A 270338-nucleotide genomic window follows, 5' to 3' on the forward strand; every position below is an offset into this window, starting at 1 on the left:
ACAACAGCAAAGGATATTTATATCCTCAGTCTCTTCAGGTAGGTTCACATTGTACTCAGACTAGTAAAAAAATAAGTTATAAACATAATGGATAATTTTACACTTCCATGATCCACATTTAGCATTAGGGGAAAATATTAACAACAGCTACCTTGTAATGAGCACTTCTGTGATGTTTCACTTAACCCTCACAAAACCCCAATGACGTGGATATTATTACTATCTTAGCCATATAGGTGAGGAAAATTAAGCCTGGGGAGGATAAGTAATTCTTCACGGCCACATGGTTAGTATGTGATGTACCCCACCCAATTTCATGTCAAAGACTAATTGTTTAACCTTTGCATTATGTTGCTTCCCGAAGACCTGATCAAATCACCTGGCATGACCAGGAACTTGATAATGCATCTAGTTAGTAGGGAGAGGGAAGATAATAGGTGTGAGGGGGATCTAAGAGAAGTCGTTATGTGACTTCATTAAGGCAGAGTGACAGAGATTTTCTTGAGGCTTTACAAGTTCTGGTGGGACTGGGAGCCATTCTCCACATCCCAGCAGGAGACATTATTATTGGAAAATCTTGCCCACTACTTGATGCTAAGACATAGGAGGTGTCATTGACAAAACTTGCCCTGAAATTGAGTTTGATGTTGAAAGTCTGTCATTAAGGACTCGGCTCGCTGGCCGTTGCAGTCATTGGGTTTAGATTTACTCCACACTCAGGAGTTACATTTTTATTTCAAGGAAAATCCTGTCTGCATTCTGAAGAGAACTCATTCTGAGTTCAGAGACCACACCTGCAAATACAAATTCCAGTTACTATCGGTTCTGGTATATTTTTACTCTATTTCCTGAAAGAATCTATCAGCAACACACCTACCATGTGCCAAATGCATATGGACATGACTCCTTCAGCTGCAGCTAATTCCTACTGTACCTCAGTTTACCTCACATTTGGCTCATGTTACTGACAGAAAAACCACTCCCAACTTTAATGTGGAACACTGTCAGACACAACCTCGTGATTTGCAGATGAGCTCATCTGTTGCTCTCCAGCCCAAATCAGCACTTTCCCCATACCTCTCCTGTAAGCCAGACTTTCACTTGGCTTTGGCTGTGAAGAATAATTAAGGTTTGGGAAAGGCAAGATGGTCTTGCCAACTCAGCCGCTCTTGAGAGCAAGGACTCCCCAAGCTATTAGCACAGCCGAGAGGAGCAAGAAATGTTGGTCCAGCAACACCCAGGGAGGCAGCAATTGCCTGGTCAGTGGCTTTCAGTCTCTTTTGACTACAAACCGTGGTTAGAGATTCCATGCAATACCGTGGCAATCAATCCAGTACATACTTGGCTATATACATGTCTGTGGGTATGTGCATGCGCACATACACACGCGCGCGCACACACACATGCACACACTGAAATCACAGTTCTATTTGCTATTTTGTTCAACTGCTAAAATATGTTGGCCATTGTATTAGTTTATTATGGCTGCTGTAACAAATTGCCAAAAACTTAGTGCCTCAAAGCCATATAACTGTAGTATCATACAGCTCTGAATTCCAAAATCAGGTCTCAATGGGCTAAGGTCAAGCATCAGCAGGGCTGGTTCTTTCTGGAGGCTCTAAAAGAAGAATCCATTTCCTTGCCTTTTCCAGCTTGTAGAGGTCACCTGCATTCCTTGACTCATGGCCCCTTCCTCACATAATTCCAAAAAACTCTTGGTTCTGCTGTCACATGTCACCTTGCCTCCCTCTTAAAAGGATGCTTGTAATTACACTGGACTCCCCAGATAATCCAGAATAATCACCCTATCTGATGATCCTGAATCATGTCTACAAAGTCCCTTTTGCTATGTAAGGGAACATATACACAGGGTCTGGGGATTGGAATGTGAAAATCTTTGGGAAGGGGTGGTCATTATTCAACCTGACACAGCCATGAATAATAAATTGATTTTTCAACTCATTAATGGGTTACACACTGCAGTGTGAAAATAAGTGGTCTAATGTATGTCATCAGGCATCTGGGATGGGAGGGGATCAGTGAGAATATCACTTGCATACAAGAACAAAGGGGAATGAACATGTAATGAGCTTCCCAGGCCCAATATTACATATTATACCCAGTCTATCCCTTCCTTCTCCAGTCATTGATCACTGTGAATTAGGCACTATTGTTCCCATTTTAAAGATTTGAAGACAGTCTCAGAATATGGCAGAGCCCGTATTCAAACGTGAGTATCTGTGCTTACCATGCCCATGTCTTTTCTAGCATACCTTGTAGTAGTTTCTCTCATAAGCGCCTTACCCTACCTCCCAAAGCCTGGCCTCAAGCTTCATTCCAACCCACCAGCTCACCAGGTATAAAAGTGGTCTTCCATGCTGGGGTTCCTTTCCTTGGAATTCTAGAGGTCTGAAACTGTCACCCTCTTGTTCCACAGACATCTCTATCTGAACACCAATTCTCTGTATCCTTGACTCCAACGCAAGCATAGTACCTGCAGGTTTTCATGTAAGTTAGAGTCAACTAGCTTTTAATTCAGTCTCAACAACCCCTAAAACTGGCAAAGCTGAAATTCAAGGCATGAATGAAGTTGAGCAAGAATTTAACACAGTAAGCTATGGAATTTTATCTCAAGGTTTATTTCTAGGCTTTCAAATGGACTTGGAGAAGAATACTCTGGCAATCCTTTTGAACAATTTCTAATTATTGACTATCGAACAAAGTCAAGGCTAGAGGGCGGTGAATAAAATGACATGTGGTGCCTTTGACTGAATGTCAGGTCAACCCATGGGCTGTGTGGCTTGATTGCTGCTGAGGTGGAACTCAGGAACCCCATGCTCTCGGGCCAATCTGCCACTAATCAGCTGTGTGACCTTGGACTTAGGGATTTAAACTCTCTGGCCTTCAGAGAGGAGATATGCTGCCCAGGTTACAGTTGTGCTTTCTGTAGCCAGGTCCAAGTAAGTTCCCAACCCAAAGGGGCCCCTTTTAAATTTATTAATTAGAAAATAAACTGATTCCCAAGAAAAAAAAAATTCCCCTGTCATTTTCAGGTGGTTCCATGATATAAAGAGACAGCTAAAGCAGAACATATGCCAAAGTAGTAGTCATGGTTTAAAGTGTGACAGAATCCTCTCTGGAGACTGCTGTCATTGCACTGTGCCTGCCCCACCCCCACCCCCACCCCACCAGATCGCCATTCTTCAGAGTCCTTAATCATAGCAACACATCCCCAAGGAAGTCCGTTTCTCACTCTCTGATTCTCATTCTTAAAACAGAATGCTGTTTCATGAGATGGAAACTGTTTCAAAAATTTTACATCGAAATTGAAAAAAACTTTACATATCAAAAAGCAAAGATGTGCTGTAGAAGAGCACAAAGAAGCCCTAGAAGCCAACAGCGTGGCACATATCATTTATGTGAATAAGGTCTGGCATATAATAGGTGTTTAACAGATTTTTGTTAACTGAACGAGCTTACAATATGATAGGCCCCACCAGCCAAGAGATCAAAGGTTTCCAGCTAGAAAAAGTCACAGACTTTTTTTCCACACACATGGAATAGGAGGAGAGTGGTTAGGGGGGCCTGATATGATTTCACTCGGAAGTACGTGGCCTTTGGGGAAGTTTTTGAAAAGAAGTTTAAAATAATCAAGAAACTAGAAACAGCTTTTGTGCACCCCAATAATCTTCCTCTGACAGGCAAGGAAGAGGGTAGGAAGGAGAGAAAGGCAGCATATACCCATCAAAGGATCACCCTAGAGTGCTTGGCTGTCCTACAACATGGTGTGAAGGTTTTAGGTTCTTAAAATAAATGGAGTAGAAAAGCACTCAACCTCCTCTCCATACTGCTTCCCATACTGCTTTTTTTTTCTTGCCTGTACCTCCAGCATAGTGTGTGAAAAAGAGACCGTGAAAAAGAGAGGAACTAAGTTAACCTATTGAAGAACCCAGAAGGGTTAACCAATAAGGAAAGTGAGTCTTGCTTAAGTCTTGTTTTAGAAGGAAAGAAAGCTGAAAGCTGAAAGGGGGGAGGGGTGCAGAGAGAGAGAAAGAAAGAGAGATGTTATTTCATCCCAGAAACAAAACTCATAGAAATGGGATAAAGAGGGGGGAAACTGAGTGATAGCTTGGAAATTTGCTAATAATGAGAAGTCTATTTCCCTAGAGGCAACCCATCATCTCAGAGCAGATTGGACCTCGTTTGGGATGCTGTTTCTTAGAGAACTGGTTCTTCCCTCAGCTCGTTTCAGTGACAATGAGCATTTCTAGTTGAGTGCGAGAAGACATGAAGGGCATCTTTTATTTTCCTAAGAGGAAATTGAGCCTATGCATTGTAAGACTTCAGCATGTGCCTGTGTATGAAAAAATATGAGCCAAATGCTTTTGAAGAGAAACAGAAGTATGCTGCCCTTGTGACAGAGAAGTGTCCAAGAACAAAGACAGAGGTACTTTGGCATGCCATTCCTACCCTACGGATTCTTTGTTGTGATACATTTTATGACCAACTTTAAAGACATTGACCTGTTGATCTCGTTCTGGTTTTCATTCACTACATCCTTCTTAACATAAGAAAAAGTCCCTTAGGATAAGCAGGATTTTCATTTCTAAAAAAAAAAAAAAAAAAAAAAAAAAAAAAAAAAACCTACACCATGCCACAGTATCCTCACGGTCCTTCTCCTGACATGCGTATAAAAAGGGGAAATGGCATCATGCGATGAAGTTGACAGTATGGCAAGATTCCCACCCATGGTTTGTCCCGTGGGTGGAATTAGAGATCAAATCCAGACAGACACCTCAAATAGCCTTCCCAGATGCCTTCCACTTGGCTGAAGGCTGAATTATGCTAAGAAGTCACCCTTCCAGTGAACAAAATTTCTAATTAACACTGAAAACGCGTGGTTGCTAAGTTTGTGGTGAAGACAGGCCATCTCCTCATTCTTCTTAGCTGGAGCTAGATTAAGCTATGAGAGGGGGACAGGATAATTGCTCACGGTGGGGCATGGTGTTTTCTCCTGCACAAACATATAATTAGGCTGTCTTAACCTCCTGGTTAAGCAATAAACACCACTTCACAGACTAATTTACAGTCAAGAGTCACAGAAGGCTGTGGAATAAACTCTCAGTGCCACAGGCCCTGCTGTTCAGTGAAAAGAGAGCAGCTTCACTATTTCAAGTCAGCAAAAATCCTTTTGCACTTACCACAAACTAAAATGAGATTGAAAATAAGGGCTACACATTCAAAACATTGAGCACACCAGCTAATAAAAAATACATTTGTGACTGGTCGTAAAAATGGAGAATGTAATGGGCTATACCCTAGAAATATCTTTGACTTACAATATTTGGGAAGACAGAGGTCTCCATAATATTGACTTTGCTAACACGTCTACATTTTTCTGTCTACCATAATTACACATCAGTTAGCGACACCTCACTTCTGTAGCTGCCAACAGGCCTTGATTCAAGCAGTGGGAGGTGTGCTGGCTGCAGCCCGCCACCAGATAATATTTGCCTGGCAAATACTGTTGGCTTGGGTCAGTGGGGGGAAATGCTCTTATAAAGAGACAGCTCCTTCATGGCTGTGTTATTCTTCTCAACGGAACCCCCAGGACTTGGGGTGGTTTCTTGAGGGATGTGGAAGTTCTTCAGTTGCCTACTTTGCATTCTTTAAACATGGAACACAACACAGATCCAGAGGTCACAAAAGCAGAGACACCCTTCTGTGGGAATTGTGTTTTCTTCTGTTCAAAGCAGACCATCTAGGGACAGACAAGTTGTGATTTGACACTGATTGGACATCAGGAACAATCAGAGAAGGGCTGCGGGCTGGTGATATATTAGACATGATGCATGTAGTGTGAGCGAGTGACAAAGGAGCAGACACAGAGACAAAAGAGAAGCCTAGACAGCAGTCAACAGAACAAGAGACAAGACAATCGTATAAACGGTTTTATCCACAGTCAAATCTGAATTATTTATAGATTACTTTTTTCTGGTTCTGTACTCAAAATATGAAGAAATAGGGGCGCCTGGGTGGCTCAGTCGGTTAAGCGTCCAAATTCAGCTCAGGTCATGATCTCGCCGTCCGTGAGTTCCGGCCCTGTGTCGGGCTCTGTGCTGACAGCTTGGAGCCTGGAGCCTGTTTCGGGTTCTGTGTCTCCCTCTCTCTCTGCCCCTCCCCTCCTCACACTCTGTCTCTCTGTCTCTGAAAAATGAATAAGCCTTAAAAAAAATATGAAGAAATAAAATAGGTAGTTGGGTCACATTTTTTCCAAGTCTTCTTTCTTCATCCAGTCCTCTGTTCAGAGGAGATTTTCTTTTTCTTTTTTTTTTTTTTTAATTTTTTTTTAATGTTTATTTTTGAGACAGAGAGAGACAAGACCATGAACAGGGGAGGGTCAGAGGGAGAGAGGGAGACACAGAATCCGAAGCAGGCTCCAGGCTCTGAGCTGTCCACACAGAGCCCGACATGGGGCTCAAACCCACGGACTGTGAGTTCATGACCCGAGCCAAAGTTGGATGCCCAACCGACTGAGCCACCTAGGCGTCCCCAGAGGACATTTTCAAGGACAAGGACTGTGCTTTTACTGTTACTAGTCTACAGGACCCAAAAGTGCCCATTATAGGTACATAATCCTTGTCTAGTGAGTGAGAGAGTGAGTCTGTGAGTGAAAGAATGAAAGAAAGAATGAATGAATGAAATACCCTATTGAAAGACTGAGAAACAGGCTAATTATGCATTTTCAAGATGCATGGTAACTACAAAATCTCTTTTTTATGCTTTTAATAATGAAGGAAATATGATTGATAAATTAATTCCAATGAGAATAATTCAAACAAAATAATTCTTGTGTTTCCTAGACAAGTATTATATAAAGGACATTAAAAATATTATCAGTAATGAGTAACACATAAGAAAGCTGTTTTCTTCAAAAATAGTGATTCCTCTCTCAACATTTTTATGAAATAAACAAGACAACTTTAAATGGCAAACAACAACCCTTATCATGATAACTACTCTGAGTCTGTTGTGCAAAGGTAAGGACACTAGCTTTTGTGAGCATTTATTTAAAATTTTTGAAATTAGCCGTAACTCAACATTGAAGAAAAAAGTCAAATGACGCCAAGATTCAATTTCCTCAAGTTGGCCCTTACTCAAATCTCTTTCAAAATCTCAGCACTAATTCTATAAATTCTTGATGATGTGCATGAGTACAAAAATTATGGTTCATCCTTGAAGGAAACATAGCTGGAGTTGATAGTTTATAATTTTATTAAGCCATACTCATTATGCAGGCAATTCTACTTAAGTGTGCTTAATCTCCTTAATATGCTTAAGGGGCCTCTTTAAAAATTAGGCTTCTTCATCTTGCAAACCAATTTTAAATGACTGAACAGTAGCAGGGATTGTGGTACTGAAATCGAAGATTTTAATAAGACATATGATTCAACAGTAACTAGATATCTTGTGTTTTCAAGGTTGTTGCAATTTCTTTATTTTTTAAAAAGCGTCAAATCCGCTTTGACTCCTGGTAGTATTGCAGTCAATGGGCTTTATCCGAGGATTAGTTATTGCTATTGAAAAACTTTTTAAACAGTTTCAACAGGTGAGTTCCATTGTCAAAAAGACACACATTTTTACCCATACTTTATATGGCCAAAAAGACTACAATTTATAGTCAGGATTTCCCATCATTTTTAAATAAAATTTTTCTTTTGTGCTTAAGAAGACCATTGTATATGTGCTTTTGTTAAAGTTTCCGGAGAAAACAATTGGAATGGAATACATCAAAAATACTTCAAACTTTAAAAAGCAAGAAAGGAAAATCATTTCAGTATAATGATCATTTTAACATGGATGTCCAAGATCAAGCCACAAATAAGAGATACACGAGTGCCCTGGTGACATCCCACAGCCTGTTCACTTGCGAGTGCGTGTTCACACGGGTGCCCATGAACGTCTTCGCAACAGCTTCCTAACAAGTAAGACGTCAGGAAGGCGCTTTAAAAACTTGTCAGGAATCATTCACACACCCTCCTCGGCGCAACATGGCCCTGATTTTAAAGTGAACACAAGCACTGCACACAACTGTAGCTGTGGGGAAACGCCTGTACCCGTAACCCACTGGTTCTCACAGATACCTTCAGTGTAAGGCTCTGGCTGCAGCAGAGCTGAAACAAGTAACCCCCAGGTAGTGAACCGTCAGGTCAAAGAGCAAGGACAGTTTGTTGTGTAAGAAAAGAGGAGAATTGATCAAGGTAAGGAGCAACTTAGTGGCTTAATTATGAGGCTTTTAATGTCTTTTCATAATCAGTTAATAAATACCTTAACAATAAAATTGAATTTAAGCTTTTAATAGGCCATGTTGGCTTGAACCGAAACAAAGGAATTAGCAGCTCCAGGCATTGTGTGGTAACTGCTCACCGTTTGGTGCCAGGAGAAACAAAGCATTTCAAGTGCATTTTTTTTTGTGCCTCGCCATAATAAACGCTTGTAATATTCCCCCAATTTCTGGAGTGTAAGACGCAGATCTTATTTATCACAGTATGAGACACACCTGGCACGCGGATCAGGAAACAACTGTTTTACTTCATTTCTGTCATCACCTTCCAACAGATTTCTTTCACATTCCAATTTGGACGGGAGGACTTGACTTTCTCTCCATAAGTTCTCCATTAACAGCTTCACAGCAGAAGGCGCCATTGGTCCGTTTCCTCTCGCAGCAATTAATTACACAAGAGCGGCGTGTTTTGACTCCGACTGCAGCGACCGCGTAAAGTCACTGGCATCCGCTCGCTCGTATCTGCGAGCAACGTCTTCATCGTGAGCACAGTGTTCCCTGGCTTGGGGAGTGAATTGTCAGAATTCCTCCGACAGGGGATGACGAACACAGTGTCGAGTCAGCAGCACAAATTACCAACTTCAACTCCCTTCAGTCACTTTTATTAATATGTGTTTTATTTGAGGGAGGCCTTTTTTGAAGGTCGGGTCACTTTATGTGGTCGGCGGATGAAAGGCACTTTTGCTTTCTCTGTTAGCATCGGACGTGGAGTCCTGAGCTCTGTGAGCCCCGCGAACAGCTATGCACTAATAAACCTTGAAAAGCTTGAATTACACTATAACCCACAAAAATTTTCAAATTAAAAAGGCATATTTAGAGGCCCCCGTGGATAGTGATTTTATTTAGTTTAATTCTCTCTTGTGGCCAATTAGATAGACACCCCTGCACACAGGCACACACTCCGGGAGGGAACATGGGGGGAAAAAGTTTAACTTTGGTTTTGGAAAAAAAAAAAAAGAAAAGAAAAGAAAAAAAAGGCAGTATATCATTCCTACATAGACAGAAATTATTTTCCCGGCTGTTGTTCTGTAAGGAACAGGACTGTTAGAAATCAATGAAAGTGTAGGCAAGATGGATTTTTATTTGGATTAGTTTTTTAAAGCTGTACTCCAACGTCTTCCTTATTCAGCCCTAATGAACTGCCAAACTGAAGAATGAAACTTCCACCATCACAACAGAGCACATTCCTTACTTCTCAATTATCTTTTGGTCAAAAGGACTTCCCCTTCTCAGAAGGCTTTGAGTGCATGGCTAATGGTAGGTTTATTTGTATGTGTTTCTTGATCAAGTGATCCATGCAACGTAAATGCATTTTTTATCACCTATGCACGAAGCTCACTTACCCAAATGGAACTCAGGTCAACACAAGAGACGTATTTGCCACAAAAATTGTGCATAGGGTGTCTCATTGCTCACCACTGCTCTTTCCATCAGAGTTGCAAAATATGCCTCCTTCTCATCTGGTGGCAGGCTCCATATGTACCATATGAAAAAGGAGTTAATAAAATGCACGTTGGAAATATAAAACAAGGTCAGGGGCGACAGTTTGGCTGAAGGCCTTTTTTAAGTGTGGAAAACAAAAGAACAAGATTGTTTTAGCAGTTGCAGCTGTCGGGAGAGGCAGCTTCGGTTGGGGAGTGGCAGCCGAAGTCCTTGCTACCTGTTTCATGTGTCCATCAGAATCTCTGTTCTCTCCTAACCCAAATACTCTGCACCATACATGCCCTGAGTTTGGGAAAGTCCAACAGGATCAAAGAAGAGAAAAATCCCCATTTTGCTTCTGAAGGGAGTTCTGAGGAGTGAAGGGATGAAGGGGTGGGAGGCATGGGGTCAGGCCAAGGGTGGGGAGCCTGCGTGTGATAAAACCCCCACAGTTCTGTGTTCCCCCTCAGAGCCAGCAGTGGTGAGCAGGGTCACTGTGTGCACCACGAAAGCCACCCGGCTCGGATGCAAGTCAGCGGTAGGTTTTCAAAAAATAAGTACTTAAGATTCTGTGGTCGGATCCATCCAATGCCAACCAAGCCGGAGGAAAGAAAACAACATTGTCAGTCAAGCAGTTGCTTGTTCCCCAAGACCTCAAACACAACACTTGACAGATTTGTTTTCTTAATGAATTGACTGGTTACTTTGGCATCACTTAAGAGCCATGAGGAAAACAGTGAAACGCAATCGTAAGAACTTTATCATTTTGAAATGAAGATAAAAGAGAAAACACTTAATAATTATGTCACAGGAAAAAGATACTAGCCAACAAAACGCATTAATATGTGAACATAAATAAGTTATCAGAGTAGCTGCGACCCAGTACAAGAGAAGACTTTATAGTCTTGACAAAGAATGAGAAAACTAGGTCATCCCAACAGGACAAGCCAGACTCCCCAAAAGGGACAGATACTATGGTAGGGGCAGGGGAGCAGTTGGGACCCTGAACACATAGATGGGCAAAAAAGAGAATTATTCCCCACCCCAGTCATTAATTCTATTTTTGGTCCCCTTCTGCAAATGTGAAAAGAGAACAAGCCCAGATTCAATAACACAATGTGTTCAAAGAACTTGACCTAGTGCCTGGGCAAATAGTAAGTCAACCAAGGTTAGAATGTGACCTTACTCTTCCCTTTCCTGACTCCAGCCATCCCTAGAAACACCTTGGCCTAAGTAAACCATCACTCAGCAGGGTGCATTTTATATTTTTTTTTTTCAACGTTTATTTATTTTTTTTTTTTTGGGACAGAGAGAGACAGAGCATGAACGGGGGAGGGGCAGAGAGAGAGGGAGACACAGAATCGGAAACAGGCTCCAGGCTCTGAGCCATCAGCCCAGAGCCTGACGCGGGGCTCGAACTCACGGACCGCGAGATCGTGACCTGGCTGAAGTCGGACGCTTAACCGACTGCGCCACCCAGGCGCCCCAACAGCAGGGTGCATTTTAAATCAAATTACTGTTATATTAGGAAAATCTTACCTATTAATAGGATTTACCTATACTACAAAGAGTGAAAGAATCTAAGCCAATGGGCCCAGAAATTCCACATATGTCTGACTTTAGAGAAAAGCGGAAAGAACCTTCCACCTTACCTTCTATCTTCCTTCCAAATCAACCTTCTTAGTTGATAGATTACTTGTTTTAGCAAAACATATTCATACCCAAAACACTTCCCCTAGATACTCCTCACTACTGTGTGTTCTCAGATAGCAGCAATATCACTCAGGAGCTCCTTACAAATGCAGACACCCACCCCTCTTCACCCAGCTGGTGAGTCAGATTCTGCAAGGGTTCTGGGGTCATCACTATGCGCATTAGTGTTGGGGGATTTTTTTTAATACTAATACTGGAACCAAATCCTAGGCCAATTATGTCACAATCTCTGGAGTTGAAAGCCAGGCCTCGAGACTTTTTAAGCTTCTCCAGATGATTCTAATGTGCAGCCAAGTTTCAGAGCCACTGCTCAAGTCCCATTAGCAAAAATAAACCTTAAAAAAGAGGAAAATATTTAAACAAGAAATATAGGATAGACAGGACAACCCTTGAAATAGACCCACTGAAAAAAGAAGTTTTCAAATCTATGCTTAAAGACATCTACACTTCTAAAATCCTAGTCATAAAAGAAGAACTGGCAAACATCTTCATAGTTCAACTTTGGCCCTTTTACACCTCCTGGGTAACAAGGTACCCGGGTGGGCAGAACATTTATTGACATAAGTCACCGTGTTTATTGATGCTGCTCATTTTCCACTGATTTTAGAACTCTGCAGGGGAGGTGTTGTGACTTTGAAAAGGCTGTTGTTGTTTTTTTTTTAATAATCAAATAGTTTTACTTAAAGGTTTATGTAACATGCTATACTATTAAACAGTAAATAAAAACCACTGATAAATCCTGGGTCCCCCACAGGTAGTTTGGCACATCCTTAATTATCTGGTTTATGAGCAAATTGCCAGCCCTGCTTTGGTTTTCAGCTTGTTAGATGTATGTGTGTGCATACGCTTCTTACCTGGCAGCCTCTCAGGGGATTCAGCCTTTAAATGATGTTGCCAGAATGTGTTGCATGGGGGGAGGGGGAAGGAGGCATTGTCGTAAGTCAAAGGGCTCAACTTTTGAGCTGGAGTTTCGCTCTTTTGTTTTTGTTTACAGTGAAGACTTAATTTGATGATAAAAAAAAAAAAATTAGGGCACACTCATAGCCCACGGGCCTGGAAAAAGTTACTGATGAGAGTCGACTGCATCAAAATAAATGTATTTATTATACTAATGGTTTTTGTTAAAGTTTTTGAAATGCCTCTCTCACAGCACCCCTTCTGTGCTCCATTTTACTCCTGCTGGATCATCATTGCTTTCTAGAGATTAGACCTTCCTAAAAGGGAAATTCTTCTCTATGCCCACACCATTCAAACTTGAGCTAAATAACATTCTTCAATGGCAGTAGATGACTTTTGTTCATATTTTTATTGTTTTACAAATGTCTGCACTCAGTGAGTCTCCCAAGTGTTTACAATCATCTCTAATCCCCAAACTCCATGAAATAAATGTTTTTCTTCCGGGCTTTGGAGGCCCAGAGTACCCTGAGGGCTCTGCCTGATGGGCTCCCCCTGGCGGCTGCACCACACCTCTCCTCTGCCCATCTCATGGGAGGATCCCTCTTTGGATTCACTGAACACATCAGAAACAAGAAGTGTGAGGCTGACAAGAGGAGGAAAACCACTGGGCTGTCCAGCCTCTTTGGGAGTCAGTCCTTGTTATAAAATGTCAAGAATTAGCTTCCTCAATATGAGAGATCCCATCTTTTTTTTTTAATTTTTTTTAATGTTTATTTATTTTTGAGACAGACAGAGACAGCAAGAATGGGGGAGGGTCAGAGAGAGACACACACACACAGAATCTGAAGCAGGCTCCAGGCTCTGGGCTGTCAGCACAGAGACCGACACGGGGCTCAAACTCACGGACCGTGAGATCATGACCTGAGCTGAAGTCAGATACTCAACCGACTGAGCCACCCAGGTGCCCCGATCCCATCTTTTGTGAGTCAAGTTCCGGGTCTTGCACGCTTTCCTGCCCAGACACCAGAGCACACATGGTACGGATGCCCCCTTTTTCCCAAGCCACAGGTTCAGGCTGTTTGGAGTAGGTGTACCCAGTATTACAAACCATTGCAAACTCCTACACCCGGTATTGATTAGACAATGTCTGGAGTTGGCAAACATTATTAATATATAGAATGCTCTAGAGATTGATTGCTCTACTTTCATTTTTCATCTTCCTGCGGGCCGGCTATAGGAGAAAGCCCTGCAGCTGTTCCGAATCCCATTGCCAGAAGCACATTATAGCTTGTTTTGATATTTCACCAGCAAGTTCTGGGCCTCATACAAGCACAAGCCAATGAGAACATCCCAAGTTCCAACTAGAGGCCAAGACACAATCACCCTGTCAGGTGTTGTTAGTAAGTCGGGATCATAAAAGATAATAAACTCTCTCCCATCTTTGATGACGGCACACCAAGATCAAACACTTTCCATACCAGAGCACAAAGCCCCCAGGACCAGTTTTCCCTGACAGATGTTCATCTGCTATCTTGGTATTGACGTGTTACTTAACTTATTGATCCACAGGGGGAAGGAAACACAAAGACTCTAGGAATCTGGGATTGTGCAAGCTGCCTTCCAAGGCTGTGAGCTCTAGAAATAAAGTGGAGACTTGATGTCATGTTTTAGGAGCTGTTTGAATATTGCCCTTTTATTGTTTTTTTTCCCCAATGTTTAAACAAACAAACAAAAAAATAGGTCAAAGACTAAGGAGTTGGGCAAAAATGAAAGCCCACAACTACCCTTTTATTGTTTTTGTCTTTTATTCAATGAACAATATACTTAGCAATGACCAACATTGTTTATTATTCTTTATTAAGTTGGTGATGCTCACCTGGTGCCCTCAATCCCATGTACTCAAAAGCCTGGCTCACCACAGACTTCACAGGATGATGAAGAATGGGGTACACTAAAGTTCATAGTGAAATGCTACATCACTCAGCCTTTCTCCTCTAATCCATTGGGCACATGACCTCCAGACTGCTCACCCTAAAGCAGCAGACCTCTAACTGCATGTCTCTAGGATGACAGATTCTTGGCAGGTGGCCATGCCTGCAAAAGGGAGGACACACGCCAACTGGCATTCAAGGCACTTTTTGGGCGCTCCCAACCAGCCTTACCAGTGCCCCAACCCAACCAGATTAACTACTCATTCTTCTTTCGGACCTCTGACTTTGCTCATGAAGTCCTTGCCCATCTCAACAAATAAAAATTCTCGAAATATCAGGCAAAATCAATCTCTTCTTCCTCTGATTACTTCTAGCCTTCTATCTGTATTTCCTGAGAGGCTAACGTTTATATGATTCTCTCTCTGGGCTTTAAGTAAAGAAATTTAAGTAAGCAACCAAATATTATGCATCTTTTTGCCTTACTCGTCCCTTCTCTTTTTTAACAAGTGATTGATAACTACTGTTCAGTGAATGAATGAATGAAATATCCTGCTCATTTAGGAATCCCCTGTCTCAGAGCCTTTCATGATTTTGTGTGGACCAAGAACAAAATTCAAACCCCTTGGAATTCCCTCCAGATTTGGCCCCTACACATATTGAGAATTTATCCTAAACTGCCCAGACTGGTGGGCAAACCAGTCCACTTACTGCCTCCCGCCACATTCTACCAGCAGCCTGGACTGTCCTCCCCACTCCCCTTCCCACACATCTCCTTTTGGTTAAGGACTCAGGCACAGCCAACCCCTTTCTTCTCCATGCAGCTTTCACCAGCACCCCTGACCTTCAGAGATCTCTGAAGTCATACAACAGCTCTTATCTGTCTCACACATTAGTTAACTAGTCCTTGAAAAGCTTCACTGCCATCATCAGCCAGTACTGGAAATTTTCATTTCTTAAATTTTTCCACTATGAATTATATTCTCTTCATCTTTAATCTCACCACAGCCCGCAGCATCATATCATGCCTTGTTCATAATCGAATATTATATCACTTTACTTTGAAATACACTAAAGCAAAGCGGTTGAATGATACATTAAATCAAGTCAAAGATAATTCCAAATCAAATGATTTCCCAGTAGTGAATAATCAGTACTTCTCTTTTCTGATCTACATAGAAGAGTGGTTTTCGAAATTTAACCATGACTCATTGTAAGAAATCACAACCTCTCAATTCAATATTTACCTATCCTTTGCATGATACAATCTAATATTTCTTTTTATTTCATTTAATTTTTTAAAAAGTACTGATCATGGCTCACTAATGATTTTGTGACCGACAAATGGGACAAAACCAACTAATGAGCCAGTGTTGAAAAACATTAATATACAGGTTCCTAAACATTTCTAGCTATTGTATGTCCCTAAGATCTTACAAGGATAGAGAAGTCTAGATTCTTTTTCCTGTCCTAAATGAATACTCAAAGTCCATGACTATATGATAAAACAACAGCAAGGCAATTCAGTGGCCTCCACGGTGATGTGAAAAAGGAAGTCCCAAGGTGAAGTGAAATGTCCATAGGTGGTCCAATTGATCATTGAATCCAAAGCTATGCCACACATCTAGAAAATTTATTGCTTCCCATTGTCTTTAACTCATTGCTTAGGCAGTGAAAGCATAATGCTGGTGTGACTGAGGTCTAGGGGCAATAATTTTTCCTCTATTTTATATCACACCAAATCTCTTGCCTCTCTATTTCTTGCAAATCTGCATCACTGGTCACTTGCAAAGAATTGTTTTCAACTTACCAAAGACAGTACTTCTCTTGTTGCTTTCTCTTAGCAGTGGTTCTAGTCAGGTATGATTTTGCCCCAGAGAACATTTGGCAATGTGTGGAGACATATTTTAGTTGTCACAACTGGAACAGAAGGATAGAATGCTACTGGAGTCTAGTGGGTAGAGGCCAAGGATGCTGGTAAACATCCTTCGCTGTACAAGACAGCTCTCCCCACCCCCACCAATACACACATGCCACAAAGAATCATACAGGGGTGCCAGGGTGGCTCAGGTGGTTAAGTGTCCACCTCTTGAGGTCATGATCTCACAGTCCTGAGATCGAGCCCCATGCCAGGCTCTGTGCTGGGTGTAGAGCCTGCTTGGGATTCTCTCTCTCAATCTCACTCTGCCCTTCCCCACTCAAAAACTTAAAAAAAAAAAAAAGGAATAATCTAGCCCAAATGTCAATAGTGCCATTGTTGAGAAGCCCTGCTCTTAACATCTTTACACATCTTGTTTCTTTATTAATTAAGTCTATACAATATTAAAGTCCAACTCTGCGCACAAAAAATGGAGGAAAGCCACAACTACTATGCAGAGATCTTGCTCCACATCATCTCTGCCTGTGGAATTTCAAATTAGACTCTATCAGGAAAGCTGAGAACTGCCTCTGAAAGGTCCCCATAATCTCCAATCAACCGTACTTACAGAGGGCAAACAAACTCACAGCTTCACAACTGGCATCATCCAAATTTCGGGACTCCCAGATGTCAACTTAACAGTGGGGCATGGCTGCAGCCACCAGAAATTAATCAGGGAAGTGCAGATGCTCTTCCAACATCTGTAAGAAATGTAATATTTGGATCTCTAATTCAAAACATATCACGACGCCAAAAACATACCCCCTTTAAAGTGTTCCTTGCTGCAGAGCCCTTGTGTAATTTTTCATTTTCACTATGTAAAGGTGTTGCCAGCTGCTTAGGTGTCCTCTAACCCTTCGGTCACCCAAAGAAACCAATAATGTATTTGTACACTGGATGTCTCAGCTAGCACCCAAACTGTGATCTCTTCAGACTCAGGGGTGTGTGGAGGGCTGGAACATCAAGTTCTCAATGGTGCTTTCTACATGACAGACCAAGACACTTCCTCAACAAGAAGATTGATTCCTCTACACTATTTTAGCATGTGAATTCTTTAATGAAAACTTGCTATGACTTTCTTCTTTTCACAGGAGGGCTCCAAACATCTTAGTATTTGATGTTTTTCCCTACCTGGACTCTACCATCATCTCCAAACTCACCTTGTGTGGTACACCCTCTCACTTAACTTTCCTTCCGGTCTGACTAGGTCTGCCCAAGCTTATTTTGGATCTTGGCCTCCATGCATACTGTTTTCCATGCCTAGAAAGCCTCTGGTGTCAATCAGAGTCCCAGCAGGTGGCAGGATGATGGCACTCAAAAGCCTTGGCAAATGAAAGCACTCTTTACAGAGGTGTGGTAGTGTTTAGGGGATCACAGCAAGGAAGATCTGTAGACCCCCTCTACTTGTACAACAAGAGGAGAGAATAGTGGGACCTGGAATAGGGGCTGCCTAGACAAGAGCTGTGGACCTTGAAGCTGCTGCCAAAATCACAACCAAGCAGGGAGAAACCAGAGAAAGGACTGTTCCAGCCTCTCCACTCACCTGCTGTTGCCTACCATTGGTCGAACCAACAGGAAGTTAGAGTGCAGGGAGCCTATAATACAGTCCATGGAAGAAAGCCTTCCAAGACTCAGAGCAGGGCAGAAAATAAGTGTGTGTGTGTGTGTGTGTGTGTGTGTGTGTGTGTGTGTGTGTGCGCGCGCGTGTGCATGCGCATAACAAACACATAAAACTTTCTTCTATTAACCAAATTGCCACCTTCACATTTTAGCTCTCTTCTCCCTCTGAGCTCCTTTAAAAGGCACTGATGTGGCCCTCATTTAATATCACAATTTGTTCTATTACTGCTTCATTGTTACTCAATATATTCTGTTCTACATCTTTTGTCCCTGGTTGCAACTGGGCACAAATAGAGAGGGAAAAGACTACTTTCTATGGCTTTGCTTCCCCCTATGGCTAAACCAGTGCTGTGAACACTGAGATGCTCAACAATTATGCATTGAATGAGTAGGGGGGATAAGTAAGAGTTAGGAGGGAAGTTCTTTAGTGGATGCTGGAAAATAATTACTCATTGTCCAAAATTATATATGGAAGACAAAATAAAGTTATATATTCTGTCAGAGAAGGTGCCAACCTCTCTGAGGCATACCTCCCCCATTTCCCTTTTGCCTTCAAAGCTAATTCACCTCAAAAATAAAGCTAACAATTCTCAAAAATAAAGCAGGGATGTGGTCAGAGCTAATGAAGTCCTGTGCCTCTTCTTGCCCATTTCAACTCCTGCCTAATGGAAAATACAATGTCTTCTAGCACAAGGAAATCACTGAGGTTTGAGTTATAATGATGCAGAAAGTAAAAAAAACAAGTGTAAAAGAGGTACATTTAGAGTCCAAGGAATTAAATAATAAAAATCATGTGGCTATGAAAACAAGCAGTAAGCTATTAAAAGAGTCCAATTTCTTTTGATAGCTGTAGAGCTTCCAATTGTCTTCAAAGCCTGCCTAATTTTCTTTATTTTGAAAAGGATTCTTTATTTTGATACCAGTTGACTCTCTGCAATACTCAGAAAATCAGAAATTTTTGTTTTATTAACAGTGTAGTTGAAGAAATTTGAGTAGAAATACATGTGGCATTCTATAGTAAAGTGCTTTTCAGGAAAGATTTAGCAGATTCCATGTAATAGCATAGAACAAAGTCTATTACTCAATAGATTTTAAATAAGTAAGTTCCTTTAATAAGGTTTGCATTTTGGCTGGGTGAATAGTGGAGAAAATATCACTGAAAACTTTCAATGGGAAAGTATTTGCATAGTCAGGGAATCAGAAAATAGAGCTGAGAGGAACAGATTATCAACACTATTGTTAGCTAATTTCCTGTAATAATATATCTTGGGCGATTGAGTGTTTGATGGAGAAAGGCCATACCCAGAAAGAGAACATGAAGAAATGGAGTGCTCACTGACACCTGGGTTAGGCAGAGTAAAGGATTGGAGGTGGGGGGAACAGCTGAGAAGCTGAGAGTGAGAAGGGACAGGGGTGAGAGCAAAAGGGAGGATTCTCCAACAGGGCAACCTCATGGGTTTTTTTTTCAGGTTTATTTATTTATTTTGAAAGAGAGAGTGTGTGTGCATGCATGAGGTGGGGGGATGGGGAGGAAGTGGCAAAGAGAAAGGGAGGGAGAGAACCCCAAGCAGGCTCCACAACTGTCAACATGGAGCTTCAACGACATGGACTCAATCCCACGCCGCTGAGATCATGACCTGAACTGAAACCATGAGTCAGAGGCTCAACCTACTGAGCTACCCAGGAGCCCCACATGGCATCTTGAACAAGTCCTCCCAGCTTAACACTTTTTTTTTAAAGTTTATTTATTTATTTTGAGGGAGAGAGAGAGAGAGAGAGAGAAAGAAAGTGGGGGGGGGGACAGAGAGAGAGAGAAAATCCCAAGCAGTCTCCGCACCCTGAGCCCAGCAACACGGGGTTCCATCCCAGGACCCCAAGATCACAACCTGAACCCATATCAAGAGTTGGATACTCAAAATGACTGAGCCACCCAGGTGCCCTAGCTCAACACTCTGATTTCTGAAAACAATCCTTTGATTGTCAACGGATTATAATTTTTCTTTGGAAACTAGTGGCTTTTAAATAATTTGCTTAAACTTTTTATTCACAAGGTTGCAAAAGGCAGAAATGTTAAAAAAAAATTTTTTTTAACCTAAGATAGGTGTTTAGGTGCCAGCCAGAGAGCAAAGAGCTTAACCTCAGAACAAACAAAGAGATCAATGAAGAAAGTCAGTTCATTTCTATTTGGATAGCACTGATTTTCACCAGAGTCCAAGCTTTCAACAAACCATGTAATAGTGGAGAAGAAAGCCCAAGATTTCCTTCTGTCATTCTGATGCAGCCACCTTCAACTCAACCCAGTCCCTCATGGGTACGAGTGCAAATAAATGTTCAATGAGAAAGAACTTTTCACCAATTTGGTCAGCTAAGATTTTCCATTAGTATGATTTTTGAAGCAAATTTTAATAAAATATGTAAATATATTTTATAAATAATTTATTTTTAATAAATAAAAAATATTATATAAATAAAAAATAAATATTATATATATAAATATATATCTTAGAATTCTCTGAATTCGGAAAAAAGTGTTTTATTTGCTTAGGAATTTTTCTGATGCTTTCTGGATCTCACTGAAAATTTTTTAAAACTATTTGTAAGTTTCCAAACCTGGCACTGTATGCAGAGTGATCCTGAATAAAGAAGACAGTCATGGGCTTACGTAAACCTATTTGTTTTGGAAATAAATGAAGGGCACATTTATAAATACAGAGTGTCTTCAAAATGTGATTCTTAGTTCTCTACAAAAATTCTTCTTAGAACCACAGGCCTTTCTATTGAACTGCAAGTCCAGGAAAGTCACACTGTTGGGTCTGACTGCTCAGCCCTGCCCCCTTCCAAGTCAAAGAAGACAAATGGATCTTGTTCCCTGACAACAGCCTGCATCCACCCTCAGGACTGTGTTGATAGTAAAAAATAAATAAATAAATAATGTTTACTGAGCTGTCTTGGTGTTACAATAGAATTCACCCACATTTTCTCACCTAACCTCATGGTAATCCTGACAGGTGGATTTTATCCCCACTTTTACAGATTAACAAAGTAAGACTAGGAATAGCATAGGGTCAGAATTTGAAAGCAGATTCTCAACTTTAGTCTTCTCTGGACTCCCCCATAATATGTTTTCTATACTCATCCCCTGCCCCTAAAGTTCAGATTATTCTAATCTCCCATTTAATTAAGCAAAAGATGAAGTTTAAACCTTTTTTTCCCCTTATCTATGTCATTCTATACTCCTCTTCCCAGACACTAACCATACTTAATTGTGGGCTGAACCAGTGGTAATCTCAGACCTCCAGCCTCCTCCTTCAAAGCCTCCTGACAGAAAAATCAACTTTCTAAAGAGCATATTCCTTGGTATTCTAAGTCCCCAGAGCTTCCTTCCGTGACACAGAAGTATATGGGAGTACAAGGAATTGTTACCTTTCATGGGTAACTTGAGTCTCCAAGTTTCTTCCTGGAATTCTAGAAAGCCAGTGATTTTTGAAAGCCTAAAATAGAAAGCAGTGCCTGAGTTGGGGAAGATGGAAAAGAAAAGCCAGGGGCTATGCATGTATCTGCTGTTCAACCCACTCACTATAGAAATTACAATTCTCTCTCTTCCTTCCCCGCTTCCCCCCCCATACCCTTCTCCCCCACCCCTTCCCCCTTTTCCCCTCCCCCTTCCCCTGCTCCCCTCTCCTTCACCCCTTCAGCCTTCTCCCCTCCCCTGCCCCAGCTCTCCTCCCCCTCCCCTCTGCTCCACCCCCCCCACACACACAAATTGCAAGATATGTTCCATCATGAGTTCTCCCAGCCCAGAGCAAAGCAAATCAAGCAGAACCATATAATTTACTGCACCAAACTGGAATTACCCCCACCCACTTAAAAAATCTGGCTTCATTTCAGGGTAACAGCAGCCCAGCTCTGGCAGGGCTCAGTCAACGTGGGTGATCTGTGACATGTGGCAGAAATATAGAACTCATCAGATTTAATAAACCAAAGTTCCACACACGACTGGAGGCCTCTCTCAACAAAGGCCTGGAGGAGTTACTGCAGGCAGTCCCCAGGCTTCCTGGGGAAACAACCCCCTCCGAGTCCAAAGCTCCCTCTTCACTCAGAAGAAGGGAAAGACCAATGGGCTGTCCCCAGCAGACATGGGAGGTGGTGGAGTCAAGAACACATGGGGATGAAACAAATGTTGCGTTTTAAGGCAAGGCAAGGGTTGTGGAGGGAGCAGCAGTCCCTGTGGCCTCCACAGGGGATGAGTTACTTCATAATATCTATCTCCATGCTTTCTGGGACTGGGGAGGGAGGGGGATGGGGGGTGTCTGTTTGCATTCCCAGCGTGAGCGAGAGGTGCCCTCTGCTGTCTCCCAGCCACAGTACACCAGGAAACGTCAAAGCTGGTCCCCTACCCTGAGTCCCAAGAGGTGGGGGGTAACCCGTAAGCCACTGCCCAAATCTTCCCAGGATAGCCACGGGCTCCTCAAGTGCCCACACAGGTGATGTGCACGTTTCAGGCAATCACTGGGAGGCCTGGAACAGCAGGGGAACTCAGACAACCTCTTTAGAGCCTCACAGCCATTTTCCCTCCCCAACAATCCAATCAGCAAAATGGAAAGGTAGGCAGAGAGAACTAGAGGCTTTACAGGGAAGGAGAGACAGAGAAACACTCAGATCCTTGACATTCTGGTCCCTAAATATTGGTCCTTGAGACCCTGAGAGTGGGTCTTACCTTCTACTTCTTGGGCCACTTGTGCCTCTGATAACAGTAATAATAGTACCAACTAATCACCAGCCACCATGCCAAGCACCTTAGGACAACTCTGAAAAGTACTGCCATCCTCATTTCACAGATTAGGAAATCAAGTTCACAAAATAATTTGCAAAGCTCATTCAAGCCAGGATTCAAACCAGCTTAGCTCCCCATTCTCTCCACCACACCAGACAGCCTCATATGTTGTTGAGCAGTTGACTAAACTCCCCCACTGTGAAAGGTGTGCTAATGAAAGCCTAACCCAAGTCCTATAAAAATGAAGTCAAGCACAGTGCAATCAGACACGATGGGTGTGGGTATTCTTTTTGCATGCATTGATGTGGCACTGTCACTCTCTTATTTTGAGAACTTGTGCCAGGTGGCTAAATATCCCAGGAAAGTCCTGACTCAAGCATGACTAGGGCAGTCAGTGGGCTTCACATGGAGTCAAAACTGGGGGGCAGGGGTGGTGGGAGAATCCAAAGGATCCTGGACTCACAGTCAGAAGGCTGTGTTCTTATCCAGACTGTGTGTCTCATTAGCTACAACATTTCACACTCATCAGTCAATTTCTCTGTGTCCCAGTTTTCTCTTTAATAAAATAGACATGCTATTTTATAAAGGTATTATATATGTAAAGAAATAGATATACAGAGATATATACACAGATACTATATATGTATATCATTTTATAAAGTTACCCGGATTAAATGAGATCATATATTTGTATTCACATGTGTTTATACACATACACACACACACACACACACACACACACACACACACTAGCTAACTGTGTAGTACATATTAATACATAACCAAAGCAAACAATGAAAAGGGTTGCTTTAAGGTTCTTTCCATCTAAATTAAACTGATGACATATTCTGTGAATTACCATAGAGGAGGGGCAAATGTTATGGTTCTTAAGGAATCCGTAATGTTAGTGGCTTGCCTCTCACTTGGGGGGTATCGTTTGGGGAGAAGACGTGGCAGGAAGTGGCTTCTGTAAGACAGCACATGCAATCACTGCTCCAGAGTACCGCCCACAGACCCCAGCTGTCAGCCAGAATTCTCTGAAGACACAAGGTGGTCCTTCCTGTAGGGTATTTCACCTCTTCAGACCTGGGCTCAAATCTCCTTGCTGCCATTGTCCGTGGTTCTGGCCCACTCTGTCACCAAAGTCGGGCTGCATCCCGAGGTTTAGAGAAGCCTCACACCTGCTTGCTGCAAGTCCTGACTCCTGTCTGGATCCTGTGTCTTCCATGACTGTCAGAACCCAGAAGTGTTACATGTTGTCACCTGCCCACCATGCCTCATGACAGACTATCCTAACTAATGCTACCTATACTTGCTGAAGAGACATTCTGCAAACTGAGTTCATTTAAGAAGGATCTAGGACACACATGTGCTCCTATCCTCATTTTTTTTATTTTTTTAGAGAAAACACTTTGCTTTACTAAGACAGGATTTTTAAAGAGATTATTAATAGAGGGTACAGATACCCTTTTAAAAAACTCTTCCAGCTCCCCTAAGATGCATGGTTGCCTCTAACACTTTGTACAAGTGACATACAGTCTGAGGGTTACCATAACCACCCCTCTCACAAGCAAACTACTCTTCACGTTTTGCAAGTTATCTGTTCCGAGAACATCAAAACTTACACCTGGTGAGTTTGTCTGAGAATGGCATTCCCATCAATGACGTCATCCAGAAGAAAGAGTTTTAGTGTATCCCCTGCCACATACAATCACTATGACCTAAGTAGCACAAATGAATATTAGCAACAATATTAGCAATATTTTCTACCAACAAGATGATAAGAACAACTAATTCAACCTAGCCCTTTATCCATGTGTTCTAATGAAACAATACACTTTAGAAAGTGTGGCATTTGCTCTACACAACAGATACGATCTTAAAAGATATGTTTTCATATTATTTCAGCTATCATCTCCTACTTCGGTGTGTGTGTGTGTGTGTGTGTGTGTGTGTGTAACAACTACTATGTTGATTCATTTCTTAAGGCAGCATGGCTGAGTGGTTGAGAGTTTCTCCTCTAGTATCGGTCAGACCCACTTTTCATCAAAGCTTGGTCACGGACAAGATGATGACTTTGGGCAAGCTACCCAAAACCTCTGAGCCTGGAGAATGAAGACAACAATAACAAAGTCAGATATATATTTATTAAAATAGGTGATGAAATGTTAACTAGTATTTTTATATTCCCACCTAATGTATTTGTTTGGTAACTTGGTGATTTTATAGCTTAAGTGAAAATGTCCCCACCTAATGCTTACCTCACCTATTTGGAACGTTTGAGGTTCTAGATGGCTTTTAGTGACCATCTACCCTTATTTTCTAGAATTTTTACCCAACCCCAAATGGCTGTCACGAGGTGGGAGATGGTGCCAAAGTCTGAGAGCATCGATTGCATTGTATCCCCCTCTGCCACATTTGTTCTCCCCATTAACCAAATATGCCGGACTCTGTCTACTGCTCGTGCATAAAACAAATATAAAACTACTGTCATGCTTGTCTGCTCCTTGCTGCATTATTTCTTCTGTCTTGTCGTATTTCCCCTCTTAAGATACAATGGACTCCACATAGCCAAAAACAAACAAAACATAACACGTGCGTGCACACACGCACACATACACTTTGGTTATGCAGGAGCTAAACCGAAACTGAAATATTCGGCAAGTGTTCATTTTCTACACACTTGGGATTTTCAAAAGGAAATGCCACTCTAACCTTAGCTGTCAACACATCAACAAAACTGTTCCCAAACTCCAAGACAGTTTTCTCTGGCCCTCTGGAGAACACTGAGGAGCCAGAATTTTCTCCATGTCAATTTCCTTCATCCCCCTAGCACAGCGCTCAGGTCTTCTCTGGACCTCCACCATTCTCAACTCTGGTTGTTCTTCTCCTTCAGTCAGAATCTTTATCTTCAGCGCCTAAATCCCACTTAAAAATGCAAAGTCCAGGGGCACCTGGGTGGCTCAGTCAGTTAAGAGGCTGACTCTTGGTTTCAGCTCAGGTCATGATCTTGCAGTTTGTGAGTTCAAGCCCCTCACTGGGCTCTGTGCTGACAGTGCAGAGCCTGCTTGGGATTCTCTCTCTCCCCATCTCTGTCTGTCCCTCCCTTGCTTGTGCTCTTTCTTTCTCTCTCTCAAAATAAATAAATAAACTTTAAAATTAAAAAAAAAAAGCAAAGTCCAGAAGTATCCCCCAACCACCACCAAAATGTGTGTTAGAGCATTTACATTTAAAATATGTAAGCAACTTCAATAATACAATCTCAAAAATGCAGAAGCCCAGGGATGAAGGGGAGAAAGTTTACAGCTTAGGTACTAATACCCCACCCATTATCAGCACCTGCCAGTGCTTTGCATTGAGAAGGACTCTGAGGCCAAGCTAAGGCTCAATGAGAAACAGGCTACAACTGATTTGGAAGATGGCCTCACTGAAGTCATATATTTGCCACCCTTGGAGTAGCATATAATAAAATCATAGTTAACCATTGGCGATTTCAGATTTTTTAATATTGGTCAGCAGGATTATGGACATAACTGTTTACATAGAGGGGAGTCACTTCCATCATTTCCTGTTGCTTCATCACTGAGCTCTGTCTTAACTAACTACATTTTATGTTCTCCCTTGTTTATAATAAAAATCAGAAGCCCAGACATAACTAATGAGGAGAAATACAGATTTTCTGGAGTGGCCACTTTGCTGGTAGTTACAATCAATACGAAAGGCAGCAAAACCTCCACATGATCAGGACAGACCAGTGACGGGAGGAGGCTGAGGCCAGAGGCCTCAGTGCCCTGATTGGGACCCACGAAAAGAAGAAAACCTGGAGAGACACTCATGCTTCTAGCAAGTAGTCTGAATAAGAGTGGTGATAATAAATAGCAGCTACTCTAACTTTTGACTTCCTGCTTTATCCCAGCCCCCAGTATAGGCACTTCACATGTGCTATAACATAACAAGTGAGCTGAAGAAACTTGGTCAAGGTCAAAGAACTAACCACATTTCAAAACAAAGTCTATTTAAAACACCAAACTAATATTTTGTACCAAATTATTCAATAGTTGATATAGAAAGGGTCGAACTGTGGACATGACCTGGAACGTAGTAATTAAATGATACAAATAAGTAAAAGCTGAACTTTTGCTGTGACTGTAAGTGACCTGTGTACCTAGAAGTCTTTGTTGCTTTCTATTTCTTTTTCTTTCCTATTTTCTATTTTCTCATAAGGTTTTTTTTAATTTACTAATCATATTTTGTCGTTCTAAATAATTTTTTAGTGTACTGACGAGCATTTTTAGAATGGGTGAGTCCCTCATCTTTTTTTCTATTGCTGAAGAAAAGCACACACACACACACACACACACACACACACACACACACACACTAGTTCTTTTTTTTAACTAATGAATTTATTTAATATAATTTATTGTCAAATTGGCTTCCATACAACACCCAGTGCTCATCCCAACAGGTGCACTCCTCAATGCCCATTACCCACTTTCCCCTCCCTCCCACCCCCCATCAACCTTCAGTTCTCTGTATTTAAGAGTCTCTTATGGTTTCCCTCCTTCCCTCTCTGTTTGTTACTTTTTTTCCCCTTCCCTTCCCCCATGGTCTTCTGTTAAGTTTCTCAAGATCCCCATATGAGTAAAAGCATATGGTATCTGTCTTTCTCTGACTTATTTCAGTTAGCGTAATACCCTCCAGTTCCATCCACGTTGCTGCAAATGGCAGGATGTCATTCTTTCTCATTGCCAAGCAGTATTACATTGTATATATAAACCACATCTTCTTTACCCATTCATCAGTTGATGGACATTTAGGCTTTTTCCATAATTTGGCTATTGTTGAAAGCACTGCTATAAACATTGGGGTACATGTGCCCCTATGCATCAGCACTCCTATATGGGCAGAAGACATGAATAGACATGTTCTTGACTACCATTTGAGTCTATCAGACAGGGTTCTGGCTACAAGTGACCAAACCACATTAAGCAAGATAAGATCACTTATGGGTTGGTGTAATAGAGAAAATCAATTTTTCACATAGCTTGACTCAAGACTCAAATAATGCCTCACACCAACTATGTCACACAGACTAGGGGAGGGGAGAGGATGACTCCTCAGAGAGAATTTGAGGCAGTGGAGGTACCAGGAGAGTTTACAGATATCAGAAGTCAAGAGAGCCGTTTCATGGCAGTGCTCAGAAGCAAAATCACAGTGGGTACCTGGGAAGATATTAAACATCTCTCCAGGACACCCTCAGAAACCTCATGGCAGGAACATCAGGATTAAAATCAGCAAATGCTGCCTAACTGAGATATCGTCCAGAGCCTCCCACTGGGGGAGGAGACTTTCTCCTTTAGTGAACATGAATTATATGGCTCAGAAATATGCCACAATCCCAGGGAAAAGTTCTAACCCCAAAATGAAGATCTATGTTGTTTTAGGCCAGTGGGAGGAAACTGGACACTGGGAGTTCTCTCACTGAAAAATGCACGGTGGCCTTAGCAGACCAGTCACATGAATGCCCATGCAGTCCCCTCACAAAACAAAACAGAACAAAACAAAACAAAAAGATGGAACACTGTTGAAATATTTTCCCTGATGGAAAAAAAAATGTATCAGGAAACCCAGGAGGCAAGGTTTAAGGAAGTCCTAAGCCTAAAAGCAGAAAGTCCCATTTCTCCCCAAGAAGAGTCTGCTATTGTCATGAATGACAAACAGGATTGAAAGGGTTTTCATATTACTGAGGAACAGTTCAAGATTGCAATGAATAGAGCTGGTGATCATAGTGATCACCAATCTAACCAATTTTGGAAGGTTTTATAAAATGCCTCTCAGTCCCTTGATGTAACAGAGGTTATAATTTTGAGAAATAGATATCCCTGTGACGCCCACATGGACTGTTTGTCAGTAACTAAAGAAAGCAGCAAAACAGCATGTTTGGGAGCCGTGGCCTCCAAATGGGATGAGAGGCATTCCTTGGGGGCTCAGATGTAAAGGTAAGGGCAGGAAAATCCCTGTGGCATGTGGTAGGAGGAAAGAGAATGAGAAACAATCGTGGATTATGAGAGACTATTCATGGATGAAAAATGAGAAGGCCTATGTGTTCTTTTCCATCTGGAGCCTTAAAACACACACGCGTGCGCGCACACACACACACACACACACACGAAAATTCAACAGCTATATATCTAATCACCTTCAGCAAATCAGTTGATCTCCCCAAATCTTAATTGCCTCATCCATATAAAATTAAATTCAAAACACTTATTCTGTGATACACCACAAGCTTTAATAATTGAGAAATCTGAGTTAAGAGTCCACTGCCATCCACATTACTCAAATGATGTTGGTCAGATTTGGGAGACATTTTCAAGATGTTTATTTTCCTGGGGTGCCTGGGTGGCTCAATTGGTTATGCATCCAACTGTGGCTCAGGTCATGATCTCATAGTTCATGGGTTTGAGCCCCGTGTCACACCCTGTGCTGACAGCTCAAAGCCTGGAGCCTGCTTTGGATCCTGTGTCTCCCTCTCTCTCTGCCCCTCCCCTGCTCATGCTCTGTCTCTTTCTCTCTCTCTCTCTCAAAAATAAATAAATATAAAAAATAATTTTTAAAAAGACGTTTATTTTTCTATTAATAATAAATACTTGATTATGAGATTCTGAATTCCTTTCCTGAATTAAGGGGGAAACAGGGCTAGGAAACAGAGCAGAAATAACACTGAGAAAATAAATGAATAAACATTCTGACACTTGTTTTATAACCAGAGAAATGTTAGTACTTTTAAGTTTATCAGATGGCTCTTGGGAGAATCCAATAAAAACATTTGCAAATAAATCTCTACCCTAGAATAGCATTAAAAGAAACACAGATCTGAAAACTGTCTTGGGCCATAAAGCAAATCATATCAGCAGACCCTCATGAGTCTCATCCTGGCAACAGAGGATTGCAGTCTGTTCATGTTACCCCTCATTAGATGTGGGACTTCCTCTCTCCTTAGGTGAGTTTCTACCTTGGTTCTAAGGTAATTTTGGAAAGAAAAGTTCAAAGACCTCCAGAGGCAATACCAAAAGAACAGGTGAAAAATTCAACTACAGTTGTGAATGCGTCTTCTCTGCAGTGAAGACAATAAATACATCATTTAAGTTTTAACAAGGGCTATTATCCACCACGGTTGGGGAGGTCAACCTGACTTTAAAATTATTATAAGCCTTTAAAGAAATACAATGTTATTCCACAGAATCAGGCTGAAAGGAAAGCACATTCTCTACCAGAATAGGGATTAGCAATCTTGCTCTTATTCCCCACCTCCCTCGTGGTGGGTGTCAGTGGAAGGAAGGAGACATGTCTCAGCTGCCTTCATACTCATGAAGATTTTGCTAGTCTGGCCAAATGTGACTGCAGTGTCGCCTTGGGAGAAATGCCCCCAAGCCTCCACTTCCAGACTATGCCATCCGTCCAGGGGCCTGGGATGGAAGTCCTAGAGAGGCCAATGCTGCAGACCAGAAAGCAGGCCTTCCCAACTGCTCTGCCCCCACCCCACAACACAGATCTGTAGGGTACACTGTGCCCAAGTGTGGACACCCCTATCTCAAAAGGGCCTGGAGCTGATCTAACAAAGAGAAGACTCATTTGCTACCACTTTCGCTGTTAGTATTCAGAGCACCAACACACACCCCCAAATCAGTTTGCTTGCCACCCTGTTGAGTAGAATATGCCTGGCCATCCTTAGGGTAGCAATATGCTTAGAAATGTATTTGCATAATTATATTTTATACCTTATGTATTACAAATGAGTAGATTCTGAATGAATGAGGTTTAAAATAATTAAAGTTCCCATACTATCTTCTTTCAGGAATTAAAAGAATTAAAGTACTAATACTTTGGAGAAGTGTCTATTCATGTCTTTTGCCCATTCACTGGATTATTTGTTTTTTGGGTGTTGAGTTTGATAAGTTCTTTGAAGATTTTGGATACTAACCCTTTATCTAATATGTCACTTGCAAATATCTTCTCCCATTCTGTTGGTTGCCTTTTAGTTTTTCTGATTGAAGACATCCAGATGGCCAACAGACACATGAAAAAATGCTCAACATCACTCATCATCAGGGAAATACAAATCAAAACCACAATGAGATACCACCTTATACCTGTCTGAATGGCCAACATTAACACCTCAGGCAACAACAGATGTTGGCGAGGATGCGGAGAAAGAGGATCTCTTTTGCATTGTTGGTGGCAATACAAGATGGTGCAGCCACTCTGGAAACAGTATGGAGGTTCCTCAGAAAACTAAAAATAGAACTACCCTATGACCCAGCAATTGCACTACTAGGCATTTATCCATGGGATGCAGGTGTGCTGTTTCAAAGGGACACATGCACCCCCATGTTTATAGCAGCACTATCAACAATAGCCAAAGTATGGAAAGAGACCAAATGTCCATCGATGGATGAATAGATAAAGAAAATGTGGTATATATATACAATGGAGTATTACTTGGCAATCAAAAAGAATGAAATCTTGCCATTTGCAACTATGTGGATGCAACTGGAGGGTATTATGCTAAGTGAAATTAGTCAGTCAGAGAAAGACACAAATCATATGACTTCACTCATATGAGGACTTTAAGAGACAAAACAGATGAACATAAGGGAAGGGAAACAAAAATAATATAAAAACAGGGAGGGGGACAAAACAGACTCATAAATATGGAGAACAAACTGAGGGTTGCTGGAGGGGTGGTGGGAGGGGGGATGAGCTAAATGGGTAAGGGGCATTAAGGAATCTACTCCTGAAATCATTGCTTCACTATATGTTAATTAATTTGGATGTAAATTTTAAAAAATAAAAAATAAAATAAAAATAAAAACAAAAATAAAAATAAAAATAGAATAAAGTACTAATACTAAAAATCATACTAAATATGAGAAGTAGTAGTTACTCATTGATAAAAGATCAAAAATTTTTAAAGTCCTTATGTTAATATACAGAAACTTTAAATTATTTTTTTAAACCTTTTTTTAAGTTTATTTATTTATTTTGAGAGAGAGAGCACAAGTAGGGGAGGAGCAGAGAGAGAGAGAGAGAGAGAGAGAGAGAGAACTGCAAGCAGGCTCTGCACTGTCAGCGTGGAGCCTGGTGCAGAGCTCAAACTCACAAACCGCAAAATGATGACTGGAGCTGAAACTGAGAGTCAGACACTCGACTGACTGAGCCACCCGGGAGCCCCTAAATTAACTTTTTAAAGGTACAATCAGCTTTGAAGAAATGTTGAATAAATAAGAACAATTTTGAAAATGTGTTTAAAGCTCTTGGGTGGAAGACTGAGATAAATTTGTCATCACTGGATACGGCTTTCAGGGTAATTGAAATGAACACAGAACACCGAACCCTGCCTGGCTCACACCTGTAGTCCCATCCCTGGCCGTGCTTCATGCCATGCAAGTCACCCCGGCCAGACATGGCAGCATTTTTGCTTCTCAGAAATAAATCCTGCACCTAAGAGAAGCCCTCTTTAACCTCATTATACATGGACTCCAAAAGTGAAATATAAAGGTTTATTGAACTTTATTCACACACATTCATTCATCAAATATTATTGAAGTTCTTCCATATGTTAGACTCTGGTGAGGGGCCGGGGGCGGGGGACATTAGCAGGGCTAAAAGAGACAATTCCTCCATGCCAGGAGCTCACAGTATTAAAGGGCAGTGATACCTACATGTTACACACAACCCTTCCTCCTTGCCCTCCCTCCTCACCCAGAAGGAAGAAGCCCTGTGCAGTCTCCCTCAGGGCTCAATAGGACAGGCAGGGGAGGGGAAAGGGTACTTTGGTGAGAAGCATGAAGGGATTACCATGCAAGTTCCCTCTTTTCTTCTTTGTCCATTTGGGACTGGGTGGTTCATCTCTAGGGGACATGCCTTTACCTGTGAAGGACTGAATGGTGCTCAGGGCTACTGCTGCTCAAGCAGTGATGGATCATGATGGGTTCAGGGAAAGCAGGTAGAGTCTTCCATAACCCACCTGTCTTCCCTTACGTCCCACCGAGTTTTTCATGTATCTACTCTTACATGGATAACCTGCAGCCTTCATTCAAGGCATTTCTTCCCTGACCCTTTCCTACTTGCCAGAGTCCCATTGATCTTTTAAGGACCATCTTAATCCCTTCCTCCTCTGTCATATATTCTTGAGCTTTGCCCCTAACCCCACCCACTCTGATATACACTTTCCCTTCTCTAAATCCCTGTAAGTGAGCTTGTAATGACCACAAGGAATTCATTATGCTCCAACCTGTATTATAACAGTTTGGAGACTTCTGAGACTCTTCTGAGACCCAACCTCTTAAACTACAAAAATGCCTGAAAACAACTTCTGTGTTAGATTTGTCTTTCCCTCTGTGCTCAAAGTACAGACCAGGCCAGCTTGCATTTTTTAAATTCATTTACTTAACAAACATTTATTGAGCATAAACTATGTGCCAGACACTGGACTAGGCATTCAATAGTGAATGTAACTGCTTCCCTTCCATCAAGGAATTCATACTCTATTGACCAAATAGTTGATCTTTTTTTTTTTTTTCAACGTTTTTATTTTATTTTTGGGACAGAGAGAGACAGAGCATGAACGGGGGAGGGGCAGAGAGAGAGGGAGACACAGAATTGGAAACAGGCTCCAGGCTCTGAGCCATCAGCCCAGAGCCCGACGCAGGGCTCGAACTCCCGGACCGCGAGATCGTGACCTGGCTGAAGTCGGACGCTTAACCGACTGCGCCACCCAGGTGCCCCAAGTTGATCTTTAATATATGTCTTTCAATTAATCAGAAAGCACCTCCTACACTCAAAAAATCTCTCTCCTTCTTAACTCCACTTTTCTCCATTTACTCTTCTAAAATTTATTTCCCAAGAGAAAAACTACAGGAAAGATAGTAACTAATGGAAATAAAGACTGAAAACAAGGACAAAGATTTAAGAAAGGAGATACTTTATACATGGAGTAGCTTCAGCTTTCTCAATTGGTGGTTAAGGAACATGTTTATATTTTATGGTTTGACATTTACAAGCTCCTAGAGGCAAGGAAGGTATACACCCCTAGTGTCTTGTTTAGACTTTGTCTGAACAAATGATACTCTCTTCATAAAGGAAATAATAGTAATAATAAGTGAATGGCCTTTGCTGGCAATTTTCCCACTCACATGTATAATGAGAACTTAGAATTATGCAGTGGCTAACATCCGACAATAACTAGATTAGAATTAATCATAGGGAGATGAACAAGGCTTGTTGAATGGAAGACATCTTCAAAGAGAAATGCATTCCCTCCTGGCTTCTTCTCTCTAACTGGCCCCCAAGTAAGTGTCAGTGTTCATTAGGGCTGCACACGCTGCACACACTATTCCTGAGTTATCTTGTACATGTCCATTTCCACTGCTTCAACCATGAACCTGAGTCTCCTAAAACTGTACCTTCAGGTCTCACTTCTCCTGAACTCCAGATTCATAGATCCAACTGATGCTGACCTTTCTTTCTGGATGTCCCATGGAATGTGTTGTGTCCTTCCTCTTCCCTCACTGTGCTCCTCATCTACTAGTCTCTATATTGGCATATTCCTTTGCAAGGACTGCTCCATGGAGCAGAATGCCCACCCCACTTCAACTCCTGGAAATAATACTCCATTCTCCTAGTTTCGGCTAAAGCAGCCCCTTCTCTAGGATGGCTGCCCTGAGCTGGAAAGCAGACCTAGATGGTCTTTCTCCCTATTGCCAGAGGAATGTGTCCCAAGCTTTTATCACACTGTTTTACAATGTTATGACTAACCTGTGATTCCTCAGAGCTCTGGCTACACTTTGGAACAACCTGGAGAACTTTCAAAACTACTAATGCTGGATCCCACTCCCCCCCACAAACACAGCCCACCCTCTGAGAATCTAATTTAATTGTTCTGAGGTGCAGCCTGGGCACTAGAATTTCTAAAACCTCCCAAATGATTCTTGTGCCCAGCTAAAACTAATATCTTAAGGACAGTTATGTCACCTTGATTATCTTTATGTGTTATACATGTCAGGTGTTTCAAAAGTATTTGTTGAATGACAAAGTACAACATCTACCCAGATACATGAGTTGAAAGCCATGGAATCGCAAATCCTATCCCTCACCAACACCTGTCAATTCCACCTCTCAGAAATCCCTTTTGTCCACCTTCTCATATATACGTAGAATTATTACCTTATTTCAGGTCCTCACTTTTGCCTACCAGAGTATGAAATCTTCCTTCTCATGTCTCCTTCTCTTAGAGTCTCTAGAGGTACCCCCCAAACTACTGCTAGAGTTATCTTTCTAATTTTCTAACCACATACCCCGCTGCTTAAATGAATTTGTGTTGTCTACACAATAAAATCTAAATTCGCCAAATGAGCACCTTAATTTTCCTCATTCTCTGTCTGGCATACTTCTACTCATCCTCCATGATGCATCTCAAGCATCAACTCTTCTGCAAAGCTATCCCTCCACCTTAAGTGTCCCAGAAGAAGCTGTCATGTCCCTGCTGTCCCTCCACATTACTCGATGCCTTGTCTCTGTCTCTTTTATAGCTTTTTTGATTGTGTATTGACATTGCTTGTTTACATGTCTGTGTCCCTCATATGAACTCCTTGTGGGCAGAGGCTGTGCCCTGTCATCTTTGTGTCCCTACTACCCAGAACAGGGCTAGTTGGCAGCTAAGTACATATACACTAATGAGAGGAAGAGAGAAAAAAGCAAAGAATTTTGTTTACATGTGGAGGAAGAAGCAGTCCAAGAGGGTATAGATAGAGACGGAAGTTCCTGGGGGAAACCTACATTCATACTCTGCAGGAATGTGTTCTAAATCACAGGGAGCCCTGAGAGATGGTGTCAGAGATGAGAACACATCATTCAGGCTTAACTAGCCATTTACTTCCATAGCCTTTATCCACAGTCTTCTTGTCAGCCCAGTGCTCCCTATGCTGATGGTCACCAGGGCAAAATGACTCCAACCTGAATATATCTCCCATTAGAAGTGATTCTCAACCCAGGAGGTTCTGGGAACCTTATCCAAGATGATGTCTATACATTTAAAATTAACTTGTTGCTCTAAAGGAACAAGAATTTACAACTTGGATTCTTTTATTCTTTTTTCCAAATTGGCCACACATCCTGTGATTTGCTGCATTAACTTTGCACTGTGGGAATACTCTCACTCCAAAGAACAACCAGAGATGACTATTCTTTAGGCACTGACAGTCATGATCGATCTGAACACTTGCAGACGCATGTTTTATTAGTGGGGGGATGGGAGGAGTTACAATCTTCCTCTCTGGACCAAGGAGGGGTGGATCAACTTGCCTATAGCATTGGCAACTGGTCTACACAACACACCCCTCTCCATTGTTATACTTCTTGCCCAGGTTAGTCAGGGGGCTAATTATGAAAACAGTGTCTGTGATGATTACACGTTAAGTGTGAACTATACTGTCAGTGATAATTATGGGTTATTGAAGTGGTTATTTGTGTTTGATTGACAGAACGCATGCACCTCTGTGGAAAGCACGGTATTTCTTACTTTCTGGCACTACATACTGTACATGAGAAAGAACTGGTTTTCTAAGGAAAAATAAGCATAATAAAGGCTCTGCATCTCTGAGGATAAGGGGGGATCCTTTCAAAAGGACCTACCTAAGACAGGTGAGTTAGAGTTGGGAGTGGTAGAGGACAGGGAGTGTGGTAAGTCAAGAGTGACCATGGGTTTAAAGCAGTCTCTGAATTTACCCAGACCTGCTATAACTCTGGTCCACCTCTAGAAGGAGAAGGAAACACATTTTTTACAATACCCAAATAGTGCTTTGAGAAACCAATTGTTAGTCCCTGAACATAAGAAATAAGTATTAGAAGCCTATTTCTTTAATGTTATCAAGCACTAATTGTGCAACATTATGGAGCAATAGTAGTCAGCTGAAAGACTACTGCCTTCTATCAAATATTCATTAGGTACTGTTTAGACCTATCCCTACACCCACAAACATACACACACACACATACACTGCCTTGTTCCACCTCAGAAATTGCTTCTTATTTCCCTCTAACCTACAAATTAATACAAAAAATTATCATTGTCACTGACAGGTAGGGTTACTGCCTATGGTGCTGGTCCAAAATTAATACCAACAGGAAAAGGAAATGTCTCATTGGAATATGAAGTTCTCTGTGCAGGTATCTCCTTAGTGGCACAACTTGAAGGTTCTGTATAGAAACTGTCAATTATTTCATAATTTCCCATTTCAACTTTTTCCATCATCTTGGAAGAGCTATCTTGAATGTCACTAAATGGTTCTAACATGACCTTGTGGCTTTCTAATTTTAGCCTAAAACTAAAAAATGAGCATTAGCACAGATCTCACATAGATTATGATTCTGTATTAGTAAGCCAGAATTACCCCCAAAACAACTTAAAAGTTTGCACAGTGCTCTCAACTACAAGTTAGCATCACTTGTGTAAATGTTCTGACATTCATATGGCAGAAAAAAATTGTATCTGTTTGTGGTTAATGTTCTCATTACAAGTTGCCATTGAATCATAGAGAAGGGGCTTAGTAGATCAAAAACACCAAAAAAAAAAAAACTTTACAAAAAAATTTACACCTTCTTCATAGATTATACCCCCCAAAAAGAAAGTCTATAAAACTATTAAGCTTGCACCTACAAATCAGTAACTCTTAAACTATGTTCTTGCCAAAAGATGTGTAAAAAGTAAGAAATTATACACGATAGGACACGATTTAAGCCATAAAAATGGAATTCCTTGGCACATTTAAAAGGAAAACCTAAGACCAAAGTCCAAGCTTTCCCACAATCCATGTGGGGCTCAGATCACCATAAGTAGCATTAATGACTTTATTTTCATAAGCTTTCAAAAGTTCTCCCTGAAGTAGAAACCCCTTCCTCATTTTTTACTCTGTGATCCATCCAGGAAATGTGGCAGCCCCACACTCAGACTTATGTATATTTGTAGGCATTTATCTTCCAGATTCATAGTTCAGAATTCAAAGTTCTAGAACCTTCCCTGATCCTTGTAACCTATTTGTAGGTATCACACATATTCTTGGAAATTACCTGCATTTGATACCCTAAATGGGTAACCTGAGAATACAAAAGAGAAGTCTGCCACCTTAAACATGACTCTGTTGAAAGGCACAAATCCACTTAACATTAGAAACAGGGGGGTAAGCAATTAATGAGAAGAGTCTAGCCAACATAAAAAAGGAAACAGCCTCACAATCCAGTTAACTTTACATCAAACTACATATGAAATATTATTTTTAAGAAGGCATTTTGAAGTCAAATGCAAAGTCTGAATTCCTTAGGATTCTAGGATTCCAAATTTATCATCCAGAATAATATCTCCATGTATCTTAAAAAGCTTTCTAAACTTTACTAATAGATGCAAAATCCAAATGCTGAAAGCAATAATGAGTAAATTCTTACATTTGCAAAAGCAGATAATTAACTTCTTGTTTCCATTTTATAAATTTTAGAGACTAACACTTTTCACCACTGCTCCAGTTGTCTTGACATTGTCAATCCCTTTTCAGAAAGGCTAGCATTTTCTAAAGTGGACTAAAAAGGAGGGAGGGTAGCGTTTTATGAAATGCAAGTCCTCCTTATTCCTTTGACATCCAGGTCAAAAACTGATTAAATACAATCAGTATTTCTGAAATGACACACATTTTTTTTCCAGCTCATTTCATTCCTTATAGAAATGCCCATTCAACATAAAGAAAATTAAGAAGGCAGCAGAATTCCAGAAGAATGTCTTGGGCAAGGCAGTCTTCTGAACAGAAACCTGTATTATGAATATTGAGACTTTTCCAATACTCTCTCTCTCTCTCTCTCCGAAAGTCTATTTATTCTCCACTGACCGGAATCCATTTGTGAGCATTGCATCTGTGATGTTCTCCTATGCTTTTTCAATGTAGCAACGCATTAACACACAAGCTGCAAATCCAGCCAGAAGGGAAACTGCCTCCCTGGACCTATGGCTGCTTTCATATTCAAGGACTGATTTCAACTGATTGGGCTGGGGGGGGGGGGGAGGGAGCGGAGGAGGGTGGTGTCTATCAAGTAAAATATTCCCAAACCAAAACCAAAACACAACTAAATTTTTAAAAATCTGCCTTGAGCAGATTTTCTTTTCTGAAAAGATTCTATGAGGTGCCAAGAGAATGACTTCAAGAAATGTTTTTGGAAGTTTCTTGACCCTGAAATGTTTCAATTTGGGTTGGTCCCCAATGGTAGCAATCCATAGATTAGTCAGATGTCAGGTTTTAAAATGTGTGGCATTTTTAAGAGAGTGTGTCCCTTATCTTCCTTCAAACATATGCCAAAAGTGAACACTGAAGTTCAATTCCAACATTATACTTTTCAATTACAGATCTTGTATCTCTGTCCTCCCGTCTACCACCACCTCAAAATACAATCAGCAGAAGATAGGGGTTAAGGGAACCATCTAGTACTACAGGGAACCACTCAGGGAATATGTTTGCCTTGACCTCCAAAATCTTGAGTTCTTCCCAATTGTCCTAAAAATTTGCAATTTGGTCTGGCAGTGCTCTCTGGGTATATTCAATAGAATGACACTCTTCTAAGACAATTAAAAATAATCCCTGCAGAAATACAAATCAAAACCACACTCAGATATCACCTCACGCCAGTCAGAGTGGCCAAAATGAACAAATCAGGAGACTATAGATGCTGGAGAGGATGTGGAGAAACGGGAACCCTCTTGCACTGTTGCTGGGAATGCAAATTGGTGCAGCCGCTCTGGAAAGCAGTGTGGAGGTTCCTCAGAAAAGTAAAAATAGACCTACCCTATGACCCAGCAGTAGCACTGCTAGGAATTTACCCAAGGGATACAGGAGTACTGATGCATAGGGGCACTTGTACCCCAATGTTTATAGCAGCACTCTCAACAATAGCCAAATTGTGGAAAGAGCCTAAATGTCCATCAACTGATGAATGGATAAAGAAATTGTGGTTTATATACACAATGGAATACTACGTGGCAATGAGAAAGAATGAAATATGGCCTTTTGTAACAACATGGATGGAACTGGAGAGTGTGATGCTAAGTGAAATAAGCCATACAGAGAAAGACAGATACCATATGGTTTCACTCTTACGTGGATCTTGAGAAACTTAACAGAAACCCATGGGGGAGGGGAAGGAAAAAAAAAAAGAGGTTAGAGTGGGAGAGAGCCAAAGCATAAGAGACTTTTGAAAACTGAGAACAAACTGAGGGTTGATGGGGGGTGGGAGGGAGGGGGGGTGGGTGATGGGTATTGAGGAGGGCACCTTTTGGGATGAGCACTGGGTGTTGTATGGAAACCAATTTGACAATAAATTTCATATACTGAAAAAAAAATAAAAAATAAAACCCTTTCTGCTAGTCAAAAAAAAAAAAAAAATAATAATCCCTGCAAACATAGGAAAGGTCAATCTTAGAAATGTACAGAAAGTTCTATCTTCTCTTGGCCAGATGAGGAACCCCTGGTTGGCTGAATGGAACTAAAAATAATGAGAATTAGAAGTTCTACTCTGTGGGGTGAGTCAATTCTGACATAACATGAACTTCCTGAGAAAACACAAGTGCAAGTTAAACTTTGTTAGAAGTAGTCGTTACATGTCCAGAGTAGGAAATTAGCCTAAGTCACAGAAATGTAATGTCCTCATTTCTGCCTGTGTCATTCAGTGCTACCTTTAAATAGTTAATTCTTTCTTACTCCTGATCATAAACTCAATCCAAAATATTGTTGGAAATTCACAATGAAATGAGGATTAAATGATTCTTAAAACTCCATTATCTTTTTTTGAAGTTTTATAATTTATTTGCCTAATTTATTATTTGTTGATATAAAGTTTTTAATTTCCTTTTTATTATAACTTATTTATTTAAATTAGTTAATTAACATACAGTGTAGTACTGGTTTCAGAATAGAACTCAGTGAGTCAACTCTTACGTGTAACTCCCAGTGCCACCTCCAAAAGTGCCCTCCTTAATGCCCATCACCCATTTAGCCCATCCTCCCACCCAACACCCTGCCAGCAACCCTCAGTTAGTTCTCTGTATTTAAAAGCCACTTATGGTTTGAGTCCCTCTGTTTTTATTTTATTTTTCCTTCCCTTCCCCTATGTTCATCTGTTCTATTTCTTTAATTCTACAAATAAGTGAAATCACATTTTATATCTCACATCTTCCTCATCCATTTATCAGTCAATGCGCATTTGGGCCCTTTACATAATTTGGCTATTGTTGATAGTGCTGCTATACACATTGGGGTGCATGTGCCCCTCTGAGTCAGCATTTTTGTATCCTTTGGATAAACGGCTAGTACTGAAATTTCTGGGTGATAGGGTAGTTCTATTTTTAACTTCTTGAGGAACCTCCATTCTGTTTTCCAGAGTGGCTGCACCAGTTTGCATTCCCACCAGCAGTGCAAGAGCGTTCCCATTTCTCCACATCCTAGCCAACATCTGTTATTTCCTGAGTTGTTAAATTTAGCCATTCTGACAGGTGTGAAGTGGTATCTCATTGCACTTTGATTTGTATTTCCCTGATGATGAGCGATGTTGAGCATCTTTTCATGTGTCTTTTAGCCATCTGGATGTCTCCTTTGGAAAAATGTCTATTCATGTCTTCTACCCATTTCTTCACTGGATTATTTGATTTTTGGGTGTTGAGTTTGATGAGTTCTTTATAGATTTTGAATACTAACCCTTTATCTTATGTGTCATTTGCAAATGTCTTCTCTCACTCCATCAGATGTCTTTTAGTTTTGTTGACTGTTTCCTTCACTGTACAGAAGCTTTTTATCTTCATGAGGTCCCAATAGTTCATTTTTGCTTTTATTTCCCTTGTCTCTGGAGACATGTCTAGTAAGAAGTTGTTGCAGCTGAGGTCAAAGAGGTTGCTGCCTGGTCTCCTGTCTCACATTTAGGTTTTTAATCCATTTTGAATTTATTTCTGTGTATGGTATCAGAAAGTGGTCCAGTTTCATTCTTCTGCATGTTGCTGTCCAGTTTTCCCAACATCATTTGTTGAGGAGATTGTCTTTTTTTTCCATTGAATATTCTCTCCTGCTTTGTCAAAGATTAGTTGTCCATGCATTTGTGGGTTCATTCCCGGGTTCCCTATTCTGTTCCATTGATCTATGTGTCTGTTTCTGTGCCGGTACCATACTGTCTGGATGCTTACAGCTTTGTAATACAGCTTAAAGTCCAGTAATATGATGCCTCCAGCTTTGGTCTTCTTTTTCAACATTACTTTGGCTATTCAGGGTCTTATATGGTTCCATACTAATTTTAGAATTGTTTACTCCAGCTCTGTGAAGAACACTGATGTTATTTGGATAGGGATTACACTGAATGTGTAGATTGCTTCAGGTAGTATAGACATTTTAACAATATTTGTTCTTCTAATCCATGAGCATGGAATGTTTCTCCATTTCTTTGTGTCTTCTTCAATTTCTTTCATAATCTTTCTATAGTTTTCAGTGTGCAGATCCCTTACCTCCCTGGTTAGGTTTATTCCTAGATGTCTTATGGTTTTGGTGCAACTGTAAATGGGATCGATTCCCTGATTTTTCTTTATGCTGCTTCGTTATTGGAATATAGAAATGCAACCTATTTCTGTACATTGATTTTATATCCCGTGACTTTGCTGAATTCATGTATCAGTTCTAGAAGTTTTTTGGTGGAGTCTATCAGGTTTTCCACATAGAGTATCATGTCATCTGAAAAGAGTGAAAGTTTGACTTTTTTGCCAATTTGTATGTGTTTTATTTCTTTTTGTTCTCTGACTGCTGATGCTAGGACTTCCAACACTATGTTAAACAACAGTGGTGAGAGTGGACATCCCTGTCGTGTTCCTGACCTCAGAGGGAAAGCTCTCAAGTTTTTTCCCATTGAGGATGATGTTAGCTGTGAGCCTTTCCTATATAGTTTTTATGATGTTGAGGTATGTTCTTTATATCCCTACTTTCTTGAGGGTTTTTATCAAGAAACAATGCTGTGTTTTGTCAAATGCTTTTTCTGCATCTATTGACAGGATCATATGGTTCTTATCCTTTGTTTTATTAATGTAGTGTATCACATTGAATGATTTGTGAATATTGAACCAGTTCTGCAGCCCAGGAATAAATCCCACTTGATCATGGTGAATAATTCTTTTAATGCACTGTTGAATTCAATTTGCTAGTATCTTGTTGAGAATTTTTGCATCCTCATTCATCAGGGATATTGGCCTGTAATTCTGCTTTTTAGTGTGGTCTTTGTCTGGTTTTGGAATCAAGGTAATACTGGTTTCATAGAGTGAGTTTGGAACCTTTCCTTCCATTTATATTTTTTGGAACAGTTTGAGAATAATAGGTATTAACTCTTCTTTAAATGTCTTGTAGAATTCCCTTGGGAAGCCATCTGGCCCAGGACTCTTATTTGGGGAAGTATTTTTGATAACCAATTCAATTTGTTTGCTGGTTATGGGCCTGTTCAAATTTTCCATTTCTTCTTGTTTGAGTTCTAGTAGAGTGTGAATGTCTAGAAATTTGTCCATTTCTTCCAGACTGTCCAGTTTGTTGGCATATAATTTTTCATAATATTCTCTTATAGTTGTTTGTATTTCTGTGGTGTTGGTTGTGATCTCTCCTCTTTCATTTGTGATTTTATCTTGTCCTCTCTCTTTTCTTTCTGATAAGTCTGGCTAGGTGTTTATCAATTTGTTTATTCTTCCAAAAAAACAGCTTTTAGTTTCATTGATCCATTCTACTGGGGTTTTGTTGTTGTTGTTGTTTTGTTTCTATATCATTTCTGCTCCAATCTTTATTATTTCCCTTCCTCTGCTGGCTTCAGGCTTTACTGCTCCTTTGGGTGTAAGGTTAGGATGTGTATTTGGAACCTTTCTTGCTTCTTGAGGTAGTCTTGAATTGCAATGTACTTTCCTCTTAGGACTGCCTTTCCTGCATCCCAAAAGGTTTGGACTGTTGTGTTTTCATTTTCATTGGCTTACATGTATTTTTCTTTTTTCTTCTTTAATTTCCTGGTTGACCCATTAATTCTTTAGTAGGATGTTCTTTAACCTCCAAGTATCTGAGGGATTTCCAAATTTTTTCTTGTGGTTGATTTCAGGTTTCATAGTGGTGTGATCTGAAAACATGCATGGTAAGATCTCAATCCTTTCATACTTGTTGAGGGCTGTTTTGTGGCCCAGTATGTGATCTATTCTGGACAATATTCCATGTGTACTCAAAAAGAATGTGTATTCTGTTGCTTTAAAATGAAATGTTCTGAATATATCTGTTAAGTCCATCTCGTCCAGTGTGTCATTCAAAGTCATTGTTTCCTTGTTGATTTTCTGCTTAGATGATCTGTCCATTGTTGTAAGTGGGGTATTAAAGTCTCCTACTATTATGGTATTATTTACAAATAGTTTCTTTATGTTTGTGATTAACTTATTTATATATTTGGGTGTTTAGGGTTGGGGGCATAAATATTTACAATTGTTAGAGATCTTGGTGGATAGACCCCTTAATTATGATACAATGCCCTTCTTCATCTCTTGTTACAGTCTTTGTTTTAAAATCTAGTTTGTCTGATGTAAGTGTGGTTACTCTGGCTTTCTTTTGACCTCCATTAGCATGATAGATTGTTTTCCATCCCTTACCTTCAATCTGCAGGTGTCCTTAGGACTAAAATGAATCTCTTGTAGACAGCATAAAGATGAATATTTTTTTAACCATTCTGCTACTCTATATCTTTTGATGGAAGCATTTAGCCCATTTACATTCAGAGTAATTACTGAAAGATATGAATTTATTGCCATTGTTTTCTCTCTAGATTTGGTGTTTCTGGTGATGTTCTCTGATCCTTTGTATTCTTGCTGCTTTGGCTTTTTTTTCCCTCTGCTGAGAGAGTCCCTCTTAAAATTTCTCTAATTCCCATGTAGGGCTGGTTTAGTAGGTTACAAACTCCTTTAGTTTTTGTTTGTCTGGGCAAGTCTTTATCTCTTCTTCTATTCTGAATGGCAGCCTTGCTGGAAAAAGGATTCTTGGCTGCATATTTTTCCTATTGAGCATCTTGAATATTTCCTGCCAGTCTCTTCTGGCCTGCCAAGTTTCAGTGGACAGGTCTGCTACTACCCTTATGTGTCTACCCTTGTGGGTTAAGGACCTTTTGTCCCTAACTGCCTTCAGAATTCTCCTTATCCTTGTATTTTTCAAGTTTCACTATGATATGTCATGGTGTTGACCTGTTTTTGTTGATTCTGAAGGGAGCTCTCTGTGTCTCTTGGACTTGTATGACTGTTTCCTTCCCAATTAGTTAAGTTCTCAGCTACAATTTGTTCAAATAAGCCTTATGCCCCTTGTTCTCACTCTTCTTCTTCTGGAACTCCTATGATACAAATATTGCTTTGTTTCACAAAATCACTTAGTTCTCTAACTTTCCCCTGGTGATCTATCAATTTCCTTTCCCTCTTTTTTTCACCTTCATTATTTTACATAATTTTACCTGCTGTTTCATCTATTCTCTCCTCTGCTTCTTCAATCCTTGCTGTCACACTGTATCTAGTTTATTTCGCATCTCAATTATAGCATTTTTAAATTCATCATGACTAGTTCTTAGGTCTTTGATCTCTGCAGCAAGGGTTTCTCTGGTGTCTTCTATTCTTTTTACAAGCTCAGCTAGTAGTCTTATGACTGTTGTTCTAAATTATTGTTCAGATATATTGCTTATATCAGTTTTGAGAAAGTCCCTGGATGTGATTTCTTCTTTTTTTAATGTTTATTTATTTTTGAGAGAGAGAGATCACGCAAGAGGGGGAAGCATAGAGAGAGAGAAAGACAGAGGATCCAAAGGCGGCTCTGCACTGACAGCAAAGAGCCCAACCCATGAGTGAGATCATGACCTGAGCCAGAGTTGGATGCTTAACCAACTGAGCCACTCAGATGCCCCAGTGATTTCTTCTTGCTTTCTTTTGGAGAGAATTCCTCTGTCTTGTCATTTTGGCTACATTTCTGTCTTTTGTGTGTTTTAAAAGCTTGCTATGTTTCCTGCACCTGAAAGTACTACTATATTAAAAAGCGGTCATACACTTCCAGGGCCTGGGACTTCAGGAAGTGTTTCTGGTGTATGCTGTGTGCACTCTGCTGCTGTGTTTTGGCTGCTCTTTCTCACTGGTCAGTTCTTCAGAGTTCCTCCTTGCTTGCAGTGGTGGAATGTTTGGACCTTTAAGTAGGGATGCTTTATTTGTTGAAGTAACTCAGGGAAAAAAAGGTGGGGGGGGGGCGCAGAAAGAAGCCTGATCCCGTGAAAAGAGGTAAGGAAAGGGAACAAAAGGAAACCAAACAGAGAATCAAAAAATTAAAAGGCTGATTCTGAGGAAAAAGAAAGGGGGAAAAAAACAGAAGAAAAGAAAAAGGAAGGATAAAGAAAAGAATGAAAAGCCTGATACAAAAAAAAAAAAAAAAAAAAGTAAAAGGAGATGACAAAAAACAAATCAGAAACTATGAGGCTGATTCCAAAAGAAAAAAAAAGGAGGGAAAAAAAAGTTGTCTGTTGGTTCCTAGGACCAGTGGCTGTGCCAGACTGGAGGAGAGGCCAGCTGCTTTGGGTCAGTCTTTCCCCAGTATACAAGCAGTTGCCAGGCACGGAGGGGCAGGGTTTGGTGTAAGTGGGTCCCGCCTCCACTGGGAGCTGCTGTGCTGCTCTCTCAAGTCCCGCTGTGTTGGTGTTGGGGAGAAAAATGGCAACACCCCAAACTCTCATCCCTGGATTGGGGATCTCAACCCCCACTATTGAGGCAGCACTCACAGAATAGTGAGGGCAGTCAGCTCGCCTGTGCCATAACTATCTTGCACCCTCTCCTTGGCACATGGCTGGGACTCAAAATCTAGTCTTAAAGGACCCAGAATTTGGTGCACAGCTATGATTCAAAACCCAAGTCTTAAAGGACCTGGCCCAGTGTGGATCTGCTCCCCTCCTCTGGAGTAGAGCCTCTTTACCCTGCTGATGAAAGGCCTTTGGCTGGCACATACAGGGTCTTTTGTCCTTGGGTAGGCAATAAACCCTCTTCCAAAAGTACTCCAGGAAGGGGACTGTTCTCTCCCAGTGTGCCCCAGAGATTGCTACACCACACTATGCAGTCTGGGCCAGCTCCCTCCTCCCCAGGAGCATGCTCCACAGCTCCATTCCGGAGAAAGTCATGTGCTCCCATAACCGCAGAGATTGAGTTCCAAAGCTGTTTGCAAAAAAGAACTGGGACACTCAGTGCTTCTCGTTCGCTAGTCCAGGGTCCAGAGAGGTTTTCCTCCTGTGCTATTTTGATGCTGCACTATTTCAACACCTCTCTTCCTCTCCCTTTTGTCTCTCCATGGAAGGGGTTCCCTCCCCTCTGACGCTCTGATGTTTTTCTCTCCTCCAACTCACATCCATGCACCTTGCACCTGCCAAGCTATCTCCCTCCAACTGTGAAGATCCTTCTGCCAGTCCATAGACTGACCTCCTGGGTGTTCCAAGTGATCTGACCTCAATACAGCTGGTCTGAGGGATGATGGGAAGCCCAGGGTCCTCTTACTCTCTGCCATCTTAACTCCTCTTCCACTAAAACTCCATTACTTTATTTTATCTATTAAATAGGTGTTACAAATAATCCATTAAATGTAAAAGATTAAGCTAGGTTTCATGAAGGACATAAAAATGTACGAGACCTAATATATTTTGAACACTGATGCCATCACAAGCACAGTACTAAACACTTCATGAACATATCTTTTAATCCTCACGTTAACTTGCTGAGTGGCCAACCAACCATTGTCTCCGCTCCAGCATGACTTGATTTCAGCTGCATGAGATTCTGAACCAGGACTGGCCATCTGAGCCCTTCTCAAATTCCTGATCTACAGAAACTGTAGAGCGAATGGAGGGACTGCTGTTCTTTTCAACCAGTAACTTTTGTGGCAATTTATTATGCATAAATACATAAATGAAACAGATATTAGTGCCTGAAGTAGGATGCTGCTGTTATAAAAAGCTAGACCATGCAGTATTATTGGCTCTGGGTCTGCGAAGTGGGTGGAAGAGCCCAAAGAAGGCTGTGAGTGAAAACCTAAAGGGCCCCAAGGACAGTATTTAGCAGAACCCTAAAGGCTCTTGAAGACACTACAGTGAGAGCTTAAAGGAGAGTAAGGAAAATGTTATTGGAAGCTGGAGGAAAGGGGAGCCTTGTTACATAGAGGAAGAAAGTTCGGTAGTACTGTCACTGGAAAGGTATCTAATGAACCTAACAATCCTTCAACCTTAACGATAACCTTAAGGATACTTTAAGGCAGAAAAATACCTCTTGAAGCCTTCAGCATTTATGTTAGTCTGACTGCCCTAATGATACCACTTGGAACAGGAAGCCCAAACCAGACTGTGCAGAGAGATCATATGGAGAGATACAAAGATGACATGAGTAGTGGCTCTCCACAGTCTCTCCCTCCGTTCAGCTGCTTCAGCATCCTGATATTACAGGTCCAGGCACCATCTGATTGCTACCACATGAAAGATAATCCAGAACCACCCAGCTGAGCCATTCTCAAATTTCTGAATTGTGACAGAATAATAAAATGTTATTGCTCTTTTAAGCCATGAAGTCTGGGGTGATAATGTTTCTGAGTAGTAGAAAACTAAACTAATGCTGATATCAAACAAATAATAAAACATTGTCTATAGTTTTGCTCCTTAAAGATGAAAAAAAAAATTCCCACTATTCATCAACATTGTCAAATGGAAACAATGCCATCCTTCCCATTCATTCATGGATAGCCATTTATCAGGAGAAAGGTTTAGGTTAGTGTTTTAGCTTCTGAAAACACAAGTGTAAGTTCAGGAGGTCAGTTCTTCCTGAAAGTAAACAGAAAGGCTAAATAATCAATGGAATTATAAATTGCATCCTTTTGGAAGGTTCTAGTAGCTACCAATATTTTTCTTCACAAATTTTTTTTCTTTTTTCCTTTGGTGTAGTATAAGTGGAAGAGACTACTCTGATTTATAATCCTGTTTTATTTTCCTCCTGGGCATACAGCAAAACTACATTTCCCAGCCTCCCTCACAGATAGGCAGAGACATATGACTGGCCAATGGGGCAGAAATGATATTTGCTACTTCTAAGCCTGATCCATGAAAAAACCTCCCATCTCATCTCTTTTTGCAGAGCAGATGCAGAAAATCAAGAAGAGGATCCCAAAGGCCTAGGGATGTGGGACTCTTTAAAAATCAATGGTCCTTGGCCTTAATGACCATGTGAAGCACACCCCACCACACACTCCCTCCAGCCTACTTTGTACCATGACATCAGCAAGAAGTAAATTTTTACTGTGTCAAGCCATGAAGACTTTAGAATTGTTAATTACAAGTTAGCTTGTCCTAATATTTGATGGTTGGAAAACTACTGAATTATATTTCTTCCTATAATAAAAATTACAAACGTGTAAAAGGACAGGCTGCTTTGACTTCTACAGAGTATAACCCTGAGTACTGTGATTTAAAGACTTTAAGAATGAACATCGGGGGCGCCTGGGTGGCGCAGTCGGTTAAGCGTCCGACTTCAGCCAGGTCACGATCTCGCGGTCCGTGAGTTCGAGCCCCGCGTCAGGCTCTGGGCTGATGGCTCAGAGCCTGGAGCCTGTTTCCGATTCTGTGTCTCCCTCTCTCTCTGCCCCTCCCCCGTTCATGCTCTGTCTCTCTCTCTGTCCCAAAAATAAATAAAACGTTGAAAAAAAATTTTTTTTAAAAAAAGAATGAACATCGGACACCTGGGTGGCTCAGTCAGTTAAGTATTCGACTTTGGCTCAGGTCACGATCTCACGGTTTTTGAGTTTGAGCCCCATGTCGGGCTCTGTACCGACAGCTCAGAGTCTGGAGCCTGCTTCAGATTCTGTGTCTCCCTTTCTCTCTGCTCTTCCTTGCTCAGGTTCTGTCTCTGTCTCTCAAAAATAAATGAATGTTGAAAAAAATTAAAATAAAAGAGAATGAACATTAAGTTGTGGGCAACATTTAAGTTGATTTTTTAAATTTCATAAAATGCCTGGTTTCATGGCATATACTAAATACCTTTCCTTACCCTTCCAGAAAAATAATCCCTTACTTTTATGATATTCTGCCCTCAAATTTGTTTCTTCCTGAATTGTGACTCACTTTTAGGGATGATCAGTGTCATAAGATGTCACGTTTTCCCACCATCCCACAAAGCAAACATCAAATTTTATTTGGGTAACTATTAGCCAAATTTCATCAAAATTAATAATCTCTTAAGCACATTTATGGTAGAACAACTATGAAAAATGGGAAATGCTGACTGTTTTAACTTTTTAAAAAATACCTTGTTCCCTTCAGTCAAGAAAATACAATCTTCCCTAACTAATGTCATCCAGTGTTCCTCACTCAGAACATTATATATAAATATATATATATATATATATATATATATATATATACACACATACATAGAGAGAGAAAGAGAGAGAGAGTAAATAAGTTAGTAAGTAAGTTCTTTGAGTAAGAACGGGAAGAGTCCTTACTAGTACAATAAAGACGGCAGAATTGATGGTGGGTCTAGAAACCTCTAAAGCCTGGATACTGAAGTATATAATCCCACCTGAGCTTTGAGCCACAAGGGAGCCTGCATCTTCTAAAACAAGGTAAGAAATCATTTCCACTATGACATTCCACTGTCATACCACTTCAAAATGGTAACAAGGATTGGCACTGTACAACTCTTTATTTAGAATATCATTAGGAGAAATAGTCTTAGGTCTTAAAACAGTGAATATCAAATTTCCTTTAGAATTTACATGGATGGTCAGCTTTATCCCTTTAACACTAAGGATTTTTAAGATATAAGATCTAACCAGCTTTTAACTAGAGCTCAAGCCAGCCTAACCATAAAAGTACGCATTTCCAGAAAAGACTCCAAAAAGTAACTGCTTTACTATAATAAAAAGCAGTAAGGTAGGTTATATATCCTTAGGCATTAATGTAACCTCAGCACTTTTAACGCCCTTACCACAAGTTTGTAGCTAATTGCATTTTATTGATCTATGTATGTAGCATAATATTTTGGGGTGTGAAAGAGCCCTGTTTCCAGCTCTACAAAAGCAGTTATGGGAGAAAATAGTTACAAAATACATATCTGATCAAAGACTTGTCTTCAAAATATACAAAGCACTCATAAAACTCAACAATAAAATAACAACCCAATTAACAATGGACAAAAGACCTGGAAACCTCCCAATGAAGATACACAGATGGTGCACATGAACATATGAAAGGAGGGGGGCCTGGGTGGCTCAGTCGGTTAAGCGTCCGACTTCGACTCAGGTCATGATCTTCATGGGTTCGAGCCCTGCATTGGGCTCTTTGCTGACTGCTCAGAGCCTGGAGCCTGCTTTGGAATCTGTGTCTCCCTCTCTCTCTGGCCTTGCCTTCCCCCACCCCTCACAAAATAAAACATTCAAAAATTAAAAAAAAAAAAAACATATGGAAAGATTCCTAGCATCATATGTCGTCAAGGAATTGCAAATTAACAATGGGATACCATTACATACCTATTAGAAACGTTATAAAATGCAAAAATCTGGCAACAACAAATGCTGGTGAGGATGCGGAGCAACAGGAATTCTCATGCATTGCTGATGGGGGTGCAAAATGTTAAAGCTACTTGGGAAGACAATTTGACAGTTTCTTAAAAATCTAGGGTATAGTCTTACTGTAAGATCCAGCAGTCATGGTCCTATATGTTTGCCCAATTGAACTGAAAACGTATGTCCATGGAAAAACCTGCATATAAATGTTTATAGCAGCTTTATTCATAATTGCATAAACTCAGGAGCAAGCAAGATGTTTTTCAGTAGCTGAAAGCATAGACTCTGGTATATTCAAGATGGCTTGACAGATGAATTCTACCAAACATTTAAAGAATAGTTAGTACCTATGTTTTCCAAAGTATTCAGAAAATAGAAGAGAAAGGAAAGCTTCCAAATCCATTCTATGAGGCAAGCATTATCCAGATACAAAACCAGATGAAGACACTACAAAAAAAGGTAATTACAGGCTAATAACTCTGATGAACCCAGATGCAAAAATCCTCAACAAAATATTAGCAAACGTAACCCTATAATACATTTAAAAATCATCCACCACAATATAGTGAAATTTATTCCAGGGATGCAAGGGTGGTTCAATATTTGCAAATCAATCAATGTGATACGTCACATTAACAAGAGGAAAGATAAAAACCACATGATCATTTCAATAGATGCAAAAAAAAAAAAAACATTTGACAAAGTGCAACATCTATTCATGATAAAAACTCTCAACAAAGTAGGGTTAGAGGGAACATATTTCAACATAATAAACACCATATATGAAAAACCCAGAGCTAACATCATACTCACTGGTGAAAATTTGAGAGCTTTTCCTTTAAGATCAGGAACAAGACAAGGATGTCCACTTTCACCTCTTGGGGCTTGCTAAATAATCAAAGTAATTATAAGTTTCATCCTATTTTTAAGGGTCTCATAGCTACATATATTTTTCTTCACTAAGATTTTTTTATGTAGTCATAAATGGCAGAGACTACTTCAATTTATTAAATTCTGTTTTATTTTCCTTCTGGGTGCAGGAAAAAGATAGTCTTCCTTTTGCAAAGCTTACTTGCCCTACAATCTAGAGTCTTTGAGATGGCTCAAATAGTTTAAATTCAATGAAAATCTTATAGTTTGGATTATCTGTTAGTCCAGAAATGTGTGTGTATTCCAATTAAGCATGTTAAAGCATATTAAATTTAATTTATCTTCACAACAGATAAAAACAAATCCAGAGAAACATGGTAACAAATATCACAGCATAATTTCTATTTGGTTTTCTTATCCAATGTGCTTCTTTATCTGTTCCTACTAAAAACAAAGGGAGAATTTTTTACTGTCAAACTAACAACTATTAAAAAAAAAGAATTAAAGAGAAGTTTTAATGAGTTTTCCTAGAATGCATTGTAGCTAATTTTACTGATATATAAGATTTCTTTCCATATTTAATTATTTTTATTTCTGAACCAATTCTACCCTTTGGTTTTGGTTGATATCTATTCTAAAATATTAGCCCTACTTATTAATTTTTTATTAATAAATGTGTTCTTTAAAATAAAGGGATAACTGTCAGTTTTGTTGACAGCTATGTCAGGAAAGTCCACAAAGGCATGGCCAATAGATTGCTGAAATACAATTACATTTTAGTGTAGTTACCATCCATCCTGACTTACTAAAAGTTCAGATTTAGATATATATAAGAATATTGTGTTTTATTCACATCCCAATTTAACAAAATGACATTACAAAATGTCTGTTATTATGAATGTATTATGTATTGTTTTGTGCTTTTAAAAAATTGAGCTTGCTTTGGCTGTTTTTTTTTTTTAATGTTTATTTATTTTTTGAGAGACAGAGAGAGAATCCCAAGCAAGCTCTGCACCGTCAATGCAGAGCCTGACATGGGGCTCGAACCCACGTTTCTTAAGACCAACTGAGCCACCCAGGTGCCCCACTTTTGCTGTTTTTATTACTTAACTTTCACTGGGGTATCATTTATATCACCAGTGATTAGGTAGCCATCAAAGTCATCAACAAGAAAGTCAAGCAAGGCTCCCATGTTCTAAAGACTATAAAGGATGAATCTCAGATCCAGCCAATGGTTAAACACCCTAACATTGCCCAGCTGTGTGAAACCCCAGGGACAGAAAACTGTGATGGTGAAGCTATGCCTTGGCTGCAACCTCCTGAAACAGGAGCTGGGATCAAAAGAAACTAAGTGAAAAGGGAGTGAAGACATTCTCCAGGCAGATCATGTCTGCTGTGGGACATCTGCACAGCATGGAATTGTACACAGATATAAAGCCGTTCCTTTCCCTGAGCGAGGAAAAGCCACCAAAGTCCCCATGTTCACGAGACTCTTGACATATCAATCACTGACAGTGAGGTCAGTACAGAGTCCATAAGTAAGTGCAGCTAAAGGAAAAATCAGTGTCCTTGAGAAGCTTGTCACTAGGTGTGCCATTATGAGAAAATAAGCACCAGCCCATACATCCACATGTGAACAGAGCCTGTTACAACCATGACTACCACATCCTTCTTTTTTCCAGTGTTTAGTTTGCACACTGTTTATGTGAAAACTGTGGCTATAGTTTGGAGGGAGATGTTTGTATCTTTTTATGAACAAAATATTCAAAGTTACGGGATGTGGCACTGATGAATGTGGGAGGGATTCTTGAAAATTTTTGTGGGTTTAATGATTTGGGAGAAACTCCTACCAAGGGTAGCCTATAGTATTAACTGATTTACAATGTGTCTATTCTCTCCGCCCAGCCAGATTTTTAAAATGCCTTATAAAATGCCTTATGATTTGGGAAAGATCCTAGTTACTTATTCCCAAGATCCTTAATACACTAAACTATACATAGCTCCTTCCACATCACTGTCCCCCAACTCCTCTCTGCAGCACGATTCCAGAGGCTAGACAACGATTCTATAACTTAGAACCCCTTTCCGTAGCACAGAAAAACATATGATATGTTTTTCCCCAAAGGGGAGAAACTCAAGAGGATAACAGACTTAAAACAAGAAAGATACTGAAGATTCACATCCAAATAAGTCTTGCAAGGGAAAGGTTTCCAACAAACTCCTGCATAACTGGCTATTTTTAAAGCAAACGACTTATTAGCTTCTTTACTTGTTTAATGGCTGTCATACTGTTCATCACTCAAAAGTACTTGTATATGTGAACACACCATAACTTAAGGAAGCAAAAGGCTCTGATGCACTTCATGGCAAGGTCAGGTGTGAGACAGCAGCAGAACCTACTTGGAGGGCCTCCCATGCATTGCTCTGCCTGGCTGAGGCACCATGCCTACCCGCGCCATCACCCTTCCCTCCAGCTGCATCCCCAAGAGACAGAGATGAACAGAACAAACAGCTCGATAAAATACTTGGTGGCGGAGAGAATACAAACTATTTCTGAACATGTGGTCTTGTTTCTAATGGTCATATTTAAATGATTTGTTTTAATCCTTGCCCTGCCCTCCTTTCTCTGGTTATATTTCTGGTTACAATACAGAGATCACCTACAACACACATTATCTTAGTATATAGCGGAGAATATGAAAATCTACCATGTTACTTAATGCCCTTGGCTCTCCTGTGAAGCATTACCAAGGATACCTGGAGTTGGCCATGCCGTCATTAATGCCTCCCAAAGGTACTGCAAAGTAGGTGCCTTTCTTTGGGACTATGCTTAAGGGACTCTGCCCTGCTATAAGAATCACATAATTGTGTGGCCCAGAAAATATTAGAAGGGTTTTATATTTTCAATCAGCTTATTGTTAAAAAGGGAAAAAATGTGGTTCCTACATTACGTGATGACAATTCTCTCCTTCCACATAGACTCCTGAGGAGAGCCTTCCGAGATACTCAGGGTGTTCATCCACTTTAGGCAAATTTCACCTTCCTAAAACAGGGCAGGAAGAGAGCCCTCTGCATGACTTATCCTGAGTCCCAAACCTCTAAGAGACAACCTTGAAAATAAAGCTATATTTACAGAAGAGTCTGCTTAGGAGACATTTAGTGACTAACTGCATTCTTTCCAACCACAGCTTGATTAGAAAGGGAGAAACTCCATTTGTCTAGTCAATTTCTTAATGATTCATACAAAGACTGCTTGTATGCATTGCTTAGCAAGTCTCCCATCTTAAAATGAGAAAATTCTCAAATTAACAGCTTGTCAATATCAGCTCAAAGCTAGAAACAGAAAGCTGAAATATCACCCTGCTTGCTAGTGTTTTTTTCTGGGAACTCAAAGAATTAAGTCCATTATCACTTCTGAAGCTCAAATCAAGAAAGAATCCTCTTTAGCATACAGTTGCAATTTTCTAAAACACAAGACACTACTGTTAGTATATAACGTTTACTTTTCTTGGTCTATTTAGGGACTCGAAGATTGAAATTTTTTCTTCTGGATAAATACAACAATATCAAAATTTTTGGTAACTACAAATGTCCACGTCTATTTTGTTAATCCAGCTGAGTATGACTTTGAAACACAGGCCTAAGGTTCTCAAGAGGCAGCACTAAGAGCTAAGGCATTTTCTCCAGGTGGAGAGATAACTATTTCAAACTGCAGTGGAAACTTAGTAGTTGAAGCAGAGGTGAAAATGTATGATACACACACAGAGTCTCTTATTGTATTGGGCTACCATGTAGTATATGAATTAAAATAATGTCTCATTTAAAATGTTTTAGAAGTTCAAGTAAAAATCTAAATTTAGTATTTTTTATAAGTACAATCACATGTGGCATTAATACTCTGTTGTCTGTGAAGCCATTCTATGATTTTTCTCAAAATGTTACTCATTCCAAATAAGCTTGACAAAATAATCTTGGAAGGAAAAATTCCTCATGCTTAAAAAATGTTTGTTGCTTTTCAACAGTTGCTAACTGAATTCAGAGGGACTCTTACTACAGTAATAAAACCCTGAAAACAACTTACATTGTTGCAGCCTAGAGGCCTCTAGTACAGGCTCTCAGAGGAGCTGGGAGATTCAAGATCTCACTGTGATTTCACTGATGGTTTACAGCTTTCATCACATGGACCCGAGCCTTGAGTCATTCCAGGCCAGTCACACTCACTGGGATGATCTTACATACACCAAGATCCCAGAGAACAAAGCTCTATTTCTTCCTAACCCAACCTGGTCTCTTGGGGAAATTTTTTCGGGGCCCACTCAGGGCTTCTCTGTCCTTTTACCATTCCAAAGCCTGGGCTGTCCAGGTGGAGCCAGGGGACAGCTTTCTCCTGCTGAACCATAACTGCCACAAGGCAGGCACAGTCCTTTCCCCTCACCTGTCATGATTGTCAAAACCTGTTCTGCCTCCTTGCTTTGTAGGAACAGACAAATTGTGCAAGACGAATAACAATAACAACTGAGATACCAATGGAGAACTTATGACATGTGCTAATCCTTCAACCTAGATGAACATTTGTAATCAATAGAAAACCCTATGAAGTCAATACTAATATTATCTTGGCTTATAGATGAGGAGACTGAGGCACAGAAAAGGGGGCCTGCAATCCCAATCCTGGAAAAGGAGGCAGAAAACAAAAGTGAGTCAGATTCCCAAGGCAATAGAGAATGGTAGGCAGTTGACTGGAGAGTCATGCTTGGGTTAAAAGGCCAGCTATTATTTGGACCTGTCAGGGTCTGCTATCAAATAAGAAACTTTATGATACAGTGTAATGTAAATGACAAGTCATGGAATGCCAGGCATAAGCTAAAGAAAACATTCCTGAGAGTTGGCTAAAAGAAAACCCCAAGAATTTAAAGCCAAAAACTAAGTGATTTTTACATAAAGACAATGTATCAACCTGCTTCCCTGCATCCTTATCCCCATGAGAATTGCTGCTATAAAATATGTTTTTACCAGATATTTTATCAAGTTATTCATAGACCCTCTTTATCCAACTGCTGCTAAGAAGAATTAAAGTTTTCTCGGCTGGAGGTGAACTTTTTGGTCTGCCTGTTTGTAAATCTTTCAGACGTCATATTGAGTAATACCATGAAGTTGGAGGGTCTTTCTCAGGAGCAGTTAAGCACTCAGTGTGGAAGCCCTGCCTACACGGCCCCTGAACTGCTTGTTCATCAGAAATATAGCCCAAAAGTGGACGGCTGGTCCATGGTAGTAAATCACTAAACTCCTATGTCAGGTTAGGAACTCTGAGTGATAATCCCTGCAGATTTAGAGCTATGTGAAACCTGGCCAGTTAGGAGGACAGGGTGTCACAGAAAGCATTTTTTCCCACCCCAAGTTTAAGAAATCACTCACATGCATCACCTACCTCTTGGCAAAGCAGCTGCACAGTTTTGCAATCTTGTAATATGGGGAATCTGGGAAGATGTTTTCTCTGGGGTCTCATGGTCAACTTTTTACCTTACTCTCAAACCCAAAGTTGCACAAGCATTTGAAAGGAACACACTGCAGTCCCCCTGATCAATTCTTCAAGACCCAATCCAACGTCACATTCTTCCATGAAGCCATCTCAGACACTCCTGCCCTTCGTACCAGAATGGTTGGGTGCCCTCCACATTTTGTTTTTCCTAGGCTGGAGTGCTTACCACCATGCGGAGTCACTTTGCTGTGGGGCATTACTGCAGAGACAGCACCTACACACTCTGGGGAGCTTAATAGGGACTTCATAATTTTTTAAAATTTATTTATTTTGAGAGAGAGAGAGGCAGAAAGAGAGAGAGAGAGAGAAGAGAGAGACTCTCAAGCAGGCTCTGTGCTGTCAGTGAGGAGCCCAACATGGGGCTCAAATCCATGAACTGTGAGATCAGGACCTGAGCTAAAATCAAGAGTCAGATGCTTAATCGACTGAGCCAGTCAGGTGCCTTTTCATTATTATTATTTATTTTTTTTTTTGGATGGACCTTTGAATTATCTAGATATGTTAATGAGTCATTCATCCTCCATCAGTCATTAAAAGTTTAATCAGAAAATTCTAATCACAGAGCTCAAGTTTAAAATGGGTGAAACTTGTACTAAAATATACTGCTGCTAACAAATGGTGGTTAAGAAGTCAAATGAGGTTGCTTTAAGGAAGAAAAGCATGTGATGAATTAATATTCAAAAGTTCTACAAGCATTTCATCATGTTATTCCCCAATACAACCTAAGATTCAATTATCCATAGTAGCATACAGTTAATGTAGAAAGTCTGCAAAGGATTTGATATTAATTAATTTTAAAACTCCCCTTGGAAATCATGTTTGCACTCTTATTCTTTTAAAAAGTTCTCTTCTTCATGAATGCCACACCACAAAGAAGGTGTGAGAACCATTGTGTCCAAAATGCCACAAAGTCTAATCTAGGAAAGTCTAAATTAATAACACTTTATTATATGAAAAGAGACGGGACCAAAATGTAGTTTTAGTGGTTTAAAAATAAGTAAGGAAAGAAAAGAAAAAAATAAATAAAAAGGTAACAGATGTGGCCCAAAGACTTTTCCTACCACATCTTCTCCAGCTACTTTTGGATCCTACTAAATTTCATCCTAGACTTGGAGAGTTTGTTAAAGGATACATTTTTACTTTTAAATTCACATATTAAAAAGAGATATACTAAGTTAACAGGCCTCCTTATTGGGTTGACCTCTGATTAAGTACTTTTCATGCCTAACTTCTGGGAACGAACAATCAGAATATAGTGAGGTTTCGGGGTTTTTGTTTGTTTCTCTTTTGTTTTTTGGAAACCAAAGTGCACATTAGCTCTGACTTCCATTCAACACAAAAACTCCACTGAAAGAAAACACAGTCACTGTGCTTGTTCATTACTTTTGTGCATCTAGTTTTAAGATCCTTTAGAGGGCTGAGGCATGATTAAACCTCACATAAGTTGACTAAATTAATAAACCAGCTGTTGTCTTTAAAGCATGTCAGAGATTTCAATGGAGTGGAAGAGTTGCTTTCTGCTACAGCTAATAAATTTTCAAGTTAACGTATCATCGAGTTTCAGTTAAAATTAAATCTCAAATTCACAATTGTCAGGCTAAACACACTACGTGTGTCACCTTTTGAACCACTGCCTGTGTAAGTCTAACCCAGCTGCCCCTTTATCTCTAGTTCTTTGCAGCATTAATATTCTGGCAGGTGTGTGGGAAGCGCAAGAGACCTGTGTTCCACTCACCTCAACCAGATTTGTGCATTCGGCAGACAATGCTGATGGCCAAGGCAGCAACTAGACCACGGAGCCAAGCACTTTGTTTTCAGAGTAAGATTTCCCAGGCATCCCGCGGTGTGCAGATCGCCCTGCCTGACTGCTTGAATTTAAGCCCCAAACTAAAAACACCCCCAGGTTTATGCAGGCAACCTGCTCAGAAGTGCTGCCTCACTTGAATATTAACACCCACTACCTCCACCTAAAACAGTTTTTTGGCACAACCTGTCTGGAAAACAGCTGAAAAATATTTAAATCCGGTGCTTAAGTGGCTTACAGGATTATTAGTGGGATAAAGAGTTTTGGGGCTCGAGGTGGCTGATTCAGTGACAAACTTGGTTGATAGCGAGTGGAAATCCTGGTTGATGGGGAGCATGGAAGTCTTTATTACTGCCTTACAGGTCTTCTCTGGCCTGACATTCCCTGTGGTTTCTGGCTCCCTCCCTAGGTCCCTTTACAAGAAGTCTCACAAATTCAGGATGATAAAAATGTCTCTGAGGAACATTCGAATGTTGGTCACAAATTCCAAATGGATTTTGTTCCGCTTTCTTGTACGTCTCTGTAGTTTTCGTATGTTTCTAAACTCTCTGGCCCCGCCGGGTTGAAATGCTTGAAATCCCAAGATTCCTACCAAAGGAATGGTTTCTCCATTTATTCTGTGGCCTGGACACATAAAGGCCACTAAGAACCACGCACAGCTGAAAACATACCTTTAGTGGGTTAAAAGTCCGGACTATGAAGTCAGGCTTTTTGGGCTGAAATCCCGACTGCTAATTCCTAACTGTGTGCACTTGGACAAGCTGCTTAATCTGCTTGCTGGAGGGGCACACACATGCGGACAGGGTGGGTCCAGGGGGACAGCAGCGTTTATTGAGAAAAGATTTTAGGTAGAGAGACAACAGGCACTGCCCATCTGCCCTCACCATGCCACAGGCAGGGGTAATATATTGTGACGTAGCCCACCTTTGGCTTTTGTCCTTTTTCACCTCTCCTATCTCCACCATGCTTCAAAAATTCCTTTTCTTTTTCTCCCTTCAAATCCTCAAGTTAAAAATCCCAGACTCCCTAAAACCTGATTTGTCCTTCACAGTCTACTATGAATACAGACTTAACCTTACCAAGATGAATTTGCTTTGTAAGTGAAGGGCTTATTAGTCAAATAAGTCATTTAACAGCTAAGTTCAAAGGGAGTTCTGAGGCACCTGGGTGGCTCAGTTGGTTAAGCATCTGACTCTTGATTTCAGCTCAGGTCATGATCTCACGGTTGCTGGGTTGGAGTCCCACATCAGGCTCCATGCTGCCAGTGCAGAGACTGCTTGGGATTCTCTCTCTCTCCCTCCCTCTGCCCTCTTTTGCTCTCTAAATAAATAAATAAATAAATAAATAAATAAATAAACAAACAAACAAACAAACAAACTTAATTTTTTTTAAATCAAAGAGAGCTCTATTAGTCAAAGTCTTAACAGACCAAACGTATATTCACACTAAGATAATTCAAGGAGAGGGGTGCTGGGTGGCTCAGTCGGCACAGGTCATGATCTCATGGTTTATGAGGACGAGCTCTACATTGGGCTCTGCACTGACAGCACGGATTTTGCTTGGAATTCTCTCTCCCTGCCCCACTCACGCTTTCTCTCTCTCAAAAATACACTTTTTAAAAAAGCATTAAAAAAAGATAATTCAAGGAAAGACCATTTCCAAAGGGACTGATCACACAGTCATAAGTGGATGAATGGGAACCACAAGCGATAGTTCAGGAATCTGGAGCTAACAGCAGCAGAGGTGCCACCACCCCTAGACCCAAAGGGACAAAGGGAGGAAGACGGTACCCGAACTAGAAGTAAAATCACAGAGCACTGGCTTTCTAGAGAGGAGAAAGTAACTTATGTCAAGGGGAATGTCCAGTCCAAGACAACCAAAGTGAGACAGGGCTAGGAAATAAAAACCTTGGCCTCATTCTCTCCCTTCCCTCTAATCCCCATTGGCTGAACGCAAAGAGAGCCAGAAGTTTTGGGCATCCATCAGTGTAGTCCACGCAGGTGGGCCTCAGGACAGAAAGCAGGCTGGGAAGAGGTGGGGAGGAGAAACAAAAGAGCAAATGGAATACGTCCAGCAGAGGGGCTATGAGACATTCAGGGCAAGACCGGTCCCCTCATCCCCTCCTTGTTTTCTCATCTCTGTGCTCATCTCCCCTGATAGGTTCAGAACTCAGCAACTTGGCACAGAGTTTCTAATGTTTTGTGTTCACAAAAGAATAAAACTCTACATATCCTCTTCCCACCACTATAAACCTTCTTCAAAGTTTCAAAAAGAATCAGGTGTTGACCATCAGGCAGGCAAAGTAACTGGGAAAAACAATACTCCTTTGGCACACACATAGCTTAAAGCCAGCATCTCTCCTGGAAAGGCATTTCTTGAGCAGTCATATATCTCCAGACTTTGGGTAGAAGCAAGGAAACAAGCAGAACATAAATTTAACAAGGAAAATGAACCCGAGAGTCCGATTCAAATCTCAGGAAAAGGGTGCTTTGTATGGAATCGGAGACCGTGACTCACACGTAAGGCAGGATATGGCAGTAGAGAAAGAGACCCAACTTGAACACACACACCATGTAAATCCTTCTTTACTGTCAGCTCACATCTGAAGGTCAATTCTAAATGCATTTTGCAAATAGCATAAGGCAAAGGAACTGCACTGGAAGCAAAAAAGAGTTGGCAGCGTGCTTCTGGGAGTGGTCAACGTTATCTGTGTAGAGATGGGTCAGCAGTGTCCAAGAACGACAAATGCGCTAAAGCAGATGGAAGCAGTCTACTCATGCACTGGGTGAAGGTAATCTTCTGAGATGTAGTTAATATGCATGGTGCTTAGCTGAACACACAAAGAGGTGAGGCTGGGACCTGGGAAAATATACTCAATTTGTTCTTCTACAGCTTCAAGACCATCTATAAGACACAATGAAAACTCACTTGCAATCCTGGAGAACTGTTCCTTTAGGATGTATTTTTGGATTTCAACTTGTCTAGCCCTGGGTGGAAAATACAAAATTACATTAATATAACATAAATTTACAAGAAATAGAACCAGACTGTTAGGAATTTGTGACCTATATTCAGATCCTCCTGAGACATTTTCAACAACCTTCTGTTGCAAGACAGAGCTACAAAGGGACACACATAAAGAGCTAGAGATACAAGTCCCAGGAAGTCTTTCACTGAGCTAGGGAGACTCAAACTTCAGGGTTCTTTTCAAGAAATACAATTGTGGCTTAATGATTCTTCTCTTTGCTATGAGATGGAGTAGGACACTAACTAGGAAAGAATCATGCATCTTATGCTATTGCTGAGAGACTATAGCATTCTGTGGCTCCTAAATCAAAGTTTCTTTTCAGTTGGCTCCTCCCCTCTTCCTTGACAGAGGGGTGAACATGTTTGCAATACTGACTGCAAACCAGTGTTTGCACCAGTATGGCACCTTGTGATTCACAGTGGACCCCTTCATACTGAGCAACTCCATCAGAAGATGGTGAATGATGATACCATCAGTGTCCCACTGGAATCTCTTCCAATAACTTGCTCTATCTCTAATTTTGGTAGCAAATCTCAGGAAAGAAAAATGGCCAGATTCCAAGGACATAGAATATCTTGAGTTGCTTTGGGGAATTTTTCACTCCATCTCTTTTATATGTGTTCAATATGAACTTTTCCTAGGAACATTTGTATTTCAATATGCTAACAACAGCAACCCACCATATTCATTTGAAATCTTTTTAGGTGAGAGCACCAAGGGTTTTATAACAATATCACTGCTTTTGAGTGAGGCAGTGGCTTCTACCACTGGTCTCACTGGTATGCAAACTAAAAATGACTGAGGATAGTCAGGAAGCATTGTTGATGTTGTTTTTTAGGACTTAGACTGTGCGTCCTGAGCATGAACAATTGTGATTACCATGCACACCATCTCTAAAGGCTGCCATCCTTAGAGGCCTATCTGTGCACTTTGTACTGTGACCACCCAACAGTGTACAAGGCAAGATGGCAAAAATTGCCTGAAGAATTCACTAGCCCCAGTCCCCTCTCAAAAATAAAACCAACGAAAAAATAAATCTGGGAAATTGAGAGTCATATTCACAGTGGCACAAATAATCTTTGGGGGTCTTTTATGATTAACTTTATAATAGATGAGTCAAAACTATTCTTTCTCCCTCCTTTCTTCTTTCCCCAGTCATTCATATATTATCATTCCAGAATAGAGAAGACCTTCAAAATTTAACTGTCTAAAATAGGCATTCAAATCTTCATAAGACATGTCTAAGTTTTAATTTGGGCCTATATAGCCAACTAAGTGCTGCAGTTAGAAATTAGATAATGGGCCAAGTTTTGTTTAAACAACAAAAAAACCTGCCCTTGGGGGACTCTAAGATCAATGGATGAATGCATAAAACCTCAGGGTTTTCCCCCTCAATTTTAAAAATCTGGATTGCTGTATAGGAGCTGTGAATTTCACACATTCCTTACTTGGGCCTGACCCCACCAAACCTCCTGATATAGAAAAAGCAATGAGAGACAAATGGCTGAATGAAGGAAGTAACGGAAACGACTGTGTTCTCTAATATACAAAAACAGGTAATTAATTCTCCCCTTTCCTATCCCTTATTAACTGTGACCTGTGCACGCACTTCTTCGAGTTTTTCAGTACCACAGGGATAGGCTTTAGCCAAACTGGAAATATCCGCCTTAATAAAGGTCCACTATAGGCTCATTGAGAGCAGGTCTGTTTTTAATACTGAAAATAGAAGACCCATAGAGATATCCACATGGACGAATTTCCTGTTCTTGATTACACCGTGTGGTTTGGGTTCTACACTAAGCCTAGATTAAGAGATTTAATCCTTTTTGTTTTTAGAAGAAAGGAAGAAAAGAACGAAATCCCACTTCTCTTCCTACCTAGATTTAAGATCATAGTATAGTTAAGGCATTTACAAACCAGCCCTGTATTCCATCAACTTTAGTCAGAGGTCAAATATCTTCCTCTGACAATCCACTCTACTACCCACAAAAGTTTTGTCCTTAGAATTTTCTTACATTAATGAAAGATTATTGATTTTATCTAGTGCTTTAAAGAAATGAGGGAAAAAACAAACTCTTTCTCTCTCTCTTTTAATCTACCCCAAAACCTTCCAATGTATTATCAACAATAACATGAGGTACTCTCCCATCTTCTACTTATTTTAATGACATTCCCTCAAGAAAAGCTCTGAGATGAGTTGATTGAAATGGAAGAAATTTTGGAAGATTTTGAAATACTTGCAAACTTGCAAACATTAAAGTCAAAGTGCTCTACCGCCTGCCCTCTTCCCCTATCCTAGCTTTGGGGAAAACATGGAACCTTTAGAGAAACTATGAGATCATACAACAAAGAAACTGTGAAACACAGGAAAAATTCTATGTGGTTTCTCAAAGGTTTCTTCTGAGGATCCAGGGGAGCACAGGCTGTAAACCAGTCTCCCAACAAGGGTTTGAGAGCCTAGCCCAAAATGGCCCACTGTGCGCAGGAAATGTGACTAAAGTCTAAGTTTAATTCAAATGAGTCAGCACTCTATAACTAATATTTCTGTATTTGTTTTAACATTGATATATTTTAAATTAGTTACTGTAAGGATAATTGACACTCCAGGGAGATACACCACATCCCCCGCCTAGGCTGATATATGGGTGCCCAGTTTTAGAAGCAAGGTTTCAACGTCTGTGCTGAAGGATAGACTGGTATATTTCATAGTGTTTTTCCTACCCAAAGTATTCTTATCTCTCCCAACTCTGCTTAAGTGTACATTTTCACTTTCTTTTTTTTTTTTTTTTTTTTTGCATTTTTTTTTCAATGTTTATTTATTTTTGGGACAGAGAGAGACAGAGCATGAACAGGGGAGGGGCAGAGAGAGAGGGAGACACAGAATCGGAAACAGGCTCCAGGCTCTGAGCCATCAGCCCAGAGCCTGATGCGGGGCTCGAACTCACGGACCGCGAGATCGTGACCTGGCTGAAGTCGGACGCTTAACCGACTGCGCCACCCAGGCGCCCCTACATTTTCACTTTCTTAAACTCCCTGGAATTCTGCTGATTAAATATTTGCTTGACCCTTCTTTAAAAATATTTTACCACTAGAAAGTTAACTACCAATCATGGGTATGTTAGTGTAAGAAATTCAATCAGATTATTTTCCTGTTAGTATCTACTTGGCATTAGCTGCCCTTAGGATGTTCAATGGCAAACTTGTAATTTCACGGAAAGGAAAAATATGTAATTGCTGCAGCCCAAGAGCCCCAAAGATAAGAGACCTGGGGAATAAGCTGGGATGTACAAAAGGTGATAGGAAAGTGACTCCCCAAAAAGCATAACAATTTGGAAACTCACTGGAGTCAATCCACACACTGTAAAGGATAAAGAAACTTTCTGTCTCCTTCCTATTCCCCTTACTGTATGCTCCCAATTTCTACCACCTAGAACACATAATAATATAAAAAAAAAAAAACATTTTGTATTTACTAGTGGCTGGCATTAAATGTATGTGATTGGGCTTGTCTAAAACCTGAAATGCCATTTATAGCATCATATCAATAAATTAGTAAAGGTTCCAGACCACTAATTTACACATGACCTTTTGGAATACTCTTTATTCATAAAATAGATTCTGTTATGAAAGTCCATAAGCAGCTAACAAATGTCTGGATTAGATGGACTCCAGGGGAAAATGAGTTAAACTGAGAAACTATCCACTTCCTTCAAGTTCTAGCACTTTTCCTCCATGAAAAGTAACGAGTGAATGGAAGGGTCCACAAGACAGGGACTGGTGTACTAAGACAGAAGTACAAGTCATCAACTTAGTACACTGAAAGGAATCACAAAGGTCTTATAAAGCTCCACCACCTCCACAGCCAATATCAGGTCCAATAGCACCTTAAACCATTCTAGAATGACAGAAGGCCATCTCATTTCTTTCTTTTTTTAATTAAGTTTATGTTTTAATTCCAGTATAGTTAATATACAATGCTATATTAGTTTCAGGTGTACAATATAGTGAATCAACAATTCTATACATTACTTAGTGCTCATCATGTCAAGTGTTCTCTTAATCCCTATCACCTGTTTCACCCATCCCCCAACGCAGGCTCCCTGAGTGTCCCTGCCTGCCCATGAATGCCCCCATGACAATCATCCTCTGAAATTCCACAACCAATCTCAAAACCTTGACTATCCATGAGTTATGGCTATACCTGCTCTTATGCTGCTAGTGCACAGGAGCTAAGGGGCTGCAGTGGGGGAAGCTGACTAGATTCTGCACAGAGCAACATATCAGGATCAAAATAGCTCAAGAGGACAACTGGGTACATTGCTCCCTCTTACCTCTCCATACACACAGATATATTTCCAAAAATAAAATTTTTGCAGGTACATTTTACATTCCTGATGGCACTGAACCTATATCAAAAGATATTCCTTACCATGGTAAACAGCCCGAGAGGTTTTCACGTTTTATTCCACCAATATTGGAAGGTTTACCTTGGGATATGCATTTGGTGAATATAAAGATATTTAGCAATGTACTATGGTGAGGAAATCATATTTAGAATCAGAGGATATGGTTAGGGCCTCAGCTCCACTATAAAAGTGACATTCTTAAATAAATTATTTATTCTTTGAGCCTCAATTACATCATCTGTAAAATGAGAATAAGGGTAATATGTATAGTCAATTATTGTTATCCAGGGTAATTGTGTTCTATAAAATCACCCTGAATACTGAATTAAGCTAATACTAATTTATTGTTCCTAGGGAAAATACAGGGTTAGGTTCCAGAAAATCCCCAGTCACATTTTAACCAACTCATCAGTACATACCTTGGTTTATGTGGCTTATGCTTAAAAACACCTTATTTAATATATATTGTTGACTCATGAATAGTATTACAACTCATGCTTTAATGAAGCTTATCTAACTTACATATTTTCCCTGTAAGGCACATCATAGCTTTCTTGCACTTATGAACACTACACAGCACTTCAGCGCTACACTTGGGAATCATTTCATTTTTATTTATTTATTTGTTTTTTGGGGGGGGAATCATTTTAAAAACGAAATCACATGGGGCACCTGGGTGGCTCAGTCCGTTGAGCATCCGACCTCAGCTCAGGTCACGAATTCACGGCTTGTCAGTTCGAGCCCTATGTTGGGCTCTGTGCTGATAGCTCAGAACCTGGAGCCTGCTTCAGATTCTCTGTCTCCCTCTCTCTGCCCCTCTCCTGCTCACACTCTGTCTCTCTCTCTCTCTCAAAAGTAAATAAACATTAAAAAATATTTTTTAAATGAAATTGCCATCAAAAAGCACAAAATCCAAAACACATGGCACTAAATAGACCCCCAAAAGGACACTCATTGACAGCATGAGAGCTAAATAAGATGGCAAAGAGTCACCTTGTTCGACTCAGCTGGGAATGAACTTGATAGGCACTCAGATTTTTCACTGCCCTGAGCTCACATGTACATGAATGTCCACAAAAGCACTCTGACTATTGATTTGGGGTTTACAATTAAATTTCAGCATGTAGGCAAATTAACAAATATGAAATCTACAAGTAATAAAGATCAACTATATATCATAATTATTATTAGGGATTAAAATAGTTAATGGTTACATATAAGAAAAATCATTTATAAATGGCAAAACACTAAAAAATATAATCCAAACTCCTTGACTTCGCTAGTTCTCTTTAAATCTTTCCACAGGGGCGCCTGGGTGGCTCAGTCGGTTAAGCGGCCGACTTCAGCTCAGGTCATGATCTCGCGGTCCGTGAGTTCAAGCCCCGCGTTGGGCTCTGTGCTGACAGCTCAGAGCCTGGAGCCTATTTCAGATTCTGTGTCTCCCTCTCTCTGACCCTCCCCCGTTCATGCTCTCTCTCTGTCTCAAAAAATAAATAAACGTTAAAAAAAAAGTTTAAAAAAAAATAAAAAAAAAATAAATAAATCTTTCCACATTAGCAAAGTGACTACTATATCACAGATTCTTAGTAAACAATTGCTGGGTGAATGAATGATAATGTGACTTCTGCTTCAAGTTCCTGATGATCTCAAAAGGGAAGCAAGGCCGAAACACATGGGAAGTTACAGAGTCAACTGATGGTACAAGGCATCAGTTCAAGAAATTCTGAAGCCCATTTCTCTTTCAAGGTACCAAATTCTGAATTGCTGGGCTCTTAACATTTTTAGATCATGTTTGGACAGCCCGGGGTACCTAAGAGGCAGTGCAGTCGCCTGGTTTGCCAAGGTGGCACAGACACCTTAGTGAATTAGAGGTGAAAGCCACATCTCCAGCCCTGGCAGGAACCAGAGAAAAGCATATTCATGAAAAAGACCCCGGGTTCCTTTAGTACCTCTCTCACCACACAGCCTTCCCACCACATCACCTCCCATTGTCTCAACAATATTCCAGATCCTTTCACCAGCTGTAAACTAGCCAAAAACCAAGGTATATGGTTTATTTTCTATAGACTGTGAGGTTAAAATAACTTTCCCTTCCTGACTCCCTCTTTGCTTAGCAAATCTCTTTACTGGTTTTCCATCTTTTCTTTTAAAACCATCATAACTGGAGCTTCTCTACAGCTTGATCATTAAAATCAGGCAGGCAGAGATTTGGCAGGCAAAGAAAGGGTTTCAATTCTAACATTCAAGGCACATGTGCAACAGGGAACTTCTCAACTTGGAAAAGAATCGAGATTAAAATTTGGCCCACAGCTGATTTGATCCCTAGAGAATTTTCTTATTCTTTTATCCAGAACTGCTTTTCAACTGCAGAGTTTACCCCCACCTCACCCTTCAATTGAAATTCTGCAGGTTTTGTTCCTTTGACTCTTGGGACACTTTCCTCCTTTATAATTCCACTTTAAAATTTGAAAACTAAAAAATGGATACCATCTTTATATGCTAGATGTCTGAGACAGAATCTTTTTTTCCCATTTGTTTTACTGTCCATGTTAAAAAGCATTGCATTGAACAATAAATTATGGCTTTTGCCTATTTATAGGATTTAAGTTACCTATAGAAATATTTATTCCTTTCCTCCTTTTTGCCTTTTCTAATCAGTATCATCAAAAATAAAAGAAACAACTCCAATAGAATCTCTATGTCCCAGTTAGTGTTAAATGGAAGTGAAATACTAAGGGAAATAGATTAAGCAAAACTTGTGCAACTTTTTTCAAGGGCTGTTCTTGACCATTTAATTTATTGGAAGGATATGCTCTGTGGTTCTTGATTTAGCAGCAACCATTCTTTTGTTTACATAGAGTTATGGTTTTATTTGTTGTTTTGCCCTTTATTGAACACATAGAGTTTTTTTAACCTAATATTTAGAAAAAAAAGGTAAAGAAAACAAAATTGCCATATTAATTATCATCATTGACCCTCTAAGTCCAGAACTCCAAAGCAGTATGAGACTATATGTTCTTAAGTCTGGTATAAACAAATACCAACACCCTCTCCATGAAACCTTTAATGATTCTTTTGCCATAAAATCTAGAAGGAGAAGGAGGAAGAGGCAGAAGAGGAGGAGAAAGAAAGAGGGATGAGGAGGAAGAAGAGAAAAGGTAAGATGACAGATAAGACCAAGGAAAACCTGTAAGTCAGAAAGCAGAATTCGTGATAGGTAATTGACCCAGGAAAGGTCTAAGCCAGATGAGATATCCATGACTCAATTCAATTTACACTGCAGAACACCCAAAAGGCTCAAGAATGGAGATACCAGGTATTTCTGGAAAGTGGCGGTGGAGGCCAAAAACTGGAGGGTTGGCTGAATGTCCATTTAAAAAATATTCACCCCCATCTTTTCCCTCATGTCAAAAGTAGACTGGAATTTTATTATTTGGAGAAGGTAAAACAAATTTCTGGACTAAAGAACACTAGGCATAATTAAAAGCCAGTAACACCGAATAAAAACAAAGATTAAATAAAACTTTACATACTGAATGCTGGAACTCTCCACTTTCTTTCTCCACTTGCCTCCCAGGATGCTGGCAATCAGGTATATAAGGTCTAGACTGAAGTCTTCTCTGGGGAATCTAACCATCTCAATAGGAAAAAAAAACCTCAAGATACAAACATCAGGGTTCCCCAAGGAAATAAAACAGTCATCCTGCACTGAAGCCTGTCCCATAAGACCCACCCATGAGTACAACTGGCCTTTCAGAGCCCCACTCTCATATATGCATAGGCAGACACAGATCAACCAACATCTGGGGAAGGTCTCTAGCTTTAAAGTAAGGTCCCCAAACAGGACAAAAGAAACTAGTTAAAAATAAAGACTATGTAGAGAGAAAGGAAAATATATTATAATTATCATAAAAAGATAAGGAAAGATATTATAACTATGAAACAAGAAAAGGAAACTATCTTTTAAATTTTAAAAAGAAACATTCAGAAAATAAGACAAGACTCTTGAAAGCCAACAACACAGCAGTACAAATGACAAACTCAGTAAAAGCCTCAGTAGAAAAATTTGAGAAAAATTTCCCAGAGACTATATCAAAAATATGAAAAGACAGAAAATGGCAAAGAAAAGATAAAACAATTTCAAGACTATCCTAGAAAATCCTACAACCAAGGAAAAGTTTGAGGAGGAGAAAACAGAAATAAAGGAATCACTGAAGATGTCATTCAAGAAAGTTTCCTAGAACTGAAAGAATGAGCTCCCAAAGGCCAAGATCCCATCAAATGCCCATCACAATGGATGAAAATAAATGTACCCAAACACATCATTATGAAATTTTGAAACCCTGTGATCAAGGGGAATTACCCAAGGCTTCTAAACAGTTAAAACAGGTTTTCTACAAAGGAGGATGAATCTGAATGATATCTGGATTCTCAGTGGCATCACTAGAGGTTGAAGACATTAGGGCAATGCCTTCAAAATTCTGAGGAAAAATTATTTCCAAATGAAAATCTATGCCCAAATATCAATCAGGTATAAGGGTAAATAGGTATTTTCAGTCAGGCAAAATGTTAGAATATTCACCTCTCATGTACCCTTTCTCAGCACTCATAAACAGAAATGATAAATAAACTGTGATATAATCATATGGAGAAATATACATAGTGAAGGTGAGTGAATTTCAGCTACAAGCAACAGTGCCCATAAGTCACAGAAGCATAATGTTAAGTAGAAAAGACAAGTCTCAGAAGGACATACACCCACATGATTCACTTACATAAATTTCCCAAATATGCAAATTAAATACATTGTTTAGGAGCAAAAAATGTGGTGAAACTATAAAGAAAAGAAAAGACTAAAAAACAGTTGAGAATCATGCTCACCTGTGAAAGGGAGGAAAGGGCAATGAGATTAGAAAACAGTATACAGTGGACTTCAGAGGTCAAAGTAATATTCTTTTACATAAGCTGGGAAAACAAGTGTTCCTATTGGAGCTTAGATAAACACACAGAGCTCTGCAGAATTCTTACGTGCAACCTGCCAGTGCTCTGTTCTTTTTAAAGAACAGGAGTCAAAGGGCCCGGGTGGACAAAGAATTATGGGAAAGCTAAGTATATGTAGGAAGTTGTCTTTTGTTAGGACAAACATACAACCCTAACGGAACCTGGCCCCACACGTTCAGTCTTGGAGCTGTAACGAAATCAAGAAACACAGTTCATTAGCCAAAAGTAATTTAAAAGGAATTCCATTTTTTGCTGTATTTCTAGAAAACCACAACGAGGATCATAATTGACAGAAAACCATAATGAGGATCTCAAAAACACTTACTCAGTCTCCATGCCTCTCCTGCCTCCTTCCTGCACCTCTGCAGCTCTTCCCACACTAACTACTGAACTAGCAATTCAACTTCTCGTTCTCAGATTGGGAGTATGGAGAAGTGTGCTGTGAACACTACCATCTTACAAATTCTCGCTGTCATATATTAATGCAGACATTGTATAAAAGATGTGACAACAACATGGAAGGTGCTGAGAAGCACAGATAGGAAACTTGTCAGGGGTAGCCTTATTGAAAATACACTAGTCACATTGAGGAGGGCACCTGTCAGGATGAGCACTGGGCATTGTATGGAAACCAACTTGACAATAAATTTCATATTTAAAAAAATACACTAGTCAATGATCTCTCATTTCCACTTGAACAACCTAGGAGAATTAGAGAAAAAGCCAAGGCATCAAGCCCCTCTCTTATCTAAGGGCATGAAATTATACATTCAGGGGGAATCTGTTGTAAGAAGAAAGTATAGAAAATTAACTGATATGTTATAAATAAGTATTAAAAATGTAGACCCCAAATCCAGTAAGACACGTGCTCCTTTAAGGCCGTTCTAACCAAGAAATGATTTCCATATTCCAAATGAGGACTCTGCAATTCCTTCAGCGAACACATTAGTATTCTTGTGTGCTCTGTAGTAAAAAAGGAGTGCCTGATTACAATTCACTGTCCAGAATTTTATGGCTAGAACTTGAAGAAAACAGAGTTTCTGCCAAAATAGCTTCCTGCCCAGGTGCTGAACCAATTAACTCTTAAGCAATCAGGCCGTAAAACCCGTAATGGTGAGTTTTCTGAAGTGCTATATATAAGAAGACAGCTTGGAAAAATAAAGATGAAAATTTGTTTTCATAACCAGGAGTGTTTGAAATCCTGAGAGACTGTTTGAACGCCTTGCTGAAATGCATGTGACGCTGCAAATTCCCAAATGATCTGATGGTTAAAGATCTATGCAGTCAACGCTGACACTTTTTTTTCCCTAAAATGTAGAGAAACCTATTTTTTTATAATGTGTAATTTAACTGTCTATGGAGAGCCCAGTGAATAAATTTGCTTTTGAAAAAACGTTCAAATGTAAAGTTGGCTATTAAAATATTTCATCCAGCTAGCAGCATCAAAAGAAGAATTACAGCCATAGTTTCTTTTAAGAATGAAAAAGCAAAAAGCTAGTAGTCAACTAGTAACTTCTTTTTCTAACTCAGCTACAGAATACAAAACATGACATTTTACTATTTTAGCAATTTCACAAATGGTTACTTAATGTTTACAGAGGAAGAATAGGATATAAAACACGATGATATGAAGCATACAACTCCAGAAGCAAAAGTTCCAGATCTCTGCAAAAATGAAGCATCCAGATTTGCCAGTCTCAAGAAGCACCATAGTAAGATCTCTTTCCCTCTGCACAAACCCCAGGTTTGGCAGACATCCTATAACGGGATGAAACTGATAATATTTTGGAAAACCAGAGTATTGAATACAGATCTGGTTCCTTCCTTCCTTCCTCCCTTTCTCTTTCCCTCTCTTCCTTCATGCCTTCCCTCCTCCCTCCTTCCTTCCTTCCTTCCTTCCTTCCTTCCTTCCTTCCTTCCTTCCTTCCTTCCTTCCTTTCCTGTGGTTTTCTAAGGATAGTTAGGGAGATCTTTAAGGCCCCAGAATAACACACTAACCTGAGAACTTTCAAGTGTACTGGTTGTGTTGGCTTTGCTATTAATTGGCTTCATAGCCTAGAGTAGCTACTTACTGTCTGCTCACTATAGCATCTATAATGTGTCAAAACCCAGATATTCCTTCCCAGTGGACTCTGAACATAGGATTTTGTCATACACTATACTTGGTTCTGACTGGACAGAAAGCACAATGGGGATATGGTTCCAATAAATATTTAACATCCAAAGGAGAAGATTCCAATGAGTAAGCAAAAGGAGAAATATCTAGAAACTTCTAAGTCCTCTCCAGCTCTAATTTTAGCATTTCAGTGGGAATGAAAACAATAGGTAAAGATCAGAAAGGAATGTGATGATTGCAGTTATTTTGATGGAGTAATTAAAACAACAGGCACTTGTGGAGTGAGCAGGCTGCAAGACAGCAGGAGGCCTGAAGAATACAAAAAGAGGTTTTATTTATGTGTGGGCGGCCACTAACACAACTCCACTCACCAAACATTTATTGAGCACTTCCTGAGGCCTGGCTCTGTGTTAAGTGCTGGCTAAGACCCAGGCCCTAAAAATATAGTGGGAAGAACAACATGCAGATGGATAAGTTGCCCTAAAGTGTGGCAAATGATATTACAGAGATGGCCAAACATGCTAAGGGAGCAAAGAGAAAAGATTAATCCATTGACAGGAGTTAGCAGAGGTCATGAGACTAAATTACAGTCAAACCTACAATTTTGTCAGGACAAAAGATTAACATTGCTTTCAGCTCATTTTCAATTTCTTATTTTTCACATTTTCCACATAATACAGAAAGCTGCCCTAGACTCTAAGTATGAGTTTCAGTTTCTGTGGGCTTCAGGTGATATAAACAATTTTCTATTCTACCTGAGTTTCCTGAGTTGTCTATCAAGTTAAGCCTTGCTTTTTCTTCACTGGATAGCCTCCTATATTACAAACCACCAGCTCACCGAAATTCAAAAGAAATTGAACTGAAAGATACTGAATACATACAAGAAAAGGTTTGATATTAATGTTAGCCTATCTGATGTCTCAATCAAATCAAAGACTTACAAGCTTTACTCAACAAAATGCCAACTCCCATGTTAAAGTTTCCTTCACATACCACAAATACAAAGCTTAGTAAATAATGAACAATGATGTATACACATTTTCTTGCTGTACCTAGCAAGATGGTCTGGTAAATGTAATGGGAAACACTGGGCAATTAGTGAAAAAATGCTTTTCTAGTTCTTGACTCAGTTCTCTACTTTACCTATGTGAAGTCAAACAAACCCTATTGCTTATCCCCTCTGCTAAGTAAGTCATCTCTGTTTATCTGTCCTTGGTGTGAACAGACATCACCTTATCTTGTTTGTTAAGATGGAGACTTCTTGCGGCCACCCTCAAGCTACAACTGGAGTGAGTTCAGGGATGCAGATGATGTGGCCTCCTCCTCGGATCTCCCAAAGATGCTACACAGCATGTGAGCCCCCACAAGGCCACAACATCACATCTCCCCATGGTGCCCCCTTCCTGGGCTGACTAATTACCCAGAAAAGGTGCCAACCAGCTTTCCAAAAGATGGTGGAAGTAGCAGAATGATCCTTGTGTGTCCCCACAACTCCAGACTAAAGTGCATCATGAAACCCATGAATGAGAGGCCCCCAACACCAGCAAAGCAAAGGGGAGATCCTGCTGCAAAAATGACTGAATCTCCACCACTTTCCCCAGTGCCCAGATTTAGACACCCCACCCTGAGAAAAAATGTATCAAAAAAGAAATTCTGGAGTAGAACCGCATGGAAGGTGCCAAAGGAATCATATCTACTCACAGCCCCAAATCCTGACCAGCTGTATTCTTCACCCACAGCAGCACACCTTTGCTGAGGGAAGTCCAAACTAGCATAAAGAAATATACAGAGGGGGTGCCTGGGTAGCTCAGTTGGTTAAGTGGCCGACTTCGGCTCATGTCATGATCTCGCGGTCCGTGAGTTCGAGCCCCGCGTTGGGCTCTGTGCTGACAGCTCAGAGCCCGGAGCCTGTTTCAGATTCTGTGTCTCCCTCTCTCTGACTCTCCCCCGTTCATGCTCTGTCTCTCTCTCTCTGTCTCAAAAATAAATAAACGTTAAAAAAATTTTTTTAATAAAAAAAAAAGAAATACACAGAAATACTGTTAACTACAAGACAAGGATAAACTTAAGAGAACAAAATCCTGTTCACTAAGCCAACAGGTCTTACCCTCCCAGGGTTATCTCTTCCACTCCAAACTCAGACAAATAACTCATGATCCCAAAGATTTTGTGTAATGAGAACATGACATTCCCAGAAGTCAACAGGCCTGGGGTAGGGTGGGGAGCACAGGAGCTAAGGAGGTCAGGAGCCTAAATTATAAAGTTAAAGCTAGGATTCCCATCTATTCTTAAGATTTTTGTTTATCCTTAAGTTCTTGGTCTCACTCACTCTCCACATAATGCAGCAAGGAGATAAGAGGGGCCACAACTACAAATGTGGAAACAACCTGGACTCTTAACATATATCACTCCTGTAAACAGTTCTGAAACATCTAACAATTCTGTGCTTAACCTAATATTTATCTCTATATACATGACAGACAAGCTGTCACCTGAAGAGCTTGAAAAGACATGCTAATCCTTTGTTTCTAATTTTGCCAGTTAAAATTTTAAATGTAAGCGTTCACATGGGATTTCAGCATGACTTAATAAGTTATATTATATCCTTTCCATCACCTATGCCGACAAACAATCCTGGGGATGGCTAGAATTAGATTTTCCAACAGGCCCCAGCCCAGATCCAGAGCAGGTCTGCACTAGTTCCAGACTGTAGTCTGTCCTCCAGCCTCCAGCCCAGAAAAGGGACTATGACCAGGGTCATCCAAAGAAGCTCCAAAGCCTTCTAGAACATGAGGCTCACTTTTGAACTTGTACATAGCTCCCAGGGCTTTGAATCTGATACTCACTGTTAGCTTCCTCAGCAGCAGTGCACCAGCCAAATATTCACATTCAGAGAAGTAAATCCTCACTGCTATCCCTAAAAGTTACTCTGAATATGACAGTAAGAAGGACATAAAAAGCATATGCAAGAATTTGATCTGGAAGTGACTTCCCTCCATACTTTCTTTCAAGTTCCTTTGCACTGCTAAGATAGATAGAAAAGACTGTCACACAATTTGGAAATACAGAGAAAGTAAAAACCCTAAAATTCTCTGCTCTCTGCCTCATTCAGGCACCAGTCTACCTCAATATGCTCTGTCCCCAGCCCTCTTCAGTTCCCCACAAACTCACTGCTGTATCATCTAGTCTCAGTGTGATGTATAACTTCAGTATGTGAGGCTAAACTGAAGGGGATAAGAAAGACAGACAGAAGGTAGTATTCAATCTACACTAGAAGTTTTTGCTTCCTCTGGGTAAGTGCATGGATCTGGAAGTACATACAATTTGATTATTATAAATAGCAAAGAAGAACAAAAACCTTTGCTTCACCTTTGCTTCATGTTTGACATATTTTAGGTACTGATATCTCAGCATAAAATGTAAATTCAATTTTTACAGACAAGAATTACATCATTTTTTTGTGAACTATGATGGAATTCTTTCAAGGTACAGGCATGGCACAGCCCAGTCTCAAACTGGGTTTCAAAGTGGACAGTCAGTAAGTCAGCAACTTTCTGAACATGTGTTGTTGCACAGGGATGGGCCTATACCCACAACACTTACGAATTAAAAAGAAATAGGCAAATTACTTAGGATCGAATAGAGAAAGGGGATCAAAAACAAATTTACCAGCGCTTGCAAAAGCAAAAATGAACAAAACTTAAATGTATACATGTATTAACATATTCACTCAATGTTTATTATTTACCATGAATATACATATAACATTGTCAGTTACACATAGAAATAAGCAAGACTTGTGCTGAGGGAATGTGGTATCTTAAAGTGGCCTCAAAGCACTCTTTTGTCCAGTAATTCTCCCTTACCTCCAGTGCAGGAACCCAAAAGAAGAATTCATCGCTTAACTACTATGTATTAGATACCTAAGATAATATTTTTCTTATGAAATGGCATGTACTAAATGCTCAGTAAATGTTAGAGTCCCTCTCAGCAATATTTGTTTTAAATTCTTTCTGTTTAACTTAATATTGCTGAATAACATCCAGAATGTTTGGAATGTTTATACCACTGCCACATTCTTAGACACTGAAAACAAAAGACCTGAGTCCAAGGATATTCACTATGGATATACCCTTTTTTTTCCATGGAATTATAATTTAGTGCAAACAGAGTATTTGACCAGAGATGCATATGATTTGTGACTTGAATTCACTGGATTGAGAAATGATGCTTCCTGGTTATTTTGTCCATGAAGAAACCTGCATCAACCAAAACATATTATAAAATGGAACCAGTAGAGGGGGAGGCAGGACTTATGGAATAGCAGAATCAGTACCTCCATAAATCCAGCGCTCCATCAAAACCACAAAAATACTGGCAAAAATATTAACATCAACTTTTTTTTGTAATTTTGGAAATTAAGCAAAAGCTTGCAAAAATCTAAAGAGTTTATTCAAGAAAAACTACTAAACCTTGGTAAGTAGATATTTTAACTTGAGTTAGTCCTATCTACCTTTCTACTCAGCTCCAATGCCTTGAAAGTCATTAGACTGGGAGGCACCAGAGGGAAAGACAAATTCTGCAACTCCTCACTATTTGACCTGACTCACAGTTCCCTTGGATAGCCACATTCATAGGGTGCTATGTATTTGCCTCACTCAGAGTTCAGCTCCACAGGAAAAGCCCTGTTTCCAGGATGCTGATGAAAACAATCAGATTCAATTATTTAATATTCCATTTGATTAAGATTGCAATACCAATTGGGGCAAATAAAATCTTGGCAAAAAATATAAAAGGAAGATCTGGGGAATGAGACTTCCATAGGGGGTGCTGAAAAGCTCTGACATACTGCTGGGAATCTGGAACATCATACACATGTGTAGGGCTATGCTCATGCCCAACAAGGCCCAGAGAGGGCACCAATCACTCACCTCTGACTGACCTTGAAGTTCTGTACAAGTAGAAAGTGAAGGCTAAGACAGACTTATAAACTACCTATGATTTGAAGGTGTATCTCCAACACACATACACACACACATATACACATATATATATGTATATATATACACCCCTTATCAAAAGGTGGAATAGTTACTGGGTCAAGTCATTTAAGTAAATCTTTTGACCAATCAGTTGCTCACTGATAAGCTATAATGACCTGACCCTAAGGTCAATCCCTGCAAAGCCAGTCTTAAAAATAAAAATAATAAGTTTTTAATAAATTAGGGGAGCCTGGGTGGCTCAGTCAGTTAGGCGTCCGACTGCAGCTCAGGTCATGATTTCACAGTTCATGGGTTTGAGCCCTGTGTCAGGCTCCATACTGACAGCTCAGAGCCTGGAGCCTGCTTTGATTCTGTGTCTCCCTCTCTATCTTCCCCTCACCTTTTTGCACTCTGTCTCTCTCTCTCTCTCTCTCTTTCAAAAGTAAATAAACAAAAAAATTTTAATAAAAATAAAAAATTAAGTTTTTAATAAATTAATTTAAAAAACAAAAACAAGCATAAACTTTAGTGGCCACATACTGAAGGGAATACAGACTCTATAGAATTTGTCCAAAAAGTCACTAAACAAACAATAACAAAATGGCAACTACAAACTCCAGGGGTAGGGTATTAGAAATCTGATTCCAGAGCTGCCACATTATATTATCTAAAATGTCAAATATTTAGGGGAAAATACCGGTATACATGACATGCAAAGAAACAGGAGAGTGTGGCCCACATACAGAGGGACAAAAAGCAGTTAGTAGAAATTGTCCCTAAGGTGGTCCCATATGTGGATTTATCAGAAAAAGATTTTTAAAACAGCTAAAGAGTTAAAGGGAAGTTGTCTGACAACTATATCTCATTAAATAAATAATATCAATAAAGAGGTAGAATTCTATAAACTTAAAAACCAAACAGAAATATCAGAGTGAAAAGTTCAATTGCTGAAGAAATAAATAATCACTAGAGTGGCTCAACAATGGATCTAAGCTGGCAGAACAAAGAATCAGTGATCTTGAAGACAGATAAATAGAGCTTATTCAGTCTGAGGAACAAAAAGAAAAAAATGAATAAAAATAAACAGAGCCTATGAGATGTGTAAGATACCATCAATACAACAACACATGCATATTGGGAGCCCTAAAAAGAGAGGAGAGAATGAACCAAGTAGAGGTGGCCATAAGCTTGAAAGTGAACAAAAGAATAAAACAACTAACCCAGACTTTTAAGCTTAAAAAGCCATAAAGATACTTCCTTCTTGTTATTCTGCTTGTTCATTTTAATTTACTCAGCAGAGACGATGTAAGACATGTGTCAGACCTAAAGTTCGCATATTTGATACAAGGCTGATTTGAGTGATGAAATGGTTTCATCTTGTGCTGTGGAGAATTTATGTATCTGGAAAAACGAACTGGGAATCTCTCAAACAGGACTATAAAACAAACCACAGCAAATCAACATCCTGACAAAGCAGGGGTCGCAATGGCCATTCCCTGTCCACCTGCACTGCCATTCATCTCACATCTCCTTCCCAGCTGCACTGTTCCTTCAACATAAGACTTCCTCTTAGCAATAATTGATCAGCAAGAGGATTTTGGATTACCCTCCATTCAACCTTTGAATAAGTAAGAAGTAATTCCAACAGAATATACCTTTGCCCAAATGAAGAGTGAGAAAGATTGTAATGTTCATCTTCCAGACTGCTGATGTTGCTGATCAGCAGTACCACCAGACACTTGTACACAGACCTACAAGACAGCAGCTATCAAGGTCAACAGCTTCCCATAGACCTCTCCATGAGTTCCCTTCATGGTCTCGCTTCAGTGGCCACATGTGCTTGGCTTTCTTGGGCTTCCCTGCAGGCCCTCACTAGTTCACCAGCAACCAGTGCATTGGGAAGGGTTCTCTCTGGTGTCCCAAAACCTTCCCCTAGACCACCCCTTGCCCAGCTCCTCCCACATTTGTGTCAGATCTAATTCTGACACTAAATCCCTCTTCCCACCATCCTTGTAGCAGCTCTGTCTTCCTGAGTGACCTGGACTGAGAAAGAAGCTGAATATTCCTCTCTCCTCACACTGTGCCAGCAGCAAGCCCTCCTCTCCCCGAAACAAACAGATGCCTTAGGCTAACTAGAACAAAGCTTCTATTTCCATAAGACAAAAGAGAAAAGTAAATTAATAATTTTCAAATTATTGCCACTCGAAAAAGTTCTAATCTGGGCCCAGTAATATGTTTTCAACTGGATCAGCCCTAACTTACTAAATAGCTGTAAGATTTAAGAAGGGCATAATGAAAGATAAAGTTAGAAAGAGTAAATGCTATCAAACAGCTCATAAAGTTTATAGACCTAGAAAATATGAAGTCACAGAGGTCAGTACCAAAGAGTAAGTTCATGAGAAATGCAATGTTTAGAGAAAACGTCACTGTTTTAATATTGAAGGTCCCAAGGACCATGCATGGCTGAACAAGACTAAAATAAAGCTGAGTAAAAAAAAATAGTCATTAGTCACTTATAAATGGAAGGTCACTAAGCTATTAGCCTCTTGCAAGTAAGAGCTTACTGAACACTGATGATCTTTTCTCCATACATCTCCAAGTTGGCAGCATCCTAGATGATGGCATGGCATTACTAGAAAAGATGCAGGGCCAGACTTAGCCTCAGACACTCTCAGTGCCTGCCTAGGACAGCTGGGGTAAACTTCACTGGCCTTCACAAAGACTCTCTCTGAGAGCTCAGCTCTTTGCATTCTTCTAGAGTAGCAATCAGGGAGCCCCTGAAATGCCCATAATAGTATCTGTGTTGTTAATGTCATATTTGGAGCCAAATATCTTTCAGGGGAGCCAGGCAGCCTGGTTCCTAGAGAAGGATGGTAACCAACCAGGAAGAGACACTAAATGGATCTGAATTCTCCCACCAGTGATTCCCTCCAGGTATAAAAGAGATTGCTTCTAGATACTTGAGAAGTAGACATAGCATATCTTTGGTTCTTCTTGTGCCCTTTCCTGAGACCCCTTTTCAGCACCACCATACCCCCCACTAGCCTCAATTCCCTGGCCCTCAATTTGGTGTTGGACTCAGGCAAATGTCTAATGGCCCTTTTCCCAGTCCCCAAGTCCTCCATGGAACCCTCATCACTTCAGTTTCTGGTGTCAATGGTGATCACTTGCTATTCTAATCAACCTGCCAGTATCAGCAGTGTTTCAGGTAAGGTCATTCCCTCCCCCAGCCAGGGCCCTCCACCAGTACAAGCAGCTGTTGTGCATTTACCTGCAGCCTTTGCATTGTCTCAAAAAAAGGGGGACACTATTCTGGAGGGACTCTTGGTCCAAAGGCAAAATCTGTATCATTTCAATTAGCCTAAAAAGGGACATTTTAAGAAGCTAGGTTTGGGGCATCTGGGGCTCAGTCAGTTAAACGTCCAACTTCGGCTCAGGTCATGATCTCATGGTTCATGAGTTTGAGTTCCGCATGGGGCTCTGTGCTGACAGCTCAGAGCCTGGTGCCTTCTTGGGATCCTGTGTCTCCCTCTCTCTCTGCCCCTCCCACACTCATGCTCTGTCTCTCTCTCAAAAATAAACATTAAAACATTTTAAATAAAAATAAAAGTTAAGTCTGAAGTCAAAACAATTGCACTGTCACCTGTAGCCCACCTCCAAATCAATTCAATTCAGTAAAAGATAATTGCCCTATAGGGGTGCCTGGGTGGCTCAGTCAGCTGAGCGTCTGATGTCAGGTCATGTCATGATCTCACACTTTGTGAGTTTAAGCCCTGCATCAGGCTCTGTGCTGATAGCTTGGAACCCTGAGCCTGCTTCAGATTCTGTGTCTCCCCCTCTCTCTGCCCCTCCTCTGCTCACGCTCTGTCTCTCTCTCAAAAATAGATAAACATTAAAAAATTAAAAAAAATGATTATTGCCCAATAGACCCACTGCCCCCTATTATTAAGGTCAGCACTGAAAGGGGTTGTCCTACTCACACTGCACATGTCTCTAAAGAGGAGAGGACCATGACGCTTGAGAAGTCCCAGCAATGCAGGGGACTCCTGCTACTCTCCCAGTTCACACAGTTGTCTATGTGGCCACTCTTCTGAAAAGCAGAAATCTGAGAGTCCTTGGGGCTTATCGCTTTCTCTTGCCCTTCTACTCCTATCCCAACTATCTTGAGAAGGCCTCATCTTGCCACTGCCATTTGTCTTCATTAACATCTCTAGTCTCCCCCAGCACACTTAAGAATGTCAGCCCTTAAGTTGCCAAGAAGTGCTGTGTGTCCCTGGGGTTCTCAATGTGCCAAAGCCACACTGTATTTTTTGAAAAAGTAAAGAAAGTCTCTCGTCCTCTCCCTCTCTGCATGCTGTATCACTTGGGCCCCAGAGCAGTGACTGTCTGTGGCCTGAGCCTCCCCAGAGTTTCCTGACAGTTCAGTCTGTGGCCCTTCTCTGCTGGCCTCAAACTTGTCTCCTTGGGGTGAACCAGGGACTGCAACAGACCTGCACTGACCCTGTCCTTTCTCCCTTCTTGCCCCCCACCCCTACCCCATGCCAATCATCAAGAATAGTTAGGCCCTACAGTAGCACCTGCCCCACCAGCACATCAGACCTGACCACTTGCTGTTATAGGCTGAAATGTGTCACCAAAAAAATAGATGTTGAAGTCCTACTCTGTGGTACCTGAAATGTGACCTTAATTGGAAAATGGGTCTGTGCAGATGTAATCAAATTAAGATGAGGCCATTAAAGTGGGCCCTAGCCCAATATGTCTGCCGTCCTTATAAGAAGAGGCAAAAACCATGTGAGGGCAGTGACAGAGAACACCATGTGATGAGGAATGTCAAGGATGGATGATGACCACCACCAGAAGCTAGGAAGAGGCAAGGAAGGATTCTACCCAGAGTCTCAGGAGGAGCATAGTACCTGACACCTTGGTTTTGAACTTTTTGTCTCCAAAACTGTAAGAGGTTAACTTCTGCTGTTTTAAGCCACCAAAATTTATGGTAATTTGTTATAGCAGCCATTGGAAACTAAGACACCCACTCTGGCTGAAGATGAGACCCTCCCCCATACCTATTCTGAGATAATATAAATGCACTCCACCTCATTATGCTTCATTCCTCTGGCCTTATATTTGCTAACCACAGAAAGTTGAGGGACAAATCAGCAAATCTTACTTATTCTAAGGATAGGGGATTGGGCCAGGAGGCAGAGTTATTCTCTCTTATTTTTTCAAACTCCACCAACACTGATGCTTGGCAGCCTCATCACTCTAGGAGATAAAAAGGCTCCCATCCTTTGTTGCTAGATAAACCACAACCAGGGCATTAGAGTGAGTTTGGGTAGAGGCGTGGGGCAGAACAAAACATGAAAAGGGAATTGCCCATTCTGACACCTTCACAGTGATGTGCTCACATATCGTCTTGATATCAAATCCAGATTGGCTAGGAGGTCGCATCCTCCTCCTGATGTGTGCACAGAGAAACACACATTTCCCATTAAATGCCAAGGTCACCCACGGGGTGCTTTGGCAGAGCTGTGTGGAGAAGTTGTACAGCACCTGCCTACATATGTTTGGCCCAACGCCCTCTCCTTGCTTCCCCTCTGATCAGAAGCACATTTATCTGCAACTTTTTTTAAGTCAGAAAAATAAAGAATCTCTCCGAGACTGTTCTGATTTTTTTAAAACCAATTCCAGACCATGCACAATATTTTTGCTGAATTTCAGTTATGACATCCTACTGAATTTATTCTGTTCAGATAGAGCATAAAGGGAAATTCACCACCGATGGATATGAGTATCTATTGCTGCAAAGCTGAGCTCTTCTCTAATTCCTCCTCACACCCGTTTCTTTGCTACTTTTCTTTCTCTCCTCTCTCACGTTTAGTCCTTCCCCTGATCTCATCAGTTTCCCTCCCTAATTCACCTGATCTTTCCCTTCTCCTCCCCCAGCCCCAACAACCATCATAGCCAGCCCAAGGCAAGTTATGAAAGAGGAAAATTTGTTCTTCAGAACACTGTGTTCCGTTTTATGCACCTTTCCCCACCTCACCTCACCATTGCTGGGCATCCAATGGTCACTTTCAGTGCCTTGCTTTTCCTATTTGTATAAAAAGACATTCTTTTCATTTGTAAGTTGAAGAAAATAATGCCCTCTTCAAGGGAGTTCTTGCAAAGATCAAAACGTAGGAGTGTCTAGGTGTTCCTGGGTGGCTCAGTCAGTTAAGCCTCTGACTCTTGATTTCAGCTCAGGTCATGATCTCATGGTTCTTGAGTATGAGCCTCATGTTGGGCTGTGCTTGGGATTCTCTCTCTCTCTCTCTCTCTCTCTCTCTCTCTCTCTGCCTCTATACTGCTTGCTCTCTCTCTCTTTCTCTCTCTCAAAATAAATAAATAAACTTTAAAAAAAATGTATGAGTGTCTAAAACTGTGGGCATTCCATAACTGTTATTTCCCTCCTGCATTCCAGCCCTCCTCATGCCTTCTTCCTCCCCATTCTCCATACCAGGCCTTGATACTAGCCAATGACCCACAGTGTGAGTTTATTTTATTTTTTTAATGTTTATTTATTTACTTTGAGAGGGAGACAGAGAGAATGCATGAGCACAAGTTGAGGAGGGCCAGAGAAAAAGAATCTCAATCAGGCTCCACACTGTCAGTACAAAGCCCAATACGGGGCTTGATCTCATCAATGAGGTCATGACCTGAGCCAAAATCAAGAGTCAGATGCTTAATTGCCTGAGCTACCTAGGCACCCCACATAGTGTGATTTTAAATCAAGGTAGAGCCCCTTTCAAGAACACTTGTTTTAGGCCTTATTTATAATTGATGAGCAAAAGTCTTTAATACTTGATCAAAGCATTTTAGCCTTGAGGGGATGGGAATCAGAAAAAGAGGGACCTCCTCTGTCCAGAGAAAATGCCCATCCAGGTGACACTATGACTTCACAGCCCATCTTGCTCCCTCCATGTTGAGTTGCCTTCTTGTGAGAGAGACAGAGACAGAGAAGCAAAGACAGGCACACAGAGGGTTATAGTCCAGTTATTCAAGTGTCCACTAGCTACTCTAACTTTGTTCCTGGCACCCCATCTCTAGTATATGGTAGTCAGGGATGTCCCTCTCTGGTGACTTCACTCAAACATGTCCTAACTTAAATTCCAAGAAAAAAAAAAATGGTTGAGAACTTCTATCCCCGCTCCTTGCCAAGGTTAAGCCTCCCTATTAGAGGAACGAAGGGTTCCATACATGTATTGGTTCAATAGTGACCTAAACCCCCTTGCTTCTGACAGATTGACCAATATCCCAGATGTTATCTGAGGCTTTCTCAACTCTCAAGAACCTACATACACTTAACTGGAGTGCTCAATTCCATGGTCCATGACAGTCCAAACTCCTCATGGTTTCTGTAAATTGCTTAGGGTGTGTTTCCAGGAGATCTCTTCTAATTCTGCTGTCAGCTTTTCTTCACCTTCTACAAAGAAATCTGTTCTTGCAAAATGATGTGTGAGTTTAGTAGTCTCACCAATCAAGGGGAGTGTCCTGTAATGTACTGGATAGCATCACACTATCCCATGGCCCTTTACCCTCTGTCCTCCACAACTCCTCAGCAGTCCATAAAGTTTTTCTGCCTCACACAGAATAGATTCACTCCCTTCTCTCAGGCTTGAAGCCAGCCAACACCATGCCCTAAAAGAGGGAATATTTGCCTAAGAGAAATCACTGGGCAATTCGTAATCAATCAACTGTCCTCCTAACGCACATACATAGGACAACTCTGCCTAGGAGACTCTATAAGGAAAGAGGAAAAGCCAGGAGCTTTAGTAGCTAAAGAAAAGGTCATGAGTCCATCGTAGATTCTGGCCCAGAGTGAGGCAGAGATTAATGGAGATAATCCAGTTGAGAAGGAAGGGAGAGAGGAAAACTGGGGAAGAGAAAGGGAGAAAGGAATACCAATACTCATAGACTATTCAAGTCCTGCTCAGAAACTCAAGCAAGACGTTTGCCATCTCTTTGCCCTACTTTCTTGTCTGTGAAGTATTATACTCAGAACTAAGCCCCATTCTTACATAAAGATACAAAGGGTGAAACCAGTTCTTCCAAAGCAGAAGTATTTTATGCAATGTTTTCAGTATTTTGAAAGAGATATAAACTTTTTTACTACACTAGGATACTAATTAGTAAATCTCAACTGTAATAATGTGCCAAATAACATTCCAGGGAGTGAATGTCAGGGATTTAGCACTGCTCGCCTTACCGATGGCCCAAACTGATTCAGCTGGTTAAGGTGGCTGCCTATCAAAGGGAAAGATAGAAATGTCTGCAGGTAGAACTGTCTGATTGTGAGCATATGAAGAGCTATGTTTACTTATAAGAACCTCTCAGAATGCTTTCATGGTCTCTTAAGGAGAGAACATATACATTTATCTTGGAGGAAAGGATGCATTTCCTAAAACCCATATTCCAATATTTTTCAGTGCTACATTCATCTCCACTGCCACTTCCCTTTGCTAGTAAACTCTCTCTACTGGTCCCAATATATCTAAGGAAAGCCAATGAATGTAGGGGGTAATAACAGTTACAGCCTGTGCTGATATTGATTTCACTTGACCTGATGGGCAAAGGTGGGGCGGGGAACCTACCTAATACACACGTCTATGAATCTGGCTTCTGCTAAGTATTTATAAAATGTTGAGGAATCAAATCAGTGAATGTTTCTACTGTTTTGAATTAACAGGCTGTTTCAGATTAACACCAATAAGAAACTAAATAAAAAACAAGTTAGAATTTGCAAAATAATAATAAAGGAGAACACACAATTTTGTGTTGATGTGGAGTCTAAAGAAAACAGAAAGTATTAGTTCAGGATACTTTCAAGTACCTGGCTTTCTTGACAGTGAAATCTTTAGGTTTCTGTGTATTCCTTGGTATCGAATGGTGAGATGATAAAACAGAGGTTAAACAAAGATCCTCCTCCACATGCCTTTAGACAAAATGTCAACCAAAGGACCCATTATATAAACAGAACATTGCACATGTAATCTGACTGGGTTTCCAAGTCATTTCTGTGACAATAAGCCCTCTCTGTTCTTGCAGAAGGAGAAAGAGGGACAGAAAAGAACACAGAGAGGAAGTTTGAAAAGTTACTCTCAGGTTTCCTAAAGTCAGGCTTTTTACATGTGAATTTTCAATGCGGATTTTCTGTGAATACTTGATTAAAGAACTCCTTCACAGAGAAAGAAAATAAAGAAGAAAGAAAAAGAATTCCAAATGTCAATTTTAAAGAAGTGATTAGATTATTCTTCATTTTTAATATATCCCTACAGCACGTACACACATATGCTAGTAATACGGATAATCTAGAAATGACTTCAAGAACAAAAAGAAAACATAAGACCAGTGCTTGGAACTTTGCTTTAAAAGAAAGGGTATCAAGTGAGAGATCCTTGTCCACCAACAATAATGTCAACAATGTCTGAGAAGACCCACAGCAAAGTCCAGACACCAACTTAGCATCAGAAGCCTCCTAAATCAGCCCCATCAGGCTAGGAAAACACACCCCCAGTCCTGCCCACTGCAACCATCATTGCAAGCAACGGAGTTAGATACTGCTGAGGAAAATGGTAAAAGGGAACATACAGCTTTCCAAGGTTCTGGGCAGGAGTTGCCAATAATGAAAATACTCAAGTTACCAGAAAATTTAATCCTGCTAGAGATTTGGGTGATTTGATAGCAGAATGCACAACCTGCACACTTTTAAAGGACTCAGTTATCAAAGCCATAGAAACTCATGACCCATCAGTAATGTGCTTGTCCTCATGTCAATCACAAGATCCTGCTTTTTCAAGCTGATTTCACTCAGTCCTAATGATGGGGATTTTTTTGAGTCTCTTAAGAACAGGCATCAGCAAACTTCTTCAGTAAAGGTCAAAGAGTAAATACTTTAGGCTTTGCAGGCCACATAACCTCTATCACAATTTTTTAACTCTGCTGTTGAAGCCCAAAAGCAGCTACAAACTATATATATGTATATATATACATACATACATATATATATACATATATACATATGCACATATATATAAAACTGATGATGGCTGTGTTTCATAAACCTTTATTTACAATAATAGACAATGGCCAGATATGACTCACAGGCTGTAGTTTGCTGAGCCTTGCTGTAGGCAATCAACCTGAAGCCCCAGCATGTTCCCAGAATGGCTGATACATAGTTCACAGTGGATGTGAATACAGATGGACTTCTGTGTTAGCATCATGCTCTTGCACTCACTCATATCGACCCTCAGCGTAACATTTTGGTAGATTCAAAGTGAGTGCAGATTCTCTGAAATTCTTCTGTTGGAAGAGCTAAGATCTCTATACTCTCCTCTTTAATTGGAATTACATCTGTGACTGCGTGACCAATAGAATACAGCAGAAGGTATATTGTACCCTTTTCCAGGCCTAGGCTCTAAAAGACTGGCAGTTTCTCATTCCTGTCTTCTTTGTTGGAGCATTTGCTTGTGGAATCCAGCTGCCATGCTGTGAGGAAGTCGAAACAGTGCCACAGAGAGACTCTGATGGAGAGGAATTGAGGCTCCTGGCCAACATTCTAAGCTGGGCTCCCAGCCTAGCCTCTAAAGCACCCTTCACAAGATCCTCTATATATTCTGTTGTCTGTTGTTCAGATGCAGTCTAGTTGGATAATTTCAAGCCTTGGAGAATGACAAAGCCACTAGGTGAAGGACCCTGGGTCCCTGAGGAACTGAATGGAGTAGAGACATCTCCCACAACCTGCATCCGACCACACAGCCCATCAATCTGCACTGGACTGTGACAAACCTTTACTTATTAAGCCACTAGGGTTTTTAACGTTGTTACATACTCCCAAAGTTGACATACCCTAAAGAAGAAGGAAACAAGGATGGTGGACCACTGTGGACTAGTGTTATAACAAGACAGCATGACTCAAAAAAAAAAAAAAAAAAGGAAGAATTGGCAGTATTTCCAAAGATAGATCAGTAGGGCTCCATGATTGGCACACACTGTGAATCAGAGCCTTCTGGGCTCTAGACCCTAAATGAGAAGTACGAGTTGTTTATTCAGTGAAACCTAGTCAACCATGGAACTTATTTATACAGGGCTGACAAGATGCACTTGATAAATGGGGCTCTTTCCACAGCTGGTCTTAAGGAAGCAAGAGTAACAGACAGTTACTCTCTACCCTTCATACACACAACACACGAAATTGCTAATTATTTCTTTTGTTAAAGAAATGTAATGTCCCGTATATGTGGGCCAAATCCAGCCTGCTGCCTATTTTTGTATGATCCATGAGTTAAGAATGGTTTTCACATTTGTAAATTGTTGAAAATATTCAAAAGAAGAGAAGTATTTTACGACAAATTAAAATTATATGAAATTCATGTATCAGTGTTCCATGAATAACGGTTTCTTGGAATATAGCCATGCTGTATTGTCTATAGCTACCTTCTCAAAATGGCAGAGTCAAGTAGTTGTGACACAGATCACATGGCCCACGAAGGCTAAAATATTTACAACCAAGACCTTTAAAGAAAAAGCTTGCAGGTCTTTGCTTTAGACCATTGTGGTCCATTAACCCTTCATCCTGAATTAATTTACTAGATTGGCCCCTCTTCTAACAAGCTCTGAGGAAACAAGTACATTGCCCTGCCATTTTAATAAGGAAGTGAGAGGCAGAATGAAGGAGAGTATCAAAAAGCTCAGTAGTAACACTGAGTAGTAATACTCCCCAGGCAGTGAGTAACAGTGAGGGGTCTCTGTGTCAAGGGAAGTCATGAGGCATGTGGAGAAGGATGTCTGGCCCAGTGAAGTAGTCAGTGAACAAAAGGGAAGAACAAAAGTAGAAAACAAAAATGAAAATGTTCCTTGAGTTAGTCCCAACTCTCCCAACCTGTCAACATATCCAGTGGTTTTGATGTTTTGTTGAAGTAAAACAAACTGATAAAGAGTCATTATAAAACAGTTTTTTTTAAAGAGGTGATAGTGGGAGACAGCCAAAGCATAAGAGACTCTTAAAAACTGAGAACAAACTGAGGGTTGATGGGGGGTGGGAGAGAGGGGAGGGGAGGTGATGGGCATTGAAGAGGGCATCTTTTGGGATGAGCACTGGGTGTTGTATGGAAACCAATTTGACAGTAAATTTCATATATTAAAAAAATAAATAAAGTTGACAAAAAAAACCCAGCTTTTTTAAAAACGAATTTCTAAAAATATCTCATTATAATACAACATTTTCCAGTTGTGAAAATTTTTCTTTTTTTTAAGTTAATTTATTTATTTTGAGAGTGATAGCATGCATGCATGTATATCAGCAGGGGAAGGGGCAGAGAGACAAGGAGACAGAAAATCCCAAGCAGGTGGTGTGTTATCAGCACAGAGCCTGATGCAGGGCTCAATCCCATGAACTGTGAGATCATGACCTGAGCCAATATCAAGAGTTAGATGCTTAACTGACCAAGCCACCCAGGCACCCTGAAAAATTTTCAGTCAATGCTAATAGAACTTGAGATAACAATGACTCCAGACCTGCTCTCTCAGTGATGGGGTTGCTGGGCTTGTCCATGTTTCTAGCTGAATTCCTTTCTTACCTGCTGCTTTATGGAGAGCAGGGTCTTATCCTGGATGTGGAAGCAACAACAAAACCCCCCACAGAAATTTCATAAGATTCCTTTTTTCAGGCCAGCTCTGCAGCCACATCTCCTAAGACCGCCTCAGTTTGGCTTTGGTAATGCCCAGGAGAGCCAGTAAGGGATTAGGAAAAACAGAAATCATTGTTCGCCAATGATTGGCCTCTGATCGCCAATCTGACATCAGCCCAGAGTTACAGCCTGGATAGTTGGGATTGTACTCAGGTAGATTAACTTCTAGGGGATTTGTTCTCGGTAATCTTTATTTTCAAGTGGTTGGGAAAGCTTCAAAGTAACAACTACAATTCATGAACTTGTTCTAAAAAATAATAATACCGATTGGCATCTGTGTGAATTTCAACTGCAGAGACAAGGAAGGAAACTTTTAAATAAAACCTCTCCCACGCCTATCTTCTTTCACATGTTTCCATGTTCTTTCATACACTTCCCCACTCACCCAACTTCTCACTAATTCCCTCATCCCTTTAAAATTCCCCTGACTCACAACCCTTCCTCAAAGGCACTCAGTGACCAGCCCCTCCTAAGGTATCCTGAGAAGACAGCAAGAAGCATGCCTTTATTATAAACACAAAAATTAACAATCATTTAAAAACCATCATGACTTTAATAAGGCAAATGAGAAGCACCGCCCTACATGCCATCAACACTTAAGACCATAACAATGCTGGTCCTAAGCATGATGAGGAAATGACCTGATACACAAAAACAAAGACGTAAAACATGGTAATGAACCTTAGATAATGAACAAAACTTAGATTTTTAGGGAGGCATAATCAAGCTCAGCCAGGTCATTTATCAGATGGAGCAGGTGACAGAACAAACCCCATGTTATCTCCTCCATTCCCAGTCTGGTGCTCTCTCTGATGCTCCCCACTCCCTCTAGGTTTTCTTTCTGCCATCCTCAGCTTCCCCAGGTCTGTTGTCTTCAGAAGGATACAAACTAACCAAGCATTTCACCTACTAATCATGATTAATGTCCTTACAAACTTTGTTGTTTTAGGTAAAATTACACTGAGGTTTCCCATGGAAGCCTATATGGGTGCTCCTTGTGGAATGGAATCAATAAGCTATCATACTCTTCTACATAAGTGTGGCCCGCCTTTTAAATACCTAAAAACTGAATCCCTAAAGAAAGCCTATAATAATCTTTTTAACAAAACAAATAATAGACTACTCAATTTATTGCTGATTATTGATGTTTACAACTGGATTTTCTTGAGAATGTTTCCATAACTTCAGATCCAGCAAAGAAGTAACTCTACTCTATAGGGAACTAAGACTATTTAGTCTATATGTAACTGAAACTATAGGACTATAAACTAAGACTATAACTTAATGCAAATATGCAGGGTTAGATCAATAAGCCAATTTAGCACTGCACAGAAACCCATTTCAACTTCATTCACAAAATATGGTTTGCATAAACTGTATGATACAAAAAGGCATGTTTATCCTAAAAAGAATGGGAGTGTTGACTAGGAAAGGTTTAGGTAGAGATGTGATTTGGATATTTTCATTGTAGACTCACTGAACTTTTCATGCCAGATTTTACTATTATACATTCTGTATGATACGCACCAAATTTTATTTCACATCACTGACTGACAGCAAACTAACTAAACTATAAAATAATTCAAAGCATCAAAGAGAAGTTAACCTGCCCCTAATCAGTCATGGATATGGTTTATTCTAGTTAATTGTGGTAGTTGAAGTAACGTATTACAAGCAATATAGATCAACTGAAAAAGTGGGAACTATCCCTGATTAGTATCCAATGTTAAAGAACAATGCTATGCCTTTTCTAAAAATGTCTATTAACAGAAGAGTCAGTGAGAAGGGCAGAAAAATTGAATGGGGGTTTGAAAAAGACAAATTGCAAGTGACTATGGAAGAAAGCAATTCATCTAGCATGCGTCTGTCCTCTCGGCCTTGGTAAATACAGAGCTTCCTCTGCCTTTGTGGCTTTCAATGCTAATTGCACAGCAATCACCTGAGGACTACTTTTAAATACATCTGGGGATGCCCAAATCAATTGAACTAAATATCTAAGAATGAGTCTTGGCATCTTTATTTCTTAAACTCTTCAAGAGATTCAAACATGCACCCAGCACTGAGAACCACTTCATCTCTTCCAGGGACCTTCCATTGTCCAAAACCCCCAACTCTGAGACAAGCAGCACCAACATGGTTTACAGGGTAACTGGAGGCAGCAGCCCCAGCAGTTATGAAAACAATTTCTAGATTCTTCTTTGCTCTAACAACCAGCCTTTCCAGGGAAGGCATTCTGAGTTGCCATGTGTTCCCACTCCCAATCCACACAACTTTCTCCCCAGTTCCAGTCTTCTGAAAGATCTTCTTAGGAAATAATTACCCAAATGAGAAGAGAAAGTGTATAATAGAGAATTGAGAGCCAACAAAGATCAACAGTTTTGACTGCACAGCTCTTACAAGCATATTATTCTGCTGACATAGTGCTTAGGCTGAGAGGAGTGTCTTAAATTTTCCTTAGATTGCTGGGTTTTCCTCCAAGTACTATGAAGGTCCATGGAATTTTTTTTTCTTTTTTCTTAAAGTTTATTTATTTATTTTGAGACAGAGAGGGATAGCAAGAGAGAGAGAGAGAATCCCAAGCAGGCTCTGCACTGTCAGCACAGAGCCCGATGGGGGCTCAAACTCACGAAGTGCAAGATCATAACCTGAGCAACCTAAGCCAAAGTCAGACGCTTAACTGACTGAGCCATCCAGGCGCCCCACCCCCCACCCCGCCCCTGCCGGCCACCGCCATGGCTTTTTTAGATGGAATTTTTTTTTCTTAGAATAGTTCTAAAAGTTCTCATAAGTAAGTCTGGAAGCCCCATTTCTAATAAGTTTTTCTTTCTACCACTGAATTCATGAGAAAGCAGAGAATTCAAAGTTATACCCCTTAAATATACAATATTTTTCAGTCTTTCAGACATGTTGGTTGAAGATCTGCTAACCACCAACAGATGTGTTATATAATGGTTTTCTTTGGACAAAACTAAAGCTATTCATCTCTCCAAATCCCTCTAGCTGCTTCAAGGTGTCTTGAGTCCAAAGCATAGTTAACTTAGTGCTTGCTCCACTGTGGCTAATTAAAATATGCTTTAGGTAGTTCAGAATATTTCCCATGCAATTTGCCCCCTTGAGCTGGTCTAGTTCTTTCCTTTATTCCTTTTATTTCTGAGATTCACCCAAGGATTATGCTATTTGAGAAAGCATGGCACAAAGAATAATCACTGACCAACTCTAGTTGGAATGCAATATTAATCTTCAATTTATTTTTCTGAGAAAGTCATGCTCAAGCATCCTTTCATTTGTCTTCCATAGAGAGCTATGCTTTTGGCCCAAATTGTGTTAATGGTAGCTTCCCAAATGAAATTCCAACCTGCTTAAAGACTCAGGCACCATAGGGATGCACGAGGATGAGAACCTAAGTTTGAATTGAGTCAGAAGCTTCTGGGCATTACTTTCACTAAATAATCTTGTAGCAAACCCATCTAATGAAAATCAGATCTCATTCAAGGAGGGAAATTTGCTTTTCTGAATAAAACTAAATTGGTCCCATAAGATCTATTACCCCAAGCATTAAAGGTCTACACAGTAGTAAATGAAGTGGTCAATGAATTTAGCCAAAATCTCTAATAAAAAGCAAAATATTCTCTTAGAATTCAAATCCTATCAGGGAACATAAGGGAGAGAGTGACTAATATTTATTAATGGGTTTCAGGCACACTTTTTCCTTAATCAAATAAATACACTGTTAATCAACAAATATATTTGAATGCTTACTATATGTTCAGTCAGAACTGTGCCAAGTCAGAAAGGAGATCTGGAAGATGTATAAGACTGATGCAAAAGAAATTAGGGTTTCGCTTGACTTCTGCTTTCAATTATAGATTATGATGCAACATAACACATATATGTTGTGAAATTTTGGAATTTTTCTCCATTGCTACCAAAAATAAATAAATAAATAAATGATCAGTCATCTCCATTTTAGCTATCAGAACCAGGCATAATGAATAGCACATAGAACTTAACAAATATCTGTGACACAAATAAACAAGAAAATAAATTAATATTTTCTGAGCATACAGAGTGTATCAAGCTGAAGGGTCATAGTAACAAAAACACTCTGCTGAGTGTTAATACATTTGGTATTAGACTGCTGAATCTTTACCAAAATCCATGTTGCTTTTTCTCCTCCCTGACCACACAGCTAATCCCATTCTTCAGCCTTCCTTGCAGTGAGATTTGGCCCTGTAATGAGATGGAGCCAATGGAGGATGCGTGTAAGTAGTATGAGCCACTTCCAGGTCTCTCTCATTGAGTCTTGTGTGCTCCTCCCCTTCCAGGTAACTGGATGAGACAATCACACAAGGTTGAAGACCACATGTTTGTGAAAGCAGAGCCTCTGTCAGCCTACACCCCTGAATGACAGTAAAGACTTCCCACTAGCTCCATTTTTACAGGTAAGAAAACTAAGTCACAGAGAAGTTAATCCTAGATAATAAGGGGCAGCAAAGAATCTGAACTGGAACCCATTTCTGTCTCAACATTGTATTCTTCCTCAAAAGCACACAAAATACTTAGAGTTTCTATATAATTGACCTCTAACCTCTTCCAGTTGACCATTTCCACAACCTAGAATGAAAGCGATGATCTCTCCCAATATGCCATTCACAGAGTGCCTCCCTTTACCTACTCCCTTGCCTCTCAAATGCATATCATGATGGCACATCTACTTGGTGAGTCTGTCCCAATCTGCCATAATTTTCTGTCTTATGCTGCCTATTTTGTAAACCCCTCAAACAATGCCATACTGCCTGTTCAATAACAGACTTTTGGCAGCAAGAAAGAACAGAAATCAAACATTCAGTGTGTCTTATTCATTTGGAACAAACAAAAAAAGCATAGACAAAACTTGCAGAAGATTAGTAAAAAAACTACTAAAGGTTTTGCTCTTTTGCTATAAAAAACACTCATGTTAAAACGTTCAGAAATAGGGAAGTAATCACTGTAGAATTCATTTAAAGGTTATATAAAGCAATGCACAAATATTTCTATAACTTACAGATAAGTAACATGTAACGTGACAAGCATGTCCACTTAGCTGAGAGTTAATTCATTTGTTCAGTAAAACTCCCCAGGACAGGAAGGTCTTTAAGGTGGGGACATGGAACTGAGCTTCTGGGGTACCCACAAAATTGCACAGACCTTTAAAATGGCCTTATACAAACAGAATATTATCCATGATGTCTTGATCACACACAATCCACCTAGAGGAGAAATAAATATCTAGCCCCTGAAACTTCTTACATGCAGAGTATAAAAACTTCACACACACACACACACACACACACACACACACACACACACACACATGCACACACACAGCAGTCTAGGAGAGGTATCCTGCATTTCACAAACAAGTGTAACCTAAAATCCCAGAGACCACAGCGGGCCCCAGAAAGCAAAGTGGGAAGACTGCTGACCACAGCTTCCAACTCATGCTTTCTTTGCCTTGCTGACAAGAATTGATGTATGAAATTTCTGGGGTAACTTTATAAGCTTCATCTTTCCTTTGAGGACATCAGAGCTGATATCCTGTCATTTGGGCACGAGCTTACCACATACTCTGCCTTTAGTTTCCGTGTTCTCCAGGACACTTGCTACTCTAGAATCCCAGTACTAAAGTTGCAAATATACAGACAAATAGCTGCTTCTCTCTAACTCTTCTGGGTATATTCAGTTTTCAGAAACTAAATTTTTGAACAAAATGTCAACTGCTACAAATATTGTGTTCATTATATCATTGTTTTACAGAAGCCTTTAGATGAAACAAGAGAAGGCCACAATTAAGTAACAGATGGAGTTATGACACAGGTGATCTGAAAGTCAATTTAATACTTGCACTAGAGCACATTCTGTACTTGACTCTTAACCATATGTAATAATATGGATAGGGAAATTATCAGAATAATGACACTTAATTTTTAAATAATTTTTTTGCCACTGTAGTGGATTTTTAAATATTACTTAGGGCCATCGAGCCATTTCCAGAATTAGTTAGAAAGAGATATTATGGAGGACTAAACAAAAGAAAAATGGGTCTCATCAGTGCACTCTGTTAGTGTATGCCAGTTTTCATTCATGGGTGGAAAATTAGGCACAATCAGGAAAATACACCGAGCTTTTAATGGAGTTAAATTTATTTAAATGATTATATAATTTGAGATATGTCATTTCTATTTTTCTGATGTATAAATGTCCTTTCTTTTGTGAAATGATGTAACTATACGAGATAGTTCGTAGTATTTTGTCCACAATTAACAAAGTAAAAAAGCAAACAATTCTACCCTAGGCCCCAAAATATGTTTTTAAAGATTCTATTGGTCCATGGAATCCAAAGTCTGAGAGATACTAAGCTAGTCCAGTCCTCCTGAAATTTGCAGCTTACATATGGCAACAGAAGATGAATGTGAGGTTTCCATGATGACTTCTAAATGAATGCTTTACTCAAGATACCAGAGTTTTTAAAATTACAAGTATTTCCTGAGCATCTTCCGTGTACTCAGTACAAATCTTAGAATTCCTGCAGAAGAGAGAAAGAACTGTCCTTTTCAGTAAAGAATTTGTAGTCCAGGGGCACCTGGGTGGCTCAGTCAGTTAAGTATCTGACTTTGGCTCAGGTCATGATCTCATGGTTTGTGAGTTTGAGCCCCACATCGGGCTTTGTGCTGACATCTCAGAGCCTGAAGCCTGCTTCAGATTCTGTCTGTCTCCCTCTCTTTCTGCCCCTTCCCCACTCGTGCTCTGTCTCTCTCTCTCTCTCAAAAATAAACACTAAAACATTTTTAAAAAAAGAATCTATAGTCTCGTTGTAAAACAACAAGCACCCATGTGAACTAGAAAGAAACCAAGCAAGGGGCGCCTGGGTGGCACAGTCGGTTAAGCGTCCGACTTCAGCCAGGTCACGATCTCGCGGTCCGTGAGTTCGAGCCCCGCATCGGACTCTGGGCTGATGGCTCAGAGCCTGGAGCCTGTTTTCGATTCTGTGTCTCCCTCTCTCTCTGCCCCTCCCCCATTCATGCTCTGTCTCTCTCTGTCCCAAAAATAAAATAAACGTTGAAAAAAAAAAAAAGAAAGAAAGAAACCAAGCAAACACACACACACACACACACACACACACGTGCACACTCATCTTGCCAAGGGCAAGATTGTGTAGCATGGACTAAGAGCAAATGACCTCTTGAGAAATAAAAGGCGAATATAGGGTGGATAACACAAGAAATGACTCTTGAGCAAATTGTTAAAGGAAGAATATTATCTGTGTGGACTGAAAACATACAGAGAGGGCTTTGTGAATAAACAGAAAAGCACTAAAACGAAATCTTAGAGACAGGAATAGTACCTGAGATACAGAGCAAAGCAAAGTAATGGGCCTGGCTATTATGGATGGGTCCTAAGAGGCCAGAGGTATTAGGTACCAAGCAGCCCTTGACAGAGGCCTAAAATAAGATGCTACAGAATTTAGGCATAATCTTATGACATACTAATGGCAATCATACTCAATTCAAGTATTAGATCCAACTGAAAACAAAGTGGTGAGGAAATGTTAAGGAGAATCCCAAAATTCATCTTCTTCAACCAGTCTCAAACCAAAAATAAACCTCCATCAAAAGTCCTTTTGTCTGTAGGTCAATTTAAAAGGTTTAAAGGTATCAAGCCCAGTTATAAGCTTATCATAGTAATTCATAGGCTACTATAGTATAGATTATACCTTTTCAACAAGGGCTTTATCACCCCCAAAGGGACAATAACTGGTTCTTGGTGGGGAAGCAGGGTGTGAAAAATATCTTAGATATTTAATACTTTTTAATAATATTTATGATGATAATATTTGTAACAAAATATCATTTCTTAGGATTTGGGTTTTGACCTCTCTTATTAGGGAGAAATCAAATTCATTTTTATTTTAATTTACTTAATTCATTAATTTAGATTTAATTTCGTTTTCTCCTTAAACATATGGGCAATGAAAAAAGGTTAAGAGACACTGGTCTAGATCTAGAATAGACTTAGTTTTGTTAATGATGTTTCTTTCATATATTTAGTAATTAAGATTGCCTTTAGTGTCTCTGGTTTCCAATTTTAGCATTCTTCTCCCTTTCTATTCTGCCCCTGATCCCAAGTTCTGGTACACAATCTTTTTGTGCCAAGGAAAATATCTGCTATATCAATCATCTCTACCTTAGAAAAATCTTAAGGCAAGATTTGTCTTTTGCAGATACATCTTCATTTTAAGTCTTTTATCAAACTTGGGAATAAAAGATGTTGCACTATCACATGGGCTCACCCCTACTAGGTTCAAAGCTCTCTTTGTACCAGTGAGTGAGTAGGCATTCTTCCAACCTGCCAGATGGTCACTGCCCTTTCTACAATATTTAGACTGCATTGCCCAAATGCCAATGCCCAGGCTCCAAAGAGCATTATGACCAACAGGGAGTGGTTATACTGGCATTGGTTAAAATCATTAACTTCTTACTATGTTCCAGGCACTGTTCTCATCACTGCCTGTGACCAATTCCATTAATTCTCAAAACAAATCTATGAAGCAGGTACTATTATTATCACTCTATTTGACAAATGAGAAATCTGAAGCAAAAGAGGTTACCTTACATGCCAGGTGACACACCCAGCAAGTGCCAGAGCCAAGGTTTAAATCCTGCTATATCGACACCAAAGCTTGCTTGCTGAAGCACTCCATGACACTACCATGGAAAATGTCTCAGAGCAAGGACTCTGGGCCTGGCAGTTCTGTACTCAAATCCTGTCTCTATCATTTCCCACCTGGTGACCTTGAACTGATTACCCAGCCTCTCTGAACCTTGGTTTCTGCAGTTTGCTCATAATGGGGTTATCATATGGTATAAATAAGATTGTGCATGGCTGAACAATTCTGAACTGAAAAAATAATCAGGACCAATATTGCCAAGAAGTCAATTCTTCCTAACTTTGATCTGTAGATCTAGTCAAAATCCCAACAAGTTATTTTTTGGGTATCAACAAAAATTATAAAGTTTATATGAAAAGGCAAAAGACCCAAAGCACCCAATGAAATGTTGAAGGAAAAGAAGGTTGGAAGACTAACATTAACCAACTTCAAAACTTTCTATTAACCTACAGTAATGAAGACAGTCTGGTATTGGTGAAAGAACATAAATCAATAGAACAGAATAGAGAGCCCAGAAATAGACCCACATAAATATGGTCAACTGATCCTTGACAAAAGAACAAAGGCAATATAATGGAGAAAAGATCGTCTTTTCAACAAATGGTGCTGGAACAACTGGACGTCCATAAGCAAAAAAAAAAAAAAAAAAAAAAAAGTGAATCTAGACACAGACCCTATATCTTTCACAAAATTAACTCAAAATAGATCAGAGAACTAACTGTAACAGAAAACTATGAAAATCCTAGAAGACAACATAGAAGAAAATCTCGATTATCTTGTGTATGATGATGACTTTTTAGATACACCACCAAAGGCATGAAAGAAAAATTTGATAAGCTGAACTTCATTAAAATTAAAAACTTCTGCTTTGCAAAAGACATGGTCAAGAGAATAAAAAGACATGCCACAGACTGGGAGAAAATGTTTACAAAAAACAGATCTATATGATAAAGGACTGCTATCTAAATTATACAAAGAGATCTTAAAACTTACCAATAAGAAAATGAATGATCTGATTTTTAAAATAGGCTAAAGACCTGAACAAACACCATGCCAAAGAAGATATAATGCTGGCAAATATGCATATGAAAAGATGGTTGACATCAAATGTCATTAAAGAACTATATATTAAAACAACAATGTGGGGTGCTTAGTAGCTTAGTCGGTTGAATATCAGACTCTTGATTTCAGCTCAGGTCTTAATCTCAGGGTCATTAGTTCAAGCCCCAAACTGGGCTCCACGCTGGGCATGAGGCCTACTTAAACAAAGCAAAACAAAACAAACAACAACAACAACAACAACAACAACAAAAAAAAACAATGTGATACCACTACACATATTAGAATGGCCAAAATCTAGAACACTGACAATAGCAAATACTGGCAAGAATGTGGGGCAATAAGAGCTCTCATTCATTCTTGATAGGAATGTAAAATGGTACAGCCATTTTTTCGAAGACAGTTTAGCTAAACACACTCTTACCATACGATCTAGCAATCACACTCCTTGGCATTTACCTAAAGGAGTTGAAAATTTATTTATAAATTTTATGAAAATGTATCCCCACAAAAAACTGCACAAAGATGTTTATAGCAACTTCCTTCATAATTTCCAGACTTTGGAAGCATCCAAGATGTCCATCAGTAGGTGAATGGATAAATAAACTGTAGTACATTCAGATAATGGAATATCATTCAGCACTTTAAAAAAAATGGCAATTAGGCCAGGAAAAGGCATGGTGAAAACTTAAATGCATATTACTAAGTGGAAAAAACAACCTGAAAAGGCTATTTACTATATGATTACAAATATATGACCTTCTGGAAAAGGTAAAACTATGGAGACAGTAAAAGGATCAGTCGTGGCCAAGGGTTAGGAAAGAAGGAAGTGTGAACAGGCAGAGAAGAAAGGATTTTTAGGGTGGTGAAACTATCTGCATGATACTATAATGATGGCTATATGTCATTATACATTTGTCCAAACCCACAAAATGTACAATACCAAGAGTGAACCCTAATGTAAATTATGGACTCTGGGTGATAATGATGAGTCAATGTAGGTTCTCAGTTGCAATAAATGCACCATTGTCTTGCTACCTGTTGCTAGTGAGGGAGGTGGGAGGTATATAGGAAATTTCTGTACTTCTACTCAATTTTCCTGTGAACCTAAAACTTTTCTGAAAAATAAAGTCTATTTTAAAAGACTTTAAAAGGGAGGAAAATCAGGAGAGGCTTGGAGATCAAAACTAGAAAGATGGAAGAAGATTCTTCTTTGTTAATATTCTGAGCCCAAGAGTCCAGGAAAGCACTTAAGAAATAGACCACAGAAAGATAAAAGCTTAAGTTAGGTTGCTAGGAGCTACCCAGACACAGGTAGAGTATAGACACAGGTAGAGTATAGAGTATAGAACTGACAGGATCTGGAATGACCAGGTGTGCTGTGACTGAGACTACTGAGATCTCTCCTTCCTGGTCTCAGTCCCATCACAGAACAAGCCCTTCCCCAGGGCAAGATCTCCACTTCTCCCCCTTATCTACAGCTTCCTGAATATACGAGAAGATGTAAAAGGGTACTAGTTAAACTTGTTGAATTCCTATAACATATAGGAAATAATATACATCACTTCAACATAGACAAATGACCATAAACCACTAAGGGGCTACATAGATGAATGCTCTAAAAGAGCCAGGAACCAGGAAGCTCTGCTTCCTGGAATCAAATTTAAGCCAAAAGGTATTCTCACCTGGTTGCCTCAAGCATATCCCATGATTCAGAGGTGCTGCCAAAAACCCAGATCAAAAAAAGAATTAAATGAGAGGAGGGTAGGGAAAAGAAACCAGAATTTCTCCCCAGGACCCCAGTAAAGGCATTTATTAGCCTCATCCACCCCGCGGTACCTTAGAAACAAAAGGTCGCCATCCAAATGCAAACAAACTTCTTTCCCTGCTGTGACTGCATTTCATAATTCTTGCACTTCCTAACATGGAGCAGCTCCATCTATGAGATCATTTGTTTTCCCAAGAACTCAGTTACAGGGCTTGCCAATCATTCAGATCGCAGGCACTGGCCAGGAAAACTGTGTGAGGAAAGAAAAGCATTAAGCCCCTTACTGCTCCTCTCTTAGGTCAGCCAGAGCATTAGAATCCCATACGATTGTCTTTTCAAAAAAAATTATTCTTACAAGATAACAAGTTCCAAATGTTGTCTTTTCTTAAAGGTATGTTTGTTTCAAATCATATGTTTTTAATCTATGAACAGCCTGAGTTATAATTATTCCAATTCTATACACTATCCAAAAGCCAAGAGATAACATGCAGAAGTGATGAATGTGTTATTGGTGATATATAGAGTCAATCTGGTGATTCAAGACATAAACAGAGTCACACGGAAACAGAAGAAATGGTGAACAACACATCCAATTTGCATTATGCCTGCTCCCAGAACAGACCAGTTTCAGGCCCTCCATTTGAGGAGCAAATGATCTCTGCTTTGTGAAAAGACTCTGGTGTTAGTCATTGTATACCTTAGGGTGAATGTGAATTACTCAACTCCCACACTCTATTTGTGCTTGAAATCTTATCATTGGGGAAAAAAAAGGTTTTATCTGGTTTTTAAGAGAATTTGAAACCTCAATGAATAGATGAAATAGATGTGGAAAAATAAGAGACTGGGAAATCACAATATGTTTAAGAAAAAAAAAAAGATTCACCAAGAGTGTTTTTAATTGCATACTGCTTATAATGCTAACAAAGGGGCTCCTTAGACTTAAAATCAGAGGATCTATCACAGAATTCATTTCTTTTGTCAAGTCTCATCAAGCATCAGGCTCCTAAAAGGGGGTTTTGTTTGTTTGTTTGTTTGTTTGTTTGTTTGTTTTGCTCTTGGTAAGTACTGCCCATTTTTTAATGCATGGTTGTTTCTTCTTCTTCTTCTTCTTCTTCTTCTTCTTCTTCTTCTTCTTCTTCTTCTTCTTCTTTTGGAGAAACTAAAACAGTGATTGGGAAGACCAAGTCTTATCTGACTTGACCAATGAGGTTTAGGTCATTTCACAAGTCACAAAATATAAAGTTATAGATGCACATAAACTATTGGATTTAGTGAAGTGCTATAAACAATTAGACTACCTCATTGGAATATTTTATTCAGTACAATTCCCTGAAATAGATATTTTAGAGATTTCGAAGAAGGAAGACCCAAAACATTATCAAGATGGGGTTCTGGCATCTTGGGGATCTTCTTCCCCAGTTCAGACAGTTTCTCTCAAACTTGACCCCCTACCTCCAACTTAATCAGGCCACACAGACCATGCTGGAATCCCTTCAGATTCGTTTCTGAAAAGGTATTGCTTTTCTCCAAAGACAGGAAACAGATATTGTCAAATGGGGGGAGGGGGGTGAAATATCTTCATTACGATGGATGAGCAATCTCACCTACAATGGGAGTGAAAGATTATATAATAATTTCTCTTTTGATTTAACTCAAGAAGGCCTAAAATTCACCCTGGACAAGGAAGGGTGAAACTCATCTCTTTTCTTCATTCTACACTGAAGAACAAAACCACAGTTGTGAAAAAGGAAATCAATAGCTAACTGAAAAACCTTTTGAGGAATCAATTTACTTCAAGACTGTTACAAATCTTAGTATATTTCAGACTGAGTTTAAAATAGATCACATCTCACAGAGTTTGATGAAGGAAATGAGATTGATAAATAAAATACTCCTTGATATGAAACCTTAGTCGTCCATGAGAAGAAGAAACCTGACTCTTGTTGCTTGCTCATAAATACAATAGCCACAGCCTGATGGTAAGCATCAAATTTTCAGGAAGACTAGTTACAATGAATTAGTCTATTCTCTGGGGAAGAAAGAGAAATAATTTGTAAATACATGCTCCAGAAGATAATCAAACCATTAATTAAAGTAAGATATCTTCCTATCCTGACACTAGATGACTAAAATAAACATTAAAATGTTCCAATAAACTGCATGCAATGATGAACCAATTTCTGAAATTATTACAAAAATTTTATTTTATTCCTGCACAAATACTAGTAATATTTATTGAATACTTCCCATATGTATAATACAGTCCCAGAGAATGCCACATTTCAGAGGGAACATAAAATAGAGCCCTTCCTAGTCTCGGCCATAAAAATCATACACACCCCAAAATAAACTAAAAAGTTACCAAATCCCTGGTAATTTTGACCTATTGGAAAGAAATATTTTCTGAACTGAATACAATTTTTCTGCTATAGAATATATACAAACAAACAGAATTTTAAGACTAAGTTCCCTGTGGCTAAATTGGGCTAAATGTTATTTAGTAGACATTCTGCACTCCTTAACAGATTTGAATAACTTCTAATGTACTCCAATTATCTGCACATTAGCTTTAGTTTCCGTGGAATTCAATCATGTGTATATGAAGAGCTTTCCTAAAATGGTGAAAAAGCAGCTTTCTCAAGTAGGTAAATATTTCCTTTTAATAATTTCTGTACATTTTATTTTGCTAATAATATCTCCTTCTTGCTAATAGCTTGGAAGCAAATATAAGCTTACTTATAATAATAATTTTCAAATTACTGAAACTGTACAATAAATTTCAATTTGCATAAAAATCACACATAAGAGTAACTTCCACTATAAGAATAACACTAACAATGAATCTTTTCTTCTGTGCTTATCATGTGCCAGTCACTATGCTTATGTGCACACTGATCTCATTGAGTTATCAAAACAACATTTTCAGGAAGGTATTCTACTGCTCCATCTTTAAACAAGTGGGAACTAGCACAGAGTCTGAGAGTTTACACAGTATGTTATACTAGTCGCCCTCCAGTTGAGAGATGCAAATTGGTATTATCTTCATTTGTCACTTTAAGGCACAGTCTCAGCACATTTAAATAAGAAGTGAGTGCTCATGGGGCACCTGGGTGGCTCAGTTCGTTAACCATCTGACTCTTGATTTTGGCTCAAGTCATGATATCATGGTTCATGAGATCTAGCCCCACATCAGGCTCTGCACTGACAGCAGGGGGCCTGCTTGTGACTCTCTCTCCCTCTCTGTCTCTCTCTCTCTCTCCCTGTCCCTCCCCCACTTTTACATACTCTCTCTCTCTGTCAAAATAAATTAAAAAAAAAAGTGAGTGCCTGTGAAAAACATCACTGAAACACTTTTTACTAGTATATACAAATAGAATCTGATTTTCAATAATAACACTATTACATCCTGTTTTATATGTAATTTCTACACTATGATCAACCTAGAAGAACATATCCCTGGAAGTAGCCTGACTGGGGATGACCTTCCTGACAATAGCATCATCTTTGCCCAGTCTCCCAGCCTCCTAGTGTCCTTTTCTTCTATTCTCTGTTGTCACTCTGGTTCATACAGTCACAACCCCATGCCTGGACCATTCCAGCAGGATTATCCTGGTTTTCCTGTTCAAACTTCCCTTTGCTTACATATTTTCTGCCTATTCTCTTATAATTAGTGTTTGTCTCTCCAAACCTGACTAGTCAAGTTTTCAAACATAAGCCACACTGGTTTCCTCCCACTTCCTTCCCATTCCCTACAGTCCTGTCCCCACCCCTATCTCTGCTTTTTCTCAGGCTCCTTTGTGTCTCTTCTTTCTCCTCCCACCTTTAAATATGAGTGCTTCCCAGACCCCATCCTGGCCTACCACTCTGCCCAGTCCACATACTCGCTGACCCATTTCATCCGCATATGCTAGTAACTGACTCACATCTGACCTCAACAAGACTCTGCTATCTGGATGTCTAATGGGTTCTTTACACTCACGATTCCCATCTGTCTGATTCTGCTTTTTTTCCTGTGTCCCCTATCTCAGGCAATGACATATTCTAATGAATCCCAATCACTCATATGACTCCTGACCTCTGCAGATGTTTCCTCCCAAATAGCTCATGCCCTCCTCTCCATGCCTATGACCACTAACTAAGCCACAACAAGTGCCAGCAACAAGCCTCACTAGGACTATTACAATAGCCTCCTAATGACTTCCCTATCTCCAGTCCTGTCTCTGGGAACACCATCCTCCACATGGACATTGGATTATTTCCTAACATGTAAAGCCTGATTATAACAATATTTTGCCTAAAAGCTTCTGATGGCCTGCCATCACCCGCCCTGTCTCAGTAACACTCCTATCACGTTCCATGGTACACACTACATTTTCACAAAACCAAACCCATGTAGGATCTCCTTGCTCTCCAATGTTTTCAGTGCTTTGTTTATATTGTTCCTCCTACATGGAATGCCCTCCCCATTCTTTGCCCATTGTGCCAGAGGAGACTGGCAGTAGAGTCAGTGAAAGCTTCCTCAAGGAGGAAAAAGAAGCATGAAGCAGAGTACCACATACAAAGTCCTGGACAACCAGTCCATGTCAACATAAGCTAAACTCTCTTTGCACAATTATGGTTTCAACTGACCCTGTGCAAACTATCTTGCTCTGAAAACTACCCATTATGTGCCCATTTTATTGTCATGTTTCTAAATTCCCTGGAGACAGACCATGTTTAAGGCCACTTCATATTCCTGCCATCCACCCAAGTATACCACTTGACACTTGGTAAATATCCAATAATTGCCCAAGGATGTAACCTGACATCCATTGACAGGAGCATTCTGAAACAAGTCTGTCTGTCCTCTGTTTGTAAGAAGTCTGTCAGTCTAATGATTATGTCCCTGAGACATCATGTTTATGAGGGAAAAAGTGTTCATTTGGATTTGGATAAAAGGCAAGGTTTAATGGTTAAGATTTCATTCCCTGACCTAACTCTCCACATACATTAACTCATTTTATCCCTACAACAACCTTCTGCAGTAGTGTTATTGTTGCTATCTCACAGGTAAGGAAGTTGAACACATAGGTAGGTTGTTCATTAAGAGAAAAGTCAGTAACAAACACTTGTAAAGATGCTCAACATCACTCATCATCAGGGAAATGCAAATGAAAACTACAATGAGGTATCACCTCACACCTGTTAGAATGGCTAAAACTAACAACACAGAAAACAATAGATGTTGGCAAGGATGCAGACAAAAGGGAACACTTTTGCACTGTTAGTGGGAATGCAGACTGATGCAGCCACTCTGAAACAGTTTGGAGGTTCCTAAAAAAGTTAAAAACAGAACTATCCTTCAATCTAATAATGTACTACTAGGTATCCAAAGGATACAAAAATATTGATTCAAAGGGTATACACACCTTGATGTTTATAGCAGTATTATCAACAATAGCCAAATTATGGAAAGCGCCCAAATGTCCATCAACTGATGAATAGTTAATATAGATAGATAGATAGATAGATAGATAGATAGATAGATAGAGATAGATATAGATACACACACACACACACACACACACACACACACACACAGACACCACACAATGGAATATTACTCAGCCAGCAAAAAGAATGAATTTTTGCCATTTGCAAAAATGTGGATGGAGCTAGAGAGTATTATGCCAAGTGAAATAGGTCAGTCAGAGAAAGACAAATACCATATGATTTCATTCATATTTGGAATTTAAAAAACAAAACAGATGAATATAGGGGGAAAAAGAAGCAAACCATGAGAGACTCTTAATTATAGAGAACAAACTCAGGGTTACTGGAGGGGAGGTGGGCAGGGGGATGGGTTAAATGGGTGATGGGCATCGCACTTGTTGGGATGAGCACTAAGTGTTTCATGTAAGTGATGAATCACTAAACTCTAGTCCTGAAACCAATATTACACCATATGTTAATGAGAATTTAAATAAAAACTTGAAACAATGAAGAGAGAGAGAGAGAAAATCCAGCATAGGCAATCAAGCAGTCTGGTTCCAGAGGCTCTGCTCTCCTCAGGGTATCAGGGGCCTGCCAGACAGCACCCAGGGCAACTGCTAGACACTCACAATATTACTGACCATTTTAATCCTACGTTCCAATGGCGTTAAAGCACTCTAGTCCCACCCCTCAAAATACACCCTTATCTTAAACAACATGAAAAATATGTAAAATTAAAATTATTATGTTTAAATACATTTTCTGCTGAAGCACTTAAATAAAAAAAAATTACCCTCTTCCATATTTTATTGATTGTGATTAATAATTTCAAGAGAAAAAAAAATCAAGCCCTTCAGTAGACTATAAGAATAAGCTTTTAGGGGTGCCTGGGTGGCTCAGTTGGTAAAGCACTGACTTCAGCCCAGATCATGATCTCACAGTTCGTGAGTTCGAGCCCCGCGTCAGGCTCTGTGCTGACAGCTTGGAGCCTGGAGCCTACTTAGGATTCTGAGGCTCCCTCTCTCTCTGCCCACCCCCCTCCCCAGCTCATGCTCCCACTCTGTCTCTGTCAAAAATAAATAAACTTAAAAAAAAAGAATAAGCTTTTATTATAATGAGATTAGAAGTATCATAACATTTAATGCCTCATCAGACTTATAAAAATGAATGATTCCATATATGTGGAAGGATGATTATTTGAATAATTTGTAATGTATGGCCTCCATCTCCTGCACGTCCTTGTTTCCTACAGTCCCTGCCACCAGAAGTCCAGTCAGCCAGGTGTTCCAGCCTCATACTTTCAGAGTTGCATTGTACTGCCAAGATACAGAAAGTTACTGATCAGTTTGGGTTTTTTAAAAATATTCACTCATGAAAAACTATACATATATAATATATATGTATGCCATAAAAGTTTATAATAAAATCAACTCCAATATGCCCAACATCTAGTGATCCAGACTCAGTTTTTGAGGCTCAAACACAATCACGAATCTTTAGAAGAAACTATGGCTTTGTGAAGAAGGCTTTTGAGCTGAAAATTCCTGAATCCTCTGCATCATTTGAGTCCTGGTTTGAACAACAAGGACAGAAGTAATACTGGTTATCATGAGTTTGTCAGTTTAGATTCAATAAAGATTCCATGAGACAAGACTAGAGAAGGACTAGAGAGTGGCAGGAAGAGTTGCCTGATGACAACTTCTAAGAATCCTTGGGCCTGTGTCCCCTACCTGTTAAACTCTGATGGGAGCTTGTTGGGAGTCCAAGAGTTCCTGCATGGAATCCTGGAAAATGAAGGCATGGCCTGGGGAAAGAGGCAGAATGAAAACATGAATAGACTGAGTTTTAATCTAAGATGATTATATTTGCCTAGCATTTTCTAAGATTTCATTTTCTGCAAAGATGTAGATAGAGAGATAGAAATAAATTCAAGTGACAGGAAATTAAAGACAGTTACTTTTTTGTACACCTGAGAATGTGACTAAGACGTGTACAGTTATAACATATATTGGTAAAATAGTTTTTGAATTTTACTCTAGAAACATATATACACCACTTGGGAATATTGTATCAAGTGGTATGTGTAATGGATCAGGCTAACAAAGCAAATCAATCTAAGTGTCTCTACCTTTTGTTAATGCAAAGCATTTGTCTGAGAAAAGAGCTAATGGTTGGTTTATTAACCAACTACTGAGCACTGTGGATATGGGAAGTTAGAATTATCTACCCAATCTATCTGTCACCAATATATTAACATAATCTTTGAAGTGCTTTCCAAATCTGAGATTACATAACTCTGCTATATTCTGCTCAAGAGGGAAATTAAGCATTTGGGGAAAAGTCTCTGAACCCATTCAGTAGCATTTACTCCTCACAGTTAATGCAGAAAAGAGGTGAAGCCCTCCTCCATTCCATATATCATGGGCTCACAGGCACCCATTCTGAACCAACATCATTCTCTCAACCTGTAAGACCACTTAAGATTCCCATCTTCTTACAAAACCATGAAAAAAAAACAAAGGGAAATAAAGCACAGACCCTAAACATTTCCAGCCAATCTACCTCTATACAAAGATCATGCTCACAATAGGAAACTTAAGACAATGACAATCAACTCTTAAATGAGTTTGGCCCCTGGTATGTGCTTTGCTAGAGCCCTCAGATACTGGTCTCTCTTTAAAAGAAGGTGGCTCGGTTCCATCGTGTAATGGTTAGCACTCTGGACCCTAAAAGAAGGTGGCTCAGTCGGTTGAGCATCCGACTTCAGCTCAGGTCATGATCTCACAGTGCATTAGTTCAAGCCCCGCATCAGGCTCTGTGCTGACAGCTCAGAGCCTGGAGCCTGCTTCATATTCTGTGTCTCCCTCTCTCTCTGGCCCTCCCCTGCTCATGCTCTGTCTCCCTCTGTCTCAAAAATAAATAAAAACATTTAAAAATTTTTAAAAGAAGGATTTGATTGTGCACAGTCATGTAACACTGTGTGCTTAAATTAAATGTATTGCTCTTAGAAATTTCCAGAACTCAGGCATCCATAGCTTCACTTTGTAACCCATGTGTGACAAAGTGTGAAAAGTTTGTGGGGGGATTAAAATCAGAAAAATTGGAGTTGAAATCCCAGGCAGCCACTGACCTAGAAAAACTTACACTCTAGAGAGGATGACAGATATATACCACAAAATTTCAATACAGTGCCATGAGTGCTTTGACAGACATAAACACATGATGTTATGAGAGCAGAAGCAGAAGTGTTGGGGGCAGGAGAAGTGTCAAGAAACGAGTCTTACAGAGAGAATTCTTGAGCCAAGTCTTAAAAGGAAGTAGGAGCCTGCCAGGCAAAGAAAAGTGCTTATTAACTGCTAAACAAGGAAGATCAGTTACACCATGCACATGGCTACACAAGGAAAGCACACATCATCAATTGCTGTGAAACAGCCATGAGAATCAATCCTGACGAAGCGTGTATCTGGTGCTTTTGATGAAAAGTGTAGTAGAGATCTCAGGGGGAAAGATGAAAGATCAGAGAGACCTATAGGTATAAGAACCTTGTCTCTCCACACCATCCATCCACTCAAACTATTTTTATTGGACAGAACTGAAAGAAACATTGTTGGCAAATAAAATACCTACCAGAACATTCTGGACTGCTTCACGCTGCATATATACTCGAACTTTGACCCATACAGCACAAATCCATATTCAAGTGGTTAAGGGGCCATATAAGATGAGCGCTTGTTATGAATGAAACTTTGGTGATTACATCAGCTACGCTAACCCAGAACAGCTGACAACTATTGCCAATATCATGCATTCAGCAATCAGCAACATCTTTGGTACAGATGTCAGGGAAACCATCGTGCCAATTATGCTGTAATGATGAGAGTAGAGAGCCTGGCTAGGGAATTCTCATTTCATGTCTTCTTTGAAAAAGCATCTCTTAAAAGAGGGCAATATACAATATATACAGTGTATCCTGTCACTCTTTTTGGCTTGAGCTGCACCCCTTTTGACTCTGTGGATCACTGAACTTTCTGATCTTGGAGTTGGGATGGTATAAGCTAAAGGGTTTTGGCACACACAAAACCCACTACATTCTTGAATGCTCAAGACAGCTTTACAGTGTCTTAAGCTACATCTGAGCAAACCTGTTTCTTACTAATAATGTCAGTCTTTTGAATATTTTCTCTACAAAGGACACAAGGAGAAAAATATCATTTGTTAATCAGACTCATCTAAATTTCACAGTTAATTGAATGATTCTGCATTCCATCTTTAGAAAAAAATAATAAAGAGTAGGAGACAATCTTTTACAGGAAAACAGGCAATGCATACCCTGGTGTCAGTGTGGATTTAAGTCCTTCTCTCACATCTTCTGTAATGGCAGTACTTTGCAGTTCATTCACTTTTCCTAAGCAATATTCACCAAGCACCTACTGTATGCTAAGGACTGTCCAAATGAGAGAAAATGTTCAGATATGTGACCTCAGCACAATGTTTTCAATCATTAGAGAAAAAAATAGCTTATGCTTACTATATTGAACTTACTAAGGTTAGGAAATGTTCAAATAGGATTTTCATCAGTAAGGAAGGAAACAAAAATGCATTCACTGTCAAGCCTCAGTTAACCAGATAATTCTATTATAAGAACTCAACTTGGGGGGCGCCTGGGTGGCGCAGTCGGTTAAGCGTCCGACTTCAGCCAGGTCACGATCTCGCGGTCCGTGAGTTCAAGCCCCGCGTCGGGCTCTGGGCTGATGGCTCAGAGCCTGGAGCCTGTTTCCGATTCTGTGTCTCCCTCTCTCTCTGCCCCTCCCCCGTTCATGCTCTGTCTCTCTCTGTCCCAAAAATAAATAAACGTTGAAAAAAAAATTTAAAAAAAAAAAAAAAAAAAGAACTCAACTCTACTACTCATGAATGCTTTTGGTAATTCCAGGACTTTCAAAATTTGAATAAATATATGGATCAAGGGGCATTAGATTAAGCAAAAGGTTTCAGCTTCTAGCCAAAATAAATGAATGCAAGACTATAGAAAAATGGGGAAGAAGGAATCACCACAAGGTAGATCTTCAGATCATGAAGGTGACACACCTTCATAGGCCTGTGTAAATTTAGACCCTAAGCACACTCTTGCTGCCAGAAACTGCTTGCAATAGAAAATTTTATAGGCATTTTAAAGTCTCATGGGTGAGTCCCTGAGAATATCACAGTTGGTCAAAAAACATATGTGTTTCAACTTTTTCTAACTTGCTTTGGTGTTAGCTTATAAAAACTCATAGGTGTATATTGGACTCATTAAACTGAGGGACTCATAAGCACTGGCTCGATCAGGGCAGGGTGCTGACAGGCATTATACATTATGCAAGCTTCCCCACATCATTCTGCCAACGTGCTTCCATTTTAATCCAAAACATTCCCAACTTGTCAAATACTAGGCCTCCCTGGAACACATAAAGCCAGTCATGCCACCTCATGCAAAGGTTCTCTGATGTGGACAAATTTCCACTGGAGACTATAGGAACCCATGACCACATTTTCACATGTTACTTCAGATCAATCCAAAATCCTCTCTCCAGAACTCTTATAACAGTAAAGCAGTAACCTAGGCAAAGCAGGTGGAAGAAGATGGAGCCAAAGCATGCTACTTAACAGTTGTCAAGCACCAGGTTTATTCATCATTGAATAAATCAAGTGAATATATACATTTCATTTAAGAGCCCACTGGGGATGAAGATGTTATTATTTATTTATTTATTTATTTATTTATTTATTTACTTATTCATCATGTATTCATTTATTTGTTGTATTTTCAGAATCTCCCAGAACTGTCAAGATCATACTGAAGCTGAATGCATCAAATACTTTCAAATCTCTAAATTTTCTAAAGGGGCCACAGACAGAGTTCACATAAAATATACTTTCATGTTGACAAATTGGCATGTCAAGACAATTAGCCTCTTTGTAAAAAGATGGTGGACAGATGTATGGAAGAATCATGGGTCTGATTGTTCCACAAAAGTCAATAAGGCTGAGTCTCCAACAGAGCTACTATGTCAAAGAAGGGAGAGATAAGAATTGGAAATCTGATGGAAAACAGCCACGCAGGAAATACAAAGGGAAACATGTTGAATTGTGGTTGAAAATAGTATGAGTAAACTTTGTTCTAAGACATGTGTGGAGCTGGAAGCAACACACCCAGGAAGAGTGATTATAAGCCATAAATAAGAGGTTTATGACAAGCTGAACAATAAAAGCCTAATGGAGAGGTAAATTCCTTATGATGGAATGTGAGCTCTCTGCAAACCTTATGAAAAGAAGTCAAGAGAAGAGGCAGAGGGCTCTGAATTCAGAAGAGAACCCTGAAGAGTGGTGAAGTGAAAAAAAAATTAGTGATGTGATTCCTTCAATTAAAAAAAAAAAGGTAGAAACGGTCCCAAAATTTTAAGTCAATTTAACTAATATCTAGAAGAGGTTCAAAGGATATTTACTAGTCATCATGTATCTGAAAATATGCTCATTCATGTCACTGATTATTTGTGCCTAGTGTAAATCAATATCTAAATTAGGTGAGTCTAAAAGATAGGTGTGTGTAAAATGTTTGGAGAGCCCAGAGGGAGAATTATGCCGGGTCAATTTAGTTTTCTTCTTCAATAGATAGATGAAGTCAAAAAGGAAAAAAAACAATATTTCCAGAGAATCTGATTCTCCAAATATGACATTTTTATGAATAATTGAAAAATACACTGTCTAGAATATTTTACTGTGTGAGCGCACACAATCAACCAGAGGACTAAACCCAAAATTTGGTTATACTCAACTCAAGTTAAGGGATGTCACTGAGTGAGATGGTTGACATTCATTAATGGCTTTATCAGCAACTTAGCTGGCAGGATAAGCAACACAATGTCACTGGAATGTTCAGCAACAATATGGGAACACTATGAAAAAATAGGAATAGAATTTGGTGATCTAAAGGTATCTGGCTAAACATCCCTGATGAATATGGACACAAAAATTCTTAACAAGATACTAGCAAATTGAATTCAACAGCATATAAAAAGAATTATTCACGATGATCAAGTGGGATTCATTCCTGGGCTGTAGGGCTGGTTCAACATTCGCAAATCAATCAATGTGATACATCACATTAATAAAAGAAAAGAAAAGAACCATATGATCCCGTCAATCAGTGCAGAAAAAGCATTTGACAAAATTCAGCAACGTTTCTTAATAAAAACGCTTGAGAAAGCCAGGATAGAAGGAACATACTTAAACATCATAAAAGCCATTTATGAAAAGCCCACAGCTAACATCATCCTCACTGGGGAAAAACTGAGAGCTTTCCCCCTGAGATCAGGAACACAACAGGGATGTCCACTCTCACTGCTGCTGTTTAACATAGTGTTGGAAGTTCTAGTATCAGCAATCAGACAACAAAAGGAAATCAAAGGCATCAAAATTGTCAAAGATGAAGTCAAGCTTTCACTTTTTGGAGATGGCATGATATTATACATGGAAAACCCTACAGACTCCACCAAAAGTCTGCTAAAACATGAATTCAGCAAAGTCACAGGATATAAAATCAATGTACAGAAATGAGTTGCATTCTTATACACTAATAATGAAGCAACAGAAAGACAAATAAAGAAACTGATCCCATTCACAATTGCACCAAGCATAAAATACCTAGGAATAAACCTAACCAAAGATGTAAAAGATCTGTATGCTGAAAATTATAGAAAGCTTATGAAGGAAACTGAAGAAGGTATAAAGAAATGGAAAAACATTCCATGCTCATGGATTTGAAGAATATATATTGTTAAAATGTCACCACTACCCAAAGCTATCTACACATTCAATGCAATCCCAATCAAAATTGCACCAGCATTCTTCTCGAAGCTAGAACAAGCAATCCTAAAATGTGTATGGAACCACAAAAGACCCCAAATAGCCAAAGTGATATTGAAGAAGAAGACCAAAGCAGGAAGCATCACAATCCTAGACTTTAGCCTCTACTACAAAGCTGTCATCATCAAGACAGCATGGTATTGGCACAAAAACAGACAAACAGACCAATGGAATAGAATAGAGACTCCAGAATTGGACCCGCAAAAGTATGGCCAACTAATCTTTGACAAAGCAGGAAAGTATATCCAATGGAAAATAGACAGTCTCTTTAACAAATGGTGCTGGGAGAACTGGAGAGCAACATGCAGAAGATTGAAACTAGACCACTTTCTTACACCATTCACAAAAACAAACTCAAAATGGATAAAGGGCCTGAATGTGAGACAGGAAACCATCAAAACCCTAGAGGAGAAAGCAGGAAAAAATGTCTCCAACCTCAGCCGCAGCAATTTCTTACTTGACACATCTCTAAAGGCAAGGGAATTAAAAGCAAAAATGAACTATTAGGACCTCATGAAGATAAAAACCTTCTGCACTGCAAAGGAAACAATCAACAAAACTAAAAGGCAACCAACGGAATGGGAAAAGATATTTGCAAATGACATATCAGATAAAGGGCTAGTATCCAAAATCTATAAAGAACTCACCAAACTCCACACCTGAAAAACAAATAATCCAGTGAAGAAATGAGCAGAAAACATGAACAGACACTTCTCTAAAGTGGCCAACAGGCTAATGAAAAGATGCTCAACATCACTCCTCATCAGGGAAATGCAAATCAAAACCACACTGAGATATCACCTCACGCCAGTCAGAGTGGCTAAAATGAACAAATCAGAAGCCTATAGATGCTAGCGAGGATGTGGAGAAACGGGAACCCTCTTGCACTGTGGTGGGAATGCAAACTGGTGCAGCTGCTCTGGAAAACAGTGTGGAGGTTCCTCAAAAAATTAAAAATAGATCTACCCTGTGACCCAGCAATAGCACTGCTAGGAATTTACCCAAGGGATACAGGAGGGCTGATGCATAGTGGCACTTGTACCCCAATGTTTACAGCAGCACTTTCAACAATAGCCAAATTATGGAAACAGCTTAAATGTCCATCAACTGATGAATGGATAAAGAAATTGTGGTTTATATACACAATGGAATACTATGTGGGATTGAGAAAGAATGAAATATGGCCTTTTGTAGCAACATGGATAGAACTGGAGAGTGTGATGCTAAGTGAAATAAGTCATACAGAGAAAGACAGATACCATATGTTTTCACTCTTATATGGATCCTGAGAAACTTAATAGAAGACCATGGGGGAGGGGAAGGGAAAAAAAAGTTAGAGAGGGAGGGAGGCAAATCATAAGAGACTCTTAAAAACTGAGAATAAACTGAGGGTTGATGGGGGGTGGGAGGGAGGGGAGGATGGGTGATGGGCATTGAGTAGGGCACCTGTTGGGATGAGCACTGGGTGTTGTATGGAAACCAATCTGACAATAAATTTCATATTAATTAAAATAAACAAATAAATAAAGGTATCTGGCTAAAACCAAAATGATGCTCTTTAAGAATGCTTATGGATTAAAAACAAACATAAATTTAGTGAGGCAATGATTTCTTAGATATAACATCAAAGGCATGATTTGTAAATAAATAAATAAGCACACAAACAAAATTACATAGACTTCTTCAACATGTTTTAAATTTCTGCTCTTCAAAAGATAATGTTAAGAGAATAAAAGACAAACCACAGATTGGGAGAGTATATTTATAAGTCATTTACCTGATAAAGGTCTTGTGTGTAGAATATATAAAAAACTCCAAAAAGAACACAATAAGAAAAGAAATAAACAAATTTTTAAAAATGGGGAGAAAATGAACAGATACTTCACTAAAGAAAACATACAGATGGCAAACAAGATGAAAAGATGTTAATCATTATCATCAGTCATTAGAGAAATGCAAATTAAAACCATAATGAGATGCCACTACATAGTTTGTAGTATGTGTAAAATTAAGAAAGTTGAACATAAGAGATGTTGGCAAGAACATGGATAAAATAAACCCTCATACGCTACTAGTAGGAACACAAAATGCTGTACTTGTTTTGGAAAACAGTTTGCCAATTTCTTAAAAAGTTAAACATATATTTACCATGTGATCCAATCATTCAAATCCCTAAGTATCTACTGAATAAAAATTAAAGATTATGTCCATACAAATATCTGTATTCTCATGTTTATAGCAACCTTTTTTAAAATTTTTTTTAACGTTTATTTATTTTTGAGACAGAGAGAGACAGAGCATGAACAGGGGAGGGTCAGAGAGAGAGGGAGACACAGAATCTGAAACAGGCTCCAGGCTCTGAGCTGTCAGCACAGAGCCCTACGCAGGGCTTGAACTCACGAACTGTGAGATCATGACCTGAGCCGAAGTTGGACACTTAACCGACTGAGCCACCCAGGCACCCCTAGAGCAACCTTATATGCAATAGCCAAAAACTGGAAACAACTCAATTGGCTAATACCAAGTGTTTGCATAAAGAAACCATGGTATATCCACACAATGAAGTGCTTGAAATAAAAAGGAATGAACTGTTAATACACACTGCAACATGAATGAATTGCAAAATATTATGATGAATGAAAGGAGCCAAAAAAAAAAGGATTACACATTGCATAATTCCATTTACAAAATTCTATAAAGCGCAAACTAATCTAAAAATGACCAAGAGCAGATCAGTGGTTGCCTGGGCCCTTGGAGGATGGGAGATGTGGGGCATGAGAACAGTAAAAAGGAATAGCAGGAAGGAAGAATTATAAAAGGACACAAGGAAGTAGTACTTCCTTGTACTACTTGGGGAGTAGTACGTATGTTCATTGTCTTGGTTGTGTCGACTATACCTCAGTAAAACAGTAAACAAACACATAAACATAAAATAAAAGTTAAAGAGTAATTCCAAATGAAGAAAAAAGGAACTGGCATTATAATGGACAGCTCAGTGTATTTATGCATCATTTTTGTATAACTGTCAGAAAGGCAACGTGGTATTGTTGTGCAAGAGTTGGCAAATAGTCTTTCCATTGTAATGGCACTGGTCATTCCCTTATTTGAGTAAAGAGGTTGGTCTAGGGTCCATATTGAAAAATGACAGAATGAAATTCAATAGAAAATCTATTCATTGCATATGTAACTGGCTGGACTAAGAAATATGAGCTTGGATTATTGAAATTTCCTAATTAACAGCTACTAGTGTCACCATTTCAAAATCCCCTTTCTGCTGAGTAGCTACCTCCCTTAACAAAATCTCCCTTCTGACAAAATGTCACTTCCATTATTTTCCCATCATTTATTTTGCAATTAAAACCATCTCAGGTCCTGTGTAAAACTTCCTTCTCTCTCCAGGTCTAGCTGAACTATTGATTCAAGCTGCTTGGGTTGGGGAGGTGGGGGTTGGTCTGCTCTCCCACTCTTTTTTCTCACTTCCCTCCTTTCTTCCTCCTTCTTTACCCTTCTAGCATATGGTCACTGCAAAAGTTTCTTTAGTGAGTGCTGGGGAGGTCTGGCACCTCTTGCTTCAGTAGCCAAAAATCATAGATAGTAAGTCCACTGTGCCTTTTGCTGGTTCTTTTTTGCTACTTCTTTCACCATGACAGGCAGCCAAATGCTGACTGTCTCATGGGGGTGCACATGTTGTTTTTCAAAGGGCACTCAGTGACCTCTCCCTGCTTAATGCCCCCCTGGGGGGGAAGTCTGCTGAGGTTCTGTGGCTATGCCTCTTATTCCCCACCATCATTCACCAAAACGGACAGCCCAATCCATATCCTTTTGGGCCTCAATTCCCTTTGCCCAAATAAACATCACCCCTAGAGGCTGCTACCAAAATTAAGCGAACCTAAGCTCAGTCCCCACTTGAGGTCTCCATTTGACCACAGGGAACTCCCAGAATTCCTTGTCAAGTCAAACAATGGGAAGGCAGACAGTGGGAACTACCATCCACCCCATCCTAGAACTCCCTCTCTCTTCTGCCATCTCTTTCCCTGCTCCTTTTTCTCACAAGCAGTATTACACATTCTGATGGTTTAGGGTTTAGGGGCACAGAGAAGAAATTATTACCCATTCCTAACTATAGAGAGAAGAATATTCTGAGTACCCCAATCTTGTAGACAGTCCAAGGAACAAATCAAATGTTTCCTCTTCTCCAAGGCAAAGAGAGGAGAATGATACCATTGCATCTTGACAAATTCTACATTCTCCCCAAAATCAGGTCCTTCACTCACTCACCCTCTTCTACCTTTTCTTGATAAAGATCTCAAAACTGTTGAGCCTCTCTCAATGGGGTAGGGTAGGGAGACAGACATTAAGAAGCAAGCCCTCTTTGGACCTGGCCTGAGAGAATTCAGTAAATGTTCCCAATGCCAGGTAAAGGGGGGTGTGTTCCCCACTGTAACCTACCCCTGAGCTACTGTTGAATAGCTTCCAGGAAAGAGGATCTCCCTCAGTCCCTATACACACATACCACATGAATCTACTTTTTCTAGAGCCCTTTGCTGGGTGCTCCAAAGAATTCCAGAGTGAATGGGTATACAGTCTGACAGGAAATATTCAAAAAGTAGCTGAATAATCATAATGGCAAAGTAGAACAAATTCCATAAAGAGCCACAGATAAGGTCAAGGATAGACCGTACTGCACCAAGCACTGTTCAGGAATTGTCTTCTATACTTAAAATGAAAGAAGAGATTTCCTCCAGTTGTGGGATCATGAAGACATTGGCATTTGTTCTGAGCCTTAAAGAGAATGGAGTTTGAACTTGTAGACATAGGTGGGGAGGCAATTAGAGGTGAGGAAATTTTTTGGAGACAGTAAATCACAAGGGATAACTTATTAACTACCTTTAAGTACAATGTTTCTCAACTTCCCTGATTATAGGAATCACTAAGGATGCTTGTTAAAAATGCAGATTCCTAGCTCCACCTCAGACCTCCTGGATCAGATCCAGAAAAAGACACAGGGAATCTGAATTTTTAACTCATGATTTTTAACTGGATGATTCCTATAATGAAGCAAGTTTGGGAAATATTAATGAAGGATCTGAAATCTACTTTGAGTAAGAAATGAAACTGTTACCTATCTCGTTGGACAAAAAGAAACAACAAAAAAAAGGGCTCTCATCTCTGTAAAAGTTTGGTATGGAATAAAAAAGACTTTAATTAAAGGTTTCTAAATACTGCAATAGGCTTTTATGAGAGTTAGAATCCCCATCCCTGAAAAGCTTTTAAAATGAAGGATATCACTATTTGCCCTAGAGGTTCTGGCTCTGGGGAATAGGCAGAGTATTGAATTATTTGGGGATCATTTGGGGATTGTGAGAAACTGAAACTCACCCAAGCAAGCATGAATGAAAAGTTTATTATGAGAACACAAGAGAATCTTAAGCAGACCAAATAGAGGAAACAGAGTGGGGCCTTAGGGAAACTGGGAAGTCATCAGGCACCTTTGCTCCCTCTCTCTCTTTGGGACCAAATATTCACTTAATTCTGTGTGTCTCTGCATACATATTTAATTATCTTCTCTCTTCAAGCCAGCTTCTCAATTTAATTATCCACTTATCAATGGCAACTTCATCTTCCAATTCAACATGACTCCCCAGATACTCAGAGTGAACTGGTACAGTCACCATGCCCCAATTCCATATTTCTCCCGGTGATAAAATCTGATTAGTCCATCTTGAGTCACATGACCACACGTGATCCAATCAGTTTTGATTAAAGGTACTCCTTTTTGGCACTCTGAGAATGTAGCTGGGAGAAACATGAAACTCTCATATAAGAATAGGTCAAATCAATCTTCTGTTGCCTTAATTTTAGATTTTATTCCAAAAACAATGATGTTCTTACAAGAAAACCTTATTCTTTTAAGAACTGTCCCTTTTAGCTATATTTTGAAACTCTTATGAAACAACCACCAATTGATATGGCAAGAACAAGTATTTGTAAAAAATGAGTAATCTGATCTGGTTTCAGAATCTTCTGGATAATCTGAATTCTTATCTAAGAATTTCTATGTCTAGAAATGCAATACAAGAAGCATTTTCCTGAAATTCCTCAGGCTCTTATGCTAATTAACCTTCTATCATTTTAAAACCCATGTGCTTCAAGATAAACTTCAATGTATGTGTTAATTTTCACTTAACTCATCTCAATATTGACCAAGTTACCCAAAGTCCAAAGGTCTTTAAAAAGTTTTTGCAGCCCTTTCCTTATGAACAACACTGACTTTCACCCTCAGTATATGAAACCTGAACCTTGCACTGCTTTGGCTTGAATTTGGTTGGTCACTCTGGCCCCCAAGTGATTCAACACTAAATTTACTCAACATTAAGTTGTCCTTAGTTTTAGGAGAAAAACTGTTCTCCTTGTCTCTTGTGGCTAAGGGATGTAAAAAAAAGAGCAAGACCACGAAACTGAAATACAATTCTATCCAGAATTGTATAGTGGAACAGGGGAGCACAGTGACCCTATTTTAAGTCTTGCCTCACAATGCATGCAAAGGCCCCAGTACTCTAAAAGTCCACTCTTGTTGCTTTTCTTCCACTTCTAATGGGCCCCAGTGGACTTCTCTACCTGCCTTCTATTCATTCTCTCCATCCTCCTCTACAGCCTCCTCCCAGTCATGTTCTCCTCCTAGTGAGACACTCTTATCCAGAATATGAATTACCATTGCCCAGTGACAGTGGGATTTATGGCGTTCTACTCTTACAAACAGGCTCACTTTAGCATCTCCCATTACTTTGAGGCTCCAGTAGAATACTAAGCAAGAGAAAAACTCTTTCCTTTATTAAAACATTCGACGTAGGAAACCAGCCAAGGAAATTGAATAAAAGAACAGAAGTAAAGGAGATTTTCAGTGAAAGAAATAAAGAAAAAGAGAAAATAAAACTGTATTTGTTGTAGTCTGACCCATAAGGCTGTGCAAAGCTAACCAATTAGTCATCTCAAGTTGTCTGTTCCAGAGATTCCACCAATTTTCCAGAGTTCTCAGTTGCAATCAGAGCTAGATATGAACATAGATGTATAGACTCTTCAAAAGAATACATCTGCCACTAAGAAAATGGTAGGTCAGGCGCCTGGATGGCTCAGGTGGTTAAGTGTCTGACTTCAGCTCAGGTCATGGTCTCACAGTTCATGAGTTCAAGCCCCACATCAGGCTCATTGCTGTCAGCATGGAGCCCGCTTTGGATCCTCTGTCCCCTCTCTTTGGCCCTCCCCCGCTTGTGCTTTCTCTCTCTCCCTCAAAAATAAACAGTAAAAATTTTTTTTTAATTTTATTTTCTTAATTTACATCCAAATTAGTTAGTATATAGTGCAACAATGATTTCAGGAGTAGATTCCTTAATGCCCCTTAGCCATTTAGCCCATCCCCCCTCCCACAACCCCTCCAGTAACCCTCTGTTCTCCATATTTAAGAGTCTCTTATGTTTTGTCCCCCTCCCTGTTTTTTAAAAAAAAATTTAATAATTAAAAAAAGAAAATGGTATTATGAATAATATACTATGAAAATGATATACCATGAATGTATAAATTTCTGGGGGAGAATATAAGGAAATAAGGTAAACAGTAACTGTGCCTAGTTCAAGGGCCAAAAATACCCATACAATTCCCCACCCCACCCCCCACCAACTTCACCTTCTCTTTGACTTTATAGATTTGTCTAGTTTGGATTTATCACATAATAAGAATCATACAGTTTGTGTCTTTTTGAGGTTCATCCAATTCGTGCCATGTCTCAGTACATTATTTCTTTTTATACCTGAATGATATTCTATTTTATTTATGCACTACATTTTGGTTATCCATTTATCTATCAATGGATGCTTGGGCTGTTTCTACATTTTGGCTAATATGAGCAATGTTGTTATAAACAATTTATGTGCGAGTTTCTGAGAAGTAGGAATCATTTATGGCAAAAGAAAGGGAGAAACATTTTTAAGATAGCAACTCAGCACCCATTTCTCTACAAGTTGCAAGGTGTGCAGTAATACTAACTTAAAAGATAACCCAGACCCAGTAAAGTAGAAAGCCTGGATGTTTTCTTAGCCACATATCAAAATGCAAAACCCCTGGGGCTAGTAGTGGCCCCTGAGCACACTTAACACGGAGCCTGTTCTCCACCCAGACAAAATCAATGGGGATGAAACTGACCACACTTCTACCAAAAATCAAGAAATGTTGTGGCCAACTTCAGAGATGTCTGAACAGGGGGTATTTGCAATGATTAATGAATTAACATCACTCAGAAGTAAGTGCTTATGATCATGGACCTAGAGGAAGACATAGGGTGGGGGTGGGGAGACAAATTCAGAACCATTGTCTATTTTTTTTTCCATGAAACTTGTTTTTCTTCTTTTTTTTTTTTTTTTAAAGGACTGCACATCTGTTGGAACTATGTGAGCATTTTGAGACTGTCAAGCCATCATCTGACTTTTGCAGAATTCTTCCAAGGTGGATTTTATTGGTTTCAGCTGGAGAACCCATCCCCACATGCCCCCCCCTCCAGCCCACCATCACCAGCACAAAGCCACATGCCCACTGAGCATTGCCTCTCTTCTGCCCTGAAGCGATCAGAAAGCCAGAGTTTACCACAAGGGAAACATGCAGAGTTAGTTTGTGCCTTGAGTTAGTCCACAGCTTTCCATAAACTATAGAAGGTAAGACAGGCATCACAACATCCCAACAGGAGTAGCCCAATGAAGTTCACCATTACTAAAGGCATTTGTCCCTTTGTGGAATCTCTATTTTCTTTTACTTTTTTGGTAGGCACAGTAGTCTTAATTTTCTAAATGTTCAGTAGAAGAATATTCACATTTTCCTTTCTAAAACTTTCTGAAGCTTCAGCAAGACTAATGTATTCTGTATCAATATATACAATGGAGAAATGTTACTGGTACCAAATAAATAAATAAATAAACAAACAAACAAACAAACAAACATACACAGTTTAGGGAAAGGGATGGGGTGGAGGTTGCTGGGAAGGAAGCTGACATCTGCTCCTGCTCACAGCATTCAATTCAGCCCACCTCGAAGTACCCCCTGGCCCCACTAGATTTTGATGCTCTGATGTTCACAGAGCAGCTCAACTCTCCTCCAAGTTACCATGTCAACACAGAGGATCCAACAAAGTGTTGAAAAAGCAATGTGGAGGACCTCCTTCAGGCACACACTCTGAACAGAAGCAACAATCACTTCAGTTCTCTTTGCTCCAAAACCAAATGTAAGCCTTTGCCAACTCTCTGGCTTTGAGGACAAGCTTTGAAAAGACTACTGCAGGATAATATTTCCCATGTTGGAGATAAATGCTAAATTTTTCCAGGCCCATCATGAAGAAAAAGTTCTTGAAGATAAATGAATCCAGACAAGCAATCTTCACTTTGGGAGCACTGTGACAACTTCCTCGCCATTAAAATGCACCCAAAAGGGACAACTCTATAGAGACTCCCCAGAAAAAGAGAGACAGAGGTAGAGAGAGTGTACCTTCTGAAGTAGGGAGTTAGATGTGTCTGGGAGTTCAAGTTCATGTAGACCTCAAGATAAATATGATTTACAATTTTAGTATATTCATGTTCCAAATTTTAAAAAAATTTTATCCTTACTGGGATACAAAACATAGAAACCTGCTAGTGTTCGTGACTTTTAATTGTGGTAAAAAACACATATAACTTAGGGATGGCCCAGTCGGTTAAGCGTCCAACTCTTAATCTCAGCGTGGGTCATGATCTCACAGTTCGTGAGTTCGAGCCCTGCATCAGGTTCTGCACTGATGTTGCAGAGTCTGCTGGGGATTCTGTCTTTCCTTCTCTCTGTACCTCCCCCACTTGCTCTCTCTCTCTCTCTCTCTCTCTCTAAGTAAATAAACATTAAAAATTTTTTTAAAACACAGAACACTTAAATTTATAATTCAGTAGTGTTAACTGTATTCACACTGTTGTGCAACACATCTCTAGCACTTTCTTATAGTGCAAAACTGAAACTCTATACGCATTAACAATTCCCCTTTCCTCTCTCCTCTTCATCCCTGGGAACCACCACCTTACTTTTAGTTTCTAAGAGTTTGGAGTCTTTAATTTTGAAAACTGGAAAGAATTTTAAAATGATCTCATCTAAACTTTGCATTTTCAGCTGAATGAACTGAGGTATGAAATATTTAAGCTACAGGTTCCAGGGTGGCCGGGGAGCAATGGAGCCAGGACTTGGGCCTCTGCTGCACAAACCCAGCCCTGTCCCTCATGTAGCATTATTTTAAAAATATTATTGTGGTATTTCTTGTCTACCATCATGCAAATCAACGTTCATTCCCATACAAAGAAGCAATTTTGCAATAACTGATATACAAAAATAAAATTATAATTCCAGAAGTATTTTACAAATCAAGCATGAAACTAGAAAATTTTATATGCATCATATAATCCTCCCCAAAATACACTGTTCAGGCTTAAGGTTAACGTGTGAAACTCCCCAGGAAAGTCCAGAAAAAGCTCTGTCAAAAAGGTGAGTATTTATCCCAAATAACTGAAAATTCTGGAGAGAGTTCAGTTGTATCAAAGGGAAAGGGCTGGGGTAGAGGTTGCTGGGAAGGAAGCTGACATTTCCTCTTGCTCACAGCATTCAATTCAGCCCACCTCGAAGTACCCTTTGGCCACTTCATCTGCAATGAAGTCACAGTTAAGTATAAGACTAAGAGAGGAAAAGAAATATGCTGATCGCAGGGTGGTTAGACATAGGAATGAATGACTGAAGAATGCTGTGAAGTCACCTTTCCTGAAGGTATTGGAATTTGTCTCTAGATTCTCATCATCATGACATCACTGAGGCAATGCCTATGTTTCCTTTCCAGTCTTCATTTCCATGACTCTAAAGCACCAGAGTTTTCACAGGCCATCCAGTGGTCTAGGTTATGTGCGTGTTCATCCCTGCAGGAGGGGAACAGAGATTCTGATAACACTCTGTATTGGGTTATACGTTTCTCCCTGGATCCTCAAAGTCTACTTGGGTGACATTCTTAGGAGGCAAAACAGAAATGAGCCCAAAGCTATGACACTAGAAAGATTAAAATCGTTTTTGCAAAATCACAAGGCTGGCCCGGCTCCAAGACTGCAAAGATGAGTCTCCCAATCCTGTATGCACATAAATGGATGTAGCACCAGGAAGCTGTCCCAGGCCATTGGCAGCAGCAGTGAAATTCATGGGGAGGAGTTTGGACTGAGGAAACAGTCTGGGTTGATGCTTACCTCTGGCTTTAAGCCCTTGGACAAGTCATCAAATCCCTCTCTGCCTCAGTTTCCATAGGTATAAAATGAGGGTGATACTGATAACTAATTCAGAGTGTTGTGGTGAAGATAAAATAAGTTAATATATCTAAATCACTTAGCACCATGCCTGATCAATATAAGCACTCAAAAAATGCCAGCAATTATTTTTAATAATCCACTCCACAATATGCACCCTGGTCTTCTCAATCTTTCTACCACTCTTTCCCTCTTCTTTCCTAGCCTAACACTATTAGTTTCTCCCCTCTTCTCCCTTATCATATACTGCCTATGCCCCCATTCATTCTCATGGACAAGATCAATATCATGTTGGATGATTCGAGAGACAGTCAAAAGGACTCTTCTGCTATAACATAAAACTTCCTCTAAAATGTCATAATTAGACATTCAATCCTATGAACAAATAAGCAGCCTTTTTAATGTAAAGCCCTAGGAGAAGTACTACACTAAATTATTAGCCTGAGTCTTAATCACTCTGGTATATCCTCTTGCAGTTATATTTGTCTGAAATTATCTTATTTATTGATTATTTAACTACTATCTTCCCCAAGCTCTGTGAAAACGGGAGCTTATCAGTCTTGTTCACCACTATATCCCTAACCCCTACAACAGAACCTAAACATGTAGGAGATGCTCAATAAATAAATATTTATCAAATGTTGAACAGATGAATTGCTTACTTTCCTTCCAAAATATGTCATGCTGTCCACCCCCCCTGCTCTATGAATGTCCTATTTTCTCTGAAGAGAATGCAAAATTCATTCCACATCATCAGTGACTGCCAGTTATGTGTTCCCCTGGCCCCTTCCCACCACTTCTCTTCGGCTCAGCTAGGGCATTTTATCTTACATGGGGCCATCTCTGACCCATCTAGGCTGGGTCAGTGCTTCTCTGCTGACTCTCACATTGTGAGATCTCTCTTCAGCTTAGCACTCCTGAAATCATCACATATCAGCAAATCCCTCAGTATCACCAAGTCTATAGCCTACACTATAAAATTGGTGCTGGAGTACATAACAACAAAACTGAGCTCCAAAAGGACTGTTGTGGAGGGAGGGAAGGGATGGGGGAGCCTGCTGGACTCAATCACCAGTTCAGTGACCATCCCCCTCCCCTGACAATGATCTCATTTCAGCAAAATTCTAAATGGCTTCCTGTTAGGCCTTGAGGATAACTTCAGAAGAGTCAAAATCTCTAATATCAAATCCATGAACATTAAAGGTCCAGTTTTATAACTGTCGGGTTTCTTATGCTGAGAATTCTTTGAAGAAATAAACAATGTCTTCCTCAGTTTTGCCACACTTGGCCAAATGCAAGAAAGGACTAAAATTTCCACAGTGTGAACTAAATGAGTGTTTTTGAACTTATCTCAGTTTACTTTTGACCAAGAAACTCTGCTTTTGTTTTTAAGTCAGATATTGAAGCACTTTGACAATATGATTTCCCCGTGACAAGAGCACAATATTTAAAAATAAATGAGGGTTTATTTTCTACTTATTCCTTCTCCAAGTTGAAATGATGCATCTAAGACAGAAAATCCAGACATAGCACAGGCTCAGAATGGAATTCCAGACACTTTAGTAGACTCAGCTCTAACCCCGTATCAAGACACAAGGTCTTGACAAGTGACACACACTTGGAGTAGGCCATTGTCTTCCATTTCACATTGATGCTTTCTGGACACACTTGCTGGGGATAAAAAGTCTCTGAATGTGTGACACAGCTAGGGACAGGCACAGGCCAACATCAACAGATTCAACCAGGACGAGTGTGGAAAAGGTCTGAATTCTGGTCCTGAACTAGCCTCCTGCTTCCCAACCCAAAGATAATCCAATAGCTTTAAGCCTTATTTCTCAAGCTAAGTCAGGCCAAGGGAACATTTTGAGAACACTCTTCTGTGGGAATATGCCCTCAGCTACCCATGGGAACAGGTAATAAAATGCGGTGAGATCAACATATCCAGTTTTATTTCCAGACAGAAATAATCTAAAGTTGACAAAAATTTTATCAACTGTACCATAGCAATGATTTATACCTCTTGTATTCTTAATATTGCCTCCAAATGTGTGAAAGAAGGGACTCTACCATTTCAAGAATTAAATTTTTGATGTTAAAGTAAGTCATTGTATCAGCTCCAGACAGTTAGGGACCTCACCCTGATAAATGTCTGTGCAACACATCCTCCTTTAAGATATTCCATTCTGTTGCTGAAAAAGAAAATGCACTGGAATCATTTGGGGAACAAATTTAGACATGTTGGACAACAAAATATGCAGACAGCTGCTTGGTATGCAATTAAAATACCACTGGTGGGAACAACGGCTCTGGCAATGGTAATAGGAAATCTACTTTTCCCTTCAGAAAACCAATTTCAGTTGACAGCCTCACTCAGCAAATTAAGATGGAGTTCTTAGAATGGCTCCTGGTAAGGGGTCCACCTGACTCCCATTCAGCACCTGATCAGCCACTGACAGACTACACAGAGGGGAGTCAAATACTTCTGGAACAGAAGCAGAGACAGTTACATACACTTCACACTCTGAGTTCACAGACAAGGCACAGCTGAGTCCCTCAAAGCACTCTGTTGGTGCAGCCTTCTGGGAACAAGATGCAAGAGCTGATCTTGGAACCAAAATCATTAATGTCCTTCTCAATGTCCTAGAGGGGACGCACTGAGCTAGAAGTCATCAAGTGCACATAACACCTCTAGAAAGACCCATGGCATTTTATAGGGGATACACCTGCTTTTGTCACAATACTCTAAAAATTCCAAAATGGCAATTAAGCTTCCCATTTAATGAAGAAAGGGCCAGTTTATTCCATGGTTTCACCATACCTATGAAAGAAAGGCATATCTCTAAGTATACCTCTTCTCTCTTTTTAATGCAAAGTGTCAAACATATACTAAAATAGAAGACTAACATAATGAACCCATCACCTATCACCTAGTCTCAACAATTATCAACTTTTGGCCAATCATGTTGCATCTATAACTCATTCACTCTGCTCCAACACTGGATTCCTTGAGGCAAATCCTAGACATTACACAATCTCGTCTGTAAACAAATCGGTCTATCTTTAAAAGACAAGGACTCTTTTTTTAACAGAGCCATTAACATATATGAAAACTTGGAAACAATTATTTAATATCATCAAACATCCAGTAAGTAATCAAACTCATTACTCATTGAAATCAAGGTCCTTATATGTTGCAACTGATACATCTCATACTTCAGTCTGTAGTACTCTCTCTCTTGCTGTTTGTTATTGAACAGACCAGGATTTTTTTCCTGAATCATTTCTCACACTATGAATTTTACCAGCTGTATCCCCATAGTGTCATTTAACATGTCCCTCTTTGCCTATTTCTTACTGCAAACTACTAATTAGGTCTAAACGCTTGATTAAATTTAGATTTGATTTTTTTTTGACAAAAATACCCCATGTGTGGTTAAATGCAGGCCTCAAGAAGCACATTATGTCATTATACCTGGTCGTCTCTTTTTGTGATATTAGCAGACATTGAAGGCCATTGGCTGAATTGTTTCATTAGTGGCTGCAAAATGGAGATGATTCTCATTCTATTCTTTCTTCATTTAGCTTGAATGTTTCTTTTAAGAGAATTGTTCCTTCATCAATGATTTGATTGCCCTGGGGTCTACTTTGAACAGGAAAGAAGGTAAAATGTTTGATCTTTCTTTCTCTTTATCAATTTTCAAAAAATTGAGTTCATTCCCTAGCATCCATAAAAGGATTTTTCTGTTTTTACTTTTACTATCATTATGAACTCATGAATTTAAAAGTATTTTGTACATTTCATCTATTGCAGATATTAGTCCCTTGTTTATTGACGCTCAAATTATCCCATTTTTATTTTATTTTTTTTTTTTTTAATTTTTTTTTCAACGTTTATTTATTTTTGGGACACAGAGAGACAGAGCATGAACGGGGGAGGGGCAGAGAGAGAGGGAGACACAGAATCGGAAACAGGCTCCAGGCTCTGAGCCATCAGCCCAGAGCCTGACGCGGGGCTCGAACTCACGGACCGCGAGATCGTGACCTGGCTGAAGTCGGACGCTTAACCGACTGCGCCACCCAGGCGCCCCAAATTATCCCATTTTTAAAAATTTGAGTATAGTTGACACACAGTGCTACATTAGTTTCAGGTGTACAACTTAGTGATTTGACAAGTTAATACATTATGCTATGTTCACCACAAGTATAGCTACCATCTGTCCCATGACATTGCTATTACAATATCATTGACTGTTTTCCTTACTCTCTGTTTTTTATTCCCGTGACTTACTCATTCCATAACTGGAGGTCTGTATCTCCCTCTCCCCCTCATCCATTTTGCCCAACCCTCTACCCACCTCCCCTCTGGCAACCACCAGTTTGTTCTCTGTATTTATAGTTTTGATTCTGCTGTGTGTTTGTTTACTCATTTTTTAAGATTCTACTTATGAGTGGAATCATATTCGTATTTGACTTTCTCATTCTGGCTTAATTTCACTTAGCATTGTATCATCTAGGTCCATCCATGTTGTCTCAAATGGCATGATCTTATCCTTTTTATGGCTGTGTAATATGCCATTGTGTGTATATACCATGTTTTCATTATCCATTCATCGACTGATAGACACTTAGGTTGCTTCCATGTTTTGGCTATTGTAAATAATGCTGCAGTAAACACAGGGATGTGTATATCTTTTCGAGTTGGTGTTTTCGTTTTTCCTGAGTAAATACCTGATAGTGGAATTATTGAATCATATAGTATTTCTACTTTTAATTTCTTGAGGAACCTCTATACATTTTCCTCAGTGGCTGTACCAATCTACATTCCTACCCACAGTGCATGAGAATTCCTTTTTCTCCACATCTTCACCAATACTTGTTTCTTGTCTTCTTGATTTAAGCCATTCTAACAGGCATGAGGTGGTATCTGTTCCATTTTTAATTAATCAAAATCCCTTCAAGTTGGCTCCTGAGTTATTTTGTCATGATCCCATGGTCTTTAATTCTTCATTTTATGTTATAAGATATTCCAGGCTCATCTTACATATTTTGTACTGCAGAGCTGAAGTCAGACAATTCTGTAAGGTACACTGTTTTTTAATATGAAATTTATTGTCAAATTGGTTTCCATACAACACCCAGTGCTCATCCCAACAGATGCCCTCCTCAATGCCCATCACCCACTTTCCCCTCCCTCTCACCCGCCATCAACCCTCAGTTTATTCTCAGTTTTTAAGAGTCTCTTATGGTTTGGCTCCCTCCCTCTCTTTTCTTTTATTTTCTGGAAGGTACACTTTTTGATTTTAGGGAAAACATCATGAGAGATGTGTTTTAAAATATGTTGGAAATAGACCTTTATGTGGCTATGTCACCAACTTGATACTTAGTTGGATTCATTTGTTTCCTTTTTGTTTTATTGAAGTATAAATCACATACAATATCCTCTTATTTTCAGGTGTACATCATAGTAATTTGGTATTTTTATACATTAGTAAATGATCCCCATGATAAGTCTAGTCATCATCTGTCACCATACAAAGTTATTACAATATTATGGACTATATTTCCTATGCTGTACATTACATCCCCAGGATTTATTTATAACTGGAAGTTTGTATTTCATAATCCCCTTCACCTATTTTGCCCACCCCTTAACCATTCTCCCTTTTGGTAACTAACAGTTTGTTTCCTGAATCTATGAATCTGTTTCTGTTTTGTTTGTTTGTTTTATTTTTTAGAATTCACATGTAAGTAAAAGTATATGGCATTTGTCTTTCTCAGACTAACTTATTTCACTTAGCACAATACCCTCTAGGTGCATCCATGTTGTTGCAAATGGCAAGATTTCATTCTTTTCTATGGCTGAGTAATATTCTATTATATATACACCACATCTTTATTCCATTAATCTATCAGTGGACATTTGGGTTATTTCCATATCTTGTCTATTCTAAATAATGCTTCAGTGAACATAGGGGGTACATATATCTTTTCAAATTGGTGTTTTCATTTTCTTCAGATAAATACCCAGAAGTGGAATTGGTGGATCATATGGTTCGATTTTTAATTTTTTGAGGAGCCTCCATATTGTTCTCCATAGCAGGTGCACCAATTTACATTCCCACCAACAGAGGGTACTCTTTTCTTTACATCCTCTCCAACAGTTGTTATTTTTTGTCTCTTTGATAGTAGCCAATCTGATATAATGTGACATAATATCTTATTGTGGTTTTGACTTGCATTTCCCTGATGTTTAGTGATGTTGAGCATTTTTTCATGTGCCTGTTTGCCATGTTTTCATTTCCATTTGATATTTTAGAGATTTTACATACATATACATATAATAGATATGTATATAAACAAAAACATACATACATATCCCCTTTTGTTGATCATTTTTCTCCACCTTACTCTTTCCACTTAACAATGTATTAACAACATAGCTCAGCAATCATGTCAATGTCATGAAAGTATACAGACATATTCATTTGTTTGTTTTTATAGTTACATAGTGGTCTTCATTTATTTTTACAGTCACATATCACTCCAGGAGGTGGTTATACCATAATTTATTCAACCAGTCCTCTATTGTGGACAAATGTGCCTTCTAGCCTTTTGCTCTTGCAAATACTACTTCAATAAATTGTCTTGGACATAACTTGGAGGCATAACTTTGGGGATAGATTATGTCCTTGGGACACATTCCTAGAAGTGGAGCTGCTTGACCAGAGGATAAATGTGTATGTAACTTTGCTAAATATTGTCAGAATCTGGTAGTTTGCATTTCCACTAGTAATGCCCAAGAGTACGTATTTCTCCACAAACTGACAGTATTTAATGTAAAACTTTTGTGATAGCTGATAAGCTGTATCTCAGTGTAGTTTTGATGTATATTTCTCTTATTAGAAACAAGACAGAGTATCTTTTCACATTTCTAAAAACCATTTGAATTTCTTTTGCTATTAGTTCTTAATATCTCTTATTTATTTTTCTGTAGGATTTTTGCTCTTTTTTTATTTTTGAAACCCTTTAAATAATAGGATATTAATCCTTTATCTGTGAGAGAAGTTGCAAATATTTTGCCATCTTGCCATTTTACTATATTTATGAATACTATTTGGAGGGAGGGCATAAAAAAGATTTTTTCTTATATATTTATCAACTCCTACTGCTCATGGACTTTGAATTACAGGAAATAATTCCCATCTTATAAAGAAACTCATCTATGCCTTAATCTGCTTTCATTTTTTCATAATAAATTTCTAAAACATTTAGATTTATCCTGGTAAATAGTATATTTTTCCACATGGTTATGCTATTATCCTATTACTACTCATTTAAAACTCTATCTTCTGTTTCAGCCCCCAAAAAAGCCTATAATCTGAATCTATCAAAAGGAAACATCACAGAAACCCAAGAAATATTCTCTAAAAGTCCTGATCTATATTCTTCAAACTATAACAACAGCAAAGGCCAGAGAAAGGCAACTAAAGAGATATGACAACTAAAAGCAATATGTGATTCTACATAGCATATAGTACTAGGGAAAAAATTGCCATGAAGGACATTATGAGATAACTGAAAGAACTAGAATCTGGATTATATATTAAAGTGCTGTATCAATATTAAATTTTCAAATTTTATGACTGTACTGTGGATACATAAAAGAATACTCTTTTTCTTATGAAATATGCACTAAAATATTATCAGGTAAAAGGACATGATTGTGTACCTCTTCTTAAATATTTATATCTATACTATATATATATATATATATATATATATATATATGTATATACATATACACACACACACATCTATATATCTATATATATAGATATAGATGTGTGTGTATGTGTATATGGGTGTGTGTGTGTGTGTGTGTGTGTGTGTGTAGAGCGGACAGAGATAGAATGGCAATGATAAAGTAAATCTTAGGAAATCTTAGGAAAGTTTACATGAGAGTTCTCCATACAATTCAGATTAGCAAAATAAATAAAATTCTATCTTTTCCCCCACTGAACTCTGATGCTGCCTGTATAATAACTTCTATACCCATTTGCAATTTGGTTTATGAATCAACACTACACTATTTTAATTATAGAAGCTCTGTAATATGTTTTAATATTCTGACAGAATTCACTCTGCTCATTGCTCTTTTTAAAAAAGGTTTCCTGAATATTCTTGCATCTTTGTTCTGCTTTCTAGAATGTTACATTTTTATTGGAATTGCATTACACGTATAGGTTAACTCAGGACTGACATCTTTATGATGTTGAGTCTTTCTACCCGAGAACTTGGTATGCATTTCCATTTGATCAAGTCCACTTTTGTGTTTATCAGGATGTTTTACAGTTTTCCCTATCCATGTTTTAGCACTTTCTGTTGGCTTATTTTGCTATCGTAAATGTGTTATACTCCTCCATTTTATCCTTTAACAAATTTCAACATCCCTTCTGAGTTTCCCAAATGAAAAAAAATTGTCTATAATTTTGCAATTATTCTAAGGCAGACATTTTCTAGTCTGTTTATAGTGTCTTATTATTTCCAATTCTGTTGTAATTCTCAAAACAAAATATGTTGTAATTCACTTTAATATTGCAAACATATGCTGTAGTTAGTACCTATGGAGTTAAGAATCCCTGAATCTGAAGGGTTAAACTGGTTAAAAGCAGCACATGGCAAATGACATTGGATATCTGCAGAAGGCTTGTAGCTTCCACATCAAAAACAGAAGGAAGGAAGCTGAAAAAATAATTTAGTCTTGATGAAATGTAAACAAAATCTTTAGTGTTATTAGTGGCCTCAACATACCTGAAGAAAGCATATATGAACTAACTCTTTAACTAAGGAGTAAGAATTTGTCAAAATTTACTCAGTCCTGTCAAGGAAGAAAAGAACTAATTATAAAAAAGAATAAATGTGAAGACTAAAGAGAAACCTTCTATTGAGGGGCAGTTACCCTGTAGCCAAAAAAAAAAAAAAAAAAAAAAAAAATCCTGCAAGATCCTGATTCTCATGGCTCTTGTTCTGTACCTACCAAGCACAACCTTCAGGAGAAAAAGTATTTGCCAACTTTCAAGTGTCCAGCCCTCACCAGGAACAATTCTCACAATAAACAAACCAATCGGTCTTATGGTATACACATCAGTTTAGAGTGAACCTGTGGGAAATACAGTCACAACTGGGCGTGCCAGCTCACAAGTCTTGTGAGGAGGCCTCTTCAGGTGCTATATACCTCTCAAACTGAACATGAGCCATCCCAGAGGTCTGAGGGAGATTAAAAACCCTAATATCAAATTAATGTAGTTTCATGCCACGGAGATGTTGGAAACCCTAGATTGTTTTTGGTCTGAGATGAGGAAATGGCTTTTCCGGACCTGTAAATGGGTTCCTGAGAGAGAAGTTAAGTGGTCCAGCTGACCTTGAAGATTCCTTAGATGTGCAAGATTCCCCCCCGGTCCTATGGATTCAAAAAAACTCAAAGAAATCCCTACAATAGGGCATACGAGTCCATGACAGAAATGACCCAAGTATTGTGGGGCTCTGGAAGGAGCCCTGATGGTGAGAGCAGATTTTCTATAATGACTGGCATTCAGGCTACGCAGCACTTAAAACCTCAGCAATAGGTGGCAGCTAGTCTCCTCTAGTAGAGATTTAGTAGGATCAACAGGCGTTCCACTTCAAAGTCACACTAATGTAAAATTGTTCTCCAGAGCAGTCCTACCAAGACCCCTGGGTTTTTGTTTTGTTTTGTTTTGTTTTTTCTATTCAAGAGAGGAAACCTGACAAGATTAGGGAGTTTGACTGCCTGCCTAGAGTATAAAGTTTTACAGAACCAAACAAATAGGTTTGCTACTCCTGAAACCATCTCAGACTAAAGTTAATTCGAAAACAAAGTTGAAATCTTCCTCCAAATTACTCTTTACTATTAAATTTCCATTGAAAAGTTTGCCTTGGGGCGCCTGGGTGGCTCAGTCAGTTGAGCATCTGACTTTGGCTCAAGTCATAATTTCACAGTTTGTGAATTTGAGCCCTATGTTGGGCTCGCTGCTGTCAGTGTGGAGCCTGCTTTGGATCCTCTGTCCCCACTCTCTCTCTGCCACTCCCTTGCTCATTCTCTCTCTCTCTCTCAAAAATAAATAAAAACATTTTTTTAAAAAGAGAGAAAAATTTGCCTCCACTCCTTGCAAGTCCAATATATTTTCTACTTTATTCCTTCTCAAGATTCTGAAAGTCAAAAATTTTAAGAGCATGATTATAATAAGTGATGCTGAAATTATATATTAAACCTATAAAACTGAACTCTGGCTAAACCTATGGCTTTGCTAAAGTAAATAAGTGGTTTTATTAGCAAATTGAACCGCACATTTAGAAAGAATCAAACTTTCTATCCTATTTATTTATTTATTTATTATTTTAGCCTATTTATTAACATTGGCTTTCTCCTTTATGCCAACTGCCTTTTATTCTGCCAGCTAGAAAGAAACACCACGTATACTTCTGGGGCTTTACTGGGATTCAGCAGACAATTCTCAAAGTCACTTAGACTTGTTCTCAGAAGGCTATGAATCCTCACACTTGGAGATTTATCCGTTTTCATTTTTTGCCCCCCTTTCCTTCATTTTCACAAAGAGAAACAGAGAGATAGCTAAGAGATTGCTTTAGTATAATAAACTTGCCCTTTGGCTTGTGGGTTCACTTTGCCAAAATATGAGAGGACCCAGAATAGTCAGGAAGACCCAAGTTCTACCCAGTGCCCTGTCCATGTAGGTATTTGCCACCTGAGAGCCAGATGTCACTTGACTCCACCAATATCCCAAGATATTGAATGAACAAACCAACAATAGACTCAAAGCCTCCTATTTTTCTTTTACTCTTCCTCCGGGCTTGTTTCACAGCTTTGTGCCCTGCCCCCAACCTACCCCCTTTGACTCATCAAGCTAGGAAAGTCTCTTAGCCTACTACATTTGATGTCAGATAATTGGCCAACCATCAGGGTTTTACTGAGGGCCTTCTATGTGAAAGAATTCCTAACGAATGTATTAGAACCTTTGCGTTGCTATTCCTGGTAATCTAAAAAGGAAGATATATGAATAACCAAAGGCCCCAAAAAAGTGTGACCATATACAACTCCCTTCCCCACTCTTAAATTAATCGTGTCTGTGTGCTAGGTGTATAGGAATGAGTTATATTATTCATACACATACAGACGTGCATATGCTTTAAACCTGAGAAACATTTGACCCTTGCACTGTATTTTAAGAAGGGCCTAAATCTTTACCATGGCAATCAAAGGATAAAACAGCTTTCTACACAGAGTAAAACATAAGTACAGAGTAAAACATAGTGCAGAGCATGAAGTTATGAAATAGTATGAAGAACTACAGCATATGGTGAGGTGTAGAAAAAGTAAGACCAGAGCAGGCATAAGATCTAGATATGAAAGACCTTTCAAGCTACCTAAACAGTTTGAAGTTTATCCTTAGCAATGAAGAATGACTGAAGGGCTTAAAGTGAGAGAGACATGGTCAGATTTGTACCTTGGAAAACTCACTCTAACAGCAGCATGGAGGATGGGCTGGAGATTTCAGAGACTGAAGGGAAGCATCCTAGGTAGAAGGCTGTTGCAGACAAAAAGCCTGAAATAAATTAGTGGCAGAAGAGACAGGAGGAACACAAAAGAGAGTCTTTGAGAATGCACACACTTGTTCACCAATTAAGAATTAAGGGAAAAGGAAAGGGCAGAGTCAAAGATGACTATCAGCTTTTCAGTTGGAATGACAGGGTGTAGAGCAGTGTTATCTATCAAGGCAAGAACTAATGGGAGGAGCAGTTCAGCTTGTGGAGAAAAGAATGAGCTCAATTTTGCACAGACTGAATTTGAAGCAATTATACAAAACACAAGTGGGGGCATCCAAAAGGCAGTTGGATAAATGGTTTTAGAGATTGGGGCTGAAGTCTGGACTGGAACTATGGATTTGGGCACCATACACTTACAGGTGTCAGACTGAGTAAGAGAAGCAGGTAAGATCCATGAAGAAGTGTGTAGAGAAAGAGAATAAGTCAGAGGATAGAAACTGGTGTTCCTCTACCATGTTAGGAGCAAATAGAGGAGAAGGGGACAGTATAAAAGACAGAAAAGAGCAGAATATTCTCCAGTTGGAGGGAGACCAAGGGGTCTGGTATAACAAAAATAGTCCTGAAGCTGGAGAACACTTCAAGAATGAAGACACTCAAAAGCAACACATTCTACCAAGGACATAGACAAAAATGAGAAATGACAAAGATTCCTTTGAATTCAACAATTTGAGTACAGTCCTTAAAGACAGATCTAAGAGGATCTGATCGAGAGCACAGGTGGAGAAATCAGTTTGGGGAAAGGAAGGTGAGGTTGGTGATAAGGCTGGCAAGGGAGAGAACAAAGAAAGGAAGTTCGCAGAGTGGCAGTAGGAAGCTGACGAAGTCCATACAAATGGACTCAGTTTGTCTGAAAAGAAGCAGCTAAGGATCTGTGCTGAGAGGAAAGTGGGGCAACAGTGAGGGAGGGCACTGGGGAGAGAGCCTATGATGGTTGGGGAAGATGATGCTGGAAATTCCTCCCTGCCCCACACCACATCCTTGGCACCCACCCACCCCTTCTCTAACAAACCCAGTACAGTGACTGGTTCATAATAGGACAAGTTTAATATTCACTATTGAGATTTACTTATTCTCATGTATTGAGTACCTACTTGGCATTGGCACTGTGCCAAACTCAAGAGATGCAAAGATGTCGTAATATTTGGAGAGCTTTAAGTATTCACTACAATTTTATCAGTGTAATGGCTACTTATCCTTCAGGTCTTATTTTAAAATGCCACTTCCAGGGTACATGGATGGCTTAGTTAAGTGTCAACTCTTCATTTTGGCTCAGGTCATAATCTCACAGTCATGAGATTGAGTCCCAAGTCAGGCTCTGCGCAGAGCATTGAGCCTGCTTAGGATTCTCTCTTTCCCTCTCCCTCTGTCCCTCCCCCACTCACTCATCTGGGTGCATGCACACTCTCTCTCCCAAAAAATAAAAATGAAGGGGCTCCTGGGTGGCTCAGTCGAACATGTGAGTCTTGACTTTGGCTCAGGTCACCATCTCATGGCTCTTGGGTTCAAGCCCCATGTCAGGCTCTGCACTGGTAGTGTGGAGCCTGCTTGGAATTCTTTCTCTCTGTGCCTCCCCCATTCTCTCTCTCTCTCTCTCTCTCTCTCTCTCTCTCTAAATAAATAAACTTTTAAAAGAAATATTTAAAAAGTTAAATAAATAAATAAATAAATAAATAAATAAATAAAATGCCATTTCCTCAGGGAGATCTGACCTCACTCCCAGACTAGGTCAGGTCCCTCTATTAAACATACTTAGCACCATATGCCTTTCCTTAATAGCTTGTAGAGTAGTGATAGCTAAATGATTAGTTATATAACTATATAATATAAAATATTAATTATGTAATTATATGTAATTTTTAATATCTACCTTCTTTCCCCACCAAGCTATCTGCTCCATGAGGTTAAGAAGTTCATCTCTTTTGTTTATTGTTGGATGAGCAGCACCAGTGGACTGACTGGTGTTCACTCTTTCATTCATTCAGCCAATAATGTAGCCTTCATGATATAAGAGACACGGTACACATACTAGACACTCAAGAAATGCTTGTTGAATGAATGAATGAAGTGCTATAGGATGGTTCATTTAAGGACAAAATCAAATGAGCAAATAATCTATAATCACAATGTGCTATGGTACAAACCTGCGAAAGGGATTACAAGTATGAGGCACTTGCTAGGGTGAATTTAAACAGGGAAAGCTAACTTTGGACAGAAGTGATGATTTGGGGAAAAAATAATGAATAAGGATTGGAACTGATGCTGGAGGGGTGGGTGGCCCACAAAAGGAAATGTTATTACTAGAACCACTCTTCCCAGTATTCACAGGTGGGATCCAGCTGTATACTACAGCACTTTCAGTAAGAAAAGGAATAGAGTTTCTTACCTTAATTGAACCATGAATAATACTTCTGTTCTACTTCAAACCATAAACCTATATATGACTCCAACAATTGTAAGATAAAAGACTTACATAGTACAATTCTGAGAAAAGAAGTATCATTACATTTTTCAATCTCTCAGATTTAATTAAAGTTAAGCAACAAAAGTAGCTCTATGTTACCACTCTGGAAAAATGATGGTACTAGGAGCAGTAACATAAAAACAGTGAAATGATAAACATTACAGTCCAGCAAGCTCAAAGCCGTCTACCATGTAAGACATGAACTTGAGAACATTTTCTTGGCACTTTTGGACTGTTTGAACTAAATGGAGCGTAAAAAGGCCTTACCCATTTTTTTAAATTCCATTCACCCTCTTAAGAAGACCAATGAGTCTTTGAATAACTAAACAGTGAGTCTGGAATCATACTTGATCCTAGGAACTTTTACACTGTTGAACTGGGTGGCCTTCAACAGTAGAGATACAAAAAACCTTTCCCTGCAGTACCTCTTTGCAAATAAATCACTCTTACAAACAGCTTTCAAAAATCAGGAGGCCTCCAATAGCAAAACCATTTGGCTTACAATGGTTTCCTTGGCCCTGGCCATATTCACCAACCCAGGTCTCCCTAAGTTTCCATATTTTCCCATATGCCTAGTATAAAGAAAAAATAAAACACTGTAATCATTTTCATCTCCTGCCCCGGTCCCTTACAAAATCATAATAAACAAATGAAAAGTTCATTAAAGGAAAAGATAACTAAAGGGAAATCTAAACAAAGAAAAGCAAATATCCATCAAGATGCCTGTCCCATCTAGTTAAAGGCTGGACTATTTCTAAACCACCTGAGTGCCCCTCTCCCTCTCCAGCCATCAACAATCTAGCAAATAAAAGGTTAGTGCCTGGTACCTACAGAGGTATCCATTCTTACTGGTGAATTCCTGGGCTGTGTGTGATTATACAGAGATGGAGAGACAGATATGGAGATAATGATTCTCAGAGATAGACAGGGGGAGAGAGATAGAGATCCATAAATACACAGATATAATATTGTCAGAAATAGAACTGTATTCATTCTATTTTCAGCACCTATCTCCTGATTCCCTTTAGGGTCATCATAGTTATCTCTAGATCCTGGAAAAATGGGTTAACTTCACAGTTAAAGAAAGTAGGAAGTCAATGTTTAAATAACCCTATATCTCCAGAGATATAGTAAAGCAAAGCTGGCATAAAAAAAGAGAGAATGCTGTAATAATAACCCAACTTGTACTTTGATTTTCGTTATGAAATTGAAGGTTTTGATCCCTGAAGAAAATCTTCTGATGTACTGTGTCATAGGGCTGTAAACCAATGATACCAGAAGAAGGTTAGGCTTGTGTTCAAGGTGGCATGCTGGGCCCCACTACACACCTGCCGTGTTAGTTCTCCTGGTCCTGTGAGGTCCTGCTCACTTCCTAGGTAGCCCCTTCCCAGCTCCCGAGTGTCTGTTCTACCACCCAGGCTGTGCCCTGCCACTCTTTAAAAATCTCTCTCATACTCTGGTAAAAGTTCCCAGAAATTTATTTTCCCATTTCTTTCCTCTGGGCGTTTACAGTTTCTAAATAAGCAGGGGTACTTATCAACACTTCCCCAGTAAAAAGCAACCCATGAAAATTCTGGGAATTAGAGGGTGAGTATGTTAACTCATTTGTGAGTTCTCTTGAAGTAAAGGACAACTCAGTGTTCCGGAACCCCTGCTAACTTACACATTGCCCCCACTGATCATTATTACCATGCACTTGTAGCTAAGTGGTCTTATGGAGCCTACACTGACAGAGGGCTGGATGTGAGGTCAGGAGTATTCCCTCTCCCACTATCTAATGAGTGAGCTCCTTCATATGGTGCTGTGGTCTGAATGTTTGTCCTCTCCCCAAATTCGCAAGCTGAAATCCTAATAGTATGAGATGGTGTTAGGAGATGGGTTATGTTAGGTTAGGTCACAAGTGTGGAGCCCTCATGAATGGGATGAGTGCTGTTATAAAAGATACCCCACAGAGCTCCCTAGCCCCTTTTGCCATGTGAGGATACAGAAAGAAGTCTGCAACTGAGAAAAGAGCCCTCCTCCAACAATACTGCTAGCCTGACCTCAGACTTCCAGCCCCCTGAACTGTGAGAAATAAGTTTCTGTTGTTTACAAGCCACTCCGTCTGTGGCATTGTGTTACAGTAGCCTGAGCAGCCTAACACACACGGGGACATAGGGATCCTGTGGGAAGAAAATCATCTTGTTAAGAATTTAGAAGAGGGGTTCCTGGGTGGCTCAGTTGTTTAAGTGACTTGATTTTGGCTGCGGTCATGATCTCGGGGTTCACGGGATTGAGCCCTGTGTCAGGCTCTGCGCTGATAGCACAGATTGGGATAGCTTGGGCTTCTCTTTCTCCCTCTCTGTCTGTCCCTCCCCAACTCATGGGCACGCTCTCTCTCTAAATAAATAAACATTTAAAAAAAGAACTTAGAAGAGGGATAGAGATGACAAGGACCATGGAGGGAAGGATATATCATCGGCTCCAGACCGACTTAGAGGCTCCATCAGACCCCTGAGCTCAGGAGGACAGTTTCCCTTTCTCCAAGACAGCTCTGGGGCTGAGCTGCAGTGAAGAAGTGGGGAGTCCAGTGACCCTTTGTGGTGGATGACACCAGCAACAGGGCAAGGGCAAGGTCCCTCCCTTAACTGCCCTGTGAGCAGTGGACACCAACAGAGACTCCAGAGGGGAAAAATAGATATATGAAGAGCCTGAGTCCCAGGAACACAAAGAGAAACTCACCTAGGGCCTACTAGAAGGGTTTGTGGGAGGAGTTGTGGCCCCCTCATGAGCAGGTACAAACATCTCAGCTGTTCCTTGACTGCAGTATGCTAGAACAAGTGAGGCTTGGGGGCATTGTTCTGAGTTGTACACACCCATTCACCCCAAGATTAAGATGCATTGTCATTATTTCTAGAAATCTCCCAGGAAGCAATACGGAAAAGCCTAGTGTACACATTTTCTAAGAAAGGGCTCTAAAGGAAGGCCCCATTCTAAGTAAGACACTGGTGCAAATACACTATATGGAACATCTCTGGGGATGTCAGGATGGAAATAGCAGAAACGTTCATGAGCATCTGATGATGTTCCTTCCCATGGGCTTATGCCTTTCCGGACATGAACTTGGAAAGAATGCTCCAGATAATGGAAACGCTTTGACCTGTTTGGACTTTTGTGTTAGAAGTAACTTTTCCTCTTTATTTAGGCTAAACTTGTTTTCATTATTGTCCCCCCTACAGAGAGCACTTTTAAGCCAGCCAAACTCCCCAATAAAAATGTAATGCCACAGATAAACTGTACATCTGTTTTTGTACCATGTATAGATCTGTGCTTCATATATTAAAAAAGAAAGAGTATGACCTTTTGCCCCCAAAGACCAGTATTTGTGTCCTGGATGTTGATACTGCCCCCCTGGGAATGCAAGATTTGTTTTCACAGCATGTGCATCTCAAGAGCTAACCCCGCAAGTCTTTGGCCCACCCCAGGCCTAACTCATCTTCCACTGGAGCCAACAGTACATACACCCTCAAAGATCTAGAACATTCCCTCACACACACAGCTGAGATGGTATCCACATGTATTCCCCAATGCTGTAGCTTATGTTTACTATGTCCCCAAACTGGCCAGCTGCTGCTTTGCATATATCCAAATAATACTGCCTTTTGTTTTGCTGGTAAACCATATGTGCCTACTCAAATGTAATCCATTACTACTCATTAATGTAGTTAGACAGGTCCTGAGCTTCTCCAGAACACTGCAGTGTAAGCACTTTGCCCTCCATGAATTGAAAAATCAAATTTCCCTTTTTATATCCAAAATGTTTTTAAACAACATAGTCTCTCTCCATAAAGTTCTTAGAATTTCCCAAATTTCAAACTCTTTACTCTCATAATCTATACCAACTGTCAAATCATTGGTGAAGTTGGCAAAAAATAGGAGTTCACACTAGTTTTTTTCAGCTCCCTGCTCACCACTCAAAGAACATAAAGTCAACATCTACCTTTCTTTGCCATGAGCTCTAAAAAATCCTCAAAATATGAATTTCTAAATGGAGAAGGTGTTTTCCAATTATATTAAGCAGAGGGAATCATTAAACAGGCACCTACCACTCTGGGGGAAAATCCACACATTCAACTCTAGTCATCATAAAATACAAGTATCCTAAACAGAGCCTTTATGCTACACCATGGCACCTTCAGCATTCATTTAGTGGTCCGGCCTTCTCAGTAAGTCTACTGCTGATAGCATCCAATTAATCACCCAGGTATTAGACTTTGTGATGCGAAGCAATGAAGTGCTAACGAGGACCACGTGTGGCTGTGAATGGCCTCCATGTGACCAGCCACACTTGCCAAATGGGAGAAAACACTCAAGATGGAGCTATGAGAGATCTTAGAAGGCAACTCCGAGCAGTAATACTGCGTGCGTTTGGGTGTGCCAATGACTTCAGAAGGATTCCAAATGGTACGTTAATGTTTTGTGTCAATTTAATTTCAAAACATGCTACTTTCAAAATCTTCTGGGGGTTCCTAATTCATTCATAATGGTATTTGTGGGTCCGTTACCCTTCAACACATAGCAATTTAAATTAATTTAATTCATTAGGAAGAATGAGTGCACTGGAAAAATAAACATATCTGAATTATGCCACAATTTGGCCTTCCTACCTCAACTAGTCATGCAGAATTGGCAATTTGTTAACATACCTGAAATATGCTTTGAAAGACTTGAGTACAAGGCCAACTTCAACTTTTAATCAACCCTTAAGATTCACACATTTTCACATTTTATATTTTCATCAATAATTTATCAGTCTGACACCAACTGCATGTTGATATTAATGGCTCATGTAAAATGTCTAAATCAACGTTTCTCAGCCAGGGGTGTGCCGCTGAGTAACCTAGACAGATTTTGAACATTGACATGCTGATTCCCACACCTGGAGAGGCTGATTGAACATGGTTGAGGTTGGGCTCTGGAATCCTTATTTTTAAGTGGCTAACCCAGAGTTTGGCCTATACATGTGCTTAGGAACAAACGCACTAGTCCTTTCAAACATGATTCAATTAACATTTTATATTCATAGCTTAGGTTATATTCATAACTTTAAAGATACTGTATTTATTTTTATTTATATACAACTTTAAACATGTCTGTTCTGTGGAGTGAGGTGAACATGCTTAGACGATGGTGCTGAACCTCCTTGAGGTGGACATTTGCGGATGTCCACTGCCCTGGTTAATATTATTCGGTAACAAACCACCCCCCAAATCAGTGGTTGAAGCAACCATTTGTTTATGACAGTAAATCAAACAGGGTACAGCGGGGATGTTTATCTTTTGGTCTCACTTGAGAAGACTCAAACGCTGAAGGTGACTCAATAGCTGAGGATAGGAACCATCTGGAAGCTCCTTCCCTCCCATGTCTAGCATGGGGGCTACACTGACTGCAGCAGAAGCAGAACTCAGCTGGGACTGTCAATCAGAGCACCTTGCACGGCCTCCCTCTGAGGCCTCGGCTTCCTCCCACCATCATGGCCTTGGGATACCTGAATTTCTTACTCAACCCAGTGTGAGTGTTCCAGATGATAATGTGGATGCTGCACTGCGTTTATGAGCACCTTGGCACCATGTCCGTGTTCTTGCCCAAGTTAAAAAACAAAACAAAATAAACCTTGTGGAAGAATTTCAGGCACTCTCCAAAGCCTCCCTGGGAAGAGATTTGGGGATGAGGGGCACAGCTTTTAGTGTTTCTCCATACCTATCCTGATTTGGCTTGAAATAGACCCTAGGTAGAGACCTCCCCTTCACAGTCCTAATGCAAGCAAAAAAGAACACATGCACACATGCAGAAATTCTGCAACATCTATAAAATTATGGAAGGCATATGGCTAGGTATCCCATGAGGTGGGAACAAGAAAGCAAAAAGATGCTCCTATGAGGAGGAAAATGCCCTTTGTATGCCCACAAATAATTTTCACCTTCCTGCATTGTGGTCTCTTAGATCAGTGACTGAATGAGACTGCACATTTTCACAGTGCTTCACACTTTTCAGCGAGCCTTCTCATTCACTCTCCCATTTACAATTCACAGGTAGAAATTGCTGCAGCAGGTACAGAGGGAGGGCAGGTTTTAATAGCTCCATCTTTCAGTTGGAGCTGAGAATAGAGAGTCGAAGATGTGGAGTAGTGTTTTTTGGGGGGTTTTTTGGGGTTTTTTGCAGTCATATTGCTAGTATGTGGCAAAACTAAGGCTTGGAGCTGCGGCGAGCATGTACCAGTTCATACCTTATTCCACCGGGGTTCGTCCAATTGTCTTCACTAATTACACAATGGAAAACCTCACCATGCACACATATCAACCATACTACTGAAAGTGCCTAGCAATTCAAAACTGTTGTTCATTTACATATCGTTCACTGATAATTCTTGAGTGCTTGCTGTATTATATGTCTGGTATGGCTGTAAGCATTTTTCATGCACACTCTTTCAGCTGCATAACTTGTTTTTTATGTGCCTATTTATTCATACAAGATGGATAAATAGGGGATACAGTCCCCAAGACACAAAACAGTGGTACCTATACAATTTTTCACAAGATAACTATTATTTATATCACCTAGCAACACCAAGTAAATTCAAAAACGCCAAACAGTTGCATGCAGTGACCATGGGGGAAACACAGACATACATCCCTCGTCTCTCTGTTTCCCCACTTTACCTACCTGCTTTACCCAATGTGTGTATATAGTTCTTCCCAAATTCACGTAATTTTCCTGCTAAAAGTATTTACTGCAACCACCCAAACATGAATAGCATCCTGAGTAGACGAACCCAAATAGCAAATGCAAAAGGAAAGTCCCAGATCTTGAGGAGAAGCTTAAAATGATAAAACATAAAAAGAAACAAGAGAATTCATGATACTGCAACAGCACGAGGCTGAGGAAATTAGCCTGGTGCACCATCAGTGACGACGCAGCAAACATCAGAGAAAGTTGTTTAGCAGGAGAAACTGTGGTGGCTGCAGTGCCTCTTGAACAAGCCTGAAGAGGCTGCAAGCAACAGTGCTGGGGCCGCTGATGCAGAACTAACGATGAGGTCAGGTGGCTGTCCACCAGAGCCGAAAACACCAGGACTGTGGCCTGCTGGAACTGGGCTGACTGGCACCTGCATGGATGGACGGCAATGCCTCCAACACCATGCAGAGCAGCTGGCACATCATGGCTTCCCTTTAACAGCCGCACTGGCTGCTTCATAAAGAAAGAAGGACATGGCAAAGCAATAAATACTGGATATCTGTTTTAAGGTAATGCAGAAGGAAAACGGGACAAAGCACCGCACTTCTGGTGTCACAACATTCTGTCCTGTTTCCTCCCCTCCCTCTCTTCCTCCAGAACTCAGAAAGCCCCACATTTCACGTAATGATGCCACTGTGCAAACCTCATGCTTTCTGTGAAGTGCTATGTATACCATAGTTTTTTAAAAAATTTATTGGGGACTTAAGATGTTTAAAAGTTTTATTGGGTTTTTGGAAGGGTATTCCTTACTAGACTATACAGGTGCTGAATGTTCTACCCAATTCTATTTTTCCCATAAGCCCCATCATTTTTATTGCATGAAATTCTATAATGCCTTGATTTTTAGGAAGACATATTACACTGTAGCAGAAATAATTGTATTGTCTCATTTAATCCTCCTTTTATCCCTACTTTACAAGAGAAAGCACGGAACACAGAGTGTGGTTTCCATTTGATGTCAAAATCCCACATCTTGAGTGTCTTCTTCCAACCTGTGTTCCCTTTCTTTCTTCTAATATAATGTTTGCCAAGGACCTCCACCATTCAAGAGCCTTTCCTAGGATGTCATGCTAAGAAAAATCACAAATAGGGGAGTAGCTTCCAGCCCCACAGAAAGGAGGGGATTTGCTCAGCATCCAAATGGAAACTGGTTTCTAGTATCTAGGCCAAAAGTTCACCAAAAAAAAATTCTCGAAAGAAGTTTTTAAGTCCAAAAGAAAGAAACAGAAGGACTTCCAAGAAATAGATCCTAAGGAAAAAAAAAAAGCAACTGGCAATCTGAAATAACAGGCAATTTTCCCAAAGTGACTGATAACTATTGCATTACTTTCCCCAAGGTCAGCAGCAGAATAGGAATTAGAAAGACCAACTTGGGACCTTCCCTACTCCTTTTAAATATTGTGTTTCTGTTGCTTGGAACGTTCATATTTCTGCATCAGACTGTTCTCCTTGCTATATTTCACACCCCCTCTGGCTTCACATCAGAAGAACAAGGTCAGTATTTGTTTATAATGGAATAGGGGTGCGATGGTGAATAATACAGATGTATATTTGACTTGGAACAAATGCAGTTCACCTTTCTTCTCTGAGTAAATTCAAATCTTGGGAGAGACTGCAGTGCATAAACCTTCAAAAGGAGGCCCTCCTTGGGTATTCAAAACATATTTTATCACACCACAAGATCCTCTTGTTTCAAGCAAAAAGCACCAACAAAGAAAAAGACAGTTTCTGTAAGACACTTGTTGAATTTTTGGTTTGTTTTGGATGGTTGTTATTTCTTTTGGGACAAATTGTAAATGTTAACAGAAAAAAAACAAATTATGTTGGTGGAATTGGGAATGAGAGGTTTAAATGAATGATTTCAAATAGGTACATCTGTCATATCCTAGAAGAGTACATTTTCTCAAACCTTTTGCTTTGAGTTCTTAAAAAGGATTTGGAATAAATGTTTCTACATTAAAGCAGAATGTTAAGGTCAAGATGAAGAGAATCAATCCTATGCAGCTTTTGAAACAGAGACAGGACAGGATCAGTCTTGCAGCATACAAGAGATTATCTTCCATTTGGAAATAGGCAGGAACTAAAGATACAGAACATAAAATTTTCCATTGGATTTCTATTTTGTTTCTTTTGTGGCCACATGTGTCTGTCTAATCTTGACCACAGAATCAGAATGTTAAAAAGACTTTGAGGGTTCATCGAATCCACACCCAAGCTTATGGGAAGACCTCCCACTAAACCTCCAGACACATGGGGACTTACCCTGTTTTTAAAGACCTCCACGAAGTCTTTACAAAAAGTGTTCAAACACCAGCTCTCCTGCCAGCAGTCTCCTTGGCTTGTTGAATTTGCATTGGCCCCACCTCCATTAATCAATCCCACCCCAGCAAATAGGACCAGCCCCCTTGTCTCTAAACATTCCAACATCTGCCCCCGCTTATGTGTGCGGTGTCACCCAGCTCTGGCCCCTGAGCCGACAGTCTTGTTCTAATCTCCGTGGGGGCTAAGGCACAGGTGTGGGTCTCAGGCAGCCAGGGCCCCCCACCATCCCCACATGGCCACTGGCAGCCCTCGGCTTCTAAGAGGCCAGCGTGAGGGGAGGCAAATTCCTAAACACTCAGGAGCCTGGGAGTGTTTCATTCTTCTCAGGGAAAAAAGATTCATAGATCTTCTATTAGGGAGGCTTCATGTGACGCATATGAAATATTTGCCCCCCTTCTTTTAACAGGGGATTGATAACTGTTCCCCAAATCAAACTCCCAATCAAGCCTCAAGTTTTGCAGGGCTGACTTCTACCAAAATTCCCACTGTGCTGGCTTGAAACAGCAGGGCAGGAAACTTTTCTTCCTCGTTAATATGAAAGAATTGGAAGTGCTAGAAATAGCCCCAGGACTAAAGAAACAGGTACTAGCAGCGATGTTTCCCAGGAAATGTTTGTGGCCAGAAACGTGAATGAGGAACACTCAGCAACCTTGAGAGGAATGTCCGCTTTCCTTGTCACTTGTATCATTCCACCTCAGAGCGGCTCCTGAAATGCCTTTCCTCCATTCCCCCCATCAGTGCTTTAAGGTCTCCCCCCACCCCCACCCCACCCCATTGGTCATCAAATGGCCTGAGAGAAACATATGGGGTTGTCCGTAGCATCCATCAAAGCAGCCAGGATCATGTAAGGAGAATGGGGCCAACACCACATCTCACCAGCTCTCAGCAGACAGACCGCCCTGGAGATGGGTTAAGGGCCATTACCCCACTGTGAGAGGCTGATCCTGTCTGATCATCTGCCTCAATTTCAGCAACAGAAGAGAGGAGGCTTGAGGTTACTGTTGTGACTGTCCACTATAGTCTACAATGACATGAACCTGAGAGAAACCCAAAACCACCTGGAAACGGCGAGACTTTCAGGGTCAAACTCTTTTCAGGTGGCACAGATTTTTAAAAACCCAGGAGGCTCACATCAGGGCTGTGTCCCAGAGAGTTAGATACGCCAGCTACACCTCTGCAGATAAGACCACTCGCTTCCCTTTAACATCCTGCTTGTTGTATGCTCTCCCCGAAGGCCTCCCTCAGGCTACAACCAGATTTTGATATTTAGTGTAATAATTATGAAAAGCCCCCCCTTTATTTATCAAAATCATCTTTCAACCTCCCTTACTGGTTTCCACATTCACTGAGAAGTCACATCCAAATTCCTACAACCCCTTGTAACTCAGATGACCTTAAACTCACGTGTGAATTTGGATCACGTTAAATTAATGTTTCCAAAGCTTGGGTCATCCTTTCTTTCATAAGGTAATTTTCCCAGACTAAATGGGGACATTTTTACAGGGCAAACAGATTGCTAACACAAACTTGGTTCATGTGACTTTTTAAGAAAGCATATAAATTATACCATCATAAACCCTTCTCTTTTCAGGTTTGTAACTGGGGTGTCATAAATATCAGACTTGATCATCTTTGGTTCATAATCCAGATGTCACTATTCTACAGCGAGAGCTAAAGGATTCTTAGAAAGGGTAGCAGTGCCCCCTGCTGGTTTCCCTTATAGGCTGAGTTTTTATAAGGCAGAAAGAAGTCTGGGTATGAAGTCCTTTGATGCTAAAATCCCTTGCAGTTAAGAGAGGAAATGAGGTTTTGAATGCGACATTCTTCATTTCCTCAACAACACACACTGCAGCAAAGAGAGGCTCACATTTCTTCCATTATTATTTCTAGCATTTACTACGGTCAGCTACATTAGACCTGATGACATCTCGGTGGCATTGTTCCCTATTACTAATGGTGTGTGACAAAACTATGAGGGGTTCAACTTGTCCCACTCCATGTAATGCTCCCACTCCAGGCAACAGATCAGCACCATTGGTGATCTTTGAGGTGGTCCCTCAAGAACCACAGGAGGACAAGGACAGCCCACTTGAGATGACAGACCCAGTTCCATGCCACTCAGCTTGCTACTCTGGAGTTTCATCTGCCGTAAGAAAGCCCTGATCATCAGACATTGTAGATTATCAATCCCGATCTGAAAGCAGCTTCCAAACACCCAAACCATTTACTACCAAAGGAATCCCCATAGATTCAGAAAACCAAGAGACCTTCTGGGTGGCTGAGTATAGCATAGCATCGATGCAGTCATTCATTATTCAACAAAAATATCATCATATTCAACAAATACTTAGTGAGCACTTACATTGTCTTAGCACTACGCAGGCATCAAAGATACAATGGTGAACAGCAACAACAACAACAAAAACCTGCCTTTATGGAGCCTGTTGTGCAGGGGAGAAAATAGGCAACATATAAGTAATCCAAAAATGAATGTATTACAAAGTGCAACAAAGGACATAAAGGCAATGTCATGCGAGCATACATAAACTAGGGGAGTAGAGACCGTTTTCCTGTGTGACATTAAAACTGAAACCAAGAGGACAAATGGAGTTACTGAGGGTTGAGGCAGGAGGGAAGGGAGAAGCATTTCAGGCAGAGTAATAAGCACATGAAAAGCAACTAACTGCCAGGCAGAGACGGTCAAGTCATTGGATGTGAAACTGTCATGGGTATCCATGTCTTTATGACATTATTTCTATAAAACTGGCACTCCCCCCAACCCTGACCCCCCAAAAAAAGATTATAGAAGCCAATGAACCCTTTCCAGAAACTGACAAAATTCCTGCAGCAAACCGTCAGCTTCTATCTTGGGGAATGAGAGACAAGTGGCCAAGCCTTGTACACAGTGGGCATTCTTCCAGTTTTAAGGTCTACCTACTGAGAGTTCTGGATCCCACCAAGCTCTTTTGTTTTGTCTTCGCAGATTTATAGCTTCTTGTACCATGTCCCAGCGCCAGAGTTTTCCTTTATGTGGACAACATCTACCTACCTGGATATCTCAACTTCCCAGACACTAGACATCCTCCCTGTATTTAATAATGCTTTCACACTAAAAAGTCCCAGAATTTTACCCTGGTCTTCTCTGACAATCGCCTCAGAAAGGTGATCTACAACATTATTTATTTGTTATATTTTAACACTGATTTAGAACTATGTGCCAGATGAGTTCTATGCGCTTCATAAATAGTAACTCATTTAATCCTCCTGATAATGTCATGAGATGGTTATTAACATTATCTGCATGTCACAAATGGAGAAACTGAAGAACCAAGAAGATGAGAAACTTTCCTGAAGTCACTCAGCTACTCAGCAGTAAGTAGCAGAACTATGATTTGGCTTCCAAAAATCAAACTCAGAACCATCATTCCAAATAGCTTCTTCTTAGCAAAAAGCAGAGCCATTCAACCAACAGCGCGGTTTTTTTTTTTTTTTATCTAGTTGTAAAGTCTGTGTCTCTGATGCATAGAACAAAAATTCATGATGAACAGAATATCAAAATTTTAGACAAAGATAGGATCAGTATCACCGATTTTTCCTTCTGGCTCCAATGTGGCTTAGCACTAATCCAGTCTGCATTGAAATCTTTGTTATTTTGTTTGTCATGGATTTTTTGGCATTAATTTTTATTTTCAAAAATATTTCACTAAAATATTATTTATCTTGAAAATTGGTTGGTTTTTTTTTTGTTGTTTTTTTGTTTTTTTGTTTTTTTGTTTTTTTTTGGTGCAGTCAAGGCAAGACAAGTGCCTCACATATCTTACCACAGGCCCAGCTCTGGTGGCACCAAACCCTATCCTTCTACCACCCCAAAGAGTGTACAACCTGAGTGAGATATACTATATGCAAACACAGCTTCAAGACAAGTCCTACCTTAGCCACTACCACCTCCCGATGAGACTGTGATCCTTAAGTCCCTTTTATACTCTTGAGCCACAACTATGCACATAGCTCTGGTTTGCACATCTGGCTGCACTGTGATTATCGCGTTCTACCTGCCTTTCTAGTCTGTGAGCTCTTTGAGGTCAGAGACTGAATCTTTTTCATCTTGGTAGGCATATGGCCTTGTATAGTGTTGGGTTCATAAAAACATTTAATAATTGTTTGTTGAATGAAAGCCTCCTTGGCTCTTTTTCCCACAATTAATATTTCAAGATAGCTAAGTGAGATTCTGCTTTTATCTGGTTTAGTTCTGTCAATCTATGTAGAATCATTACATATTGCATAATATATGTAATATATATATTATAGTATATCATTATGACATTAGTGCCATAATCCATTTAGGTCCATGTTAAAGGGCTGGTGACCTGGAATGCCCTAACTGTGGCATGATTCAGAAAAGAGTATTTCAGAGCTACCTGGTCTCCTACTTGTTCACAATCCTCTACGCCAAGGATAACCCACTCTTGGCTCTTCCAGATGCCTTTGCCCACTCACCATCTCCTTGGACTACTGTGTCACACAGGAGGGACATGCCATGAGCACCAGTGGAGCAGAACCTACTTCTGGTTTTCCAAAGCACTGATTCCACTTCTGTTTCTGCTTGACCAAAGTCCTGTCTGCATGCTGGCCTGATGTTCTTGGCTGTCTCACTCCTGGCTTACAGACCCGGCTGCACCTCCAGTAGGAATGCCTGCACCCCTGTTTGGTTTCCTGATCTTACTTCCTGTCTTGTGGCCACAGTCCTGACATTGGCTTGAAGTCTTTCACCACAGGCTATGGCCAGCATCCCCTGTGCTCCAAGTCTTGGCATGGTGATTTATAGACTTCTCACATTTGAATTTAGTTTGGACCCCATCATCTCAATTGAGATTTCACTTCTTATTTGATGCCAGTAGAAAATGGTATTTCCAAATTCTTAAGTGCCTAGAATTGTTCATTTGGCTCTATACCTAGAGGTCTTTAAAGCAAAACTAAACAACACAGCATCCAAAATCTCAGCTCCTGACTTTATCACCCACCTCAGAGTCAAACATCCCCACCGTAATGAAGTTTGTTTCGCCAATAACTAGAGTTTTGCTTGGATTGATTTTGCTATAGCTGTTGGATCACTTAACTTCATAACTAGAAAGTTTCTTCCTTTCCGTCAGGGTGCCCACTGTTTCTGAAGTTCCTCCTCCCCTCCTGTCTCCATAAATATAATAGCCTTCACTCAGTGTGCACAATTAAGAGCAATTGACCGAAGAGGTGTGATAAGCAAGGTGCCCAGGTATGATGAGATAGCAACAGTTGTCTCAAGCTGCTGCATCACTGTTCACAATACTTAAAAACAAAGTTGAGTTAATACCAATCCAAATTGACCTTTCCAATTTGATGAACGCCAAAATTAATTTACAAATACAGATCAAAAATGGAAGAAGAAAAGGAAGAGTTCAAGGAAGATGTAACACCCAAATTCATCTTGAGACTCTGGGAGAACAGCCAACTAATGAACTGTAGTCACAAAATAAATGCCCATTTGCATTCACAAAAGTATACAGGTGAAAATACTGTAGTTCCTTCATGGCATAATTCAGGCATTTGAAGGCAAGTATGTTTCATGGCATTGATCTAAATCTTTCTTTATATAGAGTATAATTATAAACAACTCATTATAAACAATGAAACTGATTTTCATTTTTCCCTATAGAATCAGTTAGATGTCTTTAGTATATTCACCTTGGATAACATGGATAAACATGCAATGATAAAATTATTATTATGTTATTATTTTTATAGAGAGAGTAAAACATTGGGTTGCAAGTAACTTATTCTATGAGTGTTCTGCAAGATGAGCAAACATTTCTAATAAATTTTAATTTGATGAATGAGGGATGTCTTGCAATATGAGTAGTGCATAACGCTGAACATTACATGATCACAACTGAGCCAAGGGTTCTTCTCTCTCTCTCTCTCTCTCTCTCTCACTGCGGGATTGTGGGTGATCGTCTCCCATGCTCAGATGCTCAGTCTCAGGTCGCAGTGTTTGGCAGAAATCAGTGATTTTTCAGAACGCTGGAAGGTGCCCACAACTGGCACTAGTGTATTTTTTGTCACTTCAAAACACATATGGGAAATCCTTTGCTTTTCAATACAAGGGTAAGTTTTGGAATGCTTTGCTTCATTCTAGGTCAGGCTGCCTGCAGCAATAGACCCTTTTCTCTGCTGCCTTATTGCCAGTTACATTAAATACAAGATATGACAAGAGTTTATTAATACTATATAGTAGTCAACATATGTGCCAGCATATACAATGGCCCCCATGCAGAAAAAGGTTGAAAAGAAAGGTGGTAAGAAGGAGATGATTACAGTGGAACTTAAGAAGGAAATCATCAAGAAGTATGAATGAGGTATGCAAGTGGTCGAAATTTTAAGATTTAATAAGAAGTCTACATTGACCATTTGCACAATATTAAAGAAGAAAGAAGGGGGCTAGATCCAGCAAAAGGAGTCACAAGAATGTCAAAGCAACAGCCACATGCTCTGGAAGATATAGAAAAGCTGCTTCTGGTTTGGATAAATGAGAAGCAACTAGCAGGTGATACTGTGACTGAGAACTTTCTCTGAGAGAAGCCAAAGGCTTAGTACACAAACCTTGTAAGTAAACTGCCAGGTACGTCAACAGAAAATGAAGAAGGCTTCAAGGCAAGCAGGGGATGATTTGATAACTTTAAGAGGAGAAGTGGCATCCATAGTGTTGTGAGGCATGGAGAGGCTGCCAGTTTGGATACTAAGGCAGCTGAGGCATTCCCTACCGAGTTCCAGAAGCTCATGGTTTTCAAGTGTTACCTGCTGGAGCTAGTTTTTAACTGCGATGAGATGTGGATTTTTTGGAAAAAAGATGCCAAAGAGGACCTACGTTACAGAAGAAGAGAATGCAATGCTCAGTCACAAGCCCATGAAAGACTGTCTCACCTTCTTGTTTTGTGCAAGCGGGGATTTCCAAATCAAGCCTCTGCTCATTTATCATTCCAAGAATTCACGACCCTTCGAGAAACACAAGGTGCAGAAGAGCCAGTTAAACGTTATGTGGAGGTCCAACAGCAAGGTTTGGGTCACTTGCATCTTGTTTGTTGAGTGGATCAGTGAGGTAGGTCTTCAGTCATACAGTGAAGAAATATCTTTTGGAAATAAATCTGCCGCTCAAAGCCTTGCTGGTTATGAATAATGTTCCTGCTCATCCTCCAGGCTTTAAGGACAACTTACTGGAGGAATTTGAGTTCATTAAGGTCAAGTTCCTTCCTCCCAACACCACACCAATCCTCCAGCCCAGGAATCAGCAGGTCATTTCAAATTTTAAAAAGCTTTAAACCAAAGCACTATTTCAGCAATGCTTCAAGGTGATGACCAAAGGAAAAAACCTTACCCTCCGAGAGTTTTGGAAAAATCATTTCCACATGGTGAACTGCCTCAAGATCATTGATAAAGCCTGGGGTGGGATCATCAAAAGAACCCTGAATTCTGCTTGGAGAATCCTGTGGCCTGACTGTGTTCTTAGACATGACTTAGAGGGGCTTGGTCGTGAGCAGGAGCTGCCAGCTGTCGAAGGAACATGGCCAGACCCTGACCACCAACTAACTGATGGATCTGCATCACAAACAACAACAAGAGGTTATGGAGATCTCATCTGCAGAGGAGGAGGAGAAAAAGGAGAATGAATCCCTCACTTTAAGTGAGTTAGGGAGATGTGTAAAATGTGGGAAACAGTGCAAAATTTTGTAGAAAAGCACCACCCAAATAAGGCGAGCGATGAATCTGTTTAACAACAATGCAATGTCACATTTCCATGAAATCCTCAAAAGGATGCAAAAGCAAGTTCATTGGATAGGTTCCTTGTTAAAGCTGCATGAAGAGAAAACATCCCATTGAGCCAGTAGATATCAGTGACTCTGTTAGTGATGGTGAAATTCGTCCTACACAAAACCCTCCTTTCTCTTGTCTCTTTCACACCAGCCATGAAGGTTTTCAAAGGTTAAGTGAGGATTAATTTGTTTATTTTTCCTTATAATCTGTATTTTCTTTATCATTTTGTATTATATTACAGTATTGTAATCATTTTTATATGAATATTTTTGGGTTGTGGAATGAATCATCTGAGTTGCCATTATTTCTTATGGAGAAATTCTCATTGATATATACAAGTGCTTTGGATTACAAGCATGTTTCCAAAACAAATTATGCTCACAAACCAAGGTTTTACTGTACATACTGTATTAGTTTGTTAGGGCTGCCGTAACAAAGTGCCACAGATTAGGTGGCTTGAACAACAGAAATTTATTGTCTTGCAGTTCTTGATGCTATAAGACCAAATTCACAGTGTCAGCAAAGCTGGTTCCTTTTCAAGACTGTGAGGGAAAGATCTGTTCCAGGCTAGTAGAGAGCCATCTTCTCTATAGGTTTCTTCATGTCATCTCCTCTCTATGCCTGTTTGTCTCTGTGTCCAAATTTCCCCTTTTTATAAGGAAATCAGTCATATTGGATAAGAGCTACCATAATGACTTTGTTTACCTCTATAAAGACCCTGTCTCCAAATAAGGTCACATCCTGGGGTACTCAGGGTTAGGACTCCAACATAACCTTTTAGGCACTGGAAGTCACAATTCAACCCATAATACATACAATGTTCATATTTTTATCCCTTACTTCACTTTAGGAAGGATTTAAAATAACGATGTGCACATATTAACAGGAAAAGTAAGTTTAGAAATTACATTGGCCAGTTTTTCCCATGCTCCTGAGCCTTCCAGAAGAGATGCTTCCCATGGTGGTGAGGACCAGCCCCTTGGAGAAGAAAAAAGACACAGGACAATTTCCTTTGTTTTTTCTGGGTCATGATTTTCTGAAGTCAGGATGAATTTTAAGTCATGGAGGGCATGGAACAGTTTTAAACATGGATATTTTATTCTCAAGTTCATTAAGCCCTAGGATTTAAATGGTGCGTCTTGTCATTTTCTGACAGAGCAATCCACTTCACTTTCATCACAGCTGATATTTGCTCCCAATCCTATTGTAATGTCACCAGTCAGAACTTGCTACATAATTTGTGAGGCTCGGTGCAAATGAAAATGTGGAGTGCTTGGGGGGAGGAGGGACAAAACAGGTGAAGAGAAGTGAGAGATACAGGATTCTGTTATGCAATGAATAAGCCATGGAAATAAAAGGCACATACATGAAAAAAGAAAAGAAAACGTTGGGTCCTTTGTTCAAAAATTATTTCGAATTTCAAGACAACCTCTTTGAGAAGAGCTTAGAGAAAATATTTCAGTACCTTCCCTTAGAAGGCTTAGTGCTTTTTTTGTGAAGATAAGACACACAAACACCAGGAAGATCAGTATCAAAAGAAGTAACTATATCATCATGAGATCTGGAAAACTTCATGCAGGAACTTGTATTTGAGAAAAAAAAATGGAAATAAATAAATATTACTCAAATGAGAACAAGCAAAGGTTTTTTATTCCAAGCTTGCTATAGAAAGGGAGACACCCACCATCTCTTGCATTTGTCAGAGACTCAGAAGCAGGCAGAGGAGTGGGAAAGCTTTACAATGAATAAAAGAGAAGGCTCCAGAGCCCTGACTAGAAGCAGTTGGCATGTTGTAGGTGAGCTAACTAAAAGTGATGCATCCTATATGATTGGATGAGGCTTTCTCCAGTTTTCCTAAGTTGTAAGTGGGGGCAAAATTAGGGGAATTATTAATCAAGTCCTAGATTTGGGGCCCACTGGTCACAGGGTATTATTGTTTGGCTTCCTAGACTGCTTGTTCTGTCTGTGTTCCTACAAGTCTGAGTTGTGGATAGTAGGTTGGCTTCCTAGACTGGTTGCTACAGATTGTAAGTCAGAGCTCTATTTTTATATATGGTCTAACAATTGTCTCTTTGTATTTTTCAGTCTCTCAAGAGATTTGGAAAGGGAGGGACAGTCCACGAATAGGAATGGCATTAGCAGAGACTGTTTTTTACAAAGAGGAGGAAAGAAACAGATCAGCATAGAGTTGATATTTCATGTTCATTCATTCACTTATTCATTCAGCTAATTAACAAACATTCATTGAATATCCATTCCCTGACAGACAATGTTCTTGGTGCCTGGTGATTAGAAAGAGGGAGACATAATCCTCAAGTAGTTTATGGCTTGTCTCAACAAGGGTCCTGCTGATGCCCTCTGGAAAACAATTTGAGTGACTATTTTTTCTCAATTTTCCCAAGATGAGATACAACTAGTACCATGGATGGATAGGAGGGAAGTTCATTCATTACATACAGTGGGTAGCTTAGGGTATTCAGGGTTAAAGTTCACCTGGAGATTAAGAAAGGATAGAAAGAAAAGAACAACATGTAAACAAATAAGTACAATAAAATATTATTAAGAGGTTTTTCCTACTTGATCTAATACTGCTACTCAAGAATTCCATACTGCCTACCAACCAACACCACCCAGATGTAGCCATTAATGTCTAGCCAAGGGCAAAAGAAGTCAGAGTCAGTCTCCCTTAACTTTGTGTGAGCCTGATGGTTGATTTGTTCATACTCTTCAATATCATTGTATTCATATACAGTATTCACCCAGTAGTTTTCAAATTCTGATTCCCATAGCTGAGTTAACTATCCTTCCTTAAAGTTGCCAGGAGGATGATTGTATGAGGTCAATTCCCTGTTCATCCCTATAAGCTGACAGTTCTGAACAGGCCATTGTGTACCAAACGATGGCTCCCAAATGGATATCATGAAATTCATCTTTTTACCACTCTAATCATTTGGAAAAGAGTGTATGTTTGTAGGAATGTCAGAGAAGAATTTGAGATTTATGAAATTGGGCATGTTATTTCAAACATTTATGTTCATTATGTATATGGACCCAAAAGGAACAAAGGCAATGTTAGCTGCTTCATCCTGTCTTTATACAAATTATTTCAAATTTCAAGATAGCAACCTGTCTTGTTATACAAAAGGCAATGTTAGCTGCTCCATCCTGTCTTTCTAGCTGAGAAGTTATGGGGCTTATAGAATGTTCAGTGAGGGACACAAAGGAATGAGAGGCTTCTACTGAAGCTTCAAGAACTATTCTCCAAAAGCAATAACAGAGGTAAGAAGAAATGTGAGACATCAATGGATGAATGGATAAAGAAGATGTGGTGTGGATGGATGGATGGATAGATAGATAGATAGATAGATAGATAGATAGATAGACAGACAGACAGACTATAGAGTATTAGTCGGCAATCAAAAAGAATGAAATCTCGCCATTTGCAACTATGTGGATGGAACTAAAGGGTATTATGCTAAGTGAAATTAGTCAGAAAAAGACAAATATCATATGATTCACCCATATGAGGACTTTAAGATACAAAACAGATGAACATAAGGGAAGGGAAACAAAAATAACAGAAAAACAGGGAGGGGGACAAAACATAAGAGACTCTTAAATCTGGAGAACAAACAGAGGGTTGCTGGAAGGGTTGTGGGAGGAGGGATGGGCTAAATGGGTAAGGGCCATTAAGAAATCTACTCCTGAAATCACTGTTGCACTAAATGCTAACTAACTTGGATGTAAATTAAAGAATAAATACATTTTTTAAAAAAAAGAAGAAATGTGAGACATGCTGGGACAGCTAAGGTTGGAAAAGGCATCCCAGCCTCATAAGCAAAGGCCCAAATGGATAAAATAGCAGGGAACTTTCCAGAATGACAAATGTTTCAGGTTGGTCAAAGGAGAGGAGGCTAGAGAAGTAAGCAAGGGCCATATCCTCAGGCATTTCATAATCCTGTTGAGGTGTGAGTCATTCCTCTTAAAGGCAAAGGTAGAGCCATGAAAAGTTATTAAAAATGGAAATGCTATAATTGTGTTTTAAAAAGAAGATCCTGTCTCTTACACATTATGGGTGGAACTTATAAGCTGATCAAATGTTTATGAAGGAGCAATTGGCAAAACTATAAAAGAATTGTGAAGGGATAAGAGAAAGATCATTTGGTGTTCAGTCTAAGATTCCTTCTGAGTTACTTCACCATCTTCACTGTTTAAACTATTTTACAATTCTGTAAGTTGTAGAAAATTGACAGTAAGGCAAATTATATTTATATATTGAAATATATATTTCAAATATATATTGAAATATATTGTGTACAGGGGAATATAATTGACTATTGACCTAGTTTGCCTCTATTTGTAAATTCAGTTCAGTATTCATCATTTGCCTATGTATGTATGGTACTTTGAATTGTCCTTTGAACTGATTGTGACATCTTACTCGTTCTTCATTAATTAAAGAATTAAATAAAATTTCTGCTACATGTTCATTTTATATCTATATGAGTGTCATTATTATACTTTCTTTTAAAAAAAAAGTACAAATATAACAATAAATTAGAAATATCTATCAAAATTTCAAAAGTTACATTTCCTTTGAGCAGGAATTTACCCCATAGATATATTTTAAATCCCAGGAATTTATCCTATAGATATATTTTTAAATGTTGAAAATGCCATATTAACAATAGTCTTTCCAACAGTACTGTAAACAGCCTAAATGTCCATGAGTGGATTCTTACTGTAGCCTTATAATGAAACATTTAGGAACTTACAAAAAAGAATAAGGAAGTTCCTTTGTCTTTTTCAGGACAAACGCAGTGAAAGGAGCAAAAGTTGTCCATAATATGCTACAGTCACATACGAGAGAAATGTATATGTTTTCGCTTGTGTATACCACTATATCCTGGTAGGATACACAAGAAACTGGTAACTCTGATAGCCTCTAGGGGACAGAGGTGGGAGGGAGTCTTCACTATAGAAAATCTCTTTGCAGCTTGGCCACTCATCAGATAGTGGAGGTGTGAGTGAGAAAAGGGAAGATCACAAGATTACTTCCTGATTGCTGTCCTGGAGGAGTGCAAGACAGACAATAAAAGGAGAGAGACTGAGATGGTCTATCCAGGTGGAGATTTCTATGGTTAGTTGGATATATGGACCCACAACTCAGGAGAGAAATCTTGTTCTGAACCTAATGAAATAAATAATGCTAGAGAAAAGAAGCTGAGCTGAACTGGAAGGACTGGGCTCTCCCAGAGTTCTGCATTTCCCCTTCAACCTCTTTATCCCTTGTTGGGCTCCCTGACTTCTGGTGTAGGAGGCCAATTGCAGCACAACCCCACTAGAATAACCCGCTTTCTTAAGTGTCCTTTATTAGGGTAAATTCTGAAATATTTACATATGAGATGATATAATATTAGAGATTTCATTCAAAATAAATCAGTAAAGTGAAAGGAAGTAGGTGCGGGTTTGGAAGACAGCTTGAGTTAATAACAAAAACCTGAGTGGTGGGTGCCCATGGGTTTATTATAACATTCTGTCTACTTTTATATATATGAGGAAATTTCCTTACTATAAAGTTTTTTTTTTTCAAATATCAATGCCCAGGCCTCACCCCCAAGGAATTAAATAAACCAAAATTTCTGGGGGTGGGGCTTAGGTAACAGTATTGTTTAAAACCTCAGCAGGTAGTGCTCCTTTCAGCAGCACATATACTAAAGCATCACCATGTAATGCTCCAGGATTGAGAACCATTCTATTAGTCAAGCTTTAGTTGTCATTAAACTACCTACCATTGTACTATGGCCCCACACTGTCCCTATATCCAGTTTCAATCCCTGCTTTTGTCCCAGTCCAAAAGGATGCTGTCTTTGCATCTAGCCTCCTTTGATGGCTCATTCTGGGTCCTAGCAAGAAAAGGGCAAACAGAAATAGAGAGGAACAGATACAAAGATATCCTGAATCTCCAAGTGTTTATTCATTTGAACCACATGCTGTATGTAAACAGAGCTCAATGACAAGGAGAAAGAAGACCCTCTGTACCACCTGTCCCCTGAAAGCCCGTGACTGGTCTTGCTCCAACCAGCTCAATCTCAACCACAGGATTGGAACATGTATGCCTGGGAAGTGCAGGCCCAGTTTATCCCCGTAAAGAAGGCAGCCGTGTGTTTCCCAGAAGGAAGCCAAGCTTTGAGTCTACAATCCAGTTCTACCCCTATGAGCTGTGTGACTCAGGAAAGTCATCTTGCTGGTCTGAGTCTAGTCTCTTCATCAATAAAGTGGGAGAATACACACTGGATTGGGTTGTAGAGGAACTGAAGAAGAAATACTACTTAAAGTACCTGAGAATACAAGGTACTTGTAGGATCTCAAGACTCATTAGTTCCTTTCCTTTCTTTTTCCTCTGTGTTCCACCATGAGGTAGTTTTAGTTATGAGGACTTTCTAGCAAGGGAGGGGCAGAAAAGGTCTTATCAGATCCAAAGCCAAATCCAATCATTAGACCAGCCTCTGAGCAGTCCATGACCCCTGGGTGATGCTTATATGACCTCTCCACAGTGATACCTGGCTACTGAACACTAACTCTTCCCTTCTCCAAGGTTGATGTTCTCCTAAATCTGCAACTCTGGATAACACCCATCTCTGGAGGCAAGATAACACGGTGGATACTCTGTCCAATGTCTTAGCAACTTGTTTCCAGTTAATCAATTTCATTTGAGAAAAGAAAGAATTCATTAAAAGATGTGGTCAGAGAACACACTAAGTCACACGTTCCCCCAGAGCAAATACCCCTAGCCCTGGAAACATTCTCCCTACATCCCCAGCCCTAGATGCACAGCCAAGCTCACAGGGCCCTCATCAAGAATCCAAAATCACACACCATATTACACATGGTTTTATAGATTTACCCTTGAGTTCCCAGATTAATAATGAGATTATTACTGCATCTGCTCCCTGGCATCCACTCTTCTTACTCATATATCTGGTTCCCTAACTTCCTTTGGAACAGAAAGCCAGGAAGAAGGCGGAGGGATAGTCTCAGAAGAGCCTCTCAGGTAACTATACACATCTTTCCAGATGCTGTCCCACAGTTGCCTGGCTCCCTGTACTTCTGAGGCAGGAGAGTTGAGTGGAGTCTTCCCCTTTCTTTATAATACATTGCTTTCTCTCCTTCTCACCCACAAATCATGCCTGGCAGCACTGGTGACCAATGGGCACATTGTAAAGAGGGAAGCAAGGTTACCTCCTTCCCCCTAATTCAACAGCCCACAGACCCTGAGACCCACATCAGCACATGGCTGTGTTTTCCCTGTTGACATCACAGTAGGGCCTCCATGTACAGCTATGCAGATTGTACCTTGCCCAACAAAGGGATGTGGAGGGGAGAACAGGTGCTCGCTAAATCATAAGCCTTAGTATGAAGCTATATCTGCCAAGAGGACATTGAACTTCTTTGCCTATTTTGCATAAAGACAAAATATATGAAATATTATAGCTCTGAATGTCAAGTATATGAATTCTACACTCTCAAGTAATACATCCAAACACATCCTATTTTGAAGGAGTTCCATGATGACAAGCTCCTACCTCCACCAGTAATGTCAACTTATTTCTGCATCAATCTGAACACCAATTCAGAATCCAGTGGCCTTGCCTTGTGTAATGTACACAAGAAGAAAAGACTTGAAGTCAGCTGGACTGGGTTTGGCCTTTAGATCATTACCCTCATTCATTCATTCAACAACTATTTATTGAGGATCTCCTCCATTCCAGGAACAGGTGTAGCACTATAGGGACACAACAGTGAATCAAATAGACAAAACTCCTAGCCTTCATGGCACTTACATTCTAATGGAGGGAGACAGACAGTAAATAAACAAAATTAATAAGTGAAATCCATGGTGTGCTAGATAGTAAAAAGTGTTGTGGAAAAAGAAAAGCTGGGAAAGGGGATAGAGCTATCTGGGGGAAATGACAATTATAAGCAGGTGGTCAGGCAGTAAGGGAGCAAGCCAAGTAGCTAAATGGGGGGAAAGAATTCCTGGAGGAAGGAATAGCAAGGACAAAGACACTAAGGCAGGAGCATACAAGGCTTGTTTGGGACAGTCAGGAGGCCAATGTGGCTGGAGCACAGTGAGTAAGGGTCAAGAAAAGTAGAAGATTCAGTCTAATTAAAAGACCTGTACAGCCACTTAGCCCTTTAAAATTCTTAGTTTCCTCTTCTGTAAAAAGGGACCAGTAATACCATTTCATGGGGAGGTGATAAAGTGCCAGAATATACTTAGGAGAACTTCGTAAGCAGTCAACATAATAAGGTATTGTGTAACTGAGACATCTATCCTTTTCCCCTCCCTTCCTACTGCCATCTTCATTCTTCTTTCTCTGTGTCCCTACCCAGCCATGGGTGCCACACAAAATGGCAACGTACCCTCCCAAATTCTCCCAAAATGAGGTCTGGACATTACCACCACCAACCCCCGCCCCCATCATATGCTGACTCAGCTGTATGTAGAGGTCTTTCACACCCAATGGCTGGCCAATTTTAGAGAAGGAAGGAAGGAAATGCCCACCAGTTACACTTAACCACCCATCAGCTACTACAAGGAGTCACCTATCTCTGTACAGTGTTTAGCACAGAGGACATGCTCAATAAATGCCAGGTGAATTTGAATGAAATTGAAAAGGAATTTAATGCAGAGGCAAGAAAAAAGAATAACAATGCAAGTGACCACAAAACAAAAGCCAAGAATTAGGGAAGATCTCTATAGACACTAATATTTAAGGTGAAATTTGCAGAAAAACTATAAAATGTTGGTCTCTAAGGTACAATCTGCTTGTCCTTATCTAGCATTTCAAGCCATGTCTTTAGGCCAAATGGCTGCCATGGGCATCCTGCTGATAAGGACATAGCTGCTGAGGTTGAATAGATTCACAATGAAATTGGAAATAGGTGCACTGGAGAACTTCCAAGAAAAATCAAGGCTTACAGTCACATTGATCTATGGGACCAACTCATGTTTATTGGCTTATCCCAGAATAAGGCTGAACTTCCAGCATCTGGACTCAAATTGTCCAGTTCCTACTAATGGTGAGGCAATGGCTGGACCAGATCAGTTGTCAGCCAAGAGGGCTGTGGCAATGTCCAGGGGTAATCCAGGTTAAATTCAACTAGAGAGAGTGAAGAGTCAAACCTCAGGACAACCAAATGCAAACACCAAGTTTGGAGGCAGAATCAGAGCAGGAGTCCGGAGCCAGGAGCTCAAATTTGGCAGAGACAAGACCAAAGAAATAGAAGCTGACTCCGAGCTAAGAAAGGTCTAAAGCAGTCACCTCAAAGAGTCGGGGGCATACTTGTAGTGAGGTTACCCTGGATTAAAGGGAAAAAGGGAGGTTTCACAGCAATTTAGGAAACATTCTGCAAGCCTTCCTCACTGCTTGTGTGATACTGAGTTTGTCTGAGCTCTCTCCCTTCCCTCCACCCACATTTCCCCCAAGCCCACCCTGTCATTTTGACAAGATAACAATAACAATGTTATTAATCCCATAATAAATCCCTTACATTCCCATGGGACTTCATATTTCACACCTATTTGACCTGCACAACCTATATGTTGTGAGGATTTCCCAGCAGCCTTCAGTGTTCCTATTATACAGATGTGAAAAGAGATCCCTGCCAGACAAGTCAGCAGTGGAATAATGACAGGAGTCAGGACCTCCCAAGCCACATCTAATTTAATGCAGGACTGGGGCTTAGAAATCCTGGACAACTTCATGCTTAACTTATTAACAGCAAACAACCAAAAGCAAAGCAATGATTTCATTTCTCATGTGTCAGCATTCTGTCCGCGCTTAGGTAGATGCTGGGTTAGGATAACACAAGACTGACTTCTGATCAGCATCTGAAGTGCCAATATATCTATACTGACTGGCGAGAGTCATATATCCCCCCTTATTGTATGTGCTCCCATCCTTATCAAATAGACAAGGATGGTATTGTTTAAAGGATCCTAATCTTTGTAGTAAGGCCAAATCAAGCTTTTCTGACCTGCTATGAAGGTAGGCTACAAGTGTTCCAATCAAAGGACCAAAATTTTCTCCCCAGTGTCACATTAGCTTAGAAAGAACATTGTTCTTCTTCTCAGTGAAGAGAAATACATACAAAAACAAAAACATAAGCAGAAATGCATGCTCCATAAAGTCCAGGCACCACCAACAAAACATACATACTAATTCAAGTCATGCTTTTGGTACTTTCTCTCCATCAGGACCATTTCATTGCTCATTAGATTTCATTTGGCTACCACAAGGTTCTGGGAATTTGCAAAAGAAGTAGTATGATTTTCCGCAAGGTCCCGCCCCCCTCAGAAATGATTCTGGCCTATTCATCTGGCTCAAGAATTTGGGGTAGAATCACTTAAACATATCTCTGTGGTTTCATCTGAAACACAGGTTCTTCCACTTGCCTTTTTCCCAAGTCCATTTTAAACAAAATCTAAACATTGTCCTTAAACACTGCAAGGCCCTGAAAAGGACACCTTTGGTAGATCCAACAAATTATTAACCTGAAGAAGGCCAATGGAGAATGCTGTGCTATTTCAAAGAACACAGTTTCTGGACTACTACCAGATCTCTCTCTCTCCAGCAAGTGGTTTTTACAAGCACTTTGAATGTGTACGTTTAACACAGATTATTTGGTTCTTAATAAAGTACTGGCACATTTAGATTTCTATGGCACATTTTTGCCTTTATAAGGATTTTAATAACTTTTTCTCTGATACGAGTCCCAAAAACCTCTGGGTGAGCAGAACTGGCATGGGACTGTTACATGCTACATGTCCAAAGTTAACAGCTATTGGAAATTTTTATTTACTTTCTTCTTCTGTTTGAGTGTACTTAATGCTATTAAAGTTCTGTCTGGCAGCAGAAAAGGGTATAAAAGTGGCCACTTAAGAAAAGCAATTTGGCCATTTGTGACAACAGCTGCCTGATATTGCATTTTATTTAATTGGAAAAGGATGCAGGAAGTCTGTGGCGCATTAAAGAAACTCAGAGTTTGGAGATCATAGGAATTTTCTCCTCTATTTTCTTCTAATAAAATTACCATTATTAAGTAATTTATTGAGTGTCAACAACATACTAGACACTTTTTAAATTATTTGAAATGGACTGATTAAGGGAAAATCATTTAAACTCTTTTGGAAGGGCTCTCTGTGGACCTTCCAGAGCATATGTTCAACTGACAGAGTGACACTGTCATTAAGACCATCCTCTAATAGCTATGGAGTCAAAGCCAAGACCCTGAGCAGGCATGGAGGGCCCTGCCTCCACCCTCTGGCCCCAGCTGTCTTCAAACCCCCTTCCCCCATTTAGTCTTTCAGCCACAGCAAGCCATCTGCTGCTTCCCAAGCTCGGTACCCTCTTCTGGTACCACTCTTCTCTTGCGTGGCACACCCTTCCTGACTGGTCTGCTTAATTAACTTCTTATTCCTTAAAACACAAGCACAGATCTAGCAATTCTACTTCTAGGTATATACATATAACTGAAAGGAGAGACTGAAAAAGATATATGTACACCCACATCCACTGCAGTTATCATTCACAACAAACAAAAGGTAGAAGCAGCCTAAGGGTCCGTCAACAAATGAATACATACAGAAAGTGTGGTATGTGTATGCAATGGAATATTATTCAGTTTTAAAAAGGAAAGAAATTCTGACACATGCTACAACATGGATAAGTCTTGAAGATGTTATGCTAAGTGAAATAAGCCAGTCACAAGAAAGCAAATACTAATTAATTCCAATTACATGAGGTACCCAGAGTCATCAATATCACAGAGACAGAAAATATAGTGGCAGTTGCCAGGAGTTTGGGGAAAGAGAGAATGGGAAGTTATTGTTTAATGGTAGAGAGTTTCAGTTTTGCAAGATGAAAAGAGCTCTGTGGATGGATGGTAGTGATGGTAGAAGAATGTGCATGTATCTAGTGCCATTTAAAAATGATTAAGCCAGGGCGCCTGAGGGGCTCAGTGGGTTAAGCGTCCGACTTTGGCTCAGGTCATGATCTCACAGTTTATGAGTTCAAGCCTCACATTGGGCTCTCTCCTGTCAGCACGGAGCCAGGTTTGGATCCTCTGTCCTCCTCTCTCTCTGCCCCTCCCCTGCTGGTTCGTTCTCTCTCTCTCTCTCTCTCTCTCTCTCTCTCTCTCTCTCTCTCTTTGTCTCAAAATAAATAAACTCTAAAAAATAAATAAAAATTTTAAAATAAAATAAAAATGATCAAGGTGGGGGTTGCCTGGGTAGCTTGAGAGGTTGAACATCTGACTCTTGATTTCAATTTGGATCATGGTCCTGGGTTCTGGGATCGAGCCCCGCAACAGCCGCCACACCGAGCATGGAGCCTGCTTGGAATTCTCTCTCTCTCTCTCTCTCTCTCTCTCTCTCTTCCTCTGCCTTTCTCCCTGACTTGTGTGCTCTCTCTCTCTCTAAAAAAAACAATAAAAACATAAATATAAAAAGTTAAAGTGGTAAATTTTTACATAATGTGTATTACCACAATTTTTTGAATTTGAAGACTGGAGAATTAAAAACAAAATTTTTTAAATCTCATCTCTATGAAAACTTTCTCCACTTCTCAGAACCAACAGAATTAGTCTTTTCTTCCTCTGAGCTCCTACTCAGAAATTAATTCCAAATTAATCTAGTCTTTAAAAAAATAGATGGCATTAATTTTTGAGATCTCAAAAACAAGTAAAACACTGTAAGTCTGCACTTATTTCTTTTTAATTTACTTCTTTATTTTGGGAGAGAGAGAGAGAAAGACAGCTCACCACCAAGGCACCCCTCTAAGTCTGCTTTTAAAAAGGTGAAAAATACATTAGGTCATTCTTTTCTATTCCTCTCCTCATACAACTGACATTGAGTGACTGGCTCGACTTCTCTCTCATCACCTTCATGCTGAGTTCTCAGTATCAAATCAACTTTCTGACCCCGAGATGCACCTCCCAGTCAGTATAGTTAGACCCAGTACCCACTCTCTTCCACTTGCCTCAACCCCTTAAACTAGACCCTACTCGCCTTTACTTTGGGTCACCCAGATGAGGTCCTCAGACCATTGACTGACACCCCCCTCCTCCAGTCCCATGATATTGCAACTCTGGCTCCCCAATAGACTCACCCACACACATTAAACATAGTGATGAAACTATTTTGTTTTTATTTTTTTTATTTTTTATTTTTCAATATATGAAGTTTATTGTCAAATTGGTTTCCATACAACACCCAGTGCTCATCCCAAAAGGTGCCCTCCTCAATACCCATCACCCACCCTCCCCTCCTTCCCACCCCCCATCAACCCTCAGTTTTTTCTCAGTTTTTAAGAGTGTCTTATGCTTTGGGTCTCTTCCACTCTAACCTCTTTTTTTTTTTTTTCCTTCCCCTCCCCCATGGGTTTCTGTTAAGTTTCTCAGGATCCACATAAGAGTGAAACCATATGGTATCTGTCTTTCTATGTATGGCTTATTTCACTTAGCATCACACTCTCCTGTTCCATCCATGTTGCTACAAAGGGCCATATTTCATTATTTCTCATTGCCACGTAGTACTCCATTGTGTATATAAACCACAATTTCTTTATCCATTCATCAGTTGATGGACACTTAGGCTCTTTCCATAATTTGGCTATTGTTGAGAGTGCTGCTATAAACATTGGGGTACAAGTGCCCCTATGCATCAGTACTCCTGTATCCCTTGGGTAAATTCCTAGCAGTGCTATTGCTGTGTCATAGGGTAGGTCTATTTTTAATTTTTTGAGGAACCTCCACACTGTTTTCCAGAGCGGCTGCACCAATTTGCATTCCCACCAACAGTGCAAGAGGGTTCCCGTTTCTCCACATCCTCTCCAGCATCTATAGTCTCCTGATATGTTCATTTTGGCCACTTTGACTGGCGTGAGGTGATATCTGAGTGTGGTTTTGATTTGTATTTCCCTGATGAGGAGCGACGTTGAGCATCTTTTCATGTGCCTGTTGGCCATCCGGATGTCTTCTTTAGAGAAGTGTCTATTCATGTCTTCTGCCCATTTCTTCGCTGGGTTATTTGTTTTTCAGGTGTGGAGTTTGGTGAGCTCTTTATAGATTTTGGATACTAGCCCTTTGCCCAATATGTCATTTGCAAATATCTTTTCCCATTCCGTTGGTTGCCTTTTAGTTTTGTTGACTGTTTCCTTTGCTGTGCAGAAGCTTTTTATCTTCATAAGGTCCCAATAGTTCATTTTTGCTTTTAATTCCCTTGCCTTTGGGGATGTGTCAAGTAAGAAATTGCTGCGGCTGAGGTCAGAGAGGTCTTTTCCTGCTTTCTCCTCTAGGGTTTTGATGGTTTCCTGTCTCACATTCAGGTCCTTTATCCATTTTGAGTTTATTTTTGTGAATGGTGTCAGAAAGTGGTCTAGTTTCAATCTTCTGCATGTTGCTGTCCAGTTCTCCCAGCACCATTTGTTAAAGAGACTGTCTTTTTTCCATTGGATATTCTTTCCTGCTTTGTCAAAGATTAGTTGGCCATACGTTTGTGGGTCTAGTTCTGGGGTTTCTATTCTATTCCATTGGTCTATGTGTCTGTTTTTGTGCCAATACCATGCTGTCTTGATGATGACAGCTTTGTAGTAGAGGCTAAAGTCTGGGATTGTGATGCCTCCTGCTTTGGTCTTCTTCTTCAAAATTACTTTAGCTATTCGGGGTCTTTTGTGGTTCCATACAAATTTTAGGATTGCTTGTTCTAGTTTCGAGAAGAATGCTGGTGCAATTTTGATTGGGATTGCATTGAATGTGTAGATAGCTTTGGGTAGTATTGACATTTTGACAATACTTATTCTTCCAATCCATGAGCACGGAATGTCTTTCCATTTCTTTAAATCTTCTTCAATTACCTTCATAAGCTTTCTATAGTTTTCAGCATACAGATCTTTTACATCTTTGGTTAGATTTATTCCTAGGTATTTTATGATTCTTGGTGCAATTGTGAATGGGATCAGTTTCTTTATTTGTCTTTCTGTTGCTTCATTATTAGTGTATAAGAATGCAACTGATTTCTGTACATTGATTTTGTATCCTGCAACTTTGCTAAATTCATGTATCAGTTCTAGCAGACTTCTGGTGGAGTCTGTCGGATTTTCCATGTATAATATCATGTCATCTGCAAAAAGTGAAAGCTTAACTTCATCTTTGCCAATTTTGATGCTTTTGATTTCCTTTTGTTGTCTGATTGCTGATGCTAGAACTTCCAACACTATGTTAACAACAGCGGTGAGAGTGGACATCCCTGTCGTGTTCCTGATCTCAGGGAAAAAGCTCTCAGTTTTTCCCCATTGAGATGATGTTAGCTGTGGGCTTTTCATAAATGGCTTTTATGATCTTTAAGTATGTTCCTTCTATCCCGACTTTCTCGAGGGTTTTTATTAAGAAAGGTTGCTGAATTTTGTCAAAGGCCTTTTCTGCATCGATTGACAGGATCATATGGTTCTTATCTTTTCTTTTATTAATGTGATGTATCACATTGATTGATTTGCGAATGTTGAACCAGCCCTGCATCCCAGGAATGAATCCCACTTGATCATGGTGAATAATTCTTTTCATATGCTGTTGAATTCGATTTGCTAGTATCTTATTGAGAATTTTTGCATCCATATTCATCAGGGATATTGGCCTGTAGTTCTCTTTTTTTACTGGGTCTCTGTCTGGTTTAGGAATCAAAGTAATACTGGGTCTGGAAGTTTTCCTTCCCTTTCTATTTTTTGGAATAGCTTGAGAAGGATAGGTATCATCTCTGCTTTAAACGTCTGGTAGAACTCCCCTGGGAAGCCATCTGGTCCTGGACTCTTATTTGTTGGGAGATTTTTGATGACTGATTCAATTTCTTCGCTGGTTATGGATCTGTTCAAGCTTTCTATTTCCTCCTGATTGAGTTTTGGAAGCGTGTGGGTGTTTAGGAATTTGTCCATTTCTTCCAGGTTGTCCAGTTTGTTGGTATATAATTTTTCATAGTATTCCCTGATAATTGCTTGTATCTCTGAGGGATTGGTTTTAATAATTTCATTTTCATTCATGATTTTACCTGTTTGGGTCATCTCCCTTTTCTTTTTGAGAAGCCTGGCTAGAGGTTTATCAAGTTTGTTTATTTGTTCAAAAAACCAACTCTTGGTTTCGTTGATCTGCTCTATAGTTGTTTTAGATTCTATATTGTTTATTTCTGCTCTGATCTTTATTATTTCTCTTCTTCTGCTGGATTTAGGCTGTCTTTGCTGTTCTGCTTCTATTTCCTTTAGGTGTGCTGTTAGATTTTGTATTTGGGAGTTTTCTTGTTTCTTGAGATAGGCCTGGATTGCAATGTATTTTCCTCTCAGGACTGCCTTCGCTGCATCCCAAAGCGTTTGGATTGTTGTATTTTCATTTTCTTTTGTTTCCATATATTTTTTAATTTCTTCTCTAATTGCCTGGTTGACCCATTCATTCTTTAGTAGGGTATTCCTTAACCTCCATGCTTTTGGAGGTTTTCCAGACTTTTTCCTGTGGTTGATTTCAAGCTTCGTAGCATTGTGGTCTGAAACTATGCATGGTATGATTTCAATTCTTGTATACTTATGAAGGGCTGTTTTGTGACCCAGTATGTGATCTATCTTGGAGAATGTTCCATGTGCACTCGAGAAGAAAGTATATTCTGTTGCTTTGGGATGCAGAGTTCTACATATATCTGTCAAGTCCATCTGATCCAATGTATCATTCAGGGCCCTTGTTTCTTTATTGACCGTGTGTCTAGATGATCTATCCATTTCTGTAAGCGGAGTGTTAAAGTCCCCTGCAATTACCACATTCTTATCAATAAGATAAGAATTATGTTATGTTACTTATGTTTGTGAGTAATTGTTTTATATATTTGGGGGCTCCTGTATTCGGTGCATAGACATTTATAATTGTTAGCTCTTCTGATGGATAGACCCTGTGATTATTACACAATGCCCCTCTTCATCTCTTGTTACAGCCTTTAATTTAAAGTCTAGTTTGTCTGATATAAGTATGGCTACTCCAGCTTTCTTTTGACTTCCAGTGGGACGATAAATAGTTCTCCATCCCCTCACTCTCAATCTGAAGGTGTCCTCAGGTCTAAAATGAGTCTCTTGTAGACAGCAAATAGATGGGTCTTGTTTTTTTATCCATTCTAAAACCCTATGTCTTTTGGTTGGCGCATTTAGTCCATTTACATTCAGTGTTATTATAGAAAGATATGGGTTTGGGGTCGTTGTGATGTCCGTAGGTTTCATGCTTGTAGCAATGTCTCTGGTACTTTGTCTCACAGGATCCCCCTTAGGATCTCTTGTAGGGCTGGTTTAGTGGTGACGAATTCCTTCAGTTTTTGTTTATTTGGGAAGACCTTTAACTCTCCTTATATTCTAAATGACAGTCTTGCTGGATAAAGGATTCTTGGCTGCATATTTTTCCTGTTCATCACATTGAAGATATCCTGCCATTCCTTTCTGGCCTGCCAAGTTTCAGTAGAGAGATCGGTCATGAGTCTTATAGGTCTCCCTTTGTATGTTAGAGCACGTTTATCTCTAGCTGCTTTCAGAATTTTCTCTTTACCCTTTTATTTTGCCAGTTTCACTATGATATGTTGTGCAGAAGATCGATTCAAGTTACGTCTGAAGGGAGTTCTCTGTGCCTCTTGGATTTCAGTGCCTTTTTCCTTCCCCAGATCCAGGAAGTTCTCAGCTATTATTTCTTCAAGTACACCTTCAGCACCTTTCCCTCTCTCTTCCTCCTCTGGAATACCAATTATGCGTAGATTATTTCTCTTTAGTGCATCCCTTAGTTCTCTAATTTTCCCCTCATACTCCTGGATTTTTTAATCTCTCTTTTTCTCAGCTTCTTCTTTTTCCATAATTTTATCTTCTAGTTCACCTATTCTCTCCTCTGCCTCTTCATTCCGAGCTGTAGTTGTCTCCATTTTATTTTGCAACTCGTTGATAGCATTTTTTAGCTCCTCCTGGCTGTTCCTTAGTCCCTTGATCTCTGTAGCAACAGATTCTCTGCTGTCGTTTATACTGTTTTCAAGCCCAGCGATTAATTTTATGACTATTATTCTAAATTCACTTTCTGTTATATTGTTTAAATCATTTTTGATCAGTTCATTAGCTTTTGTTATTTCCTGGATGTTTTTCTGAGGGGAATTCTTCCATTTCGTCATTTTGGATAGTCCCTGGAGTGGTGCAGGACTGCGGGGCACTTCCCCTGTGCTGTCTTGAATAACTTGCGTTGGTGGGCGGGGCCGCAGTCAGACCTGATGTCTGCCCCCAGCCCACTGCTGGGGCCACAGTCAGACTGGTGTGTGCCTTCTCTTCCCCTCTCCTAGGGGCAGGATTCACTGTGGGGTGGCGTGGCCCGTCTGGGCTACTTGCACACTGCCAGGCTTGTGGTGCTGGGGATCTGGTGTATTAGCTGGGGTGGATTGGCAAGGTGCACAGGGGCGGGAGGGTCAGGCTCAGCTGGGTTTTCCTTCGGAGATCCGCTTCGGGAGGGGCCCTTCTTCCGTGGGCCTCTCGTCTGCGCTTGGCTCTGGAGACTCCGTTCTGCTAGTCTTCTGGCGGTTTTCTGGGTTATTTAGGCAGGTGTAGGTGGAATCTAAGTGATCAGCAGGACACGCGGTGAGCCCAGTGTCCTCCTACACCGCCATCTTCCCAGGATCCACTATTTTGTTTTTAAAGATGAAGGTTTAATGGGGCGCCTGGGTGGCTCAGTTGGTTGGTTGTCCGTCTTCAATTCAGGTCATGATCTCACGGTCCATGAGTTCGAGCCCCGCGTCAGGCTCTGTGCTGACAGCTCAGATCCTGGAGCCTGCTTCAGATTCTGTGTCTCCCTCTCTCTCTGCCCCTCCCCCTCTCACATTCTGTCTCTCTCTCACTCTCAAAAATAAATTTAAAAAAAACATTAAAGATAAAGGTTTAAGGAGCATTCCAACTTTTCAATGGCTGCAGGGAAGGCAGGTAACAAATACATAAGTGTTCTCTTAAAATGCTAATGTTCCTGGATTGTACGAAAGTCAAGCATTCATCCATTAATATAAATTAGAAGTAATATGATTAACCAAATCCTAGAAAAAGTAGAGTGCACAGGGGGTGAATTTTGTTTGAGATTGGGGGCAGGTGCTAGTAATGATCTTAGAGCATAGCATCCTTTCTGGAGTGGGGCAGGGTTAGGGATAGGGTTAAGGCACATGAGGAAACTATATGCCAAGAAGACTAACGACAAGACAAAAGGGAGGAAGATGTTGAACAAACTTTCCTATTTCAAAAAAACAAAATTAGGTCTAGTTGATTCCGTGTCCCAAAAAGGAGAAGGAATGTCTTTTCTCTTCCTCTTCCCTGCACCAAAGAACTCCAATCCAGCACTTGGGCTCTTAAAGTGTGCTATGTTGTCAGTTAAGTAAGCCCTTATGAAAATATTTCTTGACTCACAAACTTTAGGCCTACTATATATGTGTGTGTGTTAAATGAATAAATAAGTAAATGAATATTATCTTAAGAATATAGTCACTATATTTTCATTAGTAATCTATTGGAAAACATAGGCTAAGGTCCAAACAAAGCTGGGAACACAATTTGTTCAGTAGAAGATCCCCTGTACTGGATGAAGTCAGTAAATTGCAAACTAAAGAATAATTTGGGAAGAAACACCAAGAAGTATCACCCTCTGTATTAGCTCTCTAGGGCTGCTCCAACAAATTACCACAAACTTGGTGGCTTAAATGACAAAAATTTTTTTAATTTCCTCACAATTTTAAAGGTCAGAAGTCTGAAAGCAAAGTATCAGCAGGGCCATGGTCCCTCTGAAAGTTCTAAGGAAGAACCTCCTTGACGCTTCCAGCTTCTGGTGGCCCCAGCAATGTTTGGTGTCCTCTGGCTTGCAGCTATGCCACTCCATTCTCGGCCCCTTGTCTTCATGGGGCTGCCTTCTCTGTTGTCTGTCCCTTATCTAAACCTCCCTCTTCTTTTTTCTATAAAGGCACCAATTATTGGATCTGGTAAATTAAGTGAATGATTTAGTGGATTAAGTCCACGATGTATTTATCTCAAGATCCATAACTAATTTCATCTGCCAAGACCTATTTCCAAATAAGGTCACATTCTAAGGTTCCAGGTAGACATGAATTTTTGGAAGACACTATTTAACCCACTACACCCTCCATATGAGAAGCCAGTAAATATGAATATAAAAATGAGATGAATTATCTATAGGAGTACCCCACTATTACCACTGAGGATGAGACGCTTCCCACATCTCATGTAGGGAAAAGAAGATCTCCTAAATCTCAACAAGGAGACCACAATGTAAGCTGCATAATACCAATTATTTATATCATTTAGACTTATATAAACAGGATGTTGAAGAAGACCAGAGGAGGGAGATTCTGAAAACCTTGTGGAATGTTTGGCATCATCCCAGAAAGAAAATGATTTGATTACAATTAACCATTTTAATTACCTAGACCAGAATTTTCTCAAACTGATTTTCACAAAAAAACTAATTCCATGGGATCTTAATAGAATTAACACTGTACACACACACACACACAGTTTTGTACTCCACACTCACAAAACTGCACTTGTGAGGAGCAAAACTAAGGACCTGTCCTTGTCCCATGGTGACCTCACCACAAAACAGTGGTTTAAAAGGGTTGCCCTAAGCATCCATCTGCACTTTCCCTCTGCAGCCCACTCTCTTCCTATAGCCCACTACTCCTGCAAAATGTGCACACATTCTTCATGCTTACAAACTCTTGGCAAGAGACTGGAAATTTCCAAGTATTTATTCTCTCTTCACCAGTGAACTGAAGGAAGTTGTTCTCCTAAGTAAAAGAATATTATTTATCTTAATACACAATTAAACCGCAGAGGATACTTCAAATAACACAAAGACATTCTTAAACTTAAAAATCCTAAAAATCATGTTTGACAATGTAGATTTGCTGTGAAGCATCATTCTGAACTTCCACCTCTTTGAAGATTCACTAAAGGAAGAAGATTTTTCTCTATGTACCTTATTTAAAAGTTGGAACTCTGGGCTTCTTGCACACATATGCATACATACTCACACACACATCATATACTCCTGGCCAGTGCCACATTCACCTCCTCGTTGCCAGGCATATCTATTTACAGGCAAGAAGACACAAACAGTGCATCAGAAAAGAAATCAGTGTGGGGTGTCTGGGTGGCTCGGTTGGTTAAGCATTAGGCTTAGGTCATGATCTCACTGTGAGTTCAAGTACCACAAGAGTCTCTCTACTGTTAGCCCACAGCCTGCTTTAGATCTTCTGTTTCACTCTCTCTTGCCCCTCCCCTCCTCATGCTCTCTCTCTCTCTCAAAAATAAAATAAACAGGGGCGCCTGGGTGGCTTGGTCGGTTGAGCGTCTGACTTCGGCTCAGGTCATGATCTCATGGTCCGTGAGTTCGAGCCCCGCGTCAGGCTCTGTGCTGACAGCTCGGAGCCTGGAGCCTGCTTCAGATTCTGTGTCTCCCTCTCTCTCTGCTCTGCCCCTGTTCATGCTCTGTCTCTCTCTGTCTTAAAAATAAACATTAAAAAAATTTTAACAAAAAAATAAATAAATAAAATAAAATAAAATAAACATTTAACCAAAAAAAAAAAAAAAAGAAAGAAAAAAGAAAGAAATCAGTGAACCTAGCAAGAATAAAGCAATAGGAGTGGGGCAGAAGTGAAACATGATCAGAACTCCCTAATATTACACTTGGGTGCACCTCCAAATTTCCAAAGGCTTTCTGAACTATCCTCAAAATTTAGGTCCATTCTCATCACTGACCCTAAAACAGACCCAAGCAACTTGAAGTTCCCTTTTGGCAGAGAATAGCAGAGACAAACTTATCATTGGTGGTTAGTTTGATCAAGCAAACTGACCCTTGGGTAGAATGTGTTTCATAAAGAAGATTGTCAGGGCTGGAGACAGGAAGGAGATAGACATTCTAGGCTCTACATAAATGTTTGCTGGATAGATGGGTGGACAAATGGATGGAGACATTTGTGAAAAAAATTCCAGGAAGACAGAAGATGGTTGTTTAAATTTTCAATGACAAAACAAAGTGGTTAATGAACTCAGCATTGTACCATGACTTACACGTTTACTTTCTATAAAATGAGGATAGACTTAATTGTTAATTACCAAAATCATCAGATAATTGGAACAATATGTTTTCAGTTTCAACAAGTCATTGTGTGTGTGTGTGTGTGTGTGTATGGACTCAGGACTTGGAACTATTTGTAAGGATACTGTTATTCCTTAGAAAATGTTTAAGATCCCTGATATTCCCAAATTTCAGAATGTTACCTCTGACTTGATGCCCTCTGAGAATACTCTGACAACTAAACCCCTTGATATTAACTAAACTAAGAATATTTGTAACCTCACACTCACGTAAATTCCAAAAGACACTGAGCACTATACTTTCTGTGCTTTGGGTAAATGGCATAGTAGTCATCAAGGCTGGATATCATATGGGTTCTGACTCTGGTTGTGTGATTTGCAGAAGACGACTTTAGCCTATCTGGGTTTTAGTTTCTTCATTTGTAGAATACAGTGGGTAGATGAGAATAACTTCTTAAATTATATGAAGACATATTTCTATAAAGTGAAAATTAAAAGTACTGTAATAATTATCATGTACCTAAAAACCCAAGCTTCACAAATGTATTGACACACCTTTGAACTAGGCTCATCCAAAAAGGCCTAGACAAAAAGGAGGCCCACAGGTAAAACCAGCCCTGAGGAGCAAAGACACCCATGCCTATGGCTGGCAATTATAGGTACAAGATTCTAGAATGATCTGCCATCTGGAATTAGGTTTTGGCAATGGTGCAGACACCCAACCAGGCTGTAAAAGAGAGGGCAAAGAGTCCTTAAGATTGGCAGAGAGGATCCCCATGGAAAGCATGGTCAAAAGTCTGAGCTCCCTCCTATCTCTCTCCATGGGTGTTAGGTCCCCCCACTTCCTCACTCCAAAAGTGGGCAGGTTCAGCTTCCAAAGAGAGATTGCCATGAGTTCCTGAAGTCTAGAAGACAGAGAGATTGGTAAAGGCAAGAAGGTGGCTGTGCTGTCCCTCATGGCCAAGGGAGGAGCAGGAACCTCCAAGAGAGAGTTGGGAAATGATAAGACAGAGGTATGACCCCTATAGCCCGAAAAGGCCTTGTGGAAGACAGTGAGCCTTGTGGCATCTGGAAACAACCCCATCCCGGAGGTCAACCTACCTGGGCTAGGTGACCCCAACAGCAAGCTTCAGTGTGGAGTGTACCACCAGATGCATAAGCAGAAAGTAGTGCCAGACAAAGAAACAGTGGGAAGTTCTCTCATTGAGAAGTCTCCAAATAACCCCAGATGTGCCCCCACATCATATGGGCACCTGCCATAACCAGAGGGCACCAACCCAAATTGCAAACTGCATCCTGACCTCTCCTTCCCACCACTGCTTCCTGTGTGTGTGTGTGTGTGTGTGTGTGTGTGTGTGCAGCTCTGTGCTGTCCCTCTAATCAAGGGACAGCACAGAGTAAGAAAAAGAAGAGGCTGACACCACAAGTTTCTGAGACTGTAAGTCCAGGCACCAAGCACGGTGAAGGGTGCTTGAAGGAGAGATTAAAGCTTTGGTTTACACTGGGCTTTTTAAAAACTTTTAAAGCAGACCATGGGAGCACCTGAGTGACTCAGTTGGTTGAGCATCTAGCTCTTGATTCCAAGCTCAGGTCATGGTCTCAGGATCATGGGATCAAACCCCACGTCTGGCTCTGTGTTCAATGTGGAGCCTGCTTAAGATTCTCTCTCTCCCCCCTCTGCCCTTCTCTCCTGTTCTCGCTCTTTTGCTCTCTCTATCTTAAATACATACATACATACATACATACATACATACATACATACATAAAGTAGACTATGAATGAATACCTAAAAGTTACAACAAAAGCTCCAGAATCTGTCCAAAATACCTTCTGGGGTAGGAAAGAGAGATTTTCATATGCACATGTGAAAAAAAAAAAAGTGGTGTGAGAACATAAAATCATGTTGTGGTATCTATGCCACGAAGCTCAGCAGTTACATAAACATTTTACCACATTGTCCTCAGATCCTGCTTTTTAAAGACTTTTTTTTTAAACTTATTTATTTATTTTTGAGAGAGCACAAAGGGGAGAAAGGCAGAGAGAGAGGGAGACAGAGAATCCCAAACAGGCTCCACACTTTTAGCACAGAGTCTGACTCAGGGCTTGAACTCACAAACCATGAGATCATGTTTTGAGCCAAAATCAAGAGTCAAACATTTAACCGACCTGAGCCACCCAGGCACCCAGATCCTTCTTTTAAATAGATAAAACTTTAGAGATAAAAATTCCCCATTCCTGATTTACCTCCCCCCCTCTCCATTAGCAAGCTCAATCCTGAAGCTGGCTATGTCATTCCTGCCTGTGTTTTTATATTCTCACAATGTAATTATATATTTGAAACCAGTATATAGTATTTGAAATTTGGGGCATGCTGTCTAAGGTCTTTTGTAACTAAAATTCTGTGGTTTAGATGGCTTTTTTATTTTAATAAAATAACAGAAGTGAAGAGACTTTTTAATTCCCCCTCTACACTTGTCTCTATTGTTCATGAATGAAATGCCGCAGCTCATCACATAATGCAGAAGAGCGTGGCCTGAGCAATTGGCAGCGCGAAATTAAATGAAGCAAAGCCCGGCAGGTGCGCTGCAAAAGAAATCACAGTGCAGACACAGAATGTATCCAGAAGAGGGCGATATAATCTAACAAAAAGAGTGTACCTGGTGGGTGGCTTCTTTAGGTAATTATTCTGGATAATTAGGCACAGACCTCTAACAGAACCTTTAAGAGCTAGAAGGTAAAATTGGAATACACAAGCTTGATCATGTGAATTATTTGCCCAAGGTCAGAAAGCTAGTTAATATTTACTACTTCTGCTTCCCAGTTCTGCACTCTGGGAGGTCTATTGGCGGCCCTGCAAATGATTGATTCGGCAGACAAAAGAAATCAGATTGGCCTAAATCAAGACGATATTTGTACTTCTTACGGAATTGTTTTGGTCCCTTGTGCCAGCTGTAAGCCCTCAACATGCTCCATGGGGCACCTGGTTCATCATCAAGATATTAGCACTTGAGGAGAGAACCAGAGATGAAGAATTTGGAAATTTTGCTGAAAGCAGGGGTATTTTTTAACCCAAAAAAGAAACCTTAAGTTCTATTTATTTACATTTATTCTAAGCTATTTTGATATTGTTTTGTGTAAAATGTTTAGAATGATATGAAAGGTGCATTCTATTGACTACCCAGTTGGGATAAGAATATTAATCAAACTAGGACAGTTAATATTGAGGTCACAAAGAAATCCCAACATCGAAGTAGCTAACAATTGAAATTTTTTTAAATGTTTTTATTTATTTTTGAGAGAGAGCAAGAGAGACAGAGAGATAGAGCATGAGTAGGGGAGGGGCAGAGAGAGGGAGACACAGAATCTGAAGTAGGCTCCAGGCTCCAAGCTGTCAGCACAGAGCCAGATGCAGGGCTTGAACTCACAAACTGCAAGATCATGACCTGAGCCAAAGTCAGATGCTCAACTGACTGAGCCACCCACATGCCCCTAAAGTAGCTGCCACTTTAAATTAGGGGTCAGCAAATAGGTCCAGAGACTAATCTTCAAATAGTTTTATTGGAATGTGGCCATGCCCATTTGTGTACACAGCATCTGTGGCTGCTTTTGAATAGTTGAGTAGCTGCCACAGAGACACAAGATATCTTCAGTTTGTCCTCTTGGTCTGCAAAGCCTGAAATATACATTACCTAGACTTCTACAAAAAAAAAAAAAAAATGTTTGCCAATCCCTGTTATAAAGCAATGCTGTCCAACCAAGCTTTCTATGATGAAAATGTTCTATATCTACACTGTCCAATACATTAGTCACTAGCCATGTGGCTACTGAGCACCTGGAAGAGTGTGACTAGTGGTTACCATATTGGACAGCAACTGAAGAACAGAACTACTTTATGTTAGTTCCAATTAATTTAAATTGAAAGAGCCACATGTGGCCAGGAGCTTTGAGGAACTAATAGTCTAATGGCATTTGTCAGTCTCTTGGCTTTACCACAGTGCTGAGGTTATGTTATTGACAAAAACAGGCTGCGGGACAGATTTACCCAAGGGCAGTAGTTCATTGACCTTAGTCTCATAGTGTTAACATACTGAGAAATTGGGCTTCCTCTGTGACTTCAGCACCAGGCATCCTCTCCCGACTAATATCTTCCCACGTCTCTTCACTTCCTTTAGAAAGACCATCACTCAAAAACCCTTCTGAGGAAAAAAACAGGGACTACCTACTATGTAAACTTGTACTTAATTTCTTTGTCTTATATTTAGCTTCTTTAATCTGTTATTAGTATATCATTTGGCTTTAAGTAACAGGATACTTAACAGTGGCCTAAGCAACTGTTTATTTAATCACATAACAAACAGTCTGGAAATAGACAGCTTCTGGCTTTGGTTCAGCAGTTCAACAATGTCAGAGCTAGTATTCTACAATTCTATTGAATTTCCGCTCTTGGTTGTGAAAAGGTTGCTAACACAACGTTTTTAGGAAAGGAGTGTCAGAAAGAAGTGGAAATAGGCGTCGCACCTAATACTTGTGTCCCTTTTATCAGTAAAGTATGAGACTTCCCAGAAGACACTCTGGACATAAACCCTTACCTTATTGGTATCTGGGAATAACCAGCAGAGTCATAGGCTCATCAGAGCTTGTAAGATAGGCTGAGAAAGCAGAAAAACAGCACTCCTTGATTGGATTAGCCAGTAATGGTTGTCACCTAGAGATGAGCACATCAGCCCCATGAAGGAGGGAATAGATACTGTGTAAACAACTAATGGTGTCTCCCAATTATGGTATGGCTTAGGCCCCAAGGGGTGTCCTCTAATGTCAGTTTTCCAGGATTTCATGAACAGGTATGTGTTCTTTGTACCCATTCCTCGGTTCCTATTGACCACCTATGGGATGTCAGTCATTGGACCAGATGTCAGGAAGGGGCAGAAGATGAAGTTGAACATCCTGGCCCAGAGTATGGAGTGTCTGTATTGTAAGAAATGTGCCCAGTTGAGGAGGGCACTTGTTAGGATGAGCACTGGGTGTTGTATGAAAGCCAATTTGACAATAAACTATATTTTAAAAAGAAAAAAAAAGAAACGTGCCAAAGCTTTTGTGATTTTTCTATGTAAATTCTCCATTCTACTGGGGTGGCAGAAACTATCTCCGTGAATTTGTAGTTCTGTAGGGTTGTGCCTAAGTCCAGGGAGAGGGAAGGCATATTTTGAAGAAAAGGAACAGTATGACAATTGATGGCATCTGAACACACCAGCAATCCATAACAGTTAAGTGCACATCCCATCAGCCACCTGCTTGTTGAAAACACATGCCTCATTCTCAACATCATGGTCCCTTCAGGGATGATACATGCCTTGCTCTGCTTCTCTATCTAAGGTAGTCATTCTGCAGTTATGTCCCACAGTGTGGTACAGGTGACTCTAGGAGGCTGCTAAGGCCCCTTCAGGCTCAACAATCGCTGTGGCCATTTCTGCTCTGAAGTCCTACCACCTCTATATGCTCTAATAGGAGAACAAGATTCATACCCCACCCCCCTCCAACCACATTATTGCATCCTATAGCTCCAACTAAGGGCTTTGTTGCTTCCTAGGATTCAGGCAGGAGGGTGGGACATATGGCTGCTTTCTATGAACCCACTTATCTCTGTGTTTTTGAGGCTTTTCTATCTCTTTTTCTCCCCCTGGAAATGTTCGGCCAGGTATCTGAGGTTTTCTACATATATTCATGGTAATATATTTTGTTCTCAAGTATTTTCCATCATAAATCATTCAAATTTCTCCAAATCAGAGCCAACTCCAAAGAGGCAGAAGAAACTGTGAGAGGATGTGGGCATTTACCCAAAACTAAGGAAGAAAAGAAGCCAACCTTATCAACCCAACCTTCTCCTCCCCAAGACAAGTACCTCAGGCCAAAGCCAAGCTACAGGACTGCCCCTCCTTCCACATTAGCTCCACCTACATACCTGAGATTTTGCTTCCCCTTGAAATTATCTTTTAAATTCAGCTGCAAATAATTTCCTTGAATACACACAATGGGTCATGGACGAAGCACACTCTAAGCAAAGAGACAAATGAATCAATGAATTACGAGTTGAAGGATGAACGGGGGCTGGCAGATTGAGGAGCTGGAGAGAAAAGCTTCCAGACCCGTAGATGCAAGACAGCCTCAGGGGCAGATGCTAGGTGGAGTATTTAAATACTTGGAAGTATTTAAAGAATTGCAAAGACAGCAGTTCCCTTGGCCACGGGGCTAAGTTCCAAGACCCCCCAGTAGGTGCCTGAAACCATGGGTAGTACTGAACCTTACGTATACTGTTTCTTCCTATACACACACACCTATAATAGGGGTCAATTTAAAAATTAGGCATAGTAAGAGATTAACAACAACTAATAATAAAATAGAACAGTTATAAGTTATGTGAATGCGGTCTCTCTCTCTAAATATTTCATTGTGTTGTACTATCCCTTCTTCTTATGAGGATGTGAAATGATAAAATGCCTACGTGATGAGATGAGGTGAGTGAATGACATAGGCCTCCCCTACATGAGACCTAGGTTTAGGCCACTTTTGACCTTCTGAATATACGTCAGAACAACACTCCTCTACTTCCAAACTGCAGTTAACTGAGGGAAACTGAAATATCGGACAGCAAAACCACAAATAAGGAGGGACTACTATATTTCACTTAGAGTCATTTGCATCTGTTATGTTCTATAAAGTCTCTGCAAACACTGAATTAGCAAATACTGAACCATTGCTCCTTCCTAGGGGAAAATACAGGGTTAGATTCCTACATGCCTCTAGTCATAATATTTTCATCAACCGATCAACACTTATCCTTCTTTTATCAGTGTTTCTGTTTAAAGACACATTATTTAATCAAAACTAGTACCAGTTTGCATTCCCATCAACAGTGTGAGAGGGTTCCCCTTTCTCCATATTCTCACCAACATCTGTTGTTTCCTGTGTTGTTAATTTTATCCATTCTGACTAGTGTGAGGTGATATCTCATTGATTTAAGATTTAAAATAGTAATTAATAATAATAAATAAAGAGGGTGGGAGGAAACTTTTGCAGGTGATGGAGTATTTATGGCATAGATGGTGGTGATGTTTTCACGGGTATATATTTATGTCCAAACTCATCAAGTTGTATAGATTAATTATGAACAACTTTTGTGTGTCAATTACACCTCGATAAAATGGCTTTAAATATCAAGTTAAAGGGGTGCCTGGGTGGCTCAGTCGGTTAAGTGTCCAACTTCAGCTCAGGTCATGATCTCGCGGTTTGTGAGTTCGGGCCCCACGTCCGGCTCTGTGCTGTCAGCCCGGAACCTGCAGCCTGCTTCGAATTCTGTGTCTCCCTCTCTCTCTGCTCCTCCCCTGTTCATACTCTGTCTCTGTCTCTCAAAAATAAATAAATGTGAAAAAAAATTAAAAAAAAAGAATCATTGATTCATGAACACTGAACCCACAGCCAAGAGCACTATAGCTCATGCCTAGACAAATCTTACCTTATATATATTTTCTCCATAAGGAAATTCTTGCACTTAGGAATACTAGACAGCACTTGAGCATTATGCTTGGGAGCCATTTTAAACAGTGAAATCAACAACAAATAGCACAAAAATACAGAAAATGTGGCACCAAATAAACCATGAGAAGGACACTTATTTACAGAATGACAGTTGAAACAAGAAGGCAGAATATCACCCTGTTTGACCTCAGCTGGGAACGAGCACTTGGGGCAACTCAAATTCTTCACCACTCTGCACATGTATGCCCACAATAACCACCAAAGTGTCCCAAGTATGACTTAGGTTACCAATATTTCATAGAGCCGGCAAATTTATAAATATGGAATCCATAAATAAGGACGAATGACTGATGCTGGAGCAAAGGGTAGGCAGTGGTGTGGACAATAGCTTTGGGATATGAGGCCAGAGAAGACAAAATAAAGAGATTACCAAGCGGCCTTGTGTGTCAAGCTGCTGAGAGTGCTCCCTTTCAGGGTGGGGAATATGGAAGAAGCCGACGGGAAGGGGGGGGGGGGGCGGGCAAGACAGTGAAGTGAGTCACTGACCTCAAGGAAAGAATTTGCTGGTGTGGGGAACCTGGATACTGCTGGTGCCTCGTGGGGAGCGGTATTTTGAAATTACTCTAATCAATGCCATTCAACAATGCTCTGACATTATCAAGATCTTGGGAGAGAAAGCTAAAAGAAGTATCAAGGTATCTTTATATGGAGCCAGTAAAAACCGGCAAGTTCTAAGAAAAAAAAAAAAAAGAGAGAGAGAGAGTGGCAAGTTCTGCATTTATGAAGGAAATGCTGAACACAACACAAGCAGAGGAAGGGACAGCCTTTCTGGGCCACAGTGTTAAACAGCTAACATTGGGGCAGTAAATCAATAGCCTGCTGCCCAGAGTAGGGGACACTGTGGATGCCTCCTGGAGGACCAGAGATGAACTATGACCCCACTGATTCCTGTAGGTTGGGGCTTGAGTTTCTGATGCCTTGTGGCTGTGATCGCATCCTTGACTGCCCTTCCTAGACTCAAGCTTGGTGAAGCAAGGGGTATCTACGGTAAACATCACAAATCATTTAGCAACTTCTGTGAGACTTCTTTGGGAGTTTCTATTTGATACCTGATGTCACAGTAAATACATTTTAAAGCTTTTTAATTCCCAAAATTATCTTTCCTGGAAAACAACTGTTGAATGTGGATTTTTTTTTTTTTGCAAGACTCATTATGTTTTCATCTGAATGTGGATATTTTCCTGCAAGACTCATTATGTTTTCATTTTGAGCTAAAGAATAAATGCCAATGAAAACCATATCATTTTTGAAAACTGCATTCCATTTTCAAATCTTGCTATGTTATTTTAACAAGTCTAGGGTCTCAAATCTTTTATCTGTAACATAAAAAAAAAAACTTAGCGCCAGTGCTATTTTAGGTCCCTCCATTTCTGGGACTCTGGGATTCTGGGAATCCCACTATTTGAGCTTACAAGTTTGGATAAAGTCCATACCACATGTAAACAGACACCCAAATTCTGAGTCTAAAATTGTCACTGACCAATGAGGACAGATTTTCAGATGAAGCTTCAGAGAAGCTAGCTCCACCTTTTTTTTTTTTTTTAAATGTTTATTATTTATTTTGAGAGAGAGAGAGAGACAGAGTGTGAGCAGGGGAGGGGCAGAGAGAGAAGGAGACACAGAATCTGAAGCAGGCTCCAGGTTCTGAGCTGTCAGCACAGAGCCAGACACAGGGCTCGAACTCACAAACTGCAAGACCATGACCTGAGCTGAAGTGGAATGTTTAACAGACTGAGCCACCCCAGTGTCCCCTAGCTCCACCTTTTTAATGGCTGGAGGCTACTAAAAAATGTAGAGCTGAACTTTAGGAGAGGAAGATGTTGAACAATGCCAAACTGCCTGGGAGAATCTGTCTAAATAGGCAACAAAGTAAAGATAGCCTAGGGCAAAACAGGAAAGAGGAAGGGAAACCCCTTCCCAAAGCCTCCACTCAAATAAAAAGGGCTTTGGATGAGGAAACTCAGAACTCCTGAGCTGATTCAGGTTTTCTTCTCAGGGTCAGAGGCTACCCCCTCTCTCTATCAGGAGGACAGATTCTCCTGAACACAGCATAGGAGGCACCAAGCCCAGACTTTGCCTTTGGCTAAACTGGAAGATGGACAGGGGGCTGATTCCAGTGCTACTCATTTAAGAGAGAGAAAATGGTAACTAGGGGTAACAGGAAAGAAGCCAAGGAAAACAAATTTGACATAGATTCATGAATGAGCAAGTTGAATTTCTTTTTAAGTCAGCAGAAGCATAGGTTATACATGGTAGTGGAGAACTGTATAAAAAGTTCAAAACTCATGGTGCCTGGGGCGCCTGAGTGGCTCAGTCCATTGAGCGTCCAACTTCGGCTCAGGTCATGATCTCACAGTCCGTGAGTTTGAGCCCCACATCAGGCTCTGTGCTGACAACTCAGAGCCTGGAGCCTACTTTGGATTCTGTGTCTCCCTCTCTCTCTGCCCCTCCCCAGCTCATGCTCCCACTCTGTCTCTGTCAAAAATAAATAAACATTAAAAAAAAAAAAAACAAAACCACCTCATGGTGCCTGTGTGGCTCAGTGGTTAAACATCTGACTCTTGGTTTCTGTTCAGGTTATGATCTCATGGTTCACTGGATCAAGCTGTGCATTGGGCTCTGGGCTGACAGCGCGGAGCCTGCTTGGGATTCTCTCTCTCCCTCTCTCTCTGCCCCTCCCCTGCTCGATCGTGCGCGCTCTCTCTCTCTCTCTCTCTCTGTCCCCTTCCCTGGTCATATGCACGCTCACATTCTCTCTTTCTCTTTCCCTCTATGTAAACAAATAAATAAATAAACCTAAATTAAAACAAAAAAGCTCAAAACTCCTATAGGAAGTTCTTATTACCTATTGTCCCTAAAGAAACTGACCAACAAAATGACCTTTGTGACTGAAGACATGGCAGCGTCACTGACTTACCACACCCCAGGATAGGGGATAGAGGTGGCCTCTCCTTTGTGGAAGGAACAAAGATCGTAGGCCCCTGCCCTATGATTAAAATGCACCCGACAGGTGAAACTGTGCAAATGAAGTAGCAATTATAAATGTTACAGAAACAAAAGAAAAACAAACGAGTGAAAGACTACGGAACACAGAATAGAAGACACAACCTGACTCAGATAAATGAGTCTTCTATTCCTGCAGCTGGGTTTGCACAAGGATTATAATGTGTATGTTGTAAGTGAAATCAGCCAGACAGAAATTGTGACACAACACATCTCTGAGACTATACCATTCTGAAGTTTGGAGGAAATTAGTGAATTGAATCATGTAATAAGGCAATTTTATTCTTTTTTCACATTGGGCTTAACAACAAAAAAAATTAATTTCATGAGTTTAAAATAAGGGTTTATAATAAGTCTCTGAAATTTTATACAAATTAATATGATAAGCACACGTATGTGCTTCCCCCACCGCCCGCCCCCATTGTGAGAGTTCATAGCTTTCAACAGATTGTATCAATGAAGATTGTCATCCAAAAATGCGTGGCAGCGGGAAAGGAGCTGGTGAACCAATGTGGGCAAAAGATATTACTGAAGGGGATCAACGTCTTGGGCAGTGGAGATAGCTAAAGAGAGGTGATCCTGTGAATGTAGAGAAACTATGTTTGGTGGCTATTTGGTTAATTTTATCAACTAGGTACCCAGCATTGAACTACCAAAGGACGGGAGTTCAACTAATCCAGAGAGGACTCCTGACAGCTAAGAGATCTGGGTGAGGACCATGCTGAAATCCAGTTTATGATCTGGGAGGACATGATTTGTCAAATTAAAGTACTGATGAGTAGAATCTAGAAATCTCCCACCGCAGAACAGAATGAAAGCCCTAACACTGATTTAAATCAATCTTTTCCCTGCATCCACATATGATATAAATACGATATAAAACACTTCTTCTTATCCCCAAGACAGACACCTCATAGGCCGTCCATCAGGGATGACAGTGGCAGAGGTGGTGCCACTAACGTCATTTATTTAAAGAGCAGGAGGTCGGTTATTTGCACCTATTACAAGTCTTCCCACCCCAACCAGATCTTATCCACGACAAATGCCTCCTTCACAGAGCTTTCTCAAGAGTCATGGAATTCAAAAGCATTAATAGGGGAAGTCATTGACTCCAATGCTCCTGTTTTAATCTATGTGGAAAGACATTCAATGAACTTTCTCAAAGTTAAAGGCAACGTTGACTTCCATATCACCGCCCCTTCCTCTGCCTCTCTCTGACAGCCACGGTCTTTACACTTCACTTGGAAATCACCCACATTCTGCTTTGGGACACCTTTTCCACTAACCAAGTGTTTAGGCCTTTTCCTTTCATTTGCCTTTCATTTCATCCTGGGTGGTTAAGCCTCATTCTCAAACTGTAGGTTAAATTTTCTGAGGGCTTAGCTCAGAGTGTTCAGTAATTATGTATTAATTCATTCCCAGCTCCTGAGGGATACTGCCAAACTCATGGAGTATTTGTTTTGTTTTGTGCAGAGACAGGGGGAGGGGCAGAGAGAGAGGGAGGGAGAGAGAATCCCAAGCAGGCTCCACAGGGGCTCAGACTCATGAACCAAACCGCAAGATCATGACCTGAGCCGAAATCAAGAGTTGGAGGCTTAACCGACTGAGCCACCCAGATGCCCCATGGAGTATTTGTTTTTATCAAGAATGTTCCTTCAGACTTTGAGATCTTCAGGTACATTCCTATTAGTATGAATCAGTAAACTGCTTGCCAATAACGTGCACTAGAAATGTAAATTTGAAAGCATGATGTTTGATTCTAATAAGACCAAATATAAGTAGTATGCTTTTCTCTTCAACAAACAAAAAAAAAGCTGAAATCTTTTTTATAAACCTTCCTGGCACTATTCGTAGCTACTAGAGTTACAAACTGTTCCACCTCACTTCTGGGGCACACACATCTCTTCCCTTTTTCCAAGCAAAATTCTCCTGTGTCTTAACTAGAAGAAAACTGCAACAGATGCCGTATGTTACAACCTTTTTTGTTTAAGATTGCTTTTTGTTTCCCTCCACTATGAATGCAACCTGGTGGTTTGCTGGACCCAACACCTAAACAGAGAATAATACTCTGGCTCAGATGAGCACCACGTTCTGAGCTCCCAGACACCACAAGTCTATTACTCAACCCCTGGATATTTTTACTGAAAGCGCATTAACATTCATTCATTGTTTTTCAACAAATAATTACCATGCAGATTACTTTTATTTTCTTTGAAGAGTTAAAATTAGCATCAATGGGTAGAAATGACAACAAAATTTCAGGAAGGACTTCTCAGAATTCAGAGCTGTCAAAAAAATTCATGTTCACACACAACCAAATTAAGGATGTTCTGCAAAACCTCCTGTCTGGGTGTTATGCCCAGAATTCGTGATCCCCAAATACCGCCAGGGAGCTGAGTCCATTGTAAAAGCAAAAGAGCCTTTATTCGAGCTAGCTCCAGCTCAATCCCCTACCTGCACCAACGAAGCGGTGAGATACCTGAAAGAGAGGGCGAGTTTCAAAAGGACAAAGGTTTTATTGGGGCCTAGGGGCAGTTGATGAGGTAATGGCTGTGGCCTCAGCCGATTGGCTGGGGAATGGTCCGAGTCCTGTTAGGCAGGTGAGCGGGAGGTTACTCAAGGGGAGGAGGTGTGGTCAAGGTGAAGGACACAGAACAAGATGGAGTTGGCCGGGGTAGGCCCGCGCTTTCATGGGCTCTTGAAAAATGTCAAAGTGGGAAAAGAAAAAATAAAATAAGCAGAGAAATTATTCTGGAGTAAAGGAAATTGCATCCACTGGATTAATACAGACTATGTTAAAGGAAACATAAGGCAAAATATTTTCTTGAATTTTGGTTTGATAAAAAAAACAGCTATAGGGGCCCCTGAGTGGCTCAGTAGGCTGGGCGTCCGACTTCAGCTCAGGTCATGATCTCACAGTTTGTGAGTTCGAGCCCCACATCGGGCTCTGTGCTGGCAGCTCAGAGCCTGGAACCTGCTTCGGCTTCTGTGCCTCCCTCTCTCTCTGCCCCTCCCCCGCCCATGCTCTGTCTCTCTGTCTCAAAAGTAAATAAACATTAAAAAACATTTTAAAAAAACAGCTATAAAGAACATTGTTGGGAATATTGGAGAAATCTGAATATAGAAATACAGTCCACATTAGATAATAGAAATGAATCTGTTACATTTTCTAATGCTAGTAATGAGTAAGTACTTTGGTTGCCCAAGGTCATGAGACTGAGGGAGGATTAGAACTTCACAGTTTGGCCCCAGAGCCATTGTAACAGTTTCCTGTCACTAAAGGTGTTTAAACAATTTGACAATAAATTTCATATAAAAAAAATAAATAAAAAATAAAGGTGTTTAAACAAAGACTATCAATCACCTAATAGTGATCATTAGGTAAGGTGTAAGTTTCTAGCAATGAATGAGGGTGGAGATGAGGGTCTTGCCTCTTTAAACATATTAAGGCTGTGAAAGACAAAAAAAGAAAAAGAAAAAAAAAAACCTGGAAAATTTCCAAGTTAAAGAAAACTAAGAGACCAAATGAGCCATCAAGCAAATGAACCAGGTGATCTTACAGCCCTGCAACAGTGTGTTAGCACAAACTCCCACCCAGAGGGGTTCAAGTCTTTGTGTCTGAGTCACAAGGTAAAAGGGTTGGTCTAGAAATCAAGGACACCTACTGATGCTAGAAATAACTCCCTTAATGTATAAATCACTTTCCTTGACTGAAATGACTGATGAGTCCTTCATTTGACCCCAAATTCCTCTAGTTAAGTAAGAGCTACCTGGACAGCATCTGGCACCACTCTAAAGCAATCACAGTCTAAGTCATCTCTCACCCCACTTTGAGCACCACTCTCCCCATTTTAAGTACTAACCTCAATTTCAACCCATTCAGCAAACATTCATTCAGCTGCCTCTGAGAGCCAGATGCAGCTGCAGCCTCTGAGGATATGAAGGTGAGAGGTTTGGGGTGGGACAGCTTTGAGCACATTAAAGATTTTTTTAAGATGCTTTTTTTTTTTTTTTTAGTGTATTTATTTATTTTGAGAGAGAGAGCTCAAGTGAGCAAGCACAAGCACAAGTGGGGGAGGGGCAGAGAGAAGGAGAGAGAGAATCCCGAGCAGGCTCCATCCCAACTCAGCTCCATCTCAGGAATTGTGAGATCATGATCTGATCCAAAATCAACAGTGGGATGCTTAACTGATTGAGCCACATGGCATAACATTCCAATCATAAATGGAGAAATATGGGGGCGCCTGGGTGGCTCAGTGGGTTAAGTGTTCTCACTGCCGGCTCAGAGCCCACTTGGGATTTTCTTTCCCTCTCTCTGCCCCTCCCCCATTTGTGCTCTTGCTCACTTGTGCTCTCTCTCTCTCTCTCTCAAAATAAATAAACGTTTTAAAAAAGGATTTTTTTATAGCATGGCTACTATTTTCTTCTCACAAATTAATATTAAATTTGTTAAAATGACAAAGTTTTTTTCTTAAATTTTCATGTTCAATTTTAAAATCCTATGATTCTGGGTGTCTGGGTGGCTCATTTAGTTAAGCATCCGACTTCAGCTCAGGTCATGATCTCGCGGTTCGTGGGTTCAAGCCCCACGTCGGGCTCTGTGCTGACAGCTTGGAGCCTGCAGCCTGCTTCAGATTCAGTGTCTCCCTCTCTCTCTGCCCCTCCCCTACTCTCTCTCTCTCAAAAGTAAATAAACATTTAAAAAATTAAAAATAAAATCCTATGATTCTACTTATAATTTGGCAAATTTTAATATTCACTAAGGAGAACTTCTATTCATGTTTGGTCCAATTTGTAATAAGTTAATAACTTATTAACTCCCTTAAATATTTTAAACTGAACTTACCAAAGTAACATATTCAAATTGTTAAGCTTTTCAACTGTCTAAGCAAATGCTTCCCAAGTACTTAAGCAAGTTTAATAAAATCTAATAAAACTAAACACGTAAGTATAATTCATCTTAATTTATTTTAAACATCAACATAAATCAAAAATCAAGTACATATTTTAAACTGGAATTGGAAAGTTAATCCGATAGACACCCTAATATACTGAATTCTCTTAAACACTCAAAAACACTTTAAATACCAAATATATACAGATTTTTCTACTGATTTTTCTGTAACTATATGGCAGACGGACCTCTTTTGAGTCTCTCTAGCAAGGTGAATTCCACAGTGGTATCTCAGCAACTCCCCACCCATTGGTTTTGCCAATGGTCAATATTCCTAGGAACATGTTTCACATCCGCCAGGCTCCCCTAGGGATGGAAATGTCATCTGACTGTATTCTGGGTATCTCTGCCCAAGGATCACAACTGCGAAAGAGTTGGTCTGAAAGACCGACTCCTCACTTCAGAGAAGTGTACAGTATATGCTGGAATCGAGGGGAGATAAACTCTTGTCCCCAAGGCCCCCAACTACCAGTCCTCCCACCCCCAGAATCTAGGCCCTCTATTGGCTACCACCCCTGCCTTCTCATCCAAAGGCTCATCCCTGCCCCCATTCCCAAGCTGTCCTGTCCCCAAACAGATGGATCAAGCATTTTGTCATTTCATAATGTTGAGACCAGTAGAATGGCCTTTAACATGCCATTCTCTCAAGGCTTGAGTTTCTTAGCTAGATGCTCCTACATAAATATTGCAAACTGACAGCCCATAGATAACTTAGGTCAAAGACATGTTTGTTTGGCCCAAATGACACTGATCTAACATTTTAAAACTAGGAGATTCCACAATCAGAATATCCAGCACCTCTTGAAAATCTAGACAATCCAGCAACTCTAAATCCATATTCTTGCATGGCAAAAACTGGCTTGAGGTAAACATCAGCTCCTTTCTTTGAAAAGAACATAGCCTCCCTCTATCTACCTGGGTCCATCTGCTGCCCCACCCCCAACTCTCTTCTGTTCACATTTCCCCAGACTGGGGTGGTCAATTTCAGTGTTTCCCATCTTTCTGAATAAAGGCCAGGTCAATGGTAGAAATTTTAGGCACGACAGATATTTTTGACAAAGTTCTCAAAGCTCTTAGTAATCACACTGTGGTAGAGTCTCCTCCCTAAGGAAAGAAAAAAAAAAAAAAACACTCAAGGCAACCTGACTATACGCCAACACTCACACTTACGTGACAACTTCCCTCACGACCTTGTAACATGAGACCAGTTAATCAGACCACATGTTTGTGTGTTACCATATGTGGGAGACAAAGAAGTAAAAACCAGATTTTAAAAAACTACGCCATGTGAGCCACGTGGTGGCATTTGGGGCTCAGTTCATAAGGTATGAACTCATTTGAGTGGTGCTGGCAGGAATAAAGTTGCCTCCTGGAAAGAAAAGCCTCAGTGTCACGACTCTCTATGTGAGAATCCTGCTACAACACCCCTCCTGTTTATTATGTTTGTGGATGGGATCAGCCTATATCACGGTTTCCAAGAGACACTGCAATTTCTGACTGTCGCTTTAAGAAAGACAGGTGTTATTGCCCAAAACATTATATTGACTGCAAATATTCTATGAAGCAGAAGAGTAAAACTAGATGAAACTTGGGGGTCATCTAATTCAAACTCTTGTAAAAATCAATTTTTAAATAGATGCCCTGAAAAACAAAGCAACTTGTCCCAAGTAATTTAGTATTGTACCTCCAGGGTTTTACTGGATTTATTAATTTATTCCTATATTGCTTCAAACAATCCAAGATAATTAATACTTGAGAAACTTAAAAATATACTGAAAAAAATGAATTTTCTTTGAATTTAGAATAAAGGACAGGAAGAAAGAAGAAACTCACCAAAGATAAACATCCATTAAACCTCCAGCTCTGGCCTCCCTAAAAATGTTTTTAAATGCAAGTAAGACCTGATATCAAAGGAAATATTAAAAGAGCAAAGAGCAACATTACCATTATTTTTTACTTGATTTTGAAATACCAGTAAGTAAATTCTTAACATTTAAGGCTCCAACCCCTAATTCACATAGTGAATCAACAGACGTGCTTAAAGATAAGATTTTGTTTTAATTGCCTCAAATTTCAGCCATAAGCCTGTAGTCTGGAAGCATTCTGGCCTGCTTCCCATGTAATCTACCCGTTAGCTTAATTTACTGTCTTTCAACCCATGCCACAGTTCCTTTGAGGCTGTGTCTTCAGTTGACACTAGTTTACTGATGTCTGCCAGCTGATTAATTGCATGCTAAACTCACACAGTTCCCAGCTATTACTTTCTCCTCAGTCCCATCACCTCTGCTTTCTGGGTTTCCAAACTCTCTCAGAGAGGTGTCCCTCTTGACATCAATTCAACTCACCTACTGAGGAAAAGCCCTGCGATGGGCTACCAGTTATCATGACCACTTTTGAAAGAATATATAGAAAGAAGGTGTCAGAGGCATCAACAAATATGCATTAACAATATTATGTGCCAAGCATTAGGACATAGACCTTTACATGTTATCTCATTTAACCTCTCAGTAGAGAATTCAAAGGGATGAAAAATATACTCTGTTAGGAAGGGGCAATAAACAGTGCTATACAACCCAGAAAAGAAAATGGTCTCTCATTTCAAGAGGGAAAGACTTCATGACAGCCAAAGAAAGTAATATCCAAAACTCCCTGTGCACACCATCTAAAACACTCACTCAGTTCTTAACCACAAGCAACACTGCCACTTCTCTTGTATTGTCTCCCTGTGGTTATCATGTAAATATGGTATCTTTCCATTTTTCTTATACCTGTGGCTTATCTGCAGACTTCCTTATAACTCTGAGGGCTGGAAGGGAGCTCTGATCTCCCCATGGCTCCCACACACTAAAGAGGTGTCTTGTTTCCAAAAGCTGTTCAAGTCAACACTTACTGAGAGAAACTGCAGTCAAAGAAGGTAAGAGGAGATTTTGGTGAAGAAGCTGAGAAGAGCTATCCTGGAGGAGCACCCCATATGATTACCTCAGCAGTAATTGCTTAATTGGAGCAGTGGGTACTTAACTTAATTAGGCTACTCAGTATATTCCAGGAGGCGAATGTAGCATCTCTCCTTGCTACAAAACTTAATAACTTTTGATGACTTAATTTAAAACATGGTCCTCAACTCAGGAGCTGCTTTTGTGTAGTCCTGAGTCTAAATTCAACTGTTGAATTCCACCGGGGAAGTAGGCCTGCTTTTAAAAAGGCTTGTGGAATCACATCCTTATTTTGTGAGCTACATCTGGATGGATCCCTTTCCCCTTGCTCCTTTACATTTCCTAGAGGATACCTGGCTTCAACTTAGAATAGGTTAGCCACTCCTCAATTTCAGGTGTGGGGAAGCTGGAAGCCATTAGATTTGAATCACATGTAATTCTTAAAGGCATTACAATTAAACACACTTAAAAAGATATGTTGATAATACTATGGCATAAACATTGTATAGTTCTTTTGTAGTTGTCGAAACTTTAAAAACAAGAACTGTAAATATGGATTTGGATTTACTGGCATTGCATTTTATCCATTTATCTTAATTGGATAATTTATTTTCCGAGGAATTATAAGTGGGGGCAGGTAGGACTATGAGCAACTACAGCTGATTTGTCTCCAATACCCATTTTCTTCTGATTGCAAAAGTGAAATGCTAGTTTGTTCATTCATTCAACATTTATGAAGCATCTACTGTGTGCCAAGCATTGTGTGAGCAGAGGATACTATGGTGAGCAACAATACACATGTCCCTGATATATGAAGCCAGGAATTAGTTATGTTTGAACTGAAATCACAGAGAGGAGGAAGTAACTGGAGGATAGAGAATGAGTATATGAAAGGGACAAGAAGTACATTACAAGTAAAGTAAACAATGTGAACAAAATTTCCTCAATATGGTAGTAGACCAGATGCAGAAATCTCCACTTTCATTCAAAATACAACTGAGATATATATATATGCGTGTGTGTGTATAAACACACACACACACACACACACACACACACACACACACACACACGTATATAGTCCCATGGTAAAGACACAGCTCATCTCAAAAGAAATAGATACCTTCGTGTGCTAGAAATGAGGAAGGAACACATAACCATGAAGATGATAAGCAGTTTTTGAAACCATGCTGTCCTTAAGGGAAACTGGGCTACCTAAGGGCTGGCATGTTCATACCTTTGTGAGAAAGGAATTTAAGCCTCAAGCCCCACCTACATCAAGGAGGAGGAAAGGGCATTCTGTTTAGCACTGATTGTCCAAAAATGTGCTGAAAAGCTACGTACATTGCCTAAAATCTTCTTCAGCATGCACAGAGTTACAAGAAAAAGTGGGCTTGCTCACGTTCTCAGAAACAGATTCTGACAGTTACTCCCACACACAAACACACTGTGAGGTTGAATTTTGAGCCTGTACCATGCACCAGTGCAGAACCAATCACCTTTCCATTACCCACGTGATATGGAAACCTGGAGGGGAGAACACGGTATTGAATGTGGTTTGGAAACAGTGAACTCAGTAGGGCTTGGGCAGGGGAACCAGTGAACTTTCTCATTAAGAGACCTCTACAACCCAGGACATGGACAGGACTTCCTCTCAAGATAACTCCTCCTGAAGACAAGCTTGTAGACATAAGTTATAAAACACAGGAAGAAATACAAAGCAAAAAGGGAAAGTCCAAAGACTTTCCCAAAGTAGGAGCATTTATGCTTCATAGTATATATTGTTAAGTAGATTTTCAAGTGAGTATTTTAATTGTACAAAGAGAAAGAAGGATATGTAAATAAAACTTTTCAAAATGTACAGAAAAAATAAGAATATGCTGACTTAAAAATGAACCAACTAGAAACTTCTAAAAGTAAAAGATATAGAGGAGGAAACAGGCTAAACAATAGACTAGACCCAGGTGAAGAAATCATTCTTGAATTGGAATACAATCTAAGTAAATCATCCAGAACACAGCATGGACAGAAAAAGAAGTGGGAAGTATGAAAAAGAAGTTAGGAATATGACAGCTAGATTGAAAAGCTCTAACATATGTTTAATAGGTGCTTTAGAATGAAAGACTAAAGAGACCAGGGAAGAGAAACCTTTGAGGAGAATTTTCCAGATTTGAAAAAAAGTTAGGGGATGTCAGATGAAAATACATAAAACTATCAATCATCAAGAACAAACAGAAAATCATGGAAGCTACAAGAGAGAAAAGATACATTACCTGAAAAGGATCAACAATAAGACTAATAGCATGCATCTCTTCAGCAACAAGATGTGCCAGAGACAGTGGCTGAATGTCTCAAAAATGATGAAAGAAAATAATTGTCAGTCTAGAATTCTATATCCAGCTTAACTACAAGAATTTGGAGGAAATAAAAGTATTTTCAGACATACAAAGACAAGAAAATAACTTCCCATAGACCTTCACTGTAAAACCTACTGAAGGATACACTTTAATAAAAGGAAAATGAGTAGGCTACATAAAGCCAAGGTGAACAAAAAAATGAGAAAGGAAGGAAAGAGGGAAGGAGAAAAGGGAGGAAGGAAGGAAGGAAGGAAGGAAGGAAGGAAGGAAGGAAGGAAGACAGTTGTCATAAGTTGGTGGGGAAATATAAACTTAAAAAAAAAAAAAAAAACCTCCCAATCCAGAAAACCTCTCCATAAAGATAGAAGAGAAAGAAAAAAAAAAAAACTTATTGAATAAGTATTAAACAAGAACATGAGGCTGATCACAGGCAAAGAGCTAGAGGTTGCAAAGACAGAAGAAAATCTTACTTTTTTTATATAGCTAAGTAGACATAGCCCCCTATATTCATGTTTACAAGATTAAATTGCTAAGTTTATTTTGTCTTTTTGATTGTAAATAGGGTTTGCCATTTGGAGTCAGAGGACAGCCGAAGTCAGGCCCACTTTCTCCCAGGTTACCAGCCCCTGGATTCCAGAGGCAATTTGTCTTTGAAGGCCTATCTGGTAACTCCAAATTCATACCTTGAAGTGATTAGCCTCTCCCCTTTCTCCAAAAGCCATTCAAGTTTAAAAGTTCAAATTTGTGTGTTCAACTAATGTTCAAAGCAGTTATGATTAGTAGTCAGGAGATGATGGTCCCTCGTCCTGATGGTGCACTAATGATTTGTGAGGACTCAAGCAAGTCATTTCATCTTTCTGGTCTGAATGCAAAATGAGGGAGTGAGGCTAAATGAGTTCACAGATCCCTCAACTCTCAGTCTGTGGGCCTCTATTTAGGACAAGCTCGATTTGGCTGTGTGTGATAGACTCCTTTTTCCTGTTCTTGAAGGGCTTTGGAGTTAGTTCCGTCCTGGAGAACAGAGCTCCTTTCAGACAAAATGCAAATAATAAACATGAGAGAGAATAAACGAGCAGCTGCCACCTATTCACCCCACTGGGAGAAGGCCAAGTGCTGAGAAGGCAAGGTCACAGACTCTAGCCTGATGCCAGAATAAGATGCTAAGGTTTGCAGAGAAAAACACTAGGACATCAAACCCTAAAAGTTATTGCCTTAAAACAACAACCATTTTATTTGCTCACAATTCTGTGGGTCTACACCAGCCCTATATTTAGCTAAAATCTGTTGGTTTTGCCTGAAGTCTATCACACAGCTCAACCATCTAAGAGCGCACCTGAGCTAGGTGGCCTAAGACAGCATAAGTCACATGTCTGAAATTTGGTATTGTCTGCTGGGTGGTCGTGTGTTCCCAGCCGGCTAATCAAAACTTCTTCATTTGACAGCAGCTCTCACCAAGAGGGTGAAAGCACAAGGCCCTCATAGGGCCTCTTGAGGCATCACTTTGAATGTTGAACTTCCCATATCATTTCCTGCATTCTACCCATCAAGCAAGCCACAGGTCAGCCCAGATTTAAGGGGGAGGAGAAACATACTCCACCAATGGACATAAGTGGCAGAGATGTATTGCATGGGGGAGGGAGTGAGGGCATGGGAGGGATATTGCAACCATCCTTGTAAACTAACGTCCACACTCATCACAGGCAGCATCTCTAGCCCAGCATGAAGTACACACCCAGTAAACACTTGTTCAAAGGATGTATGTCTTTAGTTGCAAAGGCTATGGGTCCTTCCCTCTCCTAGGAGAAAGTAACAGTGATATAAATTAGATGTCTTACTGGTGAAGAAGCAGTTGAGTTACTGTTGAGTACAAATTCTAGTGCACATGACTGGGGGTAGTGGGTATATTTCTTCTTCAGCTTTCAATGTGATTGTCATTTTCCTCTGTTCTGTGTATCTAACATATACTGACATGGAATGCTGACCCCATAAAAACCCCTTTATAATGATAGTTATAGTTCCAAAAGAGAAATACTACAGGTGAGATTTGATTACCATAGATTTCACCCTGGCAAATAAGATATGCATTGTTCTCTTTATTACTCTCTTATCTTCATAAGTGGAAAAATTATCCAATCATTCCAATCAAATTCAACAATGTATGTGATGCCTATTTAGTGCCAAGAATATAGTCCCTGGAAATAAAGAAGACATAAAAAGGTGTGTGCCTCCTTCCCCATGCTTGACCCCACCCAGTCAAAGGTTTCATTAGATCTGGAGGTGCAGAATGTTTCCTGCTGTTCTTACTATTGCAGCCTCAAGAATGATATCCAGCAGGATGGGCTGCCCCAGCTATCCTGCCTTCAAAATGAAAAGTTACAAGCACACTCGTGGTGCATTTGAATTTGCATATGCTATTCCTTCTGAATGAAATACCTTTCTCCTCTTTTCAGCTCAACCCAGTGTTTTCTCCTCTTAAACTACACTCTACCCCAGCCAGGTGACTGGTCATCTATCTCCCAGGCTCTTCATTCCCCTGGGTATGGCTCATTTGTATACCCATCACACCTACTGTTTTGTTGGTGTACGTGCCCATCTCTTCCAGGAATTTGAGCCTCCTGAGAGCACATAGTTTCTTACTTATCTCTAAAACACTATGCAAATACTTGATAAACGTTTGATAAATGATTTCAGAAATGAGCAAAAGAAGGAACAAATGGATAACAAGTTGAAGAGCAGTAGATAACTTGTGCTAACATTCTGAGGCCCACAGCGCAAGCTGACCTGTAACTCTCATTCAAAACAACAGAACTCATTCCCCTTTGTTTCTGCCTCCTTCACTTTTCTTCCTCTAACATGATACAAATTAAAAAATTCATCGTCAATTTCTGTATGTTACTCTCAAGGGACCAGAGATAATGACTTTCTATAAAAAGATAGCTGTTGTTGACTTTGCATGATTTTTTTTTTTAACCAAGAGTTTACATTTCATGTTTAAATACCAAAATTATCTCTTCTCAGGCTACATAGCAATGTTATCTCCTTTTTTGACAATAGCTGTTGGGTTTACTTCAATCAAAATGGAGGTGTAACTGCCTTGGAACCCCAGTAAGCATTCTGGTGAGCTTTTTTAATCAGACACAAAATCTCTAGGGAGAACTGTGCTAAGTCATGGTTCTACCACCCCTGCCACAACTATGCTGGGGAAAAGGCAGCTGGGGAAATCATGTTAAGTCTCTCAACATGGCAGCCACAAGGCACAAAATTGAGGTGACTGACCCCTGGTTTAGTCATCCTTACCAGTGAATGTGTGCCACACCAGAGCTGGGGTAATAAAAGAATCCAGTGAAAACAACCCAAAATATAATAAATCTCCAATAATATGATTTTGTCTAAAGTAATAATATGGTAGCATTAGGAAATAATGTCTTCGATAATCTAACCATGAAAAGTTCCTGAAATTCTTGAGGGCAGACTTTACTACATCCCCGTTTATGTCATCATTCTCAAACATGACTAGACACACACAGAATAAATTAGATACCTAATTCATGTTCATAGCTGAGATAGGAATATATGAGTCAGAAGTTATTTGGAACCTAAGTCCAAAAGTCACAGCTAATGAAATCATAAAACTTAGACCAGAATTTGTTGGTTGCTATAAGATCTTATATTATGGAGTATGTGCAGGAATGAAATGCAATGAAAAATACAAAAAACAAACAACAACAACAACAACAATAACAACAAAAACCACATAGAACCGAATGAAAGCAAACAGCAAAATTTCAAAGAAGTACTCATCAAAGGTAATCCTTCTGTGGTTCTCCTAAGCAATTTCTCTTCTTTCATTGAACTTGATCTCTCCTAGTACAATAATAAATATGTGAGGAATTAGTAACAATGGTGGTTCTCAAACCTCACGATCTCAGTTACCTAGAGTGTTTTTTAAATATACATATTCCCATTCCCTTTTCAGATGCTCTGAATAAGAATATCCTGGAATCTCCCAGGAGTCTGCATTTTTCAATCTCCCCAGGTAATTCTCTTGATCAGCCACTCTTAGCAATCTTTGCTCTAAATCAGTGACTAAAACAAAACAAAACAAAAAAACCTCATCAACTTAAAGGTGCATGGTTATGGCCTGACTTGTGTTCTCCCAAAATTTGTATGTTGAGGTCCTAGCCTCAGGATCTCAAAATGTGACTGTATTTGGATATGGGGTCTTTAAAGAGGCAATTAAGTTAAAGTTAGGTCATTAGGGTGGATCTTAATCCAATATTGCTTGTAAAAAGAAGAAATTAGGACACAGAGAGGTACAGAGGGAAGACCATGTGAAAACAGACAGCATATGTCCATCTACAAGCCCAGAAGAGGGGCCTCAGAAGAAACCAACTCTGCCAGCACCTTGATCTCAGGCTTCTAGCCTCCAGAACTGTAAGAAAGTAAATTTCTGTTGGTTAAGCCACCTAATCTTGGGTACTGTGATACTGCAGCCTTATCAACTAATATGTGTACTTTCTATTGTTAATTTGTCAAGTGGCAAATATGAATGACAAGACATTATGTAAAGGGGGCCCTGTGTAATTAAGAAACATTATATTACATTTCAAAGGAAAAAACAGTCCTACTGAAATAGCTAATTGTTAAATTTCAGTTCTATTTAACTTCAGCAGGAAAACAAGTTGCTGAGGGAGAAGGGAGAGAAAAAAGAACAGAAAAGAGTCCAAGAGAGAAAGGGAATAACAAAGAGCTGGGAAAATAGGATAAAGAGGGGGCATTCAGGAAAATGCAAACTATAACCCTTAAGGGTTGAACTATAATACAACAAATGACATTATGACATTATTATGAAACACAGAAGGGGAACGGTGAACCTGCATACTCACAAACACCCGTAAAGGTCATAATGAAATTTGTCTCTGAATCTTTCCTAGTCAGAGAGCAAAATTTAATTTCCTTCTTTCGTGTATCAACAACCATTTATAGTCTACCTACTACATATCAGGCACTTAGATACAGACTGGCTAGGCAAAGATGATCAACACAGGAGCTGTACCACCTAAGAATGACAGTCTAGAAAAAAAAGAGTTCCAGGACATCTTCAAGGTCCAATCCCAAGAAGACACACTTAAACTTCCTTTGAGAGATCTTAGGTTTGGGGCACATGGGTAGCTCAGTCAGTTGCACGTCTGACACTTGATTTTGGCTCAGGTCATGATCTCATGGTTTGTGGGATCAAGCCCTATGTTGGGCTCTGTGCTGAGAGCATGGAGCCCGCTTGAGATTCTCTCTCTCCTCTCACTCTCTGCCCCTCTCTCATTCATGCACATGCATGTGCACATGCTCTCTCTCTCTCTCTCAAAATAAATAAACATTTTTTAAAAGGGAGAGATCTTAGGTTCTTCAGTTCTTTATCATTTTGCAGAGCTCCCAGATTTCCAGGAAGGGAATCCACAGCTAATTCTTGTACCCCAGGGGTGGATATATTTCTGATACCTGTGTCCCTTGTGGGCTGTGATCAGGAACTGTACTTCTCTGGCATCCTGACTCTAGAACAGGGTCATGCACATAGTAGGTGCTCAATAAATAGTGAATTAATTAATTAATGGGTTAAACAATAAAATCTTTCAATTCTAGGAACCCTCCTAGCTAGTCTGGTACACACCCACCTTCCCCTGTGCCCTAGATCCTTTCCAGAAGTAGCTTTGCCTTCGTTTTACAGAGTCTCCTAGAAGAGTCCACATAAGGTGATTTGAGGAAATATAATTAAAAACAAAATCTCCCCGGGACTTCTGGGTGGCTCAGTCAGTTGAGCATCTGAGTCTTGATTTCGGCGCAGGTTATGATCCCCGGGTCATGGGATTAAGCCCCACATCAGGCTCTGGGCTGAGTGTGAAGACTGCTTAGTATTCTCTCTCTCTCTGTCTCTCTCTCCTTTTCTCTCTCTCTCTCCTTCTGCCCCTCTCCACCACTCACAAACTCTATCTCTCAAAAATAAAATAAAATGAAAAATGTTAAAAAAAAAAAAAGAAACAGAAAAAAACAAAATCTCCTCCAAACCTAGAAAACCTCCCCACAAAGGGAAGAAAGAAAGAAAACAATTTTATTATTGCATAAACATTAAACCAGAATGTGATGCTCATCACAGGCAATTCGCTAAAGAGATTGCAAAGACAGAAGAAAATCTTTCATATAGCTAAGTAGATACTATCCACTCCATCAAGTTTTCAAGACAGAATTGCTAATTTTCTCATATCTTTATGACTAAAGGTAGAGTTTGCCATTTGAAGTCAGGGAACAGTTGTAATTAGGCCCATCTTGCCCCAGGAAACCAGGAGATAAGGCTTTACTTTCTTTGATGATTACGTTTCAAAGAGATGGGCTCCCTGGGGCCCACGAGGGAAACATTCCTGAGCAGTAAGACTGACAAGAGGCTTATTTAATAACATTTGAACTTATAGGATCAAGGTGGCTTAGTCCTCCTGGAAGCCTGTGCTTATCAAAGTCTCCTTTGGTCAGCCTGCCCACACACAGAAGCAGCCCCAGGGACCACAAGTGTTCTGTTAACCAGGTCTCTTGTGGTCCTACACCCTAAGCCTGGTTCTTGGGGCAGAAAGGTGAAACCTCTTTCTGAAGAACTACTTGGTAACATCTTTTGACCTTGATCTTTAAGCAGCATCTCACTTACAGCCCAGATTTTGAAGTTAGACAGACTTATGCTAAAAGTCATGCTCTATCATCTATGTTGTCTGATCTTGAACTGATTGATCAATTTTTCCAAAACAGTGTCTTTATCTGTAAAATGGAGATAATACCTTCCACACAGAGCACATAAGAAGACTTATTAATTACTCTTACTACTAGTATTGAAGCAAGAGATTATAGAGGTTTAGCATGCATGCTCTGAACTTGATGTCTGGCTTTCATCCCAGATCCACTTTAGGCAAAGTTACTTATCCCTTTCCTCAGTTTCCTCACAGATAAAGTACTCAGAGAGTGGCTAGCCCATATAAGAACATCATAAATGTTAGCAAGTAGCTTGTACTTCTCACTAGTGTTGCCAAGGTGCCAAAGCAGACCTCCCATCTTGTTCCTTTCTCTGTCTTCTACTTGTCTCTTGACCTTCACCTCCCTCTGCTGTACAGGAGTGAAGAAAGAGTATTAGTCTGATATTCCACTGCTCTTTCAAGCAGTCCTTTACATCTGTAATTAGGTAGAACTCCTTGAATTTCAGTGTCTCTAGACAAATTATTATCCAGATTAAACCCATATAAAAGCAAATGGAAATAATTTGAAAACCTAAAGAAGCACAAAATCCCAAATTGCTGTAAGAGAAGACCTCTGGTTTTCATCTTTTCTAATACTTATTGCCTTTCTTCTTTATCTTTCTTTTCTTGGCAGTTTCTGAATTAAAATGAGAAAACCTTAGCCTTTCATGCCTATTTAATACCTATTTAACAATTTACATCACTTTTAACAGAGCCAACTATATCCCAGCAGGAGAATTACTACTAACTGCTATCCAAAATATGTAACAGTCTTTCTTCTTTCCTATTACTAAGTTGAGATCAGATCTGGGGGCAAAGTTCAGTAAAATAAATAACACTAATCAAGTCCACTGATAAACAAGAGTGTTAGTTGAAGACTATCTTTAAACATCTATTTTTAACTGACAAGATGCAAGCCATACATTCTAGTTGAAACTAAGCATAAATCAAAACCCTAATGCCTTTTGCAGTGTCTACTGAGATGGGAATTAACTGTCTCTCCATCTAAAAAATAATGCAGTGTTCTAGATCCAGTAGTGTTAACTGCCAGGTCTCAGGCTCTTCATTTGTTGAATAATCATGATTAAAACTGATTTGGGCAAATAATAAGCCAGGACTTGGGGTGGGAGTAAATAATGAACATCATTTTTGGCACTATAGTCCAAAGGAACATTTTGATCTTTCACTTTTCAACCAGCTGTGTTTGTGTCCACCTTCTGAGACTGGCCTCACGGAGATTTTGATCCTATAAATGCTATTCACCTACCGTGAGCCAACCAATTAAACTCTTGGACCTCAAATTTCTGTATCTATAAATTATAGATCATGGTACTGTAATGAACTGAATGTTTGTGCCTTCCCCCCACCCCACTGAAATAAATGTGTTGAAACCCTAATCCTGGTGTGATGGTATTTGGAGGTGGGACCTTTGGGAGATAATTAGGGTATGAAGGCAGATCTCTCATGAATGGGATTAGTGCTCTTATAAGAAGAGGTCAGAGAGCTAGCTCTCTTTCTACCATGTTAAAATACACGGAGAAATCAGCTAGAAAAGAACTTCACCAGACCCCTACCATATATATATATATATATATATATATATATATATATATATATATATATATATATATATGTCACACACACACACATATACATATATAATGGAGTATTACTCAGCAATCAAAAAGAATGAAATCTTGCCATTTGCAACTACGTGGATGGAACTGGAGGGTATTATGCTACGTGAAATTAGTCAGAGAAAGACACAAATCATATGACTTCACTCATATGAGAACTTTAAGATACAAAACAGATAAACATAAGGGAAGAGAAGCAAAAATAATATAAAAACAGGGAGGGGGACAAAACATAAGAGACTCTTAAATATGGAGAATAAACAGAAGGCTACTGGAGGGGTTGTGGGAGGGGGGATGGGCTAAATGGGTAAGGGGAATTAAGGAATCTACTCCTGAAATCATTGTTGCACTATATGCTAACTAACTTGGATGTAAATTTTAAAAATAAATTAAATAACAAGAAAAGAACCCTACCATGGTAAAACCTTGATCTCTTGCCTTCCAGCTTCCAGAACTGTGTGAGAAATACATTTCTGCTGTTTGTAAGCTGCCTGGTCTATGGTACTTTATAGAAGCCTGAGTTGACTGTGACAGATACCTTCCTCATAAGGTTATTTGGGAGACTGAATGCGACAGTGTGTATAAACCCTGTGTTCCTAATCATTATGGCCCTTAGGCTGTGATCCATAGCCTACACTCTATAAATATTCCTTCCCTTCTTCTTTCCCCTCCAGTCAAAGGATCTACTTGTCAGACCACAGATTAAAATATCTTCTCAAACCCCCAGGGAAATAATTTATTTATTTTTTTTTTTTTAATTTTTTTTTCAACGTTTATTTATTTTTGGGAGAGAGACAGAGCATGAACGGGGGAGGGGCAGAGAGAGAGGGAGACACAGAATCCGAAGCAGGCTCCAGGCTCTGAGCCATCAGCCCAGAGCCCGACGCGGGGCTCGAACTCACGGACCGCGAGATCGTGACCTGGCTGAAGTCGGACGCTTAACCGACTGCGCCACCCAGGTGCCCCAATAATTTATTTTTTTAAAAGCTTATTTATTTATTTTGAGAGAGGCAGTGTAAGCGGGGGAGGGACAGAGAGAGCGGGAGAGAGAGAAGCAGGCTCCAAATTGCCCGCGCACAGCCTAACTCAGGGCTTGAATTCACAAACCGGAAGATCATGACCTGAGCCAAAACCAAAAGTCCACTGTTTAACCAACTGAATCACCCAGCACTGCCACAGGGAAATGATTTAATGCCAACTCATTCTTCAAGCCCAACTTTATCCTACTTCCTCCATGGTCCTGTTCATCCCACACTGAAGCCATCCTCCTTTCTCTGAATCCCACTAAAGCTGTTATTTTTGTACCATTCATAGTAAGTGGGCACATTCTGCTGATAATGCATTTTTGCTTAGTTCTTCCTCTGCCTCCATTACTAGATACTTGAAAGTTTATTTGGTCTAACATGGTGCCTTAGTCAAAATGTGCTTATCTGCCTCTGAGTTCCTCTGAAAGCTAACCCTGAGGCAATCCTGGGTTAGTCAGATTATTGGGAAGATGATCCCAATTTCTTCGGATTTCCACAAGTGGGGAAAGTAAAGTAGGGAAGGGAGGAATGCTAATAAATGCATCAATGAGCTGGTTGCCACTGTGGGCAGGTAGGTCCCGCTGAGGACCCTCTGAGAAGCCCCCTCCAGAATTATTCCACCAAAGGACAGCAAAGCTAGAGTATTGATTTACTGACTTTCACCCCTTATTGGCTGACTCGGGAACATTAATTTCCAGCAGTACTGCATGTGAGCTGAACAAACTCTGATTGCAGGGAGAATCAAAGAGACAGGGACCCTTAAGGTGAGAAGTTGCCAGTGTGCATAAGAGCTGTCTGCTATGGCAGCAGGTGAACTCAGGGACAAGGCATCCATACCATCTGCTATAGTGCTCAATAAAAATCTAGTTGGTATTGAATAAATGGAAAAAATAAACACTGCCTATATCTTAATACAAACTCACCTACCTAAAAAAAAGTTACACATAGTTTTTAAGCCACTATTCTATTTAATCTACTTTATATAGAATGTTCTGAGGTCCAATTCTGGAGTGTTCTAGAATAGAGGTCATGGATATTTTGTTCTCTGATTCTGTTTGGGATACTGTCAGAGTCTCTGAGCATTGTAAAAGACAAAGAGGAATATGGAAGCTAACGGCTATCAAGAACATTTCTCAACCACTTCCCAAATATTCTTTACAAAATGTACAGCGACTTATCCAGATCCAAACAGTAAGTCAGCTCCTACTGACTAGAAAAACAACTTGGAATTTCTCAAGTTTTCCAAAAGCCCAATCAAGTGAGACAAGCAATTAACCACTCATACAGCCTACATCCTTGACTCTCCATCATATTTTCTTTCCTCCTACAAATACCATGACTTTATGTTTCCACAGAGCTGCTGTTCCAGGAGCCCAGGGGATGGTACAAACAACTCCATGATTCTAAATAGCTTCTCTTTATCCTTCACTACTTTCCTCAAACACTGTGGGTGGTAAATATAGAAGCCAACAATTTTTGTGCCAATCTGTAATATTTTTAATCAGGCCACACCATTCACACAGAAATTTCTTAGAGGAATGTCAACATTTACATCTTACATTTTTCTACTTGATAAGATTAGTCTAAAATCAACTAATAAATAAATGTAAAAGTAGTAATAAAACAGAGCTGTTTATTAATTTTTATCAATTCCAGTCCTCTTGTTTTGTAATATCTCTGTTTAATGTCCTAAATTAGAGCAAATATTCTCAGATCAAGCTCAGAGCCTTAAAGACACATTAAAATTTGACCAGGGCTTAGCATAGACCCCTGCTTACTATGAGGCCTTGAATAAACATAAGTAACTCTGGGAAAATTGTATAAATTCTCAAAATTGACTTGAAACCCGAGATGACCATCTTTAAAGCTACTATTCTGGGGCAAAATAAAAATGTAAATAGTTTGCTCAGGATTACACTTTTAAATTAATCATGTTTGAACTGTTTCTTTTGCTTTATTACTTTTTAACTTTATTATGGTTCTAAGCTAAGAGGAGATCATTTTATTCAGTTAAGCTGTGATTTCCTGCCAGTTTTATTCACAAAAATAAAACTGCCTGATTAATGCCAAATATTCTCAGTACCCATGCTTTATGACTACTTTCAAAAAACCGAACTTTCAAAGTCACATGAAAACCAAAAAGGCTCTGGCAAAGAGCTTACTAACTGCACCTTTTCCCTGGCTATGTTTTTAAGAAACAGAAGAAAGAGGGAGGGGGAGCAGAGAGCACAAAGAGGTAAAAATAAAAACAAGCAATGTGTATATACCAGTTGCACACCTAGGCTGGCCTTAGGGCTATGAAGGCAGGAGTGTAGAACGGTCCTCAGCAACCAAGAGGATCTTTGGAAGTGCTTGAAAACAGAAGTCACGGCCACCAACAAGAAATGTGTTCACAGCTGCTGTGGGGAGAAAACAGCAAATACCTCACTGAATACACTCAGACACTTCAGACATACAGACTTTTCTACCCTGTGGGATCTTTGCTTCCTCCTGACCATACCAACCTCCAGGACGGCCCACTTAGAAATCAATAACTCAGTCACCCATAAGTAATTGACTCTTTTGAAGAGACCAAGCTAGGTGCTTGGGAAGGCAAAGTAGAAGTTTCTGTCCTTGCTCTCAAAGCAACTACATCCTAGCTGGGGACATGGCTGATGTGTTCAGAGAGAGACAATAAACACCTCCAAGCAATCCCACCCTGTCAGACTCCCAGACCCAACATAGCTTGGAGCAGAGGGGCAGAGCCAGTTGCTCAGGGAAACTTTTCTAACCTCTGGGGAAAGACTGGATGCCTGTTTTTCATCATTTACTTTCTCTGAGCTTCCATTTCCTTATCATGAGTAACACAGCATGTCATGAGAGCTTTTTTATACAGTTGGTGGTATAGTGTAAGTACTAACTAAACAGTTATTTTCGTCACTATTATTGTTGTTGTTATTATTAAGTAATATCTTCTAGAGGAAGATCTTCCGGAAAGGCAGGACAATGCTTTGTGAGTCCCACCCTGGAACTGAAATGCACTTCTCTATTATTATCAATAGTACTTATGGACACTAAATACTTTGTGAATTAAATGGATGTTTATTATCTACCATCAATCTATAACTGTCACAGATAACATTCTTTGACACACTGAAGCTGAGTTCCCAAAAAGTCAACATTATGCACGGCAGGCAGATGAACAACAGACATTTGGAAACCATCCTGTCTATAATAGTGTCCACTAGAGGGTAACAGAAGAAGATTGATGAACCAGGCAATGTATGTTCAGATCAAAGTCACCCAGTGGAGGGGGTTTGTATTATGCAAGCCCCACACTACTCCCAAGCCAAGAACCTGGTTCAGTGACTGCAGCTTACAGCCTTACTTTTCTTTGCATGAAGAAGCCTCTGGGCTGCTTAGAGGAGGAAACATTCTCTAATTTCTCTGCCCTGAGAAGCCACCTTCTCATAGGCCTCACAAAGGGAAGTTGCTTCCACTAGTCAGTCAATGGTATTAAAAAAAAAAAAAAAAAAAGGTAGGAGGAGAGAATTTCAGTGATATAGGTACTCATAATTCTGCTAGTAAAATGGCAGTTTTTGGAGCAATAATGCCTTTTTAATGTTGAGGATTTTTTAAATGTTTATTTATTTTTGAGAAAGAGAGAGAGAGACAGAATGTGAGTGGGGTAGGGGCAGAGAGAGAGGGAGACACAGAATCCAAAGGAGGCTCCAGGCTCTGAGCCGTCAGCACAGAGCCCGATGCAGGGCTCAAAACCATGTGTGAGATCATGATCTGAGCCAAAGTCGGAGGCTTAATGCTTAACCGACTGAGCCACCCAGGTGCCTAAGGATATTTTAAATATATGAATTACCTTCATGAAAAAGTTGTAAAAATAACAAACAATAAATCACTATGGAATACTCAAAAAAATATTCTAATTGTCCTGGAGAAGGCACCTTCCTTTAATTAGTACAGAAAATATCAGCCATTTTGGTATGATGAACAAGTACTCTGGGATTCAGAGGAGGGTGGGATTCCAGGGTGGCTGGGCCACCTCCAGGAAGGTATCATAAAAGGCACAGGGTTTGGGGCTCCTGGATGGCTTAGTTGGTTAAGCATCCGACTTCTGCTCAGGTCATAATCTCAAGGTTTGTGAGTTCAAACCTCGCACTGGGCGGGCTCTGTGCTGACAGCTCAGAGCCTGGAGCCTGCTTTGGATTCTGTCTCCTGCTCTCTGTGCCCCTCCCCAACTCGTGCTCTTTCTCTCTCTCTCTCAAAAATAAACATTAAAAAAAAAAAAAAGGCACAGGGTTTGGACTAAGCCCTGAGATATGGTTTGTATTCAGCAAGGCGGAGAAGAGGAAGGGCCGGACTGAGAGAAGGAACAAGCAGAATGGAAGTTCTGCAGCCTTTCCTAAAGCCTTGCCCAAAAAGCATCATTTCTATTAATCATAAATGAAGGCATGTACCTTAGTAATACAGTTCGGTCTTAATATTTGACATACACTGGGCTGTGTACACCTGTCTAAAACATCCATCTATATCAAGATATACAGACTGAGAGGTTAGAGAACTTGCATAACTGTTTTTGATGAAAATCCAGAGCTATGAGACACTGAGAGCACACAGATACGTACTAAAAACTTCTGTCCATTCAGGGCAGAAAGACACATAGCCAAGTGAACCATTTGACCCAAATCTAAAAATGACTCATAGGATTTTGTTGTATCTTTCATAACTGAATTAAAAAAGGCTCAGGCCTATCATTCCCCGCTTTGTCCATGACCTCCATAGGATCTCCAGATTCGGGCTCTTTACATATGGATGGATGATGGAGTTCTGGCCTCTAAATGCTGGAGTAACAAACCCCTAAACTGCCCAAAGCCCTAAGTTGTCTTTACACACCTCCTCCCATTTCTATTCTACTTCTTCCCCAAAAGTAATGCCAGCCCAAGTAATTCTGCCAACCCCGTAACCCTCTCCTGACCTGCGCCACAAGCCTTTAGCAGCCTAAGCCAGGCTGGGACTTCCAAGAGCTACTCCCAACATTTCTCTCCCTTCTTCCTTTTGAGGTCAGGGCCTTGGCCACCCACCGTCATCTTTAAGACAATGGATTCTCCCATACAATTTTACTCAAAAGGTATGGATTATGCAGCATTCCACTTCATTCCTCTCTACTGCTCCACCATTAGCCCAATTTTATTTATGCATCCATTGAACTCATTAAGCAATGACTATGTGCAAGCTACTCTGCTTGGCATCCTGGGAAATATGAGGCAATCTAAGAATCCAAAACAGCTGCCCTTAGGGAATTCACACTCTGGTGGGATTTGGGAAAACATTAAAAATGACAAGGGTCTAAAAGAGTAGGGGCAGGTAGGGAAAGATCAGAGGCAGAGGGACAGGAGGGCAGAGTGGATTCTTCTGGAATAGCTATTTCACCAGCCCATTGGTAATGCTAAAGTGGGGAGGCATCCCGCCAAGTTGTACTTGTCCTTGTGCTGAAAGAAAGCTTAAGAATTTCTAACCAGGAGGGTCTTCGGTGTAGACACTGATTAGGGACTGGCTTAAGCTGCTGCACACACCATTGGACTTAGATTGTAACTTATTTTAGGTCACTTGTGGGGGTTGATGGAGAAGTGAGGGGCAGACTGAGACCCTGTGACAAGCCATCCTGTGTGGCCTCCACAAAGTAATTTCATGAACAAAAAAGTCCCTCTACAGGACAGGAAAATCCCTGTTACTCTTACTTTTCTTGGGAAAGAAGCATCAAATCCAAATAAGTCTGAATACTTCCCCAACTCTGAGTTGAAAGACAGAATTTAGGTTTGGTAAAATTTGAAGCTTTCTTTAAATTGGAATTCAACATGGCATTGGGGCTGATTTCTACAGACCCAAGTGACCATTACAGCAGAAAAAATGTGGCCATTAAAATAAATACAAAATTGATATTACATATACAAAAGAACATTAAGTGGAAAACAGTAATAAAATAGAAAACAGAATGAACTTCCCAATTAGAGTCCCTGAGAAAAAAATATGCCCTGAGAGGGACCAGGAGTCATATAATTAGGTGGCCCTTTAAGTTTATGGATTTGTTTCTCCTGTGAAGCATTTAATAATAATATGGAACTCACAATCTTCATGAGCCAAACTCTTTCCTCAATGCACAGGGATACCAGCTTGAAGGAAAGCAGCCAGAGGACAATGAGCCACCTGAGAGAATGAACAGCTCTAGAAACATGACTCAAACAGTCATACCAGATTTAAATTGAATTGACATTTGGCTAAATTCTCCCCACTAGTGTTTAGGGGATTGGGTAGAATAGAAGATCACTTACAGTCAAATAAATAAATGAAATTTCTGTGCATCCCGAGTTGTGTTGTGAATTAACAATTTCTGACCTCTTAGATCTTAATGATGAAAAACAGAACTCAAAACCTGTGACATAATTCTGCCCAAGGCCTGATGCCAAACATCTTTCAGATCAGGTGTCCCTTCATGGTTATAATGAATGCAGCTATGCCCCCTTGGCCATTCCTATGGTAACTATGGCACCCTGGTTTCTGATGGTTCACTGCTGCCAAGGATCTCTCTTGCTTCAGTGCCCCAGCATCTTCACTGCAAGCCTAACTCTGTAACCACCTCTCCTAGCATCAGCCCCAGCCTACAGGGGAGGCAACTACTGAACTTCTAGTGGACTGAGTTCCCCTCTCACCAGTACGTACCCTGATGGCCTTCATGAATGGAGTGTCCTCTGGGTCCTCCCATAGAACCTTTGTGGGTATTCAGGCCTCATATATCCACTTTGGCATGCCCAGTTCCCACAACCTTCTAATCTCTTTCCCTACCACCTGCCATTGCAACTCAGGCATTTCAACTTCAGTCAACATAGACAGTTACTTTCCTCAGGATTCTCAAAGCTACTCTAGAAGTGAGTTTGCCCCATCCTTCAGAGGCCTTGCCAGGATGTAAAATGACTTGCCCTGAAAGAGTGCCCCCCCAAATAAATGAACCCTTGCTTATTCAGTTTCATGTCCCCAACCTTTGTTCAAGTGTCCCTGAAATCCAATCCAATTGAGTACCCCCCTGGCACTTATTGATGAATGCTAACTCTTGAAGCTCCTCTAGAGCATAATCTCCTCCCTTTTAAAGGCCTGCAACCCCAACTGGGCTATGCTGGTACTAACCCTACTTATCAGCTTTGGAGCCACAAGGGGGGCAGGGTGTAGCTCCTGAGGGAGCACCTGTGTCTTTGCTGGGGAGAGGCCTCAGAAGTGTCTTCCACATGGGATAAATGCTTGGTCTTAAGAGGAAAATGCAAGTCACAATCTTCAAGGTTACCATCCAAATGTCCTCATCCATGACTTGGGGTCTCAGGTTTTCCCATCGTGGGCCCTGATCTTAATAATAAACCTGCCCTGGCTGAGCATTCAATGGTCTTCTGAGTTTGCTCCCTGGCTATGTCAACTCTCTTCTTGCAGGAGATAAGGGCTTCTTTGTAAGCTACCAAGGAGGCCATCTTCTCACACCTACTTTTTAACTGTCTTTTAATTACTCTTGGTTTCTTATTACCCCATGTAGGGCATCAATACAATTTAGTAATAACAAGTCAATTTCATTGTCCTTGTGTGCCTGGTTTCCCCATACCTTTCAAATGCTGAATCATGGTACTTCAAGGACATTTTCCTTCCCCAAGATGTTTTTCTAAGTCATAACTGATTTAAAAAATAATAGCAACTGGGCCACCAACTTTTACCAGAGATCACCTGTACCCCAAAAACCACTTGGGATAGGGTCCTCCAGGTGAGTTGGATGATGAATGATTCAGTCCCCAAATTGCCGCTTGATTTCTCAGGCTGTTACTGGTACCAACAGTGTCAATTCGAGTTCTCTGGGAAGCAGATGCAAGACAGAAATACAAGAGATTAATTGGGAGTGATGTCTGGAAACAGCAGAAGCAGGTAAGGCTCAAGACCACAATGCAAGCCTGACACCATGAAAGGAGCAGAAAACAGGAAGAATCACGTAAACACAGCCTGAGATTGAGGTGCAGCTCTGGGAGAGTCTTGATCAGTCCAATATGGCTCTGGAGCAAAGAGTGCCTGTGGGAGTCCCTGGTGGGCAGAAATTGCTAGGGCCTGGGATTTCTACTGTGCTAGTCATTCGTGGGAGTTACTCAAGGAGAGCATGGCTTCCAACACTAATGGACCCCACATGCACTATAAGTGCAAGGAGACTGTCAGCTAAGTGCACTTCTGGCGGGTTCTCTCTTAAAAAGAAAACTGAGTGGCACATCTCCATGGTTACCACAGGGAAATCCACAAAACTTACCTATGAGCTTCCTATATGAATTCTTTTTTGACATCGCATTTCACCACTGGTTCCAGCCTTTCTCCTTAAATTTGCACATGTAGCCTTACTGAACTATATCAAAATGCTTTGCTTTTGTATTTGCTATTACCTCCACTGGAATAGCAGTTTCCCTCTCTTCACCACTTGTCAAGTGTCTTAGCAATTTATCCCCCAGCTCAGATGCTACCCTTTCCATGAGCCCTTCTCAGAGAGCCATAGATAGTGAGTGAGCTTCTTCACCTTCAGAGTTATAGTATTTTCATAGCAAATAGTATGCAATATAATGCTTGTTTATGTGTCTTTCTGTCCAATTAGAGTGTGAAAATTCATCATGGTCTAGGCTATAAGATGAATAAATTATTGTTGAAACTCAGAAGATGCCACTTGAGGATTTCTTTGCCCTCAGAAAAAGTAGATGAACGTGGCTCAAACCTTCCAATTGCACCATCTTGGATGAATCTTGTGTCCTCACCATTGAGAGCTGTGACATCCAACTTTATTTCCTTGAGACACCTTTGTCTCTGTTCCTGCCTCTGTTTAGCCAGTTCTATCCCTAGGCCAACCCTGAAGCAAAATCAACACTCTCTTTTTTCCCGAGAAGAAACTTAGTCACACTGGGAATATCATGATTATGGTTGTTGGATTGATAATTAAAGGGACCCTGGTGGTGGGGGCACTTGTAAAAGTATTACATAGGGCCCAACCCTACCTACTCTTTCTCACAGAGCCAACCCATGCCCATGACATGGTTTGCAGAAGCCAGAATAACTGAGTATTTGCCACATAGCTGGCACTTAATAAATACTGGTGGAATATATAAGGAAGCGAATGAGTAAGTGAATGAGTGGAACCTAGTCATACATATCTCTAAATCAAGCTGCATTCCAGATTGAGGTGGAATCAAGTGTTCTTGCAAAATACATCAAAATGGACAAGCCAGCACAATACATCTGGCTCCCATAAAATTTTGTGATCAGAGGAAATAAAAGCCTATATGGCAAAGTGGTTATCTACAGGCTGGAATGTTTTCTAAACAGAAGAATGTTTTCTAAACATTATGCCTAAGAAGGAAAAGCAAAGCTGGAGCCGGAACCAGGGAAGATTCCTTGGTAAAGAAGGACCAGAGTGCTGTGCCTGTGACAGGATGGGAAATAGTGAGCATACAGGATCCTTGTCACCAGAGCAGGCCCCCTTCCCATGGCCAGCCCTGGAGCAAGCCACAGAAATGTGGCTTCAGCTGTGAATCCTCACAGTCAGGTAACATGTCCCCAACACCAAAAAGGGCCTACTTGTCAGTCTTGCAGTGAAAAGAAAATCCCTCCAGGGCCTCAAGCTGGGCAAGAGCAAGCTGTTCTCACATCCCATATGCAGCCTCAGAAGCATCATCTCCAACTCTTACCCTAGAGAGAAATGCCAGAAATATCCACAGCATATCATAAAAGACAGGTTTGCCAGAAAGAATAGCATTTTATCCACCCCTTCTTAAGTGTGTTTTCAAATGTTGTTCTTTCCCCCTCGCCTGGATATTATGAATCACATCCTTGGGAAGTACAACCAGCTGAGTAAATCAGCACTCCAAAATGTCTTCAGAAATGAAGCTAGTTTGGTTGACTCATCACATTGATGCAGCTCTAACCAAACATCTGAAGCCCTGAGACAGGTATGCTCTGTTACTGATTCCAGTTGGGTTACAATGGTGGCCAGGAGTTTGTCCAGGCAAAAGGAAGGCTGGCTTAATTTAGAGCCCTTAATCAGTGTGGTTACCAATTTACCTGAATAAATGAAGAAAGCAAAAGCAGTCTGGGAATTAGCTTTAGGAATAGCATGACTAGTGTTACCCTTAAGCAACTTTGCTTTTAAAAGAACAATATTAAGGAGCTACCAAAGAGAAGTTATGTTGTTAAGAGCATCTTTTATCACTGTACTGGAAAATTATAGAGATTTAAACTCTGAATCCAGAGATAATTTTGAAAGAAAGAACAATATAATCCTTTTATGTTCACATAATTTGCCCCTGTGTTCCAGCCTTGATGGAATAATTGGGCATTACTGGTGGGGGGGGGGGGTGGGGGTGAGTCAAGTTGGCCACAGCTCAGGAAACTGGGTAAGGCTTGTCCATGCTATGCAAATAAATAATAAGAGGTATTTTCATTTATCTCCCCAAATTGGAATGAATCTAAAAATGATAGTCAGAGAAGTATAGTCACAGTATGATCTGAGGCAGATGATTTAAACCCAGTTACTTCCCCCTGTCTTCTGTTTGTCAAAGAAATCTGATGGCAAACCTGAGTGAAGGGCGGGGGGGGGGGGGGGTGGTCACAGGTACAACACAGGTGAGAGCTCCCTGGTGCGCCCTAGTTGATGAAAGGTAATCACAGGTGTCAGTCCTTACTGGGCACAGAAAACACTCTAAGTTATAAGAGAATATTCCACTTCATTCTCTAAACTAAAACAATACATTTCTCCAGACCACAATCCCTCAAATTGTATTCCAAACCATATCCTTTTAGTCTAGTTCACCTAGTCCAGCTGTGGCTAGGAACTCAAAATAAACAGTGCTGATTCCGAGAGCCACAAAGCTTTGCAAAGAAAGAAAAGAAAGAAAGAAAGAAAGAAAGAAAGAAAGAAAGAAAGAAAGAAAGAAAGAAAAAGGAAGGAAGGAAGGAAGGAAGGAAGGAAGGAAGGAAGGAAGGAAGGAAGGAAGGAAGGAAGGAAGGAAGAAAGAAAGAAAAAGAAAGAAAGAAAGAAAAGGAAAAAAAAAAAGTTACTATTGTTAAGGGAGACTGCATACATCTTTGATTCAAACCAGAGGAGAGGTGGGGCTAAAAGCCAAATGCTATAAAATATGAAAACTTCCTCTTTCTACAGGTGGGCGGATTTGTCTTAATAAGTTTAATGCCTGATAAGCCTGTGCAAAGTCCAGAGTGGATGACTACCGCAGCTCTAGTCAGACCAGCTTTGATTCTGACTTGGGGAAATCTGTGACCTGGGTGGATCCTGCCCTTTAGAAAACAACTCGCAACACTCCCCGTTTTCTGGCCTTTCTCCATTTGAACCACCCACTCTAATGCTCCTTTATCCACCTGTTCTCTCTTCAGCGAGACGCTCCCTTATAGAGAAACCACCAGCCTATTGGGTCCCTTTATATGACAGCACTTCTGAGGGAGCAGGAAGAAGTCCTTCGAAAGCTAGGTGGTGCTCCCCTCACCCTTCAAGGGGCACAGGCTGGCACAGATATATGCCTCATAGCCCTGTCTTCACTCTCCTCCCCAACTCTAATTTATAATCTAACACGGGAATGACCTTAAACCATGTCCTGGATTATCTGGAGCTTTGTCACTTTCAAAGAGCCCCGGATGACAATTTCCTAACCTGATCCTTACGAAATCTAATTAAAAGTGGTTAAGAAGAAAGCCCTAACCTGGGCTCTCCTCTCTTGGTCATTTTTACATTGCTCATTTATGATTTTAAAGCAATAACGGTTTATTGTAGAAAGCACGAAAGCATATTCTCTTTTTCTTTCTTTTTTTTTCCCAAATTATTGAATAGAAATTTTGGGCTTTTTTGCATAATAAAGCATACTTATTTTCCCATGCCATTTAAAACGTTTTTGAAACACTGTAATGACTGCATAGCATCCCGTTCATGGAAGTACCTTTGTTTTCCTTTCAGCTTTACTGCGGTATAATTGACAAAATTGTAAGCTCTCCATTTTTACTCCCCCACACATATTTTATGTTTTTGATGTCACAATTTACATCTTTTTACTTTGGGCACCCATTTACAAATTATTTTAGTTATAGTTATTTGTATACATTTGTCTTTTAATCTTCATACTAGAGTTATAAGCAATTTACCCACCACAATTATAGCATTAGAGTATCCTGAATTTAACTATATATTTACTTTTATCAATAAGTTTTATACTTCCATATGTTTTTCTGTTACTAATTAGTATTCTTCATTTCATCTTGAAGAACACATTTTAAGGCCTTCTTTAAAGGCCAGCCTAGTGGTGATGAACTCCGGCTTTTGTTTGTCTGGAAACTTATCTCTCCTTCAGTTCTGAACGACAACTTTGCCAGGGAGACTATTTTTGGTTAGCAGGGCTTTTTTTTCCTTTGCAGCATTTTGAATCCCACTCTGTCTGGCCCACAAAGTTTCCACTGAAAACAGTCATATGGGAGTTCCTTTGCATATAACAAGCTGCTTTTTTCTTGCTGCTTTTAAAATTCTCTCCTTGTCTTCAACTTTTAACAATTTAAGTTATAATGTGTCTCTGTGTAACTTTCTGTGGTTCCTCTTATTTGGAACTCTCGGATTCCTGGTGGATGTTTGCTTCCTTCCCCAGATGAGGGGAATTTTCAGCCATTATTTTTCTGAATAAGCTTCCAGTCCCTTTCTCTCTCTCTCCTTTTGAGATCCCTATAATGCATATATGGTGGGTCTGTCTACTCACGTCCCATAAGTCTCTTAAGATCTTCACTTTTTCATTCTTTTTTCTTTTGTCCCTCTGATTTGATCACTTCTATTGCCTGTCTTCAAATACATTTATCTTTACTTCTGCTTGTTTTAGTCTGTTGTTGAACCCCTGTATTAAATGTTTCAGTTCAATTATTATATTCTTCAGCTCTGTGATTTCTATTTGGTACTTTTTAATATTTTCCATCTCTTTGTATTCTCACTTTGATCATACATTGCTCTCCCAAGCTTAGTGAGCATTTTTATGACTGTTATTTTGAACTGTCAAGTAAATTATTTATTTCTGTTTCACTAAGATCTGTTTCTGGAGATCTGTCTTGTTCTCTTGTTGGGAGCATATTTCTCTGTTTCTTCATTTTCCTTAATTCTCTGTGTTGGCTTTGAGCATAAGATCAAATAGTTACCTTTCCCAGTCTTGATAGAGTGCTCTTGTATAGGAGATGAACCTCATCAGTCAGTCCTGCCTGAGCTTTTAATTGTCTCTCAAATCTCTGTGATTGTCCAAACCACCCTCTTTATTCTTAGTGGCTCCCAGTAGTTGAAGGTGTGCCAAGACCCATCAGTGCTCCAAAGGAAAGAATTGCATTCAGCACCTAGATGCAGGCTGATTAGAAACTGGACCCCCAGCCAATAGCTGGGATAGTTCGTAGTTAAGCCTCCTTCAGGGAGAAACTGGAAGATGAGTACTGTTGCCTGCTTCCTCTGTGCCACCCTGGCTTATAGCCCTGGGGGTGGGGGAAGGAGCTGCTCTTGTGCCCATTAAGAACTGCTTCTTTATTTGCTACTTCCTGTAGGACTTGTGAATACAAGCCCCATTGGCTATCAGAGCCAGGCAATCCAGGGGGCCCAGATCTCAGAGAACAACTGCAAAAGCTGGCATGCCAGATGTGTATGTAAGCTTCGTCCAGGGAGATACTAGACACTTGGAGCAGGCCAGGGGGAGAAGGCAGAAGAGGTGTCTGCCACTTTCCCCAGTCCCCAGGGAGGGCTGCCGTCAGCCCCTAGATGTGTGCTAACATCTAGGAGATGGGCATTTTTGCCTATTCTCTCTGTGGTGAGCCCTGGGGTGGGGGGGGGGGATGGCCCCCGTGAGTGCTCCATATGCCCACCAGTAAGCAACTGCTCCTTTGTTTGCTATAGTCTTGTGGATTTCAGGGATGCAAGCTCTCTTGGCTTTCAGAGCTAGATGTTCCGAAGGGCCATTCTTCTGGTGGAAGTCTTAAAAGTTGGGTCAAACCCTTCATTCCTCAAGAAGAAGCTAGGAATTATGAATTCCCTCTTAATTGTCTGGTGCTATGTTGGTAGTGTGGTTTATGGCAAGACTGTTTCAGCCTTTCCTACCTGTTTCAATGAGGATATTTTCTCATACAGGTAATATGGAGGAGTCGCTCAGCTACTTTCTAGATTTCTTTCAGAGGTAACTGCTTTATGTGTCACTTATATTCAATGTATCCATGGGAGGATGGGAGTTCAGGAGCTTCCTGTGTTGCCATCTTGATTTATGCTAAGTACCTTAAGTGTGCCACTGGGCCTGATTGTGATATGTTCATTTATGTATGACCCATTATTGCCTATGGTCTGGGTTCTTAGCCATTGTGGGAAAACTCAAGGCATGTATAAACAAATTGGGCTCATCCCTTATTTACACCTAGACAGAGTTTACCATGTCTTTTGGAGATGACTAAATCTTCCAGACAAGTTGAGAGAGTGTCACTTGCCCTGACAAGCCAACACGAAAGGCAGTGTGTTGAGAGCACCTGTCAGCATCTCTGAAATCCCCTTTCCTTTTCTCTTCTCCTCTGCTTTGGAGGATAGGTAATGGGCCACATCATGGACCCCTCCTGCCCTCAAGTTACTAGTGGACATTGTGAATGGGGATGGCAAGAGGTCAGAGAGAGGGGAACAGGAGAGTATAGGTATCTACTCCCCTAGCTTCCTTCCTACAGAGTGGTCTCCACCAAAGAGCAAACCTCCTCAGCTCCCAGCTTCTCTCAAGGCAGCCTCTCCATATGACTCTCTGTCCTGGTTGCCTCTGTCCCTCTCCAGACCCTTTGGATCCTTCAGACCCTATTTCTAGCACCATTATTAATTCCCCAGTCATTCCTCCAAACCTTGCCTACGCCTTTGTAAACAGTCCCTTAACTAAAACCTTCTTAAGTTATCCTATGCTGTTTCCTTTTGGGCCTCTGACCAATATTGCAAGGATGTGCAAGTGCCCCTTTACTTATAGCATAACTTTGTAATACACCTCTAAGTACAGCCAGCCCCAGGTTTCACACACCATTTTACTTTTTCAGATTCTCTGAGTCACTACCATGAAAGAATAGAGGGAAAACTGGCAAAACAAGTCATAAAATGTTTCAACCCATGATATGTACTGTACAGATGGGGCAAAAAAACGTGCTCTACAACCACTCTAGAGAAAGAACCATTCAGGCCAAATCCCTGAGGGTAATGAGAATTTTAACGGGGTAAAAGAGCCCTCACTTGGATCAGAGAGCCTCCCCACCTATATTAAACTATGCCAGACACTGACTGCAACTTGAAGCTTGTTCTGGCACCAGTACAACTCATGTCAAGGGGAGGTATATAAGACCCAGCACCACATTGATTTATTTATTGAGTGTCTCTATGTGCCAGGCCATGTTCTTAGTGATGATCTCACCTCCAAGTAAGGCTTTTACTCTTATATTCTCCAGTCACTAAACTAAAGGCAAGTCACACATCATTAACATCCTTATCCTTATCCTCCTCATCTCTTACCAGCCATTCAGTTTCTCACCTTTAGGGTCACATCTTCAATCTTCCATCACCTAGGACTCTTTCTTAAGTTTTACACAAGGTACCCCAGTATCCTACTCACTAACAAACCCCTAACTTTTGGCTGTCTTATGTTCTCATTCCCGTAATGTCTCCCCTTCTACCTCATGGAGATATCTAGGACTTTAACCTTTTATTTATTTCCATTCATCTCTTCCCTCTAGGATCTCCTTCCTTCCTTACTATTGCCCTAAATTTCTTCCTGCTTTTTAAAAAAATTTTAATGTTGGGATGCCTGGGTGGCTCAGTTGGTTAAGTGTCCAACTTCAGCTCAGGTCATGATCTCACGGTTCCTGGGTTCAAGCCCCACATCGGGCTCAGAGCCTGGAGCCTGCTTCAGATTCTGTGTCTCCTTCTCTCTCTGCCCCTCCCCCACTCACACTCTCTCGAAAAATGAGTAAACATTTAAAAAATTAAAAAAAAAAATTTTAATGTTTATTATTTTTGAGAAAGAAAAAGAGAGAGAGAGCATGGGCAAGGGGTGGAAGGGCAGAGAGAAAGGAAGATAGAGTATCTGAAGTGGGCTCCACGCTGAGAGTGAAGAGCCAGGTGTGAGGCCTGAACTCACAAACTGAGATCATGCTGTGAGCTGAAGCTGGATGCTTGACCAACTGAGCCACCCAGGCACCCCTCTTCCTGCTTTTAAGGTCTCCACGGTTCAAATCACTCTACCCTGCCATCAGTGGAATGTTTCTAAAATTACCTCTGCTTGTGCCGTTCCCCAAATCTTAGCAAGGCATAACAATCCTGAACTATTTCCACTTCTTTAAACTTGACATGATCCCCTGGCCTTGGAAATTGGCTCATGTTGTGTTCTCCTGCCCAGGATGTCCTTTTCCGTCCCTGCCTTAGTGAGCTATGTAACCAAAGAATACCAGTCTATCATCACCTCTTCACGTTGGTACACGAGGCTGAGAGATTTTACATTTCTGCAGTAGGATGATCAGTGAAAACCTCTATTACGTACCACCATATTGTCTAACAATGCTTTTGTAGGCATAGAGTCTACCAAAAATAATTGATAGGTATCTCTGGGTGGCACAGGTTGACATGGAATGTTCTCAGGATCAAAGGACAAGTGACCTCTGTTCTCTCTGTTACATCCCTACTCCCATTGTCCTGGTTCATAAGCCCACCATCGCTTGCCATATACTAGGGCAGCCCCTCTACCTGAACATGCTTCATGTGTTTGTTTGCTTATTACCCGCTTTCTCCACTACAGCAGGGATTTTATCTACCATTTACTTATTTACAACACCTAGAACATTTCCAGGAATCAGTAGTTCAATAAATATTGTCTGAATGAAGCCAGGAAGAAAGCCTCCTAACCATTCTTATAATCACTAAGTCATGTATGCCTCCAGGTTGGAGGGGCCAGGGAAATTTGAGCTACCTAGCTAAAGCTCACATTTCTCCATGTCACTTCACTTCTCGGAAATTTCAAATGCTTCCATGTCTCTAACTGACTGTGATATAAATGCTATAAAATTCAACCTAACATGGCAGGGGAAGTGTCTTTGATCTGGCCCCTACTTGCATGCTGATTTCATCTGTCACCATTCCTGTTGTTATATTTTACCCTCCAGAAGCATGTAGGAATTTGTTGCTTCCCCTACACATTATGCTGTCCCTCCCTTCATGCCTCTGCTCACACTGTCTGTACCTTCCCCAATTCTTCTTATCTCTCTCAGACCTACTTTGAAATATATTAAAATGAAAACAAAATTTATCAAAATTTGTGGAATGTACCTGTTCTCGCCTTCCAAGGGCTCAGTTAATGTTTATTTATTTTGAGACAGAGACAGAGCATGAATGGGGGAGGGGCAGAGAGAGAGGGAGACACAGAATCGGAAGCAGGCTCCAGGCTCTGAGCCATCAGCCCAGAGCCTGACGCGGGGCTCGAACTCACGAACCGTGAGATCGTGACCTGAGCCGAAGTCAGACGCTCAACCGACTGAGCCACCCAGGCGCCCCTCCAAGGGCTCAGTTAGAGCCAGGGCTTTTTCTGGGCAAGGCAACAGGAATGAAGGCAATTTGAGCATGTTGAAGAAAAGGTGGCTAGGTTGCTGACTCAAATGGGAGACTGTGAAGTGGGGTCATCAAGTTGGCCAGAAGATTCTGAAGGCCAAGTAGGCCAGCAGAGGAGTTTGGATATTATTGTTAGGATTACAGAAAATACCTCTTCCTGTCTCCCAGTGCTCATGTCCTCCCTTCAGTCATGGGTCCAATGTGAGAAGAAATGATTATCCAAAATTTGGAAATAGACAAAAGAGATTACTAGTGACAAAGACACTTGCCTTGACTAAACTTTAGGTAGGTTCCTCTGAGCCCTTTTTTCAACTAGGTCTCAACTTTGGGCTTCCATGTCCATCCTTGAAGAGTCTAATTTGAATAATCCTGCTAGGTTCATTTATCTAGAATCTCCCTACTCTTGATATCTGATCACCATTCATATCTAAGCAAATTCCTCAACCCCTACCAACCTCCAGGTGATATCTGATGACTGGCCTGACTGCAACAGGACTTCTGTTAGGTCAGTATGGCAAGAATCTACTTACCCTTGATGTCTCTTCTCATTTTCCATACACAGACTCTCACCCTGCTCCTTGACTATAAATCCTCACTTGTCTTTGCTGTGTTTGGAACTGAGCCCAGTTCTATATGAGGTCTCATATCCCCTATTACAACAGTTTCTAAATAAAAAATATTTTTACTGCTTTAACTACTGTCCAGCTCATTTCTTTTAGATGCTAAGTGACCTTACAGTGGAGTGCTTAGCATTTTCTAGCAGACCTTTTAGAGATTAACTGATACCTTTGATTGATGTGGCTATTATGCAATTCTGTAGGGGTGGAGACTAACTTGTAAAAAACTGATATCAATGCAAATAGTTTCTGTCTGAGAACAAGGCCAGAGATTGCTGTTTAGAGCAATACAAATACAAATACAATAAGATCCACCTGATCTCTCCCTGGTAAAAAATAAAATAAAATAAAAATGGGGCACCTGGGTAGCTCAGCCAGTTGAATATTCAACTTTGGCTCAGGGTATGATCTCCCAGTCTGTGATTTCTAGCCCCTCCTCGGGCTCTGTGCCAATATCTGAGCCTGGAGCCCGCTTCGGATTCTGTGTCTCCCTCTCTCTCTGCCCTTCCCCTGCTCATACTCTGTCTCTGTCTCTGTCTCTCTCTCTCTCTCTCTCTCAAAAATAAACATTAAGGGGCACCTGGGTGGCTCAGTCGGTTAAGCATCCGACTTCAGCTCAGGTCATGATCTCGCGGTCCGTGAGTTCGAGCCCCGCGTCAGGCTCTGGGCTGATGGCTCAGAGCCTGGAGCCTGCTTCTGATTCTGTGTCTCCCTCTCTCTCTACCCCTCCCCCGTTCATGCTCTGTCTCTCTGTCTCAAAAATAAATAAATAAACGTTAAAAAAAAAAAAAAAAAAAAAAGAAAGCTGATATAAAAAAAAAATAAAATAAACATTAAAAAAAAATAAAAAATAAATAAATACTACAGAGTAGCAACCATAACTTTAAAAATCACAGTGTATTACCCTTAGGATATTAACCTGCCTTCCATCTGTTAGTTATCGTTCTTCAACATTCCTTTGGTTGACTAAGCATTTAAAAAAAATTCTTCAAAACCTCCTCTGAATTGGTTATAACACTGTACAATTCATTAATCAATTGAATAAAATCTTGACACATGTACAACATAAAAGAAAGTTGTGGCATGCAATGAAAGCAGTGTTTAGAAAAAAATTTACAGCATTAAATGTATATATTAGAAAATAAAAAACATCCAAAATCACTTATCTAAACTTTCACCTTAGGAAACTACAAAAAGAAGAGCAATTAAATCCAAAGTAAACAAAAGAAAATTAATAATAAAAATTATAGCAGAAATCAATCTAATTGAAAATAGGAAGTCAATGGAGAAAAAAAATTTAAGCTGGCCCTTTAAAAAAAAATCAGCAAAATCAATAAGCCTCTAGCCAAGCTAACTAAGAAAAAAAGAAAGGACACAAATTACTAATATCAGAAATGAAAGAGGGGACATCACTACAGATCTCATGAACATTAAGAGAACAATAAAGAAATACCATGAACAACTCTGTACCTACAAATTTGACAACCTAGATGAAATGGAACAATTCCTTTATAGACATAACCCGCCAAAGTTCACACAACAAAAAACAGACAATCTGAATAGACCTATATCTATTAAAGAAATTGATAATCTTCAAAATAGAAAGCACCAGGCCCGGATAGATTCACTGGCGAGTTATACCATTTAAGGAAGAAATAATACCCATTATCTAATCTTTTTCAGAAAACGGAATCAGGGGGAATACTTCATAACTCATTCTATAAAGCCAGCATTATCCTAATACCAAAACCAAAGACATTTTAAGAAAACTACAGACCACTATCTCTCATGAATATAGATGCAAAAATCCCCAACAAAATATTAGCAAAGCAGATCCAACAATGTACACAAAGAATTACACAACACTACAAAATGGAATTATCCCAGGTATGTAAGGCTGGTTCAATACTGGAAAATCAATTCATGTAATCCATCACATCATCAGGCTAAAGAAGAAAAGTCACATGATCCTATCAGTAGATGCAGAAAAAGTATTTGACAAAATACAACACCTATTCAAAAGAAAATTAGTAAACTAAGAATAGAGAGGAATTTCCTCAACTTGACAAAGAATATCAACAAAAAACCTAAAGTTGTCATAATATGTAATAATAAGAAACTTGAAACTTTCCCACTAAGATTAGAAACAAGGCAAGGATGTCACCTCTCACCATTGCTTTTTAACATTGTACTGGAAGTCATAACTAGTGCAATGAGATAAGAAAAGGAAATGAAAGGTATACAGATTGGGAAGGAAGAAATAAAACTGATATTGTTCACAGATGACATTATTATCCGTGTAGAACTAACAAAGAACTGGGGCGCCTGGGTGGCGCAGTCGGTTAAGCGTCCGACTTCAACCAGGTCACGATCTCATGGTCCAGGAGTTCGAGCCCCGCGTCAGGCTCTGGGCTGATGGCTCAGAGCCTGGAGCCTGTTTCCGATTCTGTGTCTCCCTCGCTCTCTGCCCCTCCCCCATTCATGCTCTGTCTCTCTCTGTACCAAAAAAATAAATAAACGTTGAAAAAAAAAATATCTATAAAAAAATAAAAAAGAACTAACAAAGAACTAACAAAAACACTCCTGGAACTAATAAGCAGTTATAGTAAGATTGCACAATACAAGGTTAATATTCAAAGTCAATGGCTCTCCCAAAAATTAACTGTTAGGACTATACCAAAATAAAAAGCTTTTGTACAGCAAAGGAATCCATTAACAAAACAAAAAGGCAAAGTACTGAATTGGAGAAGATACTTTCAAATAATATATCTAATAAGGGATTAATATCCAAAGTATATAAAGAACTTATACACTACAACACCAAAAATATATATATCCAATTAGAAAATGAGCAGCAGACATGAAAAGACATTCTTCCAAAGAAAACGTACAGATGGCCAACAGACACAAGAGAGATGCTCAACATCACTCATCATCAGGGAAATAATTACAAAACCACAATGAGATATCACGTCACACCTATCAGAATGGCTAATATCAAAAAGAAAAGAAATAGGAAGTCCTGGTGAGGATGTGGAAAGAGGGAACTCTTGTGCACTGTTAGGAGGAATGTAAATTGGTACTACCACTGTGGAAAACAGTATGGAGTTTTCTCAAAAAATTAAAAGTATAAATACCACACGATCCAGTAATTCCACTATTGGGTATCTACCCAAAGAAAACAAAAACACTGTTTCAAAAAGATATATGCACCCCTATGCTTACTGCAGCATTATTTCCAATAGCCAAAATATGGAAGCAACCCAAGTGTCTGCTGACAGAAAAATGGATAAAGAAGTTATGGTGTCTACAAAGGAATATTATTCAGCCATTAAAAAGAATGCAATCTGGGGCGCCTGGGTGGCGCAGTCGGTTAAGCGTCCGACTTCAGCCAGGTCACGATCTCGCGGTCCGTGAGTTCGAGCCCCGCGTCAGGCTCTGGGCTGATGGCTCAGAGCCTGGAGCCTGTTTCCGATTCTGTGTCTCCCTCTCTCTCTGCCCCTCCCCCGTTCATGCTCTGTCTCTCTCTGTCCCAAAAATAAATAAACGTTGAAAAAAAAATTTTTTTTAAATGGGGCAGGGAGATTGGGTGGCTCAATCATTAAGCATCTGACTTTGGCTCAGGTCATGATCTCACAGTTCATGAGTTCGAGCTCCACTTTGAGTGAGCTTGCTCTCCCCTTCGGGTGAGCTTGAACCCTGTTTTGGGTAAAAACACAAGCCCTGCTTTGGGTGAGCCCCACTTCTCTCTCTCTCTCCCCCACTCCTCCCTGTCTCTCTCTCTGTCCCTCACTCACTTGCAACTTCTCTCTTTCTCTCTCCCTCAAAAAATAAAAATAATATAAAAATAAAAATGGGTCAAAGACCCATATTAAAACACCAAGCCAAAGAATATATACACATGGCAAATAAGCTTATGAAAAGATGCTCCATATGACATGTCATTGGGGAAAGGCAAATCAAAACAGCAACAAGATACGAGTACACACCTATCAGAATGGTCAAAATCCAGAATGCTGACAGCAGCAAACGTTGACAAAAATGCAAAGAAACAAATTCTCATCCACACTGGTGAGAATGCAAAATGATACAGCCACTATGGAAAACACTTTGGTGATTTTTTTATAGAACTAAACATACTCTCATCATATGATCCAGCAATCACACTGGTTGGTATTTACCCAAGGACTTAAAAACTTATGTCCATACAAAAGCCTGCACATGGATGTTTATAGCAGTTTTATTCAGAATTGCCAAAACTTGGAAGCAACCAAAACGTCCTTCAAAGCTGAGTGAATAAATAAACTGTGACACATCCAGACAGTGGAATATTATTCAACACTAAAAAGAAATGAGCTATCAAGCCATAAAAAGGCATAAAGAAATCTTAAATGTACAGAGGGTTTTTAGGATAGTAAAACTACTCTATATGATGCTATCATGATGGATACATGACATTATACATTTGTTCAAACCCTAAGAATGCATCACATCAGGAGTGAACCCAAATGTAAGCTATGAACTTTGAGTGATTAAAATGTGTTGATGTAGGTTCATCAATTGTAACAAATGCAACAAATGTAACAAAATCACTCTGGTGAGGGAGAGGTATACATGTGCAAGGACAAGGTGGTATGTGGGAAATCTTGGTACTTTCTACTCAATTTTGCTATGAACCTAAAACTGCTCTAAAAAAAACAGTGTATGTTTAAAATATCTAGGTTCTGGGGGCGCCTGGGTGGCGCAGTCGGTTAAGCGTCCGACTTCAGCCAGGTCACAATCTCGCGGTCCGTGAGTTCGAGCCCCGCGTCGGGCTCTGGGCTGATGGCTCAGAGCCTAGAGCCTGTTTCCGATTCTGTGTCTCCCTCTCTCTCTGCCCCTCCCCCGTTCATGCTCTGTCTCTCTCTGTCCCAAAAATAAATAAAACGTTGAAAAAAAAAATAAAAAAATAAAATAAAAAAATAAAATATCTAGGTTCTGGATCTGTTAAGCCAAGGAACATCTCTATATGCAGGGACTCTATCCCTTTGACTCTCCTTGGGGGTCATACCATCTTTCCTTTCCTCCTGATATTTCTGACTCATTAACTTAATCAAATTTACTGAGAATGAGTTTTACTTCACCTCAGCTACTGACACTGAGTTCCTTAAAACACCACACTTTACCCCCACCCCCTTCCCTGTCCATATGCTTGGGATAGAAGCAGCCCCCACTGAGGAGACGAGAGGGCCATGGGGAGAGTCCTGACAGAGGAATTATATCTGCATCTCTACAGTCTCCAGACTGTCGGCCTTTATCTAACATACTTCTGAGCATTTAGTGGAGCATGAGAAAATGGTAGGCACAGTTTCTGTCTCAGTAAAGTAATCTAATTGTCAAGGCAAGTCATTCTCTGGTGACAGTGTAACAATATGTTTTCAAACCACCATGTCAGCAATGACAAATAAACCAAGTAACAAAGCTTGTGCAACAAAGTTAGAAAGGATCAATCCCAGCACATAGAGAATGTCGCTTCTGAAGTGAAATCAAGCATATCCAGACTGTTCATGATAATAGAGGGGGGGGGGGGTAGATAAAGTTGTGTTTCCATATCTATCATGCAATGAGTTATGAAAGTGCCCAGAATAAACTGCTGAAATAGCAACAGAGAATTAAAAAACAAAAATACCTCTGACCCGATGATATCAGAGTGCAAAGGTCTATTTCTTATACGGTGCTATGGACTGAATATTTATCCCCCACTCCCATATTTGTATGTTGAAATCCTAATCTGCACTGTGATGATATTTAGAGATGGAGCCTTCGGGAGGTAGTTAGGTCATGTGGGTGGACTCCTCATGATAGAATTAGTGCCTTTATAAAAATAGAGCTTGCTACCTCTTCTTCTTTTCACTATGTGAAGATAGAGCAAGAAGTCACTGCAAACCAGAAAGAGAACTCTCACCAAAACCTGACAATGCTGACACCCAGGTCTCAGACTTCCCAGCCTCCAAAAAATTATAAGAAATAAATATGTTGTTTAACCCAACCAGTCTATGGTATTCTGTTATAGCAGTCCAAACTAAGACATATGACATTTTTAAAATATCAGAATATTACATGCACAAAATTCAAAAGCAAAAGCAAGACTAAGAGCTGATAGCATGGTGTGGCCATGTGCCCCACTCCAGTCCTCAGAGTCCATAAGTAGGCAAGCCATGGGCCACAGCTAGGGCCATGACAACAACTTAAATCCAGGAGCAATGCAATGAGTTGGAAACTCAGGAGTCCATCTTCTCCTATTCCTTTACAGCTTGATTCCACTGTGATCCATCCCCTCTAACAATTAGCCTTCCAGAACACAAGTGAACTATGCCAATTCCAAATTCTATTTCAATGGAGCCTCACTTGATAAGATCCTACTAAATATTATCAGAAGATCCAAATGCTTCACCATTCTGTAACATCTAAGGGAAGAGATAACGGCAAACTGTCCAGAAAATCTCAAGTTTACAAACAGTAAACATTTTCTCACATATTAAGTTTTATCCCAGAAAATATGAGATTTCTCATTTTTAAATTATTAACGTTACACATAGAGGTAAACCTTGATATAATAATGACCTTTGCTTAAGTATCAACTATGCAAAAAAAATAAATGAAATCGTAGAACAAATAAAAACTGTAAGAGCAGAAAAAAAAGATAAAAGGAAGGGAAACAAAAGAAGCCAAAAGCCAGTTAATCCATTTAGGTTACAACTGAGAATTTCTTAAGTTGGAAGCTGAAGTTTGTACAGAACTCTTGAAAATTCAAAAGAAACAGATGAGAAAAGAAGAATAGGAAAATTAAATTGGGGGGAAGGGGAGCTATTTGAAGTAGATAATAATCTGGACACACCTAATGTCCAATTCTTGGAGGATAATGAAGACAACATGGAGGTAGATGAATCTTTGCTCCAGGAAATGGATGGCTTGAAGCTGAGGGTGAAAAAAATGATCAAGATTAAGGAGTGCACTTGCTGTGATGAGCACCAGGTGATGTATGGAAGTGTTGAATCACTATATCGTACATCTGAAACTAATATTAAACTTTATGTTGACTAACTGGAATTTAAATAAAAAACTTTAAAAAAAGGATGATCCAGAGACCCATATGGCAATTTGACTGGTGGGGTCCTCAGGCCCCAGTCCCCATCTGAGAGGCTTGAATACCTCAGCATCTGTGGCTATGCTAAGACAATTTTGGTTTTCTTTTCTCTTGTCCTAAGAAAAAATAATTTTCAGAAGAATATTCTTCTGAGAATTATCATCACTGAATTTAATGAACTCACTTTAATAAACTCAAAAAGTCATAACAAAAGTCATAACAAAACGTCATATCCTTTCCTTCACCATCCCAAATAAGATTCATGTTACTACCATCTCAACCAAAATATAGGATAGTGCCATCTTTTTATAGCCACACCCTTCCCCCATCTTTACCCCTAAAAATCACTGACCTAGTCTCCATTATGATAGTTTTGTCTTTTTTTTAATGCCATATAAATGGAATCATTTGGCATGCAACTTTTGAAGACTACCATCTTTAACTCAGCATAATGTCTCTCAGATTCATTCAAATTATTGCATGTATCAATAATCTGGGTTTTTTTGAAGTTCCTTTTTAATTTTTTTTTTCATTTCATTTTATTGTATTTCATCATAAGTGTACTCTTTAATCCTTATCTATTTCACTCATCCTCCCACTCCCCTCCCCTCTGGTAACTATCAGTTTGTTCTCTATCGTTAAGAGTCTGTTTCTTGATTTGTCTGTTTCTTTTTCCTTTGCTCATTTATTTTGCTTCTTAAATTCCACATATGAGTGAAATCATATGGTATTTGTCTTTCTCTGACATATTTCTTAGCATTATACTCTCTAGCTCCATCCATGTTGTTACAAATGGCAAGATTTCATTCTTTTTTATGGCTAAATAATATATATTCCATTATATATAATAATATTCCATATATAAATATTATATAAAAATAATATTATATATAAATATATGGTATATAACAATATTCCAGAACATACATATACATATGCATATGAGATCTCTATATATACACACACACACAAATTCCTCATTCATCTATCGATGGATACTTTGGGCTGCTTTCATAGTTTTGCTATTGTAAATAATGCTACAATAAACATAGAGGTGCATGTATCCTTTTGAACCAAGGCTTTTGTGTTTTTCTTGATAAATCTCCAGTACTGCAATTCCTGGATCATACCGTAGCTCTATTTTTTAATTTTTTGAGGAACCTCCATACTGTTTTCACAGTGGCTGCACCAGTTTGCATTCCCGCCATCAGTGCAAGAGGGTTCCTTTTTCTCCACATCTTTGCCAATACTTGTTGTTTCTAGTGTTTTTTATTTCAGCCATTCTAAAGGTGTGATGTGGTATCTCACTACAGTTTTGATTTGTATTTCCCTGATGATGAGTAACACTGAGCATCTTTTTTAAAGCGTCTGTTGACCAAAGCCTTTGGCTTCTCACAGAAAAAGTTCTCAGTCACATTATCACCTGCTAGTTGCTTCTCATTTATCCAAACCAAAAGCAACTTCTCTGTATCTTCCAGAACATGTGGCTGTTGCTTTGATATTCTCATGACTCCTTTTGCTGCATCTAGCCCCCTTCTTTCTTCTTTAATATTGTTCAAATGGTCACTGTAGACTTCTTATAGATCTTGAAATTTCGACCCCTTGCATACCTCATTTGTACTTCTTGATGATTTCCTTCTTAAGTTCCACTGTAATCATCTCCTTACCGCCTTTCTTTTCAACCTTTTTCTGCATGGGGGCCACTGTATATGTGTGCACGTATGTTGACTACCGTATAGTATTAATAAACTCTTTTCATATACTGTATTTAATGTAACTGGCAATAAGGCAGCGGAGGAAAGGGTCTATAGCTGCAGGCAGCCTGACCTAGAATGAAACAAAGTATTCCAAAGCTTACCCTTGTATGGAAAAGCAAAGGATTTCCCATAGGTGCCTTGAAGTGACAAAAAATACACTAGTGCCAGTTGTGGGCACCTTCCAGCGTTCTGAAAAATCACTGATTTCTGCCAAACACTGAGGCCTGAGACCAAGCATCTGAGCATGGGAGATGCACACCCACAATCCCACAGGAAGAGAAAGAGAGAAGAACCACTGGCTCAGTTGTGATCATGTGACATTCAGCATCACATATTACTCATATTACAAGACATCGCTCATTTATCAAATTAAAATTCATTAGAAATGCTTGCTTGTCTTGCAGAATACTTGCAAAACAAGTTACTCGCAATCTAAGGTTTTACTGTATCTATTATAATTGTAATAGTATCTCTTCCTATAATCTTTTTGGTGGTTGCTCTAAAAATTACAAAATGCATAATTAACTTTTCACAATCTATTTAGAATCAGTATTTTGCCACTTCAATTGAAGTGTCTTAAACATTATATCTACATATGCTGAAAACATCATCAATGTTGTACTTTTGCTTTCAACAATAAAACATATTTTAAAGAACTGAGGATAATAGTCTCTTTATCCAAATATTTACCAATTGCTCTTTCTCATTTTGATGTACCAAGTTTCTTGTATTATTCCCCTTTCATCTGTAGAGTTCCCTTAAGCAAATCTTTTAAAGCAGGTTTGCTTGTTTTTCTTCATCTGAGGACTCCTTTATTTTACTTGCATTTCTGAAAAATATTTTTGCTGTAAACAGAATTATGGACTGACAATTCTTTTCTTTAGGCACTTGAAAAATGTTGTTCTACTTCCTTTTGACTTCTATGGTCTTTGATAAGAAAATCACTGTTGTTGAATCACTGTTCTTCTATAGATAATGGATTGTTTTTCTCTAGCTGTTTCAAGAATTTTTCTTTGTTTTTGATATTTCAGAAATCTAAGTGCCATGTGTTTGGGCATTGATTTCTTTAATTTTATCCTATTTGGGGTTTTCTCTACTTAAATTTGTAAGTATGTGTCTTTCTCCAAATATGTGAAGTTTCCAGCCATTAATCTCTTCAGACCTTTTTTCAGCACCATGTTGTTTCTCGGGGCGGGGTGTGGGGGGGTGGGGTTTATGACACAAATATTGAAACTTTTGTTGTCCCATTGCACTCTGAGGGTCTGTTCTTTACTTTTTCCATATTTTTCTCTCTGTTGTTCAGATTGGATAATTTCCATTAAGCTGGCACCAAGTTCACTATTTCTTTCCTTTGTCATCTTCATTCTGCTATTGAGTCCTTCCAGTGAATTTTTAATTTTGAGTATTGTGTTTTTCAGTTCAAAAATTTCCATTTTATTCTTATTTATATCTTCTATTTCTTTTTAACCTCACTTCAAACGGTATTCATGTTTGAGCATTTTCTGTAATATGTTTTAAAGTCTTTATCAAATAATTCCAATATCTGTGTTTTCTCATCCTTGGCATCTATTGATTATTTTTTGCAAGCAAGTTGAGAGTTTCATAGTTCCTCCGATGTTGAATAATTTGGGGTTGTATTCTGGATATTTTCAGAAACCCCAGATCCTATGAGAGAATCTTGATGCTTTTGTATAAGCAGGCATTTGACCTGGTTAAGTTCAAATCATTAGTTCCAGCCTACTTTCTATGTACTATGGTTACAATGTCAGTTCAAATTTCAAAGGCTTTAAGTGCTATTCAGATCTGCTCTGTGAGTGTATCACCCAGTGATTAATCTGGGGCCTGGGAGGAGATCTATCTGCTAGCTCTGTTCTCATAGTCTTTGGAATGCTAATTAAGAGCATGGCCATCGTGCACAGTTGGATATTAGCCCAGTCACAAACAGTTTATGGGATCCATCTCCTGAGTTCTTCCTTCTTTGCTATTTCCCTGGTACTTCCTGGTTCCTCAGCCTCCTTTTTCAGTCCATCAGCAAAAAATCACTTACTTCTGTGACAGTCACATCTGGGGTCTAAATGACAAGAGGACAGAGAGAAGATTTAAAAAAAAAAAAAAAAAGAAAAAAGGGGAAGGAAGAAGTATTTGGCCCTACGTCTTGGACCTGTTCCACCACCAGATGAAAAATGAAGGTTCTCTTCCCTCAGAATGTTGGCTCCAGCCATTTTCCACATTATTTCGTTGCTGCCCCCCCCCACCTCCCCCACCACAAGATTGCCTGAAGCCTGGAATGAAAGTGAATGGAGAAAAAGAAGGAAAAAAATGGGTGATTCCCTCAGTCTCTGAGCTTTAAGAGTTCTGTTTTCTGCTCCTCAAGCCAAAACTAAAGAGATTTTCCTGGGTGGTCTATCTGTTCCTTGATGCTTACTCTTGGATTTAGACTGTGCTAAGATCAGGCTGAAGATAACATAGGGGAAAAATACAGTAAACTCAAATTCGGATATTCTTTCCTTATCTGCCTGCTACTGCAGATGAAATGAAGGGCAGTAAGCACCATCCTTTGAAGAGACTAACCAGCCAGCTGTTGACAAGTTGACTTTATTCAACTCCTTCCACCTTCAAACGGGCAGCAATTCATCCTGACTGGAAACCTCCCTTTTTTAAGTTCCAGGAACACAGAGTAATCAGAATCCTGGAGGAACTATTCCCAGAACATATTGTACAAAGAATGTGGATCCAAAGTTTCAAGAAATGAAATGAAATGAAATGAAATGAAATGAAATGAAATGAAATGAAATGAAATGAAATGAAATGTAAGCTGTGTTGTCCTGCCCCAATCCTCCATCCCCCCACTTCAGGACTGAAATATCCATCCCCTCAGCTGCCAGGAGTGATGGTATTGATGGCTGTCAGCTGAGTTCTTCTCTAGGAATTGCCCTGGAAAGGCAAGCCAAAGAAAGACACTTTGCCCAAGGCCACATGATAGCCCTGGAGTCAGCTCACATTCAGTGACAGGTCAAGGTGAAAGTACAAAGCTGGGCAGTTTTGATGCAAGGAAGGACAACTCTGAAGGGCAAACTTAGCTCAAGAGCTCCCTGTGGAACTGAGTTTGTCATTTAACTCCTTCCTTTGTCCAATCCTACTTCGTTCATTCCTCAGTAAGCACTGATTGGAGGGCACTCTGCAATAAACCACCTGCACATAAACTACTCAGAGTTTGCTTCCTGGGGAACCTACCCTAAGATACTAGATCTAAGCATGACACTCCCCTCATGGCAGGAACTTTCAAAAACAGGCACATGACTCAAATCAGGTTACTATGATATGAGGAGACTTGTTCTGGAATCTTCCGGAAAAATTTCCAGGTGCTAGAGAGAACCACGGGAAAAGATCTCTCTTTCAAACTAAACCTGAACAAGGACTCTTACAGCTTCAATTGCTACTGACACACATATTTGGATCCCAAGAACACTCAGTCTCAGAACAAGTTGATACTGTTGTTAGCAGGAGGGTAAGATGGAAAGAACCTGGGTCCCTAACGACATCACCAAGTCACAAGATCACCGCACCCTGAAGGCCAACTCATTTTTAGATTTTTTGTTATATGAACTAGTAAATTTTATTATTTAAGCAGTCTGAAGGTTTATTTTTTGTTTGCTTCTGCTACTTCAGCCAAAACATCTAACTGATACAGATATGCATCTTACTGAGTCTCTCTTCCTTTACTATTTCTGGAGAAGATTTTCATAAACATTGAAAGGAGCTTAAAAAATCTGCATCCTAGACAATTGATCTGAACAGTCACTGTAATGCCCGAAGTTCCGAAACCTCCCACAAAAGTCCACCAGAGTCGTAAGTCAAAGCCAAGCGGCAAGGGTCGTTTATTGCAGGTTCGAACCTGGTCCTCTGCGCACTCGTCGCCGGTGACGCAAGAGGCCCCGATCAGGGTTGGTACAGCGTTTTTATAGACAGAGACAAATAGCACAGGGGAGGTTTCAAATTATGAGGGGCCTGATTAGTCGATTTTAAAGTAAGGACATTTGTTGTTTTCTGATTGGGCGTCCTTTGTCTGTCCTTTGGCGGGAAGGCTTTGTCCGTTAATTGTGGCGGGAGAGAAAAAAGGGGAAGGGGGAAGGGGGAAGGGGAGGAATGTGTTAAGCAAGCAAGATTACAGAAGCGAGAAACGCCGGTTAGTTTATGTACAATCACTCATTCCATTACATATCAGACTACATTTAGGAAGGTTTACAACCCATTCTACTACACAGCGGGTTACATTCAGGAAAGGTCTCACAATGCTCATAGCAAACAGCAAGCAAAACAGACTTCTCAGCAATTGTATTTCTTATCAAAGATCCATAATAAGCAGAAAAGAGAACCTAGCTTTAAACTAAGGTAGGGCTGTCATTTGGATTGTTCCTTTCATCACTAAGTGTAGATGACTGATGGTAAGTTTTCTGTTGCCTTCTTTCCTTCTCTCTTTCCTTCCTTTCTTTCTTTAGGGAACTAAAAATACATTTTTTTAATGAAAAAAGGAAAGTTAGTTGAACAGATTAATGTACATACGAAAAAATAAAACTACTGCAGTATTTGCAACTTGGTTGAGAAAAATTACCTTAAATTCTATTTTTAAGATCAAAGTACAATCTAGGCCATGATCTGAAATTTGGTATATATAATTGGAACTTCTGAAAACTCCCTCTATAATACACAGGTGAAGACAGACACCTGGTAATTACAAAGGGTATTTATATGCCTGTGGGAGAAGAAGCGAGAGATTTTTGCAAAATTACTTCAGAAAGAAAATACCTATATAAAAGATAGTGATTCAGCTTGCAATTTAAAAGACAAACAATCCATTATGAAAACCCAAGAAAAAATTACTTACTCCCACATACGTAGTATCTTGATTCAAACTCTGAAGGTCAAAAAACTATGGTTTTGGCAGACCAGAAAGAAGCAAAGCATTCTGCCCTTTCATAGAGAATGCCACATTTGCCATGACTCAAGATTCAAGGACATGGCAGCAGAACCCTGTGCTCTGATTTTTAACTACTCTGAAAGTCTCTCACGCCTGCTGAATTACTCATGTTCTCTTCTTCCCCAGCACTTGTCATTTCAAAACCATTTCACTGGGCAACTAAATACAAAATCTAATGACTCCACCATTAGGGCTCATAGAAAAGCACAGAACTGGATTTAAGAGAGAGGCTTTCATCCCAGGTCTGTGTGAAACAAGGTGAGCGACATGGGGCAAACTACTTCATCTCTCTTGGCCTCCATTTCCTCGTATGCAAAAGGATCCCTTCTGTCTCCATGATTACAGATCCATGGAGAAAAGAGAGGAGGTGTATAAATGCTAGAGTGACTTGTGGCAATAATAACCCACTTTTCTGCCACTCCACTCACCTGACACTTCACAACTCAAAGTATTAGGCCACTTTACAGCTGACAGGATGTCTGTCATGGGCAAGCTAGAGGGGGGGAAGATTTCTTCATAAATACCCAAGATAGAAACGACAAATCTTCCAAATCTGCATTCAACCTCCACTTTATTTTGGTGCCTTAAGAATGAGCCTACATCATCAATGCAGAGGTGCAATGAATCAAACACCCCTGTTCTTTTCTGCTTCGCTCTTCAGAACTGATCCTAGATGTCGTGGTGGATCAAGTATGACTGATTTGGGGGTAAATATAGGTTCAGATGGTAGTGAGTAGGGACTGAATGAACCTGGAAACCTTCAGAGGCATATTAATGAGGCTGGGCCTTCAAATGTGTACAAAGATTTACCCTTAGTTCTCTGAGTGCTTACCCCAAACATCTAACAAGATCCTCAGGCTACAATATCAAAGCCAACCCCATGACTCTTAAGACCAGAACTAGAAAGGCTGGCTCAGAAATATAATCCAACAAAGAAACAGTGACGGGAACCCATGGAGGGCTTTGTAGGACATCTGGCCTGGACACTTGAAAGATTCAGTACGAAACAGGGAAAGGGGAGGCTGCTCTATACTGAAGTCTATTAAGGAAACAGCAAACAAGTGCAATGCATTAACCTTAACTCTAATGATGTACTGGAAACAATTTTGAAAATTTTATTTGACTCTGTGTTGGATATATTCAATTAATATTTCTTTAGCTATGGAAATGATATTGAATAGAAAAGTGATAAATATCTTTGTTTACAAGAAATGTATTATTTAGAATCATATAGGTTTAAAGTGTCATGATGCCTTCATAGTACTTTCAGATGGCTTCCAAAGGAAAGTGTGTGTGTGTGTGTGTGTGTGTGTGTGTGTGTGTGTATGTGTGTGTGTGTGTGTGTGTGTGTTTGGAAAGATGCCAATAGCTGGTCAATCTAAGAGGACACTATACGGGTGTTTATTATTTTTTTCAGTTTTCCTGGGATTTAACTTTTTTTTTTTTAATTTTAAGGTATGAAACCAGACCAGATTTGGCCAGAGGGCATGTGGGATTCAGAGAAGTCTCAAGCTGCAGGCCCCCTTGGATGTTTCCCTATCCAAGAGCTACTTTGCTATCTGGGCTCCTAGGAAAAAAATCATTACTGACACTTGTCATGGCCAACCATATAATTTACAATTACTAAGAAAAGATACAGGGGAAAATACTATAATCCCCATCTTACAGAGGAGAAAACTGAAGCACACTGAAGTTACCTCTAATGAAGTTAACTTCATTCAAGAAGTTGTTGAATTTTCAAGTTGCTGAAATTGCTAACTTGCAATAAGTCACTGCAGGAGCCACACTGATATTCTTCCTGGATCTCCTGGAGTCTCTGTGACCAGTTCTTTGTGCCCTTCTCCCAGCTTCTGCTTCCTTCACTCCCAGGCTCTGCCCTGCAACCACCTTCAGAAGACTAACCTTGGGCTACTAGAGCCATTGCACCTCAACTCCAAACTCCCAGAAAATAAATCCTCCTTTCACTGTCACAATTGTACTTACAAAGCTCAACTGCCGATTCACAAAATCAAACCACCTCCTTCCCAAACATCCTGATACCCCACACACATCCTTGTCATTTCAACCCATGTTCCCTTGGCTGCCATGGATAAGCAGTGCTTCAGGATAAAATCCCAAAATTGCATGCTTATGCTACATTCAGTTGTTTCTTGCAGCCATGTGTCTAAACCCAGGACTGGCAAACAGAGGCCTTAAGGTAGCACCTGGTCCTTTACTTAGTTAGCTCTCATTGGTCTGCTATAATGTACTGACTATGCACTTTGTGGGAGAATTTGCAATGCTTCCTACTATTAAGTATCATTTGTTTGGTAGGGGCCTGGGAGGTCATTCGGACCTGGGAGGTCATTCAAGTCTGTTTCTTGACAGAAAGCCCACACTTCAGCAAAGTACTTGGGTCCATATTGTCACCATCTAAGTTATTACTGAGTTCTTCCTTATGAGAAAAGTGTGTGATCATTAGTGCCAAGACTTTGTGGAATCTCTTCTTACTCTTCAGGGATTCCTTGTGCTTCCTGCACAATTCTTATGGCTGAATAGCCATGTAGTCTCCAGGTTAAGGCTGCTACTTTCAGCAAGTGACAATCAAAATATGAAATAAGCACAGCAGGTGCGCTCAGGGTACACCGAAATAAGATCTCAGAGGATTCTTCCCCCAGCTGTGCTGGACTGTGAGAAGGAGCTGGATTGTGGGAAGATCTAAGGGACCCCTTGGCAGCACAGGAGCACTCAGCTGGAGTTTGTGGCAATAGCTATTTGCCATTGAGTACAGAAGCACTTCCACATTTGATAATCAACGCAGCTGTACCACTGTGGACTGCCTGACCATCAGTTTTAACGGCAAGAGTAATAGAAAAAAAGTATTTGGGGGCACATGGGTGGCTCAGTCAGTTAAGCATCTGACTTCGGCTCAGGTCATGATCTCCTGTTTCACGGGTTCGAGCCCTGCCTGCATCGGGTTCTGTGCTGACAGCTGGGAGTCTGGAACCTGCTTCAGAATCTGTTTCTCAATCTCTCTTTTTGCCCCTCCCCCGCTTACACTCTGTCTCTCTCTCTTTCTCAAAAATAAATAAACATTAAAGAAACAAATTGGTTTAAAAAAGAAAAAAAAATATTTTGAAATCTTATAAGAGACAGGTGAGAATGAATGAGTGAACAAACGAATGCAAAAAGAGCATATTAGGGGCGCCTGAGTGGCTCAGTTGGTTAAGGCGACTGACTCTTGATTTCAGCTCAGGTCATGATCCCAGGGTCATGGGATTGAGCCCCATGTCAGGCTCCATGCTGGGTGTGGAGCCTGCTTAACATTCTTTCTGTCTTCCTCTGCCCCTCCCCTGCTTGTGAGCTCTCTCTCTCTCTCTCTCTCTCAACATAATAAATAAACATAAAAAAAAAAAAAAAAGCGCAGGGGCAACTACATGGCTCAGTTGGTTGAGCGTCCAACTTCGACTCAGGTCATGATCTCGCGGTTCATGGGTTCAAGCCCTGCATCAGGCTCTGTGCTGACAGCTTGGAGCCTGGAACCTGCTTCAGATTCCGTGTCTTCCTCTCTCTCTCTCTGCCCCTCCCCCCACCATACTCTGTCTCTCAAAAATAAATAAACATTAAAAAAATTAAAAAACAAAACAAAAAAGAGCATAAAAGACAGACTCTACTCACAGACACACACACACACATACACACACACACACAAACACACAATCAGAAAAACAACTGAAGCTTCACATCAATGGCAATAAGAATTTGTGCAGTCTCTGTCTGCACTCGGCTTTAAAACCTCAGTCCCCCTCAAGTTATGTTTTTAAGACTTTTAGTGAAAAGGCTGTTTTGGTGCCTTCTGCTGCCGAGGTTCCTGGCCAGTCAGCCAGGCAATGAACTCAGGAAAATGCGAAACATTATTCAGCAAGTAGGGAGGAAACAAATCAAAACAGGGAGGAGAGCACTAAAGACAAATAATAGTATCATTCTGGAGAACTCAAAGGGGGAAAAAGCAACACCAAGCAAGATAAGCAAGGAGAAACAGAGAGGCCTATGGGAACAGCACCTTCCATTCCAGGCTCTCTAGAAAATTCTCTGAGTCCTTAGGCCCCAAAATCATACTAGGTCAGCAGAGTCCATGCTCACACTAACACTTCACCCCTTAGGCAACTGTTGCCATGAACAAAGCAGCACTGAGGCACCAAAAAGAATAAAAGGACGTTGACTTTGTGAGACAAATTTAATCATGTTTCCCAATTAAAACTGATAAGGAGTTTTACTTTGTCATTCACTTATAGGCAATTTAAAATCCATTCCCAGTAAGAAATAAGGTTAAGTAAACACAGAATGATCTATCTGACCTCAAGGTAGAAAACTGCTGCATATTCCAGGTAGGGATTTCCAATCATCCAGTCAACACAGAATGCAAACTCACACCAAGTAGAGAATTCAGAAACTGTACATGAGTGAGAAAGTTAACTTTTTTCTTTTGAGGCTCTCCATTACACCATGCATTCACACAGATCTAAGATTTATCTCTAATGGAACCTGTCACCAGAAAGACTTTCTTAATTATGATGCTGGTGTGATTAAGAAAAAAATGGCCATTAGAAGACATTTCTATTTTCCTGTTGACCTCAGACACAGGATATCACTGAAGGCAAATATCAAATGAGGTGGTTAGGGTTTTCATGTCAATAGAGATTAATCTAAACAAATTCAACTGAGCTGGTAGTTGCATGTGTCTGTAGGCAGACAATCTGGAGAGAATGAGCATGGGTAAAAAGGCTATGAACCTATGGCAAAGAGTGGGCGTGCTCGGCCTTCTAGCTTTCTTCTCCTTTCAGAAACTGAAGTGAGGTGTATATATGAGAAAGCAAATCAATTGTCAAAGAGGAAGCCACAGAGGCCAGGGTCAGAAGAAGAAGGGGGTAAGGGGAAGAAAACCTTTCAAACTTGACTCCAACTGCTAAGATATAAAGGCTGTGCCAAGACTTACACAGAAAGGCAGCCTATCTCTGACTTTGGGGAATGTTTCATGGCCCCTGCTGATAAAGAGATAATTGCACCGGAGCCCCTCGAAATATTTACCCTTGTTTCTGGAAAACACAACTGCTGTGATTTGACAGTAGGTCCAAGTACTGAAAGGAAGATATTCAGCTAATACATAGTTATTATTGATAATATAATTTAATATAATCAAGTACTCACAACTTCAATACATTTTGTTTAAATAAGAGAGAACAGGAGGGGGAATTATACAACTAACTTGCAGTGTAGAAACGATGGTATCTATTTTTTTTTAAACACTTATTTATTTTTGAGACACAGAGAGCGCATGAACAGGGGAGGGTCAGAGAAAGAGGGAGACACAGAATCTGAAACAGGCTCCAGGCTCTGAGCTGTCAGCACAGAGCCTGATGCGGGGCTCGAACCCACGGACCGCGAGATCATGACCTGAGCCGAAGTCGGACGCTTAACCGACTGAGCCACCCAGGCGCCCCAAGAGGATGGTATCTAGATGGATCAATATAAGAGGTTCAAATGAATTAATGTATGCTTTGAATTTAAGTTAGATACTCAATTTGCCATGAAAATTACTAATACTTCACAAATATTTATTCTATAAGATAGTATATTGAGAAAAGTTCTAAACATAATCAAAATCTCTTCTAGAAATCCAATATTTCACTTTGGACTGGAAAGAACTTTAAAAAAGTGTAAGTCCAGAAATAACTAGCCCAGGGCTCAATAACATTTATTTGTTTTTCTTTGAGAAACATCAATAAGAGTGTCTTAGTTGTTGATCCTGTTTGTTCTCCAAGCCCCACCTTCCCTGGAAAAGTCTTTTTCCCTGACGATAGAAAACAAAGGTGATCTCTCCCTGTCCTAAGTTTATCCTATTAGTACTTATATTTATAGCATAGCATGAGCTGTATGAGGTCATCTTTATGTGTGTATACACTTGTCTCTCTAGCGAATGCATAAGTTCATCAAGGACAAATGTATATTGTGTTCACTTTGTATTTTCCATAGTGCCCAGCATCCTGCCTGGTGCATACTAGATGTCTATAATATGATTGATTAATGCTACTAAAGCTCCCAGACATAGGCCAGGGAGGAATGAAAAGTAGAGAGAGAGGTGGAAGATAGGAGAAGGAAAGAAAAAGGAGAAGGGGAGAGAGGAGTAGGAAAGCTGCAAGTGGCAGGACCCGATGTAGTATCTGAAATGCTACTTCAGGGACCCATTTAGTGACACAATATTATGGGGGGCCTAATCCAGTCCAAGGCAATTCCCTGATTTCATGACTATGACAACCCAAGAAACAGCCATCTAGGTGATAAGAACTTAAAGGAGTCAAAATCTGCTCTCAGAACTTTTCAGATATCTGTGGAACAGGAAGACATTGCGAATTTTTCAAACATACGCCAATTGAGTAGATTTTTCATGTCAAGCTTTATTAGCGAGAATTCAGCCTTGTCTGCACTACTGATGAGATCAAGGATCAGCATTTTTTTTCTGAGAGAAGCAAGAGTTACACTTTTGCTGAAGTGCCCCTGATCTGTACATGATTAAGAGTGTCCATCCTTTTCCTGCTTGGTTTGAAATTCACCCCTGCCAAAAATATCTCCAAAATTATTGCTGTACAAAAATAAAATGCAACACCCTAAAAACACTTAGAATACTTGCTATGTTTTTAGATGTCACACAATTCCCTTAAGAAAGTTCCACATGGGGGCGCCTGGGTGGCGCAGTCGGTTAAGCGTCCGACTTCAGCCAGGTCACGATCTCGCGATCCGTGAGTTCGAGCCCCGCGTCGGGCTCTGGGCTGATGGCTCAGAGCCTGGAGCCTGTTTCCGATTCTGTGTCGCCCTCTCTCTCTGCCCCTCCCCCGTTCATGCTCTGTCTCTCTCTGTCCCAAAAATAAACGTTGAAAAAAAGAAAAAAAAGAAAGTTCCACATGGCCTGGCATGATGAGGGCATAATTCTAATGAGTTAGTTGCATCTGAAAAGCCCTAATTCTTTTTTTTTTTTTTAAGTTTTTTTTTCAACGTTTATTTATTTTTGGGACAGAGAGAGACAGAGCATGAACAGGGGAGGGGCAGAGAGAGAGGGAGACACAGAGAGAGGGAAACAGGCTCCAGGCTCTGAGCCATCCAGCCCAGAGCCCGACGCGGGGCTCGAACTCACGGACCGCGAGATCATGACCTGGCTGAAGTCGGACGCTTAACCGACTGCGCCACCCAGGCGCCCCTGAAAAGCCCTAATTCTTAATATGTCTAATACCACTGGCTTGACTTATGCCCAGTCCTGACCCTATAAGCTCCTCAATGGCTACCAAGTTGGTGGTCATTCCTTGCTCTCCACTTCCTAAGGTTTTCTGGGGTAGCTAGGCTGCAAGAAAGAAAGAATATACTACTTGTTTCTTTCAGTTATTGCTTGGCATGAGGTCCAGAACCACTGCCTGGTGGCTTGAGCTCAAGCCACTGCCTGGTGGCTTGAGCTCAAGTTCACAGAAAAACATACAGAAAAAAACAATGTTATTACACTAGATTTTTCAGTCCAGTGGGGGTGTGACCATGTCCCCCAAGTCTGTACAGCTAAACTCCTTGGATCCTAACCAGTTTCCAAGCATTAAGAGAGAAGATGAGGAAGGTGAGGGTTACAGAAGAAAGGATGACATCACAATGGGTTATAAGCCAGCCCCAGCTGTAATTATATTCTTAGAAAAGTGGTAAAAATTTACACTGTATTCAGTGCCTTATAAAACTTACTTTTTGTTAGATATTTTTATAAAAATTTTTAACATTTATTTATTTGTGAGAGACAGAGAGACAGAGCACGAGTAGGGGAGGGGCAGAGAGACAGGGAGACACAGAATCTGAAGCAGAGTCCAGGCTCTGAAATGTCAGCACAGAGTCTGATGTGGGGCTCGAACCCACAAACTGTGACATCATGACCTGAGCTAAAGTTGGGAGACTTAACCAACTGAACCACCCAGGTGCCCCTTGTTCAATTTTATAAGGGATTCAATTCATTTAAAAAGGGCAATATCAATAAATAACATGATTTGGAGAACATTCATAACTAAATTAAATGTTATGATTTAAATTATGTAATTCCCTAGGATTTTAATGTGCACATGTATGACAAGTGGATCTTGTTAAAATGAAGGTTCTGATCCAGTAAGTCTGGGATGGGGCCTGAGATTCCACATTTCTGACAAGCTCTCTGGCTAGGTTGGTGCTGCTAGTCTTAGGAATACTTTTCAGCAAAGACACTAGACTACAATGGTTTAGAAAAAGTGCAGACTTGATAGAATTTTTCAAATGTATTTAACTGATTTAATGACAAAAAGGAACATCCTACCACAAAGAGTTTAAATAATTTACCCCTGAAATAGTTACAAAAATCAGTCCTATATTGGCCACAGATAAAAGTTCAATAAATTTCAACAAGGGAAACAGTACAGATTGCATTCTCTGATACTGATGCGATAAAATTATAAATTCAAAGCACAAACATGAAGAATTAAGAACGAAAATGTAAAAATAACTACCAAGAGTGAGATAATTTAAAGTCCTTGTTAATAACTTTGAAAATCCAGGAGAAGGGGCACCTGGGTGGCTCAGTCAGTTGAATGTCTGACTCTTGCTCAGGTCATGATATCACGGTTGTGAGATCAAGCCCCAAATCAAGCCCCACATCAGGCTCTACACTGAGCATGGAGTCTGCTTAAGATTCTCTCTATCCTTCTCCCTGGGCCCCTCCCCTGCTTGGGTGGATGTGATGAAAGAAAGAGAAAGAAAGAGGAAGGAAGGAAGGAAGGAAGGAAGGAAGGAAGGAAGGAAGGAAGGAAGGAGAGAAAGAAAGAAAGAAAGAAAGAAAGAAAGAAAGAAAGAAAGAAAGAAAGAAAGAAAGAAAGAAAGAAATGAGAAAGAAGAGAGACAGAAAATAAATCCTGGAGAAATTTATGACTTTTGACAAAGATACAAATTACCAAAAATAACTCAAGAAAAGACAGATATTCTAAAGAAACTTAAGATATTTTTTAAATTGCCTAAGCCTAAATATTCCCCAAAACACAAAGACTAGAGAGTTTTACAGATGAAGTTATTCCAATCTTTGAGGAATAAATATTTAAATATTTATTAAATTTTCCAAAGAAAAAGTAGAAAGTTTTCCAATTATTTATACAAAGCCATGTAACAACAATTCCAAAATTTAACAGAAAACTATATCCCAATTTCACTCATAAATATTGATACAAAAATCATAAATAAAACACTACAAAATAAAATCAAACAACGTTTTAAAAGACCTCATTTATAAAATCATCAATTGTAGATTTGATTGGAAAAGTAAGAATCAAATGATACTTTCTTAACATGAACAAATATACTGTGCAAATAAAAAGCTAACATCCATGCAGGAGAGTGAAATTCTAGAAGGATTTACATCAAAGCAATAATGCTTAAATCACCATTATTACTTAACATTCCTCAAGACATATTAACTAATTTAATTAGACAAAATTATTACTAACATTATTTAAAATGATCAATAAAAAGAGATAAAATTTCATTGGTTTCACAATATAAAAGTTCCTCAGAAAGTTAAAACTTTATAGGGTACAGAACTACCCTATAATCCAGCAATTGCACTACTAGGTATTTACCCAAAGAATACAAAAGTACTTATTCAAAGGGATACGGCACCCTGATATTTATAGCAACATTATCTACAATAGCCAAACTATGGAAACAGCCCAAATGTCCATTGACTGATGAATGGATAAGGAAAATGTGGTGTGTGTATGTGTGTGTGTGTGTATATATATATATATATATATATATATATATATATATAATGGAATATTACTCAGCCACAAAAAAAAAAAAGACAAATCTTACCATTTGTAATGCTAAGGATGGAACTGGAGAATATTATGCTCAGTGATATAAGTCAGAGAAAGACAAATACCATATTATTTCACTCATATATGGAATTTAAAAAACAAAAGAAACAATCACAGGGAGGAAAAGAGATATAAACCAAGAAACAGACTCTTAACTATAAAGAACAAACTGATGGTTACCAGGGGGGAGGTGGGCAAGAGGATGGGTGAAATAGGTGATGGGGATTAAAGAATGCACTTGTGATGAGCACCAGCTGTTTTTTGCTTTGTTTTGTTTTGTTTTAATGCTTGTTTATTTTTGAGAGAGAGACATAGAGCACGAGCGGGGGAGGGACAGAGAGAGAGGGAGTCATAAAATTCGAAGCAGGCGCCAGGCTCTGAGCTGTCAGCACAGAGCCCAACACAGGGCTCAAACTCACAACTGTGAGATCATAGCCTTAGCCGAAATCAGACGCTTAACCGACTGAGCCACCCACGCACCACAACCAGGTGTTGTATGTAAGTGTTGAATCACTAAATTGTACACCTGAAGCTAGTAGTACACTGTATGTTAACTATTTATATTTTAAATAAAAACTAAAAAAGAAAAAAAAAGATTATCCAAAGTAATAAATAAATAAATAAATAAATAAATAAATAAATAAATAAAGTCTTTTGACTGCAATCTAACTTAAAATTGCCAGCAGACCCATAGAATATTACAGGAAAAAAAAATTTTTCTGTGTGTAAGAAATTAAACTAATTAGACTTATTTGGTATATTAAATTACATGGGAAGTATTGTCAAATAAGTAATATAAAACCCTCTTAGATAATATATAGGTAGATATATTATTAACATAAGCATCTTAGAATTATATAAAGCTCCTAGAAATCTGGGAAAAAAACCAAAAAATTTTCATTAGTTTCAGATAATAAAATTTTATGTATGGAAAACCAAGAGAATCAACTGGGGAAAAAACATTAGGAATACTAAGATAAACTAATAAGACTGTCACTGCAAAATGAAGATACAAAAAAATCAACAGCTTGAACAATGATCAAAAATATAATAGGAAAATATCTAATTCCCAGTAGAAACAACAAAATGAACATAATACTTGGAAAAAATATAAGCTTATAATACTCATGTATTTTTTAAACTAGAAAAATCTACTAAGAAAAATCTTGAGCAAATGGAACACCATACTCTTTTCTTAGATAAAAATATAAGTTTTCCTTAAATGAATGTATAAATCTAATACATTATCAATTATCAGATAGCAATTAATTACCTCTTGTCCAAATTCATTATTCATTGGCTGCTCTACAAAAATGGATCCAAATCCTTTAAATTTTATTTTTCCTTTCCCAGCTAACCAGTAGAGTGCACTTTGTCAAAGAGAAACTGTATGAGGAAGAGTTTTTGCCTCCTGGTTCCCTCCTGCTTACTCTCCAGACTCCTGCGAGTATAGAACTTCTCCAAAACCTAGCTCCTTCAGTGCACAGCCACCAGAAGATTCCTAGTACCACTGTCCTCACGAGATTTTGTTCACCTTCCAATGATCAGTGTTTCCTGGCACCTTGTGGTACATACTTCCAGCAAGTCCCACCAGTTCAGCACTGAAGCAACCTCTCTACCATCCAGTAAGCCAGTCTCTACCAACATCTGGATATCAGTCTGGGGGCTCTTCCTTGGCTTTACCTCATTTAGTGTAGGAGTGATGGCTGCTCCTTATATCTGCTATTCCTATATTCCTTAGAGTTTTGTTTACTTTTACGAGTCAATACCTTGTTGTTCTAATCCTCTGTTGAAATTAATAATTATTTACATTAAACTTTACCAATTCAAATCACTGTGTGGTTTCTCTCCTTTGACTGATACACTAATCAAATACCAAATAGGATTTTTTTAATATGAAATTTATTGTCAAATTGGTTTCCATACAACACCCAGTGCTCATCCCAACAGGTGCCCTCTTCAATACCCATCACCCACCCTCTCCTCCCTCCCACCACCCATCAACCCTCAGTTTGTTCTCAGTTTTTAAGAGTCTCTCATGGTTTGGCTCCCTCCCTCTCTAACTTTTTTTCCCCTTCCCCTACCCCATGGTCTTCTGTTAAGTTTCTCAGGATCCACATAAGAGTGAAAACATATGGTATCTGTCTTTCTCTGTATGACTTATTTCACTTAGCATAACACTCTTCAGTTCCATCCACATTGCTACAAAAGGCCATATTTCATTCTTTCTCATTGCACGTAGTATTCCATTGTGTATATAAACCACAGTTTCTTTATCCATTCATCAGTTGATGGACATTTAAGCTGTTTCCATAATTTGGTTATTGTTGAAAGTGCTGCTTAAGCATTGGGGTACAAGTGCCCCTATGCGTCAGCACTCCTGTATCCCTTGGGTAAATTCCTAGCAGTGCTACTGCTGGGTCATAGGGTAGATCTGTTTTTAATTTTTTGAGGAACCTCCACACTGTTTTCCAGAGCAGCTGCACCTGTTTGCATTCCCACCAAGTGCGAGAGGGTTCCCGTTTCTCCACATCCTCACCAGCATCTATAGTCTTCTGATCTGTTCATTTTAGCCACTCTCACTGGCATGAGGTGACATCTCAGTGTGGTTTTGATGTGTATTTCCTTGATGAGGAGCGACGTTGAGCATCTTTGCATGTGCCTGTTGGCCATCTGGATGTCTTCTTTAGAGAAGTGTCTATTCATGTTTTCTGCCCATTTCTTCACTGGATTATTTGTTTTTCAGGTGTGGAGTTTGGTGAGCTCTTTATAGATTTTGGATACTAGCCCTTTGTCCAATATGTCATTTGCAAATCTCTTTTCCCATTCTGTCAGTTGCCTTTTAGTTTTGTTGATTGTTTCCTTTGCAGTGCAGAAGCTTTTTATATTCATGAGGTCCCAATAGTTCATTTTTGCTTTTAATTCCCTTGCCTTTGGGGATGTGTCAAATAAGAAACTGCTGTGGCTGAGGTCAGAGAGGTTTTTTCCTGCTTTCTCTTCTAGGGTTTTGATGGTTTCCTGTCTCACATTCAGGCCCTTTATCCATTTTGAGTTTGTTTTTGTGAATGGTGAAGAAAGTGGTCTAGTTTCAATCTTCTGCATGTTGCTGTCCAGTTCTCCCAGCACCATTTGTTAAAGAGACTGTCTATTTTCCATTGGATATACTTTCCTGCTTTGTCAAAGATTAGTTGGCCATACTTTTGTGGATCCAATTCTGGAGTCTCTATTCTATTCCATTGGTCTATGTGTCTGTTTTGTGCCAATAACATGCTGTCTTGATAATTACAGCTTTGTAGTAGAGGCTAAAGTCTGGGATTGTGATGCCTTTTGCTTTGGTCTTCTTCTTCAATATTACTTTGGCTATTCTGGGTCTTTTGTGGTTCCATACACATTTTAGGATTGCTTGTTCTAGCTTCAAGAAGAATGCTGGTGCAATTTTGACTGGGATTGCATTGAATGCGTAGATAGCTTTGGGTAGCAGTGACACTTTAACAATATTTATTCTTTAAATCCATGAGCATGGAATGTTTTTCCATTTCTTTATATCTTCTTCAATTTCCTTCACAAGCTTTCTATAGTTTTCAGCATACAGATCTTTTACATCTTTGGTTAGGTTTATTCCTAGGTATTTTATGATTCTTGGTACAATTGTGAATGGGATCAGTTTCTTTATTTGTCTTCTGTTGCCTCATTATTAGTGAATAAGAATGCAACTGATTTGCGTACATTAATTTTGTATCCTGCGACATTGCTTAATTCATGTATCAGTTCTAGCAGACTTTTGGTGGAGTGTGTCCAGTTTTCCATGTATAATATCATGTCATCTCCAAAAAGTGAAAGCTTGACTTCATCTTTGACAATTTTGATGCCTTTGATTTCCTTTTGTTGTCTGATTACTGATGCTGGAACTTCCATCACTATGTTAAACAACAGCAGTGAGAGTGGACATCCCTGTCATGTTCCTGATCTCAGGCAGAAAGCTCTCAGTTTTTCCCCAATGAGGATGATATTTGCTGTGGGCTTTTCATAAATGGCTTTTATGATGTTTAAGTATGTTCCTTCTATCCTGAGTTTCTCGAGGGTTTTTATGAAGAAAGAATGCTGAATTTTGTCAAATGCTTTTTCTGCATCGATTGACAGGATCATATGGTTCTTTTCTTTTATTAATGTGATGTATCACATTGACTTGCTAATTTTGAATCAGCCCTGCAGCCCAGAAATGAATCCCACTTGATCACAGTGAATAATTCTTTTTATACGCTGTTGAATTCAATTTGGTAGTATCTTATTGAGAATTTTTGCATCCATATTCATCAGGGATATTGGCCGGTAGTTCTCTTTTTTTACTGGGTCTCTGTCTGGTTTAGGAATCAAAGTAATACTGGCTTCATAGAATGAGTCTGGAAGTTTTCCTTCCCTTTCTATTTCTTGGAATAGCTTGAGAAGGATAGGTATTATCTCTGCTTTAAACGTCTGGTAGAACTCCCCTGGGAAGCCATCTGGTCCTGGACTCTTATTTGTTGGGAGATTTTTGATGACTGATTCAATTTCTTCGCTGGTTATGGGTCTGTTCAAGCTTTCTATTTCCTCCTGATTGAGTTTTGGAAGAGTGTGGGTTTTTAGGAATTTGTCCATTTCTTCCAGGTTGTCCAATTTGTTGGCATATAATTTTTCATAGTATTCCCTGATAATTGTTTGTATCTCTGAGGGATTGGTTGTAATAATTCCATTTTCATTCATGATTTTATCTATTTGGGTCATCTCCCTTTTCTTTTTGAGAAGCCTGGCTAGAGGTTTGTCAATTTTGTTTATTTTTTCAAAAAACCAACTCTTCTTTCGTTGATCTGCTCTACAGTTTTTTTTAGATTCTATATTGTTTATTTCTGCTCTGATCTTTATTATTTCTCTTCTTCTGCTGGATTTAGGCTGTCTTTACTGTTCTGCTTCTATTTCCTTTAGGTGTGCTGTTAGATTTTGTATTTGGGAGTTTTCTTGTTTCTTGAGATAGGCCTGGATTGCAATGTATTTTCCTCTCAGGACTGCCTTCGCTGCATCCCAAAGCGTTTGGATTGTTGTATTTTCATTTTCATTTGTTTCCATATATTTTTTAATTTCTTCTCTAATTGCCTGGTTGACCCACTCATTCGTTAGTAGGGTGTTCTTTAACCTCCATGCTTTTGGAGGTTTTCCAGACTTTTTCCTGTGGTTGATTTCAAGCTTTATAGCATTGTGGTCTGAAACTATGCATGGTATGATTTCAATTCTTGTATACTTATGAAGGGCTGTTTTGTGACCCAGTATGTGATCTATCTTGGAGAATGTTCCATGTGCACTCGAGAAGAAAGTATATTCTGTTGCTTTGGGATGCAGAGTTCTACATATATCTGTCAAGTCCATCTGACCCAATGTATCATTCAGGGCCTTTGTTTCTTTATTGATCCTGTGTCTAGCTGATCTATCCATAATTGTAAGTGGAGTATTAAAGTCCCCTGCAACTACCACATTCTTATCAGTAAGGTTGCTTATGTTTGTGATTGTTTTATATACTTGGGGGCTCCCGTATTTGGCACATAGACATTTATAATTGTTAGCTCTTCCTGATGGATAGCCCCTGTAATTATTATATAATGCCCTTCTTCATCTCTTGCTACAGCCTTTAATTTAAAGTCTAGTTTGTCTGATATAAGTATGGCTACTCCAGCTTTCTTTTGACTTCTGGTAGCATGATAGATAGTTCTCCATCCCTTCACTTTCAATCTGAAGGTGTCCTCAGGTCTAAAATGAGTCTCTTGTAGACAACAAATAGATGGGTCTTGTATTTTTATCCATTCTGATACCCTATGTCTTTTGGTTGGAGCATTGAGTCCATTTAAATTCAGTGTTATTATTGAAAGATACGGGTTTAGACTCATTGTGACGTCTGTAGGTTTCATGCTTATAGTGATGTCTCTGGTACTTTGTGGTCCTTGCAACATTTCACTCAGAGAATCCCCCTTAGGATCTCTTGTAGGGCTGGTGTAGTGGTGATGAATTCCTTCAGTTTTTGTTTGTTTGGGAAGACCTTTATCTCTCCTTCTATTCTGATTGACACACTTGCTGGATAAAAGATTCTCAGCTGCATATTTTTTCTGATCATCACATTGAAGATTTCCTGCCATTCCTTTCTGGCCTGCCGAGTTTCAGTAGATAGGTCTGCCACTACTCTTATGTGTCTACCTTTGTAAGTTAGAGCCTGTTTATCCCTAGCTGCTTTCAGAATTCTCTCTTTATCCTTGTATTTTGCCAGTTTCACTATTTTATGTCGTGCAGAAGATCGATTCAAGTTATGTCTGAAGCGAGTTCTCTGTGCCTTTTGGATTTCAATGCCTTTTTCCTTCCCCAGATCAGGGGAGTTCTCAGCTATAATTTGTTCAAGTAAACCTTCAGCCCCTTCCTCTCTCTCTGCCTCTTCTGGAATTCCTATTATATGGATATTGTTCCATTTGATTGCATCACTTAGTTCTCTAATTCTCCCCTCATACTCCTGGATTTTTTTTTATCTCTTTTTCTCAGCTTCCTCTTTTTCCATAATTTTATCTTCTAATTCACCTATTCTCTCCTCTGCCTCTTCAATACGTGCTATGGCCACCTCCATTTTATTTTGCACCTCATTTATAGCATTTTTTAGCTCCTCATGATATTTCTTAGTCCCTTGATCTCTGTAGCAATAGATTCTCTGCTGTCCTCTATGCTTTTTTTCAAGCCCAGCGATTAATTTTATGACTATTATTCTAAATTCTTGTTCTATTATATTGCTTAAATCATTTTTGATCAATTTGTTAGCTGTTGCTACTTCCTAGAGTTTCTTTTGAGGAGAGTTCATCCGTCTCATTTTCTTGGGTAGTCCCTGCAGTGGCTCGAAACTGCAGGGCACTTCCCCTGTGCTGTCTGGAGTAACTTGTGTTGGTGGGTGGGGCCGCAGTCAGACCCGACGTCTGCCCTCAGCCCAGTGCTGGGGCCACAGTCAGTCTGGTGTGTACCTTATCTTCCCCTCTCCCAGAGGGAGGACTCACTGTGGAGTGGTGTGGCCCCTGTCTGGGCTACTTGCACATTGCCAGGCTTGTGGTGCTGCTTCGATGGGATCTGGCATATTAGCCAGGGTGGTTACGCAAGGTGCAAAGCGGTGGGAGGGGCAGGCTTAGCTTGCTTTGCTGCTGGTGGTCCCCTGCAGGAGGGGCCCTGCAGCACCAGGAGGGAGGCAGACCCGTCAGAGGGATGGATCCACAGAAGCACAGCGTTTGGTGTTTGCACAGTACAAGCAAGTTTGATGACAGGAACCGGTTCCCTTTGGAATTTTGGCTGGGGTATGGGAGAGGGATATGGCACTTGTCAGAGCCTTTGTTCCCCGCCGAGCTGAGTTCTGTCTTCTGGGGCTCAGCAACTCTCCCTCCCAGTGTCCTCTCACCCTCCCAGCTCTCCAAGAGCAGAGCTGTTGACTTTTAACATTCCAGATATTATGTCCCACTGGCTATCAGAACTTATGCAGTCTGGCCCCTCCACTTTTGCAAGCCAGACTCGGGGGCTCTGCCTGGCCGAGTGGGCTGCTCCTCCACCATCCTGGTTCCCTCCTGCCAGTCCATGTAGCACGCACCGCCTCTCTGCCCTTCATACCCTCTTCTGTGGGCCTCTTGTCTACGCTTGGCTCCAGAGAGTCTGCTCTGCTAGTCTTCTGGCAGTTTTCTGGGTTATTTAGGCATATGTGGGTGGAATCTAAGCGATCAGCAGGACGAGGTAAGCCCAGCATCCTCCTACACTGCCATCTTCCAGGTATTCTCCCAAATAAGATTTTTGTGAACTGGATAAAATTATTCTTAAGCTCTTTGGAAAAAAATAAAAAAATGAGAACAGCTCAGAGATTTATTGAGAACAAGAGTAATGTATACAGATGGATTTACTATAAAACCAGTAAAGCTTAAACCTCAGGGTGCCACACCTGCATGGATCACTTTCAAGGCCCTGGGAGGGTTCTAGCAATGTATTTATATGCTCATAGGATTTTGTTAAAATTTCACATGTAAGGTATTTTAACTGCAATTGGTTAAGACATCTATCTCTCTTTTTTAAAATATTTATTTATTTATTTTGAGAAAGTGAAAGCACACAAGCAAGTGGAGGAGGGGCAGTGAGAGAGGAAGAGAGAGAATCTCAAGCAGGCTCCATGTTGTCAGCACAGAGCCTGATGCAGTTCTGGATCTGAAGAAGTGTGAGATCATGACCTGAGCCAAGATCATGAGTCAGACACTTAGCCGACTAAGCCACCCAGGTGCCCCAAGACCTCTCTTTTCATTCCAGTTCCCTCTTCATCACACTTTCCCTTGTGATGGATAGTACTGGAGAGGACTTAGGAATTTTGAGAACAAGCTAAGAGAAAGTTGACTGGAAGATTCATTTAGTTTGGATGTAGTTGGATATATTTATGTGGTATTCAGTCACTTCAGCGTATAAGGTATAGGCTAACCATACTATGGGAATAGTTTCTAAAAACATTTTACTGTCTATTATGCCAGTTCCCTCTGATTCAGGACATGAAAATACAATATGACAGTGATATCAACAACATATTTGTTAATGAATGCCAACATTTCAATAGATACACAATATCATTCATGAGGGAAAAAAAACACTAAATGCCTAAAATCTTACAGCTTATATATTAAAGAAATTTTGTGGAGGTTTATAGAAGTTGGGAAGCCAAACTTGAAGTTTCTCCCAATTTACATGACATTACCAATGATAAGGTATAAAGGTGAAAAAATTTTATTTCGATTATAAGAAATTATAAACTTTAATTATAAAATGTTTCAATAATAAAAAATATATGATAGAAAAAAGACTTTATTTTTCCTTTCTCTACATAGAAAATTATATTATAAAATTATTTGATACGAAGAGACAATCAAAAAGTAAAGAGTCAAAAAGCAGGGGGAAATCATTATAGAAAGGTGAGAGGCAACAGATAAAAATATTGATTGTTTTCCAGCTGTTATGATGTTTGAAGTAATTATCTTCCAAAATTCTGTAATTTGTGATGATTTTTTTCTCTTTCTAAATCAATATTCCTTTTTGTACTAATTTTTTGTGATTTTGTATTCTTTTTCTTAAACTATATTAGCATTAGTCACACAAAAGCTGGATCCACCTTGACAGTAAACTAGGAGTTCTACTAGATTTTAATAGCAACAATAATTGGTACTTCAGTCAAAATAGACAAGCTGATAAATGAAACATAATCAAGGCTAAAGTACATATAAAAATTTCTTTTGTAAAAAGTTGTGTTACCTATACATTGGGAAAAGATAAAACTGTTCAATGACAGAATTGAGTCACCTGGCAAATCTTTTGGGAAAAGAATAAAAGTTAATCCCTACGTCACTCCTTAGACCAGAATAAATTCTGGTTGGATCAATTATTTAAAATGAAACTAAAAAGACTGTGGAAGAAAATACAAGAGAAAAACTTAATTTTGCCTAAGTACAACATGAAACCCAGAGACCAAAATGGAAAAATAGATAAACTTGACTACATAAAAATATGAAAGATGTTTGGTTCAGTGGAGAAGATAAAGAGGAATAAGACAAGGCCCAAAGGTTATGCTGTCAGATGAGTGTGTAATATAGGGAAATTCCTAAATCTTAGACAATTAGGCTAAAGATTTGAAGAAAAGAGAAGAGGCATGAGCTCAGTGGATGGATCAAAGCTGAAAAATGATAACATGTTAATTAAGAGTCATAAAATAACTTACAATATTCTAATGTTTATCTAAAAGATTGGCAAACATCTTGACTGCTCCTTCATGAGTTTTTAGGTCAGATTTTTTTTTAATTAAAATATAAATCCAGGGGCACCTTGGTGGCTCAGTCAGTTGAGTGTCTGACTCTTGATCTCTGCTCAGGTCATGATCTTATGGTTCGTGAGTTCAAGGCCTATGTCAGGCTCTGCTCTGTCAGTGCAGAGCCTGCTTGGGATTCTGTCTCTCCCTCTCTCTGCCCCTCCCTTGTTCTTTCTCTCTCTCTTTCAAAATAAATAAACTTTAAAAAAAACATACATCTAATGATTAAAAAGAAGTTGATGGGAATTCATTATGCTGAAAATTCCTCCCTTTGTCAATTTTACTGTAAGATATCCATTCATTCAAGTGATAAGTATGTTAGTTTGCTCTGTGTGATGGTTACATATTAGTAAACTCAGGGAGGGGGAGTTAGATTTTAAATTTTTTAAGAAAAATGGATGAAACACAATAATGTTCTAAAATCCAAACTGAAATAATAAAAACATTATTAAAATCCTTAATTATCAAACCTTAGGGGACATTTACAGTTCAAGGCCCCTTCTCTTTAAGAGTTAAAGGATTAAGTAAAGGATCAAAAAACCACAGAACGTTTTTCAAAGATAGCTATCATGAACAAAATCAAATAGACATCGGGTGTGGGATGATGCATAGGAAGTAGGAAGTTTCTGTTTCTCTGCTGGACAAGTTTCAGTATAATTGCTTTTTGTTGCAAAAAAAAAAAAAATCTTGAGAAGTACTTCCATGATGGCAGGAAACAAGCTCCCCAAATATAGTTCTCTATAAAAATAATAAGAGCACCAGTAAAACTGTCAAAATCAGCTTTTTTCAGAATTCTGGAAATTAACCAAAGGCTTGCAGTAATCCAATTTTTCTTCTTTTCTCAAGAAAAAAGTCTGAATATCTGTTTAAAAAAAATGCATTGTGGAATCTTTAATTTGCCCTATTCCTATCCCCATAGTAGTCTTGAAACCCAACAGATTTGCAATCACAGCAGCTGTTACACCAGTAGCCTAGAAGTCACTGAGATGGCAGAACAGGTTTAGCACTCCCCAAAAACCTCCATTCCCAAAGAATTTCCATCATATGACCTAAGTGGAAGCTTTCTGGAAATCCCCACTAATGGGGCTTCTTTTTTGACCTAACTCAGCACTTGCTCAGTGGAATAGCCTTTTCCCAACAGTGCTTGTCAAAAAAAAAAAAAAAAAATGCATGGCAATTATTTAACATCACAGCTGTTTAAGATAGCACTAACAGTTGGGCAAATAAGAGGCTGACCAGGAAAATTTTAAAGGAGAAGCTAGTGAATAAGGAGTCCTTAGGGACTTTGAAAAGCTCAACATAGTCCTGGGAATCTAAAAGGCCATGCACATGCAGAGATGTGAGTATGCCAGGAAAGATCTTAGAAGGTCCTAATATTTTCACCTCTGGCTAGCTTTGAGATTCTGTACAAACAGAAAATGAAGGCTAAGGAAGAGTTGCAAAAACTGCCTATCAGAATGCTGAAAGTATGCCCCAACATGCATAGAAGAACCCTGAGCAAAGGCTAGGAGACTTTCCAGTTCAAGGCATTTAAGGATATTTCTGTCCAATCATTAGCTGATCATTAAGTTAACTGAGCAAAAACTTCAGTGGCCATATACAACAGAGAATATACACTTTACACAATTAGTTCAGGAAAGTCTTTAGAGAATTAGTTCAGAAAATAAACAGCAACAACAATCACCATCATAACCACAAACAACAACAACAAACCCTGGTTGGTGGAAGGGATGGTCTCATTTTCAAAGTTACCATATTATATTATCTTAAATGTCCAATATTTGTTTAAAAGTTTATAAGACATGCAAAGAAATAGGAAACTATGGTCCATACCAAGAGGATAAAAAAACAGCTAATGGAAACTGTCCTTGATGGGGCTCAAATGTTGGACTTATTAGACAAAACCTTTAAATCATCTATTATAAATACATTCATAGAACTAAAAAACTAAAAGAACATATGAGAACAACATCTCATTGGATAAATAATACCAATAAATAGCAATTATTCAAAATAAATAAATAACAGAACCAAAAAGAAATTCTGGAACTGAAAAGCACAATAACTGAAATGAAAAATCAGTAGAAGAGCTTAACAACAAATCTGAGTTGGCTGCAAAAAGTATCAACAAACTTAAAGATGGGTTAATAGAAACTATCTAGTCTGAGGAACAGAAAGAAAATACAATGATGAAAAATAATAAACAGTGTCTCAAAGACTTATGAGACATGATTAAGTGTAATGGCATTCATAGGATGAGAGCACCTGAAAGAAAGAGAAGAGGGGATAGAAAGTCTATTTGAAGAAATAAGGGACAAAATTTCTCAAATTTGATGAAAACCAAAAATCAACACATCCAAGAAGCTCAAGAAACTCCAATTAGATCCACACTTGACACATCATAGTCAAACTATTAAAAGACAAAAACATGAGGCACATGGGTGGCTCAATAGGTTAAGCGTCTGACTCTTGATTTCAGCTCAGGTCACGATCTCATGGTTCATGAGATCAAGCCCTACATCTGGCTCTGAACTGACAGAAAATAATTCACAAATGGAATTTAAAAATGAGGAGATATTAAAATGGTACACTAGAAAATGTCAACACGTTCCTGGATGGCTCAGTCCATTGAGCATCTAGCTCTCAATTTCATCTCAGGGCATGATCCCAGGGTCATGGCCTGAGTCAGGCCTCCACGCTGAGCATGGAGCCTGCTTGGGATTCTCTCTCTCTCTTCCTCTGCCCCTTTCCCCAACTCACACACACTCTCTTTCTAAAATAATTTTAAAAAATTGAAAACAACAAAAATGAAGGTAGTAATGGAAGGACAAAGGAACAAGAAAGATATAATAAATATACAAAACAAAGAGCACAATGACAGATATGAATCCTACCAAACTGGTTATTAGATTAAATATAAAGGCAGGATTTGGAAGAATGGAGGAAAAAAATCCATGATCCAACTATATGCCATCCACAGAAGACAAATTTTAGATTCAAAGACAAAAATAAGTTGAAAATAAAAGGATGAGAAAAGAGATATATGCATAGAGTATGGAGTATCCAAAAACCTGGAGTGGCTGTACTAATATCAGACAAAATAGACTGTAAGACAAAAAAACATTTTATAGTAATAAAAGGGTAAATTTATCAGAAATAAATGACAGTTACAAGCATGTATGCATATAATAACAAAACCTAAAAATGTGTGAAGTAAAAAGTTACAAAACTGCAAGGAGAAATGGTCAATTCAACAGTAACAATTGGAGACTTCAAAAATGAATAGTACAACTAGGCAGAAGATCAAAAAGGAAACAGAAGACCTGAAAACACCATAAACCAACTAGACATAACAGACATTTAAATAACACTCCACCCAACAACAATAGGATGTACATTTTTTTTAAGCTTATTTATTTTGAGAGAGAGAACAAGTGGGGTTGGGGTAGAGGGAGAGAGGGGAGAGAGAAAGAATCCCAAGCAGGCTCCATACCACCAGTGCAGAGCTTGATATGGAGCTGAAACTCACAAACCATGAGATTATGACCTGAGTCAAAACCAAGAGTCAGACACTTAACCGACTGAGCTACCCAGGCACCCCAACAGAATGTACATTCTTTTCAGACACACACAGAATATTCTCCAGGATAGATCATATGCTAGGTCATAAAACAAGCCTCCATACATTCACAAAGATTTCAGTCATACAAAGCATGTCCTCCAACCACAATGGAATAAAATTAGAAGTCAATAAATAAAGAAAATATGAGAAATTCATAAATACATGAAAATTAAGCATCATACTCCTATATAACCAATAGGTCAAAGAAGAAATCATAAAAGAAATTATTAAGTATGCTGAGATTAATGGCCATGAAACAGTAAAAATGAGATGCAGTGAAGGCAGTGTATACAGGTAAATTTATAGCTGTGCATGCCTGTGTTAAATCAATAACTTAATGTTTTAACTTAGGAAACTAGGAAAATAAATGCAAACTAAGCCTAAAGCAAGGATAAAGAAGAAAATAATGAAGAGTGGAAATAAGTGAAATAGAAAATAAAAAACTAATAGAAAAAAATCTAAGTTCTTCTAAAAGATCCAAAAAATGACAAACCATTAGCTAGAATGACCAAAAAAAGTAAGAAATAAAAATAAAAAACTGAAATTAGTTCCTTAAAACTGGAATGAAAGAAAGGACATTACTCTCAACCTTATACAAAGAAAAGAATCATAATTACATGCCAATAAATTAGATAACCTAGATGAAATGGAGAAATTCCCAAAAAGGTACAAACTACTGAAACTGACTCAAGAAAAAAAATAAAAGAAAATCTGAATAGACCAATAGGAAGTTAAGAGATTGAATTAATAATAAAAATCCTCCCAGGGCACCTGGGGGCTCAGTTGGTTGAGCGTCCGACTTTGACTCAGGTCAGGATCTCACAGTTCATGGGTTCGAGCCCCGCGTCAGGCTCTGTGCTGAGAGCTAGGGGCCTGGAGCCTGTTTCAGATTCTGTGTCTCCTTCTCTCTGCCCCTTCCCTGCTCATGCCTCTGTCTCTCTCTGTCTCTCAAAAATGAATAAACGTTAAAAAAAGATTAAAAACAAAAATCTTCCCACAAAGAAAAGCCTAGACTCAGATGGCTTCACTAATGAATTCTCCCAAATATTTAAAGTGAAATTAACACGAATTCTTCACAAATTCTCCTAAAAAATAGAAGTATGCAAATTTCCCAGTTCAATCTATAAGGTCAACATTACCCTGATATCGCAACCAGACAAAAACATGACAAGGGAAGAAAACTACAAACCAATATCTCTTATGAATATAGACATAAAAATTCTCAACAAAATACTCTCAAACAGAATCCAAGAGATTATATACCATGACAGAATGAAATTTATCACACTTTTTTAAAGGCCTGAACTGATAGGCAATGGAAAGATAACTGTGGATTGATTCTGGACCAGTTTGGGGGTAAAAGAGGTGAGTCTCTAAGAGAAGGTTAACTTTATATTAGTAATTCTAATGAAAATGGGATTAAGTTTCTCATAACATTCATGACTTATTTTAAAGATTTTATATTTTTTAAGTAATCTCCATACTCAATGTAGGGCTCGAATTCACAACCCCAAGATCAAGAGTCGTATGCTCCACCAACTGAGCCAGGCACCCCATGACCTATTTTAAAGTTTCTCAACCTAAAAGCTCCCAGCTAAAGGAAATCCAGGGTAAACAATTTTGTAAAAACACACAGAAGTCTATGGAAATGATACAAATGTGTCAGCAATTGAAACCAAGGTTATTTCTTTACCTACCAGCTTTGTGATCTTGAGCAAGACACTTATACTCTCAAATCCTCAGTTGCCCCTTCTGTAAAACAGAGATAACAAAACCCTTCATAAGGTTGTTGCAGCCATTAAATGAGATTTAATAGGTTGATGTATAGTGCTAGGCACATGGGAAGGATCGGATGGATGCTGGCTGTTGCAGGTTGCCCTTGTGACCTACGTTCCTTATTCTGAAAAGGGAAGGGGAAAGGTCAGGTGTACTAATGTCTGTCTGTCCTTCATGTCAACCTGCTACTCTTAAATGGGAGTGGAGAAGGCTCAGCTCCCCACAGAATTGTTCCTCCAGCTCCAGTTAGTACCTACCACTTCCTCTACCATTTCCCTGTCAATCATTTATAGGGGTAGGGTGTGTACTTCCAGCTCTTCCTCTGTCCTCAGGGAAGCCCTGCTCCTAGGCCTGCATCACCCACTACCATGTCACTATATGGCAATCTCTCAGGAACCTGTTTTGTAAGCTTTGGAGAGTGGATTATTACATCATTTCTTCTTATGTAAAATGAGAAATTAAACCACAGGAGAACCGAGTCTTGCCGAAGGTTTCAGATAGTATGCTTTTTCATTTGGAAGAGATAAAAATATATACAATTTTGAGTCATCAAGGTTAGATAGCCAGACAGACCCGGCAAAGCTGAACTAAACAAAGTGTTTCATCTCTCTGTGATTTATTATCCTCAACTTTAAAAAGACTACTGTGAAAATTCACAAAACAGTAAAGATAAATTGTCCACCACAAGATTTGGTGGTTTGGAGACAGTGCTTCTTAAAAGCTTGCCCCTCATCATTTTTCTTAGTTTAAAAAATTCGTCTTTTTTTAAAGGTTTTATTTAAATTCCAGTTAGTTAACATACAGTGTAGTATTTGTTTCACGTATAGAATTTAGTGACTCAACACCCAGTGCTCACCATCACTAGTGCACTCCTTAATCCCCATCACCTATTTACTCCATGCCTCCACCCACCTCCCCTCTGGCAACCAATAGTTTGTTCTCTACAGTTAAGAGTCTCTTTCTTGGTTTGCATCTCTCTCTTTTTTCCCGTGGCTCATTTGCTTTGTTTCTTAAATTCCACATATGAGTGAAATCAAATGGTATTTGTCTTCCTCTGACTGACTTCTCTCACTTAGCATAATACTCTCTAGCTCCATGCACGTTGTTGCAAATGACAAGATTTCATTCTTTTTTGTGGCTAATATTCCATTGTATATATGTACCACATTTTCTCTTTTCTTTTTATTTTTTTAATGTTTATTTTTGAGAGAGAAAGAGACAGAGTGCAAGAGGAGGAAGGGCAGAGAGAGAGGGAGTCACAGAATCCAAAGCAGGCTCCAGGCTACGAGCTGTCAGCACAGAGCCTGACACAGGACTTGAACTCATGAACCATGAGATCATGACCTGAGCTGAAGTCTGACACTTAACCAACTGAGCCACCCAGGCACCACTGGTAGCACATTGCCTTTACCCATTCATCAGTCGACAGACACTTGGGCTATTTCCATAGTTCGGCTACTATAGATAATGCTGTTATAAACATGGGGATGCATGT

At 39.8% G+C, this 270338-nt stretch overlaps 2 long non-coding RNA genes across 2 annotated transcripts; both read right to left on the reverse strand.

The window, feature by feature from the left end:
- Positions 1 to 15785: 15785 nt before the first annotated feature.
- On the reverse strand, positions 15786 to 21336 carry LOC123608687. The gene is made up of 3 exons (XR_006717381.1): positions 21266 to 21336; positions 16791 to 16923; positions 15786 to 16224 (listed from the first exon to the last, which is right to left on the reverse strand). It is a non-coding gene; the product is annotated as an uncharacterized LOC123608687 (long non-coding RNA).
- A 41041-nt stretch (positions 21337 to 62377) lies between these two features.
- Positions 62378 to 221266, reverse strand: LOC123608688. Its single transcript, XR_006717382.1, has 4 exons — positions 221163 to 221266; positions 213814 to 213934; positions 110518 to 110591; positions 62378 to 62507 (listed from the first exon to the last, which is right to left on the reverse strand). It is a non-coding gene; the product is annotated as an uncharacterized LOC123608688 (long non-coding RNA).
- Between the last annotated feature and the right edge of the window lie 49072 nt (positions 221267 to 270338).

This window comes from Leopardus geoffroyi, chromosome B2, assembly GCF_018350155.1.
Source record: "Leopardus geoffroyi isolate Oge1 chromosome B2, O.geoffroyi_Oge1_pat1.0, whole genome shotgun sequence".
NCBI classification, from domain to species: domain Eukaryota; kingdom Metazoa; phylum Chordata; class Mammalia; order Carnivora; family Felidae; genus Leopardus; species Leopardus geoffroyi.